The sequence below is a fragment of the Loxodonta africana genome, chromosome 15 (genome assembly GCF_030014295.1).
Source record: "Loxodonta africana isolate mLoxAfr1 chromosome 15, mLoxAfr1.hap2, whole genome shotgun sequence".
Taxonomy (NCBI): domain Eukaryota; kingdom Metazoa; phylum Chordata; class Mammalia; order Proboscidea; family Elephantidae; genus Loxodonta; species Loxodonta africana.
In genome coordinates this window covers 28,441,661-28,730,018 of record NC_087356.1, presented here as the reverse complement: position 1 = coordinate 28,730,018, position 288,358 = coordinate 28,441,661, and the positions used below count along the sequence as shown (strand labels likewise).

Genomic DNA, 288,358 nt, shown 5'->3' with positions numbered 1-288,358 from the left:
GAGCGGGGAGAACAGCGTCCCAGCCGGGACACTTGCTCACGGCACAAGCACGGGGACCTGCTCCACCCATCTGAACTAGCCCCGGGAGGAGGCCCAACTGGCTCTCGAGTGTGGCACGGCCATGCGGCTGGAGGGACGAGAAGTCCCCAGGAGGCAGCGACTGATTTTGGAGTCGAGAGTGCACCATCCCAGTAGGGGAGCCTTGACGCTGGGCGTGGGGCTGGAAGCGGAGGATCTGACCGTGACTCCAGCGGGCCAGACCCCCCGGGGGAAATCTCCACACAGCCAGCACACATAGGCGACGCGCCCCGCGGGAATCTCAGATATAATAGTCATTCCAAGCAAGACAAGCAACTCTGGCTATATTCTGAGGTGCTACTCTCCTATCTCTCTGTTCCCTCCCCCACCCTCCCCAGGCGGCTTCATTAACATCTGAATAGCCTGAGCCAGAGGGAGAACTCTGATAGGGATCTGACTGCATCTTTTTTTAGCGGATGTTCTGGAAAAACTAGTTTCCCAGTGATGGCTCGGAGACAACAATCCATATCAAACCACTTAAAGAAGCAGACCATGACAGCTTCTCCAACCCCCCAAACGAAAGAATCAAAATCTTTCCCAAATGAAGATACAATCTTGGAATTATCAGATACAGAATATAAAAAACTAATTTGCAGAATGCTTAATGATATCACAAATGAAATTAGGATAACTGCAGAAAAAGCCAAGGAACACACTGATAAAACTGTTGAAGAACTCAAAAGGATTATTCAAGAACATACTGGAAAAATTAATAAGTTGCAAGAATCCATAGAGAGACAACATGTAGAAATCCAAAAGATTAACAATAAAATTACAGAATTAGACAACGCACTAGGAAGTCAGAGGAGCAGACTCGAGCAATTAGAATGCAGACTGGGACATCTGGAGGACCAGGGAATCAACACCAACATAGCTGAAAAAAAATCAGATAAAAGAATTAAAAAAAATGAAGAAACCCTAAGAATTATGTGGGACTCTATCAAGAAGGATAACCTGCGGGTGATTGGAGTCCCAGAACAGGGAGGGGGGACAGAAAACACAGAGAAAATAGTTGAAGAACTCCTGACAGAAAACTTCCCTGACATCATGAAAGACGAAAGGATATCTATCCAAGATGCTCATCGAACCCCATTTAAGATTGATACAAAAAGAAAAACACCAAGACACATTATCATCAAACTCACCAAAACCAAAGATAAACAGAAAATTTTAAAAGCAGCCAGGGAGAAAAGAAAGGTTTCCTTCAAGGGAGAATCAATAAGAATATGTTCTGACTACTCAGCTGAAACCATGCAGGCAAGAAGGGAATGGGATGACATATACAGAACACTGAAGGAGAAAAACTGCCAGCCAAGGATCATATATCCAGCAAAACTCTCTCTGAAATATGAAGGCGAAATTAAGATATTTACAGACAAACACAAGTTTAGAGAATTTGCAAAAACCAAACCAAAGCTACAAGAAATACTAAAGGATATTGTTTGGTCAGAGAACCAATAATATCAGATATCAGCACAACACAAGGTCACAAAACAGAACGTCCTGATATCAACTCAAATAGGGAAATCACAAAAACCAACAAATTAAGATTAATTAAAAAAATAAATACACATAGCAGGGAATCATGGAAGTCAATAGGTAAAAGATCACAATAATCAAAAAGAGGAACTAAATACAGGAGGCATTGAACTGCCATATGGAGAGTGATACAAGGCGATATAGAACAATAAAAGTTAGGTTTTTACTTAGAAAAATAGGGGTAAATAATAAGGTAACCACAAAAAGGTATAACAACTCTATAACTCAAGATAAAAACCAAGAAAAACGTAACGACTCAACTAACATAAAGTCAAGCACTATGAAAATGAGGATCTCACAATTTACTAAGAAAAACGCCTCAGCACAAAAAAGTATGTGGAAAAATGAAATTGTCAACAACTCACATAAAAAGGCATCAAAATGACAGCTCTAAAAACTTATTTATCTATAATTACCCTGAATATAAATGGACTAAATGCACCAATAAAGAGACAGAGAGTCACAGGCTGGATAAAGAAACACGATCCATCTATATGCTGCCTACAAGAGACACACCTTAGACTTAGAGACACAAACAAACTAAAACTCAAAGGATGGAAAAAAGTATATCAAGCAAACAATAAGCAAAAAAGAAGAGGAGTAGCAATATTAATTTCTGACAAAATAGACTTTAGACTTAAATCCACCACAAAGGATAAAGAAGGACACTATATAATGATAAAAGGGACAATTGATCAGGAAGACATAACCATATTAAATATTTATGCACCCAATGACAGGGCTGCAAGATACATAAATCAAATTTTAACAGAATTGAAAAGAGAGATAGATACCTCCACAATTATAGTAGGAGACTTCAACACACCACTTTCGGAGAAGGACAGGACATCCAGTAAGAAGCTCAACAGAGACACGGAAGATCTAATTACAACAATCAACCAACTTGACCTCATTGACTTATACAGAACTCTCCACCCAACTGCTGCAAAGTATACTTTTTTTTCTAGCGCACATGGAACATTCTCTAGAATAGACCACATATTAGGTCATAAAACAAACCTTTGCAGAGTCCAAAACATCGAAATATTACAAAGCATCTTCTCAGACCACAAGGCAATAAAACTAGAGATCAATAACAGAAAAACTAGGGAAAAGAAATCAAATACTTGGAAAATGAACAATACCCCCCTGAAAAAAGACTGGGTTATAGAAGACATCAAGGAGGGAATAAGGAAATTCATAGAAAGCAACGAGAATGAAAATACTTCCTATCAAAACCTCTGGGACACAGCAAAAGCAGTGCTCAGAGGCCAATTTATATCAATAAATGCACACATACGAAAAGAAGAAAGAGCCAAAATCAGAGAACTGTCCCTACAACTTGAACAAATAGAAACTGAGCAACAAAAGAATCCATCAGGCACCAGAAGAAAACAAATAATAAAAATTAGAGCTGAACTAAATGAATTAGAGAACAGAAAAACAATTGAAAGAATTAACAAAGCCAAAAGCTGGTTCTTTGAAAAAATTAACAAAATTGATAAACCATTGGCTAGACTGACTAAAGAAATATAGGAAAGGAAACAAATAACCCGAATAACAAATGAGAAGGACCACATCACAACAGAACCAAATGAAATTAAAAGAATCATTTCAGATTATTATGAAAAATTGTACTCTAACAAATTTGAAAACCTAGAAGAAATGGATGAATTCCTGGAAAAACACTACCTACCTAAACTAACACATTCAGAAGTAGAACAACTAAATAGACCCATAAGAAAAAAAGAGATTGAAACGGTAATCAAAAAACTCCCAACAAAAAAAAGCCCTGGCCCGGACGGCTTCACTGCAGAGTTCTACCAAACTTTCAGAGAAGAGTTAACACCACTACTACTAAAGGTATTCCAAAGCATAGAAAATGACGGAATACTACCCAACTCATTCTATGAAGCCACCATCTCCCTGATACCAAAACCAGGTAAAGACATTACAAAAAAAGAAAATTATAGACCTATATCCCTCATGAACATTGATGCAAAAATCCTCAACAAAATTCTAGCCAATAGAATCCAACAACACATCAAAAAAATAATTCACCCTGATCAAGTGGGATTTAGACCAGGTATGCAAGGCTGGTTTAATATCAGAAAAACCATTAATGTAATCCATCACATAAATAAAACAAAAGACAAAAACCACATGATCTTATCAATTGATGCAGAAAAGGCATATGACAAAGTCCAACACCCATTCATGATAAAAACTCTTACCAAAATAGGAATTGAAGGAAAATTCCTCAACATAATAAAGGGCATCTATGCAAAGCCAACAGCCAATATCACTCTAAATGGAGAGAACCTGAAAGCATTTCCCTTGAGAACGGGAACCAGACAAGGATGCCCTTTATCACCGCTCTTATTCAACATCGTGTTGGAAGTCTTAGCCAGGGCAATTCCAACAGCCAATATCACTCTAAATGGAGAGAACCTGAAAGCATTTCCCTTGAGAATGGGAACCAGACAAGGATGCCCTTTATCACCGCTCTTATTCAACATCGTGTTGGAAGTCTTAGCCAGGGCAATTAGGCTAGACAAAGAAATAAAAGGTATCCGGATTGGCAAGGAAGAAGTAAAGTTATCACTATTTGCAGATGACATGATTATATACACAGAAAACCCTAAGGAATCCTCCAGAAAACTACTGAAACTAATAGAAGAGTTTGGCAGAGTCTCAGGTTATAAAATAAACATACAAAAATCACTTGGATTCCTCTACATCAACAAAAAGAACACCGAAGAGGAAATAACCAAATCAATACCATTCACAGTAGCCCCCAAGAAGATAAGATACTTAGGAATAAATCTTACCAAGGATGTAAAAGACCTATACAAAGAAAACTACAAAGCTCTACTACAAGAAATTCAAAAGGACATACTTAAGTGGAAAAACATACCCTGCTCATGGATAGGAAGACTTAACATAGTAAAAATGTCTATTCTACCAAAAGCCATCTATACGTTTAACGCACTTCCGATCCAAATTCCAATGTCATATTTTAAGGGGATAGAGAAACAAATCACCAATTTCATATGGAAGGGAAAGAAGCCCCGGATAAGCAAAGCACTACTGAAAAAGAAGAAGAAAGTGGGAGGCCTCACCTTACCTGACTTCAGAACCTATTATACAGCCACAGTAGTCCAAACAGCCTGGTATTGGTACAACAACAGACACATAGACCAATGGAACAGAATTGAGAACCCAGACATAGATCCATCCACGTATGAGCAGCTGATATTTGACAAAGGACCAGTGTCAATTAACTGGGGAAAAGATAGCCTTTTTAACAAATGGTGCTGGCATAACTGGATATCCCTTTGCAAAAAAAATGAAACAGGACCCATACCTCACACCATGCACAAAAACTAACTCCAAGTGGATCAAAGACCTAAACATAAAGACTAAAACAATAAAGATCATGGAAGAAAAAATTGGGACAACCCTAGGAGCCCTAATACAAGGTATAAACAGAATACAAAACATTACCAAAAATGATGAAGAGAAACCCGATAACTGGGAGCTCCTAAAAATCAAACACCTATGCTCATCTAAAGACTTCACCAAAAGAGTAAAAAGACCACCTACAGACTGGGAAAGAATTTTTAGCTATGACATCTCCGACCAGCGCCTGATCTCTAAAATCTACATGATTCTCTCAAAACTCAACCACAAAAAGACAAACAACCCAATCAAGAAGTGGGCAAAGGATATGAACACACATTTCACTAAAGAAGATATTCAGGCAGCCAACAGATACATGAGAAAATGCTCTCGATCATTAGCCATTAGAGAAATGCAAATTAAAACTACGATGAGATTCCATCTCACACCAGCAAGGCTGGCATTAATCCAAAAAACACAAAATAATAAATGTTGGAGAGGCTGCGGAGAGATTGGAACTCTCATACACTGCTGGTGGGAATGTAAAATGGTACAACCACTTTGGAAATCTATCTGGCGTTATCTTAAACAGTTAGAAATAGAACTACCATACAACCCAGAAATCCCACTCCTCGGAATATACCCTAGAGATACAAGAGCCTTCATACAAACAGATATATGCACACCCATGTTTATTGCAGCTCTGTTTACAATAGCAAAAAGCTGGAAGCAACCAAGGTGTCCATCAACGGATGAATGGGTAAATAAATTGTGGTATATTCACACAATGGAATACTACGCATCGATAAAGAACAGTGACGAATCTCTGAAACATTTCATAACATGGAGGAACCTGGAAGGCATTATGCTGAGCGAAATGAGTCAGAGGCAAAAGGACAAATATTGTATAAGACCACTATTATAAGATCTTGAGAAATAGTAAACCTGAGAAGAACACATACTTTTGTGGTTACAAGGGGGGAAGGGAGGGAGGGTGGGAGAGGGTTTTTTATTGATTAATCAGTAGATAAGAACTGCTTTAGGTGAAGGGAAAGACAACACTCAATACATGGAAGGTCAGCTCAATTGGACTGGACCAAAAGCAAAGAAGTTTCCGGGATAAAATGAATGCTTCAAAGGTCAGGGGAGCAAGGGCGGGGGTCTGGGGAACATGGTTTGCGGGGACTTCTAAGTCAATTGGCAAAATAATTCTATTATGAAATCATTCTGCATCCCACTTTGAAATGTGGCGTCTGGGGTCTTAAACGCTAACAAGCGGCCATCTAAGATGCAGCAATTGGTCTCAACCCACCTGGAGCAAAGGAAAATGAAGAACACCAAGGCCACACGACAACTAAGAGCCCAAGAGACAGAAAGGGCCACATGAACCAGAGACCTACAACATCCTGAGACCAGAAGAACTAGTTGGTGCCCGGCCACAATCGATGACTGCCCTGACAGGGAGCACAACAGAGGACCCCTGAGGGAGCAGGAGATCAGTGGGATACAGACCCCAAATTCTCATAAAAAGACCAAACTTAATGGTCTGACTGAGACTGGAGGAACCCCGGCGGCCATGCTCCCCAGACCTTCAGTTGACACAGGACAGGAACCATCCCCGAAGACAACTCATCAGAAATGAAAGGGACTGGTCAGTGGGTGGGAGAGAGATGCTGATGAAGAGTGAGCTAATTATATCAGGTGGACACTTGAGATTGTGTTGGCAACTCTTGTCTGGAGGGGGGATGGGAGGATAGAGAGAGAGGGAAGCCGGCAAAATTGTCAAGAAAGGAGAGACTGAAAGGGCTGACTCAAGAGGGGGAGAGCAAGTGGGAGTAGGGAGTGAGATGTATGTAAACTTATATGTGACAAACTGATTGGATTTGTAAACGTTCACTTGAAGCTTAATAAAAGTTATTAAAAAAGAAAAAAAGTAGGATGCAGAATGTTTTCTTGATAGATTTTATTATGCCAATTGACTTAGATGTCCCCTGAAACCACGGTCCCCAGACCCCTGCCCCTGCTACGCTGGCCTTCGAAGCATTCAGTTTATTCAGGAAACTTCTTTGCTTTTGGTTTAGTCCAATTGTGCTGCCCTCCCCTGTATTGTGTGCTGTCTTTCCCTTCACCTAAAGTAGCTCTTATCTACTGTTTAATTAGTGAAGGCCCCTCTCCCACCCTTCCTCCCTCCCTACTCTCGTAACCATGAAAGAATGTTTTCTTCTCAGTTTAAACTATTTCTCAAGTTCTTGTAATAGTGGCCTTATACAATATTTGTCTTTTTGCAACTGACTAATTTCACTCCGCAGAATGCCTTCCAGGTTCCTCCATGCTATGAAATGTTTCCCAGATTCCTCACTGTTCTTTATCAATGCATAGCATTCCATTGTGTGAATATACCATAATTTATTTATCCATTCATCCATTGATGGGCACCTTGGTCACTTCCATCTTTTTGCTATTGTAAACAGTGCTGCAATAAACATGGGTGTGCATATATCTGTTCCTGTAAAGGCTCTTATTTCTCTAGGATATATTCCAAGGAGTGGGATTGCTGGATCGTAGCACTAGAAAAAAAAAAAAATGGTAGTTCTATTTCTAGCTTTTTAAGGAAGTGCCAAATCGATTTCCAAAGTGGTTGTACCATTTTACATTCCCATCAGCAGTGTAGAAGTGTTCCAATCTCTCCACAGCCTCTCCAAGATTTATTCCTTTGTGTTTTTTGGATTAATGCCAGCCTTGTTGGAGTGAGATGATATCTCATTGTAGTTTTGATCTGCACTTCTCTAATGGCTAATGATCGTGAACATTTCCTCATGTATCTGTTAGCTACCTGAATGTCTTCTTTAGTGCAGTGTCTATTCATATCTTTTGCCCAGTTTTTAATTGAGTTCTTTGTCTTTTTGCAGCTGAGTTTTTGCAGTATCATGTAGATTTTAGAGATCAGGCGCTGATCAGAAATGTCATAGCTAAAAACTTTTTCCCAGTCTGTAGGTAGTCTTTTTACTCTTTTGGTGAAGTCTTTGGATGAGCATAGGTGTTTGATTTTTTAGAGTTCCCAGTTATCTAGTTTTTCTTCTACATTCTTTACAATGTTTTGTATACTGTTTATACATGTATTAGGGCTCCTAACTTTGTCCCTATTTTTTCTTCCACGATCTTTATCATTTTAGATTTTATGTTTAGGTCTTTGATCCATTTTGAGTTAGTTTTTGTGCATGGAGTGAGGTATGGGTCTTGTTTCATTTTTTTGCAGATGGATATCCAGTTATGCCAGCATCATGTGTTAAAAAGACTGTCTTTTCCCCCATTTAACTGTTTTGGGGCCTTTGTCAAATATCAGCTGCTCATATGTGGATGGATTTATGTCTGGATTCTCAATTCTGTTCCATTGGTCCATGTATCTGTTATTGTACCAGTACCAGGCTGTTTTGACTACTGTAGCGGTATAATAGGTTCTAAAATCAGGTAAAGTAAGGCCTCCCACTTTGTTCTTCTTTTTCAGTAATGCCTTATTTATCCGGGGCCTCTTTCCCTTCCATATGAAGTTGGTGATTTGTTTCTCCATCTCATTAAAGAATGTCGTTGGGATTTGGATCGGAATTGCATTAAATGTATAGATCGCTTTTGGTAGAATAGATATTTTTATAATGTTAAGTCTTCCTACCCACGGGCAAGGTATGTTCTTCCACTTATGTAAGTTGCTTTTGGTTTCTTGCAGAAGGGCACTGTAGTTTTCTTTGTATAAGTCTTTTACACCTCTGGGAAGATTTATTCCTAAGTATTTTATCTTCTTGGGGGCTACTGTAAATGGCATTGATTTGGTGATTTCCTCTTCGATGTTCTTTTTGTTGGTGTAGAGGAATCCAACTGATTTTTGTATGTTTATCTTGTATCCCGATACTCTGCTGAACTCTTCTATTAGTTTCAGTAGTTTTCTGGAGGATTCCTTAGGGATTTCTGTGTATAAGATCATGTCATCTGCAAATAGAGATACTTTTATTTCTTCCTTGCCAATCTGGATGCCCTTTATTTCTTTATCTAGCCTAATTGCTTTGGCTAGGACCTCCAGCACAATGTTGAATAAGAGTGGTGATAAAGGGCATCCTTGTCTGGTTCCTAATCTCAATGGGAATGTTTTCAGGCTCTCTCCATTTAGGGTGATGTTGGCTGTTGGCTTTGTATAAATGTCCTTTATTATGATGAGGAATTTTCCTGCTATTCGTATTTTGCTGAGAGTTTTTATCCTGAATGAGTGTTGAACTTTGTCAAATGCCTTTTCTGCATCAATTGATAAAATCATGTGATTCTTGTCTTTTGTTTTATTTATGTGGTGGATTATATTAATTGTTTTTCTAATGTTAACCATCCCTGCATATCTGGTATGAATCCCACTTGGTCATGGTGAATTATTTTTTTGATATGTTGTTGAATTCTATTGGCTAGAATTTTGTTGAGGATTTTTGCATCTACATTCATGAAGAATGTAGGTCTATAATTTTCTTTTCTTGTGATGTCTTTACCTGGTTTTGGTATCAGGGATATGGTGGCTTCATAGAATGAGTTTGGTAGTATTCCATCTTTTTCTATGCTCTGAAATACCTTTAGTAGTAGTGGTGTTAACTCTTCTCTGAAAGTTTGGTAGAGCTCTGCAGTGAAGCTGTCCGACCAGGGCTTTTTTTGGGGTGGGAGTGTTTTGATTACCTTTTCAATCTCTTCTTTTGTTATGGGTCTATTTAGTTGTTCTGCCTCTGTTTGTGTTAGTTTAGGTAGGTAGTGTGTTTCTAGGAATTCATCCATTTTTTCTAGGTTTTCAAATTTGTTTGAGTATAGTTTTTCATGGTAATCTGATATGATTCTTTTAATTTCAGTTGGGTCTGTTGTAATATCACCCATCTCATTTCTTCTTCGGGTTATTTGCTTCCTCTCCTGTTTTTCTTTTGTCAGTTTGGCCAGTGGTTTATCAGTTTTTTCAAAAAGGCAGCTTTTGGTCTTGTTAATTCTTTCAATTGTTTTTCTGTTTTCTATTTCATTTAGTTCAGCTCTAATTTTTATTATGTGTTTTCTTCTGGTGCCTGTGGGTTTCTTTTGTTGTTCTCTTTCTATTTGTTCAAGTTGCAGGGGTGTATTTGTCTTTTTGTGTGTGAGTTATTTCACTCAGCGTAATGTTTTCAAGGTTCATCTATGCCGTAGCATGTTCAGGACTTGATTTCTCCTTACGGCTGAATAATATTTCATTGTATAGATAGGCCACATTTGTTTATCCATTTATCAGTTCATGGACACCTGAGTTGTTTCTAGCTTTTAACTGTTGGGAATAATGCCTATGGTAACCATGCCCATTATCTTTGTTACCTAGTGCTGGTATAACAGAAATACCACAGGTGGATACCTTTAACAAAGAGATATTTATTCTCTCACAGTTTATTGTTGTTAGGTGCTGTTGAGTTGGTTCTGACTTTGTGGCCCTATGTACAACGGAACGAAACACTGCCTGATCCTGTGCCACTCTCACAATTGTTATGCTTGAGCCCATTGTTGTAGCCACTGTGTAAATCCATCTCTTTGAGCGTCTTTTTTTTTTTTTTTTTTTTACCAAGAATGATGTCCTTCTTCAGGGGCTGATTCTTCCTGATAACATGTTCAAAGTATGTTAGATGTAGTCTCGCCATCCTGACTTCTAAGGAACATTCTGGTTGTGCTTTTTCCAAGACAGATTTGTTCATTCTTTTGATAGTCCATCGTATATTCAATATTCTTTGCCAATGTCCTATCTCAAAGGCATCAATTCTTCTTCTGTCTTCCTTATTCATTGTCCAGCTTTCACATGCATATGAGGCAATTGAAAACATCATGGCTTGGGTCAGGTGCACCTCAGTCTTCAAGGTAATATCTTTACTTTTTATCACTTTAAAGAGATCTTTTGCAGCAGATTTGCCCAATGCAATGCATCTTTTGATTTCTTGACTGTTGCTTCCATGCGTGTTGATTGGGGATCCAAGTAATATGAAATCCTTAACAACTTCAATCTTTTCTCTGTTTATCATGATGTTGCTTATTGGTCCACTCGTGAGGATTTTTGCTTTTTTTATGTTGAGGTGTAATCCATACTGAAGGCTGTGATCTTTGATCTTGTATATATGTATGTATGTGTATAGAGAGAGGTTGATCTCAAGGAACGGCTGATTCAGTTTTGGAGGCTCGCAAGTCCCTAATCCGTGGGTCAGACATCAGACTGGAGGCTTATTCTGACTCATGTGGTTGCAGGGTCAGACAAACCCTAAGCTGGCAGGTGAGACAGCAGGCTGCTGGCTAATGGGGCTGTGGGAGTTGGTGAATCCCAAAATCTGCAGGCCAGATGGCAGGCTCAAATCCCAAAAATCGGAGGTCAGATGATGATGAGCAAATGCAGGATCCAGAGAGAACAAGCTTTCCCAGAAATCCATATGTATTGGTTGCAGGCCATAATCCCAATGAAACACCCCTTTCAACTGATTGGCTACTTACATAATATGACAAAATGCAGGATGATTCCATAATATCTGCCATACCACTGAGAATCCTAGCCTAGCCAATTTGACACATAAACTTACCCATCAGAACTGGACAACCAAGGATTCTTCCAGACATGCTGTTTGTGTCAGGCCTTGGACCTGGGAAGTTCCAAAACCTTTCAGCGTCTCTTTAAAATTTGGCTGCAACCTCCCATGCCTGGGGCACCAAGGCCAAGGGTTGGTTTGAAAGGAGTAAACAGGCAGAGATGTCTCTAGAGGGCAACGGGGATGAAGACCACACAGAGTGACAATGTCAGAGGCAGTGACACCACAATAAATGTCTAGGAAATTTTCATGCTATGTTTCAGCAGAAATTTATTATTTTTTATTAAAATATCCCTGTAGCTATGTATAACAACAACAAAAATTTTTTTTTCATAAGCCTAGCTTACATATATGAGTGTAACTACAAGGTTAAAACTCCATGCTAATTTACTTTTTGAACCCTCCAATGCACTCCCGTCACAGCTGTCATTATTACCCAATTACAATGATGCTTCCAATCACGTGATTTCGTCTGCACCTGCCCCAAGCATGTGCTGTGGTTTTTGTTGTTTACAGTGTTTTAATAATCACTGATTTTGTCAAATTTTGTGGTGTTTTAGCTACAATATTGTGGTAATTAGCATGGGGGTGGGGCAGTGACACCATGAGTTACTCCAATTTGTTACATCAACCCTAGTGATGCCACTATAAACAGGGACAAACATTTGAAAAATAATTCGTGTGGTTAATACTTCACGTACCATCTAATTGTGGATACCACTGTAATATTTCTAGCTCTGGACTAGAGGGTGATATGGCAAGAAATAAGAAGGGGCAAAGGAGGAAAGGTCAGGGTTCAGTGACTGGCAGAGGGGCAGTGTGGCAGAGGGGCAGTGAAAGGAAGGAGTGAGGTGACTGCTGTCACTGCAGTCCTGGCATCTTAGGAATTCAGAACAACTGTATGCAGGCCAAGGTCCAATCTGGTTTATATTAACTTGGAAAATATTATTTCTTCCTGAAACTAACAGGAGTAAATGACACAGCTTCTCTCATTTATTTCAGAAAAAGAAATTAACCTAGACTTCAACACCAAAAACCTATTGATGTTGAGTCAATTCCGCCAAGAAGAAGCTCTCTGATCAAAGAACTGTATCCTGAGTAGCTCCTGTTACATCCAAGTTGATCCTGATCCTGTATTGTAACCTGTTACTTCCCTAAGAAACCTCATAATTGTAAGTATGGTGTTTGAGTTTTGTATGGCCGTTACAACAAATAATTGAACCCAGCAGAGAAGCAGAAAACGCTGTGGAGGGAAGGCTGGTGTTAGAATTGGAAGAAAGGTTGGAGAATGGAGGTATTTCTGACGTCTACCTCATAGGTATCAGCCTTAGGCTGATGTTGATCTTGATTTGCTCTCCTCCTCCGGAAGTTAGATGAGGTCTTATGCCATGCTGTTTTTACAGCTTCAGAGGATAGTTTCAATTTAAGGTTTAAATATTCCCTGGGGACAATAATTTCGGGGAATCATTGAGCATTAACGGCTCTAGAAAGTCTGAATTCTATGAGAATTTTAAGTTCTACTCCCTGTTTCCTCTCCTTTTCATCAGGATTCTTCTGTAGCATCTTTGATCAAAACGCTCAGTGATAGTAGCCGGCAACTATCTATCTAGTTCTGATCTTTTGGCCTAGGAGGCTATTGTTCATTGTGGCAATTAGACATGCATTCCAATTGCTCCTCAGACTCCTGATTCTCCTTCTTTGTCTGTTGTTCTAGGCGAAAAGAGGCCAATTTCACCTCAAATGGCCACTAACAAACTTTTAAGATCCCGGGCACTACACAATGACCTAGGAGGTAGAACAGAAGCACTAAAATCAATATGAGGACATTTGAGGGTATTGGGTCAGGGCCCCTTTTAAGATAACCCTTCTGTGGCTAGAAAACGTGAATGTATTTGAAACTGAAAAAGTCTATTTTGACATTCCCTGACAGTGGAAGGCTGGGGCATAAGTCCCAGATTTCCTACTGGCTATGAACAAGGAAGCACATAGCCTTAATCATGGCTGGTGAACATTCTATTTCCTATGACATCAGTCAGTCTTGGACGAAGCTCACACTGTACACAGTATAGCAGAAAAACTACTATATCAAACCAATCTTAAGCCTAACCTATCTCTACTTCTGTACTTTCCAGTTTCAGAAGCCATTAACCCATTGGCATCGAGATGATTCCAACTCATAACAACCCCATTTGTTACAGAGCAGAACTACGCCATAGAATTTCCTTGGCTGTAATCTTTACAGAAGTAGATCACCAGGCCTTTCTTCCATGGCACAACTGGGTGGGTTTGAACCACCAACCATTAGGATAGCAGTCATGCACAAACTTTTTGAGCCATGCAAGGACCTTTAATAAGCCATTAGATGACCTCTATTACTTAAGCCAACTTTAGGTGACTTTTCAAAACTTGCAGTACAAAAGTCCTAACTGTCAAATCCAGTGTGTCAATAAAGTTATTCCAGATTTGGGTAACTCTACCATACATTACTCCCAGAGCCCCGTCTGGCATATTCTTCTGGTGGTGGCAACCATGCCTCAAATATTTGGTGCCCCTTAGACCAAGCATAAGGCCTGGCCCATGGCATGTGCTCAATCACCTATTTGCTCAATGAATAAATGAATCTTTCAGCTCTGTTAAAGGAAACTTAGGTTCCTATCAAGAAAGCCACAGAAATGCAGAAGGAAATGCCTGGGAAAGAAAGAAAGCCTGAGTGTAAACCGAGCGCATTGGGCCTGACTTAAGAGGTGAAGCAGCCCTATGCAGTCTCTCCTGGAGGTAGTTGGGCTCCAAGGACACTCAATCCTCTTGTTGTGGCAGGTGAGAGGACTTGGGTGAAGAGGCATGCTCTGAGTGTACACCCAGAGTCCTGGGACGTTCCTCTGTACCTCAAGACCAGTCCATTTTTGATGTTTGCCTCCTATGCCACCTCAGCAGCTTCAAACTTTGCAGTTAAGGGGAAGGAGCCTTTGCTGAAACTTGTGCTTGAAAACACAGGATTTCTTGATGTATGGTTCCTGGGAGAGGGACCAAGGACCTTTGGGTCTGCATGGTGCCTCAACGTACCAGGAAGCTAGAGAGTTAGTAAAAGAGGAAAAACGGTGGTTGCCAGAACTTCATATAGATTATTTTATTAAATCCTTAAAATAATCCGAGGAGCTAATGCTCTTTACTCTGTTCTCCAGATGAAGAAACCAAGGCTCAAAGAGGTTAAGATCACACAGTTAGAAAGGGATGGAGCCAGGATTCAAATGCGGGTCTTTCTGACTGTCTCCTCCTTCCAGTAGCGGTGGCCTGCTTCTTCTAGGGCAAAAGGAGAAAGACACACCATTGAACAGGGCCTCCCTATTCCTGGGAGACTAGGAGCCATTGATGGGAGAGATGGGGGGTACTCACAAGGTTTCCTCTCTCCTCCACAGGGCTGCCTATCTCCCTCCTGTGGACTTGGAGATTTCAGACACGGAGGTCTACCCATGGCTCCTTATCACATCCGCAAATACCAGGAGAGTGACGCCAAAGAGGTCGTGGAATTGTTCTGCGCAGGGATGACTGAACATGCGTCCGCCACCTTCCGCCACTTGCTGAGGCTGCCCCAAACCCTTGTGCTCTTACTTGGGGGGCCCTTCACCCTATTACTGGTCTCTGGCTCCTGGCTCCTGGCCCTCATGGCCAGCCTTGCCCTTGTCACTGCCTTGAAGTTGCTTGCCAAGTATCCCTGGACCGAATATATAGCCATGACTTTGAACACAGACATGTCTGACATCACCAAAATGTACCTCAGTGAGCAGGGTTCCTACTTCTGGGTGGCCGAATCTGAGGGACAGGTGGTGGGCACGGTGGGATGTCTGCCATCTAAGGATTCAACCATGGAGAGGAAGCAGTTAGAGCTATTACACCTGTCTGTGGCCTCTGAGCACCGTGGTCAGGGGATGGCGAAAGCCCTGGTCAGGTTGGTCCTCCAGTTTGCCCGGGACCAGGGCTACAGTGAGGTCGTTCTCACTACTGGGGCGGTGCAGTACTCTGCAGTTGGTCTTTATCAGAGCCTTGGGTTCCAGAAGGTGCATGAGTTTTTCTTGACCATGAGCTGTAGACTAGTGGATCTTTCTGCAATTCGTTTTATCTACCACCTTCCGTCTCCTCAGGTCTGTCAAGCACCGCAGCAGGGAGGGGCCCTGTAATCTCATTCCTTGTGTATTCATCAGGACAGGATGGACTCTGCTGTAGTAACAAGCAAGCCCTGATATCTCTGTGCTATGACACAATAAAAGCATATTGCTCATTCACATCAGCGTCCAGTGTGGGTGATGGTATATTGGTGTGAGGGGCTCTGCTCCATTCAATCTTTTTGTATTACCTGTTTCATTTATCTGTTATTGTCCTTAAGTGCTGTCAAGTCAGTTTCTACTCATAGTGACCCTATGTAAAACAGAACAAAACACTGTCTCGTTCTGTGGCATTTTCATAGTCGTTTCTGTGTTTGAGTTCATTGTCGCAGCTACTTTGTCAATCCATCTTGTTGAGGGTCTTTCTCTTTTTCATTGATCCTCTATTTTACCAAGCATGATATCTTTCTCCAGGGACTGGTCCCACCTGACAACATATCCAAGTACATGTGATGAAGTCTCAACAATCTCCCTTCTAAGGAGCATTCTTCCAAAACAGATTTATTTGTTCTTCTGGCAATCCATGGTTTATTCGGTATTCTTCGTCAACACCATGATCAAAAGGCATCAGTTCTTCTTACACTTCCTTATCCACTTGTCCAGCTTTCAAATGCCATATGAGGCATTTGAAGGTACCATGGCTTGGGTTGGGCCTACTTTAGTCCTCTGAGTGACATCTCTGCTGTCAGTTTGTTCTACTGTGGTGGATTGTGTGTTGCTGTGATGCTGAAAGCTAAGCCACTGGTATTTCAAATACCATCAGAGTCACCCATGGTGGACAGTTTCCAGCAGAGCTTCCAGACGAAGACAGATTAGGAAGAAGGACCTAGCATAGCAATCTACTTCCAAGAAAACTGGCCAATGAGAACCTTATTTTATTCGTTTATCTAGTACCACCGTAATGCTGTATAAAAAAAACAGGGGAGTAACCGGGAAGGTGAGTTTCTTGGGATGATGAAAATGTTTTCTACCTTGATAGAAATGGTAGCTGCATAACATCGAGAAAGTACTAAATGCCACTCAATTGTCTACTTTAAAATGGTTAATTTTATGTTACATAAATTTCAGCTAATAAAAAAAAAAAAATCAAAAAAGTAGTTCAGATTGTCCTAATACCCATAAGGTGAGTCAAAAAGAATGTGGTGAGCGAAGATATTGAGAAAGCTTTTCAGGGAGTGTGGCTGCTGTGGCCTCAGCCTGCCCTTACCAACCACAGAAGACAAATGGGAGGTGCCATCTTTAACCCCTCACCCACCGGTGGGAGAGACTTTGAGGACACTCCTTGGCCAGCTTGATATCTATGTCTCCTTTTGTTATGTGACAAGAGGACTGGTGTTTGACACTTACCTGAAAGTCAGAGTCTGTGGCTATTGGCCTGGAATTTTGGTCGAGATAGTCATCAGAAGTGCGAATTGACTGGAGGGCAACTAACAACAACGACAGGGACTTGGCTTTGGGGAATAACTGCACTGCCGTTACCTTCTCTCTCCCAGGTCCTTCTCCTTATCAGAGAAGCCTTCCCCCTGTCCTGGGCACGCAGTAACTTTCTCTGTCTCTCGCACGTGCACAGGTAGCATATGGCATCTGGCCAATCCTACTTCCATATCTGTTCCCAGTGGGGAGGGAACAGGGTCTCTCACGCTGAGGCACAAGACATGGAACATGCCAGATTGTAGGAGTCAGCCTGGAGAGGTGGACTGAAGGAGAAATGGGATTTGGGAGGCTGAACATGAGTGCCCTTATGTGGTCTGCTAGTTCACTACCATTTGCTGAGGTTTTCCTATGTAAACCCCTGGCTTAGTGCCACCACTCTCCACCACCACTATAAAACCACTGACTTCTCACTGCAGGGAGTTGAGATATGCTTTGTTCCTGCAGCTGCCCAGCACTCACCTCATCTGTAAGCCTCGCTAATAAACTCCTTTGCTGTCACCTTTTAGTTACCCACTTCTTTCTTTGTTCTCTTGGCTCCATCCATTTTTGGAGGGAAGTTTTACCATTACTGGTCCATGCCTGGGCAATTGGTAAGCTATCCAGGAGACTGAGGTAATGGTGAGTGGGAGTGAGACCTCTGCAGGGGAAATCCTGAGTTGGCCAGCAACCTCCATGTAGGGTGGTCTGGCCCATGTATTTGATGCTTGCAGATCTTGTTGTGTGTATGGGGAGACCACGAAAACACTAAGCAGCATATCATGGTTGTGGGAAGATATGCACCTTCGTAAGTGTAGAAAAGAAGCTAGGAAAGCTCTGTGCTGTTCAGCTGGCCACCGATGCCCAGCTAGCTGCTGAAGTGCACGTAACAGCTTTGTAGAAAGAGTTACAGATGGAAAAGGATGTGCAGCAGTTGTGTGTGGCCACAACTGATGCATTGAGCAGCTTTGTCCGCAAAAAGGCTCAGCAACTAGAAACACTCACCTGCAGGTTTTTAGAGATGGGGAATTCATGGCTAGGGGAATAATCCCCTAGCCACTGCTCAAAGCTCTCCAACAATGGGACCAGAGGTAGTTGGAGGCGCTAAGCCAGTCTGTGGTGCTGAGTATACCCTGTAACACCCAGACCAAAGCAAGAATTAAAATAGCAGGGAAAAAAAAAAAAAAAGGAGTAAAAAGCCCTTTGAGATAGCTTGTGTTGAATGTCCTTGATGAGACCTCAGAGGCCCTCTCTGAAATTCTCCGATAAATGCCCCTGTCAAAATAGCTGAGGAGCAACATAGTCACAGCTGCAATAGTAAAGGGAAAACAAAAATAGGAGGGCCTACTTTCATGTTACTAGGAAACTGGGCTGAACCCATGCTTGTGCTTGGTATGGTAGAGGCATGGTTTCACAGATGACTGAGGACTCTACCAACTTTGCCCAGATCTTCTGATTTGCAGAAATAATTAAGACTGAGTTTAGCTTAGGATCCTCTGTCACCAGGTGTCTTGGTTGCCTAGTGCTGCTATAACAGAAATACCACAGGTGGATGGCTTTAACAAAGAGAAGTTTATTCTCTCACAGTCAGTAGGCTAGAAGTCTGAATTCAGGGTGCCGGCTCCAGGGAAAGGATTTCTCTCTCTGTTGCCTCTGGAGGAGGGTCCTTATCATCAGTCTTCTCTTGGTCAGGAAGCCTCTCAGTGCAGGAACCTCAGATCCAAAGGACGTGCTTTGCTCCCTGCACTGCTTTCTTGGTGGTATGAGGTTCCCCTGTCTCTCTGCTCGCTTCTTTCTTTTATATCTCAAAAGAGATCGGCTTAAGACACTATCTAATCTTGTAGACCTCATTAATATAACTGCAGCTAATCCATCTTATCACAGTGATAGGATTTACAACACATAGGGGAATCACAACAGATGATAAAATAGTAGACAATCATACAAAGGAATCATGACCTAGCCAAGGTGACAGACATTTTGGGGAGGCACAATTCAATCCATGACACCAGGGAAGACCAGCGACCTTATGTTACAATTAAAATTCAATGAGGAAATGAAAAGAATTTTATGTCTTGGGTTTTTAGACACCATCGCACAGGTGACTGTGATCTCTGTAACACCTGACACCAAAATGAGGAAAACTTTGGGTCTGAGGTCATTGTCATTGAGACTCTTGCCCAAGTCTGACTATGGATAAGTCCTTTCAGGGTCCCTACAAACCCCTGTTTATGTATTAGTGATGCTGATGTATTAATATACACTTCTGTAAACTTTTGCTTCCAAGTCCTGCTAGGAATTGCTGCAGTTAGGGCCATTTTAGTGGGGCACACAGGAACTGGGATGTGGACTACAGTGTCTTAGTTATCCAGTGCTGCTATAACAGAAACAGCACAAGTGGATGGCTTTAACAAATAGAAATTTATTCCCTCACTGTTGAGGAGGTAGCAGTCTGAATTCAGGGTGCCATTTCCAGGGGAAGGCTTTCTCTCTCTGTCAGCTCTGGGAAAGGTCCTAGTCATCAGTCTTCTCACCTAGGAGTTTTTCAGCCCAGGATCCCCGGGTCCAAAGGACATGCTCTGCTCCTGGCGCTACTTTCTTGGTGGTAGGAGGTCCCCTTGTCTCCTCTCTGTTTTACATCTCAAAAGAGATTGACTCAAGATACAACCTGCCTCATTAACATAATTGCCTCTGATCTTACCTCATTAACATTATAGAGGTAGGATTTACAACACATAGGAAAATCACATCAGATCACAAAATGTTACTCTAAACATAGAGAACTTACAGAATATGACCAGGTGGTCCAATGTACATTGACTGACTACACCAAGTCTAAATTAGCCCGGTCTGGCAATGGTAATACCTTGTTCAATTGTGCTGAGAAAGAGAGCTTTTGTATTAATTGTACTGAAGTGTGTACTGTTCATATAATGTGCCATGTAGGGAGACACATGCTATTTTTATATAAATGAATCAGGACATGTTATACATACATAAGATTAGACAAATACAGCCCTTTATCTATTCAAATGGCTTGGATTAAGCCACAACGGGGTTGGCTGGTTGGGATTGCTCCTTCAAAGAGGCCTGATCAATCTGTTGGAGACAGTCTTACTAGTGATCCTTATTAAATGCTGCCTTAAATGATGTGTAGATACAACATCCACCAAAGTTATGCACCAAACCATAGACACACAACTGAACGTCCAAAATGAGTGATGGGCATACTGGGATTTGGTAGTGTTTTGCTTCTTTTTCTGACACCCTGACAGAAGTTAGGAGTGAGACTGTCGGAGGAATGGTCTGCCTTTACGCCTTCCATACAGGCTGCCTAAGTAAAGGCCTTAGGTCCAGAGCATTCTCTCATAAGGAGGCTGGGAATTGAGTCACCTTCTCTCTCTCATTCCTTCTCCTTATCAGCGAAGTCTTCCCCCTGTTCTGGGCACACAGTAACTTTCTCTGTCTCTTGCACATGTGCCGGCACCATATATCTATACCTGTTCCAGGTAGAGAGAGAATGCTTTTGTCTATTCTAGATATTTCCTTTAAGTGGGATCATATACTATTTGTCCTTTTATGTGTTAGTTATTTCACTCAGCATAAGGTTTTTAAGGTTCATCTATGTTGCATCATGTTTCAGGACTTGATTTCCCCTCAAGGCTGAATAATATTCCATTGTATAGATGTGCCACATTTGTTTATCCATTCATCTATTCATGGACACTAGAGTTGTTTCCAGCTTTTGACTATTGGGAATAATGCCTACATTAACCACGCCCAACTTGTCTTTGTCTTTGTAGAATGAGTGCCAGCACCTGGTCCCTACCACCACATGATCTAATCAGCCCCATTGTAGTTCGGTGTATTAACTCAGGGCAGTAACCATGTCAAGTCTGACTTACATAAAATACAATCACAGTCATAGTCAAGGATGCTGGGGCTCCCTTCACAAATTTGGTTCTCATCATTGTGGTAAAATGTTTGTCCTCTGGCAAAGCCTGAGTGTAAACGGAGACATTGGGTTTTGGGGAAGCTACAGAACCCTGGCTATAATGCAGAATACAGACCATAAATTTCTTGCCCTTCAGCTTGAATGTTAGGTGTCTACTGGACTTGTTGGAGGAGCCCTGGTGGAGCAGTTGTTAAGCACTCAGCTCCTGAACAAAAGGTTGCCCACCAGCTGCTTCGCAGAAGAAAGTGTGACTGTCTGTTTCCCTAGAGATTTACAGCCTTGGAAAGCCTATGGGCAGTTCCACTCTGTCCTACAGGGTCGCTATGAATTGGAATCAACTAGACCGAAGTGGGTTGGTTTGATTTTTTGAGTCAACTCATTATACGTAGACTCTCCTTGTGAATACTCAACTGTATTTTGGAACCTAGTTCAGGAATGTCTTGCTTATATCGGAACACACACGAATGCCCATGCACACATACACACACACACACACACGCACACACACAAAAAGGTGAGAGTGCTTTCATGCCTCACCCCCCTCACTCAGACGTACACATCTGGCCTTTTTACTCCCTAGCTGAAAGAATTTCAATGGCTTCTTGTTGCTTTTTAAATAGATTCCAATCCTCTCAACCTGGATATTAGACCCTGCATGGCCAGGCCCCTGCCCTCCTGCAAGCCATATCTGGCCCCAATGTCTCCCTTGCTGGCTGCTTCCAGGCATGTCAGTCAATTCAGCCATCTCCTTCTGAGAGCCTTGGCTTCCCCTGGCCTCAGGATCTTCACACTTCTGTTCCTTCTGCTGGAAATGCCTCCTCACTCGGACTCACTCAGCCCTGCCTCTCCTTCTGGTCTTTGCACAAGTGTTCTCGGGGAGCAACCCCCCTTATACCCTTTGGAGAAGCCTGCCCATCTCCCTCCCAGCCTTTGCCCTGGATGTCAGGAGGCACCTGTGTCTCCCAATGGGCCATGAGCTCCTTGAGGAGCTCCTGAAATGTCAGAACACATGTCTACTGGGTTCTCTGTCTTATCTCAAGTGCCTGTATGGTGCCTGACCCAAAATAACCATTACAGAAATATTACAAATAAGTGCTTGATTATAATGATGATCCTGGCTTCAGGAAGAGGTGAGAGTATAAATCTAGGGGCTTACATGGTCTTGAGGTGAGGGAACATGGAGAGAAAAGGAAGGCAATTTTTGGAAGGGAAACACTCCACCAACAGCATGTCAGATCCATGGGGAAGGTTCTTTTTTTGCTTCAACTCTGCTGCACAAACTCTGACCAACAACCCCAAACAAGCAGACCTGCAGTAGTGGTGCTGCAAGCCCAACATTGCTGCAAGCCCAAAATGATGCCAGGGAGACAGGGGGTGCATCACAGGTAATTGCCAAATGAATGGATGGGACTTCACTTATTTCCGGTATTCAGTGGAGTACCTAACAGGTGCTTCCTGCCCCAGCTACACCCACTTCTCTGGTCCAGTCCCTCCCTACCCACAGTACCCTTTGGTCCTGCCCCCCCTCCCCCCTTCTGGTCATAGCAAAATAGAGCTGTGCCTGCAAAGTAGAGAGAATAGTGACATGAATTCCCAGGTATCCATCCCCCAGCTCCAATCATCATCAACTGCAGCCAATCTTATTTAATCTGTACCCACCCCCACCCCCGCCCCCTCCGCGTACCGTTTCTGCATTATTTTAAGCAAATCCTGTAAATACCTCAGGAGTCCCTGGGTAATGCAAATGGTTAAGCACTTGAGTACTAACCAAAAATTGTCAGTTCAAACCCACCCAGAAGTACCTTGGAAGAAAGGCTTGGCAAATCTGCCTTCAAAAAGTCAAATCTGTGAAAACACCGTAGAGCACAGTTATACTCTGAAATACATGGGACCGTCATAAGTTGGAATTGCTTGGGTTGCCATGAGATGGAATCAACTCGGTGGCAACTGGTTTGGTCTCTCTTTTTTTTTTTTTGGTTTGTAAATACTTTAACGTGTTTCTCAAAAAATAAATAAATAAAAATTGTGACTTCAATACCATTATCATACCTAAACTCCACTCCCTCCCAACTCCCACCAGTGCCTGGGCACTTTTGTATATCCAGCTCAGGCAGGGTCGTGTATTCCTGGGTGTTATGTGAGCCTGTAGAAATGGTGCTGAGGGCCTGAGCTGTCCCTGACCACCGCAAAGGAATTAGCCACACACATCAAAGGAAGTGGGGAGAAGGGCTGTGGGGGTGGGAGCAACATGGAAGTGGAGCCAGGTGAGGTGAGGGCAGGGAATGGCAAAGGATCTATTTTCTTGGGCCAGATAGAGCCTTGCAGGGAGAAGCCATAATGTAAAGGGCCCTGTGTGCTGGGCCATGAAGTTGGACTCTGGCTTGTGATAGGTGACAGAGCACAGGGTGAGGGGTTCGTTCCCCAGGCTCCTTGCAGCTGTGAGAAGGGACGAGGGTGGACAACAGAGCCCACTAGGTGCCTGGTGGGAGATGAACGGTGATGGAAACGTGGGAAGAGGGGTTGCAGGTCTTCCTCAGGGTTAGGACCCTGAGCTGTTCCAGATCCTGCTTCCCCTTCTGCAGGCTAATGCCCTGGGGAATCATAGAGGGGAACGGGAATGGGCTCCCTGCTCTGTAACAGCACAACTCCTTGACCCTGGGGTTGATGATTATCAAACATCCAGGAAGCAGCCAATAAGGAGACCCCCAGAACCCCACTGTAGAGTTGGAGCGGCCCTGAGCAGTCTCTCCTGGATGCAGTTGGGCTCCGAGGACACTCAAGGCTGTTGTGGTGGCAGGTGAGAGGACTTGGGTGGAAAGCCATGCTCTGAGTGTGCTCTTGGAGTTCTAGAACCATTTTCTGTACCTCAAGACAGGGCTGTTTTTGTTGTTTGGCTCCTATGCTACCTCAGTAGCTTCAAAATTTGCAAGTAAGGGGATGGGGCCTTTGCTGAAACTTATGCTTGTAAACATAGGATTTCTGGATGTATGGTCTCTAGGAGAGGGACCAAAGGGACTTCTGGTGGGCAAAGTGCCACCCCAATGTACCAGCAACCTGAGAGAGCCAGTAAAAGAGGAAAAAGCATTGTGGGGATGTTATTAAAACTATTAAGTGCTGACTTTGTGCCATTACTTTATATGGATTATTTTATTAAATCCTTAAATCAACCTGAGGAGTTAGGGTTCTTTCCTCTGTTCTACAGATGAAGAAACCAAGGCTCAGAGAGGTTAAGTGACATGTGCAAGATCACATAGCTAGAAAGGGATGGAACCAGGATACAAACACAGGTCTTTCTGACTATCCCCTTCTCCCAGTAGCAGTGGCCTGTTTCTTCTGGGGCAAAAGCAGAAAGACATACCATTGAGCAGGGCCTCCCTATACCTGGGAGACTGTGAGCCATTGGTGGGAGAGATGGAGGGCACTCACATGGTTTCCTCTCTCCTCCCCAGAGCTGCCAACTCTTTCTCCTGGATTTGGAGATTTCAAACACAGCGATCTGCCATGACTCCTTACCACATCACAAAAGCAAGAGAGCGACTGCAAAGAGGTCCTGGACATTTTCTCTGCAGGGCTGACTGAGCATGTCCCTACCACCTTCCGCCACATGCTGAGGCTGCCCTGAACCCTTGTGCTCTTACTTGAGGGGCTCCTTGCCTATTCCTGGTCTCTGGCTCCTAGCCCTCATGGTCAGCCTTGCCCTTCTTGCTGTCCTAAGGTTCCTTGCCAACTATCCCTGGACTTGAAGTCATAGCTTTGGAGGGCCCAAAGCTCTATGTCCCCTTGTGTTATGTGACAAAAGGACTGGTGTTAGACACTTGCCCCAAGGGATCTAAAAGTCAGAGTCTGTGGCTATTGGCCTGGACTTTTGGCCAAGGTAGTCGCCCTGAGTTGGAATCAACTGGAGGGCAACTAACGACAACAGGGAGTTGATGCTCTTCGGAAATAACTACACAATCTGACAACAGACCAAAGGAGCAGAGAGAGAGAGAAAGTGCAACAGAGAATTGCTTTACCTGAACAGAGGTCCGTGGGGAGTGGGTCCTGCAGGCCCAGCGAATGCAGGCGGAGGTGAAGCAGGGCTTTCCTAGGAGGAAAGGGGATGGCAGGGAAGGCCAGTTGCAGATCTGTGATTTGTGCAGGGACGCTTTTGGGCAAGCGTAGGAGACTGATGGTTTCCCAGGAGCTAGGAAGGAGGCAGGGTGTGATTCAATCTAGAGTGCTGGCTTCAACCTTCGCTAAACATTTCTTTAGCAATTTCTTCAATGTGAAGGACTAGATTGATTGTGAACTTGGTAAGAATGTGAAGGGATTATTTATTTACCGGTGAACTGGTTAAATTACTGTCAATTTTTTTTGTGGTTGTTTAATAATTTTATTGTGGTGAAATATACGTAACAAAAAAATGCCACTTTAAGTGTACAATTCGGTGACATTAATTACATTCCCCATATTGTGCTACCACCACCACTATCCATTTCCAAGTGTTCTTCATTACCCCAAATAAACCCAGTACCTCTTAAACAATAACTTCCCATTTCCTCCTTCCACCTGCCCCTGGTTAACTAACAAACTTTGGTCTCCATGCATTTGTCTACTCCAGACACTTCATATGAGTGGGATCATACAGTATTTGTCATTTTGTATGTTAGATATTTCACTCAGCATAATGTTTTCAAGGTTCATCCATGTTGTAGCATGTTCAGGACTTGATTTCCATTGTATAGATATGCCACATTTGTTTATCTTTTCATCTCTTTATGGGGACTTGAGTTGTTCCCAGCTTTTGACTATTTGCAATAATGCCTACACTAACCATGCCCACCGTGTCTTTTTCTTTGTCAGTTGAGGGCTACCACTTAGCCCCTACCATACCAGGGTGTATTCAGCCCTGTTGTAGTTAGGCGTCCTAATTCAGTTACGGCAATTTCCATGGTCAGATCTTACTTACATAAAAATATCAACACAGCAATCTTCAAGGATGCTGGGGCTCCCTTCACAAATCTGATTCTTGCTGTTTTGGTAAAAGGTGTGTCCTCTGGCACTCCATAGGTGGGTCTGTGGGTCCCACCGGTTAAATCCACTCTAACAAGCCAATTTCCCTAAGCATTTGGATACCTTCTTCTACAGTATACCAAGACAGGTCTGGCATTTCAAGCTGATTTTGTGTGGGCCACCACTTAATCCATGCTTCAGCGAACCAACCATATAAACTATTAGTTCCTTTTCTAACCTCTTGAGCTGAAATACTGAATAAAGAATCTGTGCTTACTGGGCCCATATCAGTAAGCTAAGACCTATTCATCTTTATGTTCTTTCACCATTATTCCATACCCTTAATAGCCAGGAGCCACGGCACTGGGACTTAAGTCTAGTTATAGGTGTAGAAGCAAAAATGGGTGTTGGATGTGGGTCCTGGGGACATTCAGCAATGTCTTGTAAGGCATCTGGCTCAGGCTATGCCCAAGGCAATGCCCCAGGCCATATCTCAGAGAATGACTCTTTAGGTACAGCTGGGTTAATCTCATCAGATGGGGGTGGAAGGGATACGGGTTTTACTGGGGAGGGTGGCATAACCAACAAAGATGGAGTAATCTCTTCAAATGGGAGTAAGAGGACTGCTTTCATTGACAAAAGTGACTCAACAGAATTTAGGGGCTCAATGCCTCCAGTTCTTTTTATCTGCCCATATGTCCCTATCCTCCCCCACATGTCTGTCAGTCTGTTGTACTGTGGGGGCTTGTGTGTTGCTGTGATGCTGGAAGCTATGCCACCAGTATTCAGATACCAGCAGAGTCATCACGGAGGACAGGTTTCAGCTGAGCTTCCAGGCTAAGACAGAGTACGAAGAAAGACCTAGCAGTCTACTTCTGAAAAGCATTAGCCAGTGAAAACCTTATGAATAGCAGCAGAACATTGTCTGATATAGTGCTGGAAGATGAGCCCCTCAGGTTGGAAGGCACTTAAAAGATGACTGGGGAAGAGCTACCTCCTCAAAGTAGAGTCAACCTTAATGATGTGGATGGAGTAAAGCTTTTGGGACCTTCATTTGCAGATGTGGAGTGACTCAAAATGAGAAGAAACAGCTGCAAACATCCATTAATAATCCAAACCTGGAATGTACAAAGTATGAATCCAGGAAAATTGGAAATTGTTAAAAATGAAATGGAACACATAAACATCGATATCCTAGGCATTAGTGAGCTGAAATGGACTGGTATTGGCCATTTTGAATTGGACAATCATATAGGCTACTATGCTGGGCATGAAAACTCGAAGAGGAATGGTGTTGCATTCTTCTTCAAAAAGAATATTTTAAGATGTATCCTGAAGTACAACGCTGTCAGTGATAGGATAATATCCATATGCCTAAAAGGAAGAGCAGTTAATACGACTATTATTCAAATTTACACACCAACCACTAGGGCCAAAGATAAAGAAATAGAAGATTTTTTTCAGCTGCTACAGTCTGAAATTGATCAAATATGCAATCAAGATGCATTGATAATTACTGGCGATTGGAATGCAAAAGTTGAAAACAAAGAAGAAGGATCAGTAGTTGGAAAATATGGCCTCGGTGATAGAAACAATGCCAGAGATCGAATGATAGAATTTTGCAAGACCAACGACTTCTTCATTACAAATACCTTCTTTCACCAACATAAACCGTGACTATACACATGGACTTATCCAGAAGGAACACACAGAAATCAAGTTGACTACATCTGTGGAAAGAGACGATGGAAAAGCTCTATATCATCAGTCAGAACAAGGCCAGGGGCCAAATGTGGAACAGACCATCAATTGCTCATATGCAAGTTCAAGCTGAAACTGGAGAAAATCAGAGCAAGTCCATGAGAACCAAAATATGACCTTGAGTATATCCCACCTGAATTTAGAGACCATCTCGAGAATAGATTCGAAGCATTGAACACTAGTAACCGCAGACCAGATGAGTTGTGGAATGACATCAAGGACATCATCCATGAAGAAAGCAAGAGGTCACTGAAAAGACAGGAAAGAAAGAAAAGACCAAGATGGGTGTCAGAGGAGACTCTGAAACTTGCTCTTGAGCATCGAGCAGCTAAAGCAAAAGGAAGAATCGATGAAGTAAAAGAACTGAACAGAAGATTTCAAAGGGCCTCTCGAGAAGACAAGGTAAAGTATTATAATGACGTGCAAAGAGCTGGAGATGGAAAACCAAAAGGGAAGAACACACTCGGCATTTCTCAAGCTGAAAGAACTCAAGAAAAAATTCAAGCCTCGAGTTGCAATAGTGAATTATTCCATGGGAGAAAATATTAAACAATGCAGGAAGCATCAAAAGAAGATGGAAGGAATACACAGAGTCATTATACCAAAAAGAATTAGTTGATATCCAACCATTTCAAGAGGTGGCATATAATCAGGAACTGATGGTACTGAAAGAAGAAGTCCAAGCTGCTCTGAAGGCATTGGCAAAAAACAAGGCTCCAGGAATTGATGGAATATCAATTGAGATGTTTCAACAAACAGATGCAGCGCTGGAGGTGCTCACTCGTCTATGCCAAGAAATATGGAAGACAGCTTCCTGGCCAACTGACTGGAAGAGATCCATATTTATGCCTATTCCCAAGAAAGACGATCCAATTGAATGTGGAAATTATAGAACAATATCGTTAATATCACACACAAGCAAAATTTTGCTGAAGATCATTCAAAAACGGCTGCAGCAGTATATTGACAGGGAACTGCCAGAAATTCAGGCTGGTTTCAGAAGAGGACATGGAACCAGGGATATCATTGCTGATGTCAGATGGATCCTGGCTGAAAGCAGAGAATACCAGAAGGATGTTTACCTGTGTTTTATTGATTATGCAAAGGCATTCAGCTGTGTGGATCATAATAAACTATGGATAACACTGCAAAGAATGGAAATTCCAGCACACTTAATTGTGCTCATGAGGAAGCTTTACACAGATCAAGAGGCAGTTGTTCAGATAGAACAAGGAGATACTGATTGGTTTAAAGTCAGGAAAGGTGTGTGTCAGGGTTGTAGTCTTTCACCATACCTGTTTAATCTGTATGCTGAACAAATAATCCGAGAAGCTGGACTATATGAAGAAGAACGGGGCATCAGGATTGGAGGAAGACTCATTAACAACCTGTGTTATGCAGATGACACAACCTTGCTTGCTGAAAGTGAAGAGGACTTGAAGCACTTACTAATAAAGATCAAAGACCACAGCCTTCAGCATGGATTATACCTCAACATAAAGAAAACAAAAATCCTCACAACTGGACCAATGAGCAACATCATGATAAACGGAGAAAAGATTGAAGTTCTCAAGGATTTCATTTTACTTGGATCCACAATCAACAGCCATGGAAGGAGCAGTCAAGAAATCAAAAGACGCATTGCATTGGGTAAATCTGCTGCAAAGGACCTCTTCAAAGTGTTGAAGAGCAAAGATGTCACCCTGAAGACTAAGGTGCGCCTGACCCAAGCCATAGTATTTTCAATTGCATCATATGCATGGGAAAGCTGGACAATGAATAAGGAAGACTGAAGAAGAGTTGATGCCTTTGAATTGTGGTGTTGGCAAAGAATATTGAATATACCATGGACTGCCAAAAGAACGAACAAATCTGTCTTGGAAGAAGTGCGGCCAGAATGCTCCTTAGAGGCAAGGATGGCGAGACTGCATCTTACATACTTTGGACATGTTGTCAGGAGGGATCAGTCCCTGGAGAAGGACATCATGCTTGGCAGAGTACAGGGTCAGCAGAAAAGAGGAAGACCCTCAACAAGGTAGATTGACACAGTGGCTGCAACAATAAGCTCAAGCATAACAACGATTGTAAGGATGGTGCAGGACTGGGCAGTGTTTTGTTCTGTTGTGCATAGGGTCGCTATGAGTCAGAACTGACTCGATGGCACCTAACAACAACAACAACAACATGTCCCTATCCCATGTTTCAGGATCCCTTTGCTTCCCAATCATTGCCCTCCCTTTAACTTCATCATCATTCAAGGTCGAAAATTCAGTTGGCGTTGTAATTCAGCCACTCTTATGTTAAGACTATGGGTTTGGTTTTTGGCAAAATCAGCTCTCTTACTACAAGAAATGAGGTGATTTTCAAGGGCACAAGTGGCAACTTTCAGGTCTTTTATGGCTTGAGCTGTGACTCTGAAACCCCGAGCTCAACTCTTTCTTTGACCAGTTTGTCAGGCAAAAGCAGGACCAACCAACGAGCTTCCTATACTTCTCATTCTGACAAAATTGTAGAAAAGTATCAAATATGCAGTGACCCCGAGCCTTTTCTCATACAAATATCTGATCCATTGGTGGTGACATTTTGTGTCTTTCTATTATCACCTCATGCCAATGATTAGCATTGCTCTCTTTACTACCGGAAGCAGAGTCATCAGCCCCTAGACTTGAAAACCAATTCAGAAAATTCATCCTTATAATTTTGTTCCTCTAGTAGTGCTCTCATTACCAAATCTTGTGCTGAGTTTTCTCGAGGAGTAAACCAGTGAAGCTATCTCTTTTTCTCTATCTACCTCTCTATATCTATCTATCTAGAGAGATGGAGATTTATCTTAAGGAAATGGTTCACGCAGTTTTGGTGGTTGACAAGTCCCAAGTCTGTTCATCAGATGTCAGACTGGAAGCTTCTCCTGACTCTCGTTGTTGCAGGGGCTGACAAATCCAAAATCAGCAGACCAGATGGCAGGTTGTTGGCCTATGGGGCTCTAGGAGCTGGTGTCCCAAATTCTGCAGGTCAGATGGTAGGCTCAAGTCCCAAGGACCAGAGGTCTGATGATGACAGAGCAAACTTTGCCAGAAATCCATATATATTAGATGTAGGCCACATCCCCAAGGAAACTCCGCTTTCAACTGATTGGTTGCTCACGTCAGATCACAAAATGGAGAAAGGAAGATGATTATATTAATATCTACCAAACCACTGAGAATCATAGCCTAGCCAAGTTGACACCTAACCTTAACAGCAATAAATGGTTAGCCAAGAATTCTTCCAGACATGTTGTTTGTGTCAGATCTTGGCCCCTGGGAAGCTTTAAAATCTAGAATTAAATCCTTTAGTTTCTCTTTAGATTTTGGCTGCAACCTCTCTTGCCTGAGACACCAAGGCCAAGGGTTGGTTTGAAAGGAATAAATAGTCAGTGGCATCACTACGGGGGTGTAGGGGGTGTGGATTGCACTGGGTGCAACTGTCAGAGGGGTGACACAAAAATGTCTATGAAATTTATTATTTTTATAAAAATATCACTGTAGTTAGTATTAATAATAATTTTTTTTTGTAAGCCTAGCTTATGTCTATCAACATATCTACAAGGCCAAAACTCTATGCTAATTTATTTTTTCAACTTTCTAATGCTCTCCAGTAAGAGCTGTCTTTGTTATCCAATCACATGATGCTTTGAATCCCCTGTTTTCATCGGAACACACAACAAGCATGTGCAGTTTTTTTCATTGCTGCCGGTGTTTTCATAGTTGCTGATTTTGTCAAATTTTCTCATCTTTTAGCTACAATATTGTGGTAATTAGCATGGGGGGTGACATCATGAGTTACCACACTGTGTGACACCAGTCCTAGTGATGCCACTGTAAACAGGGACAAATATTAAAAAAAAAAAAAAAAAAATTCATGCTGCTAATTGTGATACCACTGCAATAGTTCAAGCTCTGGACTAAAGGTGATATGGCAAGAAAAAGGAAGTGGCAAAAGGAGGGAATGTCAGTGTCCATTGAGTGGCCGTGTAGCAGAGGGGCAGTGAACAGAGAGATAGGGGTGACTGTTGACACCAGCTCCAGCACTGTCACTGCAGTCCTGGTGTCTTAGGAATTCAGGATAACTTTATGCAGGTCAAGGTCCAATATGGTTTATATTAACTCGGAAGACATCATTTACTTCTTGAAACCAACAGGAGCAAATGACACAATTTCTCTCATTTATTTCAGAAAAAGAAGTTAACTTTAGACTTCAAAACAAAACTAAACAAAACAAAAACCGTTGCTGTTGAGTCAATTCCAACTCATAGTGTTTGTATAATACAGAGTAGAAATACCCCATAGTATTTCCAGTACTGTAATCTTTATGGAAGCAGACTGCCATATCTTACTCCCACAGATTGAAGGGTAGGTTCAAATTGCCGTCCTTTTGGTTAGCAGCCAAGTGCATAACAACTGTGCCACCAGGACTCCTTACTCAGGCTTCAGGGGTCCTAAAATTATAATGTTTTCTCCTGTCTCCTGATTCCATCTTCATTTTCCATCTTCACAGCAACACCCCTCCTCCAATTCTCTGTCCCACAGTAAGCAGAACAAAAGAGGTGGGAAGTACTTGCACTCCTAAAGCCTTATCTTCTTTAAAAACCTCAAACCTGCTTACACATAGTGTGTGTGGGCATCTGTTGGCTGCCCACCAGCACCCATCGCCCAAATTCCTCCTACTGTGGTCACTGCCCACTCATGATTCCCCTCAGCCCCTAGACTCACAGAATCCTCCCTACCTATTGGGGTGCATGTGTTCTTGGGTCAACACCTCTATTTTCATGAAAATATATACAACAAAACATACTAACTTAACAATTTCTACATGTACAATCCAGCGATGTTGGTTACATTCTTTAAGTAGTGCCACCATTCTCGAGATCTTTTTCCAAATTATTTCACCACTGTTAACATAAACTCACTGCCCACTGAGTTTCCCATCTAATGTTTTGAGTTGCTGTTGTCACCTTGATCACATATAGGAATTCTTTAAAACAGCACAGTATTCAAGACCACCAAGGGACCTTTCATAAGGCATTAGATCACCTCTATTACTTAAGCCGAAATTGAGCTAAACTATTGGTTTAAAGATGACTTCAACAGTGAATTGCTTTAATATGGACCCTCTAGTCATGGTCTTCTAACTCCCACAAAATGATTAGGTGGAACTATGCAAATAAAGTGCTTTTGGCCTGCAAGACATTGGACAGTTTTGCTAATGCAAATAAGGTGCATGGAACCCTTGTAGGGAATTATTCAGTTTTGCCATCCACTAGGCTTAAAAGGAGCCAATCCCTGAAGTTGTAGAGGGGAACTCACTACCATCAAGAAGAAGAGCCAGGAGCAGAATGAGTCCTTTGGACATGAGGTTCCTGTGCTGAGAACCTTCTAGACCCAGGGGACAGAGAGAGCTGTAATACTGAATATGGCAGAAGATGGCAGTTGCACTGGGTTGGCAGGCTAGTTTCACCAACTCACAAAGAAAGAAAGCTGAGCACCTTTGGACAGGAGGTTTTGAGCAATCGTTGGAACACTTGCCCAAGCAGAATAAAGGCCAGCAGAATAGAGCAAGAGCCTAGGGCTTTGGGCCAAGGGCTAGAGCCAAGGGCTGAGTGACCACAGCTGAGGGCTAAGACTGAGAGCTGAGGGCTGGTAGCTGAGAGCCCAGGGAGGCCTGACTCTAGGCACAGCCAAGAAGAAGCTATCCTGATTAAAGCACTGTATCTTGAGTTGTTCCTGTTAATTCCAAGTTGATCCTGACCCTCAATTTTAAACTATTTCTTCCCTAAGAAACCCCATGATTACGAGTATGGTCTGTGAGTTCTGTGTGGCCATTACAATGAATTATCAAACTCGGCAGAGAAGTAGAGAGTGCTGTGGGAAGGATGGCTGGTGTTAGAATAGGTAAAAAGGTTGGAGAGTGGAGGTATGCCTGACTCCCACCTTATAGGAATCGGGCTTGGGCTGATGCTGATCTTAATTCTCCCTCTTCCTCCTGAAGTTAGATAAGGTCTTATGCTACACTGTTTTTACAACTTCAGGGGATAATTTCAGTTAAAGTCTTAAAGACTCCCTCAAGACAATAGTTTCAGAGGGCCAGCCAGTATCAATGGATCCAGAAAGTTTGGATTCCATAAGAATTTGAAATTCTGTTTCCCATTTCTCCCCCTTTTGATCAGGATTCTTCTGTAGAATCTTTGATCAAAACGTTCAGTAATAGTAGCCAGGCACCAACCAATTCTAGTCTCTTGGCAAAGGAAAGAGTTGTTCATGGTGGCAATGAGACACGCATTCCAGTTCCTCCTCTGACTGCTGGTTCTCCTTCTTCTGTTTCTTTAGGCGAATAGAGACCAATTGTACCTTGGATGGCTACTGTTACAAACTTTTAAGATCCCAGATACTATGTAATGAACTAGGTGGTAAATCAGAAACACTACAGCCGGTATTAGCCCGTTTGACTGGAATAGACTGGGACCCCTTTTAAGACAACCCTTCTGTGGCTTTTTGTGAAATGTACATTGTCATGGGTTGAACTGTGTACCCCCAAAATTTGTGTCAACTTGGCTAGTCCATGATTCCCAGTATTGTGATTGTCCACCATTTTGTCATCTGATGTGATTTTCCTATGTGTTGTAAATCCTGTCTCTATGATGTTAATGAGGCAGTTATATTAATGAAGCAAGACTCAGTCTACTAGATTAGATTGTATCTTAAGTTAATCTCTTTTGAGGTATAAAAGCAAGAAGCAAACAGAGACACCGAAGTACCTCATGTCAACAAGAAAGGAAAGCCTGGAGGGAGTGCATCCTTTGGACTTGGGGTCCTTCCACTGAGAAGCTTCTAGACCAGGGGATGATTGATGACAATAACCTTCCCACAGAACTGACAGAGTGAGAAAGCCTTCCCTGCATCTGGTGCCCTGAATTTGGACTTCTAGCTCCTAGACTGTGAGAATAATTTTCTCTTTGTTAAAGCCATCCACCATGGTATTTCTGTTATAGCAGCACTTGATAACTAAGACATACATGTAGTCCCCCCAAAATGTGAGTGAAATGGAAACTGAACAAGCCCCATTTTGACATCCTCTGATACTTGGAAGGCTGGAACACAAGCCCCAGATTTCCTACTGATTATGAACAAGGAAGCATATAGCTTCGTTCATGGCTGGTGACCATCTTACATCCTATGAGGTCAGCCAATCTTGGATGAAGTTCATACTGTACACAGTATAGCAGAAAAACTATGACATCAAACCCACCTTAAGGCTACCATGTTTCCACTTCTGTATTTGCATCTCATTGGCATTGAGATGATTTCAACTCACGGCAAACCCATGTGTTACAGGGCAGAATACTCCATAGAGTTTTCTTGGGTGTAATCTTTACAGAAGAAGATTACCAGGTCTTTCTCCCATGGCACCACTGGGTGAGTTCAAACTGCCAACCTATAGGATGGCAGTTATGCACAAACTGTGCCATTCAGGGACCTTTCATAAGCCTCTATCACTTAAGCCAACTTTAGGTGACTTTTCAAAACTTGCAGAATAAAAGCCCTAACTGTCAAATTCAGTGTGTCAATTAAGTTATTCTAGATTTGTGTGACTCCACCATACATTCCTCCCAGAGCCCCATCTGGCGTACTTTCCTGATGGTGGTAACCATGCCTCTAGCATTCGGTGCCCCTTAGACCAACCACAAGACCTAGCACACAGCAGACACTCAACCACTATTTGCTCAATGAATAAATGAATCTTTCAGCTCTGATAAAGTAAATTCAGGTTCATATCAAGAAAGTCAAAAAAATGCAGAAGGAAATGCCTGGGAAAGAAGGAAAACCTGAGTATAAACCAAGTGTACCGGGTTTTGGGGGACAGACCATAAACCTCTGGCCCTTCGACTTAAATATTAGGTGTCTAGTCGACTGGTTAATATTCAGCTCTTACTAAGAGCAGAAACCCTGGTGGCATGGTGGACAGCAGTTCCTTGGAAACTCTATGGGACAGTTCTACTCTGTCCTGTAGGGTTGCTACGAGTCAGAATTGAATTGACGGCAACCAGGTTTTTTTTTTTTTTAAGGAATACTCAACTGTCCTTTGGAACCTAGTCTGGCAATATCTTGCTTAACACTGAAATGTTTAAAGAAAATATTAAAATGCACAGAAAATAACATAATAATTACCCATGGACTTATCACCCAGAATTTATGTTAGTTAAAACTTACCCCCAAGACCTTGTTGGGTGCCAAAAACCAGGACCCTCAGCAACCTCCACCCACCTGCCCTGGAGAAGGCTTACCTGCCCACAGTGTTTGGATCCCAGCTACCATCCTCCAGCTTCTGGTTTCCAATTAGGAAGGCTGAAGGTCAGCACCTTTTGGGGAAGTCATGATGTTTATCTCCAAATCTGGTCTCTCTCCAGCGTACTCCTAGAGGCTCTTGTCAGAAACCTGACATTCAACTCTGATCCCTTCCTTGTCCTCATCCCCATTCACTTCGTCACTAACTCCTGCCATTTCTGCCTCAAAATGTGCCTCCAAGTGGTCCAGGTCTTATCATCTTGATCACTTCACCCTGGTCCAAGCCACTGTCCTAATTCATAGGACTCTGCTAGACCACATGCCTGGTTTGTGAAAACTAGAACAAGGCACCCCCTTCAGGCAGGTAACTGAAGCCATATGCTTCCTTGCTCACAACCAGTGCAGCCCAGTGGATACACAGTGTAGTGAGGAAAGGATGTCTTCGAGCAATAAGAGAAAGGTGCCCTTTCCTTTGGCCAGACTCAGCTCTGTGCCAGGGCCTGTGGCTTGGCCAGTGGAGAAAGGATGATTACAGTTCCCACTTGCCCTCTTTAGCCAGGTGCTCCTGTATGGTTAAGCACCTGCATGTCTGTACCTGGGTGCCTTTCTCTGGCTTGGACTGCTGCACTAGCCTCTGAGAAGTATCTGTTTCCATTCCTGCCTCCTCCAATCCATTCTTCACACTGTAGATAGAGTGACACACACACAGAGGTACACACACACATGCTCACCCACACCCACACACACACAAACGTGATTGTGTATGGGCGCCTCATTGTCCTCCCCACCACAAACCTGATCTTTTTACTCCCTAGCTGAAAGAATTTCAGTGGGTTCTTGTTGCTTTTCAAATAGAGTCTAATCTGCTCATCCTGGACTTTAGACCCTGCAAGGCCAGGCTCTTGCTGTCCAGTATTGAGTAGTGCCTGCATATTGTATAGAGCCATCTGTAAACTATACACCAGTTTTCTCTTCCTCAGTCAGCTGATCGTAAGGATCTCCCCATGAGGCCATAGGTGCAGACTGTGTGAAGGAAGGAATGGGAACCATGGGTATTTGGCCCACTTCCACATGTAACTTACTTGTGTCTTCAGGTCTTGCTTGAATCTGATCTCATGAATACCACTTTAATTAAATAATGGAGTGCTGCTGTGCACTTCCAACTTCATGACTCTGTGGGTCAGACAACACCCAATTCATGATGGGCAGCTCTGCCTGCATAGTAACTTGATGGGCCAGGGTTAAGTGTTCAGTCTCTACAAAAGCCCAAAAGCTGTTTCTTAAAAGGGGAATATTTATCTTCAGAGGATGGCAGAGCCTCGCTCCAAAATCCTAAGGATTTGTGCTATGATTCACCAATATGGGCCTCACAAGGACTCCAAACACCAATTCTCTCTCCCACTGACAATTCAAGCACCATTGGATCAGCTGGATTGTATGGTCCCATTGGCAGAACAGCTTGCGCAGCAGCCTGAACCTGTTGCAGAGCCTTTTCTTCTGGGCCCCACTCCAAACCAGCAGCTTATTGAGTCACTTGATACGTAGGCCAGAGTAGCACACCCAGATAAGGGATGTGTTGCCTCCAAAATCCAAAGAGGTCTACCAGGCATTTTTCCTCCTTTTTAGTTGTAGGAGGAGCCAGATGTAACAACTTACCCTTCAGTTTAGAAGGAATATTTTGACGTGCCCCACAGCACTGGACCACAAGAAATTTCATGCAAATGTGTTAATAGAGTCATAGATACTTATTCCTTACTAGGTCCAGCCAACATAATGTCACAAATGTAACGGACCAGTGTGATGTCTTATGGAAGGGAAAGGTGATCAAGGTCCCTGTGGACTAAATTATGACATAGCGAGGGAAAGTTGACATACCCTGAGATAGACAGTGAAGGTGTCCAGCTAAAGGCAAACTGCTTCTGGTGTTACTTGGAAACTGGAATTGAGAAAAAGGCATTGGCCAGATAGCTGCGTACCAGCTGCATACCAGGTACCAGGGGATGTTTTAATTTGCTCAAGCAGTGAAACCACATCTGGAACAGCAGCTACATTGGAGTCAACACCTGGTTAAGTTTACAGTAATCCACTGTGATTCTCCAAGATGTATCTTTTTTTTTGCACAGGCCAAATAAGTGAGTTCAATGGGGATGTGTTCAAAATTAGTTCATCAGCCCTGCATTCTTCAAGTATTTGATAATGGCACTAATCTCTGCAGTCCCTCCAGGAATGTGGTATTAAAAAAAAAAAAAAAAGTATTAGCTTACTGTTTTTCCGGATATGGGCAGTTCTAAGGCTTCCGCTTGTCTTTTCCTACTATAATAGTCCCTACTCCACATGTCAGGGGTCCAATATGGGGGTTCTGCTGGTTGCTGAGTATGTCTATTCCAATTACACATTCTGGAACTGGGGAAATCATTACAGGATGGGTCCAAGGACCCACTGAACCCACTGTGAGATGGACCTGAGCTAAGACTCCATTAATAACCTGACATCCATATGCCCTTACTCTGACTGATGGGCCAGAGTGACATTTTGGGTCTTCTGGAACCAGTGTCACTTCAGAGCCAGTGTTCAGTAATCCCCCAAAAGTCTGATCATTTCCATTTTCCCAATGAATGGTCACTGTTGTAAAAGGCCATAGATCCCTCTGTGGAAGACTGGGAGGAAGATTCACACTATAAATTTGTGGCAGTGCAGTGAGGTCCCTTCTCAATGGACTGGGCCTCCCCTTCACTCAAGGGGTTCTGGGTCTGTAAACTGGCTCAGGTCTGGGAATTGATTGAGATGTGGTGACTATTCTGGTGATGCAAATTAGGCTGCCATTCACTTAACCTAGAATTATTCCACTTGTGAAAAGCAAGTAAATATTTAGTATAGTGATTACTGATTTTCATATGCTGTCCATTACACTAATCTCACCCACCTTGTCTTTGTTGATTCAGTGCCACTTAGCCCCTACTACCATGGGGCCCATAACTCCCCTCCCCCATTGTAGTTAGGAGTCTTAATTCAGTTAGGACAGTTCCCACTGTCAAATCTGACTTACCTAAAATAGCAATCACAGCAGTCTTCTAGGATGCTGGGGTTCCCTTCATAAATTTGGTCTTCACTGTTGTGGTAAAAGGCATGTTCTCTGGGCACTCCATGGGCGGGTCTGTGGGCCCAAGCTGATAAATCCATTCCTACATGCCAATATCCATTTTTTTTTTTGTATACCTTCTTCTACAGTATACCAAGGCAGGTCTGGCATTTCAACTTTAGTTCAGGCCACCGCTTAATACATGCTTTAGTGAACCAAACATATAAACTTCCTGGGCTGAAACATTGAAGATTCTCTGCTTACCAGGCCCGTATTAATAAACTCAGACCAATCCAACTTTATGTTCCTTGCACCATTATTCCATACCCTCAATAGCCATTCTCACACAAATTTCCCAGGTTTCGGTTGCTTTATATTAGAAAAATCAAACAGGTCTTTTGGAGTGCAGCATACCAACTACTAGATCACAATTTGTACTTCACCTTTTGGGGCTTGCTGGGACTTAATCTAGGTATAGGTCTGTCAGCCCCCATGTGTCTGTCAGTTTGTCATACCTTGGGGGCTTGCATGTTGCCGTGACACTCGAAGCTATGCCACCGGTATTCAGATACCAGCAGGGTCACCATGCCGGGTCACCATGGAGGACAGGTTTTAACTGAACTTCCAGACTAAGACAGACTACGAAGAAGGACCCGGCGGTCTGCTTCTGAAAAGCATTAACCAGTGAAAACCTTATGAATAGCAGCAGAACACTGTCTGATATAGTGCCAGAAGATGAGCCCCCCAGGTTGGAAGACACTCAAAAGGTGACTGGGAAGAGCTGCCTCCTCTAAGTAGAGTCGATCTTAATGATGTGAATGGAGTAAAGCTTTCGGGATCTTCATTTGCTGATGTGGTACGACTCAAAATGAGAAGAAACAGCTGTAAACATCCATTAATAATCAGAATCTGGACTGTACAAAGTATGTATCTAGGAAAATTGGAAATCATCAAAAATGAAATGGAACACATAAACGTTGATATCCTAGGCATTAGTGAGCTGAAGTGGACTGGTATTGGCCATTTTGAATTGGACAATCATATAGTCTACCATGCTGGGAATGACAACTTGAAGAGGAATGGCGTTACATTCATCTTCAAAAAGAACATTCCATGATCTATTCTAAAATATAACACTGTCAGTGATAGGATCATATTCATACACCTACAAGAAAGACCAGTTAATACGCCTACAAGAAAGACCAGCTATTATTCAAATTTAGACACCAACCACTAAGGCCAAAGATGAAGAAACTGAAGATTTTTATCAGCTGCTGCAGTCTGAAATTGATCTAACATACAATCAGGTTACATTGATAAGTACTGGTGATTGGAATGTGAAAGCTGGAAACAAAGAAGAAGGATGGGTAGTTGGAAAATATGGCCTTAGTGATAGAAACAATGCTGAAGATCAAATGATAGAATTTTGCAAGACCAATGACTTCTTCATTGCAAATACCTTTTTTAACGAACATGAACGGTGACTATACGCATGGATCTCGCCAGATAGAATACAGAGGAATCAAATCAACTACATCTGTGGAAAGAGACAATTGGAAGAGCTCAATATTATCAGTCAGAACAAGGCCAGGGGCTGACTGTAGAACAGAACACCATTTGCTTATGTGCAAGTTCAAGCTGAAACTGAAGAAAATCAGAGAAAGTCCACAAGAGCCAAAATATGATCTTGAGTATATCCCACCTGAATTTAGAGGCCATCTCAAGAATAGATTTGACATGTTGAATGCTAATGACCAAAGACCAGACAAGTTGTGGAATGACATCAGGGACATCATACATGAAGAAAGTAAAAGGCAATTGAAAAGGCAGGAAAAAAAGGAAAGACCAAGATGGTTGTCAGAGGAGACTCTGAAACTTGCCCTTGAATATGGAGGAGCTAAAGAAAAAGGAAGAAGTGATGAAGAAAAAGAACTGAATATAAGATTCCAAAAGGCATCTCAAGAAGACAAAGTGAAGTATTATAATGACATGTGCAAAGAGCTGGAGATAGAAAATCAAAAGGGAAGGACACACTCGGTGTTTCTCAAGCTGAAAGAACTGAAGAAAAAATTCAAGCCTTGAGTTGCAATACTGAAAGATTCTATGGGGAAAATATTAAATGATGCAGGAAGCATTAAAAGAAGGTGGAAGGAATACACAGAGACATTATACCAAATAGAATTAGTTGATGTTCAACCATTTTAAGAGGTGGCATATGAACAGGAACTGATGGTACTGAAGGAAGAAGTCCAAGCTGCCCTGAAGGCATTGATGAAAAACAAGGCTCCAGGAATTGACAGAAAAGCAATTGAGATGTTTCAACAAATAGATGCAGTGCTGGAAGTGCTCACTCGTCTGTGTCAAGAAATTTGGAAGGCAGCTACCTGGCCAAACGAAAAGAAGAGATCGATATTTATGCCTATTCCCAAGAAAGGTGATCCAACAAAATTCAGGAATTATCGAACAATATTTTTACTGGGTTTATCATTAATATCACATGCAAGCAAATTTTGCTGAAGATCATTCAAAAGTGCCTGCAGCAGTATATTGGCAGGGAATTGCCAGAAATTCAGGCCAGATTCGGAAGAGGATGTGGAACCAAGGATATCATTGTTGATGTCAGATGGATCCTGGCTGAAAGCAGAGAATACCAGAAAGATATTTACCTGTGTTTTGTTGACTACGCAAAGGCGTTCGACTGTGTGGTTCATAACAATTTATGGATAACATTGCAAAGAATGGGAATTCCAGAACACTTAATTGTGCTCATGAAGAACCTGTACATAGATCAAGAGGCAGTTGTTTGAACAGAACAAGGGGTTGCCGTGTGGTTTAAAGTCAGGAAACGTGTGCATCAGGGTTGTATTCTTTCACCATACCTATTCAATCTGTATGCTGAGCAAACAATCCGAGAAGCTGGACTATATGAAGAAGAACGGGGCATCAGGATTGGAGGAAGGCTTATTAACAACCTGTGTTATGCAGATGACAGAACCTTGCTTGCTGAAAGTAAAGAGGACTTGAAGCACTTATTGATGAAGATCAAAGACCACAGCCTTCAGGGTGGATTGCACCTCAACATAAAGAAAACAAAAATCCTTACAACCGGACCAATAAGCAACATCATGATAAATGGAGAAAAAATTGAAGTTGTCAAGAATTTCATTTTACTTGGATCTACAACCAACAGCCATGGAAGCAGCAGTCAAGAAATCAAAAGACGCATAGCATTGGGCAAATCTGCTGCAAAGGACCTTTTTAAAGTGTTGAAAAACAAAGATGTCACCTTGAAGACTAAGGTGCACCTGATCTGAGCCATGGTATTTTCAATCACATCATATGCATGTGAAAGCTGGACAGTGAATAGAGAAGACCGAAGAAGAATTGACCCCTTTGAATTGCGGTGTTGGTGAAGAATATCGAATATACCATGAACTGCCAAAAAAACGAACAATCTGTCTTGGAAGAAGTACAACCAGAATGCACCTTATGAGCAAGGATGGCGAGACTGTGTCTTACATAGTTTGGACGTGTGGTCAGGAGGGATCAGTTCCTGGAGAAGGACATCATGCATGGTAAAGTACAGGGTCAGCAGAAAAGAGGAAGACCCTCAACGAGATGGACTGTCATAGTGGCTGCAACAATGGGCTCAAGAGTAACAAGGATTGTAAAGAATGGCACAAGACCAGGCAATAGCTTAACAGCAATAACTGCACCTAACAGCAATAACTTAGGTCTAGAAGCAAAAATGGGTCTTGGGGGTGGGTCCTGGGAACATTTAGTAATGTCTTTTAAGGCATCTGCCTCAGGCAGTACTCCAAGCAACATCCCAGGCAATACCTCAGATAAAGACTCTACAGGCAAGGCTAGGTTAATCTCATCAGGTGGAGGTGGAAGGGATAATGGTTTTACTGTGGAGCGTGGTTTAGCCAACAAAGATGGAGTAATCTCTTCAGATGGGAGTAAGAGGTCTGGTTCTGTTGGCAAGAGTGATTCAACAGGATTTAGGGGCTCAGTGTCCCCAGCTGCCCTATTACCTGCCCATATGTCCCTATCCCAAGTTTCAGGATCCCATTTCTTCCCAACCAATGCCCTCACTTTAACTTCAGACACCACTCAACTTTGGGAATTTAATCATTGCTGTAATTCATCCATTCTTAAGACTGAGTTTGGATTGGCAATGTCAGCTCTGGTATTACAAGAAATAAGACTTTCTTTCAGGGCACAAGTGGCAACTTTCAGGTCCTTTATGCAGAAACTGAGCTACGACCCTGAAGCCCTGAATTCATATCGTTCTTTCCTCACTTTTTTCTATTGAAAGTGTTACCAATTACCAATATGACACAAAGGGTCCTTGTCTTTACCCAAGTAAGAATACATGCAAAAGACAAACTTTATCTTCAGCAAGCTTTATTTTGCTTGAGTCAAGTAAAAGGAGTCAGCGGAGATCTAAGCCTCTCCAAAAGACTGACCCCAAAAGGGAAGCAAGACTAGGGCTTATATGGGTTTGGTGGAGACAATAGAGTAATGACTGTTTAGTAGATTTCTTTCAAGGGGTGGGTACTTCTCAGAATGGTGGTGCATGTTAATTAGATCGCCCTCGCATCTGGAATTCAAGATGGAACCTGCTGATATTCAAGATGGAGCCCTCTTGGCAGCCCTTGGCATCACTTATTATGGGATATAGCGCAAGTACACTGATCTTTGGCACTACGTCATCATCTTCGACTCATAGTGACCCTATAGGACAGAGTAGAACTGCCCCATAGAGTTTCCAAGGAGAGCCTGGTGGATACCAACTGCTGGCCCTTTGGTTAGCAGCCACTACACCACCAGGGTCGCTACGAGTAGGAATTGACTCCATTGCACTGGGTTTGGTTTTTTTTTTTTGGTCATCATCTTCGGAGGGCCAAGAAAGGTTAAACAGCGGTCACACTTTGTTCTTCTGTGCATGCGGGAAACTGTAAAGGGGGAAGGGACTAGAAAAACACTAAGAAGCAGATAGTAATTCATCCTCACCCTTATATCATGTTGACAGGATGTGGTTCCTGTTTACCCAAAGTCTAGATGGTAATCTTTTAACATCTCTTTTGTTCCACCAGCACAGTTAACCGTATCTGTCTCAAAAGCAGGAACAAACAACCATTTTCCCTATACTTCTCATTCTAACAAAACTGTAGAAAAGTATCAAACATGTAATCACGGAGAGCCCTGTCTTTCACAAATATTTGATCCATTTGTGGTGATATTTTACGTACTTCTATTATCACCCCAGTCCATGGATTTGAAGTGCTGTTTTTATTGCTGGAGGTAGAGTCATTAGCACCTTTAAGACTAGCCAGACTTGACAACCAATTCAGAAAACTCACACTTATGACTTTGTTCCTCTAGAACCACTCTAAGTACCAAATGTCTTAGACTGGGTTCTCTAGAGGAGCAGAAGCAGTGAAGCACTATATCAACAGGGAACTGCCAGAAATTCAAGCCAGATTCAGAAAAGGACATTGAATGAGGGATATCATTGCTAATGTCAGATGGATCTTGGCTGAAAGAGAATACCAGAAGGATGTTTATCTGTGTTTTATTGACTATGCAAAGCATTTGACTGTATCATCATAACAAATTGTGGATAAGACTGTGAAGAATGGGAATTCCAGAACACCTAATTATGCCCATGAGAAACCCATACATAGACCAAGAGGCAGTCATTCGAAAAGAACGAGGGGATAATGTGTGGTCTAAAATCAGGAAAGGTGCACATCAGGGTTGTACCCTTTCCTTTCACTATGCTTATTCAATCTGTATGCTGAGCAAATAATCCAAGAGTCTTCACTCATATGAAGAGAAATGTGGCATCAGGATCGGAGGAAGACTCATTAACAATCTGTGATATTCAGATGCTACAACATTGGTGCTGAAAGTGAAGAGGATTTGTAGCACTTTCTGATGAAGATCAAAGACCACAGCCTTCAGTATGGATTACACCTCAACATAAAGAAAACAAAAACCCTCATATCGGGGCAATAAGCAACATGATGATAAATGGAGAAAATATTAAAGTTGTAAAGGATTTCATTTTACTTGGCTCCACAATCAATGCCCATGGAACCAGCAGTCAAGAAATCAAAAGAAGAGGAATTGATGCCTTTGAATTATGGTGTTGGCGAAGAATATTTAACATACTGTGGACTGCCTGAAGAACAAACAAATCTGTCTTGGAAAAAGTATAGCCGGAATGCATCTTAGGAGCAGGGATGGTCACAGGGATGCAGACCACGTAGGGTGACACTGTCAGAGGGTGTGACACCAAAATGACTGTCTATAAAATTTTCACTCAGTATTTCAGCAGAAATTTTATTTTTTATAAAAATATCCCTGTAGTTACGTAAACAACAATTTTTCTTTTTCGCAAGCATACGTAACTGCAAGGCTAAAACTCTATGCTGGTTTACTCTTTGAACCTTCTAATGCGTGCCTGTCCTAGCTGTCATTATTACCCAATTGCAGTGACCTTTCGAATCACGTCATAAGCACGTGCTGGTGTTTTCATTGCTTCTGGTGTTTCAATAATCACTGATTTTGCCAAGTTTGTGATGTTTTAGCTACAATATTGTGGTACTTAGCATTGAGGGGGGAGGTGACACCATGAGGTACTGCAGTGGGTGACACCAACCCTAGGGATGCCACTATAGACAGGGAAATCATTTGGAAAAAATTCATCTGGTTAACATTTCACATATCATCTAAACGTGGATACCACTGTAATAGTTCTAGCTCTGGACTGGAGGGCGATATGGCAAGACAGAGGAAGGGGCAGAGGAGGAAATGTCAGCATTCGTTGACTGGCAGAGGGGCAGTGTGGCAGAGGGGCAGTGAAAGGAGGGTGAAAGGTGACCGCTGACACCACCTCCAGCGCTGTCGCTGCAGCCCTGGCGTCTTAGGAACTCAGGATAACTGTAGGCAGGCCAAAGTCCAGTCTAGTTTATATTAACTTGGAAAATGTCATTTTCTTCTTGAAACCAACAGGAGTAAATGACAACTTCTCTCATTTATTTCAGAAAACGAAATTAACTGAGACTTCAAGACCAAAAACTCATTGCTGTTGCTGTTGAGTCAGTTCTGCCAGGAAGAAGCTGTCTGATTGAAGCACTGTATCCTGAGTAGTTCCTGTTACATCCAAGTTGATCCTGATCCTGTGTTGTAACCTGTTACTTCCCTAATAAACCTCCTAATTGTGAGTATGGTCTTTGAGTTTCGTGTGGCCATTACAACAAATTATTGAACCCAATGGAGAAGTACACTATGGGAGGGAAGGCTGGTATTAGGATTAGTTAAAAGGTTGGCGAATGGAGGTTTTTCTGACCTCCACCTCATAGGGTTCAGCCTTAGGCTGATGTTGATCTTGATTCTCTCTCCTCCTCCTTAAGTTAGATGAGGTCTTATGCCATGCTGTTTTTACAACTTCAGAGGATAGTTCAATGATTCCAGAAAGTCTGAATTCCATGAAAATTTTAAGTTCTACTCCCCATTTCCCCCTCTTTTGATCAGGATTCTTCTATAGAACCTTTAATCAAAACACTCGGCAATAATAGCTGGCAATTATCCAGTTCTGGTCTCTTGGCCTAGGAGGCAATGGTTCATGGTGGCAATTAGACATACATTCCAATTCCTCCTCCAACTCCTGATTCTCCTTCTTCCTGTGCTGTTCTAGGGGAATAGAGACCAACTGTACCGCAAATGGCCACTCACAAATTTTAAGGCCCCAGGTACTACACAATGAACTAGGAGGTAGAACAGAAGCACTAAAATCAACATAAGGCCATTTGAGGGTAGTGGGTCAGGACCCCTTTTAAGATAACCTTTCTGTGGCTCCTGTGAAATGTACATCTAGTCCCCAGAAAATGTGAGTACATGTGAAACTGAAGAAGTCCATTTTGACACCCCGAAGGCTGGGGCATAAGCTTTAGATTTCCTACTTGTTATAAACAAGGAAGTGTATAGCCTCAGTCATGGCTGGTGAACATCTTATAATCTATGAGGTTAGCCATTCTTGGAAAAACTGCTACATCAAACCAACCTTAGGCCTATACTATCTTTACTTCTGTACTTTCCAGTTTCAGAAGCCATTAACCCATTGGCATTGAGATGATTCCAACTCATAGCAACCCCATTTGTTACAGAGCAGAACTACTCCGTAGAGTTTTCTTGGCTGTAATCTTTACAGACGTAGATTGCCAGGACTTTCTTCTGTGGCATCACTGGGTAGGTTCAAACTGCTAACCTTTAGGATGGCAATCATGCACCATTAGATGACCTCCATTACTTAAGCCAACTTTAGGTAACTTGAAAACTTGCAGTGTAAAAGTTGTAACTGTCAAATCCACTGTTCCAATAAAGCTTTCTGGATTTGGGTGACTCTACTGTACATTCCTCCCAGAGTCCCAACTGGTGTACTCTCCTGATGGTGGCAACCATGTCCCAGACATCTAGTGTCCCTTAGACCAAGCACAAGGCTTGGCCCACTGAAGGCACTCAACCACTATTTGCTGAAGGAATAAGTGAATCTTTCAGCTCTGATAAAAGAAACTCAGGTTCCTATCAAGAAAGCCACAAAAATGCAGAAGGAAATGCCTGGGAAAGAAGGAAAGCCTGAGTATTAACCAAGTGCTTTGGGTTTTGGGGAAGCCACAGAACCCTGGCTACAATACAAGAAGCAGACCACAACCCTCTTGCCCTTCAGCTTGAATATTAAGTTTCTTCTTGACTTGTTGGAGGAGCCCTGGTGGTGCAATTGTTAAGCACTGGCCTAGTAAACAAAACATCGCCCACCAGCTGTTCCTTGGGAGTAAGATGTGGCTGTCTGTTTCCCTAAAGATTTACAGCATTGGAAATCCTTTGGGGAAGTTCTACTCTTCCCTACAGGGTCACTATGAATTGGAGTCGATAGAGGCCCTGTAGGACAGGGTAGAATTGCCACACGGGATTTCTAAGGCTGTAAATCTTTAGGGAAACAGACAGCCACATCTACTCTTGCCGAGCAGCTGGTGGCAGGGCTGGGGCACTGGTGGCACTGTGGTTAAGAGCTCAGGCTGCTGACCAAAATGTCCGCAGTTCAAATCCACCAGTCATTCCTTGGAAACTCTGTGGGGCAGTTCTACTCTGTCCTATAGGGTTGTTGTGAGTTGGAATCAATTTGATGACAACAGTTTTGGTAGATGGCAGTTGGTTTGGTTTGTTTGTTTATTTATTTTGAGTCGACTCGTTAAAATTGACTCTCCTGAGGAATACACAACTGTACTTTAGAACCTAGTTCAGAAATGTCTTGCTTAACATTGAAACACACAAACATGCCCACACAAAAGGGTGAGTGTACTTGCATGCCTCACCCTGCTGCCTCATACACACACCTCTGGTCTTGTTTCTCCCTAGCTGAAAGAATTTCAATGGCTTCTTGTTTCATTTTAAATAGAGTCCAATCTGTTCAACCTGGACTTTAGGCCCTGCATGACCAGACCCTGCTGTCTTGCCAGCCATATCTCGCCCCAATGTCTCCCTCACTTGCTGCTTCCAGCCATGTCAGCCAGTTCAGTCAGCTTCCCCTGAAAGCCATGGCTTCCTCTGGCCTCAGGGTCTTCACGCTTCTTTTCCCTCCTCTCGAAATGCCCCCCTCACTTGCCTGGCTCAGCCCTACCTCTCCTTCTGGTCTTTGCCCCAGTGTTCTCCTGGGAAAACCCTCCTTATACGCTTTGGTGCAGCCCACCCATCTCCCTCCCTGCCTTTGCCCTGGTCGTCAGGAGGCACCCCTGTCTCCTAGTGGGCCACGAGCTGCGCTAGGAGCTTCTGAAACGTCAGAAGCCATGCCTACCGTGTTCTCTGTCTTATCTCAAGTGCCTACATGGTGCCTGACCCAAAATAACTATTATAGAAATGTTACAAATAAGTGCTTTATTATAATTGTGATGCTGGCTTCAGGAAGACTTGACAGGATAAGTCTAGGGTCTTACATGGTCTTGAGGTGAGGGAACATGGACAGAAGAAGAAGGCAACTTTTGGAAGGGAAACACCCCTCCATTAGCACGAAAGTTCCATGGGAAAGTTTTTTTTTTTTTTTTTTCTGGCTTATTTTAGCTACACCCTCAGAGCAAAATATTTAGCAGCTTTATGGCAGAAACTCTAACCAACAGCCTGAAACAACCAGACATTCAGTAGTGTTTATCAGCTGTATGGCAACATTGCTCCAAGCCTAAAATGACACTAGCATAGAGTGAGTGCATCACATGTAACTGTTGAATGAATGAATGGGGCTTCACTTATTTCCAGCATTCTGTGGAGTATCTCTAACAGGTGCCTCCTGCACTGGCTACACCCACTTCTCTGGTCCAGCTCCTCCCTTCCCGCGGTCCCCTTTTTTCCCACCCCACCCCCACCACTGTTCTGGCCACACAAAAACAGAGCTGTGTCTCTGCAGAGTCCACAGGGGAGGACAGCATGGAAGTGGAGCCAAGTGAGGTGAGGGCAGGGAACTGCATACGATCCATTTTCTTGGGCCAGTCACAGTCTTGGCAGGGAGAAGCCCATGTGAAGGGCCCTATGTGCCAGGCGTGAAGCTGAACTCTGGCCTGTGATAGATGACAGAGCACAGGGTGAGGGGTGTGTTCCCCAGGTTCTTAGCAGCTGTGAGAAGGGACAAGCGAGAATGGACAACAGAGACCAACACTAGGTGCTGGCTAGGAGATGAATCGCAATGGAAACCTGGGAGAAGGGGTCACAGGTCTTTCTCAGGGTTAGGGTGCTGAGCTGTGCCAGACCCTGCTTCCCGTTCTCCAGGCTAATGCCCCAGGGGATCACCGAGGGGAAGCGGAATGGGCTCTCTGCCCTGCGATAGCACAGCTCTTTGACCCTGGGGTTGATGATTATCAAACATCCAGGAAGCAGCCAATGAGGAGGCCCCCAAGGGCTACCTTAAGAGGTGGAGCTGCCCTGAGCAGTTTCTCCTGGATACAGTCAGAGTCTAAGGACACTCAAGGCTCTTTTGTTGGCAGGTAAGAGGATTTGAGTGGAAAGGCATGCTCAGGGTGTGCACCTGGAGTCCTGGGACTTTCTTCTGTACCTCAAAGTCAGGCCATTTTTGGTGTTTGTCTCCTATGCCACCTCAGCAGCTTCAAAATCTGCAATTAAGCGGATAAAGCTTTTGCTGAAACTTGTGCTTGCAAACACAGAATTTCTGTGATGTCTGGTTCCTGGGAGAGGGACCAAGGACCTCTGGATCTGCACGGTGCCACCCCAATGTTCCAGGAAGGTGAGAGAGCCAGTAAAGGATGAAAAAGTGTAGTGGGGACATTACTAAAACTATTGAGCATTGACTTTGTGCCATTACTTTATACAGATTATTTTATTAAATCCTTAAAATACTCCAAGGAGTCAGGGTTCTTTACTCTGTTCAACAGACAAAGAAACCAAGGCTCAGAGTGTTTAAGTGACCTGTCCAAGATCACACAGCTAGATGGGGATGGAGTCAGGATTCAAATCCAGACCTTTCTGATTCTTCCCTTCTCCCAGGATTGGTGGCCTGCTCCCTCTAGGGCAAAAGCAGAAAGACACACCATTGACCAGGGTCTGCCTGGTCCTGGGAGGCTGGGAGCTATTGGTGGGAGAGATGGGGAGCAACTCACATGGCTTCCTCTCTCCTCCCCAGGGCTGCCTTGGTCTTTCTCATGGACTTTGAAATTTCAGACAGAGGACTACCTATGGCTACTTATCACATCCGCAAGTACCGGGAGAGTGACCACAAAGAGGTTATAGAATTGTTCTCCGTGGGGATGACTGAGAACATCCCTGCCACCTTCCGCCACTTGCTGAGGCTGCCCCAAACCTTGGTGCTATTATGTGGGGGGCCCCTCACCCTATTCCTGGTTTCTGGCTCCTGGCTCCTGGCCCTCATGGCCAGCCTTGCCCTTCTTGCAGTCCTGAGGTTCCTTGCCAAGTATCCCTGGACTGAATATGTAGCCATGTCTTTGAATACAGACATGTCTGACATCACCAAAACCTACCTCAGCAAGCAGGGTTCCTACTTCTGGGTGGCTGAGTGTGAGGAGCAGGTGGTGGGCATGGTGGCATGTCTGCCAGCTGAGGATTCAACCTTGGAGAGGAAGCAGTTGGAGCTATTACACCTGTCTGTGGCCTTGGAGCACCGTGGTCAGGGGATGGCGAAAGCCCTGGTCAGGATGGTCCTCCAGTTTGCCCGGGACCTAGGCTACAGTGAGATCATTCTGTCTACCACTGCAGTACAGTACTCCGCAATTGGCCTTTATCAGAGCCTCGGCTTCCAGAAGGTTCATGAGTATTTCTTTTCCACGGGCTTTAGGATAACCTCTGTTGCTACAATTCGTTTTATCTACTGCCTTCCCTCGCCTCAGGTCTGTCAGGCACCGCAGCAAGGCGGGGGACTGTGATCTGATTTGTTGTGTATTTGTCAGGACAGGATGGACTCTGCTATAGTAACAAGCAAGCCCTGATGTCTCTGTGCTATGACACAATAAAAGCGTATTGCTCATTCACATCAGCACCCAGTGTGGATGATGGTAGGGTGGCACGGGGAGCTCTGCTCCATTGAATCTTTTTCTGTTGCCTTTGTTTCATTTATCTGTTATTGATGTTAGTGCTGTCAAGTCAGTTCCTACTCACAGTGACTATGCACAACAGAACGAAGCACTGCCCAGTCTGGCACTATCCCCACAATCATTGTTATGTTTGAGCCCACTGTTGCAGCCACCCTGTCAATCCATCTTGTTGAGGGTCTACCTCTTTTTTGCTGACCCTCTACCAAGCATGATGTCCTTCTCCAGGGACTGATCCCTCCTGACAACATATCCAAAGTATGTGTGATGAAGTCTCGCCATCCTCACTTCTAAAGAGCATTCCTCCAAGACAGATTTGTTCATTCTTCTGAAGTACATGGTATATTCAATATTCTTTGCTAACACCATAATTCAAAGGGATCAATTCTTCAATTTTTCTTACTCATTGTCCAGCTTTCACATGCATATGAGGCGATTGAAAATATCATGTATTGGATCAGGTGCACCTTAGTCCTCAAAGCGACATCTTTGCTGTCAGTTTATTGTACTGTGGTGGCTTGCGTATTACTGTGGTGCTGGAAGTTATGCCACTGGTATTTCAAATCCAGCAGGGTCACCATGGTGGACAGGTTTCAGCAGAGCTTCCAGACTAAGACAGACTAGGAAGATGGACCTGGCCATCTACTTCTAAGAAAGCTGGCCATTGAAAACCTTATTTTATTCATTTATCTAGTCCCACAATAATGATTCTTAAAAGCAGCCACAAGACAATAAGGCACATTTATTTAGCTCACAAGCCTGTGGGTCAGCAACTTAGGCTGGGCCTGACTGGAATTGTTTTGGTCTCAGAGAGCCTTGCTCACATGTCGGGGGGTTGGATGAAGTGACAGTGTGACTGGGCCTGACTCATTTTCCAGAAGACTGCTCAGGCATGGTTTGTTTCTCTAATTGTGGTGAAAAAAAAAAAAGAAAATGCATACACACAAATATATATATATATAAACCATTTGCCAATTGAACACTTTTTACACATGTCATTCAGAGACATTGATTATGTTCATCACGTTGTACAACCACCACCACTACCCTTTTCCAAATCATTCCACAACCTGAACAGATAGTGTCAGGCACGTTTTTAAGGTAATTGTGAGGAGCAAACAGGGAAGCAGAAACAAGCAAGTACCTTTTCAGGGCTCTGTAGGTGTCACATCTTCTAGCAAACCAGGCTCAGGGGGAGAAAGAGGCTCTGCTCTTACAGGCCAGAGCCTGAGGTGGGCAAGGAAGGAACAAGCATAACAGTGTCCTAAGTGTGGGGATGGGGGAAATACTGGGCTCCCAAACTGTTCATCGGTGGAGGGCCTCCCAGAGGGGGCAGGGGTTCAACCTGGAGAACTGGGAGCCTGGAACAGAGCTTGTCTGTCCCCTGCTCCACTCCCTGCAGCACTGTCCAGCCACACTGAGCAGCTTCCAGTTCTTTCAATAAACTCAGCTCTCTCTGCTGGAGGCCTGCAGCTGCTTCCTCTCTCCTCCTTCCCTGCCCCTTTTTGTCTGTTTAGCCCCTCCATTGTCAGCTAAGTGGCAGGAATACCTGGGTTGGAAAGGTAGCTTCTGACCTCAGAGGAAGTAGTTCATCCTGATTTTATCCTGGCCATTACTGCCATTTAGTCCCTTGCTATTCCAAGTGTGGTCCTAGACCAGCAGTAGCAGTGATGCCAGGCAGCTTGTGAAAAAGGAGTGTGGCCCCAGCCCAGACCTGGGGATCATGGTGTGCACTGTAACACGCCCCTGGAGTGTCCTCTGCCCATTTAAGTCTGAGAAGTGCTGATGTAGAATAAAGAAGAACTTCTGGCTTGTTTCCAATGAAAATAGAATTTGAAGCTTATGCCCACAGGATTAGTTGCTGTTGTTGTTAACTGCTGTGGAGTCAATGCTGACTCATGGCCACCCCATGTGTACAGAATAGAACTGCTCCAAAGAGTTTTCAAGGCTGTGATCTTTTGGAAGCAGACCACCAATCCTCTCTTCCAAGGTTTCTCTAGGCATGTTCAAATTGCCAACCTTTCTGCTAGTAGTTGAGTGTTTAACTATTTGCTACTACCCAGGGACCCCTACGAGTCTAAAGTAGTATGTTATTATTAATCTTGGACAGTTGTGGACTCTTCTAAATCAACATGGTGTCCAGTCTTTGATTTGTTTTTGGTTCCACAAGTCTCTGGCTACAGCTCAGGGGGAGGAAAGCCAGGGGTCTCTACTAGTCGGTGCTCCCCACTGGCTGGATGCCCACAGTGAGGTGCTGGCAGGTCCTCTGGTAACCAGGAAGAGAGGAGGGCACCAGACTCCATTGTTCATCTTCAAGGGATCAAATCCATTTTCATTGTCAATGGAGATTTAACAGAAGGATTCGGATAAGGGACCAGAGCTCTGCAATGGGAATATGTCTGTGTTTGTGAGTGGTGGGGAGGGTATCAGGCCAAGATAGCGGGTCAACGAGAACAGGAAGGCAAAGTGGAAGGGCAGACTGAGGCACCAGCTATGACAGATAAGAAATTCCACTGTGAGTTCTGAGTCAAAGTGTGGACATGCCAGTAGAGGTCATGCAGAGCAGTTTAGGGTGGTTGCCAGGGCTGTGTGGAGGGGAGAATGGGAGTGATGGGGTTGGAGGGTTCCTTTTGGGATGATGAAAATGTTTTCTACCTTAGTAGAAGTGGTAGTTGCAAAACATGGAGAATGTATTAAATGCCACCAAACTGTCCACTTTAAAATGGTTAATTTTATGTTACATGAGTTTCAACAGAAAAAAAAAAACAGTTCAGATGTCCCTGAGACACATAAAGAGGATATATAAAGCATGGAGGGAGTGAAGATGTTAAGAGAGTTTTATGCGGAATATTGTTGCTGTGCCCTTACCAACTACAGAGGGCAAATGGGAGGTGCCGCCTTTAACCTCACACCCACTGGTAGGTAGAGGCTTTGAGGACACTCCTTGGCCAGCTTGATATCTATGTCCCCTTGTGTTATGTGACAACAGAGCTGGTGTTTGACACTTGCCCTGAGAAATCTATAAGTCACAGTCTGTGGCTATTGGCCTGGAATTTTGGCCGAGGTAATCCCAGTAATTGGAATCAACTTGAAGACAACTAACAACAACAGGAGTTGCTGGCCTTGGGAAATAACTGCACTGTCTGACAGAGGACAAAAGGGCAGAGAGAGAGAGAGGGACATAGAAAGAGAGGAGAAGAGAGCAGGAGAGGAGAAAGAAAGAGAAGAGAGACATGAAAAAGAGACAAAGAGGAGAAAGAAAGAGAGGAGAGAGACAGGGAGAGAGAGAGTCAGAACAGAAGGGATAGAGGAGAGATAGAATGAGAGGAGAGAGAGGAGGACAGAGAGAAATGAGAGAGAGAGAAGCATAGAGAGAGAGGAGACAGAAAGGAGAGGTGAAAAGAAAGAGAGAAGGACCAACAAAGACTGCTTTGTCTGAACTGAAGTCCCTGGGGAGTGGGTGCTGCAGGCCCAGGGGATGCAGATGGAGGTGAAGCAGGGCTTTCCTAGGAGGAAAGGGGACAGCAGGAAAAGGCCAGATGCAGATCTGTGATTGGTGCAGGGACGCTTTGGGCAAGTATAGGAGACTGATGGTTTCCCAGGAGCTAAGAAGGAGAGAGGGTGTGATTTGATCTGGAATGCTGACTTCAACCTTCACTTCACCTTTCTTTAGCAAAAAGATTTGTTCAATTTGAAGGATGAGATTTGATTGTGAACTTGGTAACAATGTGAAGACATTAAGATTTCCTTTTATTTATCAGTGAACTGGTTAAACTACTGTTCATTTTTGATGTCGTTTAATAATTTTATTGTGGTGAAATATACATGACATAAATTGCCATTTTAGCCTTTTTAAGTGTACACTTCAGTGACGTTAATTGCATTCCCCATATTGTGCTACCACCACCACTATCCATTTCCTAATGTTCTTCGTTACCCCAAACAAAACCCAGGAGCCCTTAAGCAATAACTCCCCATTTCCCCCTCCCACCTATCCCTGGTAACAAAGTTTGTTCTCCATACATTTTCTATTCTATATATAAGTGGAATCATTCAGTATTTCTCCTTTTGTGCATTAGTTGTTTCACTCAGCGTAATGTTTTCAAGTTTCATCTATGTTGTAGCATGTGGTGATATTTTTCATATTCTTATTGCTACCTCACGCCATGGATTAGCTGTGCCGTCTTTACTACTGGAGACTGAGTCATCAGAGCCTTTAAGACTAGCCAGACTTGGGAACCAATTCAGAAAACTCATCCTTATGATTTTGTTCCTCTAGAAACTCTCTCGGTAGCAAGTATCTTAGGCTGGGCTCTCTAGAGGAAAAAAACCAGTGAAGCATATGCATATATATGTGTATATAAATATATATATATAGAGAGAGAGATTTACCTCAAGGAAATGGCTCACACAGTTCTGGAGGCTGGCAAGTCCCAAACCTGTGTGTCAGATGTCAGGCTGGAGGCTTTTCCGGGCTCACGTGGTTGCAGGGTCTGACAAACCCCAAATCAGCAGGTCAGATGGCAAGCTGCTGGCTCATGGAGCTGTGGGAGCTAGGGAATCCCAAAATCTGCACGTCAGGTGGCAGGCTCAAGTCCCAAGAATCAGAGGTCAGATAATGACGAGTCAGATGCAAGCTCCAAAGAAAGCGAGCTTTGCCAGAAATTTATATATATTGGATGCAGGCCACACCCCCAATGAAATTCCCCTTTCAACTGATTGGTTGCTCGCATCGGATCACAAAATTCAGGATGATTGCATAATATCTGCCAAACCACTGAGAATCATAGCCTGCCAAGTTGACACAGCCTTGACGATCACAACTGGTCAGCCAAGGATTCTTTCAAATATGTTGTTTATGTCAGGTCTTGGACCCTGGGTAGCTCCAAAACCTAGAATTAACTCCTTTGGTTTCTCTTCATATTTTGGCTGCAACCTCCCATTTCTGGGACACTGACGCCAAGGGTTAGTTTGAGAGGAGTGAACAGGCAGTGGCATCTCCAGGAGGAGATGGGGGTGCAGACCACATAGGGTGACACTGTCAGAGGGGGTGACACCAAAATGATGGTCTATAAAATTTTTGTACAGTGTTTCAGCAGAAATTTATTATTTTTCATAAAAATATCCCTGTAGTTAGGTATAACAACAAAAATACTTTTTGGAAGCCTAGCTTACATTTACCAGTATGCCTACAAGGGTAAAACTGTATGCTAATTTACTTTTTGAGCCTTTTGGTGTAGTGGTTAAGAGCTCAGCTGCTAACCATAAGGTCAGCAGTTTGAATCCACCAATCACTCCTTGGAAACCCTATGAGGCAGTTCTACTCTGTCCTATAAGGTAGCTGTGAGTCAGAATCAACTCCACGGCAATGGGTTTTTTTTTGGTTCTAATTCACTCCTGTCAGAGCTGTCATTATTACCCAACTACAACAACACTTCGAATCAAGCATGCTACAAGCATGTGCCAGTTTTTGTTACTGTTGATGTTTTTATAGTCACCAATTTTGTCAAATTTTCTGGTGTTTTAGTTGCAATATCGTGGTAATTAGCATGGAGGCGTGGCGCCATGAGTTATTGCATTGGGTGACACTAACCCTAGCGACACCAGGGACAAACATTAAAAAAAAAATTCACTTGGTAAATAGTTCACGTATCATCTAACTGTGGATACCACTGTAACAGTTCAAACTCTCCACTAGAGAATAACATGGCAAGAAAGAGGAAGGGGCAAAATGAGGAAAGGTCAGTGTTCATTGGCTGTGTGGCAGAGGTGCACTGAAAGGAGGGAGAGAGGTGAGAGCTCTGGTGCTGTCATTGCAGTCCTAGCCTCTTAGGAATTTGGGATAACTTTATGCAAAATTTTTTTTTTTATGCAGGTCAAGGTCCAATATGGTTTATATTAACTTGGAAAATGTTTCTTTCTTGAAACCAACAGCAGTAAATGACACAGCTGCTGTCATTTATTTCAGAATAGGAAATTAACTCAGTCTTCAAAGCCAAAAAATTCCATTGCTGTCGAGCCTATTCCAACTCATAGTGACCCTGTAGGACAGAGTAGAACTGCCCCAAAGGGTTTCCAAGGCTGTAATGTTTATGGAAGCAGACTGTCACATCTTTCTCCCATGGAGAAACTAGACAACTGGCAGCTTCTAAAAATCAAACACTTATGCTCATCAAAAAAGTAAAAAGACTACCTACAGACTGGGAAAAAAAAATTGGCTATGACATATCCAACAAGGGTCTAATCTCTAAAATCCACAAGATACTACAAAACTTTGACAACAAAAAGACAAATAACCCCATTAAAAAATGGGCAAAGGATATGAATAGACACTTCCCGAAAGAAGACATTCAGGCAGCTAACAGATTCATGAGGACATGCTCACAATCATCAGCCATTAGAGGAATGCAAATCACAACTGCAATGAGATTCCATCTCATCCCCAACAAGGATGGCACTAATCCAAAAAACACAAAATAATAAATGTTGGAGAGGTTCCAAGTCATGAAGGAAGAAGTAAAACTATCTCTACTCACAGAGAACATGATCCTATATATAGGAAATCCCAATAAACAACAAGAGAGCTACTAGAGCTAATAAATGAATTCAGCAAACTTGCAGGGTACATGATCGACACACAAAAATCAGTTGTGTTTCTATACACCAGCAGTGAACAAGATGAAAAGGAAATTAAGAAAATAATTCCATTTACAATAGCATCTGAAAAAGTAAAATACCTAGGAATAAATTTACCCAGGGAATTAAAAAAACAAAAAATAAAACACTTGTACACTGAAAACAATAAAACTTTGCTGAAACAAATTAAAGACCTAGGACTTCCAGCCAACATGGCCCTATAGACGGAAGCACCTTGCAGTCCCTCCACAGCAAAGACCTGAAAACCTAAGTAAAACAGAAACAAACGTCAGTCCTTGAACTCTAAACGTTAAATGAAGACATATAGAACTCAGCCAAGCATGAATGGAATAAGAAATTGACAGAGAACAGAGAGCCAGAAGAGATACATGCGGAGGTCCCCTCCCAGCTAATGCAGTGCAGATTTGTCACCTTGGACTCCTGTCAGAGATTGGTAGACAGGGAGTACAGGAAAGCGGCTTCACTGAGATCCCAGTAGGAGATGGAACACCCAATAACCACTGATATATGCTTTCCCATCCCCCATTCTTCTCCCCCCAGCTCGACCTCCTCCACTTCATAGCTGGCTGCGGTTGCTCAGCCGGCCAGGAAGTGCAGGGTCCTGCCACTTGGATTCACCCTACCCACATCAGAGACTGGCAAACAGGGAATACAAGAAAGCACCTTCAAGAAGCTCCCAGCAGGAGACAGAGCACCCGGTAACAAGTAATATACACTTTCCCAAAACCCATCCTTCTCCCCTCTGCTTCTTGGCCTCCCCTGCTTCCCACCAGGCACAGTCTCTCGGCCAGAAGGCACTGGCTTTGGCCCCTTGCTGCTTGGATTTTCCCCACCCACACTGGCTGGCTTCTGGAGTGCCATTTGTTTGTTGCTGATGTTGCTTTTTCCTGCTTCTTTTGGTTTCTTCCACGCTCTCACCAACTCTGCCTCCTTTCTCTTGAGCACCTGGCTCCTTGTGCCACCTTTGCTTCTTGAAAGGCTGTGAAAAACTGCTCAGCTAAGGAACTGCTTACCCAGCCCATGCCACCATGCTGGTGGGATCCCCAGGGCTTTTTTTTTTTTACTTTGTTTTGTTTATTTTCTTTTTCTTTTTGTGGCTTGGGAGCCCCTTCTAGCTGGGCTGTACTGGTGGACTGGGAACCACTTCCCTGGTCTGTGCAGCCACACTGGTGGGATCCTTGGGGGGCATTTCTTTTTTCATTTTTCCTTTTTGTCTTCCTTCATTTCTCTGCTTCTCATCTCTCTATACTTACCTTCTTTTCCTATCTCCTGAATGCCTGGTGCTTTGTGACATCTCTACATCTTCTAGCCAGGCTGTACTGTGAGGCCTGGGAGCCACTTCCCCAGTCTTTGCAGCTGCACCAGTGGGATCCCTGGGGGCTTTTCTTTTTTTAATCTTCATTTATTTTTATTTTTCATTCCCCCCCCTTTTGTTTGTTTCCATTTCTCAGTTTCTAATCTCTCCACTTCAATGGCAAGCTCCCTTAGCATTTTTTGTTAGTTTGTTTTGGATTCCAGTGTCTCCTCTTTTCCATACCCATCTTACCTCCACGCATCACAACCTTTCACCTCCTTCCTGCCTACCTGCACTGTGCACTGACCATCACATCCGCAAGCAGCAAGGCACAGCCTACCAGAACCTGTCCTGCACTGATTCCCAGCCTGCCCTGTCAGCCCTACTACCTGCCACAGACAACCCATCCCAGCCGCTCCCTTTCAGCTGGATCTGCCCTGCTGCACCATAGGTAAATGACTGGCCCTGCTCATTGGACAAGGAGGTGAAAAGTATCGTGCCCACAGAGGAGCAAACAACAAAGAATGCACAGCCTACCTGCTCAGACATAACCAAATAAAACAAAAAAGTGTGATAAAAAAAAAAACTACAATCAATAAGTGAAGCATATAACGACTGAATGTCCCAAAGACAGGAGACAATATCAAAACATATATTTCAAAAAAAAAAAAAAAAAAAAACCAACAAAAAACAGGACAGGATGGTTTCAGTAGGCATCCAAAATAAAACACTAGATGACTTTCCAGTAGAAGAAAAGGCACTAGAACTACCTGATAAAAAAAAAAAAAAACCCAGAACTACCTGATAGGGAATTCAAATCATTAATATTAAAAGCTATCCAAGAGTTGAAGCAAAAAGCAGACAAAAAAATGAGGAAAGAATAGACAAATTCATGGAAAAGGCAGAAAAATTCATGGAAAATACAGACACACACACAAAAAGGAAGAACTCGGGAAAATAATAGAGGAACAAAATGTCAAAATAAATTCACAACTAGAAATCACACAAAACAGCAACTAGAAATCCAAAAGGTAAACAACAGAATTTCAGAAATGGATAGTGTCATAGAAGGGCTGAGGAGCAGGTTGGAAATGTCAGAAGATAGGATCAGGGAAGCTGAAGACAAACACTTGGCTACAATTCTGAGAAAAAAATCAGAAAAAAGAATGAAGGAAAATGAAGAAATCCTGAGAATTATGTGGGATACAATCAAAAGAAAAAATGTTAGTGATCGGAGTTCCAGAACAGGGAAAGAAAATGAAAAACACAGAGAGGATCATTGAAGAATTACTGACAGAAAACTTCCCTAATATCATGAAAGATGAAAAGCTGACCATCCAAGAAGCTCAACGAACCCTGATAGGATAGACCCCAAAAGAAAATCACCAAGACATTATCATATTCACACTCGCTAAAACCAAAGACAAAGAGAGAATCCTGAGAGCAGCTTGAGAAAAACAAAAAGTTTTGTAAGAGGAGAAACAATAAGACTAAGCTCAGAAACCATGCAGGCAAAAAAGCAATGGAATGACATATATAAAACCTTGAAAGAAAAAAATTGCCATCCAAGAATAATATATCCTGTAAAACTCTTGTTCAAATATGATGGTGAAATTAGGACATTTCCAGATAAACAGAAATTAAAGAAATACGTAAAAACCAAACCAAACTTACAAGAATTATTAAAGGGAGTCCTTCAGTCTGAGAACAAACAACATCAGACCACAGGATGAATCTAGGATGCAAGATTGTACCAACCAGATACCAACCTAGGAAATGAACTCTCGAGGGCTATCCAAAACCAAAAGAATTACAACAGGGAACCAGAGAGGTTAATCTGTAAATGACAACAGCATCAGAGCAATAAATGAGGGAATAAACAGTGTAGGTATACAACTTTCTAATGGAGAGGAAGGCAAGGTGATACCAAATAATAATAGAATGGTTCAAAACTAGGAAGATAAGGGTAAATTTCAAGGTAACCACAAAGAAACTTAGCAAACCTACTCATCAAAATAAAGAAGAAAAACATAAAGTCTCAATAAAAACAAAATCTACAAAAACAAAAGAAATGGAAAAAAACCACAAACAAAATGAATTCAGCACAGGAGAGTAAGAGGAGCAGAGAAAATGACAGCAATAAATTCACACCTATCAATAATTACACTGAATGTAAAAGGCCTAAATGCACCCATAAAGAGACAGAGAGGGACAGAATGGATTAAAAAACAGGATCCATCAATATGCTGTCTACAAGAGACATACCTTAGAAGCAAAGATGTAAATTTATTAAAAATCAAAGGATGGAAAAAAATATATCAAGCAAACAGCTACCAAAAAAGAGCAGGAGTGGCAATACTAATCTCAGATAAAACAGACTTTAAAACAAAATCCACCATAAAAGACAAAGAAGGGCACTATCTTATGATTAAAGGGATGATCCATCACAAAGACACAACCATAATAAACATCTACGTACCCGATGTCAGGGCTCCAAAATACATAAAACAAACTAACAACACTGAAAAGAGAAATAGAGAGTTCCACAATAATAGTTGGAGACTTCAACACACCACTCTCGGGAAAGGACAGAACACCTAGAAAGAAATTCAGCAAAGATACAGGAGCTAAAGGGCACAATCAGCCAACTTGACCTCTTTGACACATAAAACACTCTACTCAACAGCTGCAAAGTACACATTCTTTTCCAGTGCATGTTCTCCAGAATAGACCACATCTTAGGCCACAAAGCAACCCTCAATAAAATCCAAAACTTTGAGATAATGCAAAGTAACTTCTCTGAACACAATGCCATCAAGGTAGAAATTAACAACAGGAAGAGCAAGGAAAAAAAAATCGATTACATGGAAACTGAATAACACTCTACTTAAAAACCACTGGGTAGTAGAAAAAGGAAACACTTGTAGTATAATGGTTAATTGCTACAGCTGCTAACCAAAAGGTCAGGAGTTCAAATCCACTAGGTGCTCCTTGGATATTCTATAGGGCAGTTCTACTCTGTCCTATAGTGTCGCTATGAGTCGGAATTGACTCAACAGCAATGGGTTTGGTTTTAATAGAGGAAATCAGAGAGGGAATAAAAAAAACTCCTAGAATCAAATGAGAATGAAAACACATCATACCAAAGCCTTTGGGATATAGCAAAGGCAGTCCTCAGAGGTCAATTTATAGCAGTAGATGCACACATCAAAAAAGAAGAAAGGGACAAAATAAAAATATTTGCTACACAACTCGAACAAATAAAAAGGGAACAGTAAAAAAAGCCCACCGCCACCAGAAGAAAGGAAATAATAAAGATCAGAGCAGAAATAAATGAAATAGAGAATAGAAAAACAATACAATGAATCAACAAAACCAAAAGTTGGTATTTTGAAAGGATCAACAAAATCGACAAACCACTGGCCAAACTGACAAAAGAAAACAGAAGAGGACGCAAATAACCCAAATAAGAAATAAAATGGCTGAAGTTACAACAGACCCAACTGAAATAAAAAGGATCATAACAGAGTATTATGAAAAACTACATTCCAACAAATTTGAAAACCTAGAGGAAACGGACAAATTCCTAGAAACACACTATCTACCCAAACTAACACAAAATGATGTTGAAAATCTTAACAGACCCGTAACAAGAGATTGAAAAATTAATTAAGAAAAAAAAAAACTCCCAACGACAACAACAAAAAAGCCCTGGCCCAGATGGCTTCATTGGGGAATTCTACCAAACATTCAGAGAAAAGCTTATAGCAATACTACTCAAACTATTTCGGAACATAGAAAAGGAAGCAGTACTTCAAAATTCATTCTACAGAGCCAGCATAACTCTGATACCAAAACCAGGTAAAGACACCACAAAAAAAGAAAACTACAGACCAATACCTCTCAGGAATATAGATGCAAAAATTCTAGCCAATAGAATTCAGCATCATATCAAAAAAATAATACACCATGACCAAGTAGGATTCATACCAGGTAAGCAAGAAAGGTTCAACATTAGAAAATCAATCAACATAATACACCACATTAAAAAAAAAACAAAAAACAGGATCATCTCAATCGATACAGAAAAGGCATTTGACAAAGCCCAACACTCTTTCCTGATAAAAACTGTAAATAAAATAGGCATAGAAGTGAAATTTCTCAACATAATAAAGGGCATCTATACAAAACCAATGGCCAACATCATTCTCAATGGAGATAGGCTGAAAACACTTCCCTTGAGAATAGGAACTAGACAAGGATGCCTTTTATCACCACTCCTATTTAACATTGTCCTGGAAATCCTGGCTAGAGCAAGAAGGCAAAAAAAAGAAACAAAGGGCATCCAAACTGGTAATGAAGAAGTTAAACTGTCCCTATTTGCGAACGATAAGATACTATACATAGAAAACCCGAAAGACTCCACAAGACAGCTACTAGAACTAATAGATTCAGCAGAGTAGCATGACACAAGATAAACATACAAAAATCAGTTGAATTCCTATACACCAATAAAGAGAATGATGAAAAGGAAATTGGGAAAATAATACCATGTATAACAGCCCCTAAAAAAATAAAATATTTAGGAATAAATCTAACCAGGGATGCAAAAGACCTAGACAAAGAAAACGACAAAACACTACTGCAAGAAACCAAAAAAGATTTACGTAAATAGAAAAATATACCACGCTCATGGATAGGTAGACTCAACATTGTGAAAATGACAATTCTACCCAAAGCAATTTACAAATACAAAGTAGTCCTGATCCAAATGCAAACAGCATTCTTTAAAGAGGTGGAAAAATGAATCACTAACTTATATGGAAAGAGAAGAAACCCTGGATAAGTAAGGCACCATTGAAGAAGAAGAGAAAAGTAGGAGGACTCACACTACCTGCCCTCAGAACCTACGGTAGTCAAAACAGCCTATAACAGGTACAATGACAGATACATTGACCAATGGAACAGAACTGAGAACCCAGATGTAAATTCATCCACCTACGGTCATCTGATCTTTGACAAGGGCCCAAAGTTTATCAAATGAGGAAAAGACAGTCTTTTTAGCAAATGGTGCTGGCGAAATTGAGTGTCCCTGTGCAAAAAAATGAAACAGGACCCCTACTTCCCACTATATACAAAAACTAATTCAAAAGGGATTAAAGACCTAAATATAAAGCCCAAAACTATAAAGTTCATAGAAGAAAAAATAGGATCAATGCTAGAGGCCCTAATACACAGCATTAACAGGATATAAACCAACAACGCACAAACTCCAGAAGATAAGCTAGATATTTGGGACCTTCTAAAAATTAAACACTTATGCTCATCAATAGACTTCACCAAAAGAATAAAAAGAGAACCTACAGACTGGGAAAAACATTTTGGCTATTACAAATCAGACAAATGCCTAATCTCTAAAATCTACAGGATTAGGTTAGTAGTCGAAAGCAAACCAGACTGAGTCCAGTAGAACTAGATGGTCCCTGCTACCACCACTGATTACTCTGACAGGAATCACAATAGAGGGTCCTGGACAGAGCTTGAGAAAAATGTCGAACAAAATTCTAACTCACAAAAAAAGACCAGACTTACTGGCCTGATAGAGACTGGAGAAACCCATGAGTATGGCCTCTGGACACCCTGTTAGCTAAGTAATGAAGTCCTTCCCGAGGTTCACCCTTCAGCCAAAGATTAGACAGGCCCATAAAACAAGACGAGACTAAAGGGGCACACCAGCCCAGGGGAAAGGACTAGAAGGCAGGAAGGGACAGAAAAGCTGGTAATAGGGGACCCAAGGTCGAGGAGGGAGAGCGTCGACATGCCATGGAGTTGTTGACCGATGTCATAAAACAATATGTGTACTAACTTTTTAATGAGAAACTAGTTTTTTCTGTAAACCTTCATCTAAAGTACGATAAAAGAAATAAAATTTAAAAAAACCAACAACAAAAAAAGAAATTAAATAAACGGAAAGACACCCCATATTCTTGATTGAAAGGATATCGTGAAGATGCCAATACTACTGCAAGTGATCTAGAGATTCAATGCAATCCGTATCAAAATTCCAACAGTTTTTTTGCAGATAAGGAAAAGCCAATCCTCAAATTCATAGGGAAATGCAAGAGGCCCCAAATAGCCAAAACAGTTTTGAAAAAGAACAAAGTAGGAGGACTCACACTTCCCAATTAAAAACATATTATAAAGCTACTGTAATCAAAGCAATGTGGTGCTGGCATAAGGCAGACATATCAACCAAGCACCAAACCTTGCTGTTGACTGGATTCCAACCCGTGTTAACCCCATTTGTTAGAGTAGAACTGCCCTGGTGGTGTAATTGTTAAGCACTGGGCTGCTAACCGAAAGATTGGTGTTTTGAACCCACCCAGAGGCTCTGCAGGAGAAAGACCTGGTGATCTGTTTCCTTAAAGATTACAGCCAAGAAAACCCTATGGAGTAGTTCTACTCTGTCACATGAGGTTGCCCTGAGTCAGAACTGACTCAACAGTGCCCAACAATAACAACAACAAGAACTTCTCTATAGGGTTTTCTTAGTTGTAATCTTAACAGAAGCAGATAGTCAGCCTTTCTTCCAAGGTACTGCTGGGTGGGTTTGAACCACCAACCTTTAGGTTAGTAGCTGAAAGCAAACCATTTGCATTATCTAGTTTTTTTTTAGAGATGTAGATAGATATTGTCTTAGTCATCTGGAGCTGCTGTAATGGAAGTACTACAAGTGGACGGCTTTAACAAAGAGAAATTTATTTTCTCACAGTCTAGTAGATTAGAAGTCAGCTCCAGGGGAAGGCTCTCTCTCTCTCTCTGTTGGGTCTGGAGGAAAGTTCTCATCAATCTTCCCCTTGACTAGGAGCTTCTCTGCATAGGAACGTAAGATAAAAGGTGGTGCAGGCAACACCCCAGGGAAACTCCTCTTACGTTGGATCAGGGATGCCACCTGAGCAAGGATGTTACATGCCATCCTAATCCTCCTTAACATAATCTAATCTTGCCTCTGTAACCACAGGCAGAGATTAGGATTTACAACACATAGGAAAATCACATCATGTGACAAAATGATGGACAATCACACAATACCGGGAATCATTGCCTACTTAAATTCATACACACATTTTGGGAGGACACAATTCAATCTATGACAGACATATAGACCAACAGAATAGAACTAAAAGTCCAGAAATAAACCCATACATGTATGATCAACTGATTTTTGACAAGGGTGTCAAGTCCACTCATTGAAGAAAAAATAGTTCTCTTCAACAAATGGTCCTGGGACAACTAGATCTCCACATGCAAAAGAATGAAGTTGGACTTGTATCTCACACCCTATACGAAAATTAACTCAAAATGAATTAATGACCTAAATATGAGAACTAAAATCATAAAACTATTTGAAGACAACATAGGGGTAAAGCTTCGAGACCTTATTTTCAACAAAGGATTCTTAGATATGACAACAAAAGCCAAGCAACAACAACAGAAAAAGATATATTGGAATTCATCAAAATTAAAAACTTTTGTGCATCAAAGGACTTGATCAAGAAAGTGACAAGACTATCTACAGAATAGGAAAATATATTTGAGAACTAATATCTAATAAGGGTTTAATATCCAGAATATACATTAAAAAAAAAAAACAACTCCTACAACTCAGCAACAAAAAGACAAAAAACTGAATTGAAAAATAGGCAAAGGACTTGAATAGATGTTTTCCAAAGAAGATATACACAAGAAAAGATGCTGTTTTTAGTCACCCAAACCTGTTGCCATAGAGTTGATTCCAACTCATAGCTACCCTATAAAAAAAGCCCCGGGGAAATGCAAATCAAAACCACAGTGAGATACCACGTCACTCCCATTAAGATGACTATTATCAGAAAAATGGAAAATAACAAGTGTTGGCAAGAATGGAGAAATTGGAACACTGCTGGTGGAAATGTAAAATGGTGCAGCCTCTAAGGAATTGGCTGTTCTTCAAAAAGTTAAACATGAATTACCGTATGAACCAGAAATTGGACTCCTAGCTACTTACCCAAATGAATTGAAAAGAGAGACTGTAACAAATGTTCGTACGAGAATGTTCACTGCAGCATTTTTCACAAGGGCCAAAAGCTGGAAACGACTCAAGTGCCAGTCAATACACGAACTAATAAACAAAATGTGGTGTAGCTACACAATTGAATATCATTCAGCCATAAAGAGAAATCAAGTCCTGAAGCATGTGGCTACATGGGTGAACCCTGAAAACATTATGCTGAGTGAAATAACTAACACACAAAAAGACAAATACTGCATGATCCCACTTATACAAAATGTCTAGAATAGACAAATGCATGGAGACCAAAGTTTATCAGCTACCAGGGGCAGGTGGGAGGAGGAAATGGGGAGTTATTGCTTAAGGGCTCCTGGGTTTTGTTTGGGGTAATGGAAAACATCAGGAAATGGATAGTGGTGGTGGTAGTCCAATATGGGGAATGTAATTAATGTCACTGAAGTGTACACTTAAAAAGGCTAAAATGGCAATTTATGTTACATATATTTCACCACAATAAAATTATTAAACGACAACAAAGATGAACAGTAGTTTAACCAGTTCACCGGTAAATAAAAGGAAACCTTCATGTCTTCACATTGTTACCAAGTTCACAATCAAACCTCATCCTTCAAATTGAAGAAATTACTTTTCTAAAGAAATGTTAAGCGAAGGTTGAAGCCAGCAGTCTAGATTGAATCATGCCCTGCCTCCTTCCTAGCTCCTGGGAAACCATCAGTCTCCTACGCTTGCCCAAAGCGTCCCCTCACAAATCACAGATCTGCATCTGGCCTTCCCTGCCATCCCCTTTCCTCCTAGGAAAGCCCTGCTTCACCTCCGTCTGTATTCCCTGGGCCTGCAGGATCCACGGAACTCAGTTCAGGCAAAGCAATCTCTCTGTCACTCTTTCTCTCCCCTCTCTTCTCTCTCTCTTGCTTCTCTCTTCTCTCCTCTCTACCCTCCCCGCCCCTTTGTCCTGATGTCAGACAGTGCAGTTATTTCCCAAGGCCAGCAACTTCCTGTGGTTGTTGTCGGAAGCCCTTGAATCTATAGTAACTCATTGCAACTGCTTGGCCAAAATTCCAGGCCAATAGCCACAGACTCTGACTTTTAAGTTCCTCAGGGCAAGTGTCAAACACCAGCCCTCTTGTCACATAAAACAGGAGGACATAGGACCAAGCTGGCCAAGGAGTGTTCTCAAAGCCTCTGCTACCAGTGGTTGTGGGGTAAAAGTGGCACCTCCCACTTGCCTTCTGTGGTTGGTAAGGGTAGACTTAGGCCACAGCCGCCACAATCCCTGAGAACTCTCAACATTTTCACTCCCCCTACTTTTTATAATCTCCTTATGGGTCTATCTCAATGTCGGGGGACAGCCCCAGCAAAGAAAGACCCTCACTGTGCGTCCTGGCAGATAAGCCGAAGAACTGACATGGAGCCCTTTCCAGATTCATGAGTTTATTCAGGGAAACTTACTGAATAAACTTACAGCTACTCTCCAGTGGCAGCTGGCTGGGGTATTTTCCGCAACCACCTAGCAAGGGCCACAAGCTTATATACCATTCCAGTTGGGACCAGGCTCATTGTTTTCTCCCACATCCTTGGACAGCCAGTGTTCCCAGTGACTTCACGTCCAGGCCAATATGTTTTCCTTCCTGTTGTTAAGGCATTCTTCGGCCTTGGCCGCTGGCCCAGTCATGCCACTCCCAGCCTTGTACCTTACCCTGAGTCCACCCCGAATTCACCCCCAGCGTGCTTCAGGGAAGAGCAAAGCTGATTCCATTAGGGAGGGGATGCATATAGCTGAATAACATTACCCTACACTGAACTTTTCTTTTTTTTTTTAGCTGAAACTCACATGACATAAAATTAATCATTTTAAAGTGGACAATTCAGTGGCATTTAGTACTTTCTCAATGTTAGGCAGCTACCACTTTTATCAAGGTTGAAAACGTTTTCATCATCCCAAGGAGACCCTCCAACCCAATCAGTCCCCATTCTCTCCTCCCCACAGCCCTGGCAACCACCCTAAACTGTTCTCCATGATCTCTACTGGCATGTCCACACTTTGACTCCGAACTCACAGTGGAAATTCTTATCTGTCATAACTGGTGCCTCAGTCTGCCATTCCAGTTTAACTTCCTGTCTCCTTGACCCACTGTCTTGACCTGATACCCTCCCCACCATTCGTGAACACTAAACGCATTCTCATCACAGAGCTTTGGGCCCCTTTACCTGAATTCTTCAGGAAACAACTTCTTAAAACTCCATTGGCAATGAAAATGGATTTGGTCCCTTGAAGACGAGTTCTCTCCCTGTTTGCCAGAGCACCCACCAGCACCTCACTGTGGACAGCTGGCCACTGGGGAGCACCAACCAGCAGAGGAGACCCCTGACTTTCCTCTTCCTCAGGTGTAGCCAGAGACTTGTGGGACCAAAAACATGGCCACCATGTTGATTTGAACAATTCACAATTGTCCAGGATTACTAATAACATACTCTTAGACTCGTAGGAGTCCCTGGGTTGTGGCAAATGGTTAAGCGCTTGGCTACTAGCAGAAAGCCTGGCAATTCGAAAGCGCCTAGAGGAGCCTCTAAAGATAGGCCTGGTGATATGCTTCTGAAAGGTGACAGCCTTGAAAACCCTATGGAGTAGTTCTACTCTGCACACCTGGTGTGGCCATGAGTTGGAATTGACTTGACGGCAGCTAATAACAAGAATTAAACATGTGAACATAATAAGCTTCAATTCTATTTTGATTGGTAGCAAACCAGAAGCTCTTCTTTATCCTACATCAGCGCTTCTCAGACTTGAATGGGCAGAGGACACTCCAGGGGCGTGTTACAGTGCACACCATGATCCCCAGGTCTGGGCTGGGGCCACACTGCTTTTTCACAAACTGCCTGGCATCACTGCTACTGCTGGTCTAGGACCACACTTGGAATAGCAAGGGACTAAATGGCAGTGATGGCCAGGATAAAATCAGGATGAACTGCTTCTTCTGAGGTTAGAAGCTACCTTTCCAACCCAGGTATCCCTGCCACTTAGCTGACAATGGAGGGGCTAAACAGACAAAAAGGGGCAGGGAAGGAGGAGAGAGGAAGCAGCTGCAGGCCTCCAGCAGAGAGAGCTGAGTTTATTGAAAGAACTGGAAACTGCTCAGTGTGGCTGGACAGTGCTGCAGGGAATGGAGCAGGGGACAGACAAGCTCTGTTCCAGGCTCCCAGTTCTCCAGGTTGAACCCCTGCCCCCTCTGGGAGGCCCTCCACCGATGAACAGGTTGGGAGCCCAGTATTTCCCCCATCCCCACACTTAGGAAACTGCTGTGCTTGTCCCTTCCTTGCCCCCTCAGGCTCTGGCCTGTAAGAGCAGAGCCTCTTTCTCCCCCGGAGTCTGGGATGCTAACAGATGTGACACCTACAGAGCCCTGAAAAGCCACTTGCTAGTTTCTGCTTCCCTGTTTGCTACTCATGATTACCTTAAAAACGTGCCTGACACTGAGTATCTGTTCAGGTGGTAGAATGATTTGGAAAAGGGTAGTGGTGGTGGTTGTACAACGTGATGAACATAATCAATGTCACTGAATGACACATGTAACAATTGTCATACTGGCAAATGCTTTGTTTTATATATAGATAAATTTTATGTGTGAAGATAAACGAAAACAACGACAAAACAAACCCATTGCCATTGAGCCAATTCCAACTCATAGCAACAAACTTACAGCAAAGATGTGTCACTTTGAGAACTAAGGTACGCCTGACCCCAGAACCAAAAAACTAAACCCATTGCTATCGAGTCGATTCCAACTCATAACAACCCTACAGGACAGAGCAGAACTGCCCTATAGGGTTTCCAAGGAGTGGCTGGTAGATTCGAACTGTTGACCTATTGGTTAGCAGCTGAGCTCTTAACTACCGTGCCACCAGAGTGCCTATGGTATTTTCAGTAGTCTCCTAGGCATATGAAAGTTGGACAATGAATAAGGAAGACCAAAGAAGAGTAGATGCTTTTGAAACACAGTGTTGGTGAAGAATATTGAATATACCATGAACTGCCAGGGGAAGGAACAAATCTGTCTTGGAAGAAGTACAGCCAGAATGCTCATTAGACGCAAGGATGGTGAGACTTCATCTCACATACTTTGGACACGCTATCAGGAGGGACCATTCCTGGAGAAGGACATTCTGCTTGGTAAAGTAGAGGGTCAGCAAAAAAGAGTAAGACCATTAAAAAGATGAGCTGACATAGCGGCTGCAATAAAGAGCTCAAATATAGCAATACTGTGAGAATGGCCCAGAACTGGGCAATGTTTCATTCTGTTGCACAGAGTCACTATGAGTCGGAGCCAATTCGACGGTACCTAAAGAAAATAACAGATAAATGAGAGAGAGGCAATCGAAAATGAGTGAATGGAGCAAGAGACCCCACAGCACTCTAACACCATCCACACTAGATATTGATGTGAACAAGAAATAAGCTTTTATTGTGTCATAGCACAGAGACATCAGGGCTTGCTTGTTACTACAGCAGAGTCCATCCTGTCCTGATGAATACACAAAGAATCAGATCACAGGCCCCCACCCTGCTATGATGCTTGACAAACCTGAGGAGAAGGAAGGCGGAAGATGAAAAGAATCACAGGAACAGCGACTATCCTAAAGCTCATTGAAAAGAAAAACTCGTGCATCTTCTGGACACCGAGGCTTTGATAAAGGCCAATGGCGGAGTACTGTAGTGCAGTGGTAGACAGAATGACCTCACTGTAGCTCTGGTCCCGGGCAAACTGGAGGACCATCCTGACCAGGGCTTTCCCCATCCCCTGACCACGGAGCTCCACGGCCACAGACAGGTGTACAAGCTCCAACGGCTTTCTCCCCATGGTTGAATCCTCAGCTGGCAGACATCCCACCATACCCACCACTTTCTCCTCAAACTCAGCCACCCAGAAGTAGGAACCCTGCTCACTGAGGTAGGTTTTGGTAATGTCGGACATGTCTGTGTTCAAAGCTGTGACTTCACGTTCAGTCCAAGGATACTTGGCAAGGAACCTCAGGGCAGTGAGAAGGGCAAGGCTGGCCATGAGGGCCAGGAGCCAGGAGCCAGAGATCAGGAATAGGGCGAGGGGCCCCCCGAGTAAGAGCGCTAGGGTTTGGGGCAGCCTCAGCAGGTGGCAGAATGTGGTGGGGACCTGCTCAGTCAGTTCCTTGGAGAACAATTCCACCACCTCTTTGCAGTCACTGTCCTGGTATTTGCGGATGTGGTAAGGAGCCATGGGCAGGCCTCTGTGTCTGAAATCTCTAAGTCCATGAAAGAGAGCTAGGCAGCCCTGGAGAAGAGAGAGTAAACCATGTGAGTACCCCTCATCACTCTCACCAATGGCTCCCAGCCTCCCAGGACCAGGGAGGCCCTGATCAATGGTGTGTCTTCCCGCTTTGGCCCTAGGCCACCTCTACTGGGAGAAAAGGACAGTCAGAAAGACCTGCATTAGAATCCTGGCTCCATTCCTGTCTAGTGTGTGATCTTGGCATGGACAGATTACCCAATAAGCAAGGTAAGGTCAGGCTTAATTGTGCTTACTTACTAAGCTGTAGTGCACAATTTCACCTGGGCTTCATGACATCAAAGATGGGGCAGAAGTGGTGAAACCCATGGGAAATTATACAGGACAGATTAGTAAGTAAATACAATTAAGTCCATGAAGACCTTGCTTATTGGTTAATCTGCTTCTGGATCTTGGGCATGTCACTTAACTTCTCTGAGCCTTGGTTTCTTCATCTGTAGAACAGAGTAAAGAACTCTAATTCTTCCAGTTGTTTTAAGACTTTAATAAAATAATTTATATAAAATATTGGCAAAAAGCTAGTGCCTAATACTTTTAATAACATCTCCACCCCGCTTTTTCCTCTTTTACTGGTATTTTCATCCTCCTGGAACAGTGGGGTGGCACCATGCAGACCCAAAGGCCTTTGGTTCCTCTCCTGGGGATCACACATCACAGAAATCCTGTGTTTACAAGCACATGTTTCAGCAAAGGCTCCTTCCCCTTAATTGCAAAGTTTGAAGCTACTGAGGTGGCACAGGAGCCAAACAACAAAAATATCCTGGCCTTGAGGTACAGAAGAATGTCCTGGAATAAAAGGCTCACACTTAGAGCATGTGTTTCCACCCAAGTCCTCTCGTCTGCCACCACAAGAGCCTTGAGTGTCCTCGGAGCCCAACTGCACCCAGGAGAGACTGCTCAGGGCAGCTCCACCTCTTAAGTCAGGACCTGGAGGCCTTCTCATTGGCTGTTTCCTGGATGTTTAATAATCATCAACCCCAGGGTCAAATCGCAGAGCAGGGAACCCATTCCCCTTCCCCTCTCTGATCCCCTGGACATGAGCCTGGAGAGGGGGAAGCAGGGTCTGGTATAGCTCATGGTCCTAACCCTAAGGAAGACCTGTGACCCCTCCTCCCATGTTACCATCACAGTTCATCTCCCACCCAGCATCTAGTGGACTCTGTTGTGGACAGCTGCGAGAAGCCTGAGGAGCGCACCCCTCACCCTGTTCTCTGTCATCCATCACAGGCCAGAGTCCAGCTTTATGGCCTGGCACATAGGGCCCTTCACATGTGCTTCTCCCTGCCAAGGCTCTGTCTGGCCCAAGAAAATAGATCGTTTGCAATTCTCTGCCCTCACCTCACCTCACCTCACCTCACCTCGTCTGGCTCTACTTCCATCCACCCCCATCCCCACAGCCCTTCTCCCCCTCTTCCTTTGATGTGTGTGGCTAATTCCTTAGCAGTGGTCAGGGACGGCTCAGGCCCTGAGCACCATCTGTGCAGGCTCACCACCCAGGCATCCAAAACCCTACCTGAGCTGGATATGCAAAAGTGCCCAGGCACTGGTGGGAGTTGGGGGGTAGTATAGAAAACTATGATAAAGGTATTGTGGTCACCCCCCTTTTTTTTGAGAAACACATTGAGGTATTTACAAACCAAAAAAAAAAAAAAAAAAGACCAAAGCACTTGCCACCAAGTTGATTCCAACTCATGGCGACCCAGCCAATTTCAACTCATGGAGACCCCATATATTTCAGAGCCAAACTGTACCCCATAGGGCTTTCATTGTTGTTACCTTTCAGAGGCAGAGTGCCAGGCTTTTCTTCCAAGGTACCTCAGGGAGGGTTTACACCGCCAACTTTTTGGGTAGTAGTCAAACGCTTAACCATTTTCATTACCCAGGGACCAGACTTACTGGCCTAACAGAGACGGGAGAAACATTGCGAGTATGGCCCCCTGGACACCCTTTTTAGCTCAGTAATGAAGTCACTCCCAAGGTTCACCCTTCAGCCAAAGATTAGACAGGCCCATAAAACAAAATGAGACTAAAGGGGCACACCAGCTCAGGGACAAGGACTAGAAGGCAGGAGGGGACAGGAAAGCTGGTAATAGGGAACCCAAGGTCGAGAAGGGAGAGTGTTGGTATGTCATGGGTTTGTTAACCAGTGTCAAAAGACAATACGTGTACTGTTTAACGAGAAGCTAATTTGTTCTGTAAACCTTCATTTAAAGTACAATTCAAAAGAAATCCTTCCCAGGCTCGGATGGTCTCCTCCCTGCAGAGAACACACCTGGGTTGCCTGGTTTCTGCTCCCTAAATAACCAAGAGGAAGGAAGATTCTCTGGGTCTCTTTTCTCCCCCTTTCAGGCATTATTTCTCTAACCTACATGGCAACTGGAAGGTATTTGCCTTACGTTTCTCCTGCACATGTCCTTGTTGCTGCTGCCTTCAGCCTAGGCTGCCCTCTGGTATCTATCTAGGGTTGCCAGATAAAACACAGGGCACCCAGATAAGTTTAAATTTCACATAAATATGAATGATTTAGTATAAATGTGTACCAAATATAACCACCCACCTTTCTCCCCAAAAATCCATGAGAAGGAGACATGGACTTTCCTCTTTTCCTGCTCTTGCAACAAACAAACAAAATCCACCAGACTGGGTTCAACGATGATCATTTATTTACCAAAGGGGTAGTGCTATTTCAGAAAAGATTTACAATGTAGGCGCATGACTCCCCATCTGGCTGACCTGGATTTTTCTTTGAATCTCTTGAAAGAAGGCAGTCCTCATTTGGAGAGCTTGATGTGCACTCCTAAAGTCAGTGGACTGGTGCTGACTTGTGACTTAGACCAGGTGTGGATTAACCAGTAAGCAAGGTAAGCATGGGCTTAATTGTGTTCACTTGCTGGTCTGTAGTGAACAATTTCACGTGGATTTCTCCTCATCTTTGATGTGGTGAAAAACAGGTAAAATTGTGCACTCCCGATTTGTAAGTAAGCAGAAGGAAGCTTGTGTGTACCTTGCTTATTGACTAATTCGTCCCTGCCTGAGACTTGTAGAAGGTGAGAGGCCTCGCCCTGCTATGGCTCTGGAGTTGACCTGCATTCCCAGCGTTCCCTGGGACAGACATGTGCGTTGTTTCCTGAGGACTGCACTTGGGACACGCATGCACATGTAGGATGGCTGCCTGGAGCCATTTTAAATCCTGCCCAAGAGGACTGTTGCTCTGTGGAGTGGCTGCTAGAAATCAGGTTTGGGGAGGAGGGGGCAACCACCAGAGGAAAAAATACACCTGTATCACAGGAGCCCTGCTCCAGTGTTCCAGATGGGGGTCTCAGGATAACCCATGAAAGCATCCAAGACAGAAACAGTCACCATAAGACAAGGAGGTCCCTGACCCAGAGAACATGAAGTCAGCCTACGGCCTCTACTCTGCCACACGCACACACACAGATGCACACACAGAGGCTGGCTGGTCAGAAACTTTGTTAAGCTGCTGCTGGAGGAGAAGGGTCAGGGGGACAGAGGATTGTACTCCCAGACTGTGCACAGCAGGGCCCAGCTGGGGAAGAGACATTTTAACTCTAAATCAAGCTGAGAGTATTTATTATTATTTGGGGCTGGGCACTTTTACTTATTGAATGGAGACTTGAGTTTCCAATGAAAAGCAAGCATTGTAGATGCATAATTACCTAGAAGTGATCAGAACAGTCAAGGGATGCCTGGGTCTCATCTTTAGAGTTAGGGAAAGGATACCCTCACTGGGTAGCTTACAAAGGACAGCAGGAGAAAAATAAAGTCAGGTTCTGATGTTCATAGCAGCATTGCTCATAAAGCACTAGAAATTATTCTTACCTAGTTATGAGTTCTGCCTGTTCAACAAGCTGCTTACTGCAAGATTATATTTGATACATATAAAATCAAAACCAAAACCAAACCCATTGCCATCGAGTTGATTCCAACTCATAGCGATCCTATAGCACAATATAGAAGTACCCCATGGGGTTTCCAAGGCTGTAAACTTTATGGAAGCAAACTGCCATATCTTTCTCCTGTGGAGCACCTTTTGGGTTCCAACTGCCAACCTCTTGGTAAGCAGCTGAGCGCTTAACCACTGTGCCACCAGGGTTCCTTTATATAGAAAATATCTTACATAAATTATCATGCATAATAAAATGAATACCAATGAACTCACCACCCAAATGAAGAGCTATAAAGATAGCAATATTTCTGACAAAATTTTTGAAGCTGCTTGTGTCTCTTTTCCTTAATTCCAACTCATCTCCTCAAGAGGTAACCACTATTTTGATGCCTTTCAATTGTGGTTTTGGTGAAGAATATTGACTATACCATGGACTGCCAGAAGAACAAGCCTGTCTTGGAAGCAGTACAGACAGAATGCTCCTTGGAAGCGAGGATGGCAAGACTTGGTCTCACATACTTTGGACGTGTTATCAGGAGGGACTAGTCCCTGGAGAAGGACAACATGCTTGGTAGAGTAGAGGGTCAGGAGGGAAGACTCTTAACAAGATGGATTGACACAGTGGCTGCAACAATGGGCTCAAGCATAACAAGAATTGTGAGGATGGTGCAGGACCAGGCAGTGTTTTGTCCTATTGCACACAGAGACGCTATAAGTAGGAACAGACTCCACAGCACCTAATGACAACAACATATGCATGTGAAAGCTGCACAATGAATAAGGAACACTGAAGAATTGAAGCCTTTGAATTACAGTGTTGGTGAACAATATTGAATATTCCATGGACTACCAGAAGAATCAACAAATCTGTCTTAGAAGAAGTACAGTCAGATGCTCCTTAGTGTAGATGGTGAGACTTTGTCTCATGTACTTTGGACATGTTGTCAGGAGGGATCAGTCCCTGGAGAAAGACATCATGCTTGGTAAAGCAGAGGGCCATCAAAAAAGAGGAAGACCCTCAACAAGATGGACTGACAGTGGCTTTAACAGTGGGCTCAAACACAGCAACAATTGTGAGGATGGCGCAGAACCAGGGAGGTATTTCCTTCTGTTGTGCATAGGGTTGCTGTGAGTCAGAACTGACTCAAGGGCTCTTGAGTCAACACAGTAAAACTATGATTACATATCCTTTCCTGCGGGTTTTTATTTTCCTTGGAACTGATAATGATTTTTGTTGTTGCTGTTTAGATGTCCATGCATTTATCACTAAATCAATTCCAAACTCTTTATTTATTAGTGTGCTATAAGTGAAAGTTTACAATTCACGTCAGCTCCTCATACACTTATACACACTGTTATGTGACCCTTGTTGCTCTTCCCATAATGTGACAGCACACCCTTTCTCTCCACCCTGTGTTTTCCATGCCCATTCAACCAGCTCCTGTCCCCCTCTGCCCTCTCATCTCATCTCCAGACGGAACCTGTCCACTTAGTCTCATGTGTCTACTTGAGCTAAGAGGCACATTCCTCACCAGCATCATTTTATGTCTTATAAGCCAGTCTAAACTTTGTCTGAAGAGTTGGCGCTTCAGGAATGGATTTTGTTTTCGGCTAACAGAGAGTCGGGAGGCCATGTCCTCTGGGGTCCCTCCAGTCTCAGTCAGACCAATAAGTCTGCTCTTTTTATTAGCATTTGAGTTCTGCACCCCACTTTTCTCCTGCTCCATCAGGGACTCTCTGTTTTGTTCCCTGTCAGGGGAGTCATTGGTGGTAGCCAAACACCATCTAGTTCTTCAGGTCTCAGGCTGATGGAGTCTCTGGTTTACGTGGTCTTTTCTGTCTCTTGGGCTAATATTTTTCTTGTGTCTTTGGTGTTCTTCATTCCCCATTGTTGCAGGTGGGTTGGGACCAATTAATACATTTTAGATGGCTGCTTGCTAGCTTTTAAGGCCCCAGATGCCACTCACCAAAGTGGGATGCAGAACATTTTCTTAATACACTTTGTTATGCCAATAGACCTAGATGTCCCCTGAAACCAAGGTCCCCAGATCCCTGTCCCTGCTATTCTGTCCCTCGAAGCGTTTGGCTGTATTCAGGAAACTTCTTAGCTGTGCTGACTTCCCAGGTATTGTGTGCTGTCCTTCCCTTCACCTGAAATAATTCTTGTCTACTCTGTAATTAGTGAATACCCCTCTCCCTCCTTCCCCACCTTTGTAACCATCAAGGAATGTATTCTTCTATGTTTAAACTTTTCTTGAGTTCTTGTAATAGTGGCCTTATACAATATTTCTCCTTTCATGACTGACTAGTTTCACTCAGCATAATGCCTTCCAGATTTATCCATGTTATGACATGTTTCACAGATTCATCCTTGTTCTTTATCTTTGCATAGTATTCTATTGTAAATATACCATGATTTGTTTATCCATTCATCAGTTGATGGGCAAGTAGGTTGTTTCCATCTTTTTGCTATTGTAAACAGTGCTACAATGAACATGGGCGTGCATATATCTATTCATGTGACGGCTCTTATTTCTCTAGGATATATTCCAAGGAGTGGGCTTGCTGGATTGTATGGTAGTTCTAGTTCTAGCTTTTTAAGGAAGCGCCAAATCAATTTCCAAGGTGGTTGTACCATTTTACATTCCCACCATCAGTGTAGAAGTGTTCCAGTCTCTCTCCACAACCTCTCCAACATTTATTATTTTGTGTCGTTTTGATTAATGCTAGCCTTGTTGGGGTGAGATGGTATCTCACTGTAGTTTTGATTTGCATTTCTCTAATAGCTAATGATCATGAGCATTTCTTCATGTATCTGTTAGCCACTTGAATGTCTTCTTTGGTGAAGTGCCTGTTTGTATCCTTTGCTTATTTTTTAATTGGGCTATTTGTCTTTTTGTTGTTGAAGTTTTGCAGTATCTTGTAGATTTTAGAGATTTGACTCTGATTGGATTTGTTGTAGCCCAAAATTTTTTCCCAGTCTATATGTTGTCTTTTTACTCTTTTGGTGAGCATAAGTGTTTGATTTTTAGGAGCTCCCAGTTATGTAGTTTCTTTTCTGGTGTTCGAGTATTGTTAATAATGTTTTGTATACTGTTTATGCCATGTATTAGGGCTCCTAGCTTTGTTCCTGTTTTTTCTTCCATGATCTTTATTATTTTAGATTTCATGTTTAGGTCATTGATCCATTTTGAGTTAGTTTTGTGTGTGGTGTGAGGTATGGGTCTTGTTTCATTTCTGTGCAGATGGATATCCATTTATGCCAGCACCAGTTGTTAAAGAGACTGTCTTTTTCACAAATAACAGACTTTGGGCCATTGTCAAATATTAGCTACTCATAAGTGGATGAATTTATGTCTGGGTTTTCAATTCTGTTCCAGTGGTCTATGTATCTGTTGTTGTACCAGTACCAGGCTGTTTTGACTACTGTGGTAGAATAAGAAGTTCTAAAATCACGTAAAGTAAGGCCTCCCACTTTGTTCTTCTTCTTCAGTAATGCTGAACTTATCTGGGACCTCTTCCCTTTCTGTATGAAGTTGGTGATTTGTTTTTCCATCTCATTAAAAAATGCTGTTGGAATTTGGATTGGGATCGCATTGTACCTATAGATCGCTTTGGGTAGAACAGACATTTTCACAATGTTGAGTTTTCCTATTCCTGAGCAAGGTATGTTTTTCCACTTAGGTAGGTCTCTTTGGGTTTCTTGTAATAGTGTCCTGTAGTTTTCTTTGTATAGGTCTTTTACATCTCTGGTTAGATTTATTCCTAAGTATTTTATCCTGTTGAGGGCTATTGTAAATGGTATTGATGATTTCCTCTTCAAAGTTCTTTGCTGGCGTAGAGGAATCCAACTGATTTTTGTATGTTTATCTTGTATCCTGATACTTTGCTGAAATCTTCTATTAGTGCCATTAGTTCTCTTGTGGATTCTTTGGGGTTTTCTGAATATAATTTCATATCACCTGAAAATAGAGATACTTTTACTTCTTATCAGTTTGGATGCCCTTTATTTCTTTTTCAAGCCTAATTACTCTGGCTAGGACCTCCAGCACAATGTTGAATAAGAGTGGTGTTAAAGGGCATCCTTGTCTGGTTCCCGTTCTCAAGGGAAATGCTTTCAGATCCTCTCCATTTAGGATGATGTTGGCTGTTGGCTTTGTATAAATGCTCTTTATTATGTTGAAGAATTTCCCTTCTATTCTATCTTGCTGAGAATTTTTTCATGAATGGGTGTTGGACTTTGTCAAATACCTTTTCTGCATCAATTGATAAGATCATGTGGTTCTTGTCTTTTATTTATGTGATGGATTACATTGATAGTTTTTCCAATGTTGAACCATCCCTGCATACCTGATATGAATGCCACTTGGCCATGGTGAATTTTTTTTTTTGACATCTTGAATTCTATTGGTTAGAATTTTGTTGAGGATTTTTGCATCTATGTTCATGACAGATGTTGGTCTGTAATTTTCTTTTTTTGTGGTGTCTTTACCTGGTTTTTGTATCAGGGTTACACTGGCTTCATAGAATGAGACTGGGAGTATCCATACTTTTCTTTGCTCTGAAATATCTTTAGTAGTAATGGTATTAACTCTTCTCTGAAAGTTTGGTAGACTTCTCCAGTAAAGCCGTCAGGCCCAGTGCTTTTTTAAAATTTTTTATTGGGAGTTTCAAAGTTACCTTTTCAATCTCTTCTTTTGTTATAGGTTTATTTAGTTATTCTACCTCTGTTTGTATTAGCTTAGATAGGTAGCATATTCTAGAAATTTGTCCATTTTCTCTAGGTTTTCATATTTGTTGGAGTACAATTTTTCATAGTATTCTGTTATGATTCTTTTAATTTCAGTTGAGTCTGTTGTGATATTGCCCATCTCATTTCTGATTCAGGTTATTTGCTTCCTTTCCTGTTTTTCTTTTGTCAGTTTATTGATTTTGTTAATGTTTTCAAAGAACGAGCTTTTGGTCTTGTTAACTCTTTCAATTGTTTTTCTACCCTCTATTTCATTTAATCCCACTCTAATTTTTATTATTTGCTTTCTTCTGGTGCCTAAGGGCTTCTTTTGCTGCTCTCTATTTGTTTGAGTTGTAGGGCTAATGCTTTGATTCTGGCTCTTTCTTCTTTTTGGATGTGTGCATTTATTGCTATAAATGGACCTCTGAGCACTGCTTTTGCTGTGTCTCAAAGGTTCTGGTAGGATGTGTTTTCATTCTCATTTGATTCTATGAACTTCTTTATTCTATCCTTACTTTCTTCATAACCCAGTAGTTTTTGAGAAAGGTGCTGTTCAGTTTCCTTGTGTTTGATTTTTTTTTCCTTGCTTTTTCTGTTACTGATTTCTACTTTTATGGCTTTATGGTCAGAAAAGATGCTTTGTAATATTTTCATATTTTGGACTCTGTTAATTTTTGCTTTATGGCCTATGTGGTCCATTCTGGAGAATGTTCCATGTGTGTTGGACAGGAAAGTATACTTGGCCGCTGTTGGGTGGAGTGTTCTGTATATGTCTATGAGGTTAACTTGGTTGATTGTTGCATTTAGATCTTCCCTGTCTTTATTGAGCTTCTTTCTGGATGTTCTGTCCTTCACCAAAAGTGGAGTGTTGAAGTCTCCTACTTTACTGTGGAGCTATCTCTCTTTTCAATGCTGTTAGAGTTTGTTTTATGTATTTTGGAGCTCTGTCTTTGGGTTCCTAGATATTTCTTATGGTTATGTCCTTCTGGTATATTGACCCTTTAATCATTATATAGTGTCCTTCCTTATTCTTTGTGGTGGATTTCACTTTAAAGTCTATTTTGTAAGAGATTAATATTGCCACTCCTGCTCTTTTTCATTGTTTGCTTGATATATGTTTTTCCAAACTTTGAGTTTTAGTTTGTTTGTGTCTTTAAGTCTAAGGTGTGTCTCTTGTAGGCGGCATATAGCTGGATCATTTTTTTTTTTAATCCATCCATTCTGCCACTCTCTGTCTCTTAATTGGTGCTTTCAATTAGGCCTAACTGAATTACATTCAGCCTAATTATTGATAGGTATGAGTTTTTAATGCTGTCATTTTGATGTCTTTTTTTGTGTGTGTGCATGTTGTTGGCAGTTTCTTTGTTCCACTTAATTTTCTGTGCTGAGTCATTTTTCTTTATGTATTTTCTTTTCATCTTTTTCATTGTTGTTGATTTTTTATTTGCTGAGTCTTTATGTTTTTCTTGTTTTTTATTTTGACATGTAGCATTGTTAGTTTCCTTTGTGGTTACCTTAATATTTACCTTTATTTTTCTAAGTTTAAACCAATCTTTTATTTCTTTGTATCACCTTGACTTCCTCTCCATATGAAAGATCTATTACTACTATTTTTAGTCCCTCTTTCTTGTTTTAATGTTGTCATCTTTTACATAATGACATCTCTGTTTCCCTGTTTTGAGCATTTTAGCTTTGATTTATTTTGTGAATTCCCTATTTGGTTGCTCTGTCCTGTGTTCTAATCTTAGGTTGTTACCTGATGTTTTTAATTTCTTAACTGGAGGGCTCCCTTTAGTATTTCTTGTAATTTTGTTTTGGTTTTTGGAGATTCCCTAAACTTCTGTTTGTCTGGAAATGTCCTAATTTTGCCATTATATTTCAGAGACAGTTTTGCTGGATATATAATTCATGGCTGGCAGTTTTTTTTCCTTCAGGGCTTAATATATATCATCCCATTGCCTTCTTGCCTGCATGGTTTCTGTTGAGTACTCCAAGCTTAGTCTTATTGACTTTCCTTTGTTTGTGACTTTTTGTTTATTCCTAGATGCTCTTAAAATTCTCTATCTTTGGTTTTGGCAAGTTTGATTATAATATGTCTGGGTAACTTTCTTTTGGGATCTACCTTGTGTGGGGCTTGGTGAGCATCTTGGAGAGATATCGTCTCATCTTTCATGATATCAGGGAAGTTTTCTGCCAACAAATCTTCAACGATTCTCTCTGTATTTTCTGTTACCCTCCCCCCACCCCCCCTTTCTGGTACTCCAGTCACTCATAAGTTATTCCTCTTGATAGAGTCCCACATAATTCTTAGGGATTTCAATTCTTTTATCTGATTTTTCCTCAGATATGTTGGTGTCAAGTGCCTTATTTTCAATCTCACTAATTCTGACTTCCATGGCCTCAGTTCTGCTCCTATGACCTTTTACTGAATTGTCTAATTCAGAAATTTTATGGTTAATCTTCCGGATTTCTGTTTGCTGTATTTCTGTGGATTCTTGTAGCCTATTAAATTAGTCATTATGCTGTTCTCTAATCTTCTTAAGTTCTTCTATTGCTTTGTCTGTGTGTTCCTTGGCTTGTTCTGCATTTTGGCTGATCTCCTTCCTGATCTCTTATATTCTATCTCTGGTAATTCCAGGAATTTCTCTTCACCTAGAAGATTTCTTGATTCTTTGTTTTGGGAGCTTGCTGAAGCCATCATGGTCTGCCTCTTTATGTGATTTGATATTGGCTGTTTTCTCCAAGCCATCAAAAAGTTACTGTATTTATTTGTTTGCTTACTGTGTCCTAGCTTCTTGTTTTGTTTTGTTTTGATATTCCCAAATAGGCTTCTCAATGAGGTAGTTTGATTAGTGACACCTCTGAAGCTCTAACGTCCTGTCACCAGGTGTTTAGAGCTGTTACTAGGCGTGTGAGCCCAGGAGTCGTTTCTTTTTCTTCTATGGACTCAGCTCAGGTGTCCAGGTAGTTAGTCACCAAGTGCGTCATGCAGGCTTTCACCTACAGTTGTAGACAAGCAAGGGTGATTGGTATAGGCACAGGGATCTGGCTGCAGTAGGGAGTCACGTGCTAAGGCAGGGGGCTGACAACCACCCCGAGTGTCTGTGAGGAAAGCATGTCCCTGTTCCCTAAAGCACATAGATGGGTTGGTTTTGCAGCCAGACTATGGGCACCCAACACCATTGGCTGTAAGGACTGCAAGGCACCACTTATTCTTGGATCCCTGTTGTGGGTGGCTAGACGGCATTTGTGTAGCTGCCAGTCCTCAGGCCTCTGATATGGGTAGGTGAGGACCCTGCTTAACAGGCAGAGCGGTGTCAAATGTCACGAACCTGCCTCTCCACCATATAGCTGATAGAGTTGAGGTTAGACTTCAGATATATGCCCTGTTGTAGTGTGCTAATAAGGGCCTATGCCGTTGAAATTGGCCCACATAGGTCTGCACAGGGGTGAAAAGCATTCAAAGTCTGTGGGCCCCTTACACCTCTACCTAGGCAAAGGAGCTGTTTCTGCTCTGAGTGCCTGGCTTAGGGGAGCCAACAGATTATTTTTTCCCTGTTTGATAATTTGTTCTCTCTCCAAGGCTAGGGGAATGGCTCAAGGCATGTGACGGATCCTACTTCCAGCCCAGGGGATACAGCTATCCCTGAAGCCGGCTTGGACCCAGTGTAGAGTGGGAAAGGGGCAGGTAAGTGGGAGAGAAGTTTTTCCCAAAGGGGTGTTTTTTGATCTGTGTGGTAGGTTAGATGCATGTACTTACCTTTTGTTGATTGAGTGCCACTTTTCATTGATTCTGGAGGTGTGAGTAGACTCTCTGCCACTTAGTCTCTCCTGATGTGGAAAACGCTTCCCGAATGCCACTGCTGATCCTGGCCTGCAGGGTGCCGGTTCTTGCCAGATCAGGTCTGGCAACTCCTCACTGCTTCTAAACCGTCTCTCCCTTCCCCTGCTGCTCAGTCTGATTCCTCAACTTTGCCTTTGATGTTCAGGGCTCCTAGTTTGTCATATATAATTGATTTGCTTGTTTTTTTGGGTCTTTGTTCTAGGAGGGACCACAGAAAGCGTCTGACTACTCTGCCATCTTAGCTCGACCCTCTCCAAACTCTTTTGAAATGTCTCCTCCTCATGACATCTGATGCCTCAGGTCATCTATCAATTAAGTCTCCCCGTGGTCTTTCCCAGAGCCTTCTGACCTCGTCTGGACTGTTTTGCATTTCATTCAACATGTTCTTATTGAGTCAACCATGTGCTGCGTTCTGTGCTGGACCCTGGTGAAACACAATGAACAAGACAGTTGTAACTCTTTCCTTCATGGGGCTTATTATCTAATGAGAGAGTCAGGATACACAAACACCTCCATACCAATGAGTTTTCTATTCCTAGTTATTTTCTAGGATCTGGAGTTGACGCCTGTCATAGGATGGCAACAGTGTGTCTCCTGAGTACTAGAGGGCTGCTCCCCAGCTACATGCCTGGCCAAGGCACTCTAAGTCAGGGATTGACAGTGGCACCTACATAAAGCACCTTCCTTTTCTCAGTTGGTCCTGGACTCATGAAACGAAGCCTGAATAGGCATTTTTAAAAATAATTTTTACTGTGCTTTAAGTGAAAGTTTACACATCAAGTCAGTCTCTCACACAAAAACCCATATACACCTTGCTACACACTCCCAATTACTCTCCCCCTAATGAGAAAGACCGCTCTCTCCCTCTACTCTCTCTTCTCGTGTCCATTTCGGCAGCTTCTAACCCCCTCTACCCTCTCATCTCCCCTCCAGGCAGAAGATGCCAACATAGTCTCAAGTGTCCACCTGATCCAAGAAGCTCACTCCTCACTAGCATCCCTCTCCAACCCATTGTCCAGTCCAATCCATGTCTGAAGAGTTGGCTTCAGGAATGGTTCCTGTCTTGGGCCAACAGAAGGTCTGGGGGCCATGACCACTGGGGTCCTTCCAGTCTCAGTCAGACCATTAAGTCTGGTCTTACGAGAATTTGGGATCTGCATCCCACTGCTCTCCTGCTCCCTCAGGGGTTCTCTGTTGTGTTCCCTGTCAGCGCAGTCATCGGTTGTAGCCAGGCAACATCTACTTCTGCTGGTCTCAGGATGATGTAGTCTCTGGTTCATATGGCCCTTTCTGTCTCTTGGGCTTGTAATCGCCTTGTGTCCTTGGTGTTCTTCATTCTCCTTTGATCCAGGTGGGTTGAGACCAATTGATGCATCTTAGATGGCTGCTTGCTAGCTTTTAAGACCCCAGACACCACTCTTCAAAGTGGGATGCAGAATGTTTTCTTAATAGATTTTATTATGCCAATTGACTTAGATGTCCCCTGAAACCATGGTCCCCAGACCCCTGCCCCTGCTACGCTGGCCTTCGAAGCATTCAGTTTATTCAGGAAACTTCTTTGCTTTTGGTTTAGTCCAATTGTGCTGCCCTCCCCTGTATTGTGTGCTGTCTTTCCCTTCACCTAAAGTAGCTCTTATCTACTATCTAATTAGTGAAGGCCCCTCTCCCACCCTCCCTCCCTCCCGCCTCTCGTAACCATGAAAGAATGTTTTCTTCTCAGTTTAAACTATTTCTCAAGTTCTTATAATAGTGGCCTTATACAATATTTGTCCTTTTGTGACTGACTAGTTTCACTCCGCAGAATGCCTTCCAGGTTCCTCCATGTTATGAAATGTTTCCCAGATTCCTCACTGTTCTTTACCAATGCATAGTATTCCATTGTGTGAATATACCATCATTTATTTATCCATTCATCCATTGATGGGCACCTTGGTCGCTTCCATCTTTTTGCTATTGTAAACAGTGCTGCAATAAACATGGGTGTGCATATATCTGTTCGTGTAAAGGCTCTTATTTCTCTAGGGTATATTCCAAGGAGTGAGATTGCTGGATCGTATGGTAGTTCTATTTCTAGCTTTTCAAGGAAGTGCCAAATTGATTTCCAAAGTGGTTGTACCATTTTACATTCCCATCAGCAGTGTAGAAGTGTTCCAATCTCTCCACAACCTCTCCAAGATTTATTCCTTTGTGTTTTTTGGATTAATGCCAGCCTTGTTGGAGTGAGATGAAATCTCATTGTAGTTTTGATCTGCATTTCTCTAATGGCTAATGATCGTGAACATTTCCTCATGTATCTGTTAGCTACCTGAATGTCTTCTTTAGTGCAGTGTCTATTCATATCTTTTGCCCAGTTTTTAATTGGGTTATTTGTCTTTTTGCAGTTGAGTTTTTGCAGTATCATGTAGATTTTAGAGATCAGGCACTGATCAGAAATGTCATAGCTAAAAACTTTTTTCCCAGTCTGTAGGTAGTCTTTTTACTCTTTTGGTGAAGTCTTTGGATGAGCATAGGTGTTTGATTTTTAGGAGCTCCCAGTTATCTAGTTTTTCTTCTGCATTCTTTATAACGTTTTGTATACTGTTTATGCCATGTATTAGGGCTCCTAACGTTGTCTCTATTTTTTTTTCCATGATCTTTATCATTTTAGATTTTAGATTTAGGTCTTTGATCCATTTTGAGTTCGTTTTTGTGCATGGAGTAAGGTATGGGTCTCGTTTCATTTTTTGCAGATGGATATCCAGTTCTGCCAGCACCATTTGTTAAAAAGACTGTCATTTCCCCATTTAACTGTTTTGGGCTCTTTGTCAAATATCAACTGCTCATATGTGGATGGATTTATGTCTGGATTCTCAATTCTGTTCCACTGGTCCATGTATCTGTTGTTGTACCAGTACCAGGTTGTTTTGACTACTGTGGCGGTATAATAGGTTCTAAAATCAGGTAAAGTAAGGCCTCCCACTTTGTTCTTCTTTTTCAGTAATGCCTTATTTATCCAGGGCCTCTTTCCCTTCCATATGAACTTGGTGATTTGTTTCTCCATCTCATTAAAGAATGTCTTTGGGATTTGGATCGGAATTGCATTAAATATATAGATCGCTTTTGGTAGAATAGACGTTTTTATAATGTTAAATCTTCCTATCCACGAGCAAGGTATGTTCTTCCACTTATGTAAGTCTCTTTTGGTTTCTTGCAGAAGCGTACTGTAGTTTTCTTTGTATAAGTCTTTTACACCTCTGGGAAGATTTATTCCTAAGTATTTTATCTTCTTGGGGGCTACTGTAAATGGCATTGATTTGGTGATTTCCTCTTCGATGTTCTTTTTGTTGGTGTAGAGGAATCCAACTGATTTTTGTATGTTTATCTTGTATCCTGATACTCTGCTGAACTCATTAGTTTCCGCAGTTTTCTGGCGGAATCCTTAGGGTTTTCTGTGTATAAGATCATGTCTTCTGCAAATAGAGATACTTTGACCTCTTCCTTGCCAATCTGGATGCCCTTTATTTCTTTATCTAGCCTAATTGCTCTGGCTAGGACTTCCAGCACAATGTTGAATAAGAGTGGTGATAAAGGGCATCCTTGTCTGGTTCCTAATCTCAGTGGGAATGTCTTCAGGCTTTCTCCATTTAGGGTGATGTTGGTTGTTGGCTTTGTATAATTGCCCTTTATTATGTTGAGGAATTTTCCTTCTATTCCTATTTTGCTGAGAGTTTTTTATCCTGAATGAGTGTTGAACTTTGTCAAATGCCTTTTCTGCATCGATTGATAAAATCATGTGATTCTTGTCTTTTGTTTATTTATGTGGTGGATTACATTAATTGTTTTTCTAATGTTAACCATCCCTGCATACCTGGTATGAATCCCACTTGGTCATGGTGATTTTTTTTTTTGATATGTTGTTGAATTCTATTGGCTAGAATTTTGTTGAGGATTTTTGCATCTACATTCATGAGGGATATGGGTCTATGATTTTCTTTTCTTATGGTGTTTTTACCTGGTTTTGGTATCAGGGATATGGTGGCTTCATAGAATGAGTTTGGTGGTATTCCGTCCTTTTCTATGCTCTGAAATACCTTTAGTAGTAGTGGTGTTAACTCTTCTCTGAAAGTTTGGTAGAGCTCTGCAGTGAAGCTGTCCGGACCAGGGCTTTTTTTTTGTTGGGAGTATTTTGATTACCTTTTCAAGCTCTTCTTTTGTTATGGGTCTATTTAGTTGTCCTACCTCTGTTTGTGTTAGTTTAGGTAGGTAGTGTGTTTCTAGGAATGCATCCATTTCTTCTAGGTTTTCAAATTTGTTTGAGTATAGATTTTCATAGTAATCTGATATGATTCTTTTAATTTCAGTTGGGTCTGTTGTAATATCGCCCATCTCATTTTCTTCTTCGGGTTATTTGCTTCCTCTCCTGTTTTTCTTTTGTCAGTTTGTCCAGTGGTTTATCAATTTTGTTGATTTTTTCAAAAAGCTAGCTTTTGGTCTTGTTAATTCTTTCAATTGTTTTTCTGTTTTCTATTTCATTTAGTTCAGCTCTAATTTTTATTATTTGTTTTCTTCTGGTGCCTGTGGGTTTCTTTCGTTGCTCTCTATTTGTTCAAGTTGTAGGGATAATTCTTTGATTTTGGCCCTTTCTTCTTTTTGGATGTGTGCATTTATTGATATAAATTGGCCTCTGAGCACCGCTTTTGCTGTGTCCCAAAGATTCTGATAGGAAGTGTTTTCCTTCTCACTGGATTCTCTGAATTTATTTATTCCATCCTTAACGTCTTCTATAATCCAGTTTTTTTTGCTCAGGGTATTGTTCAGTTCCCAAGTGCTTGATTTCTTTTCCCTGCTTTCCCTGTTATTGACTTCCACTTTTATGGCCTTATGGTCAGAGAAGATGCTTTGTAATATTTCAATGTTTTGGATTCTGCTAAGGCTTGCTTTATGACCTAATATGTGGTCTATTCTAGAGAATGTTCCATGTGCACTAGAAAAGAAAGTATACTTGGTTGCTGTTGGGTGGAGTGTTCTGTATATGTCTACGAGGTCAAGTTGGTTGATTGTGGAATTTAGATCTTCTGTGTCTTTATTGAGCTTCTTTCTGGATGTCCTGTCCTTCACCGAAAGTGATGTGTTGAAATCTCCTACTATTATTGTGGAGCTGTCTATCTCTCTTTTCAATGCTGATAGTATTTGTTTTATGTATCTTGCAGCCCTGTCATTGGGTGCATAAATATTTAAAATGGTTATATCTTCTTGGTGTATTGTCCCTTTAATCATTATATAGTGTCCTTCCTTATCCTTTCTGATGGATTTAACTTTAAAGTCTATTTTGTCAGAAATTAATATTGCCACTCCTGCTCTTTTTTGCTTGTTGTTTGCTTGATATTTTTTTTCCATCTTTGAGTTTTAGTTTGTATCTCTAAGTCTAAGGTGTGTCTCTTGTAGGCAGCATGTAGACGGATCTTGTTTATTAATCCATCCTGCCACTCTGTCTCTTTATTGGTGCATTTAGTCCATTTACATTCAGGGTAATTATGGATCGGTATGAATTTAGTGCTATCATTTTGATGTCTTTTTTTGTGTGTTGACAGTTTCTTTTTCCCACCTCATTTTATGCGCTGAGTAGATTTTCTTTTTGTCCTTTCCTCATAATTTTTGTTGTTCATTTTGTTTCTGCTAAGTCTGTATTTTTCCTTCATATTTTATTTTGATGAGTAGGATAGTTTTTCTCCTTTGTGGTTACCTTATTATTTACCCCGATTTTTATAAATTTAAAACTAACTTTTATTTTCTTTGTATCACCGTTATCTTCCTCTCCATATGGAAGGTGTATGATTACATTTCTTAGTACCTCTTTATTATTTTAATGCTGTCTTCTTTTATATAATAACATTGCTGTTATCCTGTTGAATAGGCATTTTTAAAGCCCAGCTCCATTTGCGTCATGGTTAGTTAAGGTTCTGCACTTGAACTTAGGCTGTCTTGTGTGGGGAGTAATGGGGGGACTGGATCAGGATCATAATACGTGAATGTAGCCACTCATCCTTGGGAACATGCTGGAAGTTTGGGCCCCAAACCCCATGCAGAAGTCTAGAAAGTTGGGCAGATCTTTGAGGAGGGCTCTATTTTCTCTAGGTCCTGAGTGGAGTCTTGGACTTATCACTATAAGACTATCCAAAATAAGGCACCAACACTGGAGGAAACAGGTCCAGGGACAGAGAATGAAACAGACACACACAGACACACAGAGGCTTGAGAGAATTTATCCCAACGCCCCAGGAAGAGATGGTTTGGGCTACTGTGTGCTTTCCAACCAATTATGGCTTGAATCACAGGTAAGAGGAGCAGATGGGACTAGCACTGCTCAGACCATGAAAATTATCTATGTGTCTTGTAATCCCCATAAAATGTGGCCCAGTCAGTCTTGGAACATGAGTACCCTCTCCCTCCAGCCCTGCCTTGTGGGGATGGTAGAGGAGTTTCCTTAGATCAGGGTCTTCATCTTGGGGGGTTGCAAGGGGCAAGGGATTGGAGATGAGCCAAGAGTGCCCCCTAGAGACAATGTTAATCTCAATTTTTGATACTGTTCAATTTTTTTTTTCTTGTTTTCCTGAGTATTAAGTGAGAAACTGGGAAAGGGCTATAACTGAGGGTTCATAGCCAGTAAAAATAAAACTAACATTGCAGGTTAAAATCAACCAGCTATCAAACCAGCAACAATGTAGACTAAGTTCATCTTGGTCTAACTTTCTAACAACTGATCAGAACAATCATTTGGGGACACAAAATGGATTGATTTTTTTTTCCTGCTCTCTTCTTATACTCTCCCACCCCACCCCACCCCCTGCCACTAGATTATATCTATTTTGTAGTTGTTGTTGAGATATGCACAGCAAAACATACACCAATTCAACAGTTTGTACATGTACAATTTAGTGACACTGATTAAATGTTTCAAGTTGTGCAACCATTCTCATCCTCCTTTTCTGAATTGTCCCTCCCTCATTGATATAAACTCACTGCTCCCTAAGGTTTCTAGCTAGTCTTTCAGGTTGCTGTTGTCAATTTGATTCCATAAAAAAAAACCCAGTGCCATTGAGTCGATTCCTATAGATAGTTATTAAAAGAGTGTAATGCTCAAAGTAGAACTTTTTTCCTAAAAAAACAACAAAAACCTAGTTAAGCTATACTATTTTTTTTTTTTATTGTTTGGTTTTAAGACGACTTCAGGGGATATTTTTGGTTTAAAGATTATCTCAGGGCAATAGTTTCAGGGGTTCACCCACCCTCCATGGCTCAGAAAGTCTAAAGTGCATAAGATTTGAAATCCTATTCTACATTTCCCCCCTTTTGATCAGGTTTCTTCTGTGGAATTTTTAATTAAAATATTCAGTAATGGGCACCATCCAGTTCTTCTGGCCTCATGGCAAAGGAGGCAGTTGTTCACGGAGGCAATTAGCCATACATTCCATATCCTCCTCCTATTCCTGACTCTCCTTCTTCCTCTGTTACTCCAGGTGAACAGAGACCAATTATTGTAAATGCATTGTGATTTACAGTTAAAACACTCTGCCTTCTTCATACACTCCATCTCCCCAAACTGAATGTGCCGATGGACACCAGAGGTCTTTGCTGCGGGGTGGGTAGAAATAGAAGATGCCCTTAAGGAAGAGGAGTGGTTGAGCAGGCTAGAGCCTAACCTTCAGGAGTAAAAGAGGGCAGTGGGTTCTCAGGTCAGGTATGAACTAGATCTAGGAAGAAGCATTTCAAGAGTGAATGCTCAATGACAGCTCAGAAGCAGGTACAATGGCTCAGCCTGGGCTTGGGCTTTTTGCACCTGTGCAAGAACACAATAAAACAGCAAATCGAGAGGTTCAAAGTCTTGCCAGGGATGGGGAAATAGCACTTACAGAGAAAGGTGCTGGCATGGTGGGGGTAGGTGGTGTGTGGCTGGTGGTGCAAGCAGCCAGATGGTGGCATGAGGATGGTGACCCTATGCCTTCTGTCAGGTGCTGAGAGTAGGGGATCCTATTCTGTGAGGCAAGTCCTTTTGTCAGGACATGCCTGGATTCTCCAGGCAGCACACCACCAGAGTCTCTAAACACCAAAGGGGAGGGCAGGATGACTGCAGTCATGAGACCCCACAGGCACCCTTCCTCCATGCTGTGCTCTTGCCTGGCGGCCTGGGGATATCCTGGTATCATGTGAAAGCAAGTCTGTAAATTTCCTGTTTAAACGAACCTCCTGGAGATGCTAACAGAGTCTCCCCATGCGCCTGGAGAATTCACAGGTGTGTTCTGGCTGGGGCTGGGAGGAGCAAGCTTCCTCAGCCTGAACTTAAAGGCTCTGGGAGACGTCTGGATGAGCATTCCATTCCTAGTCACCCTTCCTTCTGCTCTGGCTGCAGATCCAGGCTTATCACATCCTGTTTCTGTTCTGAATACTGACTTCCCACAGGACATGTACAGAGCCACAGCCTTTTAGAGCTGAAAGGGAGGTTAGAGGTTATTTGTCCTCTTGTTTTACGGGTAAACTGGCCTAGAGTTGTGAAGTACTCCGCCCAGCAAGAAGAGAAGAGCTAGTTGTAGACCTCTCTCCTGACTCTCCTTCCCGGCCTCCTGTGCGGGAAGAGCACCTGGGCAGCCTGGCTTTAAGGCTCTGACCTGCACTTGGCAGCAGGGTCTGCTCTTTGATTTGAGCTTCTCGAGAAGGCCTCTGGGGAAGCGACTGGCCCTACTGCTCTAATGGTGGTTCTCTGAACTCAGAATGAGGGGTGCTTAGCACCTTTCCCTTTTCAACCTTGGGCCTTAGTTATAATTCCAGGCCACAGGGTGAAAAAAAAATCCCATTATACTCTGATCCAGGCACTGGATTAAGTGCTTTTATATGCATTAATTCACGCTTTTCAAAAGTTGTTCTCATGTTATAAACATTGGTTCCATATGTGATAATGAACAGTCTGAGCCTTCATTCTTGAAAACAAGAGGGTGGGTGGAAGAAAACCTGCCTAAGAAGGTGGCTGCCTTTCTTCCTAGGGCCACAAGGCCAGCTCTGGACTGAGGCTGAGGGAGGCTCACTATACCCAAGGTGCCCACGTCTGCTGCAGTCTTGGGGCATGCTCGATGGGTGCCCGTACCAGATGCTTTCTCCACGAAGCACACGACAGGGCTCTCACCATACCATGCTTTGTTTCTAAAGAAACATGCCACATTTTGTTCCAACAGCCCATTTTCCTTGACTGATGCTTTAGATAACGGCTCCCACACCTCAGGGGAGACACTGCCCAGCTCCCTGCACATCTCAGATGGGAAAAGAAATGACCCTCTGTGCTTGTTTCACTACGAATCAATCAAAAGTTATTTATTTTCTAAAAGTATAAAAACATGTACAAAAAGGGACTCACTCTAAGCTAGAATTAAGAGATATCACTGTAACAAAACAGTCGGGTGGGCAAGCCACTGTGGAGAAAGTACTGCTTCCAAACCATGAATGACTTTAATCAGGGCTCTGCCCCAGACTCTTTAGAATGTTATTTCATGGACATAGAGTAAATTTTATTAAATGCAGACTCATAAAACCAAGGCTTGTGCTTCTCCAGATTTATAAAATATACTTCCAAGGGTCTGAGGAAAATAATCTTATGTCAGTCCCAGGGAACTTTTCTCCCCAAAAGTTGATTGGTCACTTTCTGTGGAGGAAAAGAAAGGAAGGAAGTTAGATACTCTTTCATCAGAAGCAAACAGCCACGTCCCCACCACATGTCACTGAAGAGACCAGCATGGCTCTACCTAAATCCTGCTTATCTTCCTTAGCTATAGAAACTATGGTAATTATACAAAATATACCAGAAATGTTTAGGAAAGATGATTGATAATATCTATTATTTTTACGAATACAGATAATCTATAACCTTGATAGGTTAATCAGTCCATCAATGTGCAAATACACAAGCCAACAAGATGCTAGTCTTGTAGTGCTGACACACCAGATGGGCCATGCAATGACTAGGGCTCCCCAGCTGCGGAAGCCCAACCTCCAGAGGCTGGTTCTCCAATCCCACGCCACTCTGGAAGAACTGGTCTTTCAGTTTCTGACTTTCCGAGTCTTCCAGGGTAGAGTGAGGGAGTTGGGAAGGAAACAAGAACATTGCTGATTTGGAGGGATATGGCCCTGTTGGCACAACAGGCAGTCTGGTGTCTCAGTCAACCAGCAGCAACATCCAGGCCCCATGAGGTTCTAGAACTTGCAGCACCATTGATTTCACTGTGGCTGTGGGCAGACCTCTGGCCCTCCAAACTGCCAACTCTTACGCCACACTCAGACATTTTCCAGTTTACTCCAGAAGTTCTAGAGGTGTATGATGACTTACTCACAAGGGGCATAAAACCGCCAGTTGGGAGTCTAGAATGAAAACTCCACAATTCTGATAGATGTGGACATTTCCACCATGGCATCTAAACTGACATCTAAGTGTAAAATTTGGTTTCACTCCAAATGTAGGCATGGAAGGAGCGTTATACAAGTAAGGCCGAGGGGCCTGAGAAAACGCATAGCTCTTAAGGTGGCGGTGCTAAACCTGATCTGAAATCTGATCATGGGTGCCATTATCTTCGGAATTTCAGCAGAGGTACAATGCATTACAGGCTTAAGTTCACTCCAAAAACTCAGACAATTCTGAGTGAGTGCTCAAACAGGTCAGATGTGTTTCTCTCTACTTCTCTTTCACCTGGTAAACCTGACTACATGGAGGATCAACTGACCTTTTTATATAGCTGGGCTCGCAGCCGGTATGACTTATATTCTGATTTCCTCTTCTCTTCTTCTTTCCTTTTCTGAACTTCTGGAAGTTGCTCATACATCCTAAGAAACGGCACCAGTGGAAAGACAGCATGAGGCATGGGGTTCAGGGCACAGCACTACTGAGGATGTCTTTCTGTTATGCCTTACACACTCTACCACTCCACAGACAGGCCTGGACCCACTGTGTGTGCCCAGCCTCATGCTAGACACGGGGCACAAGGATCCAGGGCCCAGGGTGCTTATGCTCTAGAAGGGGAGACAGATTGGTGAAAACATAGTTAAATTCCGCTAACAGCGGTTACTTCTGGGAAAGGAGCGGAACGAGGGGGCAGAGGTAAACCGCTTCTCATTCTATATGTAAAAATGTATTGTTTCAATATAGATAACGAACATGTATTACTATTATATATTTAAGCACCAGGATAAAAAAAAATGGGGAAAAAGGACAATAACAGTCATCTGGACAAGACGCTGCACAGAGTTACAGATGAAGCAAATGATTCTGACTGGGGAGGAGTCAGGGGTCACTTCAGTGAGGAGACAAGGCTTGAGCTGGTCCTGAAGAATGTTTGGAGCAGAGAGGAAGCAGGGGGAGAAAGAAGGAAGGGCGCTCAAGTGAAAGCAAAGTGAGTACTGGTAAGAACGGAGTCAAGGCTTCAGAGAGAGGCACGTAGGGAAGCAGGTGGGAAGCAGGGGGTTGAGGGCAGGGTGGGATCAGGGCCACATCAAAGACCTGGGCCTGTCCTATCAGCGGTTGAATGCCACTGATTTTAAGTCAGAGGGATGCGATCAAATGTGCTTTTTATTAATACAGTCTAATTGGAAATAACCTAAATTTCCAACAAAAGAACAGTTAAACAGACTATGGAATATCTACATAATAAAATTATTACAAAGCATGAAAACGATGTTTTCAAAGAACTTTTAATGATGCGGGAAAATGTTCTCAACAAAATGTTGAATAAAATAAAGCAGGATACTATGTGTGTGTATACAGTACAATCCACACGTTGGAAAAAAAAAAAAAGTGTGTTAATTCAAGTCTCTGCAACACTCTCATTCTTTCCAAAAACAGGACTAGTGTTAGTTAGTTAGGATTACAAATGGTGCTTTTTTCCTTATTTCTGCTTTTCTCTATTTTTGCCAAAGTGTTCAATAATCTGAAAACAAATCATTGGAAATGATGCAGAGGTTCTGTCGGGAACAGATTAGAGAAGGTGGAGGTGGGACGCGGGAAGGACAGCGGTCCTCTGGGAGTGGCCGACAGGCAATCCACGCTAAGGCAGCGAGGAGGCTGGGTTCCAGGACTTCTAGCTGGCTGCCTGCACAGTGATGGATAAGACATGGGTAGAGGGGACAGCCCCCCAGCTTTCTTGCTGAGTGAGTGGATGCCCAAGAAAATGTGGGAGTGGAGAATGGGTAGTTCCATTGTGGACACACTGGAGATGATTACTAGCTAAAAACACAAAAGTGGAGGCCAGGAGAGAGGGCAAAGAGGAACAAACATATGCTTTTAAGTCACTTTTGGAAATAGGGTAACCAAGGCCATAGGAAAAGAAGAGCCACCTCATGGATAACATGTAATGTGAAGAGAAAATCTGCTTGGACAAGGAAGGTTGTATTCTTGGGCTGGAAAGCTGGCAATCAGGCTAACCTGAGTAGCCAGAAAATTACATTTTGGAAATGATTCCTTGAAAGCAACTATTCCATATTATTGCAATTAACCATCTGTTTGTGGTCTGGAGTCAATCATCGTCATCCTTGTACTTAGTGTCTGGCACTCACGCAAATCCATGTATTAGTAAGTTAACAAAGTAACTTTTCTTGAAGGACACACTAGAAGAAATATTTCTAGATAAAAAAGTAAGTTCTTTCTTCTCCCAATCCTTCCTTTTCACCTATAAATATCTTTGGCAGAGGTAGGTGATGTGAAAAGATAAGGAACAACAAGGAACTTCAGTGACACAAATCCTCCCTCCAGGATACTCGAAGGACTACTGGATGGGGAGCCCAAGGACCAGGTTCTTGCCCTGCTCTGGCCCCAACTTGCTGGGTGACTCCCCCTCTCTGGGCTGCAGTGTCCTGAAAGTAAGGGGTGAATAGATGACCTCTAAGATCCCACTCAAATTTAGGTGAGTCTCAGATGGAAGCGGATCATTTTCTTGAAGAGGGAGTATGCCAGAAATAAAACTGAATAGAAGCACTCTGATGAAAACTTTCCCCAGGAGACACTTACTCCATTTCCTACGAGTATAACCAAACCTAATCTCGTTGCTGTTGAGCTGATTCCGACTCATAGCGACCCCCTGTATTACAGAGTGGAACTGCCCCACAGGGTCTCCTTGGCTGTAATCTTTACGGAAGCAGATTGCCAGGCTTTTCTTCCGTGGTGCCACTGGGTGGGTCCGAACCATCAAACTTTAGGTTAGTAGGGAGCAAACTGTTTGCATCGCCCTAAAAGATATTTATATTTTAAAGCATTTATACATTATAGAATATGTCTCTGCCTGTCTTCCTGTTGGCAAGCTCCACAGTCCCTAACAGCGAGAAATCCTCTTGCTGAGGAGATAGTGTAATTAGCTGTCATACAATTAAATTTTGTGACAGGGTTAAAATAAAGCAGTGGTTCTCAAATTTTCTGGGTGCAGGACTCCTTTACACTCCCCAAAACGGAGGATCCAAATGTGAATAATACCTATTGATATATACCGTATTAGAAATTAAAACTAAAAAAAAAAAAATTTCTTAATTCATTTAACAATAATAAGCCAACATCGGGTATTCTATTTTTATAAAAAATAAGTATACTTTCCAGAACAAAAAAGAATTTAGGAAGAGTGGCACTGTTTTACATTTTTGCAAGTCTCTTCAATGTTTGGTTTCATGGAATACAGCTGGATTCTCGTACCTGCTTCTGTATATATATATTTGTTGTTGTTAGGTACCGTTGAGTCGGTTCAGACTTGTAGCGACCCCATGTACAACAGACACGTACTCAAGGGTTGAGATTTAATAACAGTTAATTCGCTTCCTCAAAGACTTTCTTAGGTTTTTTTTTTTTTAAAAAAAAAACACTGCTAGTACGTGGCTGTGAAGAATACAAGGAAGGCCTACTAGACTAATCCAGTTTGCTGCCACTGTCTAAGGCACCAGGAGCAACCCTGTCCAATATCTCCCCAATGCTCTTGCATCATCAGTACAAACGTCAACACAGGAAAAAGCTGAATAACGTCCTAGTATTATTTTGAAATTAGTTTTGACCTTTCGTATCCCCTGAAAGGGTCTCAGTGACCTCCAGAGGTCCATGGGCCACACTGGAGAACCACTGGATTAAATCATCTGTTTGAATTACCTATAAAGAAAGCACTTACTAAATGGAGAATAAAAACAAGATTTAAAGAGGAATACTTAAATTACTTAAGATAAATTGTTTTCAAGGACCATGACTTTGGAAGCACTATGGTGATTATAAAGCTGTCCTTATTAAAGCTAGCCTCCAACGAACTCCTAAAAGGAAATCCTTTATATTAGTTATTCCATGGCATTCTCATGATCAATATAGGCATACTTCTAACTAATTAATTGGTTCATTAATTAAATAATGAGCAGCAAACGCATGCAATGGCACAAAATTCCAACAGTACAGAAGGGTGGAAAATTAAGTCTTCTCCTACCTCTGTATCCCAGCCACTTTTTCCCAAAGGCAACCACTATTATCAGTTTTTTTTTTGGTATCTTTCCAGAGATATTTTATGCACATATATATATATACACACACACACACGCCCGAATACATATGCACCCCACGCCCCCCACTTTTTCAGTGAGCACACATGAATGGCAGCAGTGTACACACATTTCTGAAACTTTATTTTTTGGTAAAGCTTAACTTAATGTGTCTTTGTTTCTTACTCTATTGAATAAATTCCTGGAAATGGGATTGCTAAAACAAAAGGAATGGCCTCAAATAAATATTTTATTTCAAATTAGATTTCCAATCAGATGAGGCTGTCTAATACATACAAAGAAGTGGCGATCCTTTTACGTACGAGTCATTTATACCACGATTTGCTATTTTTCTTTTCCTTTTTAGTACCATAAACGTGAAACTACTTTCACAACTAATTTTTTCATGTTTTAACTTGAGCAAAATGCCTTTATTTTGGGCACTGAGGGGGCAAACCAGATTCCCTAACCACTTGGTGGCCTGATTTATACTTTTACAATTACTCTTGTTGTTTTGGCCTTACCGTTTAGACCTTTGAATCATTTCCTTCTTTCCAACAGGTCTGCTCTTCTGGGCAGCTGGGAAGCCTGGGTAAGAGAAGAAGGGGCTTTAAGTGGGAGTAACTCAATAAGGAAGGGCTTTGTGCTGCAGAGCTACGAGAGGGAACCGCTAGGATTTTGTTCCTCAACCCTGAGCTGGCAGTACTGGATGGTGAGCAAGGCCAAGGCCAGGACAGTTAGACTATGGGGAGTGTGACAGCAGCCTGAGGCCCCTGAAGACACAATACTCTGTGGAACAGGCCAGATCAGTATATAGGTAGCGTTGCAATGTAAACATTAGGTAGTACTTTATAGTTTTCACATATTATTTTATGGAGATCTTATGCAAAGTGTTAAGAGTACAGACTTTGAAGCTGGCCTATCTGCATTCAAATCCCAGATCTTTCACTTATTAGGTATGTAATCGTGGGGGAGGTGCTTAATCTCACCATCTCAGTTTTCTCATGTAAAACAGTTACCTATCTTGGAGAAGTGTTGTGAGCATTAAATGAGAACAGTGTCTGGGCTTGCTATCATCATTATCATTACTTATGCCACCCTGGGAGGTAGGCAAGCTGAGAACTGATGCCATCTCTAGAGGAAAAAAAATTATATTTTTGGAACCAACTTTCTTACAGACACAGAGGTGGCCTATAGAAAAGCCCTTCTCACAGCATACTCCTGTTTTTAGGATGCGTGACAGGGCTTACTCTGATCTCAAAAGTGCTGAGAGCTAGCTAAGCTGGGCAGGCTCTGCTGCCTAAGGAGATTTGAATCTCGGCAAGCAAAAAGTCACTGTCTGTCCACTTAAAGTGGCTACTGAGCAGTGCTCCATAGCACAGGAGCAGACCTTGCTTTCTCTACTCCAGTCATAGGAAAGGGAGCAGTAGGGCATACCTTGCCTAGGTGGGGGGCGCATGTGATCCTGGCAGCCCTGACAGTCTCTCCCAGTGTTGAACAGCGCGTCCCGCTCACTCTGCAACACGTTCTGCAGCTTCCTCTCCTGGACAATTAACTTCAGGCGCTTTATCCGCTCCCCAGAGCGAGAGATGAAGTCAGGTCTGTGAAACTGAAGTGATTCCTGAGGAAGAGAAAAAGCCCCAACCTTACACTAATGTTCTCCAAATGCCTAGAAAAACAGCACCTGTGCCCAACAGGGTGGAAAGCCTGTTTCTAAATACCTAGAGCTGAAGAATACACTAACAACTGTTTGTGGGGAAGAGTTTCGCAGAGAAATCAAAGACATACGCCGCTGGAATAATCAAAGAACTATGGCAATTATAACTCTCCCAAATGTGGATGGGATAGAGCCAAGCCCATTGTGCTATTTTAAATTGTCTTCCAACAAACACTTGATTGAATAACATTTTCTTTAGCCCCCTAAACCAAAAAACCAAACCCAGTGCCGTCGAGTTCTGACTCATAGCGACCCTCCAAATAGGGGACTTGGTCGATTCTGACTCATAGCGACCCTCCAAATAGGGGACTTGGTGCTCTTTTTTTAAAATAATATTTTACTGTGTTTAAGGTGAAAGTTTACACAGCAAATTAGGTTCCCATTTAACAATTTTTACACAAATTATTCAGTGATATATGTTTTTTTTTTTTTTTTTTTATTGGTTACATTTTTCACAATGTGTCATCATTCTCATTTATGCCGTTCTGGCTGTACCATTTCCAGTACTCCAGTTTCTCTGCCCCCTTACCTTCTCATTTTTGCTTTTGAGTCATTTGTGACCATTTGGTCTCCTATAGATGATTTTTAAAAGGAGCTCATTACTCACAGGCAATGTTCTTTATTTCTTTATTTTATGAGCCAATCTGATATTTGGTTAAAAGATGATCTCAAGGTTTAAGGTTTAAAGAGTATCTCAGGGAAACAGCCTTGGGGAATCTTCTGGTCTCAAATGGTCTGGTATGTCTGGACTTTTTAAGAATTTGAGTTCTGTTCTACATTTTTCTCCCATTCTATCAGGATCTATCTATTGTGGCCCTGATAGAAAAGGCTAGTAATGGTAGCCAGGTACCATCTAGTTCTTCTGATTTCAGGGTAGACGAGGCCATGGATCATATAGACTATTAGTCCTGTAGACTACTTTCTTCTTTAAGTCTTTGGTTTCCTTCTTTCTCTTTTGTTCTGGATGAGAGGAGGCCAATAGTTGTACCTTAGATGCCTGCTCACAAACTTTTAAGACCCTAGACACTACTCATTACATTAGGATGCAGAACATACAATTTATGAATTATATTATGCCAGTGAACTGAGTTGTTCCATAAGACTATGGTCCTAAGCCTTAAAACACAGAAAACCAATTTCATGAGGTGTTCGGTATGTCCGAGCAATATCCCTACCTGTGAGGGACTTGGTGCCTTTTAATCCAGTGTCTAAGCATGAATAGGAGTCATGTAAATAGAGGAGCAAATACGAGGCTAACACAAACCTAAGGCCTCCAGAGCACTCAGCACAAGGGTATCCACGGACTTGATGAGCAGCGTCCTCACACCCTCCCTTCTAATGCCTCGTCCCCGATACTGGGGCTGATGTACTCTTTAGAATGGTTAACAGTAAGTGATGAAAAATTAAGCCGTTATGTGGTGAAAACAGATGAACTGCGGAGGAGCTAGAAACGAGGGTCACATGACTGGCCTTCAGAACGCCAAGTCAGAGGTTTAACTTCTTTGCATCTTGCCCTTTCCTCCCCCTAAACACATGGCTAAAATGAAAATGCCACTGTACCTGTAGGCTTGCTCTCACAAGCGGCCTCAGCGGGTGGTCACCTCTGCAAGGGTCTGCGAGGCACCCCCGAAAGTCCACACGGCAGTCCATCCACTGTCCTTGCCAGTTCTTTTCCCGCAGCGGCTCCCTCCAGGGTTTGGTGTTGGTTATTGGTTCAAACCAGGAGATGCCAGGGCCATAAGATTTGAGCAGATTTTCCTTCCTAGGCCCAGACTTCAAATTCTCCACAGGAACAAACCACGAAATTCCTACAGGAAAGATTTTTAAGGAAGGCGGGGGGAAGATTTTTCATTTTCCATTGCCCACAGAGCTCTCATCAGAGACATATATGTAACACAGGCTCTCAGGGGAGTCAGCAGCCAGAAGTCACCAGGACGCCCTTGCGTCTGGCTTAAGTCAGATGTGACTCTGTAACTGGACTGCTAGATGCTCTGAGAACTTGCCAAGGTGGAGTCTGTGGTGGGGCCTACATAGAGTCATTTAGAAACAAAGAATCTCAGCATATTAAGAAACGTAAAATTCACTAGTTTTTCTGTGACAAAACCTGGAATCAGAAACTGACCTTCACAGAAATTTGACTTGTTCTTCCTTAACTTTTTGTCCAAGGGATAGCTGGCGGGGAACGTTTTCTCTTCGTTTTTTCCTTCTGACAGAGAAGAACTCACATCACTGTCATCTTCTAATCTAGCCTCGCTAGAACTTGGAGTTGGGAAAGTCACCCCGACATCGCGGGTGTGTTTTCTGGCACCATTCACAATCTCCAAGTTACCTGAGGGGAAAGATCAACAGAAGTCTCTGAGAGCGGCCTCGAGGCTTAGCTGGCAAGCTTATTATAGTCAGTACATTATTGAAACCTTTTTAATGCTTCAGAAACATAGGCTAATGCCTCTGCGTGTGTGTGTGTGTGTGTTTGGGGCGAGGGAGAGGAAGAGAGATGAGGGAAGGAGGGGAACAGTATATTAGTGATCCCCAACTCTGGCTGCACCTTACAATCACATGGAGTGCTTTTGAAAAATACTGATGTCCAGCCCCCACCTGTAGAGATTCTGATTTAATTAGTTTGGGGTGTGGTTCAGACATTTAAAAAAATTTGCTTTAAAGAACCCAAGTGATTCTCACAGGCAGCCAATGTCCCGAACCACTAGTCTGATAATCAAATAGAGAGTGACCTATTTATATTTTCCCAATACGAGTTAAGAGTAGTTGTTCTGAGATTTGCAGGCTATCAGATTAATCAGTATAGGAACACCAATGGGACACTTTTTTTTTAAAGCAAAGCAATAAATATTTTATATGTTGATCCAAAGAGGGAGAGCTACCTTAAGTTTTTTTTTTTTTTTGTAAATAAAGAAGTATTTTCTAGTGGGTCAGTAACAAAACACAATGTGGCAAACTGTTAGTTCTCTTCTGAGACCTTGGTGCATCATATACAAAATGGAACTGAATCAACCAGGAGGATAAATCCAGGCGTTTCCTGGTAGCTTCTTCCACAAATCCTATACCATTATCACCTGGCAGGGAGCACACCTGCAGCAGAATATCTCATTTCAATTCAAAGTCCCTAACACCCGAGAAGCGGAAAACCAGCTTTGACTATAAAATCTCACTTGCCATTCATCAGGCTGGAGGAAGACACAGATAAAGCCAGCTACAAAGTTTACAGGAAACTATTTTTCAGAAGGCATGCTGCAACTATGAAATGTCATAACAACTCCCTTTCGGTGACTACTGTTTCCTTACTCACTAAGAAACACTGTTCTCTAAAATACACTATCAGAAACTTTGCTATTTGAAATTGTATCGGTAAGAATGAAACATCCTACTCTTTTATCGAGGACCTAAGCCACTTCAACACAGAGAAGCAGCCTCAATTTACAACCCTGTTCGGAGCTCAGATAAACGGCTTCTAGGTACAACGTGGAGCCCTGGTGGCACAGTGGTTAAGAGCTTGGCTATTAACCAAAAGGTTGGCAGTTCAAATCCACCAGTTGCTCCTTGGAAACCCTATGGGGCAGTTCTACTCTGTCCTATAGGGTCACTATTAGTTGGAATCGATGGCAACAGGTTTGGGTTTTAGTTTTGGTTTAGCTGCAACATTCCACACCTATCTCAACTGATTCCAAAGAAAAAGGACCATGGGTCTAATACACAGCTTAGACCTGATGTTGACCCTGCTTTGCTCTGAGCCTATGAAAAAATGAAAAAAAAAATTTTTTTTTTCATTTTTTTTGATAGGCTCATAACAAAGCACTGCTTAATTTAAATTTCACACAAACTCTACCCTTCTCCAAGATCCTATACTGACTCTATCTTTTCCTTTTTTTGGCAAGACACCCTGGTTTCCCTGGTGTGCGGTCTCCCTCACTGTAGTGAATCAATTAACTTGACTTTGTCAGACTACAGGTTTGTCCTTGGTGGTCTCAGGCTTACTGGGCTAGAACACACCTCTTATTAGTATCAAGCATCCAGGAACAAAACTTGACTCATCAGTGAGCTAGCAGGTAGTTGGCAACCACACAAAAGGTTCTCAACAAAGTAGATGAGGTGAGGAGGAAGCAGACCACTGTACAGTTTTTTGCTAAGTCAGCTTAGATATTAGAGGAATAGAACTAATATGGATTTGTATCAGCAAAGACAACTTTCAGTGCCGCTAGTGAGACAGAGGTATAATATGTGGATTATGCTATCTAATTTTAACCTGGATTCTAGACTAACAGCTACATTTTTTGAGAAAAACATGTTTGTCCTCGGTAGATAAAACCAGGATGTGAAACCATATGCCCTGAGGGGTCTTAACCAAGTGACCATCTGCACCCCTCAAAACACCTGTACTCCGGAAGACTGCTGTCTGGGTGCTGTTGCCAGCATGGTTATTTTTTCTTCTTGCAAGACAAAGAAACTACATGTAAGCATCTAGTGACCATGATCTAAGCATTCTGTGACACTATCTGTAATCACTAATTATACTATTAATAATCAATAACCAGAGTGTGATTATTACAATATTCACTGATTTTCCTGTAACTACCCTCCCTACGGTTTAGTTTCTCTTTTTACCCTGTAAGAATACTTATATAACAAAACTGCCCCGGCACTACATGGCTCCATTTTCATTGGGCTACACAGTTCCCCAAATGCAATTGTTTTGAATCCTTCATAAACCTCTCTGTTTTAACTTCAAAGTGTTTAAGTTTTTCTCTGCAACAGATTCAATGGGTAGGTACAGAGACTGAAGTTTGTACCCCAAATGAGAAAGGCAGTAATACTTATGGTGCTACTGGCAGTCACCCAGATAAGGGAGAGGTTGAAAGAGGCAAAGATGAAGACTTGAGGGTGAAAAAAAAAAAAAATCAAGGCAGAAGTTTATTTTTGTTTTATAAAACCAAAAGGTATAGAACGGCATAAAGTGAAAAGTCTCCTTTCTCAACCTTGTTCTCCATTCATTCAGTTCACAACCATGTATGATTCTAGATAACTTCTTCCACATATTCAAGCAATTCTCCTCCCTCCTATTTTTTAGTAGCAGGCTAAACACTGTTTTGCCTCTTGCTTTTCTCTTCTTGATTATATACCTTTCCATATCAGTACAGAGAGAGCTTTCTTCATGCTGTGTAGGATCTCCTTATATGGGTGTGCAATAATTTATTTAACCGTTCAATTACTGATGGACACCTAAGTTGATTTTGATCTTGTGCTATGACAAACAACACTGCAATGGTTAACGCTGTATAATTCTCATTTTGCACAGACTCACATATACAACTGTAGGCTAAATTTCACATATGCACAGTATGCCTACAAACTAAATTAAAAAAGTGAAAGTGCTGGGTCAAAGTAATTGAGAGATATTGACAAACTCAGGGGTTGTACCAATTTGTGAGTGTATGAGAATTTACAAGAGTACCCATTTCCCTATACTCTTGCCCACATACTTGCTATAAAACTTGGATTTTTGCCAACTGATGGGTAAAAAATGGCATTTGGGTATAATTTTAGTTTTCATTTCCTTTTTATGAGTGAGGTTGAGTTATCTTCTCATATGTTTAAGAACTTATTTGTATTTCAATGGGGAAGTTTAAATTCAAATCACTTACCTGCTTGGACACCCTTGTTTAACATCTGTACATTTTGCTTGCTGCAAAGGATAGGGCTTGAGCTCCAGAAACTACTAGCAGAAGATGAAAGAGAATCAGAAGAAATCATATGTTCTCCCACCTGGAAAAACAAAAGTGACCCTGTTATCTTTATCTGCAAACAATAGCAGTTACTCATAGGATAACAAAACCTGCAAGTTCCCAAGAGCCCTTTCTAATCCCATTCAAAAAGCTGAACTGACATTGTGAGGATGCTTGCAACCATGTGAATGTGCCGCCATAGAGCTTGTGATAGGGAGGAGAATGCTGTTGTCAAGTTGGATAAAGGACTGAGCTCTTCTAAGAAGGTAAAACAAAAAAGCTGAGAATGCTTCCAGGGCCTAAAAGCCTCTGACGAGGATGCTAGCCAAAGATTAGCTAGGTGGGTCCTCAGAGTGAAATTCTGACTTGACACCTGCATATAATTTTGTTGAGCGATAAAGAGGACTAGGAATAGCTAAAGAAACTGATGCACTGAAGAAAGTGCTCTCTGATAAAATCAGACACTTACATGAGGACAAACAGAAGGGGCTGAAGGCCCCGTGAGAAGTTCTGAATGAGTGGCATATTGCAAAAAAAACTCATCAAAGAGCCCTAAAGGCCTCGTGAGCTACGTTCAGAGTGAGGAGAGCAATGAAGGGCAAGATGGAAGCTGACCGTGGAATGCTGGTGGATTAGGAAAAGGTTATCAGAATATAGTAGAATACAGCATAAAACTCTCTCTCTTAAACTTGCCTGATCATAAAAATCTCCTGAGGTGTCCTACCTGAGAACAATGAATTGGATCTCCAGGGAGGGGCCTGGACATCTATATTTTGATTTTCTACTCAAGCTAGTTTGGTAGAGGTAAACTGAAGCCCAAGTCAGGTGAGGAAACTGAGATTATCTGCTCCCCTTAACTGTTTTTCTTAGCTGCCGAGTCAGCCCCATGTACAAAGGGACAAAACACTGCCCAGTCCTGTGCCATCCCCATGATCGGCTGCGGATCCAATCGTTGTGATCCACAGGGTTTTCACTGGCTGATTTTTGGAAGCAGATTACCAGGCTTTTCTTCCCAGCCCGTCTTAGTCTGAGACCTGTACAGCATCATGGCAACATGCAAGATTCCACTGACAAGACAGGAGGTGGCCGCGCATGAGGTGCGTTGGCCAGGGATTGAACTTGGGTCTCCGGCATGGAAGGCGAGAATTCTACCACTGAATCATCACTGCCCACTTCCTCTTAAATAGATGAACTATATTCCAGAGTCCTCAAGAAACGTTAACAGAATCTTGCAGGAAGAGAAGCTATGTTAGATATCTGGAGACAGGAAATGTTCTGATTTTCTGAAAGGTAGATAAGGTAAATACTGCAAACTGGTGGGTTTGATACTGATGGCTTCTGCAATCCCAGAATGGATCATCAATCTGCTAACTTGCAAGCATCTGGAAGTCAAAGAGAAGATCAGCAAATTTTAGCCAGGGCTGAATACGGCAGGATGAATCTGCCAGGCTAGCCTTGTTCTCCCTTGACTGGCAGATCAAAACAATGTGAAGTAGAGTACATCTAGATTTGAACAAAAAGAAAAGCTTCTCAGGGCATCTCTGAGGGTTAGATGGAGTTATATGGGCTGAATGATAAGTTGGCAGAACCATAACTGGTGGAACCAACCTTACCCAAATATTACCGACAACACAGACAGGGCCCTCTATGGAGTGGTACATCTTACATTCATCACCAAATATTTACAAAGAATCTACTGTGTGCCAGGCACTGCGTCTGCATCTGGCTAGTCCTATTTGACATTTTATATCAATGTCTTGGAGATACGCAAGGCAGGAAAATTTGCATACAGTGTGCATCTAGTAATTTACATACAATGCACATCTAGCCTAAATGGCCGTCAGCATCCCAAATAATAACAGGAATAACAGGCCAAATCAAACAAAAGGATGGTTAGAAGGATATTTGTAAAGCCCTGTGCATTAGGCAGGACGAAGATATGAGTGGCAACAAGTACATGAAAAGATGCTCAACATCATTGGTCATTAGGAAAATGCAAATCAAAACCCTAATGAGATACCACTTCACATCCACTAAGATGGCTATAATCAAAAAGACAAAAAATACCATGTGTTGACAAGAATGTGGAGAAACCGGAATGCTCTTCATACATTGCTGGTGGTCATGTCAAATGGAATCGCCACTTTGGAAAACAGTTTGGCAGTTTCTTAAAAAGTTAAACATAAACTTACCGTATGATCCAGCAATTCTACTCCTAGGTACATACCCAAGAGAAATGAAAACATAGGTCCACAAAAAGACTTTCACAGGAATATTCATAGCAGCATTATTCATATTATCCAAAAAGTAAAACAGTCCAAATGCCCACAACTTAGTAAATGGATAAACAAAATGTGGTATATCCACACAACGGAGTATTATTCAGCAATTAAAAAAAAAAAAAAAAACCCAAAACCCTACTGATACATACAACATGGAGGAACCTTGAAAACATTATGCTCAGCAAAAGAAGCCAGATGCAAAACAGCAAAACACTACGTATTATATAATTCTATTTACAGGCAGTGTCTAGAAAAGGCAGAAAAACAGATTAGTGGCTGCCTGAGGTTGGAAACATGGATTGATTGACCTGCAAAAAAGGCATCTTTCTGGGATGACAGAAATGTCCTAAAACTGGATAGTGGTAAAGATTATACAACTCTAAATTTACTAAAAACAACTGAATTGTACACTTAAAATGGATGTATTTTATGGTATCTATACTTCAGTAAAGCTGTTAAAAATAATCTCTGTAAGTACACACAAGAAACTGGTGACGCTCACTGCCTCTGGAAAGGAGAACTGGATGCCTGGGGGTAGGAGTGGGAGGGACATTCTTTACCAAATGCTCTTTCATACATCTTCAATTTTGTACATTGTGATTGTATAAACAGTTTAAAAAATGAGAACAAAACAAAACATATACAGAAAGGGTGTGGCAGTGTAGATTTAATGGCTCTGTTGAAGTCACTGAGAATAAAAAACGTTAGGCCATAGGAATGTCTATCCAGAGTGTGCTCGACACCACGTGAACTACAACATGGAGGGTTCAAATGGACATACCTAAAACACAACAGACCCAAGAAAGCTGCCAAATTAGGAAATGAGAGAGTGGAAACTATGACCTGTGAGAAATGGCTCAAAGAGTGAAGGCCTGAGAGAAAACCCTTCAGGGAATGACCTGAGAGGTGGAAATTAAACCCATTTTCTGTGCCTTCAGAAAGCTGAACTGGGGAGAGGGCTAGGATTTCTAATGTAGGCAGATTTTGGATCTTTTTAAGTTAAAAACTTTGATAACTGGTGATGCAGACAAATGGAATCAGCTGCCCCAACAGCAGCGAACAAGTGGTGGAGCTTTGAAGCAGAGGTAGTCGAGGTGTTGATGTGATGGCAGCAGGTATGACCCAAACATCTCTGATGGTCCCTTCCAATCCTGAGAGTCTGTAAACCTCCTGCACTTTCAAAGTACACAGCCAGCTGGGATATGCACCATGAGATGTGGAAAAACACAAGCTTACGTCTGATTAGATGGGGGAGCCTGGGTGTGTTTCCATTTCTAGTTCAAATCCCTCTTCTTGATTAAGTAATTCCTGCCCATAAAAGTATTTAAAAAAAAGAAAATTGTCCATGAATAAAAATCCACTCTCAAAAAAATGTGTTTATCAAATACTTTAGAACAGCTAAGTGTTGAGGAGGATGTGGTGGGAATGCAATACAGTACAGTCTCTTTGGAAAATAGTCTGTTAGTCCCTCCAATGGTTAAACACACGATTTACAATGTGAGTTACCACGTGACCCAGTAATTCCATTCCTAGGGACATACATAAGAGAAAGAAAAACTTATTTTCACACAAAAATTTATATATGATCACAGCAACCAGCTTTGTTCATAATAGCCAAAAAAGTGCAAACGACTCAAATGTCCATTATCTGATGAATGGGAAATAAAATGTGGTGCAATGGGATATTATGTGGCAAGAAAAAGGAATGAAGAACTGATACATGCTACAATAGGTATAAACCCTGAAAACATTAAGTGAAAGCAGCCAGTCACAAAAGACCACATATCATATGATTCCCAAAAAGCCAAACTGATTCCAACTCATAGCCATCCTATAGGACAGAGTAGAACTTGCCCCATAGGGTTTGCAAGGAGTGGCTAATGGATTTGAACTGCTGACCTTTTGGTTAGCAAACTTGCTCTTAACCATTGTGCCACCAGGGCTACATTGTATGATTCCATTTATATGAAATGTCCAGAATCAGCAAATCATAGTGATGGAAAGTAGACTGGTGGTCACATGGGGGCTGGGCCATGGGCAGGAGTTTGGGGGAGTTTGAGGTGGCTGCTATTGTGTATAGGGTTTCTTTTTGTTTTGAAATTAGATGGGATAATGGTTATACAATTCGGTGAATATACTAAAAACCACAGAACTGTGTACTTTAAATGGCTGAATTTTATGGTATGTGAAATATCTCCACAAAACTTTAAAATACGTGTTTATTCATGTATGCAAACTGAAATAAATGCAGGTTATGAAGGCTTATTTGGAGGAAAAAAGCGTATCACTCTAGGGTTCTACATTTTCTGTACTGGTGAATACAGGGATATAGGAACAATGGAAGGTGGTTAACAGTGTCACTTTCATATAGTAAAGAACAGACAATCCCAGTGTGCTTCCTAACAAAAACGTGGGCTTTGGACACCGTAGGTGTAACGCGGCACTATACTTTCAGGCCAGAGGTAAGTGCAAACTGTTAGAATCATGCAATCCTGTCCTGCAACGTCGGCTTCAAACAGATAAACAGCTGTAATCACAATGCACGGGCCCGAACTGATATCTGACATTTCGTTTTAAAGACTCACCATGGATTATTTTTCTTTGATGAATTCATTTACAGATGCTGCCAGTAAACCACGACAGCCCACCTTCCTTAGTCCCCTGAGTCCTAGGCATCTCTTCGTCCCTCAGGGGATGTGGATTAGCTCACTCAGCTCTCTGCCCTGGGGCTAGCACATAAAGACTGATGCAACTACAAGTTAACTGAAGCTGCTGAAGCTCTCTGTTGCACAGTCTGGGAAGGAGATACATGCTGGTCAGCAGTTTCTAATTCCTATTATTATGAGAGTTAACTCAAGTGCTGATGCCTTATTTGACAACACTGGGAAAAGGAAGTAAAAGCCACCATCTCAGAGATGTGCCAGGCTTTTTGTAGGCCTGATGGTACCGTGGTTAAGCACTCAGCTACTAACTGAAAGGTTGATGGTTCAAACCCACCTGCCGCTCCTCAGGACAAAGATGTGGCAGTCTGCTTCTGTAAAGATTTACAGCCTTCGAAACCCTGTCCTATAGAGTCATTATGAGTTGAAACAGACTCGACAGCAATGGGTTTGGTTTTTGGTTTACTTTAATTAAAATCTAGGTGAGATTCATTTCCATATTTATTGATCAAAGATACCATCAAATAGGTCCAAAAAATAAAAGCTGTCCAAGTAGAAAATTACCTTTTTGGTCGAAGTTGAGCTTAGGAAAACTTATCAAACATAGGAAAAAGGCCATATTTTCTTATGCAGCCCTACATGGCTATCTTCATGTAGGAAGATTGTTACCGCTGAGCTTCTGCCAGCCAGATGCTGCTGGGAGATACTTTTCCTTCAGAGTAATGGGTTTACACTAATTCATTTACAACCCCTTAAATTTAGGACCAGACATACACACCGATAAGATAACCAGAGTCAAAATTAGATAGTTTATAGCACCAAAGTCTTCAGACATATGCCGATGAAACTGGCAACTGCAGTTGCAATAAAATTTACTAATTAATAAGGAGTGACACAATCACAAAGTGTCCAAAAAAAAAAAAAATTTTTTTTTTGGAAATACAATTCCTAGAAACAAGATAAAAGCTTACAAGAGCAGGAATTCTGGTGCTATTATTCACCTTTAGCAAATCAGAACTGGTGATCTATTTCTGCAAGTATGGCACATTAAACACCATGAAAAGTCCTCCCCAGAGGACCAAAAATGCACTGTGTCTGCATAGCAGATTCTTGGAAATCCTTCTGGTGTATGAATGAACAGCGATTGCAGAGATGGGACAATTCTGGGTGATGCCAAAATCCAAAGCATGGTCTTGAGAGTGAAGGGCTAACATGCAGTGGAGGCACAGGCCGTTAGGCTTGAAGTCAAGAAACTCTAACAGCACAATAGTAAAGTTTTCCCAAAAACGGCAGGGCTTGGGGTAGAGAGAAAGAAAATGAACCATGAGCTAAAGTCCTCCATTAAGATATGGGAAAACCCATATGGTTGAAGAATCATCACGAAAGTCTTGTAGAGGGTGGCAGAACCAGATGACATGGGTCCCAAAGGTGTTTCTATCAGGTTTTTAAAATTATGGTCTGGAAGTGGTCCTCTCCCCCCTCCCCCCCCGCATTCTCTCCAAAATCCTTCTTCTTGGCTTTAATATCTACAAGGATTATGATCACTTTTACGTGGATGACTTTAAAATCCTAATTCCAGTAATGATATACTTATGAGGTCCAGATATACCCATGCTTGTTATACATTTTCATTTGGATGTTCTGATCTAACTTCATGTTTTATAAATAAAAGTACTTTCTTCATACTTTGGCCAGAATTGTTTCCTCCTCAGATTTCTCTATTTCAACAGTTATTTCAGTTATTTTAAAGGAGTCATGTCAACTCATTACCAAGCCTTATTGATTTTAAAACAGATTTTTTTGAATACATTAATTTCGGACTATAACTTTCTTATTAAAAAAATCTGTTGTCAATTAGCTATTTAAAAACAAAATTATACCTGACCACACATAAGCTTAAATACATTGCCCCACCTCCCCAAAAAAGTATTAAAAGAAAAACAAGAGAATATATTTTATAATCTTGAGGTTGGGAATATCTTTTTTAGCAGGAAAGAAAGAAAGAATCTGACTATATAAAAATTAAGCAACATGATTAATGCTTTAAAGTTAATAGAAAAACCTCCAGAGAAAAAGGGACAAAGGATATAAAAAGGCTATTCCTAAAATAAGAAATGTAAGTTGTACACCCTGAAACCTAATGTTAAAAATATGAAACTCAACACTAAACTTTTCCACACATCAGAGTATCAAATATTTACAAGATTGATAATACCCAGAGTTGGCAAGGGAATGAAGGAACGTACTTAAATTTTGTTGGTGGGAACATAGATTTGTGCAACTTCTCTGGAGGGCACGTGGTTAGGGGCAGAGTGGACTGTGCATTGTTGAAGTCTTTCAGTTTGTTAGGGATCTATTTGGTTTTAAAACTTCTTGGTCTATTTTTAAAATTTCTATTTTCCTTGAAATCATCCACCTAATCTAGATTTCAAAATATACTACTAGCCTAAAATATAGTAGCTTAAAGTTTCAATAGCCTCATAGGCATGCAAAAGCTGGACAATGAATAAGAAAGACCGAAGGAGAACTGATGCCTTTGTATTATGGTGTTGGGAAAGAATATTGAATATACTGTGGACTGCCAGAAGAAGGAACAAATCTGTCCTGGAAGAAGTATAGCCAGAATGCTCCTTAGAAGCGAGGATGGTTAAGACTTCTCTCACATACTCTGGACATGTCATCAGGAGGGACCAGTCCCTAGAGAAGGACTTCATACTTCGTAGACAGTCAGCAGAAAAGAGAACCCTTGAGGAGATGGATTGACACAGTGGCTGCAACAATGGGCTCAAGCACAGCAACGACTGTGAGGATGGAGCAGGACTGGGCAGTGTTCTGTTCTGTTGTATATAGGGTCGTTATGAGTTGGAAGCAACTCGAAGGCGCCTAAAAACAACAAAGTTGAACACTAAGTTTTTTTTTTTTTTTTAAAGAAAATCACCTCTTATCTATGATTATATCCTTTCATATCACTAATGCTGAGCTCTTAGAATAATCAGAAATTGGTCTATTGAACTTTTGAAAGAAGATCTTGGTTATACTGATGAATTTTGGGGACTGATTTATTAATTCATATATTTTCCTTCTTACCATTTCCTTTGCTTATTTTGTTAGTTTTTCCAGATTAGAACGCTTTCTTCCAACTGTTCTTGTTCAACAAAAATACAATTTAAAGCTATATATTTTCCTCTAAATATAGATTTAGCCACAGCTCATCGTTTTGACATGTGCTTCTTCTGTCTTCACATGAAAAAGAAAAGTTCTACAATTTCTACCTTGAATTTTTATAACCCAGAAGTTATTTAGAATGGCACTGTTAAGTTTTTATGTTAAATTAAAAATATTATAGTTGTTAAGTTTCAACTTCGGTGTATTATGGTTAGAGAATATGGGCTTATAAAATTTATACTTTTAGGACTTTATCAACCTTCTGGCTAATGTACAATTCATTTCTGTAGGCATTTCATGGGCATTTGGAACTGTGTATGCTGTTTTTAGAGAACGAAGTTTCATACAGATACTTTAAATCAAGTTTGTTAACAATGTTACAGAAATCTTTTGTATTTTTTTCTTGGCTATGCTAAATGCCAAAATCTGAGAAAACCCTGGTGGCATAGTGGTTAAGTGCTACAGCTGCTAACCAAAAAGTCAGTAGTTCAAATCCACCAGGTGCTCCTTGGAAACTCTATGGGGCAGTTCTACTCCGTCCTATAGGGTCGCTATGAGTTGGAATTGACTCGGCGGCAATGGGTTTGTTCTGTTTTTTTTTAGTAAAGAATGTCTGTCTTGACAGAAAGGGCCACAAAAACCAGAGACTCCATCAGCCTGAGACCAGAAGACCTAGATGGTGCCCAGGTACCACCAATGACTGCCCGGCCAGGGAACACAACAGAGTCCCGAATGGAGCAGGAGAAAAGTGGGATGCAGAGCTCAAATTCTAGTAAAAAGACCAGACTTAATGGTATGACTGAGACTGAGGAGACCCCAGAAGACATGGTTCCTGTACCCTCTGTTAGCCCAAAACTAAAACCATTCCCAAGGCCAACTCTCCAAAGATTAGACTGGACTATAAGACATAAAATGATACTGATGAGGAGTGTGATTCTTAGCTCAAGTAGACACATGAGACTAAGTGGGCAGCTCCTGTCCGGAGGCCAGTTGAGAAGGCAGAGGGGGACAGGAGCTGGCTAAATGGACACAAGAAATACAGTGTGGAGAGGAGGGAGAGCAACTAAGGTCACATAACAATGTGCGTGTAAGTTTCTGTATGAGAAACTGACTTGAATTGTAAACTTTCACTTAAAGCACAATAAAAAAAATCTCTGCCTTGAGCACTGTGCTCTTTTAAGATCTACTTATATGGGTTTAAATGACGATAGCCAAAATAATCTTGAAAAAGCAAAAGAAAGTTGGAACACTCACACTTTCCAATTTCAAAACTTACCACAAAGCTACAACAATTAAGACGATATGGAACTGGCATAAGGATATACTTATACAGATCAATGGAATGAAACTGAGTCCAGTGATAATAAACCCTTAACACTTATCATCAGCTGAGTACTGACAAGGGTGCCCAGACAATCCAATGGGGGAAAAGAACAGTCTTTTCAACAAATGATGCTGGGACAATAAGGTTCATACAAATGAATGAAGCTGTACCCCCCGCCTCATACCATATACAAAAATTAACTTGAAATTGATCATAGGCTTAAATGTAACAGCTAAAATTATAAAACTTTTTAGAAGAAAACACAGGAGTAAATCTTCATGACCTTGGCTTAGGCAGTGATTTCTTAAGATCACAAAAGATACGACATGAAAAACACTAGTAACAGAAGAAGAAATTGATAAATTGGACATCAAAATTAAAAACTTTGTATTACAAATGATAACATTAATATAGTCAACCCACAGAAAGAAAAGTTTGAAAATCATACACCTAATAAGGGACTTGTATTCAGAACACAAAAAACAAAACTCAGACAACTCAATAATAAGACAATCTAATTTAAAAATGGGCATAGGATCTGAACAGGCATTTCTCCAAAGACACACATATGGCCAATAAGCACACGAAAAAATGAAAATCAAAACCGCAATGAGACAGCACTTCACCTCCACTAGGATGACTACCATATTTTACACAAATAACACATGCCTTGTAAGTTTTTTGTAAACTGGGAAACACTCCTGCACGTTTTTTTCGTAAGTTCATCATACTAGTATTTTTTTACATTTTGCTGACTTCAATTTCGATTTTTTTTTTCAACAAACTAAATGTTGCTGGGATAAAACTGATCTCATGGAAACTTCATTTAAAGTAGGTATCTTCCTAAACTGAGTGCAACCAGTGATGAACTGAATGGGTTTGTAAGGGAAATAGGATGCCAAGCTGAAACCAAAGAGTATGAACGCACAAAGAGCTAGAAATCAGTAAGAAATGATCCTAGGCCTAAAACTACAAGAAATTGTTTCTATTTTACTGCTTTCATAAATCTTAAACAGAATCATAATCTTTGATAATTAATGTCTTTGAAACCAACAAAGTCACCGGAAGAAACTGCATTTTTATCTTAAAATAGGCCATTTTAGTTTATTCATTCATTATCATCATCATCAGACTTCCGGGACCCTTCAAAATTCGATCCCTTGTAACCATCATCATTGAAGTATCCCAGAGCTGCCTGTAGATGATCTTCTATGACTTCTGAACCGATGTCGTCACCATCACTGCCTTTGATGTCATTTTCATCATTGGTATTCTGCTAGTACACAACCCCAGTCTTTCTGAAGCCATTGTGGATGGTTTCCGGGGTTATTTTCCCCCAGGCAGAAGCCACCTACTTGCGGACTCCTGTAAACGTTGCCTGGTTCGGGCATCCTGATGGTGTGAGCTCATGAATCCCAGACCGCATCCATCCATCCATCCAGCTCTCTTCTCACAAAAGTCTTGAACATGTGATTGACCACTACATCTAGCGACTGCAGCTTGCAGCTAAGGCCACCAGCTATGACTGCTATACGGGCACGAGTTAAGGTAATTTGAGCTTTTTTTTCTTTGTGAGCAGACATCGTGTCGAAAATTAGTAAAGACTTCTTCAAAAGAAATACCCCCTGCCTGGCCCTGTAACATTTATCTACCCATACTTTCATAAGATCACACTCCATCCATCCCTCCTTATTACAATGAACCACCACATTGGTGGGCAGTTTTTCACGGGGCATGGTAACTCTCTTGAAAATCACCATCAGCTTTAATTCCACTCCATTCACAGTGCAACCAAGGACTATCGCGATGCAGGCACTCTTGTGCCCAGTGGTTCTAATGGCTAGTTTTCACACCTGAAGGAGCTGCAGTCCTGGTGGCCGTAATGTTGACAGACATCGGAATCCCATCCATACTAATTACGTCCACTGCAGAGATACTGACTTTAGAGATTTCTTTGGTGACAAATTAGCAGAAGTGGACCATCTTTTGCTCCCAGTCATGCAGAACTTGCTGGCCTATAGTGGTTCTCATTCTCATGGAAAGGCCATTCCTTTTCATGAATTTAGAAATCCAGGGTGAAACCCACTTTAAAATCTGGCATTCCTCTTTCATTTGTTATTGCTTCACTTTGATGTGAATTTCGACAATAGAGACCGGTTGATTTTGTTCCCTTGGAGAAATAATACACTCTTTCAAGCAGTTCTCCAACCCAGGCCATTTTGCTTTGGGCCTGCAACATGTGCATTTTTGCGGATTCATTTTCTCCAGCTCCTTTTTCTCCTCTCTCCATTCTCGAATGGATGACTCTCTGGCCTCAAACTCTTTCACTGTCACTCTGTCGCTCGTTTCTTCTGCCCTCGCAACGACTTTCAGTTTGAAGTTGGTGGTATAGGACTTGTGTTTAATTCCTGACATGATCCTAAAGGGTTCTAAGATTTAGATTTAAAAACTGAAAAAATGTGTACAATATAATCCATAACTGGCTAACTAGTACTAGTATAAAAACGGGCTGCAAAATTCAAATGTGAGGTGTACAAGAAGCAAGGGTCTCTTCACATGCTTGCAAACACATGACTAAGGTGACTCATGATCATTGATCACATTGGCGCTGAATAAGACATATTGGACTGAAATAAGCAGACCAGCTTTTTTTTTTTTTTTTGGTTACACTTAAGATGATCTGGTAAGGGTTTTGCATTCAACTCCTGAGCCAAGGGCAATTGTGCAACAGTTTTGCTTTGTTTACGCCTCCAATTAAAAACCAGAGTTGGGAGATGACTGTGATAATTATGTCAATGCAGGCTGAATTGAGATTCCTATTGATAACTACTTGATGTCATTTGTGTCAGTGCAGGCTTTCTTTATGCTTCCAATTGATACACAAAATGGACAGGCTTCAGGAGAGCCAAGGTTCCAATTCATCACGCAAAAGCTATGGGGATATAATTATCAACTTAAATTAACAGGAACAAATGCACTGTTTCAACTGTTTATTTTCCGATTACCAGGGTATTACCAAACTTGATCCATGATTTCTTGACTTACACCTTTATTATAAATATGATCAAAAGTAACATTTTTGGACTATTGATGAAGGTGAGTAAGGTCGAAATTCACTCCTGGAAATGTCACGAGACGTGTGGTATATGCAAGGGTACACTATGCCAGAACCCTTTTTTACAGTTTCATCATTTCCACACATCTTATACATGCATGCACATTATTTATGTGGGTGTCCTATTTGCAAAAAAAAAAAAAAAAAAAATACAGTATTATCAGAAAAGTGGAAAATAACAAGTGTTGGTGAGAATGTGAAGAAACTGAAATATTCATGCATTGTTAGTGGAAATGTAAAATGGTGCAGCTGCTTTGGAAAACAGTTTGGCTGTTCCTAAAAGGGTTAAACATAGAGGTAATATACAATGCAGCAATTCCAGTCCAAAGTAGAAATAATTCAAGTGTCCATCAACAGATGAGTAAATAGCATGCAGTATATCCATACAATGGGATATCTGGCCATAAAAAGAAATGAAGTACTGATATACGGATAAAACTTAAAAATATGCTAAGTGAAAGAAGCCAGACAAAAGATCAAGTATTGTATGATTCTATTTATAAGAAATTTCCAGAATAGGCAAATCCACAGAGAAAGTAGATTAGTGGTTGCCAGGGGCAGGGGGAAAGGGGTGATGAGTGACTGCCAATGGGCTCAGGGTTTCTTTCCGGGGTGATGAAAACATTCTGGAATTAGAGAGTGGTGATGGTTGTATAACCCTGTGAATATACTAAATACTATTTAATTGTATGCTTTTAAAAGGGTAAACTGCATGGCATGTGAGTTTTATCTCAAACAATAATAATAAGAAGTAGGGACTGACCAACACTGAGGCATACCCTGTTAAAGTAACTAAAAAAAAAAAAAAAGATCCCTACAAGAATCCAGGAATAAAAAACCAGGCCCCCATATGGAGAAAAAAGTCAGCGTTGTTTCTGACACAACGACATTAAATGTTTGCGTTAGAAAAGGGGAGCAAAACTGACAGAGTTTTTAATTACAGATTGCTATTCAAGAATTTAGGAAACCCTGGGGGTGTAGTGATTAAGAGCTACGGCTACTAACCAAAAAGGTCAGCAGTTTGAATCCACCAGGCGCTCCTGGGAAACTCTGGGGCAGTTTTACTCTGTCCTGTAGGGTCGCCGTGAGTCGGAGTTGATTTGACGGCAGTGGGTTTGGTTTGGTTTTTTATTCAAGAATTTAAGGTCCCTGGGTGGTGCAGTTTGCACTTGGCTATAAACTGAAAGGTTGGCAGTTCAAACCCACCCAGTGGTATCATGAAAGAAAGGACTGGTGATCTATTTCCACAAAGATTATAGCCAAGAAAACCCTATGGTGCTCAGTTCTACTGTGTCACACACAGGGTCACCATGAGTCAGGGGCCGACTCAACAGCAACTAACAACAACATTCAAGAAATTAATACCTAACCAAGTTATTATTCATGTATAAAGGTAATAAAAAGGAAGTTTCAAATTTGCAGGAACTTAAGAGATAATCACTCATAAATACATTTAAAAACCTAGCCATCCAAAAAACTTATTTCAATTAACAAACTCATATTAAAAGACTCAGAGTGAATATTGACCCTATCTGGTGATTTTGTTTATAAATAGAAATAAAAGGTTACAATTCTTGAAAATAAAGCTAGTCAATGTAAATAATATTACTATAATGAACTGAGACAAAATTTAAAAAATGTAATGAATATTGGAATGTTGGGTGAAGTGTTTGCGGGAGGTGGGGATACGAAGAAGTAAGACAAGTGCAGCCAGTTTCTCAGTTTTTCACATCATGGATTCAACTGATATTGCCTCATATCTGAGAGTGCTTGACTGAGAAAGTCATTTAAGAATGTTAGTTAATTAAATTAAATGGTTGCCAAATTATCAGAAAAACAACTAAAAACATATTAACAAAAAAGATTGGAAATACCAAGGAAGCATGAAAAATGGTAATGTTTAAAACAAACATATTTGTTGTAATAGTGAACTTACATGGAATAAATTAATCTCAAAAGAAAACCCTCAAACTGGGTGGGGAAAAAAGCTAAATTCAACTGCATGTTACTTACACATCAGTAAAGTGATTTAGAAAAGTTAAAAATAAAAGGATGGACAATGAGCAACTGTGCCAATGCAAATTAAAAAAAAATGCACTGCATCAAGTAGAGTCAAAGGTAAAAATGAAAAACAAAAGTTACTTTAAATGATTAACGGTACAATTTGCAGTGAATAAAAACTATTATGAACACTTTTGTGCCAGACATAAATTAAAATATATGCAAACTTTCCGTTACCACAATGACAAATCAGCCTTCAAATAAGTTTTTGAAGTCCTTAATAGATCACGGAAACCAATATTCAGGAAGGATATAATTAATGTAATTAATAAAGGTAATTTACTAGACATAATTTGGAATGCCATATCCGTTTTGGAGATTATACCTCCTTTTAAACACACATGGAACACTTAATCATGTATTAAGTCACAAAGAAAACCTTTACATATTCTTAAAACAGAAACAGTAGAGTCCCATCTCTGATAATACATTAAAATTGTAAATTGTTAAATAGCAACAATAAAACAAACTATGAAAATAGAAAAAAACTTCCCTAAAATTTCTTGGGTCAAACATGAAAACCAAAGCTACAATTATAGAATATTTAGAAGGTATTACTAATAAAAATACCACAGGTCAAAATCTACTGGATATAAGCATCTGGTTTCTGCTTGAGGATTTAGAGAGCTGAATAAAGCATTGTTCCCACCCTTACAACAACAACAAAGTTCATGACTTTTCTTGAAGCCATCAGAAAGCTGGGGTCACAAAGCAACAAAATGGCTCAAAATCTAAGGAGAGACAGGTTTCTGCAGGGAGAGATGAGAGGCAGAGGCAAGCACCAGACTTCTTGGAGGACTTCAGCTAGGTTGGAGACTTGGCTAAGTGGTAGATGCCCAGTGTGCACTGGTGAGAGTGTGAAGCCCATGGAGGCTACAGAAATTTGGTGAGTTCACACCCATTTCCAGCCTGTTTCTACATGAAGTTCATCAGGAAAAAGACTGAAGAGATTTAAGAAAGTGTTCATTATGGTGCAGACGTCAGAAAGAGGAACAGTAGCTGTTGTGGGAATGACACAAAACTCTTATCTGGGAGGGATATCCATCCACACAGGCACCAAAAACCTAGCAAAAACTCAGAATCAGCCTCATAATGGAACTTTGAAAGGTGGTCAAAGATTTACGACAACCAAGTGAATGCTTAATTAACCAGGAGAAAAGCCAGTGAAACAAGGTAGGAGAGTTTTGGTATTTTTACTTAGCTTTACCCTACCTCTCCCCCTGGCATGATGGTCTTGGAGACAGCAGCCTCTGTTCCCAGTGTGGGTATCTGGTCCTGGAGGCAGCAGAGATCTTGCTCTCAAAGAACTGTGTTTGTCTGCCTTGACCCATCTGAGGGTTCTATAGAAAGATTGATACAAGGGGCCTGCCTGTGTTTCAACTAACCTGGTACTCTCTCAGGATGGAGAAGTGGCTTAAAAACCAAATGAACAAGCCGCTGCTGCTTGGAGTAAGAAAATAACAGTTGAGGCAAACAACAGAAATGCCCAAAGCTGGGGTGAAAAACAATGAGAATCTTGGGGAAGAAGGGTTTTGAAAATTTCCTCTGTATACTGAGAAACCACCACCCATCTTTCGGTTTGTCGTACTGTGGTGGTTTGCATGTTGCTCTGCTGCTGGAAGCTATGTCACCAGTATTTCAACCATGGCGGACAAGTTTGAGTGGAGCTTCCAGATTAAGATAAAGAAGAAATGCCTGGAAATCTACTTCTGAAAATGGGCCAATGATCATTCGGATCACAACAGAACACTGTCCAACTTGCTTGCTTTGGGTATGTCATCAGAAGGGATCATTCACTGGAGGAGGAAATCATGTTTGGTGAAGTAGAAGACCAACGAGGATGTGCAAGACCCTTGGTAAGATGGACTGGCATAAGAGCCACAACCATGGACTTGAACATGCTGATGATTCTGAGGATTATGCAGAACCAGGCACTGCTTCATTCAGTTGTACATAAGGTCACCATGACTTGATACTGGCTTGATGGCAGCTAACAACTACTACTAATACTAGGAAAACTAGAAAGCCATGTACATGCCCAGGACAGGACACAAGATCAGGAAAGGCCTGAAAAGACCATAAGCTTTCACCACTGGTTGATCTTTAGGCTCAGCACAAGCAGGAAGTGAAGGCTAAGGCAGAGCTCTAAATGGTCTGGTGAAGCACTGAAACTGTACCCCAACACAGATAATCTGCAAAGATCTGGAAGTTTTTTTTCCCCCCCTCTGTTTTTTGGCTCTAGCCATTTAAGAAAATCTCTGTCAAACAAGCAGCTGACTACTAAGCTAAAAGAACAGCGACATCAGAGACTAACAAAGGTAGAGTCTTAAAAAAAAAAAATTAGAAATTCACTAAACAAACAGCAAGCAATAACAACCCTGGGGAAGGGGAGGGTAAGAAATTGATTTTCAGAGTTATCACATTATAATATTAAAAATGTCCAGTTTTCAACAAAAAATTGCAGGACAAGCCAAAAACAAACAAACAAACAAACAAACAAACAAACAAAAAAAACCCAAGAACATATGGCCCATTCAGAGGAAAAAAGGAAACCAATGAAAACTGCCTTTTAGGATGCACAGACACTGGACTTACTAGACAAAGACTTTATATCAACTGTCTAAACATGCTCATAGAGCTCAGGGAAACCACACACAAGTAACAAAAGGCAACGGGAAAAATGAAGTCTCATCAAATAGAGACTATCAACAAAGAGAACTGACAAAAGGAAAACAAACAGAAATTCTGGAGTTGAAAAGTAAATTAAACTGAAATGAAAAATTCACTAGAGGGGATCTACAGCAGATTTGAGAACGCAGAAGAACGAATCAGTGAACTTGAACCTAAATCAAATGAAATTAACCAGTCTGAGTAAAAAGAAAAAAGACTGAAGAAAAATGAACAGAGCCTAAGAGACTTGTGGGACACCATCAAGTGTACAAACATAAGCATAACAGAAGTCCCAGTAGGAGAGAAGAGAAAGGAACAGAAAGAATATCTGAAGAAATAATGGCAGAAAATTCTAAATTTGATAAAGACATGAATCTAAACATCCAAGAAGCTCAACAAACTCCAGTAGGATAAACTCAAAGAAATCTACAATCAGACACATTATAATCAAACTGTCAAAAGCCAAAGAGAGAATCTTGAAAGCAGTAAGAACAAAGTGACTCATAATATAAGTGTCCCTCATGAAGACTATTAATTTCTTATAAAAAATCAAGGCAGTGGAATGATATAAAGTAAAAAGTGAAAAAAGAAAAACTGTCAAATACAAAATCTATATCCAGCAAAATGAAGAAGAAACCAACAATTCTCAGATAAATAAAAGCTGAGGGAGTGTGTTACTAGTAGAAATGCTAAAGGGAGTCCTTCAAGCTGAAAGGAAAGGACACTAAACAATAACTCAAAGCCATATAAAGAAATAAAGAACACTGGTAAAGGTAACTACATAGTAAATATAAAACCTAGTGTTACTGTACTTCTGGTTTGTAACTCCTTTTTCGTACTATATAATTTAAAAGATAAATGTGTAAGATAATAAATCTGTAATACACACACTGTATAAAGATGTACTCTGTCACAGTAAGAATATAAAGGAGGAGGGATAGAGATGTTTAAGAGAAGAGATTTTATATACTATTGAAGCTAAGTGGGTGTTATTTCTATCTAGGCTGTTATAAGCTTAATATGTTAATTGTAACCTACAAGGTAATCACTAAGAAAATAACTAAAAAATATACAGAAAATGAGATAAGAAGGGAATCAAAACGGTACACTACAAAAAAACCACAAAAGAATGTAGTACAGAGGAATTGAGGAACAATAACAAAAATAAGACATACAGACAGCAAAGAGCAAAATGGCAGAAGTAAGCTCTTCTTTATCAGTAATTACTTTAAATGTAAAGGAATTAAGTTTTCCAATTAAGAGGCAGAGATTGTCAGAAAAGATTAAAAAAACATGATCCATCCTTACGCTGTCTAAAAAAGATTTACTTTAGATCCAAAGACAAAGAGGCTGAAAGCAAGAGGAGAGAAAAAGATATTCCATCCAAACAGCAACCTTTATTGGGTTGATCTGTTTCCTCCCACAAAGTATGTTTAAGCGTTAACCCCCAGTACCTGTGAATGTGCCCTTATTTGAGAATAGTGCATATGCAGATGTAATTAGTTAACATGAGGTCACATTAGAGTACAGTAGGCTCTAATCCAGTATGAGTACTGTCTATATTAAAAGAGATAGGAGAAAGTGAAACTTAGAGGGAAGTTGGTCATGTGACAAAGGAGGCAGAGATTGAAGTAATGCTGCCACAAACCAAGGAATGCCTGCGGCTATCAGAAGTTGAAAAAGACAAGGCAGGATCTTTCCCTAAAGACTTTGGAGACAGCACGGAAGCTTACAACCTGAATTTAGACTTCTAACCTCCAGAACAATAAAAGAATAAGTTTCTGTTATTTCAAGCCACTCCTTTTATGGCAATTTGTTACTGAAGCTCTAGAAAACTAGTACAGTAACCAAAAGGAAGCTGGACGGCTGTTAACAGGCAAAATAGATTTTGGGTTAAACAGTTATCAAAGACAAGGAAAGGCACATTATGTTTTGACAAAAAGATGAAGGCATCAAGAAGATATAATAATTATAAGCATATATGTACCTATCAACAGAGCCCCAAAACATATGAAACAAAAACTGACAGAATTGAAGAAAGAAAGACACAGTTCTACAATAATAGTTGGAGAATTCAATATTCCACTTTCGAAATGGATAGAACAACTAAACAGAAGACCAACAAGGAAACAGAGGACTTGAATAACATTATAAACCTACCAGACATATACAGAACAATTCACCCCACAGCAGCAGAATACATATTCTTCTAAAGTACACATGATAAATCCTCCAGGAGAGACCACACGGTAGGCCATAAAATAAGTCACAATAAATTTAGAAGAACTGAAACCAAAGTATGTTCTGTGGCCATAATGAAATGAAATTATAAATCAAGAGAAGCAAATATGAAAAATTCACATGTATGTGGAAATGAAACAAACAATACATTGTTAAACAACCAATGATGAAAGAAGTCATAAGGGGAACCAGAAAATATTTGAAGCAAATGAAAAAGAAACAAAATATACAAAAACTTACAGTATGCCATAAAAGCAGCACTGAGATGGAAATTTATAGCTAAAAATGTCTACACTGTAAAAGAAGAATGAGTTCAATTTAATAACTCTACACTTAAAGAAACAGAAAAAGAGCAAACTAAACTCAAAGCAGACCAAAGGAAGGAAACAATAAATATTAGAGTGGAGATAAACAAAATAGACACTAGAAAAACAATACAGTCAACAGAATCAAAAGCTGGTTCATTTGAAAGATTAACAAAACTGACAATTTTTTTAAACTCAGAATAAAAGAGAGATGACTCTTATTACTAAAAGTAGGGACATTGTTGGGTGGGGGACACTTTAAAGAAACAAAAAGTATTATATGAGAATATTATGAACAATTATTGCATGCCAATAATTTAGACAACCTAGATGAAATTAATAAACTCCTAGAAACACAAACTGCTAAATTTGGCCCAAGAATAGAAAATCCTAACAGAACTACAGCAAGTAAAGAGATTGAAGTAGTTATTTTAAAACTTCCCAAAGAAAAGCCCAGAAGCTGATGAATTCATTGGTGAATTCTACCAAACATTTAGAGAAGAATTAATACCAATCCTTCCTCAATTCTTCCAAAAAAACAGAAGAGGAGGAAATACTTCCTAACTCATTCTATAAGGCCAGTATTACCTGGATACCAAAACCAGACAAAGACACCACAAGAAAACTACTTAATACCCCTTATGAATACAGATGCAAAAGTCCTCAACAAAATACTAGCAAACCAAATCGAGCAGCGTATGAAAAGGACTACACATCATGTCCAAGTGGGATTTATTCCAGGAATGTAAGGGTAGTTCAATGTATGGATATGATTCAGTGTAATGTACTATGTAATAGAATAAAGGGTAAAAACAGATGATCATCTCAATAGATGCAGGAAAAGCATATGGCAAAAATCCAAAACCCTTGCATGGTAAAGAAACTCAGCAAACTAGGAATAGGAGGTAAGTTCCTCAACATGATAAAGGGCATCTAGGAAAAATCAACAGCAGATGACATGATCTTACATATAGAAAATCCTAAGGAATCTACCAAAAAACTGTTAGAGCTGATAAATGAACTCAGCAAAGTTGCAGGATACAAGATGAACACATAAAAATAAGCTAATGCTAAAAAATGCTAGCAATGAACAATTGCAAATAAAACTAAGAAAACAATTTCATTTATAACAGCACCAAAAAGAATAAAACAGAAATAAATTTAACCACAGAGGTATAAGACTTGTACACTGAAAGCTACAAAACTGAAAGAAATGGAAAGGCATTCTGTGTTCACAGATTGGAAGACTTATAAGACGACAATGCCCCCCAAAGTGATCTACAGATTAAATGCAATTTCTACCTGAATCCAATGGCCCTTTTTTGCAGAAATAGGTAAGCCAATCCTAAAATTCATATGAAATTGCAGTGAACAGCCAAAATAATCTCAAAAAAGAACAAAGTAGGAAAATTCATACTTCTCAATTTTCAAACTTGCTAAGAAGCTACAGTAATTGAGACAATGTGGTATTAGCATGAAGATAGACATGAAGACCAATGGAACAGAACTGTGAGCCCAGAAATAAACCCAAAATAAGCTCAGAGCCTAACTGCTTTTTGACAAGAGTACCAAGTCCACATAATGGGGAGAGAATAATCTCTTCAACAAAAGGTGCTAGGGCAAGTGAGTATCCACATGAAAAGAATGAAGTTTGAGCCTTATATCAGACTGTATATAAAAATTAACTCAAAATGAATCAAAGAGCTAAAACTATAAAAGTCTTAGAAGAAAATATAGGGGGAAATTTTCATTACTTTGGATTGGGCAATGGATTCTAAAATATTATAACAAAAGTACAAGCAACAAGGAAAAAACAGATAAATTGTACTTCATCAAAATTAAAAGCTTTTGTGCATCAAAGGGCAGTATCAAGAGAATCAAAGACAACCAAATGAATGGGAGACATATTTGCCAATTATGTAACTTGTAAGGGTTTTACAATATCCAGAATATATGAAGAACTATTCCAACTTAATGACAAAAAGACAAACAACTCAAAAAGTGGATGAAGGACTTGAATAGATGTTACTCCAAAAAAGATACACAAATGGTCAATAAGCACGTGACAAAATGCTTGACATCATTATCCATCAGAGAAATGCAAATAGAAAACCACAATAAGATACTAGTTCACATCCACTAGGATGACCATAATCAGGAAAAACAAACAAACTAAAAAAAAAACAAACCCAAACAAACAAAACCCCAACAAATAACAAGTGTCGGTGAATGGGGAGAAATTGGAACCCTCATCCACTGCTGGTGGGATGTAAAATGGTGTAACTGCTGTGGAAATCAGTTTGGAGGTATCTCAAAGAGTTAAAAACAGAATTATCATATGACCCAGCAAAATACACTCCTAGGTATATGAGGGTAAGTCATAAAGTATTGCTACTAGGGTGCCAGTTCATACATGCACAGGTTTATTCCAAACAAAATGCATTTTAACATGTCTCTGCGATCAGTAGATGGCTGCAGACAAATTCTCTCAGTAAAGTCTTGTGAGAGTGCCTTAAAAAAAAAAAAGGATACATTTTGTCCACAGAAAAAAATAATTTGGCAGTCAGGGCTAATATCAAATTTTTAACAAAACTCAAGGGGACATCTTCCCAAATCATTGACGCTTTGCAACAAGTTTATGGGAATGCTACTCCACATTAAACAACAGTTTTTAGATGGATCAAGTGTTTAAAGGAAAGTTGGGAATACCTCAAAGATAAGCCAAGAGGGGGAAGACCACTCAGAATGTTATGGCAACTGTTTTTTGGGATTCCAAAGCAGTAATCTTGACAGATTTTCTTGAAGGACACAAGACGACCACAGGGGCTTATTATGAAAATGTTTTAAGAAAAATGAAAATTGATGAGAGTAAGACCAGGAAAGTTGCGCCAAGAAAATCTGTTCCATCATGACAATGCACCTGCTCATTCTTCGAGGGTAGCAATGGCTGTCCTATGAGAATTTCGTTGGGAAACCTTACCCCATCCATCCTACAGCCCTGATCTTGCCCCTGCGGACTTCTTTTTGTTCCCAAAACTCAAACAACATATGGAAAGAATATGATTTGAGTCCCTCGAGGATGCCAAAACTGCCATTTTGACATGGTGTAAATTGAAGGGTGTGGAATTCTTCGAGGAAGAGTTAGAGGAGTGGGAACACTGCCTTCAGAAGTGTATAGACCTAGATGGACAATATGTTGAGAAACAACAGCTTCACATTTTGATATTTTTGTTTAATAGAGTTTTCTATGATTTTGCAGCAATACTTTTAAACTTACCCTCATATACTCTCAAAATTGAAAACAAGTGTTTAAACAAAAACTTGTACACAAATGATCGTAGTAGCACTACTCACGATAGGCAAAAGGGCAGAACAAACCACATGTTTATCAACAGATGAATGGATAGACAAAATATGGTATATGCATACGACGGAGTATCACTTAGCCATAAAAAGGAGTGAAGTACTGGTAATGTGCTACGATGTGGATGAAGCCTTGAAAACATAATGCTAAGTGAAAGAGCCAGATTCTATTTACATGAAATAACCAGAATAGGCAAATCCTTGGAGATGGCAGATTAGCGGTTGTCAGGCTAGGTATAAAGGGTGATGGGGAGTGGCTCCTTATTAGGTGCAAGTTTTCCTTTTGGGGTCATGAAAAAGTTCTGTAATTAGCTGGTGCTGCTAGTTGCACAACATTGTGAATGTACTTAATTGTATACTTCAAAATGGTTAAAATGGTAAATTTTATGTCATATTTATCTTATCACACAAGCAAAAAAAAAACCCTCTACCTAAGATTCTTTCTCCCTACGTCACATATGGAACAAAAGTCTTATTTGAGGGGGAAAGAGCAATACTCACCCTGAGGACACTGCTGAAAATCCATTGCAGATGAGTAGAGGGTTAGGGGGAAAAGCCCTTTCTTCTTGGAAGAGGGAAAGGAATATATATGCAAGGCCCAGAACTACAGCTTGGCGAGAAGCAGAAGCACCGAGAAGGGATAAGACCCCGGGACATGGTACCGGCCTAGGGTCAAAGTTTAATCAGAACAACAAAGAACAGCACTCCCTCTACTTCCTGGCCAGGTTAGCAAGCATGAAGTAACAACAGAATCCTGCTGAGAGACGTAGGAGAGAGACAAAAGTGGAATGACCCTTTCTGAGGTATAGCAACCAGGCAAACCTAATGCTGAGGGTGAAGCAGACTGGCAAACCTGCACTCATTCAAACACAAGGTGTTCTTAGAGGAATTTGAAGCCTGTGGTATGCTGAACCTGTTGCCGTCAAGTCAATTCCAACTTATAGTCAAACTACAGGGCAGAGTAGAACTACCCCACAGGGTTTCCGAGGAGCAGCTGGTGGATTTGAGCTGCCGGCCTTTCGGTTAGCAGCCGAGTTCTTAGCCAAGTGTTTAAGACTATGACTGCTAACTAAAAGGTCGGCAGTTCAAACACACCAGCCGCTCCTTAGAAACCCTATGGGGACAGTTCTACTCTGTCCTATAGGGGTGCTATGAGTCATAATCAACTCAATGGCAACAGGAATGGTGAACTGAAGGCAAGCATTGCATCAACAAACCTCATATGCAACCAACCTGTAACTAGATTAGTTCAAACCCCTAAAGGTTTAGAAGAAGGAAAGGCATGCCCATTTCCAGGCATAAAAACCATTTATCTCAGTCTATACTGTCCTACCCCAAATATCTGGTTTTTAACACAAAAATTACAAAAGAACAAGATGCTCCCAAGAGACACACCATTACGAGATCCAGACTCATATATGATACACATGTTAGAAGTAACTAACAGGGGTATTTAAAATAACTGTGATTAATATTAGAAGTTTTAATGCAATCAGTGGACAACATGTAAGATCAGATGGGTAATTTCAGCAGATAGAAATTATAAGAAAGCAGTAAACGGAAACGCTAGAAATGTAAAATACAGTAACAAAAATGAAGAATTTCCTCCCATTGGCTCAACACAGACAAGCAAAGAATCAGTAAATTTGAAGATAGATCAATAGCAATCACTCAAATTGAAACACAAATAAGTGAGAAAAAAATGGATAGAACATTCAAGAGCTGCAGGACAACATCAAATGGTCTAACATGCGCATAGTTGGAACCTCAGGAGAAAAGAGAACAGGACGGAAGAAATACTGGCCTAGAATTTTCCAAAATTAATGACAGACACCAAACCACAGATGCAAAAAGCCAAAAAAAATACCAAGAGGATAAATTCTATCCCCCTTGAACCCACAAGAAAGCATACTCAAACTGCTCAAAAGACGAGGAGAAAATCTTGAATATAGCCAGAGAAATCAGGGGTCCCTGGGTGGTTCGGTTTTTTTTTTTTTTTGGGTGGTATAAGGAAACCCTGGTGGTACAGTGGTTAACTGTTACGGCTGCTAGCCAAAAGGTCGGCATTTCAAATCCACCAGGTGCTCCTTGGAAACTCTATGAGGCAGTTCTACCCTGTCCTATAGGGTCGCTATGTGCCGGACTCGACTCGGCGGCAATGGGTTTGGTTTTAGTTTTGGGTGGTATAAATGATTAGCATGCTCGGCTACCAATCAAAAGGTTCAAGTCTATCCAGAGACAACTTGGAAGAAAGGCCTGATTTCTGAAAAATCAGTCACTGCAAACCCTATGGAGCATAGCTGTACTCTGACACACATGGGGTTGCCATGAGCTGCAATAGACTTGACAGCAAGTGGGTAATAAATAGGGGAAAAAATAAAAATGATGGCAGGCTTCTTGACAAAAAACCATGCAGTGACATCTTTAAAGTGCTAAAAGGAAAAAAAAAATTATTGCAGCCAACCTAATCTAAAATGTTAAAGAAAACCTGCATCTACTCAAAGAAATGCAGAGCACTGGATACAGGATAAATGAAGATAAAGTACAATTCATTTTTCCCCCTAATGTTTTAATTGCTATAAAAGATAACTGTCTAAAACAAAAATAGTAGCACTGTATTATGTTTTTATGACAAAAGTAAAATAGACGTCTGACTAGAATAAAGAATGGGAGGGAGAAACTGGGAACATACAGTTGTAGAGCCCTTACACTCCCAGTAAAGTGGTATATTATTTGAAAGTAGACTGTAATTAAAGATGTACAAATAAAGGTATTTGTAAATCCCAAGATGACTAAATAAATACAAAAGGTATGAATAATAAACCAACAAAGGAGAAAAAACAAAACAATAAATACTGCTCAATTAACCCATGAGAAGCCAGAAAAAAGAACAGAAAACATTTAGTGGATATAGCTGTACTCACAGGAAAATTCATGGCTTTTGTTACTAGGTAACAAAATACGAAAATAAATGATTCATGCATTCAATTCAAGAATAAGATAATCAAAGAAAGATAAGCCAGATATTAATGAATTAGAAAATAAAATGCTAATACAAATAATACATCTAAGAGTGGCTCTTAAGAAAAATAAAATGTCAACCATTAGATGGCTTATTTGGTGACAGTGTGGTAGCAGTGCAACAAGTAGAAATACATGAAATTAGGAATGAATGAGTAACTAGATATAGAGAAATAAATTCAAAAGGATTAAAAAAAATGTTTTGCAAACCATATGTTAAAAGTTTAAAACCTGGATTAAATGGATAATTTTCTGGGAAAACATAACTTATCAATATTGACCTAAGAAAATGTTAAACGTGGAGCTACCATATGACCCAACAATTCCACTCCCAGAGAATTCCATTCCTAAGTGAAAACGTGTCTACACAGAAATTTGTACACCAATGTTCACAGCACTATTCACAGTAGCCGAAAAGTGGAAAACAACTCAAATATGTAACTGATGAATAGATGAAGTGTGGTATAACCATATAACGGAATATTATCGAGCTATAAATAGGAGTGAAACAGGGGTGAACCTTAAAAAACATTATGCTAAGTAAAAGAAGCCAGTGACAAAAGACCACAATATATGATTTCACTTAAAGGAAACATTCAGAATATGCAATCCAGAGACAAAGTAAACTGGGGGTTCCCTAGGGCTTGGAGGGTTGGGAGAAAATGAGGAGTGATTGCTAATGGGTATAGGATTTCTTTTTGAGGTTATGAAAATGTTCCAAAGTTGTGGTGACGGTTGAACTCTGAATATACTAAAAACCATTTAATTGTATACTTCAAATGAGTGAATTATATGGCATATAACTATATCTCAACTAGTTGTTCACTGAAGCATTTATAACAAAAAACTAAAAATAATATGAATATTTTTAATCCATTGGGAACTGGTTAATTCATGAGATAGCCATTCAACGGAATGCTATGTAGCAGTTAAAAAAACGAGGTAAATGTATAGGTAAGATCATAGAAAAGCAGTCAAAATAAAATGTTAAATAAAAAGAGCCAAGTTGTAGAATATGATCCCACAAGGTTGCAAACACATAAAAACCAAAAACATCTATAATTGCTATTTTCAGGCAGTAGAATTCAGGATGACCACACATCCTGGTATGCCTGCGATACTTTCAGTTTATGCCTTTGTCCTGTCATAACTTTTAATTGCAACTCCTTTCACTCTCAAGTATTCCAATTTAGATGATAAATTTATATGGTCAGTAAATATTAGGGCTTTCCTTGCTGCTTTAAAAAATTTTGTACCAGTAATTCACAAGGTATGTGCTTCAATTTTGGAACCGGGAAAACTACACATCTCAATGTATTAAAAAACAAAACAAACACAAGTAGAGTGTTAGTCTTAAAACAGGGTGGGACACGAGCTTGTGTCAGACTTCTCACTGGGCCCTGAAGACACTCACTATGCATTTCTGCGCCTTTGTTTACACTGTTCCTTTAGTCTAGACTGTCAACTTCCCATGTTTTTCACAGTTCCTGCTCCTTTATATCTACATTCAAACATACCCATTTATGAACACTTCCTCAATCTCCAATCTACTAAAAAAGAACTAATCACAGCTTCCTCACCCGTACTCCCACAGTAGTTTGTTCATACCTTCATTACAACCCTTATCCTAAGGCATCTGTCTCCCTAGCTAGATTGGGAGTTTCCTGAGAGTGGGAACCATTCATTTATCCACCTGCCTAGTACACAGAAGGGTGCCCTGTACATAGGAAACAATAAATGTGTGTTAAATGAATAAAACTCTTTGTTTCATTTACTTTCTTATCAACTCAGTATTTATTTAAATTGGGTCCTGAACTCCCAAAGCTCTTGAAATAATTTATATCAGCTCTTGGCATCAAATCCCTCTTTCTACTACTATGTAACTACCTGTACCATTTAAAACTCACTCTACTCTTCTTTAACTAGTTCTGTAGGTTTACCTCCATTATCTTCTTTACTCATACTTCTTAAGAAAAGCCTCCTGGATACCTGATGGTATGGGTTAAAATGCTTTTGTGCTTAGAAATACACCACTTCCAAATTTTACTATGACTGACAATGTCATTTTCATATCTGAATAAAGAATGCAGACTGGTCCTTGGCAACTTGCTGTTTACAAAGAGCCCATGCTTTACTACTACTGCAAAATTCAGTAGTCTTGTTTCCCAATAAATCAGATGATACTGAAGACAACCAGGATGTGTGTTTTTCTTTCTTTTTTTTTTTTTTTTACCTTATGCCCCTATCACTTGATACTTGTAGGGGATGCTGAATACACACCCTCCACAAATTTACCTAACTGCCCTATTCCCATCCCTAGCTATAAAGGATAGAAGTATAAATATTCTCTTATGTGTGCATGCCATGATTTTATCATCAAGGATTAGCAGTGATCTTTATAGACAACTCATAGCAACCCTATAGGAGAGAACAGAACTGCCCCATAGGGTTTCCAAGGAGTGGCTTGTGGATTCGAACTGCCGATCTTTCAGTTAACACTATGCCGCCAGGAATCCACTTGATGGCAACCAGTTTGGTTTTGCTTTATAGAGACAACTGGCTCTCCTACCCAGTTAATAACTGAAAAAGAACTATTTTTCAAACCTAAACTAAAAAAAAAAATAGTTTTTTTTAAGCTAATTAATTTAGGTAGACACATTAAAATTTTAACAGTTTTACAAGTAATAATCTTAAACAGTAAATTAAGTGCAACTAATTTATATTGCAAAATTGATCACGAAGTTAAACTGCAAAAGTTAGATGCTACTTGGGTGCTTTCCTGAGGCTTATTTTATGGCTAAGATGAGTGTCTGAAGTATTTCTAGAGACAAACTAATAGTAGCCAAACTTCCAACACGTTACCTCCAGAAGAAAATCCTGATTCTACACTTGGATGCTTCCTGGGCCATCTGCGGACACAGGTGGAGTGGCCTTCTATTTAAGCATCTATCTTGAAAAGAACTCTCAATTTCAAAATATCAACCCTACTCTCAACTCTAATGGATACAGATATTTTGCATTCCAGGCACTTGCCACTGTCATTTAATACTCATCAAAAGCTTGACTATGAGAAATAGTACTCATGGTAAATTGTTTAAACATCTCATTCTTTTCCTCTAGGCCAGTTGTCTCCAAATTTTTTTCACTAAGCAATCCTACTGACAAAGTATTTTTGAGCACAAATTGCCAAAACAGGTATTTATTTATAAATTGTTACTACTGTACTCATGTATTCTACAACACTAAAATATAAATTTTAAAAGGTTGAGAAAAATGAAATACTAATATTTTTCTTTTAACCCTCCGATGGATCATTTTGCAAGCATCCCTCCTTGGACAGCACTCCTACAGGCACTCTAAGTTTTATCCTTGGGTGAAGGCAACCGTGTGTAGTTGTTGATCGCCCGAGAACTGCCTTTACTGAACTCCTGAAGCTAAGGAATGTCGTAATAGCCTCATGAGGGTTGTTACTGAACCTCCTGTAAGGCTGGTGTTGAGGACTCTTGTTAAACTTCAGTGCCTTCTCTACAAGGACAGATGAGAGAAACATCTCTTAGGTTTTAGTACCAGAAATATCTGTAATGCTTTTGAAAATTTGTTCTGTTTTTATATCACCAACTCACACGCAGTTGTGTTGCTAGGTGCCATTGAGTCAATTTCGACTCATAGCAACCTCGTGTGACCAAGCAGAACTGCCCCACAGATTTTTCTAGGCTGTGCGCTTTCTGGGGGCAGATCGCCAGGTCTTTCCCCTGTGGAGCCACTGGGTGGGTTCAAACCACCAACCTCAGGTAAGTGATCACAAAATTCTAGCAGCATGAACTGCTAGAAAACACAAAGCAAAATTTGTGGCTCAGTTCTAGCAAGAATATCCGCAAGGTATATTTATCTCCCCTTTGGTTCAACTCGTTTTTCCATCACTCACAATTCTTTATTTATTTTTTAAATCATGTTGTAGCTCACTCATGGCTTCATTTGAATTTTCTATTATTCCCAGTTCTTCACCTACTTTTTAAAAAATTTTATTGTATAATTTATATATGTATCTGTGTGTATATAAGTGTGTGTCTGTGTTTTAAAAGTACTTCAAATATCTCTTGAAAGACAGGGAAAAACGAATAAACAAACAAACAAAAAACAAGCAATAAATAGGATAGAATGGAGGTCATGCTAAACTTGAAGCTCCCCTGTGGCAGAGCTCTACTGTGCAAACTCTGAAGCATCTAGCAGCAAAGCCCTTCATCCAAAGGGTAATTCGAAAGTGGGTGTTGATGAAAAGAATGACAACTCACAATGGCGCTGTACTACACTTTCTCACTCTTTTCCAGTTGGTAAGAAATGTTATAGTGAGGAAAGGGCAATTGGCTTCTTTTCACCTGTGTGCAAAGCTTAACTAAAAAGTCCGTGAAAAAGGCGGTCACACTGCCAGATGGAATTTGTAGCCATGTACCTGGATGTTTTTCCTTCCGGTGTGCTCAGCAGTCACGTGGAAATGACCTGTGTTCACCGCTTTCTTGCTCTGCTTGCACCGCTTCTCAAGGCATCTCCTTTGTTGGCTGGTGACAGTGCTATACAATTTAATTCGCCTGGGCGACAAACATACTCTTTCGTGGCCAAAAGCTTGAACCAGTCGGGCAGTGTCAATGGTGGAAATGGAGCTGCTCCTCTCTTGCGTGGCCACCTCTTTATCTGTTTGGGTCAGATACTCTGACTCCATAGGAGAAGTGGTGGTGGAAAAGACGTTGGTGGTGGTATCTGTGAACAGCTCACTCTCTGAGGGTCGAGAATCTGAAGAAGTGTTACTTACAGGATTAAAACCTGCCTGCTTTCTTAGAATATATTTATTAAATTTAATATGCTCAAATTTAATCTGATTGGGCTCCTCAGCTTGATGAGCAGAAAGTACTTCAGGTTTTTTGAGATCTCCTATGTTTTTGTGGCATTTCTCTAAGCCTTTGTATCTCTTCTTTTTCTGAAGTTTGTTTTTCTGCTGTTGCTGTCTACTGCTCCACTCCTTAACACCTCGTTCCTCTCTGCTATCATCATGTGTACTTTCTGAGGCCTGGAGACAATGTGTGATGGGATTCTGAAGAAGTTTAGCCAAACGATCAAGTCGCTCCACCAAGGACAGTTCTTTCCTGTCACCAAACTCAGGAGGTTTCTGTTGTCTCTGTCGCTCCTGATACCTGTTCCAGAGTTCATTCAAACTCACTGTGCCCTGAGTTGTTGGCTCTGGGCTGGCCTTATGGTCCCTTTTTACATCATTTATTTGTCTGTTACATTTTAGGTGATCTCTAGCCTGACTTTTAGTTGTATGCATCACGTCTTTATTTTCCAAATTCACATTGATACGAAGGCTCTCTATTCTGGTATAATCCATCTTAGTCTTGTCCACAGTTGGATAAGGAGGAGAAAGACAAGAGAGTTCTTTATGTTTGTCTGGGTGATGCTGAAAGACATCTTTCCAAGAATGCCTCATAAAAACACCCCTTCCCAAGGATTCATGGCAAAAATCTTGCTCATTTGGTAGGTGCACTGGATGATGAAAGTAAAACTGGGCTGACCTGAAGACAGAATGGGTAGTATTTTCAAATTCTGAATGACATCTGGATTCTAAAAGGAGAAAAAAAAAAAATTTTTAAGATCTTTCAAACATGTTTGCATTCCCTTTAGAAATACTACTCATACTTGGTTCCTCAGCAACAGAACAAAAGGTGAAGGAAAGCACAGCTTATAGACACTTCCAGAGAATTCGTGGCCTGCACAAATGTTTCATGCCTGTGCTCGACAGCTAGAAAGCATGGTAAAAGTTTGAGGGATTCTAGGTCAAAAGACCTGGATTCTGGGCAGGACTCTGTCCCTGACTGGCTCTGTGACCTCAAAGAAGGCACCTCATAAAAGCAGCTACTCTGTGGTCGCTGTCTGCTCTGTGCATACTATGAGATGTGCTCTATATCCGTTTTTTTCTTTTCTTAATTTAATCCTGGTGAAACTGAGGAATAGTTATTGTCAACTGCATTTGTGGCTAAGAAACCCTGAGACCATTTTCATCAGCAGCAATTAAGTAAAAAAAAAAAAAAAAAAAATTAAGTAGATGGGATTAAAAACCAAACAACTCTTTATATGTTTAGGAGCCTTTTAAAATTCCTTTTCTGTAAACCATCTTCATTTTTGGACAGTCATTACTCTACACCAAAAGGGCATTTTTAGATGTAGTAACATCTTATAATTATCTAATTGTAGACTCTAATATGGGATCAATACACTTTTTTGGAGTTCCACGTCACGTGCAGAAACATATGACATATACATGCAATAAAATGCCACTTATAACTATGGAATCCTTTTCACAGAACACTGCAGGTTATTGGTAACCAGAGTTTTCATTCAATCCTCTGGGACTTTCTATGGTAATTGCTTCGGAGTACAGTGGGATACATAGGATCAGCTTGCTCTGTTCCCCAAAGTACATAAGACTCTATACAATTTTATAATTATCTAGCGACATTTAAAAATTGGAAGGTTTTGGGCAGCTTTACCCAAGTACTTGAGATGGCAGCTACTGTATTAAATAAATAAATACAAACAAATATGTAATTACAAAATTGTGTTAAGGGCTATGAAGGGCAAAACCAAAATGCCGTGAGAATAGTAGTTGGAGAAGGTCTCTCTGAGGCTGAAATGTGAAGTAAAAACGAGAGCTAAACCAGAAAGACGGCAGGTGAAGAGCATTCAGGGAAGCGGGATCATCATGTGTGAAGGCCCTGTGGCAATCCCACCACCTCTGCAATCCACCTGCATCTACTCCCTTTTCAGATACAGGGGCATAGCTGCCCCTCCTCCTTCCTTTAAAGGACAGTCTCCACTGGTACTCAGGAGCCCAACTCAGCTTCCTTTCAAGGTCGTGCTTCCTTTCCCTTTCATCTCTCTCTTACATCTTCAGCCTCTCCCTCTTTATTGGACAATTTCTAATAGCTTTCAAGCTACTGTCTTTAAAGCCTACTATCATCCTGCAATAACTTGTATCAGTTGTCTCATATTTCACCAGTACTTTTTTTTGTTGAGTTTCCAGTTGCCTTTTTATTTCTTGTGTGATTTACTTTTATCACATCTTCAATTTTTTCAAAAGTTTCAGTCACACCAGCTGTCTGGAAGAAATCCCTGTTTTATTCCTGGAGTCCTCTAACCTTCTGCCCCAATCTGAATGTGCTGTACTCTAAACTTGATGCAGAGCTGTCATACTGAGTCTTGCCTTCACCACTCTACTTTGGTTAGACTCACTGTTTTCTGGATCCTATGTTTTTCTTTTTTGGATTTTTACCTTCATTCACTGGAGCATATCTCCTGAATGACACATTTCCAATGACACAGTACACATTTCCAAGAATGACTATTTTGCCCTCATACTTATTTGTATTGCATATTTCACTGGGTATAGCTTCAAAATTACTGCTAAGAAATTTAAAGATCTTGGTCTACTCTTTTCTAGCATCTACTATTGCTGATGAGATGCTTGATGCAAATTTCCTTATAAATGATCTCCATTTTCTTGTTGGAAGACCTTTTATTCATAATAATGTGACCCCCCCCATTTATTCTGCAGAGCATTCAGTATCCATAAACACTGTCATCAAGTCGACAGACTAGTAGCAACCCTGTGGGACAGAGCAGAACTGTCCCATGGGGTTTCCAAGGCTATAAATCTTCACAGAAGCAGACTACCACATCCTTCTTCTGTGGAGCCACTGGGTGGGTTCAAACCACTGATCTTTTGGTTAGCAGCCAGGATTCACATCTCTTTTTAGGGCTAGAAAATTATCTGGTATTATTTCTTTGATAATTTCTTCTCTTTCATCTTCTCTATTTTCTTTTTCTGATACTCCTCTTAGAAAAATGCTGGATCTCCTAAAATGGTTCTCTGTATTACTTTTTATTTTTCTTGTCTCTTGGTCATTTTATTCTATGATCTGGGTTATTTTCTTTATTTTATCTTCACTCATCTACAACAAAATATACATTCTTTTCCATGCACATGTAACACTCTCTAGGATAGATCATATGCTAGGCCATATAACAAACTTCAATAAATTTAAAGACTGAAATCATGCGAAGTATGTTCTCCAGCTACAATGGAATGAAATTACAAATCAACAGCAGAAAAAAAAATTGGAAAACTCATAAATATGTGGAAATTAAATAACACACTCCTAAAGAGCAAAAAAATAAAAAAATAAATAAATTTTTTTTTTTTTTTTAAAGAGCCTCAGAAGCCCTGGTGGACAGTTAAGAGCTATTCTGCTAACCAAAAGAATGGCAGTTCAAGTCTACCAGCCACTCCTTGGAAACTTTATGGGGCAGTTCTACTCTGCCCTATAGGGTCGCTATGAGTTGGAATTGACTTGATGGCAACAGTTTAAACAGCCAACGGGTAAAAGTGGAAATCTCAAAATACACTGAGGTGAGTGAAAATGAAGACACAATACCAAAACTTATGGGATACAGAAAAAACAGCTTAGAGAATTTATTGCTGTAAGAATGAGGAAAGATCTCAACAACCTAGCTTTCTACCTTAAGGGTGTGTGAAATGAACAAACTAAATCTAAAACAAGCAGAAAGAAGGAAATAACAATTACAATGAAATTAATGAAATAAAGAATATAAAAGCAATAGAAAAAAATCAATAAAGCCAAAAGTTGTTATTTTGAAAAAAAGTGACAAACCTTTGGCTAGGCTGACCAAGAAAAAAAAAGAAAGACTCAAATTGCTAGAATCAGAAATGAAACAGAAAACATTACTACTGACCTTACAGAAATAAAAAGGATTATAAGAAAATAACAATTAACAATTGGATGCCAACAAATTAGGTAACTTAGAAGAAATGAACAAATTCCTAGAAAGACACAAACTACTGAAACTGACTCAAGAAAAAACAGAAAATCTGAATAGGCTATAACAAATGAAGACATTGAATTAGTAATAAAAAAACTACCCACAAAGAAAATCCCAAACCCAGGTGGCTTCACTACTGAATTCTACCAAACATTTAAAAGAAAATACCAATTATACATAAACTCTTCCAAAAACTAGGAGGGAACACTTGCAAAGTCACTTTATGAGGCCAGCATTACCCTGACACCAAAACCAGGCAAGGACACCACAAGAAAAGAAAATTACAGACCAGTAGCTCTAATGAAAGGAGCCCTCGCGGTGCAATGGTTAAGCACTTGGCCACAAACTGAAAGGTTGGCAGTTCTAACCCACCAGTTGCTCCACATGAGAAAAAACCTAGCAATCTGCTTCCATACAGATTACAGCCTAGGAAACCCTATGGGGGCAATTCTACTTTGTCCTATAGGGTTTCTATGAGTCACAATAAACTCCATGGCCCACAACAATCTCTGATGAAGATGGTTGCAAAAATCCTCATAAAAACACTACCAAACTGAATCCAGCAGCGTATGAAAAGGCTTATACACCATAAGCAAGTAGAATTTATCCCAAGAATGTAAAGTTGATTCAACATCCGAAAATCATTTAATGTAATACATCACAATATCAATAAAATAAAAACTCAAAATCACATGGTGATCTCAAAAGACGCAGAAAAAGCATCTGACAAAATCTAACACCCTTTCCTGATAAAAACACCCAAGAAACTGGGAATAGATGGAAACTTCCTCAATATGACACAGGGAGTCCCCGAAAAATGCACAGCTAACATCATAAGGAGCCACAGTGGCACAGCAGTTAAGCATTTGGCTGCTAACTGAAGGTTGACAGTTCAAATTCATCAGCCACTTTGAGGCAGAAAGATGTGGCAGTCTGTGTCCATAAACATTACAGCCTTGGAAACCCTATGGGGCAGTTCTTCTGTCCTACAGGGTTACTACGAGTTGCAATCAAGTTGACGGCAATGGGTAAAATCATAATGAGTGGTGAAAGACTATAAGTTTTCCCCTCAAGATAAAGAACAAAGCAAGAGATCCACTCACACCATATCTGTTCAGAATTGTACTGAATGTTCTAGCCAGGGCAGTTGGGCAAGAAAAAGAAATAAAAGAGATCCTGATTGGAAAAATCAATTGTATTTCTATAAAAAAAAAAAAAAATACATATATAGTATTTCTATATACTAGCAATAAACAACCCAAAATGAAATTAAGAAAACAATTCTACTTACATTAGCATAAAAATAAATAGGAATAAATTTAACGAAGTACAAAACTTATACTCTGAAAGCTACAACACACCGTTGAAAGAAATTAAAAAGTGAATGAATAAATGAATGGAACAATACCTTATGTTCATGAATCAGAAGACTCAATATTGTGAAGATGGCAATAGTTCCCAAACTGATCTACAAATTCAACAAAATCCCAAACAGATTCCCAGCTGAGTTTTTGGTAGAAATTGCCAAGTTGATTCTAAAATTCATATGCAATTGTAAGGGACTCAGAGTAGTCAAAACAATCTTGAAAACGAACAAAGTCTGAGGACACACACTTTCCAATTTCAAAGCTTACGACAAAGCAACAGTAATCAAGGCAGTGTGGTACTGGAACAAGGATACAGAATGTAGATCAATGAAACAATTCAGAGTCCACAAATAAACCCATACACCCAGATAAAATGATTTCTGAGAAGGATGTCAAGAAAATTCAGTAATAAAAAGACAAACCACCCAATTAGAAATGGGCAAAGGATCTGAATAGGCATTTCTTCAAGGAAGATATATAAATGACCAATTAAAAAACATGAAAAGGTGCTTAACATCATTAGTCATCAGAGAAATGCAAATCAAAACCACTAGCTAAATAATAAACTGGCTTACAAAATAAAGAATATCACCTGTGAGTACTGTACTCCTTTAAAAAAATCATCTATGTGAGACCATACAGTCAACAACTACTTTAAAACAAAGATGAAGAGGTAAGGTGGCAGGCAAACTAGATTACTGGAAACAGGAACAACCAGAATAGAAATAATGAGAATGTTTTTGGATTGTGAAGAATGTAACCAATGTCACTGAACAATTTGTGCAGAAATTGTTGAGAGGGAACCTAATCTGCTATGTAAACTTGCATCGAAAACACAATAAAATATTATTAAAAAACAAAAAACTACATTGAGATGCCACCCCAGACCAACTAGGATCCCTAGAATCAAAATGGCAGATCATGTTGGTGAGGATGTGGAGAAACTGGAACCCACATACTACTACTACTGGTGGTAATGCATAATCACACAAATGCTGGGGAAAACAGTCTGCCAGTTCCTCAAACGATTAAACAGGCTTACCATATGCACCAGCAATTCTACTCCTAGGAATACACCCAAGAGAAATGAAAACATATGTTCACACATAAACTTATACATGAATATTTATAACAGCATTATTCATAATAGCCAAAAACTAAAAACAATTCAACAGTCCAACAACTGATGAATAGACAAGATGTGGTTTTATGGAATATTATTCAGCCATAAAAAGCAATGAAGTATGACACGTGCTATAACTTGGATGAACCTTGAAAATACCATGCTAAGTGAAAAAAGCCAGTCACAAAGGTTTACATATTATACAGTTCCATTCATATTAAAGTCCACAATAGGGAACTCTACAAAGTAGACTATTGATCGCTTAGGGTTTGGGGAGGTTGAGGGTAAAGAGGGGTAATAGCTAAAGGGTACGGGTTTCTTTATAAGGTAATGAAAATGTTCTTAAATTGACTGTGGCAATGGGTGCACATATCTGTGAATAAACTAAAAAATTACCTTAAATGGGTGGATTTTATGGTATGTGAATTATACTTACATAAAGCTGTCTAAAAAAATATCCTATGTACACTGAAATTTTTGTGTGTTTCGAAGCGTACAGACTTTCACATGTATCTACTAGATCAATCATAATACTTGGATTATCCCAGATAGTTTTTAACTTTTTTTTTTAATCCCATCTATATGGTCTACCATGAGCTAAGTATTTTCAAGCTCCTTACTATTCTACTTCGCATTTTCTTCTTAAAGATCCCGTATGGCTTTCTGTTAGTTTACGGTCTGTTTTGTTCCTACCCTCCCACCCACTCCAAGCAAATTCCCACGTCCTCTTTCCTCCTAAGCACTGTACTGCATTTTCTATCTAACAATATATCTTAAAGACTGTTTTCATATCTGTCCATATTTTTATCCTATTTTAAGGCAACAGAGGCTTTCTTAATGATGGAGTTCCCCAGTTTTTGTTTCATGTATTTTTATGCCAAGGTATTTGATGCTTAAAGATTGATGAGTTAAAGCCCGATTGTGCATTGCGAATTGGTATGAAAGCATCCCTCTTTAACTCCTGCAAGTCCCTATCTGTGGGAATCATCTCAATGGCCACTGGTGTGGGTTTTATATTAACATCCTGCCCGTGTCCCTAGCTTTCCTTTTACTTTTAACCTTTCTGAGTCATTTTACCTTCAATGTGTCTGGTATAGAGCATGGAACTGAGCTTGTTTTTCAATCAAATCCAAGTTTTTTTGATTTTATTAAATAGGTGAATTTCTCCCGTTTATGTTTATCCATATATAGTCTTACACGCTCTCTGTCTCACTGTATTTTTCTTCTGTTAAACATTTACTTTGTTTTCTTTATTCCTTGCTCTACACCCATGTTTGCCATTGCTCTTTTTCTAAGTATTCTGGATGTTTTGTAATTTGTTTTTAACTCTTTTAGAGGTAATCTTTATAATTTTAAATGCTGTACTTACACATCTCAGGCATCTGCCAGTCTGTTGTACTGTGGTGGTCTACATTGCTGTGATGCTGGAAGCTATGCCACTGACCTTTCAAAAATCAGCAGGGTCACCCATGGTGGACAGGTTTTAGTTGAGCTTCTAGACTAAGACAGACTAAGAAACTGGCAGTCTACTTCTGAAAAAATTAGCCAGGGAAAACTTATGATAACAGTGGAAAGTTGTATGATATACTGTCGGAAGATGAGCCCCCAAAATACCACTGGAGAAGAGCTCCCTCTTCAAAGCAGAGTTGACTTTAATGATGTGGCTGGAGTAAAGCTTAAGGGACCTTCACTTGCTGATGTGGCATGACTCAAAGTGAGAATAAACAGCTGCAAACATCCATTAATAATAGGAACGTGGAATATACGAATTATGAATCTGGGAAAATTAGAAATTGTCAAAAATGAAATGGAACACATAGGCATTATTGAGTGGAAATGAACTAGTATTGGTCATTCTCAATCAGACAATCATATGGTCTACTATGCCAGGAATGACAAATTGAAAAGGAATGGCATTGTATTCACCGTCAAAAAGAACATTTCAAGATTTCAAGACCTATCCTGAAGTACAAGTTGTCAGTGATAGGATAATATCCATATGCATATAAGGAAGACCAGTTAATACCACTATTATCCAAATTTACATACCAACCACCAATGCCAAAAATGAGAAAACTGAAGATTTTTACCAACTTCTGCAGTCTGAAATTGATCAAACATGCAATCAAGATGCACTGATAATTACTGGTGATGGAATGTGAAAGGTGGAAACAAAGAAGGACCAGTAGTTGGAAAATATGATAGACACAATGCCAGAGATCGCACGATAGAGATTGTGAGGATGGTGCAAGACCAGGTAGTGTTTTGTTCTGGTGTACACAGGGTTGCTATTAGTCGGAACCAACTTGATGGCACCTAGCAACATAACAACAAAGTACTTACACATCTATTCCTTGATTTATCAACTTTAACGATAAAATTAGCTCACTTATACTTCCTTTAGCCTCCCTTTACTCTCCCTGCTCCCTTCCTGATTTCTTTCTCTGCGTGGATGCTTTGTAGGGCTTACTCTTTTTCTTTAAAGTTCAGTACATTCATCCTTCAGTATCTGCAGGGGAATTGGTTCCAAGACCCCACCACCACCCGTGGATAACAAAATCCACAGATGCTCAAGTTCCTTACATAAAATGGCAGGCTGTCTGCATATAACATATGCGCATCCTCCCGTATACTTTAAATCATCTCTAGATAACTTATAACACCTAATACAATGTGAATGCTATGTAAATAAGTGTTTTATCACAATGGAAGACTTGCTCCGGAAGGTAGCCGTTTCTCTTCTATCAGTTTCTTGAGCTCTTCTTGTAACGCTGATGCTGCCTGGGTATCATCTGATGCCATTCCACCTTGATCTTGACATTCTGGAGGCTGTAGCACTTTTCATAGTTAGCCATCCATCCTTTCCTAGCTTTAAACTCCTTTCCCTAGTTCTACTCAACCACCTCACGCTTAGCCATTGAAGGACTGCTATGGCCACTTCATTGCTTTTTAGGAGCCATTTTTCACAGAAACAAAGGGTGCACACAACGTAAGGAATAAACAAACAACATAAGAGGCAAACAATAAACAACGAGTGCTGGAGAGAGACTGCGGATCTGTGAAATGGCGGGAGGCTACAGCAGGGGATGCCTCCACATCACTTCATTCCTGTGCATTCAGTGTAGTGCTCTTGGTGCATGGCAAACATAAGTTTTGCTTTTTGGATTTCTTTTTTTCTGAATATTTTCAATCTGCAATTGGTTGATTCCGAAGATGCAGAGCCTGTGGGCATGGAGGGCCAACTGTGCTATCAGCAACATATGTCTCAGTATTGATCGTTACAACATAAACTTCCTCTAGACTTTGGTAGATCTTTCTAAACTGTAGGTTCAGTTCTTCCCTATACCTTTATTACTTTTCTGTTACCTTCTTTAGAGACACTAATATACATCATTTGTTGGAATTGTACAGCCAATCCTCAAATTATTTTTTCTAATTGCTTTTATGTCTCTTTTCTCTGGATTGGTACAATTCTTTCCCTTCAATTTGTTCTATCCCTTAAACCTCCTTTTTCATCTTATTCTTAACTCTAATTCCATGCCTTCTGTAATTATTCAGAGTGTAAAAGTAGATGGACTACTTTTAAAATATAGAATGAGCAGATTAGCTTCTTGATTCCTTTCTCTCCTTATCTGGGTACTGTCCTGTCTTGCCCTCTGAGGTAAAAGCTTGACTGCAAGGTATTAATGGCTTGTGTTCTATATACCTTTTTATGTCAGAAAAAGGCGGCCATGGACAAACATAAATAGATTTAATCTTTGCCCTTTTTTACTATAATTTTTAAAAGTCTTGTATTGAAGTTCTCCACTGTTTTTGTCAGTCTTCTGGAATGTGTTTAGGCTTCAGGTTTTCTCCTGTTGCAATATAAGACATGAAGCTTCCCTTCTGATACTATCAGCCTTAGGTATTTATTTGTAACCCACTTCCGTAACGCCAGTATCTTTTTCCAGAATAAAAATCATTTTACAAATCAATACATAAACCCACATAGACAAAGTAGCACTGAAATAATTTGTACAAGAAAGCAAAAAAAAGAAAAAAAGAAGAGGGGGATTTTTGCTTAAACTGTGAGGCCAAATTTGCATCAGAATGAAATGGACACACACATATCAATCCCATTACCTGCAGTATCTATCTGCAAGGATTCTGTCTCTTTTGTCCAGGCTGTCTTAGGGACTGTCCTCTTACTACAGATCTCCTCTTTCTGTTTAATGGCTTTAATGTCGGGCAGGTTTTCAATCTTCCTGTCTTGTACTGTAGCGGAGTGCTCTGCAGCTGCACTGCAACCTACAGAGGGCAATTAAGACAGTGTACAGAGAGGTAGAGAGGAGGCTGACAAAACAGTAAGTTTAAAACATTTGCTATGTGAAAGGCATTGTTACTGATGTAGAAGAAAAAAAAAAAAGTCAATCAGAAATGTGTTTAGAAAACTGTTGATCTAAATTGGGGCCAAAAACATGTACATAAATAGATGCAATATAAAGTAAAGAAAAACACCATGGAGAAAGATAAAGAGGCAGAAGCACTCAAACTAGGGGAAACTACATTCAGACAGAAGGATCATGGACGAACTCTAGACTAAGTAGCAACTGATTTAGGGATTAGAAGATAGCTAAGATGGGACATACATTGGAAAGAGAAAGGTGTTTCATGCACAGATGACTATATAACAAAAGAGTAAGTCCGGAAAGCAACTGAGAATCTAAAAAACAGAGCAACAATATGGTTTGTTTGATTATAGGATTTATAAGGAAAAGAAGTGGGAAATAGTGTTTAAAAGGTTATTTGAGAGCAGATTCTACTGTTCTGGAAGATTCTGAGTCTCAATTTTATTCTAAGGGCAATGATAACTAATCAAAGTTTTTGATTAGGAGACCAACATGATAACATAGCTGTGTCTCTGGAACAGTCATTTAGCAACAGCAAAAAGGGGACACAATTTTGAATTGTTGCCCAGAGTACAATAAGAAGAAGCAACACTTAGAAAAAGAGAAGTGATAGATTATGCTCTAAAATATGTTTCTAATTTCCAATTGTGGCAGAGACTACCAGCTGTCCCCTAATATTCATTTTCCTTTTCCTTTAAAATAGAACCCGGACTTTAGCTGGGCATACAGTTACCAGAATAAAGATGGTATTTCCCAGTGTCCCTGGCAACTGAGCTGATGTGAAGATGTGACTAAGTTCTGGCTAAAAGGATGTAGGCGGAACGGTACATGCCACTTCTGAGAATTATTATTAAAGAGAGGAATACACCTTTTTCTTTCCCTTTCTTCCTCCTTGCTGGCTAGAATATGGGCATGATGGCTGTGGCTTGAGGATACAGGCCAAACACGTCAGAGCAACAGGAGAGAAAGAGCTGTGTGTGTGTTCCTGATACTCTCAAGCACCATGCCTACCTCTGGATTTTTAGGAGAAAGAGAAATAATTTTCTGTCTTTCTTTAAGCCAATGTTATTTTGTATTTATTTTTATCTCTCAGAGCCAAAATTAATCCTAACTTTTAAAAAATATTATAGACATTTAAAAATTTTTTTTGTTGTTTTTGAGAACATACACAGCAGAACATACACTAATTCAACAACTTCTATATTGTACAATTCAGTGACAATGATTACATTCTTTGAGTTGTGCAATCATTCTCACCCTCCTTTCCCCAGTTTTCCTCCACCATTAATATAAACTACTGGCCCTGATTTTCCTATCTAGTCTTTCGAGTTGCTGCTGTCAGCCTGATCCCATATAGATAGATCTTAAAAGAGCACAACGCTCAAGGCAGATAGTCTTTATTAGTTAAGCTAAACTACTGTTTAAAGACTTCATGGGATATTTTTGGTTTAAGGTTTAAAGATCATCACAGGACAATAATTTCAGGGGTTTATCCAGCCGGAATGTCCAGAGTCCATGAGAATTTGAAATTCTGTTCTGCATTTCCTCCTTTTAATCCGGATTCTTCTATGTAATCTTTCATCAAAATGTTTAGTAATGGTAGCTAGCTGGGCACCATCCAGTTCTTCCGGACTCATGGCAAAGGAAGCAGTTGTTCATGGAGGCAATTAGCCACACATTCCATATCCTCCTTCTATTCCTGACTCTCCTTCTTCCTCTACTGCTCCAGAGATCAACTGTTGTGTCTTGGATGGCCACTTGCAAGCTTTTAAGACCCCAGACACAATGCAACAAACTAGGAGCTGGAAGAGAGGCACTAAACCCATCATTAGGCTAATAACTGGGATATCCCACAAAACCATGACCCTAAACCTCCAAACCAAGGAATCAAATCCCATGAGGTGCTGGGCTGTACATAAATAGCCTCAGCAGTTTTTTTTCCCCCAGTTGTTATATCTATCATGCAACTTTTGCCAATTCAACTTTTTACAAGTGTACAACTTACTGACATCAATTATATTAATCAGCTGTGCAACCCTACCCTTAATCAATGTATATTTCATCACTGTAAACCCATTCTCAATACTTCATAAGTAATAACCCCCCCTTCTTTCCCTCTTCCTCCTGGCCTTGGTAACCACTAAGAAACTTTGGTTTCTAGTCATTTGCCTATTCTTGTCTTTTTATATATATGAGGTCATACATTTTTAATCAGCATAGTCCCACTGAATTAAAATAATTGGATAGGTAGTCAGGAAGCAAACAAGCTGACTTCACCTAGAGAACAAAGGCTTATGTACAACAATGGTATGGGAGACTCAACACCTCATAGCACTGAAATTTTTTATCTGCAGAGGTAAAAAGTCTATATATGAATTTTTGGCAGTGAGATTAATTTGTGTACTACATTCGCAAAGATCTCCAAAAACATCTCAAAGGGTTTTTAAAATGTCAATTTTACCTGCCAATGTATACTAAAAATTGCAGCTAAAACTATCCTAACTATTTGACATATAAGCAAGATAGAGAGGGTTGAAGACAGCAAAAAGAGGCCAGAGAATATATTTGTTTATACTCTGAAGGAATAATCTCATTTGAAAGGACCAGAAGAAAATAACACGCATTCAATTTTGTTCAGCTACCTGCACTGCCTTTCTCTTCAGGCGGGGTAGTCAGTTTTTTGTCTGCGAGGTCCTCATCCCCAGTGATGGACACTTGAACTGGGACATCATTTGATCACACAGAGACGGAAAAGATAATAAACACAATAGACAAGTGAGAAAACAAAAACAAAAATAACTATACATTAGGAAAAAAGCACCTCCTAGACTCTACTACGTAAAGGTTGTGACAGTTAATGGTAGGCTTATAAGTGAATTGGAAAGCTTTCCATATTTTTTTGTGTACAGTAACAATTTAAATAACACTTTAAGTAAAATCTGTTTTTTGATGGTATGGTGCAACAGTTAAAAAAAAAAAAGTCTAGATCAGGTATCTTTTTTCAAAGTAGATTAAATAATCCTTTCAAATTCTTAAGCCTATTCAAAGATTTTATAACTTTTTAGAATCAATTTTAGTATTTCATATAATCTTAGAAAAGCACCTATATCATCAAGATTTTATATGCAGCATTCTTACACAATCTGTAAAAATCTCCTGTAGTTACAACCTTTAAAACTATTCTAATACTTCTTATTTCTCTTTTCTTTCTTCTTTTTGGTCATACTTGCTAGCCATTTGTTTATTTTATTGGTCTTTTAAAATCAGCTCTTTTTTATCCTACAGAAAAACTGAAGTGCAAAATAACACGTGTTGTTAATACATTAAAAACCACCAACACAACAACTAGGGTAGAAGTCATCAGTTAATAAAGGTTACATTTTGCAATACGTTGACAAGAGAATCGTTTCCTATTTCTAGCACGAATATTTTTAACAAAGAAATCAGAAAGAGTACTAACAACATCAAAGAACCAGCTAGGGTTTATTTATCCCACTACCGTTTTTCCTTTTAAATTCATTATTTTTTTGATTTTATTACTTCAAACCTTCTAGTCTCTTCGATCTAATTGTTTTCTGAAATGTTTAGGTCATTTCAAAAAAAGTTTTTAATGTTAATAAAATATTCCAGGCATACTAAATTAACTTACTGAACACCAATGTATCTACCACAGAGATTAAGAAATAAAATGCTACAGATAAAATCATTTTCTGTGCAAGCCTCAGTGGTGCCCTTCTTTTTCTTCTCAGCAGTAACCATTATTCTGAATTTAGAGTTTATGAATTCCAAGGATGTATTAAAATTTTTTACTACATAAAACATAGTATAAACTCATCTACAATGTACTGTTTTGCATGTCTTCAACTTTTATATGAAGGGTATGATAACCTATATACCTTCAAATAACATGCCTTTTTTCACTCAACATTATGATTTTGGGATTTACTGACATTAATAAACATAGCTCTGATTAACTGATTTTCAATGTTATATAGCACTCTATTGTAGGAACACATCAATTCACCTGCCGATCAACTTTAGGTCATTTCCAAATTTTTTTACATTAAAAAGTGCTGCAACGAACATTAATTACTGTAAATTTTCTTTGTATGTTGTGTGAGGTGCAAATATGATCTCAGGCTGTGACTTATCTTTCTGTTTATGATGTCTTTTGATATGCAAAAATTTTTCATTTTAATAATGTCCATTTATTTATGTTTTCCCTTTATTGTCTGTGCTCTGTGTATCTTGTTTAGGAACTCTTTCATAAGCATAGTCATTTAAATTCTAAAAGTTTAAAGTTTTTCTCTTCGCATTTCGTATTTAATATACCTGGAATACATTTTTGTTTAGTGTGTGGTGGGACTGATCTGATTTTATCTTTTTCCTACATACATAATCAGTGATTCAAACACTACTGAACAGTTCATCCTTTCTCCATGAATTGTTATACCACCTCTGTCATATATTAAGTTTCCATACATACAGGTGGATTTCTGGGTCACTATTCTGTTCCATTTCTTTTTTCCTGTTCATTCCTATACAAATAAGCATAAATAAGCTACCTATATAATAAGTCTTGATATTTGGTATGGAAAGTCCCCTTACCATAATCTTTAAATTTACTTTTTGATTTTCCACAAAAATTTTAGAACAGCATGTCAAATTCCATTAAAGATGTTGCTGGAATTTTGGGGAGCACATTGAATTTAGAGATCTGGTAAGAACTGAGGTCTTTATTATTAGAATTTTGCAACTCTTGAGTTATTTAGGACTTCCTTAATATATGCCAATAAAGTTGTATAATTTTCTATACAACTGTTTGTATATCCTTTGTTAGATTCATTTCCTTTTAAAATATCTATCTACATATATATGTTTGTACCCATCCCTCCATCTCTTTTCACAGATCTACAATCCATTTGGAATTTAATTTTGTGGATAGTGGGAGCTGGTGGTAGTGGGGGGTCAATTTTCTTTTTCCCCACATGAATAATCAACTTACCTAGTACACTTCACTGAAAATATCCTCTCCCTACTGTATTTATAGTCATCATAAAACATAAGAATTTATCTTTATCATAATCAAGTATCCATATACGTGTGAATCTGTTTTGGACTCTATTCTGTTCTATCAGTTTTTAATCCCTGTGCCTGTATCACACCGTCTTAATTACTACAGATTTATAGTAAATTTTGATATCTGGTCATGTAAATCCTCTAGATTTGTTCTTCAAGATTGCCTTGGCTATTCTCGGCATTCTGCATTTCCTTATCAATTTCAGAATAAGCTTGCTAACTTGTGGAAAAATAAACTTGCTGGGATTTTGAACGGATCCATCTTGCGTTTAGACATTTGTATTTAGGGATTTAACTTTACCTCTAAATATCAGTTTAGCTATCTTCTGTAAGTTTTGATGTAAGGTTTTCATTATTATTTAGTTCTAAATATACTATGATTTCCTCTTTAACTTCTTACTTAGAAATACATTTTTGAATTTTCAAATATATAGAGGAGTCCCTGCATGGTGCAAACACAGTTAATGTGCTTGGCTGCTAACTGGAAAGTTGAAGGTTCAAGTTTGCCCAGAGGTTCCTCCAAAGAAAGACCTAGCAATCTATTTAAAAAAAAAAAAAAAAAAATCATCCATTGAAAATCCTATGCAGCAGTTATACTCTGACACACATAAGGTACCCCTGAGTTGACCTGATAGCCACTGGTGTGTTTGTGTATGGTATTAAGTTCCTAAGACTGTTGTAATATTACCACAAACTTGGTGGCTTAAAACAACAGAAGTTTATCCTCTCAACGGTTGTAGAGGCTACAGGCTCAAAAATCAAGGTGTTGGCAGGGCTGCATTCCCTCTGAAAGCTCTTCTTGCTTCTGATGGGCCCTGGCATTCCTTGGCTTGTGGCAGCATCACTCTAATCTCTGCCTTGGCCTTTTAATGGCCTTCTCTGTGTTTCTCTATATGCACTCTCTTCTTCTTACATAAGGAGCTGTCATTGGATTTAGGACCCACCCTGAATCCAGGATGATTTCTTCTTAAGATCCATAACTAATTGTAAGTACAAAAACTCTATTTCCAAATAAGGTCACATTCCGAGGTTCCAGATGAACAGAGATTTTTGGTGACACCATTCAGCTCATTACAGATGGGTTTTTGCTTTGTCACTCCGTATTTTTATTTTTTAGTTTGAATTTAGCTACATTGTGGCCAGGGAAGCTGGTCTGCATGAGCATCAATTGTTTGAAACCCTTTAAGACTTTGTCTTTGAGTTAACAATTTCATCAATTTTTCTGTTTTATGTGTTCTTTAAAATTATGCAAAGATCTCTATTATAAGTCAAAGTTGTGAATTCTGTTGTCCAAATCCTAATTTTTATTTCCTAATCTGTTTCTGATAGATACGTACTGTGGAATTTATTCACACAATCCTATTATTTTTCCTACAGATAAATTCCAGGGTATGCATATAATCCTTAGTTTTACCTTCTTGGTGCATTGATTCCTTTGAACCGTTTTATCTATATTAAAGGTTTCCAGCCTTGATTTTTATATTGTCTGATGTTAATATTGATCACTAGGTTTTCTTTGGTTGGTATTTGCCAAATATATCTTTTCCCATCTCTGTTTACCGCTTTTGAGGGAAGGACAATATAAATTGTAATTTAATCAAAGTAACAGATAGACAGATTTACTCCATATTTTTACACAAATAATGCACGCCTTTGATATTTGTTTGCCAACCGCTCCCTGTGTGTCATCTGCATATTGCAGGTGGTTAATGAGTTTTCCTCCAATCCTGACGGTTCCTTCTTCTCCATACAGTCCAGCTTCTTGAATTATTTGTTCAGCATGCAGATTCAGTAAGTATGATAAAGGATACAAACCTTATGCATGCCTTTTCCAATTATAAGCCACACAGCATCCCCTTGTTCTGTTCAAGCAACTGCCTCTTGATCCATGTAAAAGTTCCACATGAGCAAAATTAAGTGTTCTGGAATTCCCATTCTTCAAAATGTTATCCATAATTTGTTATGATCCACATAGTCGAATGACTTTGCACAGTCAATAAAACACAGGTAATCATCTTTTTTGGACTTTTCTGCTCTCACCTAATATCCATCTGACATGAGCAACACTATCCCTTGTTCCACATCCTGTTCTGAATCTGGCTTGAACTTCTGGCAGTTCCCTCATGAGGTATGGCTGCAGCTGTTTTTGAATTATCTTCAGAATTTTGCTAGCATGTGATATTGGTGTTACTGTTAGATAATTTCCCTGTTCTGTTTGATTACCTTTCTCTGGAATGGGCATGAATATGGATCTCTTCCCGGAAGGTTTGAGAGTTGTGGGACTGGGGCAAACAGGAGCATGCACATCCCGTCTGCATGGGGCAGCCGTGCCTCAGCTGTAGCTGACTACTACCATGCAGGAATGTGAGCTGACTGTTCAAGGGAAACTGATGTCTTACTTGCAAATGTGAAAAAGATTAAAATTTTTAAATACTTCAAGTGAGCCACATATCTCCCTGCAGAATCCAGTCTGTGAGATGTTAGTTTGCAACATCTGAGAGAGAGAAATTCATGAGGCAATTTTAATCAAGATTTATATGGATTTTAGTCTCTAAAACATACTCAGTTATTTCATTTCGAAAGTCTCATTATCGTATTTTATTTCTCTTGGTGAAAATAAAGTTTACAGTTTTCAAATATCTCTGAGGCATTTCAAAGGACTTTTATCTTCTTGTATATAGGAGACAAGTTTATATTACAAAGCAGAAAAAAGAGGAAGACTAGACCATATTCTAGTTTTGGATGAGCAGGAAAAAGCAAAAACAAAAAACACTCTACAAAATACCCAAAGTCAATCCAGTTAGTTACCTGCAGTGTCTTTCTGAAAGGGTTTTTCCCCCCCTGACCAGGACGGCTTCGTCACTGCCCTCTTACTGTAGATCCCCTCTTTATGTTTAATGCTAACAGTGTCTGAGAGGTTATCATCCCTTGTGCCGAGCACCTGAGCTGGGAAGTCTGGAGCAATGGCATCATTGGATCCTACAGAGAAAGGGGAAAAATACAAATTAACACATACACAGACAGGGAGTTCAAGAAAGACTTTTTTTTTTTAATTTTTTAAATTGCCTCTTAAACCACTTCTATAAAAAAGACACTACGGAGTTTTGTCGGGTGATCAGAAAAAGATGGCTGTAAAAATGAAGCCATATGACGTGTAAAATACATTGCAACAATACAACGTGAGGCAGCAAATGACATAAGAGAAGGTGCATAAGGTGGAACATCAGTTAAGGGAGACTATTTCTGGCTCCGCAAGATTTTTAGAGGAAGGAGAAAATGGATTGTACCTTGGAAAATAATTAGGCTTTTTGATGAAGGGAGAGGGAGGAAGAGGAAGGAAGAAAGGCGTTTTAGGCAGAGGTCACAGCATGAGCAGAGACAGGCAGGAAAATAAAAATTAGAGGAAGAGCAGATACTTCTGTGGCCACGCTAAGTTACAGAATACATGAAGAAGAGTGGTGGGAGTATTAAAAAAAACAACATTTTGTGACAGAACTCAGCAGGACGTGGAATTTCAAGTCAACAGTGTAATAGCATTTAAGATCTTTAAATAAAGGGATATTATAATCAGCTATGTTTTTGAAAGATTAATCTGCCAACAATACAAAAGACAAAACATCGAAAGAAAAACTGTGATAAAAAATAAAGGATTTTAATGCATGTAATTTTCTTTTAAAATATATTTCAATATTCCCATATCCAGCGAAAGGAGATGGTTATCTGTTTTCCATGCCATGTCTAAGAGGCAAAAGAACATCTCTGGGTATATAAGGGTTTGTAGTAACTATACAATTACCTTCTACAAAATGGTTTTTCTTTCTAATCTGGGATGTTGTACTTCATGTATTTCCTCAGTTCCTCATATATGAATGGTAATAAGAGGTTACTGAGTACCAGTCTCATTAATACAGTGCAAACACAAATAAGCTATGATGGGTTTTTCAGGACAGATTTCAGAAACCCTGGTGGCACAGTGGTTAAGATCTATGGTTGCTAACCAAGAGATCAGTAGTTTGAATCCACCAGGCACTCCTCAGAAACTCTATGGGGCAGTTCTACTCTGTCCTACAGAGTTGCTATGAGTCAGAATTGACCTGATGGCAATGGGTTTAGTTCTGTGTTTTGTTTTTGTTTTGGAGTAGGCCTTCTAGGCCAAATCTACAGATTACTATTGGGCTCTTCTCAGTTTCTCCTGCTTGCCTTATACCTCTCTGGCAAATCCTTGGTATCCTTTGTTCTATCAAATCTCTCAATGCTGGAGTTCCTCAAGGAGTCAGAACTGGACTCTCTTTGCTCCCTAGGTTAGCTCATTGATTACCAGGGTTTGGAACACTATACACTGATAACCTTAGACCTCTCTTCTGAGCTTCAGGATCTAGCATTCAGGGACACAGCTAGCCTTTACAGCACTTTTGGGGAAATTAGAAAAAGATGTCACTTCTTCAGGTAAAAAAAAAATTTAATTACTGTATATTATTGTACAGTACAAGAAACAGTACACGGTGGCCCTTCTCCCTTTGAACATTCCTAGATGCCAGAGAGTACACACCAGCAGCAGCACGCATACTCTGCACCACCATCCCTTGTCCTCCAAGAGAGGTGACTATGTCAGGTTCAGAGTCAGGTAGGGAACGATAATTAGGTATCTGAGAGCATTCAGCAGGTGAGCAAGAGAATTAACATCAGTGGAATTGAGAGTGCAGTTGAAAGACAGTGCAGCCCCACGCATGTGTGTGCACCAATGAGCACACGTGTGCTTATTTTCCTGCGTTTGTGCACAACTGTAGTACATGCAAGTGTGGATTTATGTTTGGGGCTAGATGAGAATTTGCTTTACTGTTCCAGAACACCTGGAACCTCCAGGCTTACCTGTTTACAGTTTATGATGTAAACAGTGCCACTTTATAGATGGTGTCCTTGTATACAACCCCAGTATTTGTAAACTGGCTCTGCTTACGTTCAATTGTAGATTTAACATCTCTACTTAGATGTGCTCTTTCTTAGACCTCTCCATTTCAGTAAATGACACCTCTATTTACCCACTTCCTTACTCTAAAAAACTAGAAATCATTCTTTTTACCTCTTTCTCCTTTACTCCTCACATTTTATTTACCACCAATTCCAGGAGGAACTATTTCCTAAAAGTAAGTTAACTGTGTCCACTTCTGTCCATCTCTATCGCCATTACTGTTTGATATCCTTTCTTTCACTAAAGCAGAGATACATTTTAAATAGAAGTTAGGGTCTAATACCTACATGTAAGATGAAAAAACATGCAGAGTCAAAAATCACCCTTGAAAGTTCCCTAGGAAAGCACCATGTTAAAATTGACATGTTTGCTCAATTAACCCCACAGAGTCCACTTTTTCCTCCAGGCTTGCAACATATCACTATGCCTGCATCTGAGTACCTGGTACCAGCTGACTACAGGCTACGTTGTATCAAAAAGACACTTCTTTAAACTCTAAAATCATGCACAGGGAAGCAAGATAAGATGCTTATACTACAAAAGGCCAATGAAAACAGCAATGAACTGTTAGAAGGGAGGTTCCCCACCTCCCGTTTCAAAACTCCCTCAGGGTCATATACTCACAGAGGTAGAGTGCACAAAACACACTTTAAAATTCTCTCTTTTGTTAAATAAACTTGATTAAGTTAAAGGTAGTATAAGAATGCAAATGTATGCTAAAATTATTTATCACACTAAATACATTTTATTGTATTCTAGCCATCTGACTTAATTGCTTATGCGATCTTAGTTTCCTATGCTTCTTTCTCTTATTTTATGTTATTTTACTAATTTTATTTTCTTAAGAGTAATTGGTCAGCCATAAAGAGAAATCAAGTCCTGATGAATGCCACAACATGGATGAACCTTGAAAACTTCATGTTGAGCAAAATAAGTCAGCTGCAAAAGGACAAACGCTATATGATCTGACTTATATGAAAAGAGCAAATATACAGAAACCAAAAATTATCACTGGTTACCAGCGGTAGGAGGAAGGGGAAAAGTGGAGTCTTTGCTTAGGGAAATTGAGTTTATGTCAGTGGTGGTGGAATAATTTCAAGAACGATAGCGTGAACGGTTGTACACCTTAAAGAATGTAATCCACGTCACTGAATTACACGTGTATAAATTGTTGAACTGGCGTAAGTTTTGTTGCAGATATTTTCAGCACACACACACAAAACAGTAATTTAAAAGGTACTTAGTTTCAAAATTCTATTAGAGTTTTATAAAAACCTCTTTAACCTATATTTCTCTGATCATTAAGTCATGAATAAAATGATACTTTAGTCTCCTTCACTAAAGGAAGAAAAATACAATTAAATTGTTTTTTCTTTTCATGCCTTTCATTCCAAAACTTTGGGCATTATTTTTCTCACTTTGTAACTAAGTTTTCTAACTATTTAGACTAATGGCTACGTTAAACTGCCAGTCACTTTTGGAACTGCTTCATTTCTCATTCTGGAATTCTTCATTTTAATCCATCTCTTAGTAAGCTGGTTAAGTCTTTAAGTAAATTTTTAAAGAAGGTACCAGGATAAATACATTTTTTAGCTCCTATATATTTGTGAGAATGCCTTTTTATTGCCGTATCACACAAATATGCACTTGGGTCAACAAATCCTTGAATAACATATTTTTCCTATTAAATACAGAATTTGTTCCATTTATGTCTGACATTTAGTATTTTAACGGGCACTTGATACTAGGATGAATTATCTTTTATGTCACTCTCTTTGTACTGTTGTTGGTTGCTGCTCAGTCGATTTCAACTCTTGGCAACTCCATGTATGCGGAGCAGATGTGCTCGTGCTCAGCGGGGATTTCAAGGCTGTGAGGTTTCAGAAGCAGAGCGCCAGGCCTCAGGGTAGGTTCCCACGCCAGCCTGTTAGAGCACTTAACCATTTCTGCCACCCAAGGACTCTGACATTTAGTATTTTAAAGAAATTCCGATCAGACTAGACTAACCCCCGTTATTTTTCTTTTTAAAAACTGTTTGTTTATAGGACTTTCTTTCTTTTAACTTATAATTTTTTTTTTTTTTTTAGCATGTGTCTCTGTCTTTTTCCTGATTTTTGCCTGGACTGTGCTGAGAATGTTCAATCTACATGAAAAAAAAAAAAGAAAAAAAAACAGTTGCTGGAGTCATGGCGAACCCATGCATGTTAGAGTAAGATTAACAATGGATGATTTTTTAGAAATAGATCACCACGCCTTTCCTCTGAGGCTCCTCAATCTACATATTATACTCTTTTCTCCAGGAGAGGAATGTTTTCCTCAATTACACCTTTGAATATTAGTTGTATTCATATTCTTCTGCTTTCTTCCTCAGCTACAGCTATAATTCTTGGTTTGGTTTTGTTAGCTGTGTTTCTTATGTTTCTCATTTTCATTTTGGTTTTCTCTTCCCTCTGTATTCTTGGAGACTTTTTCACATTTGTCTTTTTGTTGTCGCGTTATAAGCGTTCTTTAGGTATGTTGGATATTGGTTGGTCCCCTATTGGATGTACAACTTACAAATATTTTCCTCTCATTCTGAGTTGTCTTTTCACTTTCTTGATACCATCCTTTGACACAAAAAAGTTTTAAAATTTGATGAAGTCCTATTTATTTTTCCTTTGTTGCCTGTGCTTTTGGTATCATCTAAGAAATCACTTCCTAATCCAAGGATGTTAAAAAATATATATATACCTATGTCTTTTTTCTAAGAGTTTAATAGTTTTAATTGTTACATTTAGGTCTTCGGTACATTTTGAATTTTGATTTTCATACATGGTGTGAGTTAGGAGTCCAACTTCATTCCTGTGCATGTGGACATCCAGTTGTCCCAGCACTGTTTGCTGAAAACACTATTCTGTCCCCCACTGAATGGTCTTGACAATCTTGCTAAAGATCAATTCACTACAGACGTAAGGGCTTATTTCGGGACTCTCAATTCTGTACCGTTCTTCTGACAGAAGAACAATATCTTGATATCTGCAGCTCTGTAGTAAGTTTTAAAACTGAAAAGTCAGAGTCCTCCAGCTATGTTTTTTTAAAAATTGTTCGGGGTATTTGGTGGTCTCTTGCATTTCCATGAGAATTTTAGGATCAGCTTGTACATTTCTGCAAAATACGCAGTTGGAATTTTGACAGAAATGGAATTGAATCTGTAGATCAACTGGGGAGTATTCTCATATTAACAATAATAAGATTTCCAATCCATGAACACAGGATATCTTTCCATTTATTCAGGTCCTGCTTTAATTTCTTTCAACAATGTTTTCTAGCTTTCAGTGTACGAGTTTTACGCTTCTTTTGTTAAATTTATTCCCAAGTAGTTTATTTTCTTTGCTGCTATTGTACCTAGAACTGTTTTCTTAATTTCACTTTAGAATTATTCATTGTGGTATAGAGAAACATATCTGATTTTTTAATACTAATCTTGTACCCTCTAGCCCTGCGCCATTCATTTAGTGGCTCTACAGGTTTTTTCTTGGGGAAGGGGAGGGAGTTCGTTTTTGTATGTGGGTTTCTTAGAGTTTTCTATACAGAAGATACTGTCATCAGCAAACAGAGATAACTTTACTCCTTTCCACTCTGGGTGCCTTTCTTCCCCCTTCCCATTTTCTTTCCTAACTGTGCTGCATAGGACCTCCAGTACAATGCTGAAATGTTGAATAAAAGCAGTGAGAACAAATGAATCTTATTACTGATGTTAGAGGAAAAGCTTTTAGTTTTTCTCCATTAAGTATGAAGTAAGCTGGGAGTGAGGAATCTCCCTTCTACTTACTAGGCTGAGGAATGCCCCTTCTATTCCTAGCTCCTTGAGTGTTTTTATCATGAAGCGGTGTGAGATTTAGTTTAATGTGTACCAACCTTGTACTCTCAGGGTAAATACCACTTGGACATGGTATATAATCCTTTTCATATGCTGCTGTATTCCGTTTGCTAGTGTCTTATTGAGGACTTTTACATCTATATTCATGAGGAAGATTGTAGTTTTCTTGTGGTATCTTGTTGGGTTTTGGTATAATCGTTAATACTGGCCTCATAGAATGAGTTAGGAAGTATTCAATTGGTTTTAAAACTTCTTTGAATATTTGGTAGAATTCGCCAGTGAAGTCATCTGGGTTTGAGGTTTCCATTGTGAGTAGTTTTTTGATTACTAATTCAATGTCTTCATTTGTTATAAGTCTATTCAGATTTTCTATTTCTTCCAGAGTTAGTTTTGACAGTTTATGTGTCTTTCTAGGAATTTGTTCTAGATGTCATCTATGTTATCTAATTTGTTGACACATAATTGCTTACAGTATTTCCTTATATTCTTTTATTTCTTAAGGTTTGTGGTGATGTCCCTTCTTTTTTTATTTTAGTAATTTCGGTCTTCTCTTATTTTTTCTTTTTGAGTGTAGCTAAACCGAAAAAAAAAAACCATAAAAACCCATTGCCATTAAGTCTACTCCCACCCACAGTAACCTTGCAGGGCACAGTAGAACTGCCCCCATGAGGTTTCCAAGGCTGTAAATCTTTATGGAAACAGATTGCCACATCTTTCTCCTGCAGAGTGGCTGGTGGGTTCAAACCACAGACCTTTTGGTCAGCAGTCAAGTGCTTAACCACTGACCCACCAGGGCTCCCTGAGTCTAGCTAAAGGTTTGTCAATTTTATGGATTTTTTCCAAGAACCAACTTTTGGTTTCACTGATTTTTTTCTCAAATGTTTTCTATCCTCTATTTCATTAATTTCCTAATTATTTGCTTCCTTCTAGCTTTCAGTTTAGTTTGCCCTTCCTTTAGAACTGCCCCATATGGTTTCCAACCAGTGGCTGGTAGATTTGAACCGTTGACCTTTTTTTGGTTAGCAGCTGAAGCTCGCCACAGCTCTCAACTGCTGCACCACCAGGGCTTAATTCATATAAGAAAAAAATACACGGTAATGTGAAAATACATTTATATTGTTTTTTTATCTTTACCTTTACTGGTGTTTTTTAAAATTTTTCAAGGCTATTGCTAAGCTGGGGTATGGAGGATGGTACGAGAGAAAGTTAAAATGCCACAAAGCTCATTTTTCTCACCAAAATTCAGCTTGTTTTTCTTGAATAAATGCCCTCTGGGTTGCTGCAAGACTTTGGTTAATTTCCAGAGCTTTGAAAAAGCTGATTCTGACAATTTTTCCCAGTATTGTTATTGCTTTTATGGACGGGTAAATTTTTGAAGGTCTTCACCATTTTTGCTGATATAATCCAACCCCCCCTTTAGAAAAAAAATCTCAGCTAGTTCTCCTCCTATAGCTTTTGCTTCTGTTGACAGTGATTTATTAATATAAAAAATATTCCAGTCCCTACAATGAGCATCAGTGTATAGTTTTTTTTTTTTTTTTAAAAAGGCATGATACTTACCTTCACAGGGCTTACAGTCCAATTAAGTGGGTTCTTGTATACTACTTAAGAATGTTAATGTGCCTATTAATACCTAAGATCTATCTCTTTGGGAGGCTATTTCCTTCACCTGGTCTATATATTATTATTTTATGAAAAAACTTTCATTCAAGAATCCTGTACCCAGCAAAATTGTCCTTTGAAAATGACATTGAAATTTGGACACTGCAAATAATCAAAAGCTGAGGGAATTCACTGCCACCAGACCTTCCCTAAAAGAAACATAAAAAGGAGTCTTCAGTTTGAAAGGTGAGGATACCAGACAGTAACTGTATGAAGAAATCAAGACCTTCAATAATGTGATTTCAAGGGCAAATATAAAGGTATTTTAAAAGGATTAAAAAAAAAAATTTTTTTTTTTTTTTATACTATGAGCAAGTGGGATTTATCCAGGAATGGAAGGGGAGCTTAACGTAAAAAAAATCTTGTCAGTTGTCACTGAGTCAGTTCTGACTCATGGAAACCCCATGTGAATGAAGGAAAAAAAAAATCACATGATCATTTCGACTGACACAGAAAATGCATTTGATAAAATCCAACACCTTTACATGATAAGTATACTCAACAAACTAGGAATACAAGGGAAATGATCATGTGATTTTTAAAACTATGCTGCTGGATTCAGCTGGCCAGTATTTTTTGAATATTTTTGCATCTATACTCATAAAGGATGTTCATTGGTTTTCTTTTCTCATGGTGTCTTTGTCTGGCTTTGGTATCATGGTAATGCTAGCTTCATAGACTCTTTCAGCCAAATTTTTCTCAAAATGCTGCCTCAAAAAGTATTGGGACACTTGACCAGATTTCTATTGGTACATACATACATCCTGTCTTCTGAACTAGGAGCTGAGAATGAGAGAGGAATTGAAGATTTCCTACCTACAATCAATTAAGTGAGCTTGTTTTATTTCTGTTAGCCGACAGCCGTGTTTTAAAAAATCATAGCCTTCCAGGTAGTGAAAATTTATCCCAGTTTCTGTTTATAGGCTTAACAATCAATCCTAACATGTGGTAATATGAGCATTTTTGTGGTTCCCCACTGCCCCAGTGGCAACATACTGTGGAACTGCTGCTGTTGGTTAGCTGCTGTAGAGTTGACTGGACTCATGGCAACCTTATGTATACGTTGCAGACCAATTCGTTGCCCGGTCCTGCACCATCTTCATGATCCTTCCTATGTGTGAGTCCACTGTTGTGGCTATTGTATCAATCCATCTCACTGGGTTTTCCCTCATTTTCACTGACTCTCTACCAATCATGATGGCTTTTTATAGCCATTGGTCTTTCTTGATGACATGTCTAAAGTAAGTGAGCTGAAGTCTCAACATCCTTCTTCTAAGGGGCATTCTGGTTGTATTTCTTCTAAGACTGATTTGTTCATTCTTCTGGCCGTCTACAGTTTATAAAATATTCTTTGCTAATACCTCAGTTCGAATGCTTCAATTCTCCTTTTGTCTTCCTTTTCTGTTGTCCAGCTTTCGCATTCATACGAGGCCAATGAAAGAAAATACCAGGTCTTAGGCCGGGTGCATCTTAGTTATCAAAGTGACAACTTTGCTTTTTAAAAATTTAAAGAGGTCTTTTGCAGATTCGTCCAGTACAATACGTCATCTGATTTCTTGATTGCTGTTCCACGGGCACTGACTGCTGATCCATTAAAGTGAAATCACAGACAACTTCGATTTCTTCTTCATTTATCCTGATGTTGTTTATCAGTCCGGTTTTGAGGATCTTTGTTTTCTTCATGTTCAGGTGTAATTCATATGAAAGACTATAGTCTTTTTTTAATTTAAATTTTAAAAAATATTTATATATATATACAATTTTATATATATATCTAAAATTGTGTATGTGTGTGTGTGTGTGTATATATATATATACAACAAGCATATATATATATATAAAACTCAACACTTGCCAATTCTCTGAAGACTGTGGTCTTTGACCTTCATCAGTAAGTGTTTCAAGTCATCTTCATTTTCAGCAAAACGTTGTGTCATCCGCATACTACAGGTTGTTAATGAGTCTTCCTCCAACCCTAATGCTGTGTTCTGCATATACTTCATCTTCCTGGATTATCTGTTCAGCCTACAGATTGGATAAGTAAGGTATAAGGATACAACCCTGCCCATACCTTTTCAAATTTTAAACCACACATTATCCTCTTGTTCTGACTGCCTCTTGATCTACCTCCAGGTTCTGCATAGCACAATTAAGAGTTCTGGAATTCCCATTCTTTGTAATGGTATCATTAATTTGTTATGATTCACATTGTCAAATGCCTTTGTGTAGTCAATAAAGCACAAGTAATTATCTTTCTGCTATTTTCTGCTTTCAGTCATGATCCACCTGACAACAGCAATGATATCTCTTGTTCTATGTTCACCTCTGAACCTGGCTTGAATTTCTGGCAGGTTCCTGTCAATGTACAAAATTGATCTGAAATGGACTGAAAATGCAATTAAGATGTTTTGATAATTACTGGTGACTGGAATGCAAAAGTTGGAAACAAAGAAGGATCAGTAGTTAGAAAATACAACCTTGGTGATAGAAATGATGCTGGAGATTGTGTAATAGAATTATGCAAGACCAACAACTTATTCATCAACAACTTATTCAACTTTTTTCCAACAACACAAATCATGACTATACACATGGACCATGCTGGAATGGATCACACAGGCATCAAATCAACTACATCTGTGGAAAGAGATGATAGAGAAGAGCTCAATATTATCAGTCAAGACAAAGTCAGGGACTAACTGTGGAACAGACCAGTAATGGTTCATGTGCAGGTTCAAGCTGAAGCTGATGAAAATCACAGCAGGTCCACGAAAGCCAAAATATGACCTTGAATATATTCCACTTAAATTTAGAGAACATTTCAAGAAAAGATTTGACATACTAAACACTAATGACTGAAGACCAGAGGAGTTGTAGAAAGACATCAATGAAATCAATGAAAGTAAAAGACATCAATGAAAGTGAAAGGCCATTAAATAGACAGGAAAAAGGGAAACTACCAAAAAGGATGTCAGGAAAGACTCTGAAACTTGCTCTTAAGCACAAAGTAGCTAAAGCAAACAAAAGAAACAGTAAAGTACAAGAGCTGAACAGAAGATTCCAAAGGGTTTATCAAAAGGACAAGTAAAGTATTATGAGGAAATGTATAAAGATCTGAAGTTAGAAAACAAAAAGGTAAGAACCGTGATCATCGTTTCTCAAGTTGAAAGAACTGAAGAGAAATTTGAAGCCTCGAATTGCATTACTGAAAGATCCTGGGGCAAAAAACTGAATGATGCAGGAAGCATCAAAGCAGATATAAGAAATACATAGGGTCACTGTATCAAAAAAAACTGGTTGATGTTCAACTACTTCAGGAAACAGCATATGATCAAGAACCAATGGTACTGAGAGAAGAAGTTCAAGGCACACACACTTCAAGTGACTGGCAAAAAATAAAGGTTCAAGAGTTGGCAGAATACCAATTGAGATGCTTCAACAAACAGATGCAACATTGGAAATGCTTACTTGTGTAGGTCAAGAAATTTGGAAGACAGCTACCTAGCCAACCGACTGAAAAGATCCATATTTGTGCCCATTCTAGAGAAAGGTGACCCAACAGAATGCAGAAATTATTGAACAATATCATTAATATCACCAAGTAAAATTTTGCTGAAGACCATTCAAAAGTGGCTACAGCAGTACATTGACAAAAGAACTGCCAGAAATTCAAGACAGATTCAGAAGAGGAGGTGGAAGAAGGGATATCATTGCTGAAGCCAAATGGATCTTAGCTGAAAGCAGAAAATGCCAGAAAGATGTTTACCTGTGTTTTATTGACTATGCAAAGGCATTCGATTGTGTGGATCATAACAAATTATGGATCACATTACAAAGAATGGGAATTCCAGAATACTTAATGGTGTTCATGAGGAGCTTGTACGTAGACCAAGAGGCAGTCATTTGAACAGAACCAGGGGATACTGCATGGTTTAAAGTCAGGAAAAGTGTGTGTCAGGGTTGTATCCTTTCATTGATTCAATCTGTATGCTGAGCAAATAATCTGAGAAGCTGGACTATATGAAGAAGAACGGGCCATCAGGATTGGAGGAAGATTCATTAACAACCTGTGATAGATGGATGGCACTACCTTGCCTGCTGAAAGTGAAGGGGACTTGAAATACTTACCGATGAGTGTCAAAGACTATAACTTCAGTATGGATTACACCTCAACTTAGAAAGAAAACAAAAATTCCCACGACTGGACCAATAAGCAACATCATGAAAAAAGGTGAAAAGATTGAAATTGTCAAGGATTTCATTTTACTTGGATTCACAACTGACGCCCATGGAAGCAGTGGTCAAGAAATCAAACGATGTATTGTACTGGACAAATCTACTGCAAAAGACCTCTTTAAAGTATTAAAAAGCAAAATGTCACTTTAAAGACTAAGGTGCGCCTGACCCAAGCCATGGTGTTTTCAATCTCCTCATGTGCATGTAAAAGCTGGACAGTGAATAAGGAGGACCGAAGAATTGATGCCTCTGAATTATGGTATTGGCGAAAAATATCGAATATACTGTCGACTGCCAGAAGAATGAACAAATATGTCTTGGAAGAAGTACAGTCACAATGGTCCTTAGAAGCAAGGATGGCGAGACTACATCTCACATACTTTGGACATGTTATCAGGAGGGACTAGTCCTTGGAGAAGGACATCATGCTTGGTAGAGAGTCAGCAAAAAAGAGGAAGACCCTCAATGAGATAGATTGACATGACGGATGCAACAACGGGCTTAAGCGTAACAATGACTGTGAGGATGGTGCAGGACCGGGCAGTGTTTCATTCCGCAGTATGTACGGTTGCTGTGAGTCAGAACTGACTCAATGGCACCTAACAACAACAAAACTGTTGCAAAGTTGGATTTTTGGCAACTACTGTAATAAAAAGCAATAAATGACGGTGGTTATGGCCAATCCTGTTTCAAGGTTTGAGAAGTTATACAGTACTCAACAGATAGACATATATCTCATTCGTAAGTAATTGTGATTATTTAAGAACAAAATAAAATGTTTTCTTTTAAAAAAACAAAAGCCAGAAAGAAATACCTAATGGTTTTGTTTATTAAGTTGTTACATGAAAACGATAGGTAATAATATTCTAATAACATTAGCTGTTTGAAAAAACAATACACATAAATACTTACTGTTTTGATCTAACAATAAACAAAACTATGAGTTTTTTTGTCGGGGGATCCTAGGGGTGCTAAAAAAAAAAATCACTGAAACACTAAAGGCACACTGTGAGCTGAGACGAATCAGAAACCTCTGTCCTGGATGGAGTTCACTAACCCAAACAATTGTCCATAAAATTTTATTCATCAAATACTTATTAAATTTCAAGTACACATAATCTATCTGATCAACTAACTCAAACTCATCCAAACTGGAGATTGTGGAATGAAAAGCTCCATACTTTGGTGATGGGAAATTCGGCATTGATTAAGGGTAATCATTGTACAATGTGATTACCGTATTTTATGCAAATAACGCACAGCCTCCCCTGCCATGAGGTTATTTTTGTAAGGGTGTGTCATGGAATGAAGTATGTCCCCCCAAAATATCCGTCAACTTAGCTGGGCCATGAGTTCCAGTACTGTGTGACTGTCCACCATTTTATGTGATTTCCCTGTGTGCGGTAAATCCTATCACTGTGATAAAATAAGATTGATTAGCAGCAATTATGTTGATGAGGTCTACAAGATTAGGCAGTGTCTTAAGCCAATCTCTTTGAGATAATAAAAGACAGAAAGGAGCAGAGAGAAGACAGGGGAACCTTATACCACCAAGAAAGCAGTGCCGGGAGCAGGGCACATACTTTGGACCTAAGGTTCCTGCACTGAGATGCTCCCAGACCAAGGGAAGACTGATGACAAAGACCTTCCTTCAGAGCTGACAGAGAAAGACTTCCCGTGGAGCTGGTGCCTGAATTCAGACTTCTAGCCTACTGGACTGTGAGGGAATAAACTTCTCTTTGTTAAAGCCATCCACATGTGGTATTTCTGTTACAGCAGCACTAGATGACTGAGATAGTGTGCTAATTTTTTTTTTTCACAACAACATGTAGAAGAGGATTGACATGGCGGAGCTTATGAGGGTGCCTCGTGGTGGGGGGGAGGGCAGGCTGGCAAACAAATGCAGAGGGCATGCATTATTTGAGTAAAAAGTACAGTAATGTGATTGATATCACAAAGGGGTTAACCGACACATATCCTGAACTGGCAAATGTTATGTTATATATATTTTTATAACAATTAAAAATAAGTTATTTAAAATAAGAAAAAAAAGAAGAGCTTCATATTTCATTAATAGGTTAAAATAACATCAAATTTTCACGTCATTCCAGAATCAACCAACCAATGTATAAGTAACATTTCAAAAAATAAAGTTTTGAATAATTTCTGCATAATACCTGAGTGGGAGCTCTCAAGAGTGGTATCTGATTTGGTATCCGGAAGCTGAGGAATTTTTTCCAGTTGGGGAACATAGTACATCTTTGTACTTCCAGAAGGCTTATATGGCAACAGTGAAGGCTGGGCTAAGGAAGTAAAGATCAAAACAAAAGTATTAATTTATTGAACAAATACTGAGTGCCTACCATATGCCCTGAGATATATCACTGAATCAAAGAGAAAAGTATCTCTGCCTTCAAGAGGAAACAGCATTCTATTGGAGGGCGAAATACAGTAAATAATTAACATAAGAAGTAAACTGTCTAGTAATTTAATAGAGTATAGGTGTTATGGGAAAAAAAAGAACAATTAGAAAATGCTGAACAAGGCTGGGAGTACTGGGGAAATTGCAGACACGCAGTTTTCAATAGGGTGGTCAGGACAGGTTTCACCGAGAAGATGAGTTTTTAGGAATTCATTCCATACATAGATGACTTTAACTGAAAAACACTTTACCTTATATTGAACCAAAACCTGGTCGCTGTTCACTACTACTATTGGTCTTATGGTCTTAATTCTGCCCTCAAAGCCAAAGAAAGTAAGTCTAACTCTCTTTTGTGTGACAGATCTTCAAAACAAAAGTTTCTTGATATTTCCTTGATAAAAGTAATAAATTCTCAATATTAAGAAAATACACAATAGACAAAGTTCTACCATTCAAAGATAACTACTATTAACATTTTAATGCATTTCTTTCCAGTTTTCCTTCTCTGTTTCTTATTTGTTTACACAGCTGTCTGCATATAATCAAAACCAAACCCACTGCGTTACGTTGATTCTGACTCTATAGGACAGAGTAGAACTGCAGTTTCCAAGGAGCAGCTGGTGGACTTGAACTGCTGACCTTCTGGTTAGCAGCCAAATGCTTAACCACTGTGCCACCAGAGGCATGTCTGCATATAGTGTGCATAATATGGACTTCAGCATTTCTGCTTTACATTTATAATTAAAAAAAATGTATTTCCTATTGTTCACCTTTTTCATATGACCATATACCACAGATTAACTAAATGTACTGAACCCTTTTTCCAATGTTCAAAATTTAGGTTGAGCTCAAATTTTCAATTATAAAGAATTCTGTACATAAAGATTTTCCTGTTTACAGCACACCCACTTTCCCTCCTGCCACCCTATCTCAGTTAAATTCTCTGATCACAGAGTGAAAAATTACACCATTTATAAAGCTAGCTTTTTTTTTTTAATGCTAACTGTAAACTGCCTTCTAAAATGTCTGTTCCAATTTACCCTTCTCCAACAGTACAATTATAGTCTTAAAAAAAAAAATTCCTTGTTAGTGGAAGTAAATGGAATTCCATTGTTTACTTTTGTACTGATCTGAGTTTTATAGAGGTTGAATCTTTTTCTATGTACTTGTTAATCATGCATGTTGCTCTTTTTGGAAATCATCTGTTTATGCCCTTTGCCCATTTAATAGAACATTGGAATACTGGTATTTCTCTTTCATGGTGTGGCGGAAACTGCTAAATGTCCCCTGGTTTCCCCCCTCCACCTTTTTTTTTCTATTAGTGATAGAACTTCCTGATATTCAGTTGCGCACATAGCCACCCACCCATGTACTTTATTTTCCAACCTCCCTTGAAACCATATATGGACATGTAATTAAGTTTACGCCCACGGGATGAGAGTGAGAATAATGGGTGCAGGCTCCAGGCATCACATAAAAGCCCTTCACTTCCTAGGGACTGCAGATTATGATTGCTGCAGCAGCCACTTCAGACCCAGAGACAGAAGTCACACTGCAAGGATACCAGAGCCGCCAGACAGGAAGCAGAGCTACCTGCCCTGGACCACTAACCTGCGTTTTGGAAGTTTGGTGATAAAACAGCTTATCATTTATTCCAATATACACTCCATAAGCAATCCGTCAGTTAATCTTAAATCCAATGAAGCTACCACTTACTACCTTTGTGACCTTGAATAAATCACCCTTTTTTTGGCCTCATTTTCCTTACCTACAAGCTGGGCATCATAACAATACCTACCTCATGGGGTTGTTGTGAAAATTTAAATGAATTAAAAAACATAAAATGTATCAAACAAATTGTGATATGTGTAAAGTGCTCAGTTCTTCCAATCTCCCTCTTGCCTAATAAGTAACAAATTTAGTCAAATAGCACTTACTATATAATTCTTATTTTTCTCATTGTGATGCCTCCTTTATCACTCATTAAACTCAATTAAAACAAGGTTCATGTCTTTGCTTTCTACTCCAGTTCACTGATACAGCTACATATATTCAGGCTAGTACTACACTTTAAATTCGGCTGCTACTATAATAGTTTTCTTCTGTTACTCTTCTTTTCCCAAATTTATTTCGTTATTCTTCCTGATGAGCATTAAAATCAACTAAACGAGTATAAAAGAACAATTTCACTAGAATTTTGAGAATTGTTAGAATATAAATTAATTGGGGAATAAATAAAAGCTTTACAATATCCAGTCTTCCCATTTAGAAACATACTCTTCTCTCAATTTCAACCTTCTTTCAAAAAGTGCTCTTCCAACAAAGTGGGAAGCCTCACACTACCTAATTTTAGAACCTATTATACTGCCACTGTAGTCAAAACTGCCTGGTACTGGTATAACAACAGATACATAGACCAACAGACAGAACTGAGAATCCAGACATAAATTCATCTACTTATGAGGAGCTGATATTTGACAAAGGCCCAAAGTTCCTTAGTGGAGGAAAAGACAGTGTCTATAACAAATGGTGCTGGCATAATTGGATATCTATTTGCAAAAAAATGAAACAAGGCCCATACCTCATGCCACATACAAAAACTAACTGAAAATGAATCAAAGACCTAAATATAAAATCTAAAACAATAAAGATCATGGAAGAAAAAATAGGGACAATGCTAGGAGCCCTAATACATGACATAAACAGTATACTTAACATTACTAACAATGCACGAACACCAGAAGAGAAACTAGATAACTGGGAGCTCCTAAAAATCAAACACTTTATGCTCATCCAAAGACTTCACCAAAAGACAACCTGGGAAAAAATTTTTGGTTACGACAAATCTGATCAGCGTTGAATCTCTAAAACCTACAAGATATTGCCAAACTTCAACAAGAAAAAGACAAATAACCAATTAAAAAATGGGCAAAGGATATGAACAGGCACTTCACCAAAGACGACATTCAGGCTGCTAAAAGATACATGAGGAAACACTCACGATCATTAGTCATTACAGAAATGCAAATCAAAACTACAGTGAGATACCACCTCACCCCAACAAGGCCAGCATTAATCAAAAACACAAAATAATAAATGTTGGAGAGGTTACGGAGAGACTGGAACACTTATACACTGTGGTGGGAATGTAAAATGGTACAACCACTTTGGAAATCAATTTGGTGCTTCCTTAAAAAGCTAGAAAAGGACTACCACATGATCCAGCAATCCCACTCCTTAGAATATATTCTAGAGAATTAAGAGCCCTCACACGAATAGATATATGCATACCCATGTTCACTGCAGTGCTGTTTACAAGAGCAAAAAGATGGAAACAACCAATGTGCCCATCAAGGGATGAATGGATAAACAAATTATGGTATATTCACACAATGGAATACTATGTATCGATAAAGAATAATGATGAATCCGTGAAACATCTCATAACATGGGGGAATCTGGAAGGTATCATGCTGAGTGAAATTAATCAATTGCAAAAGGACAAATGTAGGAGACCACTATTATAAGAGCTCAAGAAAAGATTTAAACACAGAAGAAAATATTCTTTGATGGTTATGAAGGTGGGGAGGGAGGGAGAGGGGTATTATTCACTAACTAGACAGTAGACAAGAATTATTTCAGGTGAAGGGAAGGACAACACACAATACAGGGGAAGTGAGCACAACTGGACTAAACCAAAAGCTAAGAAGTTTCCTGAATACAACCAAACACTTCGAGGGACAGAGTAGCAGGGACGAGGGTCTAGGGACCACGGTTTCAGGGGACATCTAGGTCAACTGGCATAACAAAATGTATTAAGAAAACGTTCTGCACCCCACTTTGGTGAGTGGCATCTGGGGTCTTAAAAGCTAGCAAGCAGTCACCTAAGATGCATCAATTGGTCTCAAGCCACCTGGAGCAAAGGAGAATGAAGAACACGAAAGACACAAGGAAAATATGAGCCCAAGAGACAGAAAAGGCCACATAAACCAGAGACTCCATCAGCCTGAGACAGGAAGAACTAGACAGGGAACGCAACAGAGAAACCCTAATGGAGCAGGAGAAAAGTGAGATGCAGAGCTCAAATTCTAGTAAAAAGAACAGACTTAATGGTCTGAATGAGACTGGAGGGACCCCAAAAGACATGAACCCGAGACTCTCTGTTAGCCCAGAACTAAAACCATTCCTGAAGCCAAATCTTCAGACAAAGATTAGGCTGGACTATGAGACGTAAAATGATACTGACGAGGAGTGTGCTTCTTAGCGCAAGCAGACACGTGAGACTATGTGGCCAGCTCCTGACCAGAGGCGAAATCAGAAGGCAGAGGGGGACAGCAGCTGGTTGAATGGACAGGAAATGCAGAGTGGAGAGGAGGAGTGTGCTGTCATATGGTAGGAAGAGCAACCAGGGTCACATAACAATGTGTGTGTAAGTTTCTGTATGAGAAACTGACTTGAATTATAAACTTTGACTTAAAGCACACACAAAAAAGTGTTCTTCCCTTCTCTATCTCTAAATGAAAGATTTGCATTTCCCTCATATACTGTTGTTGTTAGCTGCCATGAGTTGGCCCCCAACTCATGCCAACTCCATGCACAACAGACCAAACACTGCCCGTTTCTGCGCCATCCCCGTGATCAGTCGTGGATCGAATCATTGTGATCCACAGGGTTACTTCATGTACGTGTTATAAAATTCTTGTTTAGGTTATTCTGAGTACTTTACGGGGCTTTATTATTCATATGAATAGAATTTTGAACACTGTAACTGCCTTTATATCACTAAGAATCATTTTGTCAATCTTGACAGTTCCATCAATAGGCAACGGGCTCTACATTATTAGTAAAGACCCTGCTTCCAACAAAGGAACCCACTTCATACTGAAGAAACGAGACAAAAGGTTGATACCTAGAAGGATTCCCTGTTCTTACCATATGTTTTATCATTCTCAAGTATGCTAAGCCTAAAAAAAAAAAAGTGAGCGATTTACTAAAAACTGTTATGGCACAAGCTGGGGAGCACCATTTTCTGAGGCTGGGATGCTATCTTATTGGTTATGCTCAGAATCGTATGTGGTACTTGCCTATCCCACAGACAGAATGTATGCATTCGAGAAGAAAAGTAGAAGCCTTTTTAGAATCTTTTTAGAAATAAGAGAAGGACATTTTCACCAGCAGACAGGAACCATCTAGCCATTTTATACTTCTTATGCCATGAAAGTAATGCATGGAAAAGGATGCCATCGTGCTCACTGGAACTATGATTGGCCTGAATCATCAGGGAGCTATGTGGTTGCTGTTGTGTGCTGTTGAGTCGATTCCGACTCACAGTGATGTACAGGACAGAGTATAACTGTTCCATAAACTGTTCCATAGGGTTTCCTAGGCTGTAATCTTTATGGTAGATCACCAGGTCTTTTCTCCCTCGGAGTGGATGGTGGGTTCGAAGTGCCAACCTTTCAATTAGGAGCTGAGTGCTTAGCCATTGTTCCACTGGGGATCCTTGTACCAGGGAGAAATAAGGTTACCTTAATAAAATGAGGTCAGTAGGAGTACGGCCAGCACCTAGGGAACCACCTTACCATGACAGAAGTTAACAAAAAGTTACCTTAAACTTATACATGCAGGGCTAGTAAGGTCTCAGACTACTCAGCAATGGCTGAAGTCCAGAGGAACAAAAATGTGTAGAGGAGGGAAGAATTTAAACAAAGGGGGAAAAAAGGGCCTAGTCCCCACTTTTATTTAGTTGTTACTGTAGCTGTAATTGTTAGATTATTAATGTATTCATTTTAGTTCTCTACCTCTGTATATAAAGTTTGGTAGTTGTGATGGTTAGTTTTATGTGTCGACTTGGCTAGGCTATGTTGTTGCTGTTGTGTGCTGTCTAGTCTATTCCAACTCATAGCGACCCTACAGGACAGAGTAAAACTGCCCTATCAGGTTTCCAAGGAGCAGCTGGTGGATTCGAACTGCCGATCTTTTGATTAGCAGCCAAGCTCTTAACCACTGTGCCACCAGGGCTCCAGCAGGTAGAGTCACGTGTTTAATATACTATTCTTTGAACTTTAAAATATTCTCATATTAAAAAAAGCTCTACTAAATATTACTTTTGATTGACAGTACTAAAGGTATTAAAATTAAAATTATTAGTAATATTAACACAGTATTAAAAATAATACTGTATTTAGTAAATGCTAATCTTTTAAAGGAGCATTTTCTCCCAGGTGCCTGTATGTAAAGTCTATATAGCCTGATTCATTTGATGCAAGCAGAGGTTTAAAATACGTTTTCAGAATTAGGTTAGCCATTGCAACAGCTAACTGACACATAAAGGTGTTCTTTGTGGGGTAATTTATTTAACTGTATGTTGTTTTGTATACTTTTATTTTACAATAAAAACGTTTTAAAAATATAACATTCCATCTTAACATATAAATGTACTTACTTAAATTAAATTCAATGTACTTTAAAACCTGAACCAAGCAATTTTCTTTCATGTATATATATTCCATTGATATCTGCAGATGGATGTGTTTTGCATAAGTAGGAAAACTTAAAATACACTTTGAATAGATTATATAGTGTGTTTGTGTATATATACATGTATACCCTCAGTGGAAAGCGATCTGGGCCACCCTCAGGCCTGGCTCATAAAAGCCTCCGACATGTATACCTTTATGCTCTTTGTCCCTTCCACTTGACTGGGATAGTAAATTCAAAGTAACGTTGGGTTCCACATTTTGAAGACAGCAGTCAGAGTCAACTTGGGTCCCTGGCGATTGTTTCATGAGCAAGAAATAGCAAACTGTTGTTGTGTTTGCACTATTATATATTTCTGCATCTATTTATTACAACACCTAACATTACTATAATACAAAACCAAAAACCAAACCCACTGCCATCGAGTCAATTCCGACTCATGGCAACCATATGGAACAGAAAAGAACTGCCCCATAGTGTTTCCAAGGAGTGGCTGGTGAATTCAAACTGCCAACCTTCTGGTTAGCAGCCAAGCTCTTAATCGCTGTACCACCAGGGCTATAATACAAGATGTCAATATTCACCTGCCCACTTAAAAGCAGACCTCTATAGTTTTTAGTATAGTTTTTAATTTTTATGAACTTTTTGAATTATCACAAGTATCATGAGATGAAAATATGTTAACCACAAGAAACATAAGTTCCATAAAAAAATTTTTTTTAATATATACTGTTAATTCATAGAAATATAATAAATCATAGTCGACACTAAAACATAATTGAGGTAAAACATAATAAATCATACTTTCTTCGTAGCTATATAAGTAAGAGATGCATATAATTATGGTAGATCCTAATGTTTAAATTACAATTTGGTTTTCTGACTAGAAAGCCATAGTTCAATAATAAATCACAAATTTCTGAGATAGTTACAAATGGAAGCTGGCATTATGAACTAAAACGCGATCACATTCTCTTACCATCTGTGCCACGAGAGGTAGTGATCTGTTGGACTGAAGATGATGAAGCAAACTTGATGGGAACTTTGTATACCTGCTGAGGATGGGACTCTGGAATTTTACGTCCGCGATCTTCAGTATTAATAAAAATCTCAGATGAAAAGGAGGTCTTCTCTGGGCTCTCTGTTGTTATCTGAGTGACAGCATCGGATGATAATCTTCCAGATACGGCAGAAGATGGGGTTCTTATCTCCTCTGGGGGTCTAAACAATAGAGATAGGACACAGCAGGCTATACCCTTGGCCTGTCATACACCAAAACTTCTTTCCAAAAGTGCCTTTAAGGGCTATTTAAGTAGCTATAAAAATATTTAATGAAATTATATCAACCTCAAAAGCATAAGGTACTTCCCAAACACGTTTTGTCTTTTTAGATACTTAATATACCTAGAACTTGCATGAATTCATTTTCATCTATTTTAAAACCTACTTTTAATTTCAAATTAAAGTATATTATATATTATATACAGTACATTATATATTATGTACAGTATATTATATATAAATTATATTATAATTAAATTATATAATTTAGCTGTGTAAGGGGACTTGGCAGTTGAAATAAAAATATATTCATTTATTCTTTTTAATTACTGGAAGTCTACCATGAATTAAGAGACTATGCTAAATGCTTGGAGTATACAAAGATAAACAAGAACACAGCCTTTCCCTCAAGGAGTTTATATGCCAACAAGGGAATCAGAGGTTTTCAAGGTTGTAAGCATGTATTAAGATTAGAGCAAATTTAAATTAAAAAAGAATGCGAGAAATAAATAATTGAATAAGTAATCAGTGAAAAAAGACAAATCTTGCTTAAGAAAGAATTCGAAATAATGTACGTAGATACCCGCTTCTCTCCAAGAGGTGAAGCTTAACCCGCTCATCATGGCTTGAGTATGGGTTAAGCTTGGCGACTGGACTCCAGAGAACAGAGTATAAAAAGGGAAAAACTGTAACTTTACAACGGAGAATCTGCATGAACACTGCCTTACCCATGTGATCAAAGTTAACATCACCAGTGATGACATGTTGATATCATATACATTCTGCTATAATGTAATCAAAAGGTACTTCACCTCTGTGATATTCTTTTCAAAACTCTTAATGCCAGTCTCATCATGGAAAAAAAATAAAAACAAAGAACACCAGACAATCCCAAATTGAAGGATGTTCTATAAAATACCTTAGCAATACTCCTCAAAACTATCAATTGATGAAAAACAAGGGAAGAATGAGAAACTGCCACAGACCAAAGGCGGTGAAGAAAACCTGACAACAAAATACAATGTAATATCCTGGATTGGGTTCTGGAACAGAAAAAGGACATGAATGGAAAACCTGGTGAAATATTGGAGTTCAGTTAATAAACCAAACCCGTGTCAGTTTAGTTATCAGTAGTGTACAAATGCTGGTTTCTTAATTTTGACAAATGTACCATGGTAATGTCAGAGGTTAACAACAGGAAAAACTGGGCAAGGAGAGATGGGAACTCCCTACTATGAGTTTAACTGCTCTGTAAACCTAAGATTATTATTTTTTTTAAGTTTATTTTTTAAAAACGGAGTAGCATTGTATTGTATTGGAGTAACATCTATATTATAAAAACAGAAATTCTGAATTCTCTATCCTCTGCCTACCATTCACTGATTAAAAATGACAATTATGAGAAAAGGCCAGTCCCATTTGTGAATGTACATGCAAAAATCCTAAACAAAATGTTACCAAACCTAGTACATGTGCACGCATGCTTGCTTGCTCTCACTGTACACATGTATGTGTGTACCCCATCAAGATGACTTACCCCGAGACTATAGGGTTAGTTAACATGCAAAGGTCAACCAACGACAACACCAAACGCATGTGAGGATGTAGAGCAACAGGAAGTTTCATTCATTGCTGGTGGGAACGCACAATGCTACAGCTACTTGGGATGACAGTCTGGGAGTTTCTTACAAAGCTAAACACAGGTTTACTATACAATTCAGCAACTGCGCTCCGAGGTATTTACCCAAATGAACTGAAAATTCATGTTCACATAAAAACCTGCACACAAATTTTAAGGGCAGCTTTATTTGTAATTGTCAAAAATTGGAAGCAACTGAGATGTGCTTCAATAGGTGAATGGACAAACAAATCATGGGGTATTTATCCAGTGATAAAAATAAATGAGCTATCAAGCTACAAAAAGACATGCAGGAACCATAAATACATATTACAAAGTGAAAGAAGCCAGTGTGAAAAAGACACACACTGTATGATTCCACCTTTATGAAATTCTGGAAAGGAAAAACTAGACAGACAGTAAAAAGATAGTGGTTTTCAGGGTTTCAAGGGAGAAGGGAAGGGATGAATAGGTGAAGCACAGGGCATTTTAAGGCAGCAAAACCATTCGGCATGATACTGTAATCATGGATGCAAGGCATTACCAACAGGACTGTACAACATAAACAGTGAGCCCTAATGTAACAAACTTTAGTTAATAATAATGAATCAAAACTTTAAACTATAAAGATCATGGAAGAAAAAATAAGATCAACAGTAGGGGCATAATATATGGCATAAATAGGATACAAACTGTAATTAACAATACAAAAAAAAGAAGGTAATCTAGAAAAAAGGGATCTCCTAAAAATTACACTTATGACCATCAAAAGCCTTCACCAAAAGATAAAAAGAGGACAGGCAGGCTGGGAAAAAACTTCCAGCTACAACATATCCAACAAGGGTGTAATCTCTAAAATCTAAAAAGATACTACAACACCTCAACAGCAAAAAGAAAAATAATCCAGTTTAAAAAAATGGGCAAAGGATATGAACAGAAGTGTCTACTTCACCAAAGAAGACATTCAGGTGGCTAACAGACACTTGAGGAAATGCTCAGGATTAGCCATTAGAGAAAAGCAAATCAAAACTACAATGAGATGCCATCTCACCAGACATTACTGGCATGAATTAAAAGAACGAAAATAACAAATGTTGGAGAGGTTGTGGGGAGATTGAACTCTTATACACTGCTGGTGGGAATGTAAAATGGTACAATCACTATGGAAAACACTATGGTGCTTCCTTAAAAAGCTAGAAAGAGAAATACCTTATGATCCAGCAATCCCACTCCTAGGAATGTATCCTAGAGAAATAAGTGTCGCAACAAGAATAGACATATGCATACCCATGTTCACTGCAGCATTATGCACAATAGCAAAAAGATGGAAACAACCTAAGTGCCCATCAACAGATGAATGGATAAACAAATCATGGTACATACACTACGGAATACTATGCAACACTAAAGAACAATGATGAGTCCTCGAAATGTCTCACAACATGGATAAATCTACAGGGCATTATGGTGAGGGAAATAAGTCAATCACAAAAGTACAAATACTGTATGAGACCACCATTACAAAAACTCATGAAAAGGTTTACACACAGAAAGAAATAATCTTTGATGGTTACAAGGGAGGGGAGGGTGGGGAGGTGGAATCACTAGATAGTAGATAAGTGAAAACTTTGGTGAACGGAAAGACAGTACAGAATACAGGGGAAGCCAGCACAACTTGATCAAGACAAAGTCATAAAAGCTTCATAGACACATCCAAACTCCCTGAGGCACTGAGTTACTGGGCTGAGGGCTAGGCAACAAGGTCTCAGGGGACACCTAGGTCAACTGGCATAACATAGTTCATAAAGAAAATGTTCTACATCTGACTTTGGTGAGTAGCATCTGGGGTCGTTAAGAGCTTGGAAGCAGCTGTCTAAGATACATCTACAAGGGCCATTCCATCTGGAGCAAAGAAGAATGAAGAAAACCAAAGGCACAAGGGAAATGCTAGAACAAAGGAAAAATGGACTACATGAACCGAAGCCTCCATTAGCCTGAGCCCAGAAGAACTAGGCTAACACCACCAGCCACTCTGATAGGTGTTACAATACAGGGTCCTGGAGAGATCAGGATCAAAACGTAAAACAAAATTCAAATTCACGCACACACACACACACGCACAAGACCAGACTTACTGGTGTGACAGAGACTGGAAGAACCCTGAAACTATGGCCCCTGGGCACCCTTTGAAATCAGAATTGAAGTCACTCCTAAAGTTCACCCTTCAACCAAAGACAAGCCCATTGCCATGAGTCGATGCCAACTCATAGTGACCCTATGGGGCAGAGCAGAACTGGCCCAGAGGGTTTCCAAGGAGCGGCCTGTGGATTCGAACTGAAGTCCTTTTGATAAATAACTCCTAGACAGGTCTAAAAAACAAACAATAATACACCTGAGGAACATGCTTCGTAGTTCAATCATGTTGTTAGGTGTCATCAGTAGGTTCTGACTCATAGCAACCCTATGCACAACAGAACAAAACACTATCCAGTCCTGTGCCATCTTCACAACTGTTGCTGTGTTTAAGCCCAACTGTTGCAGCCACTGTGTCAATCCATCTCATTGAGGGTATTCCTCTTTTCTGATCATCCTCTACCTTACCCTCCTGATAACACGTCCAAGTCTCACCATCTTCGCTTCCAAAGAGCACTCTGGTTGTACTTCTTTTAAGACACGACTTATTCGTTCTTCTGGCAGTCCATGGTATATTCAACATTCTCCACCAGCACCATAATTCAAAGGCATTAATTATTCTTCAGTCTTCCTTCTTCACCGCCTAGCTTTCACATGCATATGAGGTGACTGAGAATATTATGACTTGGGTCAGGCACACCTTAGTCCTCAAAGTGACATTCTTGCTTTTCAACACTTTAAAGAGGTCTTTTGCAGTAGATTTGCCAAATGCAATACATCATTTGATTGCTTGATTGCTGCTTCCATGGGCATTGATTGTGGATCCAAATAAAATGAAATCCTTGACAACTTCAATATTTTCTCCATTTATCATGATGTTGCTTACTGGTCCAGTTGTGAGGATTTTTGTTTTATGGTGAGGTGTAATCCACACTGAAGGCTGTAGTCTTTGATCCTCTTCACTTTCAGCAGGCAAGGTTGTGTCATCTGCATATCACAAGGTTGTTAATAAGTCTTCTTTCAATCCTGATGCTTCATTCTTCTTCATATAGTCCAGCTCCTTGGATTATTTCCTCAGCATACAAACTGAATAAGTATGGTGAAAGGATACTACCCTGATACCCCCCTTTTCTGATCTAGAACCACGCAGTGTCCCCTTTTGTTGTGTTCAAATGGCTGCCCTTTGGTCTATGTACAGGTTCTTCATGAGCAAAATTAAGTGTTCTGGAATTCCCATTCGCTGCAATGTTATCCACAATTTGTTACGATCCACATAGCTGAATGCCTTTGCATAGTCAATAAAACACAGGTAAACATCTTTTTGGTATTCTCTGCTTTCAGCCAAGAGTCATCTGACATCAGCAATGCTATCCCTCATTCCATGTCCTCTTCCGAATCTGACTTGAATTTCTGGCAGTTCTCTGTCAATCAACGTACTGCTGCAACCATTTTTAAATGGTCTTCGGCAAAATTTTACTGATAACTGTTATTGGTGATATTGTTTGATAATTTCCACATTCTGTAGGATCACCGATATGGATACAAATATGCTCTCTTCCAGCAGGTTGGTCAGATAGCTCTCTTCAGAATTTCTTGACATAGATGAGAGAGCACTTCCAGCACTACATCTGTTTCTTGAAACATCTCAATTAGTATTCCATCTATCCCTCGAGCCTTGTTTCTTCCCAATGCAGCTCGGTCTTCCTTCAATACCATCGCTTTTTGACCATATGCTATCTCCTGAAATGGTTAAACGTCGACTAATTCTTTTTTGGTACAGTGACTGTGTATTCCTTCCATCTTCTTTGGATGCTTCCTGTGTCGCTCAATATTTTGCCCATAGAATCTTTCAATATTCCAACTCGAGGCTTGAATTTTTTCTTCAGTTCTTTCAGCTTGAGAAATATCTAGTGTGTTCTTCCTTTTTGGTTTTCTAACCCCAGGTCTTTGCACATTGCATTATAATACTTTGTCTTCTTGAGCCACCCTTTGAAACCTTCTGCTTAGCTCTTTATTATTTTTTCCAATCGCTTTAGGTACTCTTATGTTTAAGAAGCAAGTTTCAGAATCTCTTTTGACATCCATTTTGGTCTTTCTTTACTGTCTTTTTATAACCTTCTGCTTTCTTTATATATGATGTCCTTCATGTCATCCCACAACTCATCTGGTCTTTTGACATTAGTGTCCAATGCGTTAAATCTATTCTTGAGGTCTTCAAATTCAGATGGGATACACTCAAGGTTGTATTTTAGCTCTTGTGGACTTGTTTTAATTTTTTTCAGCTTCAGCTTGAACTGGCATTTGAGCAACCGACGGTCTGTTCCTCAGTTGACCCCTGGCCTTGTTCTGATGGATGACATTAAGCTTCTCCATCATCTCTTTCCACAAATGTAGTTGATCTGATTCTTGTGTATTTCATCTGGCGAGGTCCAGGTATATAGTTTCCATTTACGTTGGTGAAAAAAGCTATTTGCAATGGGTAAGTTGTTGGTCTTGCAAGATTCTATCATGCAATCTCCAGTGTCGTTTCTATCACCAAGGCCATATTTTCCAACTACCGATCCTTCTTTGTTTCCAGCCTTTACATTCTATCACCAGTAATTATCAATACATCTTGACTGCATGTTTGATCAATTTCAGACTGCAGAAGTTAGTAAAAATCTTGAATTTTCTCATATTTGGCATTAGTGGTTGGTATATAAATTTGAATTATAGTCATATTAACTGGTCTTCCTTGTACGCAAATAGATATTATCTTATCAATGACAACACTGTACTTCAGGACAGATCTTGAAATGTTCTTTTTGACGACGAATGCAACGCCATCCCTCTTCAATTTGTCATTCCCAGCGTAGTAGACCATACGATTATCTGATTTAAAATGGCCAATACCAGTCCATTTTAGCTCACTAACACCTAGGATGTCGATTTTTATGCGTTCCATTTCATTTTAGACAACTTCCAATTTTTCTAGATTCGTACTTTGTATACTCCACGTTCCAATTATTAATGGATGATTCCAGGTGTTTCTTCTCATTTTGAGTCATGCCATATCAGCAAATGAAGGTCCTGAAAGCTTGACTCTATCCACATCATTAAAGTTGACTCTACTTTGAGGAGGCAGCTCTTCACCAGTAGTATTTTGAGTACCCTCCAACCAGAAGGGCTCATCTTCCAGCACTGTATCAGACAATATTCCACTGCTATTCATAATGTTTTCACTGGCCAATTTTTCTATAAGTAAACCACAAGTTCCTTCTTCCTAGTCTGTCTTAGTGTTGAAGCTCTGCTGAAGCCTGTCCACCACGGGTGACCCTGCTGCTTCCAGCATCACAGCAACACACAAACCACCACAGTACAACAAAACGACAGATACGTGGTCGAATTCAATCATGTACATGAGACCAAATGAGCACACCTGCCCAAAAGCAAATACAAGTGGCCAGGAAGGGATAGGAAAACAGGACGGATGGAAATACGGAACCCTGGGTGGAGAAGGGGAGGGTGTTCACACATTGCAGGAATTGCAACCAATGTCACAAAACAATCTGTGTATTAATTGCTGAATGAGAAATTAATTTGCTCTGTAAACTTTTACCTAAAGCACAATTTAAAAAAAGGAAGTATCAATATTGGTTTATCAATTGTAACAAATGTACCATCTCAATGAAAGATGTTAGTATTAGAAGAAACAGAGTACAGTGAGGGGAGAGGTATATGGGAACTCTGACCTTTCTGCACAATTTTTCTGTAAGCCTAAAACTGCTCTGAAAACTAAAGTCCATTAAAAAAAAAAAATCCATCAATTTGATTCACCATTCAACAGAATAAAGGATAAAATAAATATGATCATCTCAATATAAGGAGAAAAAGCATTTGATATAATTCAATAATAATGTGTGATAAAAACTTGTAGCAAAGAGACACTACAAAAAACTTTACAGCAATCATCACATTTAATAGTGAAACATCAAGAATGTTCCCATGAGATCAGGAATAAAACAAGGATGCCAATTCTCACCACTTCTATATGACATTTTAGTAAAGGTCTTACTTAGTACTAGCAGTAAGGCAAAAAAAAGAAATAAAAGGTATAAAAATAAGAAATAATACTTTTTTTTTTTAGATGACTAATCATATACATAGAAAATCCAAAAAAAAAAAAAAAAAACACTACAGATAACTTATTAAAATATAAGTTTTTAGAAAAGTTGCCAGATATGAGATCAATTTTTTAAAAATATCCAGCTTTTCTGTGTTAGAAAAGTTACAAACTTAAAATCTAAAAAATATGCCATATATAATATAAAAAATACTAAATATCCCATAATAAGTATAACAAAAGATGCATGAACTCTGAGTAGAAACCAATTTATTATAGAGGAAAATTACAGGTAACCTAAATAGGACTTCCCCTTCCAGGTAGGATGTAGTAGGTAAAACTATAGGCCATCACTCCTGATACAATCAGCAAACAAATTTGTACAAACTATGAAACATATAGTTTTTTCAAAAAAAATCAGAGAGCTATGGAAGCAATCAGGAAAATATCAACTAATATGCTAGAGAGGGTTTTTTTGGGGGGATCCTGAGCAGGGGCTGAGAATTAAGCTTTGTTTTGGCAGACACATCTCATTGAGGAAAGAGAAGTCACTAGAGCTTTTGATGAACCCATGGGCTGGCATGATGGACTAGAATCTAGAGGAAGCACAAATGCCCAGGTGATTTCCCCTCAGGACACTTCCTGAATTTGGGGGTGGTAGTAGGAAAAAAAAAATTATTTTTTATTTTTTATGGTAGGCCAGGGGACTAAACCAGAAAAGTAGAGTAGTCATGCAGTAGCCTGTATAGTCACGGCCCTATAGGAGGTCAAGTTCCACTAGATGAAGCAGCCTGAGACAAACACACATCTGGTCTCCTCCTCAAGATATTTCCTAGATTTGAACCTACATAAGGCAGGAGGCAGGAGACTAAATAAATAGTTAAGGTCTGAGAGAGAAAATTTTCAAAAGTGATGAAGCAGAGACCCACCGGACTCAAGCAAAAGCCCAGAAGGGCCGCCCCCAAGAAAGTGGTTGGGTCAGAAATTACTTATGAGACAAATTTCCAGTGAGAAAACGTAACTGCAGCAAATACTGGTCTTCCCTTACAACACCTGTCATATTTTAAAGTTGCGAGGGCTGGTGGTCTGAAAAGATTAACTCAAACATCTGAAAGACTGAATTGAGTACCACACAGCATTTAATTATTGGGACATCAAAGACCTGACAAGCGAAAAGCAAAAATTCAGGAATGTCACATGTGACAAACCAGGACAAACCATGGGTAGAACATATCAAGGTTTCAACCCAGCTCAAACCTGTTAAATTCCTTTAACGATTGATCAGTCACCCTATCTGATTAACAGAGAAAAGGGGAAATCCTCAGTCTCTACTACTCTTTTATTTACAATGTCCAGCGCAATTAAAAAAAAATAACTTTTAAATATGTAAAGCTGGAAACAGGTAAAAAAAATTAATTCACAGAAGAGTCAGATAATGGAGTTAGCAGAGAAAAACATTAAAATGAATATTAATACATTAAGAAAGCAAAAGACAGGAACAGCCAATAGAGAATGTCAACAGAAAATTGGAATCTTTTTTTTTTAAATGAAATGAATATTTTATGATAAAAAAACATATCACCTGAAATTAACTGATTTGGTAGTATTATTAATAGAAAAATGAATATAATAAAAGACAGGATTAGTAAACTAAAAAAAAAAAAACCAATAGAAAACAACCAAAAAAAGAAATGAACAGAAGAGAGCATAAAAACTCATTCCTACAGTCTAATACATGTGAAATTTTATTCCTAAGAAAAAAGGAAATATTGCAGAACCATTATATGAAGCGTTTAACAGGTGGAGTGATATCACGCAAAAACAGTGGAGCAGGAAGTTCTAGGGGTCAGTCCCTAAGCCAAAACAACAATTAAACTGGAAAAAGCAACTGAAATCAACAGTTCTGGAACTCTGGAAGCTGATCAGACACTTTACCAACCAGGTAAGTACCTGATGAAGGCAGAAGTCGCTAATCTTTCTCAGGTGAGCTACACACACCACCACCCCCCCATTCCTCAGCCCCTCCACAGTGATGTGGAAAGAAGCCTGCGCTCTTTGAGTGGCTGGCTCATGCCAGGGTGGGCAATGGGGACCTGTCCTTTAAGGATTTGAGGCTGTACAGTTTGTACAGTTGGGCTGATACAGTACCCTGAGGGATTCATACAGACAACTGCCATGTTTTGGCACTCTCAGAGCAGCAGCTCCTCCTGGTGGTAGCAAATTAAAGGGCCAGTGTGCCATTTTTTTTCCTTTTCGGGGAAATCTGTCAGACTACTGAATGACTAAAGAGATTAACAGAATAGAAATTTCAGTGACCACAAAAAACTACAGGACACATTTTGCAAAAATAATTTAGAAAAGTCAATAGACAGACAACTATAGTCTTCGTTAAGTAACAATAGCAATCCCTGAGGAATGGGAGAATCAAATTTCCACAATTACAGAATAAAAAAAAAAAAATTTTTAATACCCTGAATATCCAGTTTTCAACAAAAAATAACAAACAGAAAAAAACAAAGTATGGCCCATTTTTAGGAAAAAGAATTTGACAGAAAACATCCCCAAAGAAGTCAAGGTATTGGGAATACTAGTCAAAGATGAAAAATCAACAGTTTTATATATGCTCAATGAGCTAAAGGAAACCACAGGCACACATCTAAAAGAAAATAATCCATGAACAAAAGGAGAATATCAATAAAGAGACAGAAATCATAACAAAGAACTAAACAAATTTGGAGCAAAAAGTACAATAACTGAAATGAAAGTTTTACTAGAGAAGTTCAACAGCAGATTAGAACAGGTAGAAGAAAGGATCAACTTATTTTAAGACAAAACAATCAGAATTATCAAGTCTGAGGAGAAGAAAAAGAATGAATAAAAATGAACAAAGCCTGAGAGACTTGAGGGACACCATCAAGTACACCAACATAGGCACCACAGGAGTACCAGGAGAGAAGAGCGTGAGAAAGGAGCAGAAAAAAAATTTGAAGAAATAATGGCCAACAACATCCCAAATCTGATGAAAGATATGAATATATACATCCAAGAAGCTCAAGGAACTCCAAACATAATAACCTCAAAGAGATCCACATTGAAATACTTTATAGCCAATGGCTGGAAACCAAAGACAAAGAAAGAATCTTGAAGGCAGCCAAAGAGATGCAATCATGACATACAAGTAATCATCAATAAGATTAATAGCAGATTTCTCATCAGAAATCACGGAGGCCAGAAGGCAGTAGAATGACATATTTAAAGCACTGAAAGGAAAAAAAAAATTGTCCTCCAAGAATTCTAAATCCAGCAAAAATATCCTTCAAGGACTAGGGAAAAATCAAGATATTCCCAGATAAAGAAAAGCTGAGGGAGTTCATTACAAGTAGACTTGCTCTACAAGAGGTGCTAAATGGAGTCTTTCAGGGTGAAATGAAAAGATACTAGCTAGTAACTCAAATTCATAAAAAATAAAGAACATTGGTAAAGACAACTATACAGGTAAATACAAAACCCAGTATTATTGTACTTTTAGTTTGTACCTTCTTTTTGTTTCTTTATGACTTAAAAGGTAAATTTAAAAAAGTAGTTATAAATCTATATTAATAGGTACACCCATTAAAAAAAAACCTGTTGCCATCGAGTTGATTCCAACTCATAGCAACCTTACATATATGACAGAGTAGAACTGCCCCCATACAGTTTCCAAGGAGTTTCTGGTGGATATGATCTGCCAACCTTTTGGTTAGCTGCTGTAGCTCTTAACCACTATGCCACCAGGGTTTCCTAACAGATACACAATACATAATGAGATAATAACAACGTAAAAGGGGAGGGACAGAGATGAACAGGGCAAACTTTATGTGTGCCATTGTAATTAAGCTGGTATTATTCAAACAAGGTTTACATTAAAAGTTTAAGATGCTTACTGTAATTTCTAACCGCTAAGAAAATAACTGAAAAACATACAGAAGAGGAGGAAGGGATCAGAGTAGTTGCGGTGTGATGGAGCACTTTTGTGTGGCCTTTCTCGCCATGGTCTTGTAACTCCCTCCCAAGTGATTGCGTAGGACCATGCAAATAAGATGTATGGAACCCTAACAAAGGGATCGGTCAGTTTTGCCATCCTGTTAGACTTAAAATGAGCCATCCAGAGACAGAAAAGAGAGGATCTCACCACCACCAAGGAAGAAGAATCAAGAGCAGAGCACATCCTTTGGACCTGTGATCCTTGTGCTGAGAAGCTCCTGGAACCAGGAGACTGAGATAGAGTTGTAACATTAAAAATGGCAAGAAGTGGTGGCAGAGAAATAGTGGCAGGAGATGGCACAGTGGGCTTCCCAGCAAGAAAGCTGAGTGCCTTCAGGCAGGAGAATTGCTGGTGGAGTAGGGTGCCTCCAAACACTTGGTGGAGCAAAATTTGCTGACCTACAGAGCTACTAGAGCTGAGTGCCTTTGGGGGCGAGGCTTACTGGTGGTGTAGGGTGCCTCTGGGCACTTATCGGCTGAGCTAAGAGAGCTTTGTAACACTTGCCCAAACAGGGCAGAGACCAAGGGCCAGAGAGGGGTGTGCCTGTGGGAATGGCTGAGAAGAGGATGTCCTGACAGAAGAACTGTATCCTGAGAGTTCCTGAACCTGAATTGTAATCTGATTACTTCCCTAACAAACCCCATAACCCTGAGTATTGTCAGTGAGTTCTGTGTGCCCATTGTAATGAATTATCAAGCCCACCAAAGAAGTAGAGAGTGTCATGGGAGGGACAGTTGGCATCAGGATTGTTAAAGATGGTGGAGGAGAAGGCATATATGATCTCTGCCTCATAGGAATCGGCCTTGGGCTGCTGCCCTTCATTCTCCTTCCCCTTCGTGAAGTTAGAAGTCAGACGCCACCTCCATGCCATTTTTGCAGTAGTATACAACAAAAATAGTTTTTAAAAAAAGGCATTAATAGAGGTCTTGAGAATAAAAAATATATAAGGCATACAGAAAACAAATAGCTAAATGTGAGAAGTAAATCCTTCCCCATTTGCAATTACTTTAAATATAAATGGATTAAACACTTTCACTAAGAGACATAAATTGGCAGACTGGATAAACATGCTCCATCTGTAAGCTATCTGTAAGAGAATCTAGATACAAAGACATAAAAAGGTTAAAATTAAAAAGATATTTCATGCCAACAGTAACCAAAAAAGCTGGGGTGGCTATATTATTATCAAGCAAAATAGACTTTAAATCAAAAAAGCTTACAAAAGGCAAAAAAAGATACTGTACACTGATAACAGGCTTCATTCAGCAAAAAAAAAAAAAAACTATTAGAAACATACATGTATGTAACAACAGAGCCCCAAAATATATCAAGCAAAAATTTGTAGAACTGAAGGGCGAAATAGACGGTTACATAATAATAGTTGGCGACTTTAAAACCCCACTCTCAATAATGGATAAAACAACTACACAGAAGATCAACAAGGAAATAGAGGACTTGAGAAACACATGAACCAGGCAGACTTAATAGGCATATATAGAATAATCCAAACAACAGCAGAATGAACATTTTTTCAAATGCACCATACGGTCTTTCTAACATAAGGATAAGCCATATACTGGGTCACAAAACAAATTTAAAAAGGCTCTAATCATAAAAAATGTTTTTTTCCAATCTCAGTGGAATAAAACTAGAGACCAGTAACAGTAAGAAAACTGGAAAATTTAAAAATTATGTTGAAATAAACAACACACTCAACCAACCAATGGGTCTAAGAAGAAATAAAAAAAGAAATAAAAAAAATACCTTAAGACAAATGAAAACACAACATACTAGAATTTATGGGATGCAGTGAAAACAGTATTAAGAGGGAAATTTATATCTGTAAATGCCTACATTAAAAAAGAAAGATTTTAAATCAATAACCTAACATTACAGCTTAAGGAACTAGGAAAAGAAGAGCAAACTAAACTCAAAGATAGCAAAAGGACAGAAATAATAAAGATAATAAAGATTGGAGCAGAGATAAATAAATTAGATAACCCAAAAACAAGGGACAAAAATCAATGAAACCAAAATTTGGTTCTCTGAAAACATAAAAATTGACAAACCTTAGCTTTTGTCTGACTAAAGAAAAACAAAAAGAAATAAGGTGCAAATTATAAAATCAGAAATTCAAGAGAAGACATCATTACTAATTTTACAGGAAAAGATTATAAGATAATACTATTAACAACTGTATGCCATCAAATTGGAAACCCTAGACAAAATGGATAAATTTCTAGGAACACACAAACTACTGACAATACCACATGTTGACAAGGATGTGAAATAACTGGAATTCTCATATATTGCTACTGCAAACACAAAATGATACAGCTATTCTGGAAAACAGTTCAGCAATTTCTTGTAAAGGTAAACATACACCTACCATATGACTCAGCAATTCCACGTCTGAATGTGTATCTTACAAAAACAAAAACCTGTACACAGATGTTTATAGCAGCTCTAATTGTAATCACCTCAAATTGGAAACGGACCAAATACCCTTCAACGGGTAAATGAATAAACTGTGGTAATCTATACAATGAAATACTACTCAGCAGTAAAAAGGAACAAACGATTCACACAATAAGAAGTATGAATCTTAAATGCATTTTGCTATGTAAAAGAAGTCATACCTGAACAGCTGTTACATATTGTGTAACTCAATTTACATGACACTCTGGAAAGACAAAGCTATAAGGAGGAAAACAGACCAGTGAATGCCAGGGGTTATGGGGTAAGGGGGCCTGGTGGTGCAGTGGTTAAGAGCTCAGCTAACCAAAAGGTCAGCAGTTCAACTCCACCAGCTGCTCCTTGTAAATCCTATGGGGCAGTTCTACTCTGTCCTATAGGGTCACTATGAGTCAGAATCGATTCGACGGCAATGGGTTATAGGGTAAGGGGTGGAATTGTCTATAAAGGTGTGGCATGGGGGAATGTTCGGTGTGATAGAACTGTTATGTATGAAGTGTGGTGATGGGTTTGTCAAAAACAATCGAACTGTACCCAACCATCAGTGAAGTTTACAGTATAAAAATTTTAAAAAGATAACCAGAATATGGGGGCAAAGACAGAATGCAGAATGTGAAAAATGAATCTACCTGTACTACAAATTAATCCCATACTCACACTGATGAGTATGGTGAAGAAGGAAGCTGAGCTAAGAAACTTGAGGAAACAGTATTTTGACCGGATATTGTAAGGCTAAGTTTAAAAATAACTATACGAAACACTGTACTCTGATTGGGGAATGTGTTTCGTACATGAGTATGGGTTAGGAATTCTGAAACTATTTGTATATGAGGGTAAACATATTATAGATAACAAGAACCAGATTTTTCACTAATGAAGAAAGAAGTTACAAATAAAGAAAGGGGGAAGGCTAGAATGAACCCTATGGTTCTAGACCGAGTTGGAAATATCAATATAAACTCACAGGTTTAAAAATACATACATACACAGCTTAATAGTATACCAAAAACCTGCTGCTGTCAGTCAATTCCCACTCATAGCAACCCTACAGGACAGAGTAGAACCGCCCCATATTTTCCAAGGAGCACCTGGTAGATTCAAATTGCCGACCTTTTGGTTAGCAGACATAGCTTTTAACCACTACACCATTAGAGTTTCCTTAATAGGTACGGATGTGGATATATGCATGAGCTAATTAATACACAGATTTCTTAGTGTTATTCACTGAGAGGGGCTAGAAGCAGTGACACCTCGGTAGCACTAAGCAAACCTGGTGCTTACGTCTTTGTTTTTTAAAAACACACAAACCCAAGGGTTACTTGGACAAACGGCTGATTCCAGGGCTGGGGCAGGGCACAGAACCCAACCCGAAAGAGCTTCCAGTAGCCAAAACTGGAATAACTTGAGCAACAAAATAAGTAACGATAATATAGGACTACAAATCAAAGAATTAAATAAATATACATGAATCCATACTGATATAATAACTGGAGGAATGAGAAATACGGAACTACACTTCCTTTCAGAAAAATTTCAATTAATAAATACAGAAGGAATGAAAGAAATAGAAAAACATCACTAGGATACCACCATATTAACTGCCAGAGGCATGATCCACTGATGGATGCTAAAATTAGTGGTTAAAATTTAAGCAGAAACGGGCTATTTGTATAGTCTAACAGTATCTCCTCCAAATACTTAGTATTTATAAAGAAAAACAAGGAACGTTTACAGTGAAGAATTCTGGCAGACACCACTTGAGTCAAGTGGTCAAGACTAACGTTACCAGTAATACATAACAACATTACATATTCTCCAATGTGATACACTAAGAATACATAAGCCTCAAACTAATGTTGAAAATACCAGACAAAGCCAAAGGACTTTCGCCAAAATAACTGATTAGTTCTTTTCAAAGTGTCAAGGTCATGAAAGACAAGGAAAATGAGAGCAGAGGAGACTAAGGAGACATGATAACTAAATGCAAGGTGGAGTCCTGGATGACATTCTGAAACAAAAAAGGTTCATTTGTGGAAAAACCAGGTGAAATCCAAATCAGTCTGTACCAAGTGTGCAGTTTTGTACCATGGAAAATTTCTTAGTTTTGATAAATGTTTTATGGTTATGTAAGATGGTAACGTAAGGGAAAGTTTGGGTGAAGAGTATATGGGAACTGTGGTAGGCAACCTCGAAGATATCATAAGGGAAAGTTTGGGTGAAGAGTATATGGGAACTGTGGTAGGCAACCTCGAAGATATCCCCCAATGATTTCTGTACCCAGGTATTCATGCCCTTGTATGATCTCCAACCCCTGAGTGTGGGCTGGATATAGTGACTCATTTCTACCAAACAGAATGTGGCAGAAGTGAGGAGATATCCCTTCCAAGAGTTGATCACAAGGACTTCTGTGTTGGGCACTCTCTCTTGTTCTCTCACTTGCTCACTCTGAGAGAAGTTAGCTATCATATTGTACGCTGCCTTATGGAAAGAAGCACATGGTAAGAAACTGATGTCTCCAGCCAAAAGCCAGGAATACCTGAGGTCAGCCAGCAGCCATGGGAGTGTGCCTAGAAGCAGATCCTTTCAGTATAGCCTTGAGAGGAGATCACAGCTGCCACCAACACCTTGATTGGAACCTTTTGAGAGATCCTGAGCCAGAAGCACCCAGCTAAACCTTGCCTGGATTTCTGATTCACAGAAACTTTGGGATAATAAATGTCTATTGTTTTAAGCTCATAAGCTTTGGTGTAATTTGTTACACAGGAATAGACTAGTAACACAGGAACTCTCTGTTTGCAACTCCTCTCTAAGTCTAAAATTATCTCAAAATAAGTTTAAAATATATACATATATATCACTTGGCACAAGTAGCAATCGTCTGTTTTCCAGTAGGTAGATGAGGATAACCCTACCTCATAGATTTGTCACGAAGACTAAGTGACATAGCATGTATAAGTTCCTCACTGCCAGACTGCTACATGTGGATGTTGAATAAATGTTTTTTTCCCTTCCTCCATTTCAAGCTCAGTGTCCTGTATTAAGGTATGCTTTCAATTATTAAGTGGAAACATTAAACACAAAAGGTTAATTCCATTTGGCCATACAATAAGAGACTCAATGCAAAACTGAATTAATGGTACATGCACACGATGGAATACTACACAACAATGAAGAACCATGACAAATCCATGAAACATTTCACAACATGGATGAATCTGGAGGGCATTATGCTGAGTGAAGTAAGTCAGTCACAAAAGGACAAATATTGTATGAGACCACTATTATAAGAACTCAAGAAAAGGTATACATAGAGAAAAAAGCATTCTTTGATGGTTACAAGGGTGAGGAGCGGGGGAGGGGAAATCACTAGCTAGATATTACACAAGTGTCAACTTTGGTGAAGGGAAAGGCAATACACAATATAGGGGAAGTCAGTATAACCTGACCAAAGCAAAGGCATAAAAGTTTCCTAGACACATCCAAACTTGAGGGGCTGAGTTGCTGGGGCTGGGGACTGGGGACTATAGTCTCAGGGGACATCTAGGTCAACTGGCATAACATAGTTCATAAAGAAAATGTTCTACATCCCACTTTGGTGAGTAGCATCTCGGATCTTAAAAGCTTGCAAACAGACATGTAAGATGCATCAATTGGTTCCAACTCACTTGGAGCAAAGGAGAAAGAAGAAAGCCAAAACCCCAAGGAAAATATTAGTCCAAAGGACCAATGCACCACAACTACCACAGCCTCCACCAGACTGAGCCCAGAAGAACTAGATGGTCCCCAGCTACCACCACTGACTGCTCTGACAGGGATCACAACAGAGACCCAGGCAAGCAGGAGAAAAACGTAGAAAATTCAAATTCATAAAAAGACCAGACTTACCAGTCTGAAAGAGACTGACAGAACCCCCCAACACTATGGCCCCCGGGCACTTTGCTAACCCAGAACTGAAACCACTCCTCAAGCCCACTTTTCAGACAAAGATTAGACAGGCCTATAAAACAAACAATAACACATGTAAGGAATGTACTTCTTAGTTCAATCAAATATAGTAGACCAAATGGGCAACTCCTGCCCAAAAGCAAGATGAGAAGGGAAGAAGGGACAGGAACTGGTTGATTGGACACAGGGAACCTGATATGAAAAGGGGGAGCATGCTGTCACATTGTGGGGATTGCAACCAATGTCACAAAACAGTGTGTGCATAAATTTCTGAATAAGAAATTAACTTGAGGTATAAATTTTCACCTAAAATTAGGCTGAATAGTAAAAATCTCAGGCATTTATTCTTGAACTGGGTTTCCTTCCCTACAATACATTGTGAGGTGGGGCACAAGGACAAAATAATTTCCATTGATATTAGGTTGAAGATTTCAACTCTATGAAATGAAAACACTGAGAGGGAGAGAGATGAGAGAAAAAGAGAGCAGCCTCTCAAATCCTGGTCTTCAGCATCTCTCCAAAACAATAAATAAGGGATTAGTAAATTATACCATTGGAAGATCAAAGATTCTCCTCAGAATAACTCAGTGTTTTATAATACTTGATGCCAAGTCTTGCCCAAAGCCCCCTGAAAGTATAAGTACATTACTCTCACATGCTCTCTCTTACATATTTATTCATTTCCTGAAAGGCTTCTAGCAGATTAGTCACATACAATCTCCCCTAAGAGAAATCATACTGCTTTTCCCTTAAGAAGTTACATTTACTTAAAAGTATTTCAAACCCATTATTATCAATGCCATCAGCTTGCTTATTATTACAATGAGACTCACCGATGTGCAGATACCGGAGTCCCCTCTGGATTGAAATATCCCTCCAAATCTGAAATGTTCACTTGTGTTTGCCTTGAGGTCACTATCTGGCTATTCTGAGAAGGTTTGTTTTTCAAGTCCTGAGTAATAGCACTACTATCTGTAAGAGGAAAATGTACACCGTGGACATCTAGTGAAGATTTATATTCTGAGGTTGGTTCCAAAGATCTTGAAGATATGGTTTGTAGTTCAGAGTTAAACTCTATATTCATCCTTGATTCACAAACAGGATCCAATGAATGTAACCTTTTATCTAAGGTTCCACTATCCAACTTGGAAGGAGTCTTGGGAGAAAGAGTTATACGAACACAAGAAAGTGCTCTTCTATTTGAAGGTGGAGTACAGTAATTTGGGAATGATTGGGAGATCACATTATTGAACTTGGCTTCAACATTTACCATATCAGAAATGTGTGATTCAGGCTTATGTTGATTATCCTTTTCTACTACACATTCCTCCTCTTCAGGAAAGGGGGAATGGTGTTTTCTCACATGGTGATCTACACATGGGTCTTTGCTTTGTTCAAAGAGTTCACGTTGTTCAAGAAAAATGTCAGAAGGAAGGTCTAAAGCTATACAATCCTGACCTTGAGGCAAGTGAGAATGGTTTTCTCTCATCTGATAAGCTACATGTGAGGCTTTGCTTTGTTCAAAGAGCTCTCGTTGTTCAAGGAAAATACGAGAAGGAAGGTCTGGAGCTACATAATCTTGATGCTGAGGAGGGGGAGAATGGTGTTTTCTCATGTGGTGATCTGCATGTGGGGCTTTGCATTGTTCAAAGAGTTGGCGTTGTTCAAGGAAAATGAGTGAAGGAAGATCTGGAGTTACGGTTGCATTCTTCTCTTTTACTCCTAGTGTGGAATTCGCTCTGCCCTTGCTAATGAAATTGCTACAGTTTGCACTGGGACTGGGCTCAGAATGACTGACTTTAAAATCTGGTATTTCTAAGAGTTTTTCTTCTTGGTGAGAATGCTCAAAATCTACATGTAATTTTTGGTTTTGCCTGTCGCTCTCTTGTAAAACAGTTCGATCTTTATCTGGTGAATGACTATACATTTTAACTGATGAAGGAGAAGAGGTTTTCTCTTTTTGATCTCTACTAAGATTTTGTTCTTCAGTGAAATGAGAATTAAATACCCCCACAGATGCTCCAGTACTACCTTCGGTAACACCAACCTTAAAAACAGAGGAGTCTGAAATGCATTTAGAATGTCGGTGAGATGAAAAAGTGATGGAGGTAGTAAACTTTCTCATGGGTTCTGGGGGCAGCATTTGTGATGAAGAATGAAAATCCATTTCCTCAGGTGGCCCACGAGCAGGGTCTACTAATTCTGACGACCAAGGGTCCATCTTTTCACGGAATGGCACTCGAAAATCCTTGCTAATATTAAAGTTATTGGCTATAAAGTTTTGATATGGGGAGTGGCTTCGTAACTGCAAAGAATTCCAAACTTTGAAGCGGGGGTTGTTCTGATCTAGTGATTCTGAAAGGCTGATGTGCCTGGCTCTCCATGATGATGGGCCCTGCTGTCCTCTGATCATTTCTTCAGGTTCATCAGATCTGAAGACACAAGGATGACTGTCCAATTGTGTCTGCCGAGAAGTTAGAGTCCTTAAACATCCTTTTTCGTGGCTCTCAATAATAATGTGACTACATACAGCTTCTGGCTTGCATCCTATTCCCCGTGGACTCTGTAAACCCTAGAAGATATAAACAGATTCTTACTTGAAGTAGTTCCAAACAGTTATATAAATGTCATTTTTATATACAGGGTAAGATTTGACCATGAAGCTCAGGCTGTGCTGTTCTTTTACAATAAAACAGGTAAAAGGACACAGCAAGAAACAGATAGGTAGCTACAGAATAAAATGACTCATGATACAGTTTTCAAAAATTTCACTTAAGTAACCATAGCAAATCTACTATGGTCCCCCAGTACTTATTCTCCCCTTCTTCCTTTTAGTAATAAAGGCTCCTCACCCTAACTTTTGCTAGCCAGTCACCAAGCTAGAGACATTTCCAGTTTCTTTTGCAATAGATGTGACCATATGCCTAGCCAATGGGATATGAACAAAAGGAGAAGTTCAACTTCTGCTTCCTATCCTTAAAAATCAACATCTTGACCTCCATGCTCACCCATTACCATCATCGTTGCTCTTGCCAGCTGAAAACGGTAATGCTTAAAACAACCTCGGAAGCCATGTATAAGGACAGCTCAGCAGCCTAGCCAGCTTGGGTCCTTGGGTGGCCTCAAAGAACAGAGCTCACTTTCCTATCCTGGACTAGGGCAAAGGGGGAAAAAAAGTTCTACCTTATTAGAGCCATGGTATTCTTGGGTCTCTTTTTTTTTGTTGTTACAGAAGTTTGGCCTATATGCTAATATTTTACCCCTAAGAAGTCTGGCCTATATGCTAATATTTTACCCCTAAGAAGTTTGGCCTATATGCTAATATTTTACCCCTAAGAAGTTTGGCCTATATGCTAATATTTTACCCCTAAAAATAGGTAGGAGAACTAGTAGCTCCTCCTGGGGCATCGGATCAGTGCCCAAAACTGACTACAATAAATATATTCATGGTTTTTGTATTTTACTTATAAAATCATTATAAATTGGCACTCTATTTGTTGATATAACCACATTTATTTTTAAATAAAAATGTCTTAAATTAAGCTGCTACTTCCAGGAGGATGGAGTAGATGTACTTTTCTTCATTCCTCCTGCTAAATACAACTAAAATTCCTGGTCATTATATGTAAAACAAACTTATGAAAACTCTGAAAGGTGTAGAGAAGAAGGTAGACCAACTAGGGACCCTGGGACCTGGAACTTGAGGAATGACATGGTGGTGAGATCTCTGAGTTTTCCTTTGGTCTCATATATCCCAAACTTAGAGCTGAAGAAGCCAGCAACCTGGGAACAAAGGGCACAGACAAAAAACCCTAACAAAATCCTGCTCTCACTAGCTAAAACAATAAAGGTACAGCCATGTATATGCCATCCAGATCCAGACATACAACCTTTCCTATACCTGAGAAGATCTCTTGTGCCTCTTCTCAGTCAACACCACACACTCGGCCCCAGCAGAGTGAATCATGGTTCTTACTTTTATCACCACTGATTAGTTTGCTTGTTTTTGAATTTCATATAAATGGAATCATTCAGTATGACTTTTGTGTCTGGCTTCATTTGCTATATTTAATGTGTGAAATCCTTCAATGCAATTAAGACAGCAGTAGTTTGTTCTTTTTTACTGATATGCAGAATTCCACTGTATGAATAAACCATAATTGATTTGTCTATTCTACTCTTGATGGACATACAGGAAGTTTTCAGTTTGAGACTACTATTATTATTTTTCTCCTGTCCTTTAGATAACACATGCACTGACTTCTCTTGAGTGCACACCTAGAAGTAGAGCTGACGTGTCATAGAGCAGGTGTATGTTTACCTTTACTCCACCACCACCAGCTCCCATTGAGTTCATTATGATGCACAGCAACCCCATGTGTGTCAGAATAGAACTGTGCTCCACAGGGTTTTCAATGGCTGATTTTCAGAAGTAGATTGCCAGGCTTTTCTTCCAAGGGCCTCTGAGTGGATCTGAACCTTCAACCTTTCCGTCAGCAGAGTGTGTTAACTATTTGTACCACCCAGGGACTCCTTACCTTTAGAAGATAATGCTAAATTAGTTTTCCAGAGTATTGTACCACTTTACCCTCCCACCAGCAAGACATGAATATCCCACTTGCTCCACAACTTCCCCAATGTTGAGTATTGTTCTCTTTTTAATTTAGCCATTCTGATGTAAAGCAGTGTCTCACTCTGGTTTAATTTGCATTACACGAATGCATAAGGACACTGAGAACATTTTAAAATGCTAAAATTTTAAACCGCTTATTGGCCATTGGGATAATTTCATTTATTAAGTACCCATTTCAAGTCTTTGGGGAGGGGGAGCTGATTTGTGTACTTCTTTATATGTGTTCTGGACTTATGTCCTTTGTCAAATGTTTGTACTGCAAATACCCTCCACTCTGTTCATAGGGCCTTTTCACTTTTCATAGTGCCTTAATGTTAATAAATAGCAATCAATCAATTCTTTCTTTTATGGTTAGTGCTGTTTTGTGTCCTATTTAAGGAATCTGCCTACCTCAAACATCATGAAGAGATTCTATATTTTCTCCAAGAAGCTTTGTTATTTTACCTTTCACATTAAGGTCTATGATCCAACTCAAATTAATTTTGTGTAAGGTATGATGCAGGGGACAAGGTTCTCTTTGTTCCTCTCATGGATAGAAAAAATTGATCATCAATAATCAATTCTATGCATGGATTCAAGCATTACTCACCCTAGTGCTTAAAACAACCTTGTTCAAAAGGCTTTAGATTTCCCTCCCTAAGATAGCCTTGGTGATGCAGTAGTTAAGAGCTCGGTGCTAATTGAAAGATTGGTTGTTTGAACCCACCAGCTCCTCCATGGGAAAAAGATGTGGCAGTCTGCTTTGGTAAAGATTACAGGCTTGGAAACCCATGGGGCAGTTCTACTATGTCTTTTAGGGTCACTATGAATCTGTATTGACTCGGCGGCAACAGGTTTTGTTTTTTGTTTATAACTCTGTCTGATTAAACATTTTATTACTAACTTGAAAGAACCCTGGTCGTGAGTGGTTAAAGCGCTGGGCTGCTAACCAAAGGGTCAGCAGATCAAACCCACCAGCCATTTCACAAACGAAAGATGTGGCAGTCTGCTTCCAGAAATGCTATAGGGCAGCTCTACTCTGTCCTACAGGGTCACTATGAGCTGGAATCGACTCAACAGCAATGGGTTATCAACAATTTGGATAAAAATACTTTTCAAATATACGAAGCTGGAAGAGATATTTAACATAATATATGACCAAAATGAGATTCAAAGTCATTCCAATAGGCTTGAATACACTGAGGTGAAACCAAGAAGAAGAAATACAGCAGAGTTTAAGAGTATTACATGGGCACAAGAATCGAGAATAGAGATCTTGGCAGTGGTTCACATTTTACAAAAAAAAAAGCAAAGTATGATGTGACCATTAGGAATCTTAGAATACATTAATAAAAAGAGAACTACCAATATACTTCGTTCTGGTGAGACAGCACATGTTGTATTGTGTTTAATTCAGCATACCATAGTTTAAGAGGAACACAGACAAACTAGAGTCTACCCAAAGGAAAGCAATCTGCTGAGGAGTCTAGAAACATCACCATATGAAGATTTAAAAAAAAAAAACAAGGAAATTCCAATCACTGGAGGAAAAATATGTACTTTTAAACAAATGGTGCTAGGAGAACTCATTTTCCATTTTATGATTTATTAATTTTGTTGTTCACAAGCATATATGTAAAACCTAAAATCCAGTTTCATTTATACTTTTTAAAATGTTCCCAAAATTGAGATAAGCCAAATAATTAGGCTGTATCACTTAAGTAGGAAGAATAATTTTCTAAGAAACTTGCTATGAATCAGGCCATAAAGTCAATGCATATGATAGCTCTACCAACATTTACAGAATTAATAACAACAACAACAACAACTGCCACTGATTAGGCACCAACTAGATACCGTATATTCTACTAAGCATTTTATAGGCATTGTCTCATGTAATCCATAACACGACTGTATAAAATGGTTATTATTATTGCTATTACTGTTCATGATGCAAAAAATTGTTAACAATCAAAATACCCTATCCACAGAATGGGTAAACTATGATATACACTGGAATACCATACAGCCATAAAAAGGAATAATTAAAACTATTATATCCACATGGACGAATCTCAAAAGCAAAGATTATGTGAAAAAAGCAATTCTCATAAGAACATATACCATTCTGATCCCATATAGAGCTCAAAACCATGCTGAAGAGCAAGGAAACCAACACATGACAGGTTAAGACAGGAAGGAGATGTGACTGGGAAAGAGTACTCAAAGGCTTCAATGGTATTTGGCAACATTCTATTTCTTAAGCTGGGTGATCGATACACAGGAATGATTTGTATTTCTCTGAACTCTTTAAGTACATGTTTCATATATATTCTTTTTTATGCATGAAACGGTTCATAATAGAAGGACACAAGTACTATTAAAAAAGAAAGCCATTTATATCAGTGTCATTACTGATAAGGTAAGCAAACCCAATCTTATTTTTCTAAGAAGATAAATTTTTCTCAATGGATGAGTCTTGGATCAAGCAAGAGAATCTAATCCTTAAATCTTAACTTTTGAAGAATTAAGGCTCCCAACACTTTAGCCAAAGACTACCAGTGACTCAAGTGGAGTCATCAATGCCAAGGGTGAGAGATCCAAATTCCACCACCCTTTCTTTCACGTTTTCCCTTTACGTTTCCAGGTTTCTCTCCTACCTGGGACGAGTCACTTGTTCTCCCATGACCAAACAACTTTGCCTTGATCTCTTCCACTTTTCTCCTGTCATCTTCATTTAATTCTGAAATGGAGTACCCACACTCATGAGCCAAATTAAACTTCAGATTCCAGGCTGGAGAGAAAGCATAAAAACACCTGAGATAATATAATGCAAACGTGGTCATTTGTCAGTGATTGTAAGAGCACAGATCATCAACATGGCCTATATAAAGCCTACACAACTTTATCAAAATGTGTTTGCTCTCGATTATATGACAAACTATCATATGCTGTTGAAAGAGATCATTTCAGTGAAAAGCCCAACTTTTTTTTAAACATACTCTACAGAGAGTTGTCCAAAGAGGCTACTTGAAATGTGATATGCAATCATCTTTATCCTAACCTTTCTTCCAATCGAGAGTCCCTTTGCCTCTCCCTTTAGCTCCTGCTACAGTTACTACCACTTCGATAAGAGCAGACATTTAAAAATAACAAATAAAACTTGGTTTTTTATGACAATCAAAATATGGTAAGTGGTACCCCAGTGCCGTCGATGGTAAGTGGCAGAAGAAAAAATATAGACAATTAATCTCAAAGGAGGATTTCCAGGTAGAACTGAATTGCTTATGAGTTGTCCCTCTACCTGCCTCCCTCCCCTCAATACATTTCCCATGTTGTCTTCAGCTTTTTTTTTTTTTTTAAATATAGAATTCTACTATTAGAGATTAATGGGGTTAGTACGTATCCTCTTTTAAACCTCTAACCCAAGTTTTGGTGTGAGATATCTTGATTAGTTTTTTTTTTTTAATGTCTACGATCACCTTTGAGCATTTTATTACAAAAGAGGAAGGAAAAATATAAATAATTTTAGGACACAGAACAAATCAGACCACAAAGAAAATTGTGGCCTCAAAATAAGAATACTATAATAGGAGGCTTAGAGAAGCGTGAGCGCTTCAGAACCTTGGAAACTTTACTCTGCTTCAGACATCAGAACCTACTTCTAAAAATATCCTCTGATGGTTATGAGGGTAGGAAGTGAGGGAGAGGGGTATTTACTAATTAGACAGTAGACAAGAGCTATTTTAGGTGAAGGGAAAGACAACACACAGTACAGGAGAAGTCAGCACAACTGAACTAAACGAAAAGCAAAGAAGTTTCCTGAATAAATTGAAGGCTTTGAAGGCCAGAGTAGCAGAGATGGGGGTTTGGGGACCATGGCTTCAGGGGACATCTAGGTCAACTGGCATAACAAAATGTATTAAGAAAACATTCTGCATCCCACTTTGGTGAGTGCCACCTGGGGTCTTAAAAGCTAGCAAGTCGCCATCTAGGATGTGTCAATTGATCTCAACCCATCTGGAGCAAAGGAGAATGAAGAACACCAAAGACATAAGGCAAAGATGAGCCCAAGAGAAAGAAAGGGCCATATAAACCAAACACTACATCAGCCTGAGACTGGAAGAACTAGATGGTACCTGGCTACCACTGATGACTGCCCTGACAGGGAATACAACATAGAATCCCTGATGGAGCAGGAGTACAATGTGATGCAGACCTCAAATTCTCATAAAAAGACCAGACTTATTGATTTGACAGAGGCTAGAGGGACCCTGGAGGTCATGGTCCCCAGACCCTTTGTTAGCCCAAGACTGGAACCATTCCTGTGGTCTACTCTTCAGACAGGGATTAGACTGGACAATAAGACAGAAAATGGTATCAATGAGGAGTGCGCTTCTTGGCTCAAGTAGACACATGAGACTATGTGGGCAACTCCTGTCTGGAGGCGAGATGAGAAGGCAGAAGGGGACAGGAGCTGGCTGAACGGACATAGGGAATACAGGGTGGAGAGGAGGAGTGTGCTGTCTCACTAGGGTGAGAGCAGCTAGGAGTACATAGCAAGGTGTGTATAAGTTTTTGTATGAGAGACTGACTTGATTTGTAAACTATCACTTAAAGCACGATAAATTAAAAAAAAAAAAAAAAGAACCTACTTCTAGGCCGCAAACTCAGACTAGCACTGTTAATACAACAGCTACATTATTGGTTAAATGGGCTTTTTCTACATTGTTAGACGAAAATGTAATCACTTGAACAATTCTATAAGAAAACTAATTTAGAGCTCCAAACATTTAATTTTAAATAAATTATTAAAGTATGTTTATAAGCTGGAAACTGCCTTTATTATAAAATATTGGTTCTTACCCTGTGCTCGTACCCGACTTTCCTCTTCCTCTGCATTTCTCAGTATTTGTTTAGCATGATTCAATGAGGACTCACATTGCAGGAGGTTTTTCACATGTGCAGCCAGTGAATCTACACTGCTGCTGCCACCATCATCACTCTCTGACACACCCTCTTCCTCTCTGCTATCTGTTATGCTAGCGTTGGGTGAAACATCCGGGAAGAAGTTTAGAAGAACATCTGACGCTGACTCCAGAGACTCTGGTAAATTACTGTCCCATGAGCAGGAACCATGTCCATCACTTGTGTCACTACTTGAATCACTTTTTACGATAGTCACCACAGGGATAACAATTTTATTCCCAATGGTTCCACTACACCCTTCAGGTTCAGACCTCGTTACAGATTTGGCTGTTTCATATTGCTTAAGGGTTTCCTCTGATGCTACTCTGGCTTTGTGTTCTGCTTCCTGTAGAGGACTTCTAACTGTAGTTGAACTAATAAACTCCCAATTTTCAATGCCTCTCTGGCATTTTAGATTTGTCTGTGTGCTAATATCCTTCTGTATGCAGCTGTTGCTTGGGTTTTCTTCTGCTAATGGCTCTTTCTGACACAAATTACCACTGCATTCATCAGTTGTGACAGGTTCTTTGAAGCAAACCACCTTCTTCGATTGCATACATGAAATATCACCAACATCCCTGAAAGGGATAAGGGGAGCAGGAATCTTGCATCGTCTCAGTGCTATTTTTTCTGCCTCCATTAAAAGTGTCTGAATTTCTTTAAGAGTTTTGGAACCACTATTAATATTCCTGGTTTCCTCAGAGCCCAAATCTCTAAAACCTAAAGTTTCTGGCTTATTTATTACAACTCTATCCTCAACCTGAGAATTTATAGGCATATTCTTTGAGCGAACACTGAGGTCAGAGGAATTAAAATTATCTACTAGCTTTTGGGCATGTTCTGAAACAACTTTGTGCTTTTCACTATGTAAGTAAATACCAGGGGGAGCTGTTGGTAACACGGTAATCTGTTCAACTTGCCCAAGAGCACTTGAGACCTTCAGAATATCTTCAGTTACATGTCTATCTGGTAAACCCTTTTCAGAAAAAATACTAGGCTTTTCTCTGTGTGAAACAGAACTAGGAGGAACTGTTGGTAACACAGTTTTCTGGTCACCTGGTCCAGGAATTGTTGAAACCTTCGGAATATCATCAGTTAGACGCCTGTCTGACAATTCCGATGGGTAGAAAAAATCAGATATCTCTGTCTGTGTATAGGAACTAGTAAGAGGTATTGGTATCCCAGTATTCCCATCAGGTGGTTTAGGGACAGTTGAAACCTTCAGATTATCTTCAGTTTTATGTCTATCTGGCAACTCCTGTTGAGAGAAAATACTGGGCTTTATTCTTTGAGAATAGGAGCTAGAGAAAACTGTCAAAAATGTAGTCTTCTGGTCATCTGGTCCAATCACAGTTGAAATCTTGGGCTTCTCTCTGTGTGAGTTGGAATTGGTGGGAGTTGTTGGTGACTCAGTCTTCTGGTCATTCGATCCAGTAATAGGTGAGATCTTGCGCTTCACTCTATGTGAGCTGGAGCTAGTGGGAGTTATTAGTAACCCAGTTTTCTGATCAGCTGGTCCAGGGACAGTTGAAACTTCTGGAGCTTCTTCAGTTAGATGACTATCTGGAAAATTCTGTTGGTAGAAAGTACCGGGCGTCTCTTTAGGTGAGAAAGAACTAGAAAGTAGTGTCGGTATCCCAGTTTGCTGGTCAGCTGGTCCAGGAACATCCGAGCTTTTCAGAGACCCTTCAGAAAGATGACTTTCTGGCAACACCTGCTGGTAGAAAATACCAGGTGCCTCTCTCTGTGAGTAAAGACTAGAGGGTACAGTTGATATCCCAGACTTTTGGTCAGCTGGTCCAGGAACAGCTAAAACTTTCAGAGTCTCTTCAGTCAGATCACTGACTGACAACTCCTGTTGGTAAAATACACCAGACTTCTCTCTATGTGAGTAAGAATTAGAGGGTACTATTGGTATTCCAGTCTTCTGGTCAGCTGGTCCAGGAACAGGTGAATCTTTCAGACCCTCTTCAGTTAGATGACTATCTGGCAGTGTTTGTTGGTGTGAAGTACCAGGTTTCTCTTTATGTGAACAGGAAGTACAGAGTACTGTTGCTATCTGAGTCTTCTGATCAGCTGGTTCAAGAACAGTTAAAACTTTCAGAGGCTCATCTGTATGATGAGGATCTGGCAACTCCTGTTGGGAGAGAGTACTGGGCTTCTCCTTATGTGAGTAAGAACTAGAGGGTACTGTTGGTATCCCAGTCTTCCGGGCAGCTGGCCCAGGAAGAGCTAAAACTTTCACAGCCTCCTCAGTTAAATGACTGTCTGTCAACGTCTGCTGGTAGAAAACACCAGGCTTCTCTTTCTGTGGATAGGAACTAGAGGAAACTGTTTCTATCCCAGTCTTTTGGTCAGTTGGTCCAGGAACAGGTGAACTTTTCAGAGCCAGTTCAGTTAGATGACTATCTGGCAACTCCTGTTGGTAGAAAGTACCAGGCTTCTCTCTGTCTAAGTAGGAACTAGAGGGTACTGTTGGTATACCAGTCTTCTGGTCAGCTGGTCCAGAAACAGGTAAAATTTTCAGAGTCTCTTCAGTTATATGACTATCTGGCAACGCCTGTTGGTAGAAAACACCAGGCTTCTCTCTTTGTGGGTAGAAACTAGAGGACGGTGCTGGTATCTCAGCCTTCTGGTCAGCTGGTATGCCAGGAACAGGTGAACTTCTCAGAGCCTCTTCAGTTAGATGACTACTTGGCAACACCTGTTGGTAGAACACACCAGGCTTCTCTCTCTGAGGGTAGGAACTAGAGGACAGGACTGGTATCTCAGCCTTCTGGTCAGCTGGTATAACAGGAACAGGTGAACTTCGCAGGGCATCTTCAGTTAGATGACTATCTGGCAACACCTGTTGGTAGAAAACATCAGGCTTCTCTCTATGTGAGTGGAAACTAGAGGGTACTCTTGGTATCCCAGTCTTCTGGTCAGCTGGTATACCAGGAACAAGTGAGCTTTCCAGAGCCTGTTCAGTTAGATGACTATCTGGTAGTGCCTGCTGGTAGAAAGTACTGGGATTCTCTCTATGTGAGTGGGAACTAGAGGGTACTGTTGCTTTGCCAGACTTCTGGTCACGTCGTCCAGGACCAGCTGGACCTTTCAGAGCCTCTTCAGTTAGATGACTATCTGGCAATGTCTGTTGGTAGAAAACACCAGGTTCCTCTTTCTGTGGGCTGAAACTAGAGGACAGTGTTGGTATCCCAGTTTTCTGGGTAGCTGGAATGCCAGGAACAGGTGAACTTCTCAGAGCCTCTTCAGTTAGATGACTATCTGGTAACACCTGCTGGTAGAAAGTATCAGGCTTCTCTCCATGTGAGTGGGAACTAGAGGGTACTGTTGGTATGCCAGATTTCTGGTCAAACGGTCCATGACCAGCTGAGCCTTTCAGGGCCTGTTTGTTTTGATGACTATCTGGCAACGTCTGCAAGTAGAAAACACCAGGCTTCTCCCTCTGTGGGTAGGAACTAGAGGACACTGTTGGTATCCCAGTTTTCTGGGTAGCTGGTATGACAGGAACAGGTGAACTCAGAGCCTCTTCAGTTAGATGACTATCTGGTAACACCTGCTGGTAGAAAGTATCAGGCTTCTCTCTAGGTGAGTAGGAACTAGAGGGTGCTATTGGTGTGCCAGACATCTGGTCAGGTCGTCCAGGACCAGCTGAACCTTTCAGAGTCTCCTCAGTTATATGACTATCTGGCAATGTCTGTTGGTAGAAAACCCCAGGCTTCTCTCTCTGTGGGTAGGAACTAGAGGACACTGTTGGTACTGCAGTCTTCTGGGTAGCTGGTATGATAGGAACAGGTGAACTTCTCAGAGCCTCTTCAGTTAGATGACTACCTGGTAACGTCTGTTGGTAGACAGTGTCAGGCTTCTCTCCATGTGAGTGGGAACTAAAGGGTAATGTTGGGATGCCAGACTTCTGCTCAGCTCTTTTAGGACCAGCTGAGCTTTTCAGAGCCTGTTCATTTAAATGACTATCTGGCAATCTCTGTTGGTAGAAAACACCGGGCTTCTCTCCTTGTGAATAGGAACCAGAGGACACTGTTTGTATCCCAAGCTTCTGGCCAGGCAGTATGCCAGGAACAGGTGAACTTCTCAGAGCCTGTTCTGTTAGATGACCATCTGGTAACACCCGTTTGTAGAAAGCACCAGACTTCTCTCTAGGGGAGTAGGAACTAGAGGGTACTGTTGGTATGCCAGACTTCTGGTCAGGTTGTCTAGGACAAGATGACCCTTTCAGAGCCTCTTCAGTTATTTTACTATCTGGCAAAGTCTCTCGGAAGAATATCCCAGGCTTCTTTCTCTGTGGGTAGGAACTAGAGGACACTGTTGGTATCCCAGTTTTCTGGGTAGCCGGTATGCCAGGAACAGGTGAACTTCTCAGAGCCTCTTCAGCTAGGTGACTATCTGGCAATGTCTGCTGGTAGAAAATATCAGGCTTCTCTCTAGGTGAGTAGGACCTAGAGGGTACTGCTGGTATGTCAGACTTCTGGTCAGGTTGTCCAGCAACAGCTGACCCTTTCAGACCCTCTTCAGTTAGATGACTATCTGGTAATGTCTGTTGGTAGAAAATACCTGGCTTCTCTCTCTGTGGGTAGGAACTAGAGGACACTATTGGTATCCCAGTTTTCTGGGTAGCAGGTACCCCAGGAACAGGTGAACTTCTCAGGGCCTCTTCAGTTAGATGACTATCTGGTAATATCTGCTGGTAGAAAATCCCAGGCTTCTCTCTCTGTGGGTAGGAACCAGAGGACACTATTGGTATCCCAGTTTTCTGGGTCGCTGGTATGCCAGGAACAGGTGAACTTCTCAGAGCCTCTTCAGTTAGATGACTATCTGGTAACACCTGCTGGTAGAAAGTATCAGGCTTCTCTCCATGTGAGTGGGACCTGGAGGGTACTGTTGGTATGCCAGACTTCTGGTTAGGTTGTCCAGGACCAGCTGAGCCTTTCAGAGCCTGTTCATTTAAATGACTATTTGGCAATGTCTGTTGGTATAAAACACCAGGCTTCTCTCTTTGTGAGTAGGAACTAGAGGACACTGTCTGTATCCCAAGCTTCTGGCCAGGTGGTATGCCAGGAACAGGTGAATTTCTCAGGCCCTCTTCACTTAGATGACTACCTGGTAACACCTGTTGGTAGAAAGTACCAGGCTTCTCTCTATGTGAGTAGGAACTAGGGGATACTCTTGGTATCCCAGTGTTTTGGTTGTAACTTTCAGGAACAGCTGAACTTTTGGGAGTCTCTTTAGTTAAATGACTATCTGGTAATGTCTGCTGGAAGAAAATACCAGGTCTCTCTCTATATGAGTAGTAACTAAGTGGCACTGTTGGTACTCCAGTCTTCTGGTCAGCTAGTCCAGGAACAGGTAAACTTTTCAGAACCTCTTCAGTTAGATGACCATCTAGTAATACCTGTTGGTAAAAAGTACTGGGCTTCTCTCTTTGTGAGTTGTAACTAGAAAGCATTGTTGGTATCTCAGGCTTCTTGTCACCCTGTCCAGGAACAGGTGGACTCTTTTTCAGAGCCTCTTCAGTTAGATGGCTATTGAGTAATACCTGATGGTAAAAGGTACTGGGCTTCTCTCTTTGTGAGTAGTAACTAGAGAGCACTGCTGGTATCCCAGTCTTTTGGTCAGCTGGTACAGGAACAGGTGAACTTTTTTTCAGAACCTCTTCAGTTAGATGGCTATCTGGTAACACCTGTTGGTAAAAAGTACTGGGCTTCTCTTTTTGTGAGTCGTAACTAGAGAGTACTGTTGGTATGCCAGGCTTCTGGTCAGGTGGTCCAGGAACAGCTGAGCTTTTCAGGGACTCTTCAGTAAAATCACTACCTGACAACTCCTGATGAAAGAAAGTACTAGGCTTTTCCCTATGTGAGTAGGAACTAGAGGGCACTGTTTGTATCTCAGTCTTCTGATCACCTGGTCCTGGAGCAGCTAAAAGTATCAGAGCTTCTTCACTTAGATCACTGTCTGACAATGCCTGTTTGTAGACTATACTGGGCTTATCTCTATGTGAGCAGGAACTAAAGGTTACTCTTGCTATCTTAGTATTCTGGTCAGCTGGTACAGGTGTAGTTAAAGCTTTCAGAGCTTCTTCACTTAGATGACTGTCTGGTAACTCTTGCTGATACAAAGTACTAGGCCTCTCTCCATATGAGTGGGAACTAAAAGGCACTATTGGTATTTCAGTCCTTTGGTTTGCCTGTATAGGTACAGCTGAAACTTCCAGAGTCTGTTCACTTAGAGGACTATCTTGCAAAGTCTGTGGGTAGAAAACATCAGTATGCTGACCAAGAGTCTTCTGTTGAGCGGACCTTACAATCAACTGAGGCAAGGCCTCAGTATGCAAGGACAAATTAGATCTAATGTCTGAGTCTCCAGAAGTGGTAGTACTGCCTGATTTCAAGTTGGTTTGAGTAATTCCATCTGTGCTTCCCTCAGTAGTATCTCCTAAAGAAAAAGATTTGTTAATATTATACATATATATTTTTTATATGCATATATATATATATAAATGCTGTTATTCTGAATTCAAAAGAAACACTTCCCACTTTACTGAAAAACATAAAAACAAAAGCATTCCCTCTCTTGGGCCTTTGCCTTCTAGAAATGAATCCTAAGAAAACAGTCATTAAAGAAGACAAATATTTATAAACACATTAATTATAAAGCTATGTGTAATGGCAAACTAAAGTGGAAATAATTTAAATGTACAACAACAGAATAATGGTTAAAAATAACAATATATCCACATGATGGACTATTATACAGATCTTAAAATTTTTTAAAAAAGAACATTCAATAGCATGGGAAAATGCTGTCAGGCCTGAGATTTTATTTTACCTTACTTACAAGCTAATATGCAGCCCTGGTGACACAGTGGTTAAGAGGTCGGCTGCTAACCAAAAGGTCAACGGTTTGACTCCAACAGCCGCTCCAAAGAAGCCCTAAGGGGCAGTTCTACTCCGTCCTATAAGGTCGCTATGAATCAGAATCTACTCAATTGCAATGGGTTTACAAGCTAATATGTCAGTCTATTATTGTTCCAATAACTAGTAATTATCAGTGCATCCTGACTGAATGTTTGATCAATTTCAGACTGCAGAAGTTGGCAAAAATCTTCAATTTCTTCATCTTTGGCATTAATGGCTGGTGTGTAAATATGAAAAATAGTTGTACTAACTGGTCTTCCTTGCATATGTATGGATATTATCCTATCACTGACAACACTGTATTTCAGGCTAGATCTTGAAATGTTCTTTGACGATGAACCTTTGTACATTCCATGTTCTGATTATTATTTTTTTAATGTGTTTTAGGTAAAAATTTACAGAGCAAATTAGTTTCTCGTTAAACAATAAATACACAAATTGTTTCATGACACTGGCTGCCAACCCTGCCATGTGTCAACACTCTCCCCTTCTCCACCCATTTCTGTTTCCATTCATCCAGTTTCCTGTCCCTTCCTAACTTCTTGTCTTTGCTTTTGGAATATGGGCTATGGAAATTTTTGTAAGGAAACAAAGTTAACACACCAAAACCTAGTTTTTTGAAATGATTTCCTAATTTTTAGAAGTTTTTACATGCCTTTTCCGTTACAAATTACCTGTGACACCATGAAGGGGCAAGAAGGTAAGATATACAGCAAATCCTTGAAGGATCCAGAGGTTTATAAACGATAAAAAGACCTTACTTAAAAAGATGTTAGGTGAAAGGAAAAGATTAGTAAAGGAAACTAGAAGAACTACAGGTTAAGCTGCTAAAAGGGCAAGAGGAGATCTGAAGTGTTAACGAGAATCTTGTGACAGTTCTATGTAAGCTTAAGGACATACACTTCAAACTTTCAGAAACAATACTTATGATAAATCCCCTATCATTTTTAGGATACATTTATATAAATAAGGGATTTATGGATGCTGGATGATGGTGGGTGGCACAGTTTTAGAGTACTTACTCTCAGCTCTGAGAGACAAATAAATAGTATATTTGCTACAATATTACTATAAACCTATTGAATCCTTGGAGATCGTTTTTCAGAACTGAATGGGGATGAAAAGTTCTGACCATGGAAAGGAAGACAGTTACCCAGAAAAAGGCCATATATACCAAAACTGTATATTGGTGTGAACTATGTGCCACTTAGAGAAGAAGAAGACTAACAATCTGGTTCGGATCTGCTGAAGGATTCTTCCACATAGGAACATATGCTTATTAACACAGACAGCTTCCTTAGGAGACAAAGACAGCACTGCTTTATTTCCCAAAGTATAATCTAAGATTGTGTTATAGGCTATGACCTGATTTAAATAATGACAATAATAACAAGCAAGTATTTTTTTCTATTTCTCACAGACAAAATGAGGTGCAATTCTAGATTTTACTTTTACATATGATTAAGAGCTTCTTACTAGTGGCCATTCTAAATGAATTATAAGTTACTAATATTAGCACACAAAAATAAATTATCATATTTCTAGATTTCAAGGACTTTAATTTAGTGACTACTAAGAAGTTGTTTTTTTTTTTTTTAAGAAGTTCGGCTGTCCTGAGAAGTACCTATTACACATACATGCCAAGTAGACTGAAATTCCTGCAGTTTTAAAAGGGTATCAGTGATATTTTAAGTTGATGTCTTAGTTGTCTAGTGCTGTTATAATAGTAATACCACAAACGGATGGCTTTAACAAACAGAAATTTATTCTCTCACAGTTTAGGGGGCTGGAAGTCCAAATTCAGGGCGCTGGCTCCAAAGGAAGGCTCTCTCTCTCTCTCTGTTGGCTCTGGGGGAAGGTCCTTTTCATCAATCTTTCCCTGGTCTAGGAGCTTCTCAGTGCAGGCACCCCAGGTCCAAAGGATGCACTCTGCTCCTGGCTTCTTGCTTGGTGGGAATGAAGTCCCTCTCCTCTCTGCTCGCTTCTCTTTTTTATATCTCAAAAGAGATTGACTTAAGACACAGCCTAATCCTGTAGGCCTTATCAACAGAAGTGCCCCTAATCCCGCCTCACTAACATCATAGAGGTAGGATTTACAGCACAGGAAAAATCACATCAGATGATAAAACGGTGGACAATTACACAATACTGGGAATCATGGCCAGCCAAGTTGAGACACATTTTTGGGGGACACAATTCAATCCACAGAGTTGCTCTTAGATTTCATTGTTGTTACTCTTGCTTTCTAATTATTAACTACTATAACTTTATTAAAGCCCTGGTGGAGCAGTGGTTAAGAGCTCAACTGCTAACCAAAAGGTCAGCAGTTCGAATCCACCAGCCTGCTCCTTGGAAACCCTTGGAGCAGTTCTACTCTGCCCTATAGGGTCGCTATGAGTCCGAATCAACTTGACAGCAATGGGTTGTTTCTTTTTTATAACTTTATTGTTTTTGCAATCTTCTAATTATTAATTATTGATAACTAGGTAATTATTACAATTTTAGTGTGGGTCATCTGATTAATTCTCAGTAGAATGACAGATGTTAGCATCAACATTATTTTAAACCAAAATTCTCTCATATCTAGACTGTAAAACATGTATATATTACAGTTCATATGTGAATTCTTGATACCTTTATTGACTAAGCAGGTGAAATATAACTCCCGAAAGTGCCCGTATTGTGATTAACGTTATCCTGCAGAAAACTGTATGCCATTCAAATAACTTGCGACACAATATCACATTAAATGTTATAAAGTTGCTGAGTGTGAAAAGTTTATAGAGCATGATTTTCTAATATAAAATCACACAGATAAGCTCATACTACAATCTATACTCATCCTCTCATTTTTTTAATGGCTATCACTAAGTTCTTTTTCAATGTGAAAAGGGGCTACAGACTCTCTTGCACTCCTAAATGAGCAGTGGCTTCAGAAAGTTAAAAAACTAATGGTGTCATGGAAAGTTCATGAACTCTGCGCTCAGATGTAGATTCAAATCCAAAATTACACAATTTCCTGATAAAATACCCCTGGAAAAGTTAGTTTCTTCATCATACCACCCTCACAGGGTTGTGGAGAAGATTAAATCAGATAATAATATGTAAAGTGTCCGGCAAATAATAAGTAGTCAATAAAAACTGCACACTCCTGTTCCCTCTGGAACAGGAGGAGGATGTAATTCCAGATCTTGCTCCCAGGCCCCTCATCTTTAAGCGAACCTTCCCAAAGTCCTGTCCACAAATATAAGTCCTCATTTACTCTGGGACACATCCAGGTTCTCTCTCTGCCCTCAGTACCCTGCATCTCCAAGGGAGAGAGATACTCAACAAAGAACAACCTAAGGTAGTTAGGCAAAACGACAGCCTGGGTTTTAAACACAAATTATGCCAAGAATACTAATGATAATGAAATCGATTAAGTTTGGCGGCATGGACCACAAACTCCAATACCACCAAACCTAAAGAAAGGCATATATGCCATGAAAATCATAGAGATGGCCTCCTGTTAATTAGAGACCACTGCAAACCTTAACAGAATGACAAGAAACAAATCTACAGGCCTTCAGAGTAATTCAACCAGATATGATTTTCATTTTCATTTGATCCACTCTTGGATAACTGATCCCCCCAAAAGTACAAAGCCCACTTCCTAATTCTACCCCTCCCCACTGACTCTACCTAAATATGTAATTCATTTAATATTCACCAATCTATTCATCAAGTTATTCAACAAATACTTCCTGTGCACCTTGCATGGTCAAATGCAAAGAAAATAACAAAGCCTCAGTTCTCTCCTCAAAGACCTTACAGTCTAACAGGAGATGGAGATAAGTAAACAAGCAATTATAAAACGATATGTTGACTGCAGTGATTAGGGGGTTTTTTACAGGATGCTAAGGTCCCTAGGTGGCACTGTTTGCACTCATTTACTAACCTAAGGGTTGGCGGTTTGAACCCACCCAGCGGGCACAGGCAAAGAAAAGGCCTGGTGATCTACTTCCATAAAGATTACAGCCAACAAAACCCTGTGGAGTTTTACTCTGTAACACACTGGGTCACCATAAGTCAGAACTGACTCAATGGCAACAAGTTTGGGGTGTTTTTTTTGTTTGCTTGGGAAACCCTGGTGGTGTAGTGGTTAAGTGCTACAGCTGCTAATCAAAGGGTCGGCAGTTCGAATTCGCCAGGCGCTCCTTGGAAACTCTATGGGGTAGTTCTACTCTGTCCTATAGGATCGCTATGAGTTGGAATCAACTCGACAGCACTGGGTTTTGGTTTGTTTTTACAGGATGCTATGGGAACATATGTAAGGAGCACCTGACTCAGCCTTAAGGAGTCATGGTGAGTGATGGAAACCTGGAAAGATGTCCTGAAAAAGACATCTAACCTGAGATAAAAAGGATGAATAGTAGGAGTTGGGCAAAGATGGGGCACAAGGAGTAGAGGAAGGAAGTGTTCCAAGCAGAGAAAACACTGTAAGATCAAGAAAACAAGAGGGTCTAGCATAATGAAAGAATGGTAGTAGTCCATATGATCAAAGAGGCTGGTGTGAGGCTAAAGAGGTGAGCGTGGGTCAGACCACAAAGGCCTTTCTAGGACATATTAAGGAGTTTGGAATTTCTTATCTTGAGGGTAATGATGGATATTAAGGGCTTTAAAATAGGAAATGGCATTATCAAGTATGCCTATTATAATAAGACTATTCTGGCTTAATACAGAGGATAGATAGGAGGGCAGAAAAGATAACCAGGTTTCCATTATAAACACGGAAATCCAAAAAAGGGAAAACGAGGGTCTGCAAAGCAGAATCAACAGGATTGGGTGACTGACTGGATGAGGTGAGGGAAAAGGAAGATGTACAGGTTTCTGGGTTGGGCTCCTGGGTAGACGTTCATTTACTGAGATGGAACACAGGAAAAATAGGTTGGAGGAGATGACTGGCTCATTTTTGAAGTTATGAGGTTAAGCTGGCTGCCTATGGGGCATCCAAATGAAGACTTCTATAGGTAGCTGAATACAAACATATGGATCATGAGACACATCTGGAAGGAGTCCCAGATTTGGAAGTCATAAGCCATAGAAATTAACTGAAGCCCGGGGATTAGATGATACCACCTCAGGAGAAGTTTAGAACCTTCCTTGCACAGAGCATTGTTTTCTACTCGCTGCTGTTGAGGATAAGTAAACAAGGTGAGGACAGCCAATACTGTACCACTGAGTGATACTCTTAAGTTAGGGCTTTATTATATTTCAAGATTTATGTTAGGCATTAGAGAGAAGTAAAATACGGTACCCTCTCTGGGGAAGAATCTGGATAAACTGCTGATGTGCTATTGTAGAGTTCAAAAAATGGCAAGAACATTATGGAGTGAAGTAATCAAAAATCCTCTTAGAGAAAGCGGCACTTGGGCAAGGCCTTAAATATTAGGTAGAATAGGCATTGTGAAGAAAGGAAACGGCATTGCAGAAAAGGAAAGGGACAAGTAAAATATCAGAAGAATGAATGAACATTACTATGAAAGTAGAGAAATAAACAAAACAAAATGGCTTGCCTGGAATGACCAAAATGTACAGAAAAAAATGAGGTTGGATAAATAGAATATAAAAGGTCAGGTCTTGATAATCGGCCAGAAGAGTTTTGATTTGATAGAAGAGAAAGAAGAACATTATCATCAATGTTCAAAGAGAATATAAGAGTTGTGTTTAAGGAAGATCTAAAGTGGTACAATGTAGTGCTTAAGCATGCAGGCTCCGGAGGGAAGCTGCATGGCTTCACAACTGGTGCTCCACCATTTCTCCAGCTGTGTTGCCTTGGGCAAGTTACTCCATCTCTTCAAGCTTCATTACGCTCCATCATCAAATGGGATAACAACAGTACCTATCCTCATAACCCTGGTGGCACAGTGGTTAACAGCTACAGCAGCTAATCAAAAGGCCGCCAGTTCAAATCCACCAGGCACTCCTTGGAAACTCTATGGGGCAATTGTACTCTGTCCTATAAAGTCACTATGAATCGGAATTGACTCAACAGGAATGCGTTTTTTTTTTTTTTTTTGGTTATCCTCATAAGGCAAGTATAAATATTAAATAATATCATCTATGTAAAATGCTTAGCAAAGTAAGCAAGCATGTTAGCTACTATTAGTCTGTGATGAGGCTGCAGATTTTAGAAAATTAGAAAGGTTCTATGGCATAGGTGTCTCTACCTTCTGGGGCTTGAGATCCCTGAGCTTATTCAATATTGCCTGAGAACAATCTTAACCTTGCTTCTCACCACCCTGAGCCACTCATTTGATCATTTCTACCAACAGCCCAAAGAAATAACATACCAAAGCTAAGTTTTCACATATTCAAAACTCCAGATGTCTTCCAGCCCGAGAAGAGATAGCACAAACTCATTTTTCCATTCTGCCCTGTTGTCTAAAACTGAAAATTTAGGCTCAATATTATGTGCTGCCTTGACATCTGATAAAATCAGGAGAGCTTTGAATGTCCCAACTACAAGTTCCCCTCCCTACTCTACTCCCTGGATAAGGTCCCCTAGCCAAACTACCTTATCAAAGGGACCAGGTACAGTTCCTGCTACTCAACAGAGTTCTAGCTCCCATTTGGAAGTCCATGGAATGATTCAAACAAATCAATCACATCCTCCCACAGGAACCAAGGGATTCCCCCTTGACACTACAAAGCCTGCCTTCCACAGTCCCTGGTTATTCATGCTGTTTCCAAGGTCAAGTCCTGTGTGGCTCTGTGTGGTGTGCAGTGTCCTCCTCCACTGGGCTTGAGTATATGTGATGAATAAACTGTTGCCAATCTCATCTGTCCCATATCTGGGATTTTATGTTCAGCCATCCCCATAATCCCAAGGCAAAAAGCACTCTCTCACCAGCAGGGTGAACAAAAATTTCCAGAAATAATTCAACAAGCGATCATAAAAAGACTCTGAAAGATGGAAAGAGGAAGGTGGACTGGCTAGGGATAACCTCAGGACCTGAGGAACAACAGGGCAGTGAGTTTCCTGGGTCATCTTTTTAACTCTCATATATCTCAGACTCACCCCTGGAAAGGCTTGCAACATGGAACCCCAACAAGGCCCAGGCCAAAGGGGTGGGGTGGGGGGCAAGAAAAGCCTGCTCTCTCTGACCCAAGGACTAGGAAAAGGGCAGCCCAGCAGAGACTTAGCAGGTAGTCCCATATCTGTGTGCACCACCACTCCTGCCACCAACTGGCCAGCTTGTTCCATGCAATCCAGTGACCTCAACAGAGATCAGGCAGGGAGTACAACGATCCCCTTCCCCTACCAGGCAACAGCAGGCCTGGCATCCCCCAGCCCTCTACCCAGGAGCAAAAAGTGACCTAGGCCCAGTGTCTCCAGACCCAAGCTAGAGATAGAAGGCAGTCCACGTAAGCCCTTTTCTCCTCCAGCAGCACTGAACAGGAAACCCACCAGCACTTGGTGGCCCAGAGAACAGACCCGGGAAATGTTCTCCTTGCCACATGTCCAGCATCCTCCACCCCCGAACTAGACATTGGGTAGAGGGCTGGGGGATGCAACGTTAATAACAGGAGAGACTATGTGCAAGGGAGAAGGAGACATATGGGAACGCTGTGTATTTCTAATGCAATTTTTCTGTAAGCCGAAAGCTGCTCTCAAAAATAAAGTCTATTTTTTAAAAAATGGGCAAGAGATCTGAACAGACATTTCCCCAAAGAGGGTATACAAATGGCCGATAAGCACATAAAAAGATGCTCAACAACATTATCCATTATAGAAATGCAAATCAAAACCACAATTAACACACTCCTTTGCAACCATGAGAACAGCTATAATCAAAGAGACAGAAAATAACAAGTTTTGGTGAGGATCTGCATAAACTGGAACTCTCATACATCGCTGGTGGGAATATAAAATGGTGCACATGCTTTGGAAAGCACTTTAGCAATTCCCCAACATGTTAAACAGAGTTACCATTTGACCCAGCAATTCCACTCTTAGGTATATACCCCCAGAGAAATAAAAATACAAGGCTACGCAAAAACTTGTACACAAATGTTCATAATACTGTCATTTGTAACCGTCAAAATGTGGGAACAACCCAAATGTCCATCAACAAGGATGGGTGAAGAAAGAACATGTGATGTGTCCACACAATGGAATACTATTTGGTAATGAAAAGAAAGGAGCACTGGTACTTGCTATAATATGAATAAACCTTGAAAACATTATGTCAAGTGAAAGAAGTCCATCAGGACAAACCACATATCGCACAATTCCATTTACAGGACATATGTGACTTGACCATCATCTCCTCCTAAGGCAGGAACCATGGGGAATCTGTTTGTATATCCCAGGTACCCACATTTTGCATGCACAAAAGGACGGCCAAAACAAAACAAAATTAAAAATCCAGGCAAAATACAAAGGTTACTTAACCAAGGGGAAAAATAAACCAGCCAAAAATCTATTGACATCATCCCTGCAACTCCAAATATTAGTGCATAAAAGGACAGTATAGTTAAACCTGGGTAGGGGGCAGGTAGCAGCCTGAGAATTCTTTATCAAGCCATGCTATGAGTCATAAAAGACAGCCACAAAAACACTTTTTGTTTGTTTGGCTTTAGCAAAGGGAAATTTATTCTCTCACAGTCTAGTAGGCTACAAGTCCAAATTCAAGGCATCAGTTCCAGGAGAATGCTACAAAAAGACATCTGTAGACATGATACCCTTCTCAAATGCTACAGCAGTCCTTATCTCACCCCGGAGCCCAGGCCAGGTATAAGCTGGGACCCTCAGTTCTGGCACCAAAACTACTGATAAAATTACAGTATTTGAGGCCAGTCACGGCAACCATGCTCTTCACTGAAATCCTTGGTCTAAACTAAACGCAAGTACTCCCAGTCTCCTGCCCTCATTCTCGTACTGCTCGATTTTCTCACTTTGGCTCTTCCCATTATTTTTCCCCCTGCCCAATCTTTCCTCTGTGCTTTCTGGAACCATTATGCTACTTAGTAAATAAACTTTCTCAAATTTTTCATAGAATACTCTCTAACTTTTTGCCTTAAGTGCAACTTGATTTTTCCCTCTGATTCTACAACTGCCTCTGCAGCCTTCTTCCACATACCACTGACCCTGAAGTCAAAGTTGGAATTTTCCCACTTTCAAAACAATTTCCTTACCATTACTTTCCACCTTCCTGAGACAAGTAAAACTTCCTTTTTGAGGCTCAGCTTACTTACAGCTTCTATACCACCCTCCATCTTCCATTTTCTCCTTGCAACTCCCATTTATACTCCGACTCATTTTTGGAAGACTTCAAGGTCTAGTTCATAGGCTTTCCCTAAACCCCAAATCCTGCACCTGCATTAATAGAAAAGATTTAAACATAGTGAACCAACCCAGTAACGTAGCCTCAAAATCTCAAACTACTTACTCCAGTGATCTTTATTCAACATCTGCTATCCAATCCAGAGCTATTTCCTGGATCTTATCACCCTTCGAATAGATCCCCATTAGAAATGAAATCTACTAGCTCAATCCGACCAAAATTACCCATTCTTCTAGCTCTCTCAGTAACTTGTTCCCACCTTACCTATTTAACTTCATAAATAAATCTCTGGTCCTTCTGTTTTCTTTCAGGCTAACAACTCTTCTGGCTTTCTTCTCTCCCTGTGCAGGATAATCAACACAACTCTTTTCTCATTAAATTCCTTTCCACTGCCATCCTTCCATCACACTATTCAACAAATCCATCAACCAAAGATCAATACTGTAATTTATCTTTTCTATTCCTCAGCTTTAGTAAAGAAAAAATTGCAGATTTATACAGGGTGACACCATTATAAAATCACTGTTTCCAACCTCAGCTGACTTTTCAAACTACCTGCTAATCTTTTTAACTCATGCTTGGTCAGCTCCATCTGCTTCTTTATTCACTTCAACATAAGGTCTAAGCCTTCATCAAGCCTAAAATCCCCTAATTTACCTCCACCACACCTCATCTCCCTCAGGAGCTAATACTGCTTTCTACCTCAACAAGGATTTCTCTCAATTTCCTAGCCACAAACTTATTTGCATCCACTCTTGTTCTTTTCTCCAGGTGCTAAATTAGTTCCTTTTTCCATTTAAGTCACTGACAGGAATACAGAAAAAAACTGACTCTAATATCAGACTATGTAATTCAGTTCTAAGCACTGTCATGGAAAATGTAATAAAAAATTAAATTGGTTCATCTAAAAGAAAAATCTGGTGATTTATAAACACATCTAACCCAAAGTGCCAACATTATTTCAAGAGTCTGAAAATAAAATTCAGTTAGCCACAGCAATATATTTTTTTAACAATCCAGCCATAAGGAGGACATTTATTACCTCCTTTCTCTACATACCTGCTAAACGTCTGAGAGTCTTTGCCACAGTCTCAGGAGATACTCTCAACATTCTGAGATCTGAAGAATGATATTCTAGCTCTCTGGCTGGCTCATGAGGAACAGATGGAGGCAATGTAGACGCAAAAGACTGATTAAGGCCCAGATCAGAGAGACCTACCTATGAAAAAGGGAAGAAATTGAAGAAAGCAAAATAAAATCGTATTAATTTCAGACTTCAGCTGCTAAAAAATCAACCTCATTTTTACAAAAACGAATGCTGAGCAATTATACCAGGTAATGTTATATACTGAAACCTCCCGAGTTCATCTACAGGTCAATCGTGTCTGGTCAAATCAAAGAAGGCTTTACAAATTATTCAGAGTTTCTGGAAGGCTGGCTATATGGAATAGTACAGATAGGAGGCCTAAAGTGTTCTATTACTCAGAAGTTTGCTCCTTACAACATTATGACTGCTGAAAGATTTAAACTATGGAATTGTTCCCGTCAAGCTCAAGGACTTTTTTTTTTAAGTAGGGAGACGGGTGTGTTGTTGAGAGGAAAGGGGTAAGGAGGAGAAGACAGAACAGGAACATTTCCTAGAAATGTTTAAAAGAAAAATAATAGCATCATGTAACTATTTCTGTGATCAGTTACCAGAACACTTATCGGCCCTCAAACTTTTTGAAACAAAGATGGTGGTGGCGTTGTGTGCCATCAAGTAGATTTCTGACTCACAATGACCCTACAGGACAGAGTAGAATTGTCCCATAGGGTTTACAGGAGAAGATCACCTGGACTTTTTTCCCATGGAGCAGCTGATGGGTTCAAACTACCAATGTTCCGGTTAGCAGCAGGGTACCTTCCAAACAAAGGTAGTGGGGATACAAATTGATAGTAAAACTAGTTAACTGCTAAAAGAGGAAGGTCCTGAAGTTTTATCAGATCCCAACAGATCCCTTGCTAGAAAAGAAATCAGAAACATAAATGTGCGCCACTTTTCACCAAATTCATAGTATACTCTCACGAAAAAAAATACCACTTTTAGGTTTATCTTCCTAAAAGGGTTATTCCAGTCACATTCTCTCAGGAAGGAGTTCAAAAATGCACAGAAGAATGAATTTTCTGTCCTTTTTTTTTTTTTAATTTTTATTAAGCTTCACGTGAACATTTACCATTCCAATCAGTCTGTCACATGTAGGTTTACATACATCTTACTCCCTTCTCCCACTTGCCCTCCCCCTATTGAGTCAGCCCTTACAGTCTCTCGTTTCGTGCCAATTTTACCCTCTTCCCTCTCTCTCTATCTTCCCATCCCCTCTCCAGTCAAGAGTTGCCAACACACTCTCCCGTGTCCACCTAATTTAATTAGCTCACTCTTCATCAGTATCTCTCTCCCCCCCACTGACCAGTCCTTTTCATGCCTGATGATTTGTCTTCGGGGATGGTTCCTGTCCTGTGCCATCAGAAGTTCTGGGGAGCCCTGTCTCCGGGATTCCCCCAGTCGCAATCATACCATTAGGTGTGGTCTTTTAATGAGAATTTGGGGTCTGTATCCCACTGGTCTCCTGCTCCCTCAGGAGTTGTCTCTTGTGCTCCCTGACAGGGCAGACATCGATTGTGGCCAGGCACCAACTAGTTCTTCTGGTCTCAGGATAATGTAGGTCTCTGGTTCAAGTGGCCCTTTCTGTCTCTTGGGTTCTTAGTTGTCGTGTGACCTTGGTGTTCTTCCTTTGCCTTTGCTCCCGGTGGGTTGAGACCAATTAATGTATTTTAGATGGCCGCTTGTTGGCATTTAGGACCCCAGGCGCCACAATTCAAAGTGGGATGCAGAGTGTTTTCATAATAGAATTGTTTTGCCCATTGACTTAGAAGTCCCCTCAAACCAAGTTCCCCAGACCCCAGCCCCTGCTTCGCTGACCTTTGAAGCTTTCATTTTATCTCGGAAACCTCTTTACTTTTAATCCAGTCCAATTAGGCTGACCTTCCTTGTTTTGAGTGTTGTCTTTCCCTTCACCCAAAGCAGTTCCCATCTACAGATTGATCAATAAAAAGCCCTCTCCCTCCCTCCCTCCCTCCCCTCTTTGTAACCACATATGTATGTGTTCTTCTCCGTTTTTTCTATTTCTCAAGATCTTATAATAGTGGTCTTATACAATATTTGTCCTTTTGCAACTGACTCATTTCGCTCAGCATAATGCCTTCCAGATTCCTCCATGTTATGAAATGTTTCAGGGATTCGTCACTGTTCTTTATCGATGCGTAGTATTCCATTGTGTGAATATACCACAATTTATTTACCCATTCGTCCACTGATGGACATCTTGGTTGCTTCCAGCTTTTTGCTATTGTAAACAGAGCTGCAATAAACATGGGTGTGCATATATCTGTTTGTGTGAAGGCTCTTGTATCTTTAGGGTATATTCCGAGGAGTGGGATTTCTGGGTTGTATGGTAGTTCTATTTCTAACTGTTTAAGGTAACGCCAGATGGATTTCCAAAGTGGTTGTACCATTTTACAATCCCACCAGCAGTGTATGAGAGTTCCAATCTCTCCGCAGCCTCTCCAACATTTATTATTTTCTGTTTTTTGAATTAATGCCAGTCTAGTTGGTGTGAGATGGAATCTCATCGTAGTTTTAATTTGCATTTCTCTAATGGCTAATGATCGAGAGCATTTTCTCATGTATCTGTTGGCTGCCTGAATATCTTCCTTAGTGAAATGTGTGTTCATATCCTTTGCCCACTTCTTGATTGGGTTGTTTGTCTTTTTGTGGTTGAGTTTTGACAGAGTCAAGTAGACTTTAGAGATCAGGCGCTGGTCTGAGATGTCATAGCTGAATATTCTTTCCCAGTCTGTAGGTGGTCTTTTTACTCTTTTGGTGAAGTCTTTAGATGAGCATAGGTGTTTGATTTTTAGGAGCTCCCAGTTATCTCGTTTCTCTTCATCATTTTTGGTAATGTTTTGTATTCTGTTTATGCCCTGTATTAGGGCTCCTATGTCCTTTTTTATTGCAATGTTTTTCTTTTTTTTTTTAATTGTGTAGCACTGAATCTTAGCAAGGAGGCAGGGTGTGGAAATGAATATTCTATTTCTACTGCCCATACAGGTTTCTCTAGACCAGTGGCTGTCAACTAGGGGAAGAGTTTGTCCCCTCCCCCATAAGGGACATTTGGCAATGCCTGGAGATATTTTTCGTTGCCACACTGAGAGGGGAGGAGCCACTAGCATCTAGCAGATAGAGGCCAGGGATGCTGCTCAATATCCTACAGCATACAAGGATGGCCCCCAGACAACAAAGAATTGTCCACTCCAAAGTGTCAATAATGCTAAGGATCAGCAACCTTATCATAGACACAACACAAAGGTTTTAGTTTGCAATGTGCCCTCTCCTGAAGGAGACTTTTTGAGACTTGAATGACTCTGTGTGTGTGTGTGTATGCATATGTGTGTGTGTATGCGTACACCATATGTTTTGTATATATCTGAGTGTGTGTAAGTATAATAGCATTTCTTCCCCAGGTGTTTCCAAATGTAAAAAGAAAAACTTCTATTCCAATCTTGACTTTCATAAGCTTCAAAATACAGAGCTACTAGTGTAGAAGATGTAGAATGAAAAAGATGAGAAGTATTTACTTAAGAGATCAACTGTTTCTAATATTGATACAGACAAGTTGAATTTGAGGTAACAGGAATGTTCACATGAAAACTGCTCACAAAACAGCGTAAGTGCCTAACTCAAGAAAAACATTAGAGTCTAAAACTACAGTGGTGAAAATGATCCACACAGAGAGACTTAAGAGGGAACCAGGTCTCTGAGGGAAAAAAAAATTCAAAAAGATATGAGGCGCAAACCTTCAAGATTGTTTAGAGTTACATGGGCAAAATAAGGGATACTGAAATAGTATTTTAGTATAGAGGCTAAAGAATATCATATGGGGGAGTGACGGCTGCAGTGCTTGCTGTGGGGTAGGTGAGTGGCCAACATGGCACCCTCCGAGAGTTCTCCTGGCAGTCCTGGTGCTGTGTCTTTGTGTGGCTCCCTGGACCCAAGGACAGTGGAGTGATGTGCACACCATCATGGACAAGAACCGGAGAGAGTCGCTGGAAGGAGAGCAGATGACAGAATTTTATGCTCCATAGTGTCCTGCTTGTCAGAATCTTCAAACAGAAGGGGAAAGTTTTGCCGAATGGGGAGATCTTGAGGTTAATGTTGCAAAAGTAGATGTCACAGAGCAGCCAGGACTGAATGGACAATTTATCATAACTGTCCTTCCTACTATTTGTCATTGTAAAGATGGTGAAATTAGGCATTATCAGGGCCTAAGGACTAAGGAGGACTTCATAAGTGAAAAAGAGTGGAAGCATACTGAACCTGGTTCATCATGATTTGGCTGAGTAGTATATCAGCATTCTTTCAAGCCCTGGCGTAGATAAGGACTTGCCACAACTATTTTATTGAAGACCTTGTATTACTAGTTTGGGGATCACTTACAGTTTTTGCTTTAGCAACCCTACTTTCAGGACTACTGTTAAGACTCTGCATGATATCTGTGGCAGACTGTCTTTGTCATTCAAAATGGAACAGAGCACAACTGTGCCCTTCAAAAAAACTACCAGAATATTTTCAACCTTTGAAAAAGGTGGAGGCAAAAAAGGAGGTGAAGATGTTTCAGAAAAAGCTGAAAGTAAAGAATGAACAAAGACTTGCCACAGAATGCCATAAGAAAACTTTCTGTAGGATCTTTGTCAGCCAGATAAATCCTACTTTTTATAAATATCTTAATATTATGACTTTGACAAAAACTAGAAGATTAATCACTTCTTTTGAAGCGAACTGTGACTTATTTGTACATGGTAGGGTTCAGTCTATGTTGTTATTAGATTTGAGCAATCTACCTTCAGAAAATAAGAGTAGTACCAGGTACAAATTTTGTAATATGATTTATGAACAGCACAGGGGTTTAAACAATTCTTTAATCCTTGAAAAATCTGGTGCTAAGAAATAAAATTTGTGTATTTTGTCTAATAATAACTTATTTTAAGTCTGAGTTGAGAATTTACATTTCCCAAGTACTGCATTACTGAGGTATTTAAGAAAATGAACTAACAAATTTAGAGAAAACCATTTCTCCCGTGATACAATTTTTCTCCATTTCACTATGTAAAAAAAAGAAGAGGCCGCCCATAAATGAGAGGTTTATCCAATGTCTCAAGAAATGTATACCTCAATGACAACTTTCTGGTCTTTTTAAAGATACACTAAAATTTTCCTCATATTTTTAGATTATGCAACTAATAAAGACTACCTTACTTTAATTATGGAAACCCTGGGCATAGCAGTTAAGAGCTACAGCTCCTAACCAAAAGGTCGCCAGTTCGAATCCACCAGGCACTCCTTGGAAACTCTACAGGGCAGTTCTACTCTGTTCTGTAGGGTTGCTATGAGTTGTAATCGACTTGACGGCAGTGGGTTTGGTTTGGTTTCGGTTTTATTTTAATTACATTTTTCTATACATGATGATAATGCAGGGTATGCTACTGATTAAGGCAGTTTTTACTAAGTCTGTGGTGCAGCCACAAAAAGGAGAAAATGGTAAATATTCAGAATAAATCACCTGCCCATTATGCAATAAAAAATTTCTGTAATGTCTCCTTTCTTCTAGGTTCTACTGCTGTGTAAATCCATTAGCTTTATAATATCAACGTTCAACAGTTTTCTTTAAAGGCTTCTCCTTTAGAATATTAAGTACTCTAAATTGAAGAGTCTAGATGTGATAATTTTTTAATTCTTTAGAAAAATATTCTAAACATGAAATAAACTTTTTTAAGCACTTGACTAAACAAACAAAAATGTCATATGCTACCAAGAACAAAGAGAAGGAAACACAAAATAAAGAGAGAGGGAGACTAGGAGATCACTGGTGAGAGCCTAGGTATTGTAACTGATGAAGGGAACTAACAGCCAGCCACTGTGTAAGTGCTATGATACCTTACCCCAAGGAGCCCTGGTGGAGCAGTGGTTAAGTGCTTGGCTGCTAACAGAAAGGTCAGTGGTTCAAACCCTTCAGCAGCTCCATGGGATAAAGATGTGGCAGTCTGCTTCCATAAAAGATTTACAGCCTCGGAAACCCTACGGGGCAGTTCTACCCTGTCTTATGGGTCACTGTGAACCGGAATCAACCTGACAGCAACAGGATACCTCACCCCATTTAATACTAAGGTATGAGGTTGATTATTCCTATTCCTATTTCTTCATGCAGATAAGGAAAGTGGTCCTCCAAAGTCATTTGCCCAAGGCACAAGGCTAACAGGGACCTGAAGTGGGTTTTGATTCCAAATCTCCATGTTCTTTCCACAGCTGCAAACTGCATCAAGCAAAAATGGATGCCCAAATAATCATTTAAAGAACAATAGGCAGATATCAAAGTAAGGCAAACACATACAGATGACACTCCTGGGACACAGATGAGGAGAGGAAGGAAGGAAGAATACAACTAGTCAAGCCCCCTGAGAGCATGTTGAGTCTTGTAAAAAAATTCCTTCTATATCTGGCTTTTTTATTGGCATTAAGGAGCCCTGGTGGCACAATGATTAAGCGCTTGGCTACTAACTGAAAGGGTGCAGTTCAAACCCACTCAGTGGCTTCAAAGGAGAAAGACCTGGCCATCTGTTCCTGTAAAGATTACAGCAGAGGAAACCCTATGGGGCAGCTCTGCTCTGTCACATGTGGTCACTAGGAGTCACAAATCGACTCAGTGGCACCTAACAACAATACTGGCATTAAGTAGCTCCCAGATCACAGGTTAGAGCTCAGAGTGAAGGAAAACACAGGGAACAGCAGCAGCATCCTCCCTAGGCTGAAAGAAGAAACTTAAGATTACAGTTAAGTGCAGATAAAATTTGAAATAGTGGTCAAATTTAATTTCAGTGAATCATCATTAACTGAATATATATCTTCATTTCCTTAAATATAGTTTATCTACATGAAAAGCTGATATAAGTCACATAAGTTATTATAAAAATAATTAGAAACTCTAAGTTTAAAACTGATTTGCAGATTTGCTTTCGCTGATGAATTACCTAAATAAAAACCAAACCAAACCTGTTGCCATCAAGTTGATTCCAACTCATAGTGATCCTACAGGACAGAGTAGAACTGTCCCATTGGGTTTCCAAGGAATGGTTGGTGGATTCGAACTGCTGACTTTTTGGTTAGCAGCTGTAGCTCTTAACCACTGTCACCAGGGCTCCATCAGGGGGGTGATTTATGGTACAGTGGCTAAGTACACAAATGAGGCTGGGTTCAAATCCTGGTTCCCCTATTTGTAAATAATCATGAGCAAGTTCCTTAACCCTCTAAGTCCCAAGTGTAAAATGGGGATGATAATAGTACTTACCTGATAGGACTGGCCTAAAGATTAAAGGAATTGATGCATATATGTAAACTTTTTAGCATAGTATTTGAGCAGAGTGTAACCATTAGCTATCATTTTCATCTTCATTGTTATTAACCTGAAAATTAGAATTAAACACCGCCTATTTTAGAATGTTGAAAACAATAAAGCTAATCTAATGGTTCTCTATGAATAAAGAAGACAAAAGAAAAATTGATGCCTTTGAATTATGGCATTGATGAAGAATATTGAATATACCATGTACTGCCAGAAGAACAAACAAATCTGTCTTGGAAGAAGTACAGCCAGTATGCACCTTAGAAGTGAGCAGGGTGAGACCTCACCTCATGTATTTTGGACATGTTATCAGGTGGGACCAGTCCCTAGAGAAAAACATCATGCTTGGTAAAGCAGGAGGTCAGTGAAAAAGCCAAAGACCCTCAATGAGATGAACTGACACAGTGGAAGCAACGATGGGCTCAAACAAAGCAATGATCGTGAGAATGGTGCAGGACCAGGCAGTGTTTAGTTCTACCGTACATAAGGGTAGCTGTGAGTCGCCGCCGATTCAATGGCACCTAACAACAATGGTTCTCTATATTAAATTTTTTATAAAGTCAGTAAATTATAAGTAAAAAGTAAAGTTGATCATAATATCTTTGTTCATTTTCTCTTATAAATTCTCTGAAAATAAAGATCTAAATATGGCTGCAACCTAAACCAGTAGTTTTTCAATGACCAGTCTTACATATGAGAAAATAAAAAAGGAAGTAACATTACTGAGCATCTACTATGTGCCTGGTGTATTATTAAGCACATCACATATATTATCTAACTGTAACTAACAGCCAATCAGATATGAGGATCTGTTATAAGGAAGGAGGGCCCAGCTCAGAGCTGACGGTATAAGACAAAAGAGGATGAAAATGGCACCAGAGAAACAGTAAAGCCAAGGGATCAAAAGATCTTGGCAAACTAAGCCTTAAAGAATGGTTGACACAGAATTTTTACAACACCCAGCCAGAGTCACCATTTTCTAGTACACACATACGTACACAATGATAATGATATAAATAGAGTGTGGAAGGGAATGTATGTATACATGGGTGTGTTGCTCATTTGGGAAAGGGTAGTTAGTTCCCTTCAGGGACACTGGCTAGTTTGGGCATTAAGCACCTCAGTGTCCTTCCTGGGGAACATTAGTTCTTGTCATTTTCAAGATACCTCTGAAGTCAAATCTTTCAAAAGATTCTGAACTGAAACACTTGAATACTCCAGGGCCTATTCCAAGGCTTGTACGTTGAAGGACAGAAGGGAAGAAACCACAATCATTTGAATGTCCCCATGAACGAATCTAATCCTACCATGATTGCAAAGATTTCTTCTGGCACTACTTGGAAGAGTTAAAATGCCTCAAAATGAAAGGCCTGGGAGCTCCAAAGGATGGCCTTTTCTAAGATACCACAGAGCTCACTGAGTCTAATGGTCTATGAAACAAACTTACGCCAACCTCTAACAAATTAAGGGAGCATATTCCTGGATATCACATAACAAACCATAAGTTGGTACTAGAGGATACATATGGGCCTTCTACGTTCAGCCCCATTTTTCAACTAAAATTCTCTTTTCCCCACCTCATGAGAAAAGTCAAATAGAAAAACTTACGGGCTCTTCAAAACCGCTATCTTCCTTAGATGGTAGTTGTAAAGTAGGTTGCCAGTGCACAGAGCTATTATAAATCTCTAGATTATCAAACACTTTTTCTAAAGCTGCCAAGTGCACTCACCAGTCAAGTCACCTTGGTCATATGTCTGGGAAATAGTAAAAAGTCAAATAAAAACGAATAACAATGCCATTTCCAGGAACAGTGCTGGAGAAGACCACGTGGCTTCCAGCTGTCATTGTCAGAGTGTCTCACCTCTCTCAGTAGATCAGCAGCTCTTTCACTGCCCGCCACTCCATGTTCATCTAAGATGCGGCATTCGGTATCATCATCCAGGGAAATGATGTCAGACTCAGCCTTCCCCTGCAGGCACTCTACAAGATATGAGTCATTTTGCATAACTGTACATTTAGTATAGTGAAACTGAACTTGCCCTCCATAGGCTGAGGAACTTCACCTCGGCCTAGATCAGCTTTCAGCAGTGTCTCTTGGCAGACTATGATTAGTGGTACATCACTGACCAATGGTAAAGCACCTTGTGACTTTTCATTACATGCCACCAAGTTTGCTGAATAGCTGCTTCCTACACCTGCAGATGGGCTGGCAATAAAGTTACTAGAGTTTGTATCCTTACCCAAAATATAGTTTGATGAATCTGCAACTTCATCAGAGCTTTGCAGCTTTAATCCTTGTAAAATCAAAGCATCTGAAGTTGATACTTTCAGTGGATGAATGTCTGAAGATTCTGTCTTCTCTGCAAGGTCAAGAGCAGAAACAGACTTCACCTTCCCAATGAGAAGAAATGGTTCACTGCCTGTGTCACCCTCAATTAAAGCTGGCTGTGGTCTGTCAAGACCAATACTCTGTTTGTGAGACGGTTTTTCACTTAAAGGAGCAGATGACTTAAGCTCTGGAGTGAGCATTTCTGTAGCATTAGGGTGTGATTTTAAATTAGGATGCCAGTACAGGGAACTATCTTCAACACCTTTTTTATGCAACAATGGTTTTGAAGCTGCTGGTTCAAATACCCCAGGAGTAGACTGATAGAGTGGATGACTAAGCTGATCAAGTAAAGACTTTTCAGCATTATAATTTGATAAGGGAGGGGCTGCGTTTTTTGGTTCTCTTTCTTGGCTGTCATTTGTTAAAGATCTATTGATAGTGTGGATTCCATTTACCATACTCTCTTTTTCTGAAGGCTCGATAGAGGCAATAACTGCCTCAAAGGCTACATTTTCAGTAGCATCAGCACTCTTCCCACCCAAGGTGGAAGCTTCCTTTCGGTTTCTTTCCTCTTGAAAATATAGTTGTTCTGGTGTCTCACCCAAGCTGGATTTAACAGTCTGAAGGGGACCACCAGGAACTTCCATCTTAAAAGTGTCATGTCCCATGGAGAGTATGTACGCTTCCGAAACTTTTACAGAACTATCAGGAACTGCGACATTCCCTATATGCTGTATTTCTGAAGGTTTGGGATCCACTCCTGAAGACACTAAGTTATTTCCAGCCTCCTTTTGTTCAAAATGTGGAGATAACTCTTCCCCCAGCCCTTCTTCATTTCTTTGATAACCCTCCAAAGAATGCATTTTTTGTTTGACCTCATTCTCAGCTGAAATCCTTAAATAAGCACTCTCAAAATAACGGCTTTCATGTGTCAAGAAAACGTCTTCTCCTCTTCTTTCCAACAAACAATGCAAGATAGAATTCGACATTGTATTATTAAAATGAGAAGCAACTTCATGTGGAAAAGAAACACGGTCCGTACTGGTTGGACATGCTTGCGGACAATGTGAAGCTTCCTGTTCCCACCATGGCATAAATGAACAAGAGACACCAGAAGTGTTACTTCCCGTTGGAATTTCATTTTCATCGATTGTGTCAGATGCATCTGAAAAGGAATCATGGTCCTTACACGTTTCTGACTGCTGAAAAGCTTCCTCTTTCCAACACTGCATGTATGAACAAGAAGCATCAAAACTATCACTTCCTTTGGTAGTTCTGTTTTCATCACTTCTATCAGATGAACTAGAGAAAGAAACCTGATCTTTACCAGCTAAACTGGTTTCTGGCTGCTGTACCACTTCTTGCGTCTTCAATGACATATATGCATAAAGAGCATCAGAGTCTTTGGGGGTTTTCACTTCATCAACCGTATCAGATGAAATGGCCTCTTCATTATTCTCTTGTTCAAGAGGTAAAAGAGAGCACTGAGACTCTACGACTGTACCATCTATAAGTGGGTGCTGAGATACACTAAAGCAGCTGTTAACAAAGTCTGAAGCTACTTCTGAGGTTGCCTGGAACAAAGCTTCGCTAACTTCCGATGGTCGAGAAAACCATTCGGTGTCTTCGGACCTATCAGGAATCCCCCTAAAAACACAGTTAGAAGTAAATAAGTAACACATTAAAAACATTTCATTTTTAAATATGAACTTGAAAAAATACAAAACTGATGTCACTGAAATCAAGGTTATTTTAAAAGTGTGTTGAAAAGCAAAGTTCTTCTAGTTCAAGTTCCTTTAATGGGGCTAATGATTGAACAAATTTTTTGTAGCCAGAAGGTGAATTACCACCCTATGACTCAGATATTTTCTCAGATTTACCCTAAATAATAGAGACGCAGAATCATATTGCCAAATAAAAAACCAAAAACAAACCCACTGCCGTCGAGTCGATTCCGACTCATAGTGACCCTATAGGACAGAGTAGAACTGCACCACGGCTTCCAAGGAGCGCCGGGCGGATTCGAACTGCCAACCTCTTGGTTAGCAGCCATAGCACTTAACCACTATGCCACCAGGGTTTCCTTGCCAAATAAAAGGATTCTTTAAATAAATTCAAAACAGGCTTTCAAACTTTACTATGTAAACTGTTTAGTTTATCACCTACCACGATTTAGCATTCATTTAACGTGTATGAATTCTTTTATCATTTATTATTAGTAAAAACTATTCCAGAAGTGATCTACTCCCAAAATCTAACAGTAACTTTAACTGGCTGAGTATCTAATGTGTACAGAGCACTTCATAGAAGTGATTATAAAGTAACATATTGCAGAAGGAATAGGGATTAACTTTTTACTTTCTAAACATCTATCGTTTTTTGTTTAAGGTTTTTTGGTTGGTTTTTAGTCTTTTTTCAGTTCTAAAAGAGGAAAACTTATATTCTTAGGTAATTTCAGAAATGGTTTCAAGAATTTCAGACTTGTCTCCCATTATGACTATTCCAAAGGATGTTAATTTGAATTATTTTAAAATAAACTGCAGTCACCTAGGTCACTCCTCCACGTATGTCACTGGGGCGCACCAATACGCATCCCGTCTTAGCTGAGGGCCTCCGTTACCTTCAGAGCATGTGCTAAGGACATCTAACCCTCGCCCCAATGTCCCACCTTAGCCTGGAGTCATTAACACTGGTAACGATTTACAAGAAAAGAAAGAGTAGAAAGGTTACGTGCAAATAAAAAATAAATCATTCTACCTCAGAGGTGCAAAATCTAGTTCACTTTGGTGAAATAGGGAGTCAAGTCCAAACTCTCGATCTTGTGTCCCGCAAGTCAGCAAAGGCAAATCAGGAGAAGCAAAGCTGTCTTGTATGACTGCAAAGTTTCAAATATAAAAATGCTGCGTGATGCTGGAAATTAATTATTTAACTTATTCATGTAATACTTTAAGGAATCTAAATATGTTGCCCTCTGGAAGTTTCCACAAGCACTGGAATAATATAACAATAGCAGTAGCAGCAACTACCGTTTATTGAATACCTACCAAGGTCCAGGCACTTAACCTACAATATTTCTTTTAATGCTCATAGCAATCTTGAAGGATAGGTATCACACCTATTTTACAGATGAGGAAACCAGATTACAATAGTTAAGAAACATTAAGTAATCTGACCACATTCACATAGCTATTAGGTGCCAGGGTAAGATTTGAACCTCCTAACCATTAATGAGTGTTTCTTTCCATCTTAAGTAACATAAAGAGACCATACCCCTTATAACAAAGTGTGATCCAGGAACTCCTGGGCACCTCCAAGACACTCTGAAGGGGTGCGTAGGGTCAAAATTATGCTCGATATTAAGATGTCATTTGCCTTAATTCATTCTCATTCTCTCATGAGGGTACAGTGAAAGCTTTCCTGAAGCTACATGATGTACGATATAGCAACAGATTGAACGCAGAAGGTGTGAGAATCTACTTATCTTCTATTAAGTCAGACATTACAGATATTTTTTTAAAAAGTAAAGCAGTGCTATTCTCCTTACTGAATTTTTTTTTAAGTTATTTTTTTCTATAAAACTACATTATTTAAGCATAATATGTAATGGTGGTGTTGTCATTTTAAAATGAGTCAATAAATTTTTTAAAAATTCTTTGGTTTTAATTTCTAATATGAGAAATATAAGAATAAGATATAACCCCCATAAACAACAGCTCTTTGGAGTCCTCAGTAATTTTTAAGCATTTAAAGTGGCCACAGCTGTGTCCAAAGGTTTGCGAACTGCTGCTTTAAAAGAAAAACGAAAATTCTTAGGGACTCCTGAATGTTGACTTAAATATTCTTAATGTCCTTAAATATGTACAAACTAGGTATAAATTCCTTATTCCTTATAGCACTGATGGAAACCCTGGTGGTGTAGTGGTTAAGTGCTACAGCTGCTAACCAAAAGGTCGGCAGTCCCAGTCTACCAGGCGCTCCTTGGAAACTCTATGGCGCAGTTCTGTTCTGTCCTGTAGGGTCCCTGTGAGTAGAAATCAACTCGACAGCAACGGGTTTGGTTTTTTTTGGTTTTTATAGCACTGATACAACCATAAAATAAAACAAATGTTAACAGAAACAAAATTATAAAACCAACAACATTCTAATTAAAATTAATTTACCTTGATGGGTGATGTTTTGCTAAAACTAAGTTGTTTTTTCAATATGAGCATTTATTGTTGCAGTAGTTTCTCGAGCTCAGAATGACTAGACTACTACCTACAAAGTGAAGACTCCATTCTCTCATTACTCTTCTCTATGAAATGACTGCTAACCTAGTGTTCCTAGGGCTCATCATGGTACCACCTGCCCTTCACTTGGTGTGCTGATACACCCTAATGCTCTCACATACACCTTCCCTATCATGGTTTATCTCACTCTTGTTTCAACCTTTTGTCTGTCTGTTTCTCCCTTAGATCATCAACTCTGTGTCCGATTTACAGCTACAGCTTCAGTGCCTACCAAAGTACCTACTGCATTTATCACTCAGATTAGAATTATTTATTTACTGAATTAATTAATTAAAAATGAGACACTAATAGAAATCAATAATCTTTACACCACCAAGGACCAATTGGTATCGTTCTCCTTGGCTTGGCTAAGAGAGTCAGTCTTAAACTTTCACTAAAAAAAGTCCTTCACCCCCCTAAGAATCATGAAGGCTTTTTCACAAAGTCCCCAAATATACTTGGGCTACTAGTATACTACTTGCCCTTTGGTCAAGTGTAACAGACTTACTGTTTCCAATTACCTATAAGCTGAGCATTTGAGGTACCTGAGAGTCTTAAAAAAAAAGTTATCCCTAACCAGGATCTACAGAAATTAGGGTATTTAAAATAATTCCTATTACTAAGGAATGGAAACCCTGGTGGCATAGTGGTTAAGAGCTACAGCTGCTAACCAAAATGTTGGCAGTTCAAATCCACCAGGTGCTCCTTGGAAACTCTATGGGGCAGTTCTACTCTGTCCTATGGGATTGCTAAGAGTCGGAATTGACTCAATGGAAATGGGATTGATTTTTTTTAGTTTACAAAGGAACAGTAAGTAATAAGCAGCATCTCCTTAAATACTTAAAAATATTTCAGAGTGGAGTTGGAGTTATGTCAGGTAAATTGGAAAATAGGCTTACCAATCACATAGGCCGAAATTTAAACAGTTATTTCTTAAGAGTGTGTGTGTGTGTTTTGGGAGCAGAAGGTTGTATATCTTACTGGCGATGCCATTTTCAAACAGCTTTTGGCTGTTTGTTCCCTCACATTTGACAGCTGTTTTTTGAGGTATCTAATCATTCTGGCGCCGGTTATCATCAATGACATTTGCCATTGCTGAAAGTCTACACAGTACAATAACAATATATATGCATGATAAAATAGTAATGATAGAATTTCCTCTGGCCATCTAATCTACTTAATCTATAATAAATGACAAGCTGGGTTATAAAACTTTGTATTAGAAAACATATTAGAAACTACATAGTACAATTTCCTGACCCATACTGAAATCCCCTCTATAACATCTCTCATACAATTTTGCTTGAACATTTTCTGTGGCTTACTGTTTTTGTTGTTGTTAGTCTTTTCCACTATTAAATGACTATATTAGAAAGTTTTATATCAAGCTGAAATCAGCCTCCCTATAACTCTTGTATTCCAGTTTTAACCTCTAGCCCAGAGATTAGCAAGCTTTTACTATAAAGAACCAGATAATTTAGATATTTCAGGCTTTGTTGGTTACATATGATCTCTGTCACTACACTTCTTTGGTTTTTATTGTTTTTACAATCCTTTAAAAATATAAAAACCACTCTTAGCTCATGGAAAATACAAAATCAGGCCTCAGGTCACATTTGGTAGTTTGCAAACTCATGCTCTAGACAATTATAATGCTCATCCCATTGTATTATTATTTTCTGTTTACTGGATTGTCTTCCTAGAAGAGGGGGTAGCTCTCATTTACATCTTACCAGCATCAAACACACAGTAGGCACTTAAGATATTTGTTAAATAAATGAATGAATGGGAAATAAGTTATTTCCTCTTTAGCATGACAGCCCTTCAAGTATTTGATAACAGCTAAGTCACCTCAATGGATGTATTCCTACTCTATCTATCTACAGTTATCTCCTCCCACGAGCTACTCTAATTTTGTCAACATTGTTCTTAAAATGTAGAACTGAAACTGATTTTAATGATTCACATCATAGATTGGTACTAATATTTTGATTTGGATTAAAAAAACCCACTGCCATCAAGTCGATTTTGACTCAGAGTGACCCTATAGGACAGAGTATAACTGCCCCCATAGGGTTTCCAAGGATTGCCCAGTGGATATGAATTAGCATTAGCATATGTTTGAAGAAAATCAAGTCGAATAAGTTCTACTCAACTTTCTCTACAAAACTCTGGCAAGACAATCTTCATGGTGGAATCCTGCTCCCCTAAAAAAAGGCTTATCCTAATTATCCAATCAGAACCTCCCTTTAAAACATTCCCACTAAACCAAAGGATTTAAATTTAAAATTTTGTATTTCATTGAGAATGAAATGACTTGATATTTGTTTTTGAAGTCTAGTTTTTCACTTGTTCTTGTTTCTTTTAAGAGATATAAGCCTAAAATATTTTTTCAAGATATTTTTAATTTAACTCATGAAAAGGTTTACACAAAAAGAAACAATCTTTGACGGTTATGAGGGAGGGGACGGGTGGGGAGGGAAAAACACTAAATAAACAATAGATAAGTGATAACTTTGGTGAAGGGTAAGACAATACACAATACTGGGGAAGCCAGCACAACCTGTACAAGGCAAGGTCATGGAGGCTCCATAGACACATCCAAAATCCCCAAGGTCATGGAAGCTCCATAGACACATCCAAAATCCCTGAGGGACCAAATTGCTGGGACGGGGTCTGTGGGGACCATGGTCTCAGCAAACATCTAGTTCAACTGGCATAACATAGCTTATAAAGAAAATACATCCTACTGTGGTGAATAGCATCTGGGGTCTCAAAAGCCTGTGTGTGGCCATCTAATATACTTTACTGGTCTCACCTTTCGGGAGCAAGGGAGAATGAAGAAAACTAAAGACACAAGGGAAAGATTAGTCCAAAGGACTAATGGACCACAACTACCACACCCTCCACCAGTCTGAGTCTAGTACAACTAGATGGTACCCGGCTACAACCACTGACTGCTCTGACAAGGATTACGATAGAGGATTCCAGACAGAGCTGGAAAAAATGTAGAACAAAACTCTAACTCACAAAAAAAATACCAGACTTACTGGCCTAACAGAAATTGGGGAAACCCCAAGAATATGGCCCCCGAACACCCTTTAACTCAGTAGTGAAGTCACTCCTGAGGTTCACCCTTCAGCCAAAGAGTGGACAGGCTCATAAGACAAAGTGAGACTAAAGGAGCGTGCCAGCCTAAGGGCAAGGACTAGAAGGCAGGAGGGAACAGGAAAGCTGGTAATAGGGAACCCAAGGTTGAGAAGGGAGAGTGTTGACATGTTGTGGGGTTGTTAACCAATGTCATAAAACAGTATGTACGAGAAAAAAAAAAAAAAAGATTTTTAATTTAACTTAAAAAGGATTCCTTAAAATCTGTAAAAGGAAATATTCTATATAAAATTATTCAATAATAACATATTAATCAGATGCTATAACCAAAAGTACAGGTTTTAGTAAATCACACAATAATCAAGATAAAAGATAGTTATGTACAGTTCAAGAGCAACTTTTAAAAAACCAAAGTTTGATCTGAAAACTGATACAAATAATTATGCTTAATTTTCATTACCCAGCAATGAAACTGGCTAGTTTTTGTTATCAAAATAGCAGTCTTACGTACACATTTTTAGCATGAATCAAGAAGCCTAAAATAAAAAGTAACTGATGTAACATATACACACACAGATATATAATTTTATATAGAAAAGACGTGGTTGTTGCCTTTTTCACTTTTTAAAAAAGAAAACAAAAGGACAGAATAGTATTTTTCTGAAGTATGATTTAGGCATGAAAATTTTCTAATTACTATATTGGTGAAGCGCTCTTATATAGCTTCAATGACCCAAAGTAGTCCTATTATAATTCTATCTCCTAACTTAATAATTTGAAAGGTACTTCAAATATCGTCTGTAAAGAGCTGGCAAATCAATTCTATGTCAAACAGAGGAAAGCAGTATTATCTATCTCAGACAAGTTACTTAATCTCTCTATCTCAATTTTTAGGCCTGAAAACTTAAGATAATAGCATATACTTTAATTCTAAGAATCAAGGAGGCAAACATGAACGTTTGTTTGGTTTTTATGTGTTTTTTAGGAATCGTGGAGTCTCTGATGCTGACAGAAGGAGTCAAGGGATAACATATGATTTATCCCAAGAACTCCACAAAGTCGGCACTGATGAAGCACATTCACTAGAGAGGAAACTGTCACCTTTCTGCCTTCTGTGAACAACAGGATGTGATAAAATGACAAGCACCTGCACTTCAACATAACTAGACAAGCTGGCCAATGTAGAAAACCAGAAATAAGTTATTACCTTTGAGTACAGCTCTACAGAGCTCCTAAACTCAACAAAGGACTTAGAGGAGTTGCAGTCTTCTGACAGTGTTTTACAAATGAGGTATTTACTACTACTTAAAAATAAAGAGGCATTACCTAGCAATGGAGAACATAAGAAATCTCTGTTGTGTTCCTTCACTTGATTTTCTGACTGGGTCAATATGCCTTCCTCCAGAGAGGGGAAGTCTGTTACTTCAGCCCCTTCCTTTCTCACATTAAACCTGGTCTGGGATGTATCCAAGGTTTGGGAAAAGTCCGCTTCTTGAGGAAGACAATGCCAAGATTCCGTTTTCTAAAACAATAATTTTGAAGAGAAACATGCTAGGTCATTAACTGAGTAACCACACATATTAATATTTAGATTAAAATGTCCACTCAAGTAGCATATAGCTTCCTATTTAATCACATTCTCACCTAAATTCAGAAAAAATAAACGTGTACTTTCTGTGTTTCTCAAAATATGTAATTCTCGCTATCAGCCCTTTGACCCATGGCTCCCTCTCAGCTTAGGCCTCACAGTTCATCCTCACTACTGATAACAGACTGAGCCATTTGTCCTCCTGCTCATCCTCTGACCACAGATTACTTTCTCTAACACCTCAACTGCAGTAATTCTTTAATCTCATGAAGAAAACCAATTCTATGTTTACACTTTTCATCATTGTTTTCTTATGTGTGTTTCCTTCTTTAGCCCTCTGAACATTTATAGTCACTGTTATAATCACTGCATTACAAACATTCTTAATTTTCTTACCTTTATCTCCACTATTCCATTTGCCTGTCAAATCCCTAGCTCTGATTCAATATTTTCCTTGCCTGAATTCAAGCAGCAGCATATTGGTGGAAAAAGCACACATCCAACTGACTAGTTTTCCCTTAAACTGATGACATTAAAACTCAAAGGCACTCAGCATTTTCCTCCTGAGTTGATGCTCTGAAATTACTACATACCTTCTCTCCTCAAAACTACCAAACTCTACCTCCCCATATTCAACTTATGACCTTATCTACTTCAAAAGTGTATAGCAAAAGACAGCAACTCCATTATCTTCCTGCCACCAAACCTACAATCCCATTACCTACCCAGATTTCCATCTTGTGATCTCCGCTTATCAAAGTCCTTCCCGTCCCACTCCATTTTTTTCAACAATTACCTTGGTATATGTAACCCTCCCTCTTTCCTTTGTCCATTTCTCCTTCTCGACTGCACCATTCCCTTCCTCATATAAACATACTCTTACAATCTCTCATCATAAAATAAATAACCTCTGTTCAACATTCCTTTTCTTTCTACATATATATTTTTTAAACTCTATTGTGGCAAAATATATGTAACAAAAAAATTCGCTGTTTAAACCATTTTTAAGTGTACAATTCACTGACATTAATTACATTCATAATGTTGTGCAATCATTACCACTATTTCCAAAACTTTTTCGTCACCCCAAACAAAATTTTTGCCAACCAACAGAACTTCAGTATCCATTAAGCAATAACTCCCCATTCCTCCTCTCTCCCTCCCGTATCCCTGGTAACCACTAATTGTCTTTTGTCTCTGCATTTGCCTACTTTAAATATTTCATATAAATGGGATCATATAATATTTGTCCTTTTGTGACTGATTTATTTCTTTCAGCATAATGTTTTCAAGGTTCATCCATGTCGTAGCATGTATCAGAACATTGTTTATCCTTATGGCTAAATAATAACTCCATTATATGAATATACCACATTTACCTATTCATCAGTTGGGTTGTTGTACCTTTTGGTTATTGTGACTAGTGCTGCAATGAACACTGGTGTACACATATCTGTTTCTTTCCAGCTTTCAATCTCTGGGGAATATACTTAGGAGCGGAAATGCTGGGTCATATAGTAATTCTATGTATAACTTTTTGAAGAACTGCCAAACTGCTTTCCACAATGGCTGTACCATTTTTTACATTCCCACCAGCAATGGCTGGGTTCCAATTTCTCTACATCTTTGCTAACACTTATTTTGTGTTTTTTTTTTTTTTTAATAACCGTCCTACTGCGTGTTAAGTGGCATCTCATTGTGGTTTAAATTTGCATTTCCCTAATGATTAACAATGCTGAGCATCTTTTCATGTGCTTATTTGCCATTTCTAGACTTTCTCTGGTGAAATGTCTCATCAAGTCCTTTGCCCATTTTTAAATTGTGTTGTTTGCCTTTTTGTTTTTGAGTTGTATGAGTTTTTATATATTCGGGATACTAAACCCTTATCAGACACATGGTTTCCAAATATTTTCTTCCATTCTGTAGGTTATCCTTTTACTGCAAATTAAGTTTTGTTGCAATATTTCTATCACACAAAGATTCCTGGTATTATACCTTTCTAATCAGTATAAAAAAAAATTCACATCTCTCAGTATTTTCTACAGATATTAACAGGGATGATGAATAAGCAGTTGATAAGTAAATTCTCACCTATTCATGGTGGTTATGCTTTATAAAGAAATCCTGGTGGCATAGTGGTTAAGAGCTACGGCTGCTAACTAACAGGTCAGCGGTTTGAATCTATCAGGCACTCCTCAGAAACTCTATAGGGCAGTTCTACTTTGTCCTGTAGGGTCACTATGAGTCAGAATCGACTCAAGGGCAACAGGTTTGATTTTTTTTTTTCTTTAATGCACCATAAAGTTGCTGCCAACACTGAATTAGAGGATACTGAACCATCGCTTATAAGGGAAATATAGTTAGGTTCTTGTAAGCCTCTGGTCACAACATTTTTGTCAACCAAGCAGTACATAATCTTGTTTTATATGTGTTCCTGTTTAAAGACACCTTATTTAACATATATTGTTGATTCATGAACACTGAACTCACAGCAAACGGCACCGTAACTCGTGCCTGAACGAAACTTATCAACACACATATTTTCTCCAGAAAGCACATCACAGCCTTAGGAACACTAGAGAGCACTTCCGCACTATGCTTAGGGGTTATTTTAAACAGCAGAGTTATCAATAAAAAGCTCAAAAATGTAAAACACATGGCACTAAATAGGCCAAAAAAGGACACTTGTTTACACTTATGAGAGCTGAAACCAGAAGGCAGAGCACCACCTTTTTTGACCTCAGCTGGGAAAGCGCATATTGGGCAACTCAAATTTTTTGCCACTCTGCACGTATCTGCAAATGACCATAAAAGCAAAATGCAAGTATAGATTTTCAAGTTAAGTGGTATCTCATTGTGCGCAAATTCACAAATACAGAACTCATGAATAATGAGGATTGACTGTACAAACAAATTTTGAAGGAGAACTAAAAATTGGAAATGTAAATTTGGAAATCATCAGTACGTATATAGATACATTTAAAACCCTGGATCTGGATGAGAACCAAATACATTCCAACATTTTGAGCAGATGTCAACAACTCTGGAAGGGCCAGGAAGGTAACAGAAAAGGGTTAAGCTGGCCTAGAATTTCAGAGTAATGGGACCTGTGTCCAGCTATATATGCTGTATGCTCACTTTAAAGTTTATTCCTTTTCAAAATTTTTAAACCTGTGCCCCCCCAATTTTTTTTCTGAAAGCCACATTTGGGTCATGTTTATGTCTGCAGCTTGCAATCTTTGACTTAGCAGAGGGAGATAAGGCAGCAAAAAATACTATGAGAATAACCAGAGGGGTAGAAACAAAACCAGGAGAAGTCAAGAAAGGAAATGATTTTAAGAAGTATGCAGTGACTAATAGTATCAATGCTATTTATTGCACCTAAGATGAGAACAAAAGTCTTCACTGTACTCAGCTAGACAAATGTTGTTGGTAACCATGGTAACAGCACTGTTGGGGCCAGAACACAAAACCGATCAAGTGAAAAATTGGGTATATCCTTGTCAGTGCATTATGTCAGCCACTCCTCATTTATCAACACAGTTAGGTTCCGAAGACCAGGTCATTATTTGAAAATTGGGTTATGCAAAAATGGAGGATGACCACATCAGATCACAAAATAGAATAAGACTATACCATTACATAACTGCCAAACCACTGAGAATCATGGCGCAGCCAAGCTGACACACAACCTTAAATATCACACAGCCAGCGTTACTTTCGTCTCTTGCCTCGGCATTCGTTACTGCCAGACTTACGTTGTGAATATGCAAGATAGCAGGATAGAAGATTTTCTACTACTGTCATAAATGCGAAAAGTTGGCTAGCAAGAGAGTTGCTAAGTGAGGAGTAGGTTATAAGATATATATAAAAAAGGAAAAAATAAAATGCAGTAGACATGACTGTCTATTAGAAAATCCTAAAGAATCTACAAAATAGCTACTAGAACTGGTAAATGAGATTAGCAAGGTATGAGATACAAAGTCAATATAAAGAGGTCAATTATATTTCTATACACTTGAAATGAACAATAGGAAATTGAAAATTTTTTAAATACCAACAAGTCTAACAAAACATTTGTAAGATTGGTACAATGAAAACAAAAAATTGATGAAGAAATTAAAGACCTAAATAAATTAAGAGAAATGTTGTGTTTGTGGATTACTCACTACTGTTCAGATGTCAATTTTCTTAAAATTGATTTATAGACTCAATGCAATCTTAATCAAAATCCAGCAGGCACTTTTGTTTAAACAGAAATTGACAAGCTAATTCCAAAATTTACAAGAAAATTCAAAGAACCTAGAATAAACTGTGATGGTTAATTTTATGTGTCACTTTGGCTAGACTATGGTTCTAGTGGTTTGACTAAACACTAGACTAGTTGCTGTTCCAGATGTAATGTAATGTAACCACCTTCCATAGTGTAATCGCACATAACGTATAATCAATTAGTTGAAAAATGAGTTTCCTTAGGGTGTGTTCTGCCTCCATACATAAAATATTTTGGCAGAACTCACTCTCCTTCTCTCCACTCTATACTCTTTCCATTGCATGATCTACAGGTCTCAGCATGCAAGCCTGCAAGTTTCCAGCCTGCCACCTGACCTACAGATTTTGAACTTGCCAGCACCCACAATTGTGTGAGCCAATCCCTTGAAATCAATCAGTCTCTTTCATTCTCTCCTCCTCTTCGTCTCTCACATTGTTTCTGTTTCTTTAAAAACTCAAAGATATGAAACAATTTCTAAAGAGAAAATAAAATTGGAGGACTCACTACCTGATTTCAAGCCAGTACAGTAACTAAAAAGTGTGATATTTGCATGAGAATAGACATATAAATCAAAGGACTAGAGTTCAGAAATAGATCCATATAAATGGTCAATCTATTTTTTTGTATAATTTTTATTGTGCTTTAAGTGAAAGTTTACAAATCAAGTCAGTCTCTCACACAAAAACCCATATACACCCTGCTACACATTCCCAATTACTCTCCCCCTAATAAGACAGCCCACTCTTTCCCTCCACTCTCTCTTTTTGTGTCCATTTCGCCAGCTTCTAACCCCCTCCACCCTCTCATCTCCCCTCCAGGCAGGAGATGCCAACACAGTCTCAAAGTGTCCACCTGATTCAAGAAGCTCACTCCTCACCAGCATCCCTCTCCAACCCATTGTCCAGTCCAATCCATGTCTGATGGTCAATCTATTTTGACAAAGATGCCAAGGAAACTATTGGAGAAAAGCTGATCTTTTCAGCAAATGGTGCTGGAATAACAATTAGATATCCGTATGTAAGAAAATGAAACTAGACCCATACTTCACACCATATACAAAAACCAACTAAAATTGGATCACAGACATAAATGTGAAACCTAAAACTATAAAGCTTCTAAAACAATGGTTCTCAAGTGGAGGGTATTTTGCTCCCACCATGGGCCATTTGGCAATGTTTGGAGACATTTTTGATGTTCAAAATTTGGGTGAATGCTACTAGTATCTAGTGAGCAGAAACCAGGGATGCTACTAAACATCTTACAATACAAAAGACAGCCCTCCACAACAAAGAATTAGCTGGCCCAAATATTTCAAATACCAAGGTTGAGAAAACATCATAGAAAATATTCTAGAAGAAAATACAGGAAAAAATCTTTGTGACCTGGGATTTGGCCAATATTTATCAGATACAACACAAAAAGCACAAACCATAAAAGAAAAAAAAAATCAATAAATCAGATTCCATCAAAATTAAAATGTCTGCTCTTCAAAAGACACTGTTAGGAGAATACAAAGACAAATCACAGACTAGGACAAATTATTTCCACAACATGTATCTGATAAAGGACTTGCATCTACAGTATATAAAAAACTCTCAAAACTTAACATGTGAAAACAAACCACCCAAAAAATTATGGAAGAGATTAAAAGAGATACTTCTTTAAAGAAGGGACATAGATAGGAAATAAGCACAAAAAAAAAGATGATAGCATAATTAGTCATTAGAGAAATGCATATTAAAACCATACTGAGACACTATGACACACATTTTAGGATAGCCAAAATTTTAAAAAAAGAAAACTGAGAATACCAAATATTGACAAGGATAAAGAGTAACTAGAACTCTCATGCATTGCTGGTACCTAAAACCCACCACCATGTAGTCGATTCTGAACTTACAGCCACCCTAAGAACACAGTAGAACTGCCCCATAGTTTCCAAGACTAAATCTTCACAGAAGCAGACTGCCACATCTTCCTCCCGTGGAGTGGCTGGTGGGTTTGAACCGCTGACCTTTTGGTTAGCAGCCAACAGCTTTAACCACTGAGCCACCAGGGCTCCTTCATTGTTGGTAGGAATGCAAATTGGTACAGCCACTTTGGAAAACGGTTTGGCACTTTCTTACAAAGTTAAACATACAATTACTGTATCAGTCAGCAATTCCACACCTAGGTATTTATCCAAAAAAAATTAAACCATTATATCTACTCAAAAAAATTTATACATGAATGTTTAAAGCAGTCTTGTTCAAAAGAGTCAAAATCTGTAAACAATCCAAATGTTCTTCAACTAGTTAATGGATAAATAAACTATGAATCACCCATACAATGGAATACTACCCAGAAAGAAAATGTATAAAGGAACCAATTATTTGATGCATGCAACAACTGAGATGAATCTCAAAGCATAAGCTAAGTGAAAGAAACCAGACTCAAAAGTCTATACACCGTATAATTCAGAAAAGGCAAAACTACAGCAACACAAATCAGATTGCCAAGGACCAGAGGTGGGGGAGGTAACTGATCACAAAGAGACACAAGGAAACTTTTTGGGGGTGATGGCAATGTTCTATATTTCGAATATGTGGTGATTACGTGATGGCATATATTCATTAAAATTATATGTACACCAAGGCATAAACAGAATACAAAACATTACCAAAAATGACCAAGAGAAACCAGATAACTGGGAGCTCCTAAAAATGAAACGCCTATGCTCATCCAAAGACTTCACCAAAAGAGTAAAAAGACCACCTGCAGACTGGGAAAAAATCTTCTGCTATGACATCTCCGACCAGCGCCTGATCTCTAAAATCTACATGATTCTGTTAAAACTCAGCCACAAAAAGACAAACAACCCAATTAAAAATTGGGCAAAGGATATGAACATGCACTTCACTAAAGAAGATATTCAGGCGGCTAACAGATACATGAGGAAATGCTCTGGATCATTAGCCATTAGAGAAATGCAAATTAAAACTACGATGAGGTTCCATCTCACTCCAACAAGGCTGGCATTAATCCAAAAAACACAAAATAATAAATGTTGCAGAGGCTGCGGAGAGATTGGAACTCTTATACACTGCTGGTGGGAATGTAAAATAGTACAACCACTCTGGAAATCGATCTGGGGTTTCCTTAAAAACTTAGAAATAGAACTACCACACAACCCAGAAATCCCACTCCTCGGAGTATATCCTAGAGAAATAAGAGCCTTTACACGAACAGAAATATGCACACCCATGTTTATTGCAGCACTGTTTACAATAGCAAAAAGCTGGAAGCAACCAAGGTGTCCATCAACAGATGAATGGATAAATAAATTACGGTATATTCACACAATGGAATATTACTCATCGATAAAGAACAGTGATGAATCTGTGAAACATTTCATAGCACGAAGGAACCTGGAAGGCATTATGCTGAGTGAAATTAGTCAGATGCAAAAGGACAAATATTGTATAATCCACCCAGTGCCATCGAGTCGATTCCGACTCAGAGGGACCCTATAGGACAGAGTAGAACTGCCCCATAGAGTTTCCAAGGAGCACCTGGCGGACTTGAGCTGCCAACCCTTTGGTTAGCAGCCGTAGCACTTAACCATTACGCCACCAGGGTTTCCAAATATTGTAAATACCTATGTGTAATTTATATGTAAATATTTATTGTAAATATTGTATAAGACCACTATTATAAGATCTTGAGAAACAGTTTAAACTGAGAAGAACACATTCTTTTGTGGTTACCAGAGCGGGGAGGGAAGGAGACTGGGCGAGGGTTATTTACTGATTAGATACTAGATAAGAACTACTTCAGGTGAAGGAAGGACAATATTCAATACAGGGAAGGTCAGCTCAACTGGACTGGACCAAAAGCAAAGAAGTTTCCTGGATAAACTGAATGCTTGAAGGTCAGCGGAGCAAGGGCGGGGGTTTGGGGACTATGGCTTAAGGGGACTTCTAAATCAATCGGCAAAATAATTCTATTATGAAAACATTCTGCATCCCACTTTGAAATGAGGCGTCTGGGGTCTTAAATGCTAACAAGCGGCCATCTAAGATGCATCAATTGGTCTCAACCCACCTGGATCAAAGGAGAATGAAGAACACCAAGGTCACAAGACAATTATGAGCCCAAGAGACAGAAAGGGCCACATGAACTAGAGACTTACATCATCCTGAGACCAGAAGAACTAGATGGTGCCCTGCGACGACCGATGACTGCCCTGACAGGGAGCACAACAGAGAACCCCTGAGGGAGCAGGAGAACAGTGGGATGAAGATGCCAAATTCTCATAAAAAGACCAGACTTAATGGTCTGACTGAGACTAGAAGAATCCCGGCGGTCATGGTCCCCAAACCTTCTGCTGGCCCAGGATAGGAACCATTCCCGAAGCCAACTCATCAGACATGGAATGGACTGGACAATGGGTTGGAGAGAGATGCTGATGAGGAGTGAGCTACTTGTATCAGGTGGACACTTGAGACTGGGTTGGCATCTCCTGTCTGGAGGGGAGATGGGAGGGTACAGAGGGTTAGAAACTGGCAAAATGGTCATGACAGGAGAGACTGGAAGGAGGGAGCAGGCTGACTCATTAGGGGGAGAGTAAATGGGAGTGTGTAGTAAGGTGTATGTAAGTTTATATGTGAGAGACTGACTTGATTTGTAAACTTTCACTTAAAGCACAATAAAAATCATTTAAAAAATTATATGTATACCTAAAAAGACTGAATTTTACTGTATTTAAAATTATATCTCAAAAAATATGACTTCTCAAAAATGAGGGTAGGCTATCAGGAAATGGAAACAAAGATTGAAGGGACTCCTGAAAATTTCACTGTTAACAGGGAGCAGAGTAACCGGGCAGTAGCTGGAGGGGAAGAGAGAATGAGATATTTGTACTCAAATTACTAATGATGACAAGGCCTAGGCTATGCCCATGAGATAGGTAACTGAGAGGGAGATGGAAGCAGGGGTGGAGGAAAAGATCTCTGGAGTTTGGATCAAAGATCCAAGAACTTCAGATGTTACATATAAGGTAAGCTGAACTAAAGGAAAATAATAGAAGATGGTGTGTCAAGCACTACGTTTTCAATGAATACAGAAAGGTAACTTAGGTGATAACAAAAAGTATGTCTAAAGAGCAGAATAATCAGAAGCAGAAAGGAGAGAAAAGACTTAGGAAAATGGCATAACGCTCCAGCTATTTGAAGGAACCCAGACATAAAGGCAGAAATAAAGAACTACAGGATCCATCTATGGTTTGTATTTTATAAAAAAAAATTTTTTTTTTAATAAAATACAAACCATAGACAGGTATAAATGGAACACATCAGTTTTGAGACTGTGTTCTACCACACACATGCCCTAAGAAAACACTGAACTATTTAGACCCCAGAGTACTGTGCTTTTTCAGGTCAAGGATCCCTTTCCCTCAGTGAAAGCAAGTCTCCCTTTCTCCATATCCTACATCTAATGGGTCATCACTGCAATTTAGGGAAAACTAAAGATGCTAGAAGAAACCTGATAACTGAGTTATTGATCAACCTTAAAGATTTAACCTGTATAAGTAAGCCTGCGTTTTTTTGTTTTTTTTTTTTGCCTCTAACAAAAATACATGATTTTTTTTTCCCCCAATCTGCACAAGATTCTTCAATTTTTTCTAAGCTCATGATGACTATATTCTATGCCAGTGGTTCTCAAGGTATGGTCTGAGGATTCCCCAGGGGTCTTCTCTAACGCCCTTTCAGGGGATCTGTGCGGTCCTACCTTTTCTAACTATATATTTATGTGAGGCCATATCTATTTTCTTCATTTACTTCAACCAAAACAATACATCCCAAAAGGCTGAATGCACAGGCAGCTATGAGAATCCAACTTCTTCTATTATGGCAGACATTAAAGAGATGTTCAAAGTCAAATCAATGCCACTCTTCCCAACTAATTTTTTTGCCATAGAAAAAGTAGTCATTTCTCATTTTTGAAATATATCATTTATATTAAGATACAATAGATGTTATTTTAAAATTAATTTAAGATTAATTTTTTAAATTTTGTTTTAATTTCTAGTATGATAAATATTGATAGATATAACCCACATAAACAAAAGCTCTTTAGAATAATTTTGAAGGCTAAAAATGGGTCCTGAGAAGGGGCTAAAAAATGAACTGATGGTCTATATAATTAGGGTGCCAAAGATTTGTTGGAAAAATGAAATATTAACGTAATTCGCCTCTTTCCATTCCTCACAATCAAAATTTCTTGTGCTGCTTATCAAAGGAGGATAGTCTGCATTCACAGAAGACATACCTGATCATCTCCAGGCCCCCACTGAGTTGTTTCCAGTGAGACCACATTAGTACTGGAAATCTTTGTTCCATTATTGCCTTGATTTAGTGATTGCTGCCATACACGACAGGTCATTGGAACAACCTAAAGTCAAAAGCAGATTTAACACAATCACTATGATTATACAATAATAAAAATAACCTAATAGATCATTCTTCTCAGCTTATAATGCACTTTCATATATATATATATATATATATATATATATATATAAAACATTTCCACTTCACAACCACTGTCCAAGTTATTATTGTCACTTAAAGACAAGGAAACAGAGATATAAGGTTACAGTTAGGACTCAACATCCTTGCCAATAAACCACAGCAGTTCTTTAAACTCATATACCTAAAGGTAAAAGAAACAAGCAAGTTGCCTATTTTTAAGTGTTACGCTTCAGACAGCTAAGAGATTAACCCTAATGATGGGGACCAAAATCAACTCATAGCATGAGCAGTGGGAACCAAAGTTAGGCTTCTTTTGTGAAATCAGGGGTTTAAGCAGGGCTCTCTCACCAGTGAAAAGAGATAATAAAGTCTGAGATCATAGCCCAAGGAGGAAGCCATGCAATTGGAAAAGAGCAGAGGACTTACGTCAACCCATCCACTGCTTCAGAGACTGGTTCTTGACTTTTACCAATATTCCTGCAGAATAAGAACCCAAGATTTCCAACACAAGACCTTCTTCTAAAGGCAAAGCCACAAGGGGGCAAGGCAGAGATAACCACAAAAACACAAGGTAGAGAAGAGCGCACACAAAGAGAAAACAAAACAAAACTCCCTCTAAAAATGAGAGTACAAACTACACTTTGAAAGGATTTAAAATAAGAATATTGTAGCTCTTCAAAGAGATAAAGATACAGCATCCGTAAAAAAGAAGTTATAAAAGTAAAATAGGCAGCAATGTGTTAAAAATACATGAATGTTAACAAAAAAAACATAACCTAGACGTAAATCAAAAAAAGATTGAAATAAATACTAAATAAAACAAAACTGGAAAGAAAATAAGTGAATTGAAAGTTACTAATGAAGTTTGGAGTCCCTGGGTGGTACAAACGGCTAACACAATGTACTACTAACCAAAAGGTTAAAGGTTCAAATTCACCCAGAACCGACTCCGTGGCAAGTCGTTATCCACATGTAGCACAAAGAAGGTTAAAGAGATAAAAATTGTGAAAAAGACCTTAAAGGGCCACGGGGGTACTCTGAAGGGCTGCAACATATGCCATTTAGAAGTTTTAGGGTAAAGCATAGCAAAAGTGATAAAGAGGCAGTATCTGAAAACTACTAAAAAACCTCAGCCAAAAGAAATGTGAGCCAAGGTGAATCCAGACCAGCTGTGCCAACTTGTTTCTGGGGCCAGGCAGACTAAAGCTAATCTGCTACAGATCACCAAAGGGATGGCAGAGACCTGGTAAAATCAACTCTTTCACATACATAATTAAGTCTGAAAGGAACCGAGACAAATCCTCCAGGCCAAATAAAAAATAGATAAAAACTAGAGTAATAATTGAGCTATAAACACGGGGATGCTAGTTTGGCATCTGCTACTCTGACAAGACAAGAGGCTCACTTGTACAAGATTTATCCTCGTACACAAAGCTAGGCCCTTGCAGGACTAATTCCTCACTGAAGGACTTGGACTACAAAGCGGGGGCAAGGAAAATTGTCTTGACATAGGATGTGTGTAGGTAGAATAAGAAAAAAAAAGGGGGGGTTACCCTGAGACTTTGTAACCACTAAGCCAGATCTTGTATGGGTTCTAATTTGTATGAACCAGCCCTCATGTAGATTTTGGGCTAAAATTTACACTGCTGTCTATGAAATCAACAGGAAAATCAAAAGTGACTGCAGGTCAATGATACTCCAAGGTATCTTACAGAAGCAAAGCAGGCAAGGAGAAAAAAGCATAGAAAAGAAATATAAATAGAAGGTGCAAAATAAAAGAAATATATCTGTAATTATGGTAAGTGTAAATGTACTAACACAATATTTAAGAGACAAATTGTCAAATAAAAAAACTATACGCTATTTATAAGCTGCATGCTATTTATAATGGACACACCTAAGTTATAAAGAAACAGAAAGGTTCAAAGTAAAAGTATACAAATTAACATACCAAGCAAATATTATACTATTCCAATGATGGTTTCATATGTAAGAATACTAATTGAGTCTTTTTTACCTGTTCTTCACTCAAATATACCTATTTTAATTTTATAATCCCTGCCTATTAAAAAATGGATGCTATTCTTTCATTTACCACTTTTGTACTGTATTAATGTGATACCACGATTTCTCAGTCTTGGCGCTGCTGATATTTAGGACCAGATAACACTTTGTTGTGAGAGGCTGTCCTGTGCATTGTAGGATGTTTAGCAGTATCCCTGGCCTAGGTATCTTCCCTTCCTACCCCAATGGTTGGGGATGGATGGATGAGTGGGTGCGTGGGTGAGTAGGTGGATAGTAGACAGTTAGCTGTGGTCACGTCAGCTCCAACTCACGGCAACCTATGTACAACAGAACACTGCATCATCCTCATGATCGCAGGCATGTTCTAGTCTATCATTACAGCTATCGTGCCAACCCATCTCACCACAGGACTCCGCTGCCCTGTTGGTTCTCTACTTCGCCAAACATGATGTGCTCTTCTAGTGATTAACCCTTCCTGATGACGTATCCAAAGCAAATGAGTCAGACAACGTTCTGTTGTGATTCACAAGGTTTACATTTTCAGAAGCAGGTCACCAGGACTTTCTTCCAAGTCTGTGTTAGTCTGGAAGCTCCACTGAAACCTGTATGCCATGGGTGACCCTGCTGGTATTTGAAATACCAGTGATATAGCTTCCAGCATCATAGCAACATGCAAGCCACTACAGTACGACAAACTGACAGACAAGTGGTGGTCCCCATTAAACAAAACAAACAACAAACCCGCTGCCATCGAGTCGATTTCAACTCACAGCAACCCTGTATGACAGACTAGAATTGCCCCATAGGGTTTCTAAGGAGCGGCTGGACCATCTGAACTCCCACACTTTTGGTTAGCAGCCGGGAACGCTTAACCACTGCACCATTAAAAACCAAAAACACCAAACCCACTGCCATCGAGTCAATTCCAAATCATAGCAACCCTACAGGACAGAGTAGAGCTGCCCCATAGAGTTTCCAAGGAGCGCCTGGCAGATTCGAACTGCCAACCTCTTGGTGAGCAGCTATAGCACTTAACCAGTATGCCACCAGGGTTTCCACTGCACCATTAGTGACAATAAATAATGTCTCCAAACATTGCCACATGGCCCCTGAGGGCCAAAATGGTCCCTGACTGAGAACTACTGTGTTATACAAATCAACACTGAGAGGGAAAAATGCTGTTAGGTATAAAAAGGATCATTACATAATGGTAAAAGTATCAATTCACCTGCAAGATATAACAATTATAAATTTGTAAACATCTCCAGTGCAATGGATCATTCTCCAGGTCAGCACATATCTAAGGACACAAAGCAAGTCTCAATAAATTTAATAAGCCTGAAATCATACAATGAATCTTCTCCAACCACAGTACACTGAAACTAGAAATCAATAACATAAGGAAAACTGCAAAATCCACAAACATGTGGAAATTAAACAATACACTAATGAACAACCAATGGATCAAGGAAGAATCAAGAGAGAAGTCAGAAAATACGTAGAGTCAAATGAAAAATAAAGCCCAACACACTAAAACATACGGGATGCAGAAGGGGCAGCCTTCAAAGAGAAATGTATAGCGGTAATCACCTACATTAAAAACACAGAAATATCAAACCCAAACCAACCCAAACCAAACCCACTGCAGTCAAGTAGACTCTGATTCACAGTGACCCTATAGGACAAAGTAGAGCTGCGCCATAGGGTTTCCAAGGAGCGCCTGATGGATCTGACGGCCAACCTTTTTGTTAGCTCTTAAACACTACGCCAATAGGGTTTCCAGAAATATCAAAAGCAAGGATAAAATTACATTACATGGCATATGAAATACAAAGACATAATTAGGGATAACAACAAAAGGGGGAGAGAAATGGTAGAGACATAGAATTTCATGTCTGTTACTGAAGTTAAGCTAATACCAACTTATCGTAGAATGTTATAAATATAAGCTGTTATATGTAATATTCATGATAACTACTAAGAAAATATCCTAAAAAAACATATACAAAAGGAAAAGAGACGAGAACCAAACTGGCTTACTACTATAAACCAACAAAACACAAAAGCAAGCAGTAGTAAAGGACAAGACAAAGAAGGCTTAAAACATACAAAAACCAAATAATAAAATGACAGAAGTCACTTCTTATTGGTAATTAATTACAGTCAATTTAAATAGACTAAATGCCCCAATTAAAAGGCTGAAAGTAGCAGAATGGATTAAAAAAAAAAAAAAAAGCATGATCCAAACATACGCTATTTACAAGAGACACACATAGACCCAAGGACACACGGTAGACCCAAGGACACACAGTAGACCCAAGGACACATATAAGCTGAAAGTGAAAGCATGGAAAAAAACATTCCATGCAAATAATAACCAAAAGAGAGCTGGAGTGGCAATCTTAACATCAGACAAAGTAGACTTTAAGACAGAATCTGTTAGAAGAGAAAGATGGACATTACATAGTGATAAAAGGGTAAATTAGTCAAGAAGATTCATGAAGCACAAATATATATGCACCCAATATTGGGTCGCCTAAATATATAAAACAAGTGCTGATAAAATTGACAATAGAAATAGCACTACGGTAATAGTCGGAGGCTTCAACACACCACTTGAAGTATTGGACAGAACATCTAGAAAGATTAACAAGGAAACAGAAGACCTGAATGACACTATCAACCAAACAGACTTAACAGACATATATAGAACACTCCACCCAAAAACAGCACAGTATACATTCTACTCCAGTGCACATGGATCATTCTCTAGGATAGACTACATGCTAGGTCACAAAGATGTCTTGATAAATATAAAAAGACTGAAATCATAGACAGTATTTTCTCTGACCAAAATGGAGTAAAGCTAGAAATCAGTAACAGGAAAAAAAGAAAAAAAGAAAAAAAAATGGCAACTATATAGACATGTGGAAATTAAACAACACACTATTAAACTACAAGGGGCCAAGGAAGAAATCAAAAGGGAAATCACAAATATCTTAGAGTCAAATAAAATGAAAGCACAACATACCAAAACTTACAGGATGCAGTGAAGGCAGTACTCAGAGGGAAATTTAGAGCCATAAATGCCACGTGAAAAAAAATCTCCAATCAACAGCCTAAGTCAACAACTCCAGGAACTAGAAAGGAATGAGCAAACTAAGCCTAAAGCTACCCAGGAAAGGAAATAACAAAGATGAGAGCAGAAAAATAAATTCAAAAACAGAAAAACAAGACAGTATCAGTAAAACCAGAAATTGGTTCTTTGAAAAGATCAGTAAAATTGACAAACCTGTCCCTAGACTAACAAAGAAAAAAAGAGAAAAGATGCAAATAATCAAAATAAGAAATGAAAGAGGGGACATCACAACTGACCCGACAGAAACAAAGAGAATTATACAAAATATTTTAAACAACTGTATGGCAAAAAACTGCATAACCTAGATTAAATGGACAAATTCTCAGACGCATACAACCTACCCGAACTAACTCAAGAAGAAATAGAAAGTATCAACAGACCCATAACAAGTGAAGAAATTGAATCAGTGATCAAAAACCCTCAACAAAAAAAAGGCCTAAACCAGACGGCTTCACTGGGGAATTCTACCAAACATTTACAGAAGAATTGATACCAAGAGTGCTTTATTAAGTCTTCCAAAAGATAGAGAAGGACTACTCCCTAATTTATTCTGAGAAGCTAACATAACACTTATACCAAAACCAAAGACACCACAAGAAAAGAAAACTATAGGCCAATATCTCTTATCAATATAGACACAAAAATCCTCAACAAAACACTAGTGACTGTATCTGTTTGAATGCAGGCATACACTCAAAAAAATGAGTAACACAAGGCAAACTGTAACTGACCAGGTAGCTAACAAAGTGAACAAGAAGAGTGGTCCAAAACCTTTGCCTCAACGCTTTCTAATAAACCAATTATTAAGCATGCAAGCTGCTGATCAAGGCAAAGTTCACAACTAGCAAAATACCCACAAAAGAGCAGTATAGAGACCTCCTGAGCCCCACCCATAACAAACCTGTACTGATAAAACGTCATGTTTTAGCTCACTGGGCTGCCTTCATTTCCAAGAGCCAAGATGGCTCAAGGAGTCCACCCTCAGGTAGAATTCCCTCCTTCAGCTTACTGCCATGAAACAAAACACATTAACTTCTCATGGGATTCACAAAATTACAAAAAGTACCAAACACAGCATTTGTACACAAAGCACTTACTGCATTCTCTAACCCAGGTAATTCATTCTTTCATACTGAGTGCCTGGTGATTTCACAAAAACTCCACCATAACATTAGTTTCATTTTTCAGGTAAAATTGGAGGTTGGGGAGATTAAATCATTTACACAATATCATTCAGTGGGACAAAAAATCAGACGTCTTTTAATTTCAACAATTCTCTTTCCATTACACTGTCTCATCAAAATAAATTTTTAGAAACACAACAGCTAAACTTCGCTTTTGCTCTAAAATCACACAAGGCATCAGAGTCCAACCCTCTCTCCTAGTCCCAACAATTCTTTCTGAATATAAATGCTAGTCTATCAACTTGAACTGAAGCAAGTAGTTTCCAAGGACCCTAGAAAGATATTTCCCTCATTTACACAACTATGACCCATCACTCTGTATGTATAATGACATCACCTCAATGCCAATAAGGCAATGAATTATTTGTATTATCTTTCATATATTGCTTTTCTTTCTCTGAACTCTCAGAACACTGTTTTCTCAACCAATTACACAGCTGTTATACGCATAGTAAACTTTTTAAAATTTTCTCCAATCTACGTAACTAGAAAGAAGGTAAGACTTATTCTCCACACTACCCACTTCAGCCTCTTATACTTAGTAAACCAGTTGCCATCTGGTCAATTCTGACTCACGGTTGATCCCATGTGTGTTACAGTAGAACTGTGCTCCTGCTCCATAGTGTTTTCAATGGCTGATTTTTTTGGAAGTAGATCTCCAGCCCTTTCTTCTGAGGCACCTCCGGATGAAGTGCCTTTTGGTTAGCAACCAACCATGTTAGTTATTTGTACCACCCAGGGTACTCCCTTTATATTTAGTAGGTACCCAAACATTTGAAAAATGAACAAATAAATAAATACATATTGTTCAGGTTCACAGGTACATATCTCTTTTAGATTTCACCAAAGAAGGCTACCCTCACAGCTTATCTTGTGGTCTTGGCATGTAACCTCAATTCCAGTTCCATACTATAAATCTTTATGGAATCTACCATGGCCTCCACCAGACTGAGTCCAGTACAATGAGATGGTGTCCGGCTACCACCACTGACTGCTCTGACAAGGATCACAATAGAGGGTCCCGGACAGAGCTGGAGAAAAATGTAGAACAAAATTCTAACTCAAAAAGAAAGACCAGACTTGCTGGCCTGACAGAGACTGGAGAAACCCAGAGAGGTTGGCCCCCGGACACCCTTTCAGCTCAGTAATGAGGTCACTCCTGAGGTTCCCCCTTCAGCCAAAGATTGAACAGGCCCATGGAACAAAACAAGACTAAAGGGGCACAGCAGCCCTGGGGCAGGGACCGAAAGGCAGGAAAGCTTGTACCAGGGAACCCAGGATTGAGAAGAAAGAGTGTTGACATGTCATGGGGTTGTTAACCAGTGTCATAGAACAATGTGTGTACTGTTTGATGAGAAACTAGTTTGTTCTGTAAACCTTCATCTGAAGTACAATTAAAAAAAAAACTATGGAAGCAGACTGTCACATTCTTCTCCTATGGGGCAGCTGAGTGCTTAACCACTGCACCACCAGAGATCTTTTCTTGAAACTAGGAGTCCCTATACAGGTTTCCCCCACTATCCGAAAGTGGAGTGTTCCTCTGAAACCTTTCATAAGCTGAAACGGCATAAAGCGAAAAAGCAACCACCATTAATTTATATGGGAAAAAATTTTGAGCGCTCCCAGACCCAAAAAACAACCTACCAAATCATACCAAATAACACAGAAAACCTAAAAAAACACTAACACATAGTAAAAGCAGGAATGAGATGATACGCAGCCTATATAAAGTAGAAATAATGTATGTACGGTGTAGTTTCACAGACACGGTTCAGAGCTATGGCAGCTTGATGCCGAGATGCTAAATGGAGTTCCCTGGGAAGGAGCTTGGCGAAACCGCTCTCGCTGCTTAGGGCATGCGCTGCCTCTTTAACAGCTTGCTGCAAAACAAACACCGAACGCTACTTGCACTTTTCGCCTTCTTTCATGAAAGTGAAAATCCTGTTCAGACTTCTTTCACTAAGTGAAAACAGGTATTAATGTAGTAGGTCTTTCATAAAAGCAAAGTGGCATAAAGTAAACTTTAAAAAGCAGGGGATACCTGTATTGTCACAAATACATAATACAAAAACCAAATACAAATACAAAAACCAAAGTTCATCAGATTTATTCCAGAATTAAAACACTCTTACTACACTAGGAAAACATTTTTCCAGAGCACTTACAACAAAGTGCCTTTGGTCAGTGAAACGGCCAGCTTAAAGTAAAAACCATTCAATAACTAAAGAGATTGCTAAGACATCAACTCATCCAAAAGGTTTTTCTCAAAAGGTAAAGTACCATGGGACACATGCATCTTGCTTCAAAAGCAATTTTTAAGAAATAAAGAATAAAACGCAAAAAAAAAAAAAAAACTGTTTCGCACATTTATTTTAGAAATCTGAAATCCCCAGATATTTAACAATATAGCCAACATTTTGGCACAGCTGGCCTTCTTGGAGCCCTCCAGGAAAGAAGGCTAAAATGAATGTTCAGAATGTCTATTCACTGCGACTAAATAATGCTGGGTATAAGGCATGGTGTCTTGTCTTTGAAAAGAGCTGCTTCCCAACAGCTTAAAAAAAGGAAAGTTCAATTCATTAGGTTATTTGTAGAAACCTAATGATCCATCAGGCGCTCCTTGGAAACTCTATGGGACAGTTTTACTCTGTCCTATAGGGTCGCTATGAGTCGGAATTGACTTGACAGCACTAGGTTTAATGCTATTAAATTAAGAGGCCACACTTCGAGAACCCACCCAACGTGAGAGAGAGTACCCCCTCACTTTTACAAGCTCAAAGAAAAATCTACAAGTTAAAATTAAACTTTACAACACAAAAATGTTCTTATTAAAATATCCATTTCCCCAGGGTGCAGTGAATTTATGTTTAAGGGAAAGGAACAACTCAGAAAAGGAGGGTGAGAATGGCTGTACAAATCGAAGAATGGAACCAGCGTCACTAAACGGTACATTTAGAAACTACTGAACTGGTGTATGTTTTGCTATGCATAGTCTCAACAACAAAAATATTAAATTAAAAAAAAATCCATTTCCCAGAACTTACTTTTATTACCCATCTGACTGCTTAGAATTCATCAATGAAAGTAACTTCTAATACAGTCCTACATATTATGAACCACTTCTCTACAGTTCCTTCTGGACAATGATGGAACCCAAATACTTGAAAAAGAATTCTTAAGAGTGAGTGCTTTTAAACCAAAGAGGCATCATCAGTAACTCTCTTACCTGTAATTAAGTGCTTTTGGACATAAATTAGGAGTTTTAAACAGTCCTGCCTTAGGTCAGTTTTAACATTAATGGTTTCAAAATGAGGCAGCCCCATAGCTTTATTCAACCATGATTACAGAGATAGGTTAATCTTTACTAAATGTGTTGGAAATAAATAACATAAGCTAATGGGAACCTGTTCAAAAGTAGGTGAGAGACATGAGCTATATACTGAAGATAATTAGCAAAAGACTGACTATGTTGTTCCAGAATTACAGAGTAAGGAACTCACTGGGCCCTGTCCCTAGCAAAACCACAATTCAACTGGTGGCAAAAAAAAAACACCTAAAATCTCTGGAAACTGCCCTAAGGATGTATAGTAAATGCAGAAACATTCATTAAAAAAAACTACGTTTTTATCAGTAAGAATGCAGAGAATCTATGGCATTTGTCATAACCTGCTCCATTTCCCCCTTTCCCCTGCTCTGTGTTATAAAAGGTCTACTCTGGACATATGTGGCCAAGAAGATGGGGGATTCCTCTCCCCTCAGCTCCCAGTCTGGGGCTATGATTTCATCCCAGGAGGGACAGGCTGCTGGCAATTCTTATTACCCAAACCCATGACACAGAAAACTCTATTCCAAGCAGATGGGGTCAAGAGAACTGGGTCTCTCTTTCCCTACTCAACCGCCACTCATAGGGCAGAAGCTCTACCTCAGAATAGAAAATAAGAATATAGGAGGGGCAAGCTGAGAAGACTATGGACTACCACCTAGCCCCCAGTGCCCATTTTCAGAGTAGGGGTGTCACTCAGGGAAAGGCAGGTCTTGAACTCCCTAGCTCCAGTGAAATGATGCAGGCCTTCTGTCCAGAAAGACATTTGGACAAGGAACTCTGCGGCTCTGCTTCAGAGAACTCATCTTATTTAAGGAGTAGAGAACTCCATGCTTAAAAGCACTGTAAAATATAATGGTGATCTTGCTGGAGAGCAATTAAGAAGAGGAAGATAAACCCGCTGCCGTCGAGTCGATTCCGACTCATAGCAACCCTATAGGGCAGGGTAGAACTGTCCCATAGAGTTTCCAAAGAGCGCCTGGCAGATTCGAACTGCTGACCTTTTGGTTAGCAGCTGCAGCACTTAACCACTACGCCACCAGGGTTTCCGAAGAGGCAGATCGGTCTTATAAACATGTTCAAAGAGCTGAAGAAAACCATAAAGAATTAAAGGAGGGGCGGGGCCGAGATGGAGGAGTAGTCAGACGCTTCCAGTGGTCCCTCATAAAACAAAGACCTGAAAAAACAAGTGAATCAATTATGTATACAACAAGCTACGAACCCTGAATAACAAAGGCAAAGTTAAAAAAATGGACTGAGTGGCACAGGGAGGAAGAGACGGTTCAGAAGCAGCAAGGAGTTGTTGGACCTGACCTGGGGGGAACTGGCGCCCCTCAGCCAAAATCACCTGGAGCAACTGTGGCAGGGCTGGCCATAGCGTTCTGGACACGGTCTCTCAGCCACAGACAGTGAGTGGCAGTCTAATCACGCCTCCAAAATCAGCAAAGGACAGTGCTCTCAGCAAGTTAAGTGCTTGTGTCTAATCTACCACAGGGATCTAAAAGCACCCTTTTTGGAAGAGCTCTCTCCCATTTATCTGATCCCTCCTTCCTCTGCCCCAGGCCCTGAGCCAGCTTCAGTGGTGGTGGATTTCCCTGGGCCTGAGATAGATCCTGCTGCACTCCCTGAGCCATTCTCCTGGCCTTGAAGAAGGAACAAATTAACAAATGGGGAAAAAACAATCTGCCAGCTCCCCTCAGCTGAGAACTCAGGGCACATGTGGCTCCTGTCCAGGCACAAGCAGTCCACGGACACTGGATGACTTTCACGCCTGCGTGGACACGTGTGGGCCCAATTCAGCAGCTAGGCCCTTGTTCGCACAGCCCCAGGGTGTATGCGCCTGAGGTCTGACTTTAACTGTTTCAGCTGTGCAGTGGAGAGGCAGATTTTTGACATTTACATTGCTCTGCTTATTAAGCGGGGTCATCATCTACGTACATCAGGGGCCTGAGGACTGGCGGCTCTACCCACACCACCTAGCGACCTGAGACAGGGGTCCAAGGATAAATGCTGCTTCCCAGGCATTACAGCTAAAAGCTTTGGGTGCACATGGTCCAGGTGCAGAGCCCACCCACCTGTGAGCTCTGGGGAACAGGGACGCGCATTACTCATAGACACTCGGGGATCAGTTGTGAGCCCTCTGACTTGCTCAGAGTGTGACCCCCTGCTGCAACCAGATACCTGTGCATACACCAATCACCACTGCTCATCTAAGATCGTTGGTGAGAGCCTGCAGCACACACTTGGTGATCAACTACCTGGCCACCTGAACTGAATCCATACAGGAAAAGTGAATGGACTCATAGGCTCATATACCTGGTAACAGCTCTAACCATCTGTAACAGGACATCAGAACTTCAAAGGAGAAAATAATCAAGCTAGCTCACTCAAGCAGCCTATTCGGGTATATTAAAACAAACAAGGCAAGAAGCTAGTACACCATAAGCAAACATAAAATAAACTAATACAATGACTTATAGATGGCTCAGAGAAAACAGTCAATATTAAATCACATAAAGAAGCAGACCATGATCTCTTCAACAAGCTCCCAAAACAAAGAATCAAGGAATCTTCTGGACGAAGAAATATTCCTGGCATTACCAGAGGTAGAATGCAAAAGATTAATACACAGAACTCTTCAAGAGATCAAGATGGAGATCAGGCAAAACACAGAACAAGCCAAGAACACAGAGATAAAGCAGCTGGGGAAATTAAGAAGGTTATTCAAGAGCATAATGAAAAGTTTAATAGCCTGCAAGAATTCACAGGGAGACAGCAATCAGATATTCAGAAAGCCAACAATAAAATTTCAGAATTAGACAACTCAATAGAAAGTCAGAGGAGCAGAATTGAGGAGGTGGAAGTCAGAATTAGTGGGACAGAAGATAAAACACTTGGCACCAATATATTTGAAGAAAAATCAGATAAAAGAATTTTAAAAAATGAAGAAACCCTAAGAATCATGTGGGACTCTATCAAGAGAAATAACCTACAGGTGACTGGAGTACCAGAAGAGGAAGGAAAAACAGAAAACACAGAGAGAACTGTTGAAGATTTATTGGCAGAAAACTTCCCTAATATCGTGAAAGATGAGAAGACATCTATCCAAGATGCTCAACGAACCCCACACAAGGTAGATCCCAAAAGTCACCAAGACAAATTATACTCAAACTTGCCAAAACCAAAGATAAAGAGAGAATTTTAAGAGCAGCGAGGGATAAACGAAGATCACCTACAAAAGAGAGTTAATAAGAATAAGCTTGGACTACTCAGCAAAAACCATGCAGGCAAGAAGGCAATGGATGACATATACAAAGCCTTGAATGAAAAAAATTTCCAGATAAACAGAAGTTTAGGTAATTTGCAAAAACCAAACCAAAACTACAAGAAATTCTAAAGAGAGTCCTCTGCTTAGAGAATCAATAACAACAGACAACAACCCAAGACTAGACATGGGACAGAGCAACCAGAGAGCAACCCAGATAGGGAAACCACAAAAATAAATCAAGATTAAAAAAAATGCTCAAAGCAGTGAAACAGCAATATCATTATATAAAGGATGAGAAAATTAAATCAATAAAGGGGGACTAAAAAAATGTAGTCACAGATCTTTCATATGGAGAGGAAGTCAAGACGATATAAAGAGATAAAAGTTTGGTTTAAACTTAAAAAAATAGGGGTAAATAATAAGGTAACCAAAAAGGAGTCTAACAATCCTACACATCAAAATAAATAACAAGAAAAACAAAGACTCAGGAAAAACAAAATCAACAATGAAGAAGACAAAAAAGATAATACATGAAGAAAAACTACTCAGCACAAAAAATTAAGTGGAAAAAAGAAATAGTCAACAACACACAAAAAAAGACATCAAAATGGCAGCACTAAAAAAAGCTCATACCTATCAATAATTACACTGAATGTAAATGGACTAAATGTACCAATAAAGAGAGAGCGGCAAAATAGATTAAAAAAACACAATCGGTCTATATGCTGCCTACAAGAGACATACCTTAGACTTAAAAACACAAACTGAAACTCAAAGGATGGAAAAATATATATATCAAGAAAACAACAATCAAAAAAGAGCAGGAGTGGCAATATTAATCTCTGACAAAATAGACTTTAAGGTTAATTCCACCACAAAGGATAAGGAAGGACACTGTATAAAGATTAAAGGAACAATCTGCCAGGAGGATATAATCATATTAAATATTTATGCACCCAACAACAGGGCTTCAAGATACATAAAACAAACTCTAATAGCATTGAAAAGAGAGAGCTCCACAATAAAACACACTAAAACACACTAAACTAAACAGACTAAAACACACCGCTTTCAGTGAAGGACAGAACATCCAGAAAGAAGCTCAATAAAGACACAGAAGAGCTAAATGCCAAAACTGACCAACTTGACCTCGTAGACATATACAGAACACTCCACCCAACAAGCAGCCAAGTCTACTTTCTTTTCCAACACACATGGAACATTCCCTAGAAGAGACCACATATTAGGTCATAAGGAAAGCCTTAACAGAATCTAAAACATCAAAATATTACAAAGTATCTTCTCTGACTACAAAGCCATAAAAGTAGAAATCCATGACAGAAAAAGCAGGGAAAAGAAATCAAACACATGGAAACTGAACAACACCTTGCTCAAAAACGACTGGGTTATAGAAGACATTAAGGATGGAATAAAGAAATTCATAGAATCCAATGAGAATGAAATCGCTTCCTATCAGAACTTTTGGAACACAGCTCGAGCGGTGCTCAGAAGTCAATTTACATCAATCCAAAAAGAAGAAAGGGCAAAATCAAAGAATTATCCCTACAACTTGATGGAATAGAAAGAGAGCAACAAAAGAAACCCTCAGGTAACAGAGGAAAGGAAATAATAAAAATTAGAGCAGAATAAAATGAAATATAAAATAGAAAAACACTACAAAGGGCATTTATACAAAGCGAACAGCCAACATCATCCTAAATGGAGGGAGTCTGAAAGCATTCCCCTTGAGAACTGGAACCAGACAAGGATGCCCTTTATCACCACTCTTATTCAACATTGTGCTGGGGGTCCTAGCCAGAGGAAATAGACTAGAAAAAGAAATAAAGGGCATCCAAATTGGTAAGGAAGAAGTAAAAATAACTCTATTTGCAGATGACATGATCTTATATGCAGAAAACCCCAAGGAATCCACACACACACAAAAAAAACTACTGGAACCAACAAAAGATGTCAGCAAAGTATCAGAATACAAGCTTAATATACAAAAATCAGGTGGATTCCTCTACACCAACAACAACCCAATTAAAAATTGAGCAAAGGATATGACACGCACTTCACTGAAGAAGATATTCAGATGGCTAACAGATACATGAGGAAATGCTCTCAGTCATTAGCCATTAGAGAAATGCAAATTAAAACTACAATGAGATTTCATCTCACTCCAACAAGGCTGGCATGAATTCAAAAAATAATAAATGTTGGAGAGGCTATGGAGAGATTGGAACACTTATACACTGCTAGTGGAAATGTCAAATGGTATAACCACACTGGAAATCGATCTAGCGTTTCCTTAAAAAGCTAGAAATAGAACTACCATACGACCCAGAAATCCCACTCCTCGAAATATACCCTAGAGAAATTAGAGCTTTTACACAAACAGATATATGCACACCCATGTTTATTGCAGCTCTGTTTACAATAGCAAAAAGATGGAAGCAACCAAGGTGTCCATCAACGGACAAATGGATAAATAAATTACGGTATATTCACACAATAGAATACTACGCATCAATAAAGAACAGTGATGAATCTGTGAAACATTTCGTAACATGGAGGAACCTGTAAGGCATTATGCTGAGTGAAATTAGTCAGAGGCAAAAGGACAAATATTGTATAAGACCACTATTATAAGATCTTGAGAAACAGTTTAAACTGAGAAGAACACATTCTTTTCTGGTTACGAGAGGGGGGAGGGAGGGAGGGTGGGAGAGGGTTATTTACTGATTAGATAGTAGATACGAACTACTTCAGGTGAAGGGAAGGACAATACTCAATACAGGGAAGGTCAGCTCGACTGGACCAAAAGCAAGTAAGTTTCCTGAATAAACTGAATGCTTTGAAGGTCAGCGGAGCAAGGGCGGGGGTTTGGGGACTAAGGCTTCAGGGGACATCTAAGTCAATTGGAAAAATAAATTCAATTAAGAAAACATTCTGCATCCCACTTTGAAGTGTGGCATCTGGGGTCTTAAACGCTAACAAGCTGCTATCAAAGATGCATCAATGAGTCTCAACCCACCTGATCAAAGGAGAATGAAGAACACCAAGGTCACAAGGTAATAATGAACCTAAGAGACAGAAACGGTTACATGAACTAGAGACTACATCATCCTGAGACCAGAAGAACTAGATGGCGCCCGGCCACAACCGATGACTGCCCTGACAGGGAGCACAACAGAGAATGCCTGAGGGAGCAGGAGAACAGTGGGATAAAAAAAAAAAAAAAACCGCAGACCCCAAATTCTCATAAAAAGACCAGACTTAATGGTCTGACTGAGACTAGAAGAATCCTGGCGGTCATGGTCCCCAAACTTTCTGCTGGCCCAGGACAGGAACCATTCCTGAAGCCAACTCGTCAAACATGGATTGGACTGGACAATGGGTTGGAGAGAGATGCTGATGAGGAATGAGCTACTTGCATCAGGTGGACACTTGAGACTATGTTGGCATCTCCTGTCTGGAGGGGAGATTGGAGGGTAGAAGGGATTAGAAACTGGCAAAACAGTCACAAAAGGAGAGACTGGAAGGAGGGAGCGGGCTGACTCATGAGGGGGAGAGTAAGTGGGAGTATGTAGTAAGGTGTATATAGGTTTATATGTGAGAGACTGACTTGATTTGTAAACTTTCACTTAAAGCACAATAAAAATTAAAAAAAAATTTTTTTTTAAAGAGTAAACAGAGAACCTGCAGTCTGGGAAAAAAAATGTGTGTGGCTACAACAAATCTCATCAGGGTCTAATCTCTAAAATCTACAAGAAACTGCAAAACCTCAACAACAAAAAGACAAGTAACCCAATTAAAAAATGGGCAAAGGATATGAACAGGCACTTCGCCAAAGAAGACATTCAAATGCTCACAATCATTAGCCATTAGAGAAATGCAAATCAAACCTGCAATGAGATACCATCTCACCCCAACGGGGCAAGCGTTAATCCATAAAACACAAAATAATAAATGTTGGAGAGGTTGTGGAGAGACTGCAACACTTATACACCACTGGTGGGAATGTAAAATGCTACAATCACTTTGGAAATTTATTTGGCACTTCCTTAAAAAGCTAGAAATAGAAATACCACATGACCCAGCAACCCCACTCCTTGGAATATACCCTAGAGACATAAGAGCCCTCACACAAATATATGCACACCCATGTTCACTGCAGCACTGTTTACAATAACAAAAAGATGGAAAAAACCAAGATGCCCATCACTGGAAGAACGGATAAACAAATTATGGTATATTCACACGATGGAATATTACACAACAATAAAGAACAAGGATGAATCTGTGAAACATCTCATAACATGGAAGAACCTGGAAAGCGTTACGCTGAGTGAAATTAGGCACAAAAGGACAAATATTGTATGAGACCACTAACTATAAAAACTCAAGAAAAGGTTTAAACACAGAAGAAAACATTCTTTGATGGTTATGACGGTGGGGAAGGAGAGAGGGGGTATCCGCTAATTAGATAGTAGACAAAAATTATTTTAGGTGAAGGGAAGGACAACATGCGATACCTGGTAAGTCAGCACAACTGGACTACTCCAAAAGCTAAGAAGTTTCCTGAATACAACCAAATACTTCAGGGCACAGAAAAGCAGGTGCAGGGGTCTGGGAACCATGGTTTCAGGGGACTTCTGGGTCAACTGGCATAACAAAGTATATTGGGAAAACGTTCTGTATCCCACTTTGGTAAGTGGCATCTGGGGTCTTAAAAGCTAGCAAGCAGCCATAAAATTCATTAATTGGTCTCAACCCACCTGGAGTAAAGGAGAATGAAGAACACCAAAGACATAAGAAAAATATGAGCCCAAGGGAAAGAAAGGGCCACATAAACCAGAGACTCCATCAGCCTGAGACCAGAAGAATTAGATGGTACCTGGCTACCACCAATGATTGCCCTGACAGGGAACACAACAGAGAATCCCTGATGGAGCTGGAGGAAAGTGGGATGCAGAACTCAAATTCTAGTACAAAGACCAGACTTTGTCTGATTGAGCCTGAAGGGACCCCAGAGGTCATGGCCCCCAGACTCTCTCTCTGTTAATCCAGAACTAAAACCATTCGTGAAGCCAACTCTTCAGAGAAAGATTAGACTGGATTATAAGACATAAAATGATTCTGGTGAGGAGTGTGCTTCTTAGCTCAAGTAGACATATGAGGCTATGTTCATATGGGCAGCTCCTGTCTGGGGGCGAAATGAGAAGGCAGAGCGGGAAAGGAGTTGGTTGAATGGACACAGAAAATACACGGTGGAGAGAAGTAGTGTGCTTTCACATTGTAGGTGTGTGTAAGTTTTTAAGAGAAACTGACTTGAATTGTAAACTCTCACTTCAACCAACCAACCAACCAACCCCAGTGTGGTCGAGTTGATTCCGACTCATAGCGACCCTATAGGACAGGGTAGAACTTGCCCCATAGATTTTCCAAGGAGCGCTTGGTGGATTCGAACAGCCTATCCTTTGGTTAGCAGCCGTAGCACTTAACCACTATGCCACCAGGGTTTCCATCTCACTTAAAGCACGATAAACAATAAAATAAAAAATATGAAACAAGACCCATACCTCACACCATGTGCAAAAACTAACTCAAAATGGATCAAAGACCTAAACATAAAACAACAAAGATCACGGATGAAAAAATAGAGACAATGCTAAGAACCCTAATACATGGTATAAACAGAATACAAACCATAAACCAACAATGTACAAACACTAGAAGAGAAACTAGTAATTGGGAGCTCCTAAAAATCACACACAAGCTCATCAAAAGACTTCACCCAAAGAGTAAAAAGACAACCTACAGAATGGGAAAAAATTTTTGGCTACAACAAATCCGATCAGGGTCTAACCTCGAAAATCTACATGATGCTGCAAAACCTCAACAACAAAAAGGCAAATAACCCAATTAAAAAATCGGCAGAGGATGTAAACAGGCACTTCACCAAAGAAGACATTCAGGCAGCTAACAGATACATGAGGAAATGCTCACGATCATTAGCCATTAGAGAAATGCAAATCAAAATTACAATTAGGTACCATCCTACCCCAACAAGGCTGGCATTAATCCAAAAAACACAAAATAGCGAATGTTGCAGAGGTTATGGAGAGACTGAAACACTTACACACTGCTGGAAGGAATGTAAAATGGTACAACCACTTTGGAAATCAATTTGGCACTTCCTTAAAAAGCTAGAAACAGAACTACCATTCGATCCAGCAATCCCACTCCTTGGAATACATCCTAGAGAGATAAGAGCCCTCACACGAATAGATATATGCACACCCATGTTCACTGCAGCTCAAAATAGCAAAAAGATGGAAACAACCTAGGTGCCCACCAACTGATGAATGGATAAATAAATTATGGTATATTCACAAAATGGAATACTATGCAACAATAAAGAACAAGGATGAATCCGTAAAACATCTCATAACATGGATGAATCTGGAGGGCATTATACTGAGTGAAATTAGTCAATCACAAAAGGACAAATACTGTATGAAACCACTATTTTAAGAACTCAAGAAAAGGTTTAAACAGAGAAGAAAACATTCTTTGATGGTTACGAGAGTGGGGAGGGAGGGAGAGAAGTATTTACTAACTAGACAGTAGACAAGAATTATCTTGGGTGAAGGGAAGGACAAAACACAATACAGGGGAAGTCAGCAAAACTGGACCAAACCAAAGGCTAAGAAGTTTCCTGAATACAAGCAAACACTTAGAGGGACAGAGCAGCAGGAATGCGGGTCTGGGGACCATGGTTTCAGTGGACGTATCGGCCAACTGGCATAACAGTTTATTAAGAAAATGTTCTGCATCCCACTTTGTGAGTGGTGTCTGGGGTCTTAAATGCTAGCAAGTAGCCATATAAGACCCATCAATTGGTCTCAACCTACCGGAGGAAAGGCGAATGAAGAACACCAAAGACATAAGGAAAATATTTGCCCAAGAGACAGAAAGGGCCATATAAACAAGAGACTCCATCAGCCTGAGACCGGAAAAACTAGATGGTGCCTGGCTGCCACCAATGACTGCCCTGACAGGGAACACAACAGAGAGTCCCTGATAAAGCAAGAGAACAGTGGGTGCAGAACCCAAATTCTAGTAAAAAGACCAGACTTAATGGTCTGACTGAAACCGGAGGGAACCCGGACGACATGCCTCTCGGACTCTCTGTTAGCGCAAAATGAAAACCACTCCTGAAGCCAACTCTTCAAAGACTAGACTGAACTATAAGACATAAAATGATACTTGTGAGGAGTGTGCTTCTTAGCTCAAGGAGATACATGAGACTAAATGGGAAGTGCCTATCTGGAGGCGAGGTGGGAAGGCAGAAAGGGACAGGAACTGGTTGAATGGACATGTGAAATCCAGGGTGAAAAAAAACTACCAAATAAGTAAAAGACAAGCTACTGACTGGGAGAATATCTTTGGAAACCATATATCCAACAAGAATCTAATAACTAAAATATATATAAAACTTTGACAAATCAACAACAAAAAGACAACTCAATCATAAAATTGGCAAAGGACTTGAGTATACACTTCACCAAAGAGGACATTCAAATGGCCACCAGACACATAAAAAGATGCTTAGCATGATTAGCCATGAGAGAGATGCAAATCAAAACCACAATGAGATGCCATTTCACTCCCACTAGGATGGCTAAGATTAATAAAACAGAAAATAAATGTTGGCAAGGATGGGGAAAAATTGGAACCCTTATCCATTGCTGGTGGGAATGCAAAATGGTACAGCCATTGTGGAAAACAGTGTGGTGATTCCTCAAAAAAAAACTGATAGAACTACCACATGACCCAGCAATTCCACTCCTAGGTATATACCCAAAAGATTCAAAAGCAGAGACCCAAAAAGAGACATGTATATCAATGTTCATTGCAGCACTATTCACAATAGCCAAAAGGTAGAAACAACCTAAATGCCCATCAACAGATGACTGGATAAATGAAATGTGGTACATATACACAATGGAATACTACTCAACTAGTAGGAAAAATGGAAGTCTTGGTACACGCTACAGTATAGATAAAGACTGAAGACCTTATGCTGAGCTAAACAAGCCAATCACAAAAGGAAAAATACTATATGACCTCACTTATATAAAAAGAAAAGGCGAATGTGTAGAGACCAAAGTTTATTAAGGGTTACTATGGGCAGGAAGGAAGAGGAAAAGGAGGGTTCACTGTAATGGAAAAATTGTATCTATCAAGGGTAGGGTTGCACAGTCAATTATTATTGCTGTCAGTAAGTTCTACACCTCTAAATAGTAGAGCTAGGAAAAGTTGTGTGATAGGTATATCTACAGCAATGACAAAAAAAAAAGAGTAGCTGCTGAGGCTGCTTATGTACAACCAAATACCTCATGGGATTTGGTTTCTTGGTTTGGACGTTTAGGGTCATGGTTTCATGGGACATCCCAGTTAATTGGCCTAATAATATGTTTAGTCCTTCTGTTCTACCTCCTAGTTTGTTGTGTGGTGCCTGAGGACTTAAAAGCTTGCAAGTGGCCATCCAAGGCACAATAATTGGTCACTATTCACCTTAAGCAACAGAGGAAGGGGAATCAGGAATAGGAGGAGGATGTCATGTGTGGCTAATTGCCTCCATGAACAACTGTCTCCTTTGCCATGAGACCAGAAGAACTGGATGGTGCCCAGCTACCATTACTGAACATTTTGATCAAAGATTCCATAGAAGAATCCTGATCAAAAGCGAGAAAATACAGAACAGAATTTCAAATTCTCCCGGAGCTATGGAGGGTGGATGAACCCCTGAAACTATTACCCTGAGATAATCTTTCAAACTTAAAGCAAAAATATTCCCTGAGGTCTTCTTAAAACCAAACAATAGTTTAGCTTAACTAGTAAAGAATGTCTGCCCTGAGCATTGTCTTCTTTTAAGAACTATCTAGCTACATGAGATCGAACTGACAACAGCAACTCCAAAGATCAGATAGGAGCCTCAAGGAGAAGAGAGTTTATGTTAACGGAGGAGAAGCAACTTGGAAAAGGAGGGTGAGAATGGTTGCATAGCTCGAAGAACATAATGAGTGTGACTAAATTGAACACGTAGAAACTGGTGTATGTTTCGCTGTTATATTCTCAAAACTGACAACAAAATAAATAAAATTATTTAAAAAGAAAGAATACTATGAACAATTGTATGCCAAGAAATTGGATAACTAAGACGAAACAAATTCCTGGAAAGACACCAAAACCAAACCCACTGCCATGGAGTTGATTCTGACTCAGAGCGACCCCACAGAGTTTCCAAGGCTGTAAAACTCTACAGAAGCAGACTGCCACCTCTTTCTCCCACGAAGCTGCTAGTGGTTTCAAACTGCCAATCTTTTGGCTAGCCTTCAGTAGCCCTGGTAGCGCAGGGGTTAAGGACTTGGCTGCTAACCAAAAGGAAGGCAGTTCTCATTCACCAGCCGCTCCTTGGAAACCCTATGAGGCAGTTCTACCCTGTCCTATAGAGTCACCATGAGTCAGAATCAACTCGACTGCAATGGGTTTAGAAAGACAAAAACTATAGAAAATGACTGGAAAAAATACACTCTGCATAGGCCTATAACAAGTGAAGAGATTGAATTTGGATTAAAAAGCCACCCACAAAGAAAAGCCAAGGTCTAGATGGCTTCATTCGTGAATTCTACCAAATATTTAAAAAGTACCAATCACTCACAAACTTCCAATATATAGAAGTGTTGCGAATTGAATTGTGTCCCCCCAAAATAATATGAAGTCCTTACCCCTGTTATCAGCGAATGTGACCCTGTTAGAAAACACGGTTTTTCATTTGTTATGATAATGAGGTCATACTGGAGCAGGGCAGGTCAGAAACCTAATCCCTTTTGAATGATGTCTTATAAAAGAAAGTACAGTCACAGACACAGGAAGAAGAGGTCACCTGAGGAACCATCTGCAAGCCAAGGAAAACCAAGGAATGCGGAGGAATACTGGGGGCTACTAGATCGGTTACTCTTATTTGGACTTCTAGCCTCCAAAACCCTACGACAATAAATTTCTGTTCTTTAAGTCATCTACTTTGTGGTATTTTCTTATGGCAGCCCTAGGAGACTAAGACAAAAGAACAATTCCAAAGTCATTTTATGAAGCCAGTTTTATTCTGACTGGAGTTCCTGAGTGGTGCAGGTTAAAGAGCTCAGCTGTTAACCAAAAAGTTCAGGGTTTGAGTTCACCTACAGGTGCCCTGAAAGAAAGTCCTAGTGATCTACTTCTAAAAAATCAGCCACTGAAAACCCTACGGGGCACAGTTCTTACTCTGACATACATGGGGTCACCATGAGTCGGAACTGACTCAATGGAAACTGGTTTGGTTATTACTCTGCTACCAAAACCAAATAAAAAGATCACGAGAAAATTACAGACTAATATCTCTTATGCATAAAGATGCAAAAATCCTCAACAAAATAGTACCAATACAAATCCTGCAAAAGGATTATACACTATGGGGATACTGCGTGGCTTAAAGTCAGAAAAGGTTTGCAACAGGGTTGTACTCTTTCACCATACTTATTCAATCTACATGCAGAGCAAATAATCCAAGAAACTGGACTATATGAAGAAGAACAAGGCATCAGAATTGGAGGAAGGCTCATTAACAACCTGCGTTACGCAGAAGACAGACACAACCTTGCCTGCTGAAGGCAAAGAGGACTTAAAGCACTTACTGATGAAGATCAAAGACCACAGCCTTCAGTATGGATTACACCTCAACATAAAGAAAATAAAAATCCTCACAACTGGACCAATGAGCAACATCATGATAAACGGAGAAAAGATTGAAGTTGTCAAGGATTTCATTTTACTTGGATCCACAGTCAACAGCCATGGAAGCAGCAGTCAAGAAATCAAAAGATGTACCGCATTGGGAAAATCTGCTGCAAAAGACCTCTTTAAAGTGTTGAAAAGCAAAGATGTCACCCTGAAGACTAAGGTGCGCCTGACCCAAGCCATAGTGTTTTCAATCACCTTGTACGCATGTGAAAGCTGGACGATGAATAAAGAGGACCGAAGAAAAACTGACACCTTAGAAATGTGGTGCTGGAGACGAATATTGAGTATACCATGGACTGCCAAAAGAATGAACAAATCTGTCTTGGAAGAAGTACAGCCAGAATGCTCTTTACAAGCAAGGATGTCAAGGCTAGGTCTCATATACTTTAGACATGTTGTCAGGAGGGACCAGCCCCTGGAGAAGGACATCATGCTTGGTAAAGTAGAGGGTCTGCAAAAAAGAGGAAGACCCTAAATGAGATGGATTGACACAGTGGCTGCAACAATGGGCTCAAGCATAACAATGATTGTGAGGATGGCGCAGGACCTAGCAGTGTTTCCGTTCTGTTGTACACAGAGTTGCTATGAGTCAGAACCAACTCAATGGCACCTAACAACAACAAGCTAAGTGTGGCTACTGAGCACTTGAAAAGTGGTTAAACATGGAGGCACTGAATTTTTTAATTTTAATTAATTAAATTTAAACTTAAGAACCACCAATGGCTAGTGGCTACTGTATTGAATAGCACAGATCTATACTCTTTTCTCTGTCTTTTCAATTGTTTCACTCTTCACTACTTATATCTTGTCTCAAGAAGGAATCCTAGACTAGAAACCTTAGGCTTCTTTTTGTCCCCACAATGCACCTTGCAGGGCAGAAACCTTAAAGACTGATGATTTGGCATCCGACTTACACAGCAAGCTTTTTTTTTTTTTTTCCTCTCTCTCTCCTTGAAAAGCAATAAATTAAATGCAGAACTATTTCCAAAATGATGTTCACAGACTAACCATAAAAATCAGCTCTTTCTCCATTGTGTGCTACCTTGTGTTTTCTAGTTTTCCTGAATGTTTGGACGTGAATCATAAACCTAATGTATTCTAAGTCCCTCCTACCGGCTGGCGATCCGTTTATTGCTACTAACGAGGGTACAGAGAAGCACAATCGGTGGTGAGCCTCTCGAGACTAACTGATCATCCTCACTACTCCCTCGGGATGAGTCCTGCGTTTCAAACTAATCTCCTAATTGTCTCCCCAACAAGATAGTTCCTGGGCAACCACTCTCTCCACTCCCACACCGCGCTTTTACCCTCCTGCAAGGGCACGACAAGCCCCACCTCCTCCCAAAAGCGCTTCTAACTACACACACTGGGAATATAGGTTCCTCGGAACACCTGGTGTTGTCCAAAAGGCCCCGGACCCACTCAAGGGGCGGAAACGCGTCTCTGCCGGAAGGGGAGCGCAGGAGGTGCGGCTACCCCCTAGAAGCCTTTAATTTTTTTTTAAGGCGCGCCTACTGTCTGTCAGGCACCTTGACAGGCAGAGAGAGAGCCAGACCGTCTCGTCTTGAGGCACACACCCAGCCCGCCTCCCGGGGGCGCAGAAAGCAGCAGTCCAGGCAGAGGGCAGGTGGGCGCTCGGGGCGACCTCCACCCCGGCCCCGACGGCGGCCCCGCACGTCTCCCGGCCCGCTCACCTCCGCGCAGGCCCTCTCGCCCTCCGGGTAGTGGCGCCACGGGGGCGAGACTCGGGCGGGGGGCGCCTGGAGCCAGGCCTTTGCCTCTTCGTCCTCGTCCTCCTCTCCGTCCGTGCTCTCCCCGCGCTGTAACTCGTAATTAAAATCGGGGTCCAACTCCAGCTCTTCCTCACCCTCTGGCTCTTCCTCACCCTCCACCTCCTCCACCATCACGACCTCGTCCTCCGGCTCCTCCTTCTCCTTCTCCTCCTCCTCCTCCTCCTCCTCCTCCTCCTCCTCCTCCTCCTCCTCCTCCTCCTCCAGCTCGCCCGGCCAAGGCAAGTCCTCGGGCTCCATATTGGTGTCTCGCTCCAGGCGGCTGAGGAGGAGGAGGAGAGGGGAGGGGCGAAGAAAAGGAGGGGAAGAGAGTCTACTGGCGGTTGCGGTCGCGCGCAGGCGCAATGACCGCCGCCGCCTCGCGCAGCGCGCCGCGCCGCCCGGACGGGGCGGGGCGGGGAGTGAGCGCGCGCGTTGCTAAGGACGCCCCGCGAAGAGGGCGGGAGGGTCCGAGGTAGGGGTTCGCGACCCGCGACGCCACCGCCTCGCCCCGTCACTAGCTGGGACCTCGTTCACAGTACTGTAAGCTCACAATAAACCCAGACCGGGCTCCTCCCGGGGTGAGGAGGGCACAGAAGAGGAGAATCTGCGCCTTGGCTGGGCTGGCCAAAACTGAGTTTTGCCCCTGCACCGAGGGGAGATCAGCTCCTAGGACGAACCCATTATAATCAAACTTGCAAATTATACATTTTTAAAGGTTTAGTGCCTACTATTTGACAGACCGTATGGTGGGCGCTTGAACTTAACAGTGGGTAAGTTCAGAGGGCTTAAGAACTGAGGGCTGGCATTGGAAAGATCCGAGTTTAAATCCTTTCATCGCCCCTTAGCGGTTTGACTGTGAACCTCTATAAAATCAGAATAGGCCTATCGCACAAGATTAAAAACAAAATCAGACTAGTTGCCATCGAGTCAATTCTGACTGATAGAGACCTTATAGAACAGAGTAGAACTGCCCCCACAAGGTTCCCAAGGTGCAGCTTGGTGGATTCAAGCTGCCTACCTTTTGGTTAGCAGCTGTAGCTCTTAACCACTGCACCACCAGGGCTCCATTGCATAGGATGGTTGTGATCATTAAAGGAGATAGTCAATGTGAATGATTTACTGGTAGCTATTAGTTGATTATTATACAGTAACTCATTAAATACTCATAGTTCTGTGAGACAAGTATTATTACAGTTTCGTGTTGGAAGAATATGAGACTCAGAAGAGTAATTTGCCCAAAGTCTGTTACGTACTAAGTGGCTGAATCAATATGCAATCCCAGGTTTTCTATAAGTCCACTAAAAATGCCCTGTCATGGGCCTACCAGCTGACAAAGAATAAGAGAGCAAATATTTATAATGATATACAATGTCATATGCATGGCCCTGGTGGCACAGTGGTTAAGAGATTGGCTGCTAACCAAAAGGTAAGCAGTTCGAATCCACCCGCTGCTCTTAGGAAACCATATGGGGCAGTTCTAATCTATCCTACTGGTCACTGTGGGATGGAATCAACTAGACAGCAATGGGTTTTTAATGGATTATACAATATACTATACAAGTTGCCCTCGACTCATGGGGACCCTGTGTGTGTCACCGTAGAACTGTGTTCCATAGGGTTTTCATGGTTGTGACCTTTGGGAAGCAGATCACTAGACCTGTCTTCCAAGGTCCCTCTGGGTGGATTCAAACTATCAACCTTTTGGGTAGTAGCCCAGCACTTAACCACTTGCACCACCCAGGGACTCCTAAGGGAGAGAGGTAATCAGTGTGAAGGATTTACTGGTAAATTTAATGACGGAGGTAAATTAACAATGATATTGAACCAACTGTTGTTGTTAGATGCCATGGAGTAGGTTCCGATTCATAGCGACCCTATAGGACAGAGCAGAATTGCCCCATAGGGTTTCCAAGGAGTGGCTGGTGGATTTGAACTGCTGACCTTCAGGTTAGCAGCTGAGCTCTTAACCACTATACCACCAGGGCTCCTCAGTGGTGGAATAATTTTGGGGGTAGGTATCACCAAGGATGCAGTTTCTGGGTGGTGCAAACGGTTAACATGCTTGACTGCTAAATAAGAAATTGGAAATTCAAATCCACTCAGAGGTACCTCGGAAGAAAGACCTGAGGAGCTACTTCCAAAAAATCAGCCAGTGAAAACCCCATGGAACACCATTCTACTTTGACACACATGGGGTCATCATGAGTCAGAACCGACTCAAGGGCAGCTATTTATTTATTTGTTTGCCAAGGATTCATGTCCTACCTGCCAGTGATGCAATCCTGGCAACTGTAAAGTTGGACGTGGACTGAAGCCCCAAATCTCAGGGCTTCTTTGAACACCTCTGAAAGGAACTGAGTACACTCAGGTTATTGTTGTTTAAGCTAAAAGAAAAAGCCACCTTGCTCTTTAGAACAGACCCAGCTGGATTCTAGGGCATGTTTTCGTTGCTGGGGTTTATAATCTGGACTCCTGCCTTCGAGACGTATTACAAAGGTAAAGAATCATTTTCTTTCCGGTAATTACTTTTTTGCAGTTGGCCAGCGTATCCCTTCCAGAGTCCTAAATGTTACTGCACAGACATTGTCACATTATATGATTCAACATCCCATGCTATGACAGAGGGTGAAGAAAGGATTAACCCTAGTCCAATTACAGACTACATTCTCTGGATCGACATAATCTCAGCAATAGTGAAATCTAAATATCACTGATTAACGTCCTGGGGCCTGACTTTGTCTACCCTTGACCAAAAGAGAAGGACTGAGAAAATCAACCTCTGGCATCTAGGAACTGACCTGAGATTAATAACTAAGCCTCAGTGTTGTCAGGAATTAGCCTGACGTTCACAGTTGTGCATGGTGTTCTTCCAGCTAGACAAAAACCAGGACCACTTCCTAATCTTGACTAAGTACAGAAAAAGGCAAGGTTACCATGTAAACTGCAAACATATACCAAACATCCCCCTCTTCCAGCTAATTTGAGAAACTGCTGCTTTCTTTTTTTTTTTTTTTTTTACCAGTTACAGACTTAGCTTCCCTCCGTCAAGATAACATTCATGAAGATATTAGATTCTAAAATTACTCCCTTTTCCTGACAGCATCCAAATTCAGAAAAAGGTCCTGCTTCCTTGAATTTCCTTGAATCTTCCTCAAAATCAGCTAACGCAAACCCAAATCCTGTAAGTCCTAACATCCTCTTACTGAGATATCCTATAATTTCCCATGGTGTGTGTTCTCCCTTGTTGTAATGGATAATAAAACCAACTTCAACTATAGGTATGTCCCTGGTGTTCTTGGGCAGGAGAGTACTGACACATTAAACTAAAGGCAGTAACTCCTATGTAAGTTCCATGCCAATTTTAAGCTTACTGTGAGTGGGATGCATTCCAGTTACCAGAGTTCTGGTTTCTCCTCAGAAGCACAGTACCTACCCATCAAAGGTTTATTGAGAGTTTTCTAGGTACCCAACACTGTGCTAGGAAGTGGGAATGCAGCCTCCTGGCACCAACCTCTCTGTGCCCAAACAAGGGCACCTGTTGATGTTTCCTTCTAGCAGCTGCTGTAGGTGTTAAAGATGGTGCTACTGCAAGGAGACAGGACAGGTGCTGGGGGTTCTGTTTCTTTAAGAGCACAGAGCAGGCTGGCCACCCATTGTGTTGTTGTCAGGTGCTGTCGAGTTGGTTCTGACTCACAGCTACCCTGTGTACAACAGAAGAAAACACTGCCTGGCCCTGCACCATCCTCACAATCGTTATGCGTGAGCTCATTGTTGCAGCCACTGTGCCGATCCATCTCGTTGAGGGTCTTCCTCTTTTCTGCTGACCCTCTACCAAGCATGGTGTCCTTCTTCAGGAACTAGTCCCTCCTGATAACATGTCCAAAGTATGTGAGATAAAGTCTCGCCATCCTTGCTTCTAAGCAGCATTCTGGCAGAACTTCTTTCAAGATAGATTTGTTCGTTCTTCTAGCAGTTTATGGTATAGTCAATGTTCTTCACCAACACCGTAATTCAAAGGCATTAATTCTTCTTCGGTCTTATTCATTGTCCAGCTGTCGCATGCATATGAGGTGATTGAAAACACCATGGCTTAGGTAAGGCGCACATTAGTCCTTAAAGTGACATCTTTGCTTATTTTTTTTTTAACACTTTAAAGAGGTCTTTTGCAGCAGATTTGCCACCCACTGTTGCGGGATTAAAACCCCATACCTTGTCATTCAGACTCTTCCTATTCCCTGTGTTCCCCATATTGTTACCATGCTTTATTCCTTAGCGAGAGTTCAGTTTTGGCTCTCACTTCTGAAACTGAGATTCAAACATGCCTATTTCTCTGAAAAGGATGAAACCAGCCAATGTGTACTCAGTGAAGGAATAGAGAGCTTCAGTCACCAAAGGGGAGTAGTGACACCAAGTACAGTGTGTCTTCTTATCCCTCGACTCTGTCTTCCATCATAGCCACTGTGATGGTTAATTTTACGTGTCACTTTGGCTAGGCTATGGTACCCAGTTGTTTGGTCAAACACTAGTCTAGATGTTGCTGTGAAGGTATTCTGTAGATGTGATTAACTTTAAAGGGAGATCACCCTCAATTATGTGGGTGGGCCTCATCCAATCAGTTGAAAGCTTTAACGGCAAAAACTAAGGTATCCGAAAGAAGAAAGAATTCTACCTCAAGACTGTAACCAGGGCTCATTCCCATTCATTCCAGTTCAAACCCCTGCTGAGAATTTGCATGTCTAACAATTTCCCAGATATGCTAATGCTACTGGTTAGGGAACAGTTCTGAGAACCACTAGTAGACCAGTGGTTCTCAAAATGTATTGTACGTAAGAATCACCTGGGGATCTTGTTAAAATGTAGATTCTGACTCAGTATGTATGGCATGAAATGCAAATTCTCAGCAGGGGTTGGAACCTGAACGAACCAATTGGAGGCACTGACTATAACACAGAAATCCTAAGCTCCCAACCTGCTGGCCCACCCTACAAATTTCAGGCTCAAGACTGCAACATCAACTCTTAACTGAGTTTGTTTCCAGCTTGCTGGCCTGCCCTATGAATTTCCATCTTGCCAGCCCCTGCAATCATATGAGTCAATTCCTACATATATATGTATATGTATGTATGCATATACATATATATATCTGGAGAACCCTGACTTATAATAGCCACTAGGACATATACTTGAGGTCTCATAGGGGAAAGACATGGTAAAGAGAACTTTTGAGGATATTCCTTGTCAGAAACACACGTACATAATTTTACTACTCATAACACATTGTAGTGACTCCAATTCTGACTCAAGGAGTGCTATGCAAATGTTGTTTAAAAATAGCTACATAAATAGATAATATGTTTACTTTGTAAACTGCCTAAGATTATGGCAAAGGGTACAAGCTAAAATGTGAAGCATAGATTAGGGACTGGGAATGTGCTCAAAGAAAAAATTACTGTTATCTGTATAGCCATCTGTCAAAGCAGGGGCCCAGAGAATGGGTCAAAACCCATGGGGAGGATGGGACCCACCCATACACCTTAGACAAAACACCCTACAGCTGGGACCAGTGGTTCAGGTTCCTAGCTGTCACTTCCTATAGCAGAACTGCACCCAGATGAGTATATAAAAACCTGGAGTCAGCCAACCCAAATGACCAGATTCCCACGTCCCTATGTCTAACATGCTTACAGGCCCAAGGGGCTGCTCAGACCGGACCTGCCAATTCGTGAGAGAGTCTTTTCTTCATCTAGGAGCCAAGAGGCAACAAAAGAGGCAGCAAGGGGGTCATGCCGCCCCCCATATCCTTTGTTGTAGTTGTGTTATCTCTCTTCTCCTTCTCTTCCTTCTCCTCCTTCTCTTTCTAAAAGAAACAGCTAAAAAGGAAAACTTGCAGAAGAATGAAGATGAAAGTCCTGCAAAGAAAGGAAATAGGAGGGGCTCGCATTTCTGGATTGTGGCTGAAAATGAGGCTTAAAGGTATGGAACTGGTTTCCCTGGTAGACCATTCTCTACAGGGAAGCAAGAGTGACCAAGTTAAATCACTAGTCAGAGTGTTTCATGTCTCTTTTTAAAACCCTGCAAGGGCTTTCTGCCTCTCAGAATAAAATCCAAAGCCCTAACCATGGCCTACAAGAGCCTACATGATCTGGCTCCCAGATCCAAACTCCTGCCCTCCCCGCTTGCTTACCCCATTCCTACAACCCTGGCTTCCTTACTGTCAGTCAGCATAGAAAGCAAACTCTCACCCCCAAGCCCTTGCACTTGCTGTTCCCACAGCCTGGAACATACTTCCCCAAAGTCTCTGCTCACTTCATCAGAGAGACCTTCTCTAATAACACACACACACACACACACACACATGCCCTCACCATGCTTTATTAATACTCACCACCACCCAACATTTATTTGTTCATTGTCTGTCTCTGCCCACTCCCTTCTAGAAGGCAAGCTCCATGAAGGGATTTTACCTGTTTTGCATACTATTGTATGCCTAACACCTAAAACAGTGTCTGGCATATAAGGAAGTGCTTGGAAAACTTTTATTGAATGAAATGAATGGAAATTGAATTGGATTGGCTGGTCAAAAGATTCTGAGTAGAATTCAGAATAAATTTGGTTTCACTGGAGCTAATACAGATGTCTAGGTACTGAGGAACCTCTAATTTCCTCTCCCAGCTGGCTCCTGAGACATTAGGTGAGCAGAAAGTGAAGTACATCCCCAGATGCTCGAGTGGGTGGAGGAGAAGGTGATTATAAATTACAGTTGACTCCTGGAGGCAAACTTTCCCTTAGTTGAGTCATTTCCACTGATGGCTAAGTTAATCCATTAATAGGTTCATTTTTATAATCAGAAAAAATTATGAAATATATTGCCTATGTAGAAAGAAATTTTGTTTTATATTTGTATGTGTATATACTGTATTTTTACACAAATAACAACATGCATGTTATATGTTTTTTGCCAACTGTGCAACCCCTCCCCCCGCCACAATTTTTGGAAGCGAGCTATGCTGTGCGTTATATGTGTGGGTGCATTACTTGCGAAAAATACAGTATCTGATCCTGTAGGACAGAGTAGAACTGCCCCATAGGGTTTCCAACGAACACCTGGTGGATTCAAACTGTCCACCTTTTGGTTAGCACCTGAACTCTTAAACACTACGCCACCAGTTTCCCATTATAAACTTAGTATATAATAAATCAGTGAGGACAACATGGAATATGCAATAAGCTTCTATTCTGTGAGTAGAAATCATAGTTCTCTTCAGTGATGAGAAGGGATCCCATGTTCTCAACTCACTAATTCCCTTGAGGATTGCTTAATAGCTAGATGCTGTTGTTGGCACAGAATAGTGGTGGTAGCCAGATCAAATTTCGTGAGAGAAAGTCCATATTATTGATCTCATGTATCGTGTCAATTGCTGCCACCTGGTCCACTTTGTTCAGGTGTCCAACTAAGCATGCTTTGGAATATTTAAGAAGGGAAATGACAGACATCCATATGGTAGATCATTTATCCACCCAGTTATTAAGACCCTTTTCTTTAGTGAGGACTTGCTGGTGAGCATTTGCCGGGGCACAGATGGCCTTGCACCCTGAGCTCATTCAGAGAGACCCATCCACATATTTCTCCTTCAAACATCCTTGTCATTAATTCTCCAATCTTGTTCCTTCCAAGTGCATTAGCCACAGCCAAGAAATCAGTGTAGATGCTTACTTCATGCTATCTCTTCTTCCGGGAAAAGTAGACACTGACGTTTCCCTTCTCTGTGGTCGGTCCTCTTTCTATTGGTGCCAGCATATCATGTAGACTGTAGAGCCATCTATAAATTAGGCTTCAGTTTCCATCTTGAAGCTTATCCTGGGAAGCTCCCTATGAGGCCTTAGGCAAGGGCTAATGCAGGTACAGTAGTGTGGCACAAGGAGGCCCACAGGAAGTGGGAACAACCTGTACACATACCTGCATGTGACTCTGTGCCTTCAGGGCCTGCATGGGTATATATTCCTACTCTACCTGAAATGGGGTGCTGCTAGGCACCTCTGACTTTATGGCTCAGTGGTTCAAATAGTACCTATTTCATGAAGAGAACCTTGAGTCTCACGGTCACCTGGGCAAAGACCAGGTAGGTAGTCTCCCCTGCAGCTCAGTAGCAGGACAAGAGCTATTTCTCGAAAAAGAAAACAGTTATTTGCTGATCATTTAAGTGGGCACAGTTTTGCTCCAAAACTTTATCAAGTCTACACGATGATTCTTACATAATTCTTAAATTACAAATTCCATATCATATCCCAATCTAACACAGATACTTCAAATACCATTAGATCTTCTTGGGCATAAGAATCTAAAGACAGAGCTGTTTTCTTTGGAGAGCATTCTGCTCTGGATTTCATTCAAAGCTGGCAGTTTGCAAATCATTGGTGAATGTGATACAATATTCTG

The 288,358-nt window shown here is 40.1% G+C and overlaps 4 protein-coding genes and 1 pseudogene across 9 annotated transcripts; 3 read left to right on the top strand and 2 right to left on the bottom strand.

The window, feature by feature from the left end:
• The first annotated feature begins 14,880 nt into the window (after positions 1-14,880).
• Positions 14,881-16,317, top strand: LOC100669579 (putative N-acetyltransferase 8B). Its single transcript, XM_003413571.3, has one exon. The coding sequence runs from the start codon at positions 15,089-15,091 to the stop codon at positions 15,791-15,793; it is 705 nt and encodes a 234-aa protein (XP_003413619.1). The 5' UTR covers positions 14,881-15,088; the 3' UTR covers positions 15,794-16,317.
• Positions 16,318-51,043: 34,726 nt separating this feature from the next.
• On the top strand, positions 51,044-51,748 carry LOC100669295 (putative N-acetyltransferase 8B). The gene has a single exon (XM_003413570.3). The coding sequence runs from the start codon at positions 51,044-51,046 to the stop codon at positions 51,746-51,748; it is 705 nt and encodes a 234-aa protein (XP_003413618.3).
• A 20,749-nt stretch (positions 51,749-72,497) lies between these two features.
• Positions 72,498-73,323, bottom strand: LOC100669016 (putative N-acetyltransferase 8B). Its single transcript, XM_003413569.3, has one exon. The coding sequence runs from the start codon at positions 73,182-73,184 to the stop codon at positions 72,498-72,500; it is 687 nt and encodes a 228-aa protein (XP_003413617.2). The 5' UTR covers positions 73,185-73,323.
• Positions 73,324-94,217: 20,894 nt separating this feature from the next.
• ALMS1 (ALMS1 centrosome and basal body associated protein) lies at positions 94,218-280,230 on the bottom strand. Of its 6 annotated transcripts, XM_010593652.3 has the most exons (23): positions 279,844-280,226; positions 254,161-254,283; positions 243,317-243,512; positions 237,372-237,489; positions 234,526-236,261; positions 234,147-234,265; positions 224,853-225,012; positions 207,431-213,982; positions 205,225-205,358; positions 198,786-200,524; positions 179,354-179,595; positions 171,650-171,775; positions 157,555-157,725; positions 152,310-152,387; positions 149,402-149,566; positions 138,351-139,513; positions 107,613-107,733; positions 104,081-104,287; positions 103,519-103,766; positions 101,679-101,862; positions 100,766-100,829; positions 96,476-96,575; positions 94,219-95,403 (listed from the first exon to the last, which is right to left on the bottom strand). In XM_010593652.3, exons 1-23 carry the CDS (start codon positions 280,177-280,179, stop codon positions 95,359-95,361), a joined length of 14,127 nt encoding a protein of 4,708 aa, XP_010591954.2. In that variant the 5' UTR covers positions 280,180-280,226; the 3' UTR covers positions 94,219-95,358. The 6 variants fall into 6 exon arrangements, with proteins under 6 accessions (XP_023408546.2, XP_010591954.2, XP_064124801.1 ...); XM_064268731.1 differs by lacking the exon at positions 254,161-254,283; XM_023552778.2 differs by lacking the exons at positions 149,402-149,566; positions 152,310-152,387 and having other exon boundaries at positions 94,218-95,403; positions 279,844-280,227.
• LOC104846217 (thioredoxin-related transmembrane protein 1-like) lies at positions 228,534-229,592 on the top strand (annotated as a pseudogene).
• Positions 280,231-288,358: the final 8,128 nt, after the last annotated feature.

Coding starts and splice junctions, on each gene's coding strand:
- LOC100669016 (XM_003413569.3), bottom strand. CDS start 73,184: ATGGCTCCTTACCACATCCGCAAATACCAGGACAGTGACTGCAAAGAG.
- ALMS1 (XM_010593652.3), bottom strand. CDS start 280,179: ATGGAGCCCGAGGACTTGCCTTGGCCGGGCGAGCTGGAGGAGGAGGAG. Junction 179,596..198,785: donor ACTCCGGTATCTGCACATCG/GTGAGTCTCATT, acceptor TCTATTGTTTAG/ACCCCCAGAGGAGATAAGAA. Junction 157,726..171,649: donor TCTTGAGAGCTCCCACTCAG/GTATTATGCAGA, acceptor CTTTCTCTGTAG/GATCCAATGATGCCATTGCT.
- LOC100669295 (XM_003413570.3), top strand. CDS start 51,044: ATGGCTACTTATCACATCCGCAAGTACCGGGAGAGTGACCACAAAGAG.
- LOC100669579 (XM_003413571.3), top strand. CDS start 15,089: ATGGCTCCTTATCACATCCGCAAATACCAGGAGAGTGACGCCAAAGAG.